General features: G+C 36.8%; 1 protein-coding gene, 1 non-coding gene and 1 pseudogene across 4 annotated transcripts; 2 read left to right on the top strand and 1 right to left on the bottom strand.

The window, feature by feature from the left end:
- Nucleotides 1-56,334: 56,334 nt before the first annotated feature.
- On the bottom strand, nucleotides 56,335-262,645 carry CBLB (Cbl proto-oncogene B). 3 transcript variants are annotated; one of them, XM_036242657.1, is made up of 20 exons: nucleotides 262,519-262,645; nucleotides 260,983-261,164; nucleotides 245,535-245,785; nucleotides 231,203-231,292; nucleotides 169,715-169,861; nucleotides 153,983-154,139; nucleotides 148,418-148,539; nucleotides 145,538-145,675; nucleotides 142,417-142,504; nucleotides 139,689-139,820; nucleotides 125,022-125,225; nucleotides 108,776-108,961; nucleotides 106,718-107,083; nucleotides 99,678-99,772; nucleotides 86,716-86,862; nucleotides 83,533-83,630; nucleotides 83,286-83,417; nucleotides 80,375-80,515; nucleotides 70,136-70,255; nucleotides 56,335-56,594 (listed from the first exon to the last, which is right to left on the bottom strand). In XM_036242657.1, exons 2-20 carry the CDS (start codon nucleotides 261,148-261,150, stop codon nucleotides 56,335-56,337), a joined length of 3,042 nt encoding a protein of 1,013 aa, XP_036098550.1. In that variant the 5' UTR covers nucleotides 261,151-261,164; nucleotides 262,519-262,645. The 3 variants fall into 3 exon arrangements, with proteins under 3 accessions (XP_036098550.1, XP_036098549.1, XP_036098551.1); XM_036242656.1 differs by lacking the exon at nucleotides 262,519-262,645 and adding an exon at nucleotides 262,128-262,493; XM_036242658.1 differs by lacking the exon at nucleotides 231,203-231,292.
- On the top strand, nucleotides 77,936-78,350 carry LOC118617572 (annotated as a pseudogene).
- Nucleotides 120,442-120,548, top strand: LOC118617911. The gene has a single exon (XR_004956873.1). It is a non-coding gene; the product is annotated as a U6 spliceosomal RNA (small nuclear RNA).
- Nucleotides 262,646-288,358: the final 25,713 nt, after the last annotated feature.

The raw sequence follows: 288,358 nt of genomic DNA, 5'->3' as shown, positions 1-288,358 counted from the left end.
ATACCAGTATGACCTTACCTTAATTTAACTAATTATATCCATAACAACCTTGTGTCCAAACAAGGTCACATTCTGGGACATCAACATAACTTTTTGGTGGTGGGGGGTGGGCACATTTTAACCCATAACAGCATCCTTATAGCTTCTCAAGACTTTGATATTGGTACTCATTTCTGACATTTCCCTAAGGATTCAGTATTGTGTTTCGTGACTAAGGATTACTTCAGGGGCTTCAAATACGTCCTTTTTATCTTAATAGCCTTCATTCCATTGGTCAGGAAGCTGCTAGTTACAGTTTATGTGTATACCAATTATGCACTCAGAAACAAGGAAAAATAACCTCAGAGTGTATCTGCAAACTCACTCACCCTATTCTGGTATGGACTCAGGCTGAGATTCCATTTACCGCCCGACCCAAGCCCTGAGCCCTGGTCCAGCTCACAGGGCAGCTGGTGACCATAGCCTCTCAGTGACCTCTTCTCACATGTACATCGGCCAGACCTATAGTTTGATAGTTTTTTATTTGTTTTCACAAAAATCTGTATGGCAGCAGCCTTCTGCCCAGATATTTTAAGCCACTGCCAATGGTTCCTAATTATCAAAGCATCTTGAGTAACAAATGGACTTTGATTTCTGTTACAGCAGCCATGCCTATGGACACAGCTGTCGTTTGTCATTTTTCTAGCAGAACCAGGAAAGGGGAGAGAGACAGAGAGATCTCAAGGATTTGATTTCCATGACTGGGGGGGATGGAAAGTCTGAAATCTGCATGGCAGGCTGGCACCCCTCAAGCAGGAACTAACTGAAGTCTATAGATGGAATTTCTTCTAACTCAGAGACACATTTTTTTTTTCTAGTTTCATTGAGAGAAATGGCATACATCACTGTGTACATTTAAGACATACAGCATGATGGTTTGATTTACATATAATGTGACATTTTTATCACTGTTATTTTTTATAGATACAAGATTTAAAAAAAGAAATAAGAAAACCCACAAAGTTTACATTGTAATGAAAATTCTTTAGATCAACTTTTAATTTTCTGATGTATCATACAACAGTGTTAACTATAGTCATTATATGGTACATTAAATCTCTATTATTTTTCTTATAACTAGAAGTTTGTACCTTTTATTTTATAAGTTTATTTATTTATTTTTGTTAATCCTCACCCTAGGATATTTTTTCATTGATTTTTACATAGAATGGAAGGGAAGGAGGGATTGGTTGCCTCAAGAGTGAGCCCAGCTGGGGCCAAGGATCAAACCTGCAACTCAGATATGTGCCCTTGACCAGGAATCGAAGGCCAGTGCTTGGGGTCTAATCTGCTGAGGCAAACCAGCCAGGGAGAAGTTCTACCTTTTGATGACCTACCTTCAATTCTCTCTCCCTTCACTCTCCATCTCTCATAACCAACCACAAACCTGATCTCCTTTAATATGAGGTTTGTTTTGGTTTGGTTTTAATTTCCACATGTAAGTGAGATAATACAGCATTTGTCTTTCTCTGTCTGACTTACTTTATTTAGCATGATGCTTTTTTTTTTTTTTCTTTTTTGGTGGTACGTGCCCCTAGTGGGAACCGAACCCGGGACTCTCTGGTCCTCAGGCCGATGCTCAATCGCTGAGCCAAACTGGCCAGGGCTAGCATGATGCTTTTAAGGTCCGTCTGTATTGTTGCAAATGGTAGGAATTGGTCATTTTTTTTATGGCTGAATACTATTCTGTTGTATATATGTTACCACAACTTCTTTATTCATTCACTGACACTTAGGTTGTTTCCTTGTCGTGGCTATTTTAAATAATGCTGCTATGAACATGAGGGTGCAAATATTTTTTAGAGTTAGTGTTTTCATTTCCTTTGGATATCCCCAGAAGTAGAATTGCTAAGTTATATGATAATTCTATTTTTAATTTTTTGAGGATCCTCCATACTGTTTTTCATAGTAGCTGTACCAATTAATAATCCCACCAACAGTGCACAGGGTTCTTCTGAACACGTTCATGGGTTACTTTGTTTTGTTGAACTTCTTTTGTTGTTCATGCATTTTTTAAAAAATGTTTTAGTTGTCTATGTGTCCTTGTAATTCACTAAACTTCTTTAACAGCATTGTTCTGAATTCTGTACCTAATAGTTCATGTTCCTATTTCCTTAAGATCAATTATTAGAGCTTTATTAGTTTCCTTCGGTAATGTCATATTTATCTATACTGGGTGTTATTTTGATACTTGATTTCCTACATTGTTATCTGTGCATTTGAGTGATCGGGTTCCTTTTCCAGAGTTTATAGGTTTGCTTTGGCAGAGACTGATCTTCACCAGTCAGCCCAGTTTGGGCTTCTAGGCATGGCTGCTGGTAACGTCCTGGAACTTGTGGGCCCAGTTGTTATGGTCTATTTGGGTGTTGAGGCAACTGTTTGAGGTTGGGAGGAGGCGGGAAGTGTACCACTGACTAAGAACAGTTGGAGAGGTCTTAGGTGTTCTGTGCAGTCCTCTGGTCAGATGCAGAGGGGAGCCACAACAGGTGGAATTGTCAGCTCCCTTGCCTGGGCTGGAAGGGGAGGGTCTCTCCAGGCAACTCTCAGTGCCCTTACCAGGCTCTCTGGTGGGAGAGGATGGGTGTAACTCTCAGCCTTGGCTATGAATTAATCCTCCTGTCTGTGTGTAGCAGGGGCACTTCCCACACCCAATACTGGCTTTGCTCTGATAAGCCCTGCCTGCCAGCCTTGAGGCATGAGCAATACTGACCTGCACCACTTTTAGGAGTTTACACCAGCCCTGTAGTCAGACATGGGTGGATGGGATGATGACTTAACTCTTCATGTGGTCATGGGCAAACCAGGCTTAATAGCCAGCAAAGCTCCTCCTCTGAGGATCTGAATCAGGCAGATCTGCACCCTAAGTTTCCTGATCAGAGTGCACCCCTGTCCTAGTTCTCCTGATAAGCAAAGCTGTTGGGATTACTACCTGGGCACTACAGGTATGAACTTGGTCTGCCAAGATCCATGTGCTCATTGTGCAAGACCCTCCTCCTTCTCCATCACAGTCAGATTCCCAGTGGTTAAGCTCAGAATATTCTCCTACAATCCCCATTGGTGAAATCAGATTAGGGGCTTCCACAAAGCAACCCACAATGCTGTGGGGGCTGGTTGTCCGCCTCCACATGGGTTATTTTTTTCCCACCGGAGGAACTGCAGGCTCAGGGGTGACCTCTCTGTGCAGTGCTGTGCTGGCCTTGGGGAGGAGCAATGCTGTCACGTGTAGCCACTTCTCTTGCAGTCTAATTCAGCTCATCTTAGTCTCTGCCATGCAGGGCGTTACTTCAGCCTCGTCCGCCATGTTCTAGGATTCTTCCTGTGGTGTCTCGTTCTTGAAAAGGTGTTAGTTGGTTCTTTTTGCAATGGGGAGCAAAGTCAGGAATGACATATGTTGTCCTCATTCTCCTGCACTTTTGTTCCTAAGGCTGTCAACTGATTAACCAAGGCTTTTCCAAATTATGAAAGATAATCTCCTTCACTTTTTTCTTGTTTTTTTAATCCTCACCTGTGGATATTTTTCCATTTTTCTTCAGAGAGAGAGAGAGAGAGTAAGAGGAAGAGAGAGAGAGGGAAACATTGATGTGAGAGAGACACATCAACTGATTGCCTCCCACACAACCCCAACCAGGGCCGGGAACAAATCGCAGCCGAGGTACATGTGCTTGACTGGAATCGAACCCATGACTCATTGGTCTGTGGGCCAACACTCTAACTGCTGAACCAAACAAACCAGGGCAATGATCTCCTTCACTTAAAGTCAATTGGTGATAGAGGTTAAACTACATTTACAAAATACCTTCCTAGCAACGTCAAGATTAATGTTTCATTGAATAACTAAGCACAGTATCCTAGTGAACTTGACACATAAAATTAACCATCATATTTCTCTTTCTGGGCTCCATCACTCAGTGAAATAAGTCAGACCATTTAAATGGCAGGATTTCCTACGTTAATGTTGGCTAGAAGGACAACCTCCTTAGAGGTTTATAATGATCTGGTGCTGATGTCACACATTTCTCAGTGCTTTGGTGAAAGGTGTGTTCTCTGGGCCCTACAGACGACATTACAGTTTGTTTGAGTAAGCTGTACATAATAAACCTACTCCATCATCCCTGTCCTCCTAAGTCTTTGTGTTCCTCTTTCTATAGTAATGCTCAGACTTTTCTGCGGTGTTTACATCAGTCCGTGTAAGCTAGTCCTGCATCAGAAGCACTCCCAGGCACCTGAGCTGGCATCTGGCGTACAGCTCCCTGGGCAGTGCACACACGTTGTTCAGCTGGTCCTAGCCTAAACACGCGTTCCTTCTTTTCTCTTTAGAAATCAGAACACATTCTCACATGTATTCTTCAGTATAATTTCAAATAAATTAGCAAAGTCTTGAAATTTTTGGCTGTCAATCTATCCCATTTCTTGTCGGACTTTTTTTTTTTTTGGCCCCCAGGCATGTGGGATGTGATTCTGTTCTAAGTCAAGAAGCAATAAGTTTGGGGCAGTGTCATGAAGAGAGTTGTTTTTGCTTGCAAGGTAACTACCTCATGTGAGGACTTACAGGATCTGCAAACAACATAGAATTAGCCTTGTAAGATAGGGATTGGGGTGGGATGGGGGCTTCTGCCGACGTGGGTGGATTAGTAGGTTTGGATGGCCAGAGAACTCAGATTCCTTTGAATATACCTAAGTACATTCATTTCAGTTGTGAGATTCCAGTTTCTTTCCGAACATTGCTCTAAATCACACAGAGATTTGGTAACAGTGTACTTCCATCTATATTTAATTTGGTAGCTTACATGACTGTGCCTTTCATTTTTAGTTATAGTGTCCTGGTAAGAGATTATCTTAGGGCAGTCACAAGGCTCCTGGTCCTTGACTGTCTCAAGCTAAAAATTTAACAATGTCATCATTTTTGTTGATGCTCTCTTCTTCTTTCCCTCTATCCCTTGTTCCATGTCTCCACTTTCTAAACTTTTCCTTTACCTCCCTCTCCCTCCCTCCCTTCCTTCCTTCCTCTTTTCCAGGTCTTCCTCCTCTTCCTTCTCCTCCCCCTTCTCCTTCATCTATATCTTGTGTAATTACAAGCTCCCAGTCCAATTTACAGTCTCTGTATTGTTCTTTGTCCTTATCAAGGCTCATTTTAGAAACCTGTTGTTCTGACAAAGCCTAGCCTTTATTCCAGGCAATATTGAATGGTAATTTTAGTAACCTTTTGGCGTGTCATGCAGTCTGTTTTGTGCATTACATTTTTCAATCGTATTACATTATCACTACTGCCTTTAATACAAACCAGGTGCGACAATCCCAGATGTTCATCCTTAAGTGTTTACTTCTTGCTTCAAATATTTTATTAGTGTTGGAAACAGAAACCACTTATGTTCAGAAGATAAAGTTTTTTGTGTTTTTTTTAAGTGCTTTGAATTTTTTTATTATTATTGATTTTAGAGAGAGAGGAAAGGAGAAGGAGAGAGACATAGAAACATCGATGAGAGAGAACATCGATTTAATGCCTCCTGCATGCCCTCCATTGGAGATCAGGCCCACAGCCTGGGCATGTGCCCCGACAGGGAATTAAACCGGCAACTTCTTCGTGCATGGGTTGACATTCAACCACTGAGCCACATGGGCCGGGCGAGAAGATAAAATTAAATACAGAATATTAGGTGGTTAGAACATCATTTGAAAGGCTTTAGGAGAATGTTTTAAGTTTGGTCTATTGGAATGATTTCCCAGTATAGGACTGACTCATAGGAGCGTATTTCACTTCTGGCCAGTGCTACAGCTACAAGTTCAAGAACACCCGGGGGCTCTGATTCAGGCTTCATAAAACTGGAAGTAAAAAGCAGTCATGGAAACTGTGTCTTAACAAAGAGGAAAAAAGAGATTAGACATTGAAACACTCTTAAACATTCCGAATCTTAAACCAGTCCATCTAACAAGTAGAGTCAAACTCAAATTTTTTAAAAAAATCTAAGTTTCAAAGTAGTCTGGAAAATAGTTTTCACCTTTACAATCTAGTTAATAGGGTGATGGATATGAAGGTGAGCATGTCCTTTTCTCAGTTGTTACAGAAATATAAACTGGACATCACCAGGACAGTGACACAGGAGGATCCCGAACGTCCCTCGTCTCACCGACCCACCTAGTATAATATACAGCTACGTACAGCGGTTCCCTCTAAGAGAAATCTAGAAACTAGCTGAGTGACTCCTACACATCAGACAACTAAGAAAAACCCACATCAAAACAGGCTGGAAAGGCTGAAACACATTCTTGCCAAAAAACCCTCAGTGTCATAAAATCAGGAGGAAACCCCTACCTCCCAGCTTCTCCTTGAAGACCAAGAAGTTTAGCCCATACATATAAAACCCCAACTTTTAAGGCTGTTTTCAAAGAGATGGACCCCCCCAATCACCTAGCTCTGAAAGCCATTAGGGCTTGCATTCATGAGTCCAACGGGGCCACAGCACACAAAAGAGCAACTGCTTGTGGGCATGGCTATGGCTGTCTCCCCAGGGCTCAGTGCGGAGGGGACAGGCAGAAACACCCATCTGCAGTCTATTCCTGGAAGGAATTTCACTATGTACTTTATAAGCTGCTTCATGAGGGCTCAGCTTCTAATGAGAGTGCGTCTGAATGTGAGCGTGATCCTAACAGTAGCCTGAAAGAGCCAGTGTGCACGTCCCTGCTTTCCCCTTCTGAGTCTCTCCACCAATTAAACCAAGATTCCAGCCTCTCCCTGGAAGGAACTTGTCCTCACATCTAGTGCTCCAACTTTTGAGGCAGCCACCTGAGAGACAGGCCTTCAAATAACCTAGCTCTGATAGATGACAAGCCTCGGCCTTCACATATTCAGTTTTTTAAAAGCAGTCTTCAAATGGGTCAACAAACACTTTGGGTGGCTATGCCCCCAGGGCTAAGCACAGAGGGAGCAGGCACAAATGTCTGTCTCAAGTTTTCATTGGATAGAATTGAACTGTGTACTTTCCCAGCTTCTGTCTGCGGTTCTGGCTTCTAATCACTTTATGTACTGACTGTGATCCTCCCAGGAGCCTGATAGAGCTGGTAGGCATTTTCCCCCTCGCTCTTTCCCCCCAGCTTGCTCTAGCAATAATACTACTGTTCAGTTTCTCCCTGGAAGGAGCTTATTAACATATGTAACATCCCAACTTTTACTGTCGTCATCCAACTGTTATTAGCTCCCAAATCACTTAGTGCTAGGAACTGATAAGGGATTAACATTCATGAGTCCCCAGGGATCACACAAAACAAAGAGGAAGTTCTGTTTGGTTGCATAAGCAATTCCAGAGACTATTTCCTCCAGATCAATGCAGAGTGAATAGGCAAAAACACCCATCTCCTCACCAAAAATACCCAACTCCTTGCTGATAGGGCTAGACTGCATATCTAACATCCTGACTTTGCCAGCTGCTGTGTGGGTGTTGAGCTTCTAATTAGCCTGCATTTGTGAGCTGATGGGGCAAGCAATTAGTAGTCATCCTGGAGCCTGAACAGCCATATGGGTATTTCTTATGCCTGTGGGAAACAGATAGGTCTTGGTACATTCTCAGCTTCTGGGGGCCACTAATAAAAATGACAGCTGCTTGGACAATCACATAGGTATGAGGGGCAACCAAGAGCTTGAGTTGGCTGATTGACAAGGTTCATCTACAGAGGAGCAGTCTCTCAAGTTAGATGTGCAGAAACCTATACAGATAGTTAAGGAAAATAAAGAAACAAGGGATTATGTTCCAAACACAAGAATAAGTCTCCAGAAACCAACCTTAATGAAACAGAGAAATTATTTACCCAATAAAGAGTTCAGAATAACAATCATAAAGATACTCACTGAGATAAGGAGACCAATGCATGAACAAAGTGAGAATTTCAGCAAGGAGAAACTATTAACTACCAAACATAAATTTAAAAGCTGAAGAATATAGAACTGAACTAAGAAATTTAATAAAGGAGTTCAAGAGCAGACTAGTTCAAGCAAAAGAAAGGATCATAGAACTCAGGATTTTATGGTAGGCTACAACACAAGAAGAATGAAACTATATCGAGCATCTTCTCCTACCACAATGGTATAAAACTAGAAATCAATTACAAGAGGAAAACTGGAAAATTCACAAATATGTGGAGATGAACAACATACTTCTGAACAACCAATTGGTCAAAGAAAAAATTAAAAGGAAATAAAAAAGTATTTTGAGGTAAATGAAAATGGAAACACAACATACCAAACTTACCGCATGCAGCAAAGCAGTTTGAAGAGAAAACTTTGTAATAATAAATGCTTATGTTAAAAAAAAAGTTCTTAAATAAAACTTGAAACCTCAAGAAATACAAAAAGAACAAATTAAGCCCAAAGTTAGTACAAGGAAGGAAATAACAAAGATCAAAACAGAAATAAGATAGAGAGTAGAAACACAATAGAAAACATAAATGAAATCAAAAGCTGTTTTTTTAAATTTATTTATTTATTTTCATCCTCACCTGAGGACATTTTTCCATTTTTTGTACAGATAGAGTGGGAGGGAGAGAGAGAGAGAGAAACATCGACGTGAAAGGGACACATCGAGTGACTGCCACCCGCACGACCAACCAGGGCCGGGGACAAACTGCAACCGAGGTACATGCAGGAACCGAACCCGGGTCTCTCCGGACCGCAGGCCGACGCTCTAACCGCTGAGCCAAACCAGCCAGGGCATCAAAAGCTGTTTTTTGAAAAGATAAACAAAATTGACAAAAATTTAGCTAGACTAAGAAAAGAAAAGAGAATACAAATTATATCAGAAATGAAAGAGTTGTAACTGAGAAAAAATAGTAAGGATTATAAGAAACTACTATAAATAATTATATGCCAAAAAGTTAGATGAATTAGAAAAAATGACAAATTTCTAGAAACATACTAGCTACTAATACTGAATCATGAAGGAATAGAAAATCTGAACAAATCAATTACTGGTAAGGAGATTGAGTCAGTACTCCCAACAAACAAATGCCTAGGACCAGAAAGCTTCACTCATGAATTCTTTTTTGTGTGTCCTTACCCGAGGACATTTTTCCATTTTTTGTTCAGACAGAGTGGGAGGGAGAGAGAGAGAAACATCAACGTGAAAGAGACACATCGAGTGACTGCCTCCCGCACGACCCAACCATGGCTGGGGACAAACTGCAACAGAGGTACGTGGCCTTAGCGGGAACCAAACCTAGATCTCTCAGGACTGCAGGTCGACGCTCTAACAGCTGAGCCAAACCAGCCAGGCTCACTAATGAATTCTTTAAAACGTTTCAAGAAGAATTAATACCAATCCTTCTGAAAGTTTTTCAAAAAATAGAAAAGGAGGGAATACTTTCTAACTCATTTCGTGAGACCAGAATTACCATGACATCAAAACAGACAAAGATACTACAAGTAAAGAAAATTATATGTTTATATTGTTTAGGAACATACATTTGTAAAAAATTCTCAACAAAATTAAACAGTACATTAAAGTGATGATGCTCCATGATCAAGTGAGATTTATTGCGGGAGTCAGTGATGGTTCAACATATGCAAATTAATAAATGTGACACATCACAAAAACAAAAAGAAGGATAAAGATATGATCATCTCAATAGATGCAGAAAAAGCATTTGACAAAATTCAGCATACAGTCATGACAAAACTCCCAACAAATTAGATTAACTGTACCTCAAACATAATAAAAGCCATGTATGATAATCTCACAGCTAATGTTAAACTCAAAGCTTTCAGAGAAAAGCTACATACTTTTTCTCTAAGATCAGGAACAAGACAAAAATGTCTACTCTTGCCATGTTCATTCAACACAGTACAAGAAGTCCTAGCCAGAGCATTTAGGCAAGAAAAAGAAATAAAAGGCATCCAGTTAGAAAAACAGAAGTAAAATTGTCTGTCTGCAGATAACATGATATTATGTATAGAAAACATTAAAGATTCCATCAAAAACACTTTTAGAACTAATAAACAAATTCTGTAAAGTTGCAGGATACAAAATCAATGAAAAAAATCCCATTTACAACAGCATAAAAAGAAAAAAATATTTAGGAATAAATTTAACCAAGGAGGAGGAAAATCTATATACATAGAACTATAAAACATTGATGAAAGTAAAATGAAGAAGGCACAAAGGATATTCTGTATTTTTGGATTGAAAGAATAAATATTATTTAAATGTCCATGCTACCTACACTGATCTATAGACTCAATGCAATACCTATCAAAATTCCAATGGCATTTTTCACAGAAGTAGGAAAAACATTCCTAAAATTTGAATGGACCCCATAAGACTCTACATAGTCAAAACAATCTTGAGAAAGATCAAAGCTAGAGTTATCACATGTCCTGATTTCAAACTATATTACAAAGCTATAGTAATGAAAACAGCATAGTATTGGCATAAAAACAGACACATGATCAGTGGAACAGAACAGAAAGCCCAGATATGAACCCATGCATATATGGTCAATTAGTTATTGATAAAAGCACACACACACACACACACACACACACACACACACACAAACACAAGGGGAAAGGCTAATCTCTTCAATAAATTGTGTTGGCAAAACTGGATATCCACATGCAAAAGACCTCTATATTATACCATGAGCAAAAGTCAACTCAAAATGAATTAAAGACTTGAAGATTTGAACCTATGCAACTTTTAAAAGAAAACATAACATGTGATAAGATCCTTGTCATTGGTCTTGGCAATGATTTTTTGGATTTGACACCAAAAGCAAACATAAGAGAAGTAAAATCAACATAAAAAGTTTCTGCACAGCCAAGGAAAGTGTGAACAAAATGAAGAGGCAACCTACCAAATGGGAGAATATATTTCCAAACCATGTATTCATTAAGGGTTAATATACAAAATATACAAGGAATTTATATAATTCAGTTGCAAAACAAACAAACAATAAAACCCCAAAACAAAATAACAAGAAACCCAATTGAAAAATGGACAAAGGACCTGATTAGACATTTTTCCAAAGAAGACATACAAATGATCAACAGGTATATGAAAAGGGACTCAACATCACAAATTATCAGGAAAATGCAAAGCAAAGCCACCATGATATCATCTCACGTGTTAGAATAGCTATTATCAAAAAGAAAAGAAATATGCATGGAACAGAATAACAGATCTCAGGGTGGGGAGTGAGGAGGGTAGGGGACAGGAAGAGATTAAAGAACATATATGCATGTATGCATAACTCATGGACACAGACAAATAGCACGGGGAAAGCCTGGGGTAGAGCAGGGGTTCAGTGGGGAGGAGCAAAAGGGAGAAAACAGGAGACATTTGTAATACTGTCAACAATAAAATAAGTTTTAAAAGATATATATATATATATAATACATAATTTAGGGGAAAAAAGACAGAAATAAGTGTTGACGAGGATATGGAGAAAAGGGATGCTTGTGCACTGTTGGTGGGAATGTAATCTGGTACAACCAGTATGAAAAACAGCAGATAAATTCCTCAAGAGGTTAAAAAATAGACTACTATATCATCCAACAATCTTATTTCTGGATGTTGATCCAAAAGAAACAAAATTACTGTCTCAAAGAGATAACTGTTCTCCCATATTCATTGCAGCATAATCACAATAACCAACATATGCATACAACCATTGTGTATGTTGACAGATGAATGGATAAAGAAATGGATAAAGAAAATGTTTATACATTATAACATATTATACCTTTTTTTGTTTGTTTTTTACCTTTTTTATTTTATTTTTGGTTTTTGCTTTTTTTAAAAATTTTATTTTTCTTACAGATGTTTTTCCTTTTTTACCCCACCACCCTGTCACCAGCTTTGTTGTCCATGTCCATTGGTTATGCATACATGCAAATAAGTTCTGTGGTTTATCTTCTCCCACCCCCAACCACAACCTCTTCTGGGAATTGTCAGTCTGTGCCATACTTCCATATTTCTGGGTCTACCCTATTCCTTAGAAGGTTATGTTCATTATATTACATATATGAATGAGTTCATATGGTATTTGTCTTTTTTCTGCTTGGCTTGTTTCACTTAGGATAATACTTTCCAGGTGCCTCCATGTCGTCCCAAAGGATAAGAGATCTTTCTTTCTTACGGCTGCATAGTACTCCATTGTGTATATGTACCACTGCTTTTTTATCCATTCATCTACTGATGGACATTTGGGCTGTTTCCAGATCTTAGCTATTGTAAATAGTGCTGCTATAAACATGGGGGTACATATATTCTTTCTGATTGGTGTTTCAGGCTTCTTAGGGAATATTCCTAGACATGTGATCACTGGGTCAAATGAAAGATCAATTTTTAATTTTTGAGGTAACACCATATTGTTTTCCTTGGTGGCTGCACCAGTCTGCATTCCCACCAGCCGTGTACTAGAGTCCCATTTTCTCCACACCCTCGCCAACACTTGTTGTTTGATGATTTGTTGATGGTGGCCATTCTGACAGGTGTGAGGTGATACCTGATTGTTGTTTTAATTTGATCTCTCTGATGATTAGTGATGTTGAGCTTTCCTTCATGTCTCTTGGCCATTTGTGTGTCCTGTTTGGAGAGGTGTCTATTCAGCTCCTCTGCCCATTTTTTTTAGTTGGGTTCTTTGTCTTCTTTTTGTTCAGTTATATGAGTACTCTATATATATTGGACATTAACTCCTTATCTGATGTATCATTGGCAATGATGTTCTCCCATACAGTGGGTTACCTTTCCATTCTGATGGTTGTTTCTTTTGCTGTGAAAAAGCTTTTGAGTTTGATGTAGTCCCATGTGTTCATTTTTTCCTTTGTTTCTGTGGCCTTAGGTGATGTATCAGTAAAAATTCTGCTGTATATGATGTCCAAAATTCTGTTGCTTACATTTTCTTCTAGAATTTTTATGGATTCACGGGTCACATTTATTTAAGTCTTCTATCCATTTTGAGTTTATTTTTGTGTATGGTGTAAGTTGATGGTCTAGTTTCATTATTTTGCATGTAGCTGTCCAATTTTCCCAACACCATTTATTAAAGAGGCTGTCTTTACTCCACTGTATGCTTTTGCCACCTTTGTCAAATACTAATTGAGCATATTGCCTTGAGTCCATTTCTGGATCCTCTGTTCTGTTCCACTGGTCTATATGCCTGTTCTTGTGCCAATACCAGGCTGTTTTGATTACAGTGGCTTTGTGGTATAACCTGATATCTGGTATTGTGATCCCACCTACTTTGTCCTTTTTCAAAATTGCTGTGGCTATTCGGGTTCTTTTTGGTTCCATATGAACTTTTGAAGTATTTGTTCTAGTTCTATGAAATATGTCATTAGTATTTTGATGGGGATTGCTTTGAATCTATAGATTGCTTTGGGTAATATGGACATTTTAATGATGCTAATTCTTCCACTCCATGAACAAGGTATGTGCTTCCACTTTTTTTAATCTCTTCCTCTATTTCTTTTCTCCATGTCCTGTAGTTTTCTGCAAATAGGTCCTTTACTTCTTTGGTTAAGTTTATTTCTAGGTATCTTAACTTTTTTGCCGTGATGGTAAATGGGATCGTTTTTTCAGTTTCTCTTTCTATCAGTTCATCATTGGTGTATAAGAATGCCATCAATTTCTTGATGTTAATTTTGTATCCTGCTACTTTGCCAAATTCATTTATTAAGTCTAGTAGATTTTTGATGGACTCTGTAAGGTTTTCTATGTATAATATCATGTCATCTGCAAATAATGACAGTTTCACTTCCTCCTTTCCAATTTGGATCCCTTTTATTTTTTCTTCATGTTTGATTGCTGTGGCTAAGACTTGCAGTACTATGTTAAATAAGAGTGGCAAAAGTGGATATCTCTGTCTTGTTCCTGTTTTTATGGTAAATGTTTTTAGTTTCTGCCCATTGAGTAAGATGTTGGCTGTAGGTCTTTTATATATGGCATTTATTATATCAAGATATGATCCCTCTATCCCCACATTGCTGAGCATTTTTATCAGAAATGGATGCTGGATTTTGTCAAATCCTTTTTCAGCATCTATTGATATGATCATGTGGTTTGTATTCTTCATTTTATTTATGTGGTGTATCACATTTATTGATTTGCGAATATTGTACCAGCCTTGCATCCCTGGGATGAATCCCACTTGGTCATGGTGAATAATTTTTTTGATGTATTGCTGAATTCGATTTGCTAGTATATTGTTGAGGATTTTGGCTTCTATGTTCATCAGGGATATTGGTTTGTAGTTTTCTTTCTTTGTAGTGTATTTCTCTGGTTTTGGAATTAGAAGTATGCTGGCATCAATAAACGAGTTTGGAAGTCTTCCTTCTTTTTGAATTTTTTGTAAGAGTTTGAGGAGAATGGGTGTTGGTTCTTTTTTGAATGTTCTGTCAAACTCCCCCGTGAAGCCATCTGGGTCTGGGCTTTTGTTTGCTGGGAGAGTCTTGATTACCTCTTCAATTTCCTTAGTTGTTATTGGTCTGTTCAAGTTTTCTATCTGTCTCGGTCCAGTTTTGGGAGACTGTGTGTTTCTAGAAATTTGTCCATTTCACATAGATTGGTGAATTTGTTGCCATATAATTGTTCATAGTAGCTGTTAACTGATCTTTTGTACTTCTGTGGTGTCAGTTGTTACTTCTCTTTCATTTCTGATTTTGTGTATTTGGGTTCTCTCTCTTTGTTTCTTGGTGAGTCCAACTAAGGGTCCGTCAATCTTGTTTATCTTTTCGAAAAACCAGCTCTTTGTTTCATTGATCCTTTGAATTGTTTTTTTATTTTTTGGGTGGGGGGGGGGTGCTCAATGTCATTTATTTCTGCTCTGATCTTTACTATTGCCTTCCTTCTACTTGCTCTGGGGTTTTCTTTTTGTTTTCTTTCTAGTTCTTTAAGTTGTGAGGTTAGGTAGTCTATTAAAGGTTTTTCTTGTTTCTCGAGGTAGGCCTGTAGTGCTATGAACTTCTCTCTATTAAATCCATTTTGTCTTGTGCTTCATTAGAGTCTCTGTTTCCTTGCTAAATTTTTGTCTGGAGGATCTATCCAGTGGTGTCAACAGAGGGTTGAAGTCCCCTGCTATGATTGTATTGCTGTTGATTTCTCCTTTGAAGTCCTCCAGAAGATTTTTAATATATTTTGGTGCTCCTATATCAGGTGCTATATGTTTATCAAGGTTATATCTTCCTGTTGGATAGATCCTTTCAATGTTATGTAGTGACATTCTTTGTCTCTAGTTATGGTCTTCATTTTGAAATCTATTTTGTCAGATATGAGTATTGCTACTCCAGCTTTTTTATGCTTTCCATTTGCTTGGAAAAATGTTTTCCATCCCTTCAGTTTCAACCTATGTGAGTCTTTTGTTGTGAGGTGGGTCTCTTGTAAAAAACATATAGATAAGCCATGCTTTCTTATCCAATCAGCTACTCTGTGTCTTTTTATCAGAGCATTCAATCCATTTATAGTTAAGGTGATTATTGATGTATACTTATTTATTGTCATTTTTGTTTAGTTTGGTTATATTTTTTTTCCTATTTCTTCTACTAATTACAGCAGTCCTTTTAACATTTCTTGCAGTGCTGGTTTGGTGCTAATGTATTCCCTTAGCCTTTTTTTTTTTGTCTGGGAAGCTCTTTATTTGACCTTCTATTTTGAATGATAGCCTTACTGGGTAGAGTAGTCTTGGATTCAGATCCTTGTTTTCACATGACCTTGATTACTCCATGCCATTCCCTTGTGGCCTGTAGTGTTTCTTGTGAGAATTCAGCTGAGAGCCTTATGGGGTTTTCTTTGTAGGTAACCTGTTGCTTATCTCTTGCTGCTTTTAGGATTCTCTTGTTGTCTTTAATTTTTGGCATTTTAATTACTATGTGTCTTGGTGTGAGCCTGTTTGGGGTCTTCTTATTTGTGGCTCTCTGTGCTTCTTGAACTTGAATGCCTTCTTCCTTCACCAAATTAGGGAAGTTTTCTGTCACTATTTCTTTGAATATATTCTCTAACACTTGCTCCTTTTCTTCTTCTTCAGGGACTCCTATGATGCAAATATTATTATGTTTCAAGTTGTCTCACAGTTCTCTTAAGCTGTCTTTCTGTTTTTTAATCATTTTTTCCTTTTGGTTTTCTGATTGGTTGATTTTTTTCTACCCTGTCTTCTGATTCACTGATGCATTCCTCAGCTTCCTCTACTCTGCTTTTTAGACCTTCCAGTATGTTCTTTATTTCTGATATGTCATTCTTGATCTCTTCTTGATGGTTTTTAATTTCCAATTGTTTGATTTTCAACATTTCTATGTCCTTACTCATGCTGTTGAGCTTCCTCAAGATCATGGCTCTGAATTCTAGCTCTGTTAACTTGCCTAACTGTTCCACATTGATCTCATCTTTGGTGGAGTTCTCTTGTTCTTTCATTTGGCTTTTGTTTCTGTGTTTCACCATTTTGGCTTTGGAGCCTGCCAAGTTTTCCCTGTGGGTATTGGGGTTCTGCTGTTTGTGGCTCCCTCTCCTGGGTTTAGTTGAGTGAGGGAAGACCCACATTAAACACCACTGTCAAGTCTTACTTTCCTGGTTAGAGTTGCTAGCCCAGGGGTGGTACTGTTATCCTCTAGCTTTTTGCCTGGAGGCTAGCAGTTGAGGTTACTTGAAGAGTTTTGGGTTGTCAGTTGATTGAAAAACTCCCTCAGGTGCTCAGCGTAATGGAATTTCTGGAGGGTGTGGCAGATGCTGGTTGTTAATGAGCCTCAATTAGCATTTCAGTGGCCCACAGGGTGGGGTTGGATCTCCGAGGGAGGGGTCACTTCCTCTCCCCAGAGCCCTGGGAAAGAGCAATATGGCCACTGTCCTGCGTGGCTGCAACTCAGCAAAAGCTCTGAGCCTCCTCCAAATCCCGAGTGTTCCACACAGTTCCAGTCCAGTCTGCCCTCCCTCTGCCGGAGCCCAAGGTGAGTGGCTGTTACTGTTTTAGCCTCTGCCCCGTCTCTGTGCTGTGGAGCTGCTTGGGACTTTAACCTAAGGGCACTGATCACAGCTAAGGCCGCGCTGTCTGAGGGCTCCCGACCCCTCTCGTGCCTTCACAATCCTACCAGGATCAAGTCAGTGTCCCTGGTTATATGGTCCTCGCAAGCTACTTTTCTGTTGCTGTTCCCGTTGATTTGTCTGTGTTATAGTTGTTATTCCAGTTTGGTCCTGGGAGACGGTCTGTGTAGCTTCCGTTCACTCTGCCATCCAAGATATTATATTTTATATATTACATATCATATATTTTTATATATTATGAGATATTATTAAGTCTTAAAAAATGTAAGGTAATTCTGCCATTTGCAACAACATGGATAAATCTGGAGGGTATTGTGCTAAGTGAAATAAGCCAGACAGAGAAAGAAGAATACAGACTGGTCACACTTACATATTAGAATAAAAAAAAGTCACACTCATAGAGACCAAGAGTAGAAGGGTAGTTGCAGGAGCCTGGGAGTGGAGGTGGTGTAAGAAATAGTGAGATATTGGTAAAATGATACAAACTTTTAGCTATGAGAGTCTGAGGATCTAACATGTAACATGGTGTCCATAGTTGATAAAATTGAAGTGAATAATTGAAATTTGCTTAGAAAGTAGAACTCACCAAAAAATAAGGCAGAAATTTATGGTGTGTAGGTCCTCCCTTATGAAGTTGTTTTGCTAAGGAACTGTCCTGCAGCCATGATTATACATGGAGTCTTGTGTGGTTATAATCCTACATTTTCTGTCATAGATTATAGATTATAAGATGTCTGGCCTTCATTCTGATAGTGATCCCAAGTCTATCTATGCCCAAGAAGTGAAGAGATTGGAATCCCTGAATTTCAGTGTTTGTTTTCAGAGTGTTAATTGTCCTTCTGACATCATGGCTCATGTCAAGCTACCAACTTGATGCCATTGATGTGGGAAAGACTGTGCATAATTAGCTCTTGAAAACCTTTAGGAGTGAATTCAGTACTTCACTGGCCCTCTGGTTTCCTAGCAGAATGGAGGATGTGTTCCCTTAGGTACAACTTAACTGGAGGCCCACTGAGGCATGTTGGTATACCTGCTCAGTATAGTTCTGAAGATGTTGCTGCCACTGTGTAGTTCTGAAGCCCAGTGTATTTCTAAGGCCAGACAGTGGCCCTTGACCCAATACCTGTGACTTCTGTCTGAAGAGGGATGAAGGATGTGTCAGTCTGGGATTCCCAAACCTGCCAATGGAGCCACCTTTGGAAAGCTGCTGAGTACACACACCTTAAATCTAGAATTGTTTCTTTCCCTCTAGAACTTGCATCAGTTTGCTATAGACATTCACAAGATGACTGTCCATATGGTGCTTTTCCAGGAAAGAGCCATGAAAGTTTGAAGTATATGCTTTTGCTCATTATCACATTCCCAGTGTCTAGGGAAGGCACCCAAACTGGCACATGGTGGGCATTTTCAAATAAATATTTGAAAATTTATTTATGAATGAAAAGGTAAAACACACCATATTTTGAATATAAATAAATGATGTTTGGTTTCTTTGAAAAGTATAGAGTGCTCACAGTAGTTCAAGTCTTTCTTAAAGGTAATCTACCCCATCCTTAATTCACCTATATGCCCATAAACTGGCCCTGTAGATGGTCAATCTCATGAGTTCATCACAATTTAGTTATAATAATATAACTAAACTATATTTCTTGATTCCTTGTGAGCAATATTTAAATAAAGATAGATATACTTTTAATATGCTTTGTTAGACAATGTGTACCTTTTAAACCATCCTTATAAGTCAGGTGTCACTCTCCTTCAGGTAGCGAAGTACCACCAAGTAGTGAATGCCAAGAATCTGTCCTGGGTGTCAACAAAATGATCTTTCTTTCTTTTATTTATGACAAATATCTTCATGTTATTCACATCTAAGAACACAGTGAAAACCCCAAAGAATGGGAGAGAGGAATCATACTGGATTTATTATTATGATAAATGAGATGTGTTTCAGTTGTGGAATGATTCAGAGATGCCTCCTAGTGAGACTCTGAAGTTAAAAAGATGAACTCTACTTCAATGACTTTGTGCTTCCATTTCTAAATCAACCTGCTGATTTCATTTTTACAACTGAGATCATTCATTCATTAAAAAATGTATAACTACCGTCTCTAAGTCTTCTTTGCCCACTTTTTAAATTGCTATGATGCTTAGAAGGCTATGATTTTTTTCAAAAGAGATAGAAATGTAACCACAAGAAAGAGATCGCTGAGCCCACAAACAGAGTTTCTTGAGTTTACTGCGTGAGGCTAAATTTGTTTCCAAAAATGTTTTGAATTTTTCTCAGCATCTTTAAATTGTGATGAACTCATGAGATTGACCATCAAAAAGGTATTGCCATCCACTGTTGCAGTGTTCTTTATTACTTTCAACTGGTGGGCTCAGCCATCTCCTCCTTGTGCTATGTCCCCTAACAGAGGCAACGGTGCTTGAGTAAGAGACTTTCCAGTTGTAGAAACACTGTAAAACAAGTAAAAAGCTTACAATAAGGTTGACCTAAAATATAAGCCAAGTGAATCTGAGGCTGAATTGCACCGGATGGGAATACTGGGGAAAATATTAAGTACTAGTACTAGATGAGGGGTTGATCTACATATATCCTAAAATCTATATCTAAAAAAAGAGAGAGAGGGAAAAGAAAAGATGGATGTTTCAGCCAGTGAACTGTATAATAATATCCACTCAGTTGCACAAAGAAGTTGCCTGATTGTCCATATATCTTTTTTTTTTTTTCAATTAGAGTTGACATTCAATATTATTGCATATTAGTTTCAGATGTACAGCATAGTGGTTTATTGCAATTTACGAAGTGATCCCCCCAATAAGTCTCGAATCCACCTGGCACTATACACAGTTATTACAATATTATTGACTATAATTCCTATGCTGTACTTCACATCCCCACAAATATTTTGCAATTACCTGTTTGTACTTGATTGTCTATCAATCTTGATGTCAATTTATAAGCTTCACAGAGCCATGGGATGTCCAGCCCTCTTATTTAACAGATGAGGAGACTGCTTACTCCTGCTTCATATCATCACATGGGCAGGCTGTCAGAGTGCTGATGTGCTTAGCATATGCAACTACATGGTAGACACAGACCAGGTCTGATTCTACCATAAGAAGTGTGATTTTTCTACTACTCTACCTTGTATGTTAAGTTATGGCCTCTTAAGGAAAAGAGACTATGTTGATTTAACTTTTCATGCTTTCAGAAAATAAATACACTCAAAATATGTTTGCCACTGCTGCTGCTGCTGCAAGCACTGGTGTTTTTATTTTTTTTCCTTTTCTTAAATTTTTAAATTTATTTTTTAATTAATTTATTTTTGTTACAGATGTTTCTCCTTTTCCCCCCACTGATTCCCCTGCCTTGTCCCCAGCTTTGTTGTCCATGTCCATTGTTCGTGCATACAAAGCATTGATGTTTTTAAATTGTAGATTTAGGGATTTGGAAGAAGGCAAACACATACCCCTCTAAATACCGAACCTTAAAAAGCACCCTGCTGAAGGGTTGTTTTACAGCACAGCAGCTCGGAGAGCACAGCTAGCAAGAGAGTATAAAGTATCAAGCACAAATAAGTTCAGCAATAAGAAATTATTCCTTGTGAAAATGTCCCCTTTGTTTTGAGTACTTCTGAAAGAACAGTTCAGAAAGTTTGCCACTAGGTAAAAGACGCTCTTTAAATACACTTTTAAAAATACATTGCACTGGGAATTAAATCACCGGGCAGTTTCAAGCCATAGGGCAGAAATGAAACTACAAATTACATTTATAGGACACATTTTATCTGGAGGAATCTCAGAGCATTTCATAACCTGATTAGAAAGCACACATGTAGGAATCGGAGCGCCCACCCCTGAAATACTGCTGCCCCGGGGCCAACCCGAGCAGCTCGCTAGGAAAATACGGCCATGCCACAGAAGGACAGGACACAGAGGCCCGGCCTAACTCCACCACACATCAGCTCCTCATTCAGCACCATGGAGCTGTATTTTACAAAGCATGGTCTTGAAATGAGAATGTCTAAGAAATTACACTAGAACCAGCCATCCAGGAAATGATGGTGTTTCTCTCTCATAGCATGGTGAATAGAGCATGAGCTTTGGAATCAGGCTGTCCTTGGGGGCGAAACCCTGGGCCAGTCCTTTAACTGCTGAGAGTCTTCAGTTTCCTTATATAAATTACTTCAGGCCGTAAATGAGATGATATAAGACCTTAACCCAGTGCTTGGGACATAGCAGATGTTCAATAAATTTTTTGTTTTATTTTGCTTACTGATTATAGAAATTAGCATTTAAAAAAAAAACCAAAACATTGTTATAGACCTAAATTTGCTTCCTTATTCATGCTGGTGTCATCCTCACCGCCATTTAGATATATACACACACACTCTGCAATGGATGATATATGTATGTTAATATAATATGATTTTGCTGTATATGATCCCATATATACACATAAAATACTACGTGTATACATGTACGTGGAGTAGGCTTTGATTCCTACTCTTGCCCTGCACCCTCCATTGTTAGAGGAAAACTTGGAAGGCGGGTTGCATCAGGTCACATGTAAAGGGACTGACTCTGCAGGAGCAAGGGTTCCCCCCTGTGCTTCAGGGGGGAGGCAGGTCTGAGTACAGATGCTCGAGGTGGGTTGATGTGGTCGTGGAGTCTTGGCAGTTTCACTAATTGCTTCAATTTTTAGATTTTTTTCAGTGATGTGGAAGCAAAATCATCAGCTGAGAGTGAAGGCAGGGCAGGAAGCTTGGACATTTGAGGAGAGAGGGGTGTGTAAAATAATCGTCTAGACGACCATGACAGTAAATGGCCAGGATAAATGAGGCAGGATTACTGGCCAGTATTCAAAGCCCTCTTGAGGTTTGTGGTCATGATTTTAAAGTGAGACCAGTCAGCTTGTTTGCATCTTTCTTTTGTCATATTCAGTTGCATGGCTGAAAGCAGGGAGAAAGCAGAGAATTCGATTTAACCAGGATTTAAATTTAATTCGAGTTTACTACGGCCAAGAAAATATGATGACAGGAGAGGGGTAACAGAATGGGGAGTGTGTGCGTTGAAGGGATTGTGGTGGTTGGCCGAGGATTTAGGCTGTGGCAGGAGAAGAAAGGGGACAGCAGGCGGCGAGGGAAATGGGAGGATGGTAGGACCTATACCCTGGAGGTACTGGAGGTACTGGAAGAGTTGAGGGACCAGGAGTCAGGACACTGAATGGAGATAATGGTCAGAGAACTTGCTGCATGAAATTGAGATTATGGAGGGTGGTAATTATTAGCAATGATAAGGTTTAGGATATAACCATAGGAGTGAGTGGCTGAGGTACAAGACAAGATAATTAGAATGGAAAAGGTCAAAGTACTAGGAGGCCACTGTGTCAGAAGGATCAAATTCTATATTAAAATCACTGAGATTTGTAACAGTAATAGTATGAAAGAGACTTTTATTCACCCAGGACTTAATGTACTGAGAAATAAAGGGGAAGAACAGGGAGTTAGGAAAGGGGGAAGTCAATGATTTTTAATGATTCCATAAAATTCAGAGCTGGTGGGATCTGGGGGTCTTTGTGAACATCTGTAGATGGAAATAAAGAGATCTGGGGGGAAATTAAGACTAATTTTGCCACCCAGAGATGATGGTATTTTAGAATGCATTTTTGCAGATGTTTAAAGATACTTATCTATATTGAGTAGAAAGAGTGATAGAGTCAGTAACAAAAAAGATGTGTGTCTGCTGCCTTCTTTACCTCACTGGAGAACTCAAGGCACCTACGAGTGATCTGAGGAAAACAGCTGGTAAGTGAGGAGGTGGCAGAAGAGCTGGGAATAGAGTCCCTCATGGAGTCCTGCTTGGAACCTCCACTTTGTTGATTCAGACTCAAGATTTATAACCTGAAGCTAATTAAATTAGAGTACATATGTTGTGGGAATTTGGGAGTCGCATCTCTAGGTATATGTGTTGAGGATGTTTTTCCCAGTCTGTGATTATTTATATTATTCTATCTAATCAAAATTATTAATTTTGTCTGTTGGGGAGAATTTTGTTCCTCTTGCCCCAAGTTTGCACCAAAGTAAGAGATACTTTTCCAGCCAGTATCTCACATGGTGAAGAGCAAACTGGCTGAGGCATAATGTCGTGTTCCCCAGTCAACTCTATCAGGAATAAAACTCATCTTTTGATCTCCATCTCATGAGCGTTATTCCTCCAATGGTTCTGAAACTAGGAGGGGAAAATAGGGAGTTGTGTATTTGTCCATCCATCTTACACATATATTTATCCTTCATGTTTTCTTGTTTTAAAGTCCTGTTTCAAGAGGTCTTCCTCACAAGGGAATGGTTTCCCATATTGCATTCAAGCATATTTATGATTTTATCTTTCATATTTAAGTCTCTACTGAAGCTCAGATTTATCATTGTAGTAAATAGCAATTTGTTAACATTTAAAAACTTCTTGGTTGTCTCAGAGCCATTTACTGAGTAGCCTGTATTTCATTTGGGAGGCATCACATGAAATGATATTGGACTAGGAACCTGGAATTCCTTCTACTCTCTGGATATTATGAAAGTTTACATTCTCCTAATCATTTTTGGCTTAAGTTGCATGATCTCAGCTTTTGTTCACCTGAAATAAGATTGTATTTAGGTGTTTCGTGTTTTAGGTATGTAGATTCTAATTCTAGATGGAGAGGGTTTTTTGTTGTTGTTGTTTGTTTGTTTGTTTGTTTTTTATCACTCACTTTAAAAATGGTAATTTCTCTATATGGAATGTTTTTTTTATTTTTGGAGGGAGAGGGGAGCTTATAAGATTTTTCTCTTAGTCCTGCTTCCTGCCATGTCTACTAATTTGAACAGGTGCTAGAGATTATGATGATTACTTTGTTGAAATTCTGGATTTTGTTGTCTAACTTGAAAGACTGCTGGCTTTCTTTTAACGTTATTTACAGATCCATTTGATCCTTTTGAGCTCTGCTTCTCAGCTTTGTTAAGGTGGGTCTAAGTGCCCTACATGCTAGAGGTAATGCAGCACTGCTGTTACGGCATGATGCAGCTGGGCCTCCCCTGAATGAACTGATGACCACTGAGGCCTTTCCATTCTGGTTGGAACTAAAATAAGCCCCTCCTCGCTGTGAGCACTGGGAATGCTCTCCTTACAACTCCCTGGTCATTCTTTATTATGGTTGGTAGTGTTTTACTCTATCATGTGTGGCATAGTCCTTAGCAAAGACTCAAGGAGAAGCTATGGTAGATATCTGGAGCACTTTTTCTGCATTTCTTCTGCTTTTCTAGACCTCCATCCATAAATTCCATCTGCATTGGTTTCTCTCAACACTGATCTCCAACTTCTTAACTCCATGAGACTGCCGCATACTGTTTGCTTTCCACCTCTCTCTGTCCGTGATCAAGACCTGCCTTTTGCCCAATGTCTGAAAACGGTTGTTTTCTAACATTTTTCAAATATGGAGGCTTAATTTTCTGGTTATTGATGTCGGGATGTCATATCTTATGTCTTCATTGCTGGAAGCAGAAGTGAGTAAAAATTTCCTGTTGGTTTACTTATCCATGTGTATGTGATCTATCTTTCTGCGGTATTTGCTTTAAGCTCTCTTCCAGGGGCCTTAAGAATTTCATGATAATATATCAGATCTGTCTTCCAGTTATTCAGTTTCTATGTCTAGAAGTTCTAATTAGTCCTTATTCAAATATTTATTATTTTATAACTTTGTTGTTTGTATTTTTTTTAGAAAATATTATTCATATTTATTTTGTGTTGTTTTTCAGATTATACGCTCTCATTTCAAAGGTATTATTATTATTTTAAGATCTAATTATGCAGGATTTTCAAAACTCGGCTCTTCAAATTTTCAAGGGATACTTGTTTTCTACCTGGAATCTAGCTCAAGACAGGTTAACTTTCTTTTCAATTCCCTGTGTTATTTGTAAACTTTTCCATAATCTGCCTTTTGCTGAGTTTTAGTCCTTTGAGATCCTAGTTTTATGTAGAAGTCACAGTTTTAGCTCCTACTTTGCAGTGGCCCACAATCCTACCGACTCTCTTTGCACAAGCCTTATAAAGCAAGCCCCTCCATAACTCAGAACAATAACAGCCCCTTGGGCAGCGACAGTCTAAGTTCACATGTTTATTACCTTCATTTGCAGCACACTATTTGTTTCTTGCACCTTGAGATTTTCTTTCCTTTTTTACAAGCTCTTTTATGAAATCAAAATTATTTGTTTTATTGTGTTCAGCACCTCTACTTATTTTTTGAGGAAATGACTCAGTTCCATAGACAATCATATGCCTGATTAGAAATTCTATATTATTTTCCAATGCATCAAAAATGAACATTACTTTTCATTTGAATCCCATATAAATATGAGAGTCTCAGGGGTCAAAAAAGATTTCTTCTCTTCCTGAGAATTATGTATTTAATTTCATTTTGGGGAGGAGTATATTCACTACATTTTGATTAATAAAACATTTGACTGCAGTTGAATATGCAGGGGTGTTTTGTGTTAAATTTGAATACCACTGTGCAAATTAAGAGGTGATAAGATGTAATTCCCAGTTTACAACAGTGGTTTTTAAACCTGGCTCTATGTCAGAAATGTTTATAGAGCTTGGTGAAAATAATTTGGGATTGTGATTCAGTAAATCTGGGGTGCAGCCATGTATAAATGGAATTAAGCTTTAATCCTACTTCAAACATTCCTGAAAACCTCATGGCCTCAAAAATCTTGTGCTCTACCAAGTCCAAAGTGACATTAACCAGCATCCAACAAAGCCCTAGAATTTGATAATGGTGCAGGGGACGCAGGTAACTCTCATTTGAACCACAATGTTTTATTGAGGGCATGCAAACTTGTGTTCTCTGCCCTGCCACCCTATGTGGTAAAGTGGAAGTTGGCGACATTTAGTTTTTGGAAGGTGCAGAAATTTAAAATTTTAATCCTGTTGATAATTGAAACTAAATATCCTGCTTGTTTCTTTTATTCACTTCAGCTTATTTAAATGCAGACAGATTTAAGTTCAATAGACACTTACTGAGTTCTACTTTGTACGTACTACTTTCAGAAATCGTATTATTATTCGAACTGCCAAATAGAGCTTGAATTATATTTGCAATTTTCCATTTAATTGGTTGTGGTTTTTTTGTTTGTTTGTTTGTTTTAAACCTGGAAGTACCCTTTTCCTTTTATTAAGGTACAGTTGACATACAATATTATATTAGTTTCAAGTATGCAACATAATGATGCAACATTCATATACTTTATGGAGCGATTGCCATGATAAGTCCAGTAACCATCTGTCAACTAAACTTTTTCATTCCAAAAACACTATTAACTGGGTAGGGGCAGATACCCCCAAATAAATAGCCTTCAGTTCAGTACTCTAGAAAAGCACTCAACACCCGATTTCTCCATAACTGTTTAACTAATTTCGTGGTCTTTATAATGCATTTTCCAAATAATTACAAACTTCTTACTCTCTTCCGAGTTCATTTATTCATCTTTTTTCTTGCTGTACTCTTTCTCAAAGGCCTACATAAGTGACTTTCATGTGTGTCTCGCCTGAACACTACTCTTGCATTCATAGCAATCCATAACGTTCCCAGCAGCACCAGCAGTTTCCCCGAAGATCGCCATCACGCCAGAACCCACGTGAATACCGTTTGATCAAGGCAATAGTTTACCTAATATTAAACTTCAGATCTAATCTGGGGGGGAACCACACTGATATTTTTAAAACAGTAGCCCAGAAGTAAGTATTTGTTCTGTTCATAAAAAAAAAAAAAAAAATAGCACTATTGGATCAAACCCCTGGGCAATAAAAAATACAAGAACTGAACTGGTGAGTGTGTGTAGGTGTGTGTGTGAGTGAGAGACAGAGACAGAGACAGAGAGACATGACACTGGAGAGCAACTAAGCAGGGGAATAGAAACAAACAAAAAAGCATCGATTTAACTGGGCTAAGGATGCAGACAAAGGGGTTGTAAGAGAGGTCAAATTTCAGAGAAAATGATACCTTGGAGAAGGGAGGATAAAAATCCATGTATGATTGCCCCTTATGTGATTGATTCTTAAACTGCACAAACATAGAGAAAGATTTCACAAAACCAAGAAGATAGCAGCAGCTGGAAGTTGAAGGGCTGAGACGGCAGCCCTGTGTGGGGGACTTGTCGATGGGTGTGCAAATCTTTTCAAACTAGACAGGCCCAGTAAAGCTTAGGCACTCTCCTGGGGTCCTAAAAAGATGGTATCCAAAGACTAAGAGCAAAACCCAGATAGTCCACGCCTATCAAAAACTAAACCTGATCCCCAGAAGAGTAAGTATTCCGCCTGAACACTAAACACCTTTAAAAACATATTCATATTTTTGGGAAAGGAAAACATCAAGAGCCTCTACAATTTCTCATTCGCAATGTCTAGCTCCAAATCAGAATCATAAGGTAAGCCAAAAAACAAAAAAACAAAAACAGCTAATTAAGTAGATACCAAGAAAAACAGCAGATAATAGGAAGAGGCACATGGATGATTCAGATATTTATATTTTCAGAAAGACTTTTAAAATGAATACAATTGAAGACATTCCAAAATGGTGGCAGAGTGAATGGAAGCTACACAGACCATCTCCCAGGACCAAACTGGAATTACAACTAAAATAAAGACAAAATGTCAGGAAAAAGCAACAGAAAAGCAGCTTGTGAGGACCATATAACCAGGGACACTGACTCGATCCTGGTAGGATTGCACAGGTGCAAGAGGGGTGCTGGAAGCCCATGGATAGCAGCGGCCTTAGCTGTGAGCAGCAGCGCCCTAGGCGTTACACTCCCAAGTGCCTCCATAGCACAGAGCCGGGAAAGATGCTGAAATAGCTACAGTCACTCACCTGGGGCTCTGGTAGAGGGAAGGCAGACTGGACTGGAACTGTGTGGGGACACTCAGGATTTGGAGGGCACTCAGAGCTTTTGCTGAGTTGCAGCCAAGCAAGACGGTGGCCATCTTACTCCTTCCAAGGCCTCTGGGGAGAGGCAGTAGCCCCTCCCTGGGAGATTCAACCCCACCTGGTGGCCATTGAAATGCAAATTGAGGCTCATTAACAACCAGCATCTCCCCCACCCTCCGGAAATCCCCTTACTCTGAGCACCTGAGGCAGTTTTTCATTCAACTGAGAACCCAAAGCTCTTCAAGTAACCACTACTGATAGCCTCCAGGCAAAAAGCTAGAGGATAACTGTACCATTCCTGGGTTAGCAACTTTAACCAGGAAAGTAAGACTTGACAGTGATGTTTAACATGGGTCCTCCCTCTGTCACCCAAACCTCAGGAGAGGGAGCCACAAACAGCAGAACACCAACACCCATGGGGAAATTAGGCAGGCTCCAAAACCCACTGAGATAGCCAAAATGGTGAAACAAAGAAACAAATCCCAAATGAAAGAACAAGAGAACTCTATGGAAGATGAGATCAATGAAATGCAGTTAAGCAAAATAATAGAGCCATGGTATTGAGGAAGGTCAACAGCATGAGTAAGAACATTAACACCATGAGTAAAGACAAAAAAAATGTTCAAAATCAACCAATTGAAAATTAAAAACCCCCAAGAAGAGATCAAGAATGACATATCAGAAATAAAGAACACATTGGAAGGTCTAAACAGTAGAGTAGAGGAAGCTGAGGACCAGATCAGTGAATTAGAAGATAGGCTAGAAAAAATCAACCAATCAGAAAACCAAAAGGAAAAAAACAATTAAAAAAACAGGAAGACAGCTTAAAAGAAGTGTGGGACAACTGGAAACGGAATAATATTCACATTATAGGAGTCCCTGAAGAAGAAGAAAATGAGCAAGGGTTAGAGAATATATTCAAAGAAATAGGGACAAAAAAACTTCCCTAATTTGGTGAAGGAAGAAGGCATTCAAGTTCAAGAAGCACAGAGAGCCCCAAGTAAGAAGAACCCAAACAGGCCCACACCAAGACACATAGTAATTAAAATTCCAAAAATTAAAGACAAAGAGAGAATCCTAAAGGCAGCAAGAGATAAGCAACAGGTTACCTACAAAGGAAACCCCATAAGGTTCTCAGCTGACTTCTCAACTCAAACACTGCAGGCCAGAAGGGAGTGGCATGAAGTAATCAAGGTCATGAAAAACAAGGATCTGAATCCAAGACTACTCTACCCAGCAAGGCTATCATTCAAAATAGAAAGTCAAATAAAGAGCTTGCCAGACAAGAGAAGGCTAAGGGAATACATTAGCACCAAACCAGCACTGCAAGAAAGGTTAAAAGGACTACTGTAATTAGAAGAAATAGAAAGAAAAGTATAACCAAACTAAACAAAATTAGTAATAAATAAGTACATATCAATAATGTCCTTAAATGTAAATGGATTGAATGCTCTGATAAAAGACACAGAGTAGCCCTGGCCAATTTGGTATAGCAGTTAGAGCATCAGCCTGTGGTCAAGAGAGACCTGAGTTCAGTTATTGCTAAGGGCGCATACCTCGGTTGTGGTTTGTCCCCAGCCCGGGTTGGGTCATGCGAGTGGCAACAACTCAATATTTCCCTTTCACATTGATGTTTCTCTCTCTCTCTCTCTCTCTTCCTCCCACTCTATCTGAACAAAATATCGAAAAATGTCCTTGGGTGAGGATTAAAAAAAAAAAAGACACAGAGTAGCTGACTGGTTAAGAAAGCATGACTCACCCTGGCAGGTTTGGCTCAGCGGTTGGAACGTTGGCCTACACACCAGAGAGTCCCGGGTTTGGTTCAACTCATCTATATGTTGTTTACAAGAGACCCACCTCACAACAAAAGACTCACATAGGTTGAAAGTGAACGGATGGAAAAAATATTCCAAGCAAATAGAAAGGAAAAAAAAAGCTGGGGTAGCAATACTCATATCTGATAAAATAGAGGTCAAAGTGAAGGCCATAACTAGAGACAAAGAAGGCCACTACATAATATTGAAAGGATTATCCAACAGGAAGGTATAACCTTGATAACCATATATGCAGCAAATATAGGAGCACCAAAATATATTAAAAATCTTTTGGAGGAATTCAAAGGAGAAATGGACAGCAATACAATCATAGCAGGAGAATTCAACACCCCGCTGACATCACTGGATAGATCCTCTAGACAAAAAAATTAGCAAGGAAACAGAGGCTCTAAATGAAGCACTAGACCAAATGGATTTAATAGATATCTACAGAGAATTACACCCCAAATCTACAGAATTGACATTCTTCTCAAGTGCACATGGGACATTCTCAAAGATAGACCACATGTTAGGACACAAACTAAGTCTCTACAAGTTCAAAAAGACTGAAATCATATCAAGCATCTTCTCAGATCACAATGGCATGCAACTAGAAATCAATTGCAACAAGAACATGCAAAGACATTTGAACACATGAAGGCAAAATAGCATGTAATTAAACAATGAATGGGTTGCTGGGGAGATCAAGGAAGAAATTAAAAACTTCCTGGAAACCAATGAAAATGAAGACACAACAACACAAAATCTATGTGATGCAGCGAAAGCGGTTCTGAGAGGGAAATTCATAGCACTACAGGCCTACCTCAAAAAACAAGAAAAATCTCTAATAGACTATCTCACCTCACAACTTAAAGAAATAGAAAGCAGCCCTGGCCAGTTTGGCTCAGCGGTTAGAGCGTCCGCCTGCGGTCCGGAGAGACCCGGGTTCGGTTCCCGCTAAGGGCGCGTACCTCGGTTGCAGTTTGTCCCCGGCCCTGGTTGGTCGTGCGGGTGGCAGCCACTCGATGTGTCCCTTTCACATCGATGTTTCCCTCTCTCTCTCGTCCTCTCTCTCCCTCCCACTTTGTCTGTACAAAAAATGGAAAAATGTCCTCGGGTGAGGATAAAAAAAAAAAAAAAAAAAGAAATAGAAAGCAAACAAAAAGAAAACTCCAGAGCAAGTAGAAGGAAGGAAATAGTAAAGATTACAGCAGAAATAAATGATATGGAGACCAAAAAAACAATTCAAAGGATCAATGAAACAAAGAGCTGGTTTTTCAAAAAGATAAACAAGATTGACGGAACTTTAGCTGGACTCACCAAGAAACAAAGAGAAGAACCCAAATACACAAAATCAGAAATGAAAGAGAAGTAACAACTGACACCACAAAACTACAAGAGATCGTTAACAACTACTATGAACAATTAAATGGCAACAAATTTGACAATCTAAGGGAAATGGACACATTTCTAGAAACAGAGTTTCCCGAAACTAGACAAGGAAGAGATCGAAAACTTTAACAGACCAATAACAACTAAGGAAATTGAAGAGGTAATTAAGACTCTCCCAGCAAACAAAAGCCCAGGCTCAGATGGCTTCATGGGGGAGTTTGACCGAACATTTGAAAAAGAACTAATACCCATTCTCCTCAAACTATTTCAAAAAATTCAAGAAGAAGGAAGACTTCCTAACTCGTTTTATGATGCCAGCATACTTCTAATTCCAAAACCAGAAAAAGACACTACAAAGAAAGAAATCTACAGGCCAGTATCCCTGATGAACACAAATGCCAAAATCCTGAACAGAATACTAGCAAATCGGATCCAGCAATACATCAAAAAAATTATTCATCATGACCAAGTGGGATTCATTCCAGTGATGCAAGGCTGGTACAATATTCCCAAATCAATAAATGTGATGCACCACATAAATAAAATGAAGAATACAAACCACATGATCCTATCAATAGATGCTGAAAAAGCATTTGACAAAATCCAGCACCCATTTCTGATAAAAACACTCAGCAATGTGGGAATAGAGGGATCATATCTCAACATAATAAAGGTCATATATAAAAGACTTACAGCCAACATCATACTTAATAAGCAGAAACTGAAATTATTTCCCTTAAGAACAGGACTAAGACAGGGATGCCCTCTATCATCACTCTTATTTAACATAGTACTGGTAGTCTTAGCCACAGCAATCAGACATGAAGAAAAAATAAAAGGGATCCAAATTGGAAAGGAGGAAGTGAAACTGTTATTATTCGTTGATGACATGATATTATACATAGAAAACCTTAAAGAGTCCATTAAAAATCTACTAGACTGAATAAATGTATTTGGCAAAGTAGCAGGATACAAAATTAACATCAAGAAATCGATGCCATTCTTATATACCAATAATGAACTCACAGAAAGAGAAACTGAAAAAAATCCCATTTACCATCATGGCAAAAAAATTAAGATACCTAGAAATAAATTTAACCAAAGAAGTAAAGGACCTATTTGCAGAAAACTACGGGACATTGAAAAAAGAAATAGAGGAAGATGTAAAATAGTGGAAGCACGTATCTTGTTCATGGATTGGAAGAATTAACATCATTAAATGTCCATATTACCCAAAGCAATGTATAGATTCAATGCAATCCCCATCAAAATACCAACGACTTATTTCACAGAACTAGAACAAATACTTCCAAAGTTCATATGGAACCAAAAAAGACCCCGAATAGCCATAGCAATCTAGAAAAAGGAGGACAAAGTAGGTGGGATCACAATACCAGATATCAGATTATACTACAAAGCTACTGTAATCAAAACAACCTGGTTCTGGCTCAAGAACAAGCATTTAGACCAGAACAGAGAACCCAGAAATGGACCCAAGACATTATGCTCAATGAATGTTTGACAAAGGTGGCAAGAACATACAGTGGAGTGAAGACAGCCTCTTTAATAAATGGTGCTTGTAAAATTGGACAGCTACATGCAAAAAAAAAAGAAACTTGGCCATCAACTTACACCATATACAAAAATAAACTCAAAATGGATTAAAGACTTAAATGTGATCCATGAATCTATAAAAATCCTAGATGAAAATGTGGGCAACAAAATTTTGGACATCATACGCAGCATAATTTTCACTGATACATCACCCAAGGCAAGAGAAACAAGAAAAAATCAACACATGGAACTACATCAAACTCAAAGGCTTCTGCACAGCAAAAGAACCACCAAATGGAAAGGCAACCCACTGTATGGGAGAGCATCATGCAATTCAACAAACGGAAGACAAAGAGCCCAATTAAAAAATGGGCAGAGGAGCAGAATAGACACCTCTCCAAGCAGGACATACAACTGGCCAAGAGACATATGAAGAAATGCTCAACATCACTAATCCTCAGAAAGATGCAAATTAAAATAACAATCAGGTATCACCTCACACCTGTCAGAATAGCCACCATCAACAAATCATTAAACAAATGTTGGCGACGGTGTGGAGAAAAGGGGACTCTAGTCCACTGCTGGTGGGAATGCAGACTGGTGCAGCCACTATGGAAAACACTATGGTGTTACCTCAAAAAATCAACAATTGAAGTTCCATTTGACCCAGTGATCCCACTTCTAGGAATATACCCTAAGAAGCCTGAAACACCAATCACAAAGAATATATGTACCCCCATGTTCAAACAGCACTATTTACAATAGCTAAGATCTAGAAACAGCCCAAGTGTCCATCAGTAGACAAACAAGTTGTGGTACATATACACAATGGAGTACTCTGCAGCTGTAAGAAAGAAAGATCTCTTATCCTTTGAGATGACTTGGAGGGACCTGGAAAGTATTATCCTAAGTGAAATAAGCCAAGCAGAAAAAGACAAATACCACATGATCTCACTTATATGTGGAATATAATGAACATAACAGTCTGAGGAATAGGGTAGACCCAGAGACGTGGAAGTAGGGTACAGACTGACAACCCTCAGAAGAGGATGTGGTGGGGGGAGGGAAGAGATAAACCACAGAACTTATATGCATGTATACATAACCAATGGACATGGTCAACAAACCCAGGGACGGGATGGCTGGGATGGGGAAGAAGGAGGGTGTCAAAGGGGTAAAAAAGGAGAAACATCTGTAACAAAAATTAAAACAATAAATAAAATAAATAAATAAGGTAAAATGAATACTATTGATACATTCAAGAAAATAGAGGGATGTATTTGTAGTTTCAGAAGATGCCCGGAATTTATAAAAGCAAGTCAGAAAGAAATTGAGTTTTAAAAGAGGAAAGCATAACTTTTAAACTACCTAGATAATAATGAAAGATGGTATTATTAAGAAGCTGATAATGGAAAAAATGGAATAATTTTGAAAGCTTGGGTTAGTCCAAGGAAGGCAAGAGAAAAGAAAGACATAACAACAAAAGGAAACAAATAGCAAGACTGTTGACTTAAACCCAAGTATATGAGTAATTAATTTAAATTCATCTGTACTAAATGCTCTAGTTAAAAGAAAAAGATGATCATGTTGGCTAATGAGATAATTACATATACTTATAGGAAAAACACTTTAAATACATGCAGAAAGAAATACTGAAAGTGAAAGTGTTGAAAAATGTACCATTAACATATTAACCAAAATAAAGTAGGGATGGCTTTATTACTATAAGAAAAATAGTTTTAAAAGAAAATATTACCAGAGATAGTGCAATATTTATAATGATAAAAGTCAATTAAATAGGAACATGGAACAGCACAAAATTATATGCATCTAATAACATTGCTTAAAAATATATAAATAAGGTTAATAAAACAAAAAAGGAAATAGAAAAGAAACATAAGTAGCTGGAGACTTTAATAGTTAAAAAAATGAGTAAGTACCTATAAGATATGAAAAACCATGAGTAACCAACTTGACTTAATAGGTACTAATTGCATTTATATAACATTGTATTATGCAATTGCAGAATACATGTTCTTTTCCATCAAACAAGGAATATTTATAGAAATAGACCATACATTGGTATTAAAGCAAATATGAAAAAATGTCAAAGGATTGAAATAATTTAACATATGTTTTCAAACGACATGGGGTTAAACTAGAAATAAATAAGAAAAAGATACCTAGAAAATCTCATTTGTTTGTAAATTAAGCAGTATACCTTTCAATAACCAAACCCTTTGAGAAGCGAATGCCTATGTTTAAGGAGAGAATGTGTGAGTGTGCAGAGCAGTTTTATTTAATACAGAAAATACTGCTAATGCCCTTCATTGGGTGAATGAGTAAATTGTGGTATATTGACACATGGCGATTAAAATGGACAAGCTACTGCAACATGGAAGGAAACAGATGGATTTTATAGATATAGTGCTGACTACAAGAGGCCAGAGTACACACAGTATCATTTCATTCAAGGTCAGGCAAAATTTATCTATTATGATAGACATTAAAATAGTGGTTATTTCAGGAAGAGGAGAGAATAATGACTGTAAAGCCACAAGGTAGAGCATTTGGGAGAATAGAAAAATTTCTACGTTATTTTCTAGGACAGGGGTGGGGAACCTTTTTTTCTGCCAAGGGTCATTTGGATAGTTATAACATCATTCAGAGGCCATACAAAATTAAAGATTAGCCTGCTGTATTTGGTCATTGAATTAACTCACTCCTAGTGTGATGGCTGGAACTGCTTCTCTTTGGTGAGGCGTATGGTGTTAGCTGGGATTGATGGTGTTGCTACGTGCGACTGCTTTTCCAGGTTTGCATTGGTCACTCTGGAGCATAGTCGACTCGCACATTTACCAGCATATTCAAGTGTCGTAGGTTTTTGTCCTTCCAGAGTGGGGAAATGCACTGTGTTATTCCTTTTGAGTTGCACTTTCTGCAGCCTTAACTTAGCTTCAAATTATTTCATAGTTAAAAGCAGGAAGCTGAGAAGCTTGTTGGGGCCCTGATGCTTGACATTCAGCTCTGAGTGGTACTTGGTAATGTCCACCAGAACGTTAAAACACACAGCCACTTGCTGTCATTGAGTTCCCTGGCAGGTTTTTCCTTCATCTTCACGAACTGAGTGACTTCATCCAGCGTGTTTTCCAGACTCAACCACCACACTTCACAGTGATAAACAAGATCACTATGCTCAGAGTCTAGATTATTCAGGAACTCCTCAAACTGGCAGCTATGAAACCCTCTGCTTTTGACAAAATTTATGCATGACACTACTGTTGATATCACATTGTTAAGCCACAACAACTGTGCACAGAGACTTTCTTGGTATATGATGCAGTGGCATATAATTAAATCACTTGGATCAAGAGTGAGACAACTCAGTTCTTTCTTGACAAATGCAATTAGCCCTTTACGCGAGCCAACCGTGGCTGGAGCTCCCATCTGTAGTAAGGTCACTAAACTTTTCAAATGTTAGCGCAAGTTTTTTCTTGATAAAACAAGTCTTTCAAACAAGTCCTCTCCTCTTGTAGTGCCATGCATGGCTTCCAGTGACATGACTTCTCGCGTGTCAAACTCTGTAGTTATCCCCTGAACAAACATGGCCAGTTGGGAGTATTTGTTATTGTTATGTCCATTGTCTTGTCACAAGCCAGGGAGAAAAATTGGAAATGTCCTGCAGAATCCTTCAGTGTTTTTTTTTAATATCTTGTGCTAAGTCAGTAATCCAATCAGGAGACGGTTCTCCGCTACAAACTAACACTCTGTCTGGTGCTAACAACTCCGCAGCAGCCACCATGCACTCTCACAAACTCTCCCTCTACAGGAGGCCTCAGCTTCTTTGTGATTAGCTCATTCACTACATAGCTTGTCTGAATAACCGTGTCTCTGTCACAACAGAGCCTAATGAAAGAGGTTTGTTGTTATTCCAACTCCACTGAAGAGCATTGATTTTATCCAGTTGCATTTGGCCTCCCGATGCATTAAGTTTAGCATGTTTTGAGTTGTACTGAAGTCCAGAATGGCTTTTTTCATTACTGCTAACGTGTTGCCACATGCTAGGCACACAGGTTTGCCTTTGACTTCAACAAAAAAATAATCATTTGTACATTTCTCTTGGAAAGATCTATACATCAACTTTTCTTTGTAGTCGCCATTTGTAGGATGTCATACCACTTACGTTTTAATAACTATCCAGTGTCTGTGTCCCTAGCAACGTGATTCTTTTGCTTTGATCGCTGTTTGAATCTTGGATTTGGAACATATTCAATGTGCATATCGTCGACTCTTTAGGTCTGTTCTGTGTACTATAGTTTCCTTCATCTTCATCTGAGATTCAGTTTTCTCGAGGATTGTTGATCGTGGATGTGTGGATAAATGCCATCTGTGTCGACAAAGAAGTTGACAACATGGCCATCAATCATCGGAGGTAAGGTCATCAGTGTCATGAGGACTCATCGCATCTCGTCTCATCATCACTGGATCACCGTAGTTTCACCACAGAGCGTTAACACTTTGGCAGTGTGTACACTCCCAGCCTGTCTGGCACTGACCGTCCTCTGAATCACCACAATACAGGCAGATGGGCTGAGGACAGCAAACAAGAAGCACCCATGTCTGTCTCATCCTGTACTCACATGTGTCCTGTCTATCCCGTAATGGATGTTCCATGCTTGTCCTCAAAATTTACATTGCCATTATGATTCACTTAATATAAATTTATGTTGCTATGAAAAAAGCTCCTAGATTTATTGAATGTCAAGTCCCACTTGCAGCTGCTTTGGCAGGGCCAGACCAAATGAGTTCACAGGCCTGATGCAGCTCACGGGCCAGAGGTTCCCCACCCCTGTTCTAGGAGGTAGTCACGAGTGTGTGTGAATGCGAGTGTGTGTGAATGTGTACACATGAGAATTACTTTGCTGCAAGCATGCTGTACCTCCTATGATGGACTGAATTGTGTGCCTCCCAAAATTCATGTGTGGCAATGTTAACCCTACTGCCTCAGAATTCGACTGTTTGGAGAAAGGGACTTGAAGGAGGTAATTGTAGTTAAATGAGGTCATGTGTGTAGGGTATAATCCAGTCTGAATGATATCCTTATTAGAAAAAGAAATTTGGACACAGAGATACCGGGGTCATGTGTGTACAGAGAGGATCCTGTGAAGAGATGACAAAGGGTGGCCCTTTGCAAGCCAAGGAGGCAGGCCTTAGGAGAAGTCAACCCTGGTGGTACCTGATCTTGATTTTGGACTCCCAGCCACCAGAACCATAAGAAAATACATTTCTGTTGTTTAAGCCACTCAGTCTGTGGTATTTCGTTATGGAAGCCCTGGCAAACTAATACTACCCCTGAAATAGAAAATTATTGCTAACATTTTAAGTGTTTACTATATGCTCATTTAATCCTTTCAACAATACCATGAAGTAAATAGGACTATTAACTGTATTTTATAGATAGGACTTAAAAAGAATATATAACTTGTCAAATCACAAAGGTAGTAAGATGCAGTCTAGTGATTTCACTCTGTGCTGCCTGACTCCAAAGTCCATGTATTTAATTCCTAGATTATATGTTTAATTTCTAGATCATATTTCTGGGTTATAATTCAGAGGGTTTATTTTTAAAGTAGTTATCTAGCAGGCCACAATGGTTGTGCAGAAACTCCCAGAAATGTTCTTGGACATGGGCATTGAGAGAGAGAAAACTCTAGAGCATGGGGAATTGTCAAGAAGAGTAGGGCTAAAAGGACCTCTGGCATAGAGAGAGAGAGAGTGTGTGTGTGTGTGTGTGGGGGGGGTACCCTGAGAGTGCCATCCTCTGAATTAGTTGTCTGCAATAACAAAAAGACTATTTACACTTGTAAGTAGATACTTGATTTACTTCATTCTAACTAGTTATGAATGTTTCCCACCATATCCCCAGACCCTGGGTCCTTGAAGTAAGGGCTGTGTCTAATTTTCATTCTTCTATATAAAATGGGACACTGCATGGATGCTCAATACATGTTGTTAGATGAAATGGAACGGACTGACAGGTTCCCAAATGACCTTGCCCTACTTAACACTTGTTCCTTGAAACTAGTTCTAACGCTCATCTCACATCCCTCGCGGTGGCAAATAAATTTCAGGCTCACATTCTCCTTCCCAAGTTCTGTTAGGTTTTATTTATTAATGCTAATCAAATATGCTAAATCTGCCAAATGTGCCTGTTGAAAATAAAAGGGGATTCAGCTGCGAATTTGTGGTGCCATATTTTCTGTCATTTAAATGCCTTGATTCCTCCCTAGAGCTTTGTTTTATCTTTGTTCCTTGCTCCCTTCCTCTCTGTGCAGTTGCCTCCCTGTCTCTTTCTTCCATTTCTTCTGATTTACTCTCTTTTTGGGGGGCTGTCACTGGAACTGCATCTAGAGATTGATAATAATGTCTTGATCTTGCACTGTAATTGCTGTGTCAAGACGGCAGGCGCAGCAGGCTGCCACGTTCTTAGCACTGACTAAAGAGCAGATTTGCTGCATGCTGATTAATTTCAGGGTGAGATGGGGTGGGGGCCTCAAAGGAAGATGTAACTCTCTCAAAAAATCCTCCCTTCCCTCTCACTTCTAAGACAGACTCACTAGCCATACACTAGTACACTCATTCACAGTGGTCAAGGCACGGCATCTTTCAATATATTATTAATTGGTTTTAAAAAATCTTTTCAGAACTTTTCAAAAGAATGCTTATTTTATTTTTCCCAAGTTCTTTGAAATAAATGAGAGGCTGTACTACTGTTCTTTCTTATAGAGAAGGAAACTAGTTTGTCAATAAAGACCTTTTATGTGCAGTTTCGGGGACTAATGCACACATGAGACAGTGAATCCCAAAGGGATATTTTTGAGTGAAGCAATTGTCTTTGGGGCCCTCAGCAGGAGAAATTGCATTTGCAAAAATGAAACATAGCATTGCTACTGGCATCATGCTGTACTCATAATTTGGACTAAAGTTTAAACAACATTTACTGATATGTGAATGATAGGTGCCCAGTGTATATATTTTAACTGAAAGGAAACGTAATTGTGTGTAAATATACATTAAATTTTTTCACTCAACCAGAATGTTGGGTAGTCTTGCAGTATGTCAAGAATATGTCTTTGCTTTCAATTTATATAACTAAAAAAAAATGTGCATGCTCTAAACTCTCCTTTACAGTTGGAATGAATGTTATGAAGTGACTAAGAATAGCAAACAGCTCTTAGTCAAATATAGGGAAGGTTGGGTCTGGATTGCACATGGTATGTATACCTCTTAAGATAACACAGACAAAACAATGAGGGGGAGAAGTTGAACAGGATGAGCTCTTGAGGTCCAGTTCTATCCATCTATGAAAATAGCCCATCTGTAATGCCCCGAATAAATTCACATTTTGCACATGGGCTTTAAAGCTTTCTTCAAGTGGGTAGGTTTTGCAGTATGTGCTGTGGGTGTCTTCAGATAACGGGAGAGAATGCAGAGCCCTCAACAGCTGCTTATCTCTAGGTTCCCAGAATTTAACACTTAGGGATTTATAGCAAACCTGCTACCCTAATGGAAACAAAAGGTCACTTATCTTGCTCAGAACTAAACCAGTAAGTGCTCAACGTTAATCTTCCTAATAATATACGGAAGACAGCAGTGCAGTGAGCAGAAAGCTGCTGCCGAAGTTGCCAGCGGTTCTGCCTGAAGAAGTGTTGGCTTCTGAATTCCGGAATCGCTGAAGTTCCGCTGAAAGTATACCTCATCTGAAAAGCTTTCCACTTACTGCTTCTGGCTTATTATTCGTGGAGGAACCAACACGCAGATTTAGGTGTAGATGACTCACAGGTCTTTAAGCTAGCTCTGCCAGCCCTCTAATAAAAAGGAAATACAAGTTTTAACCTCAAAGAAATAAAAAGTTTGATTGTCTTCACAGCCCTAATCATGAGGTTAAGGAGTTTTTGTAGAAGAGTTTTCCCATATAGAATTATTTGTATGACGAATTAATGTTTTTCATCTTTATTGAAGCCAACAAATAGAAGTGTGATATATTTAAAGTGTATAATGTGATGATTTGAATATATGGACATTGTGAAAAGGTTTTCACAGTTGAGTAAATTAGCATATTATATCTCACATATTTACCTTGAGTGTGTGTGTGAGAACACCTAAGTACTAGTTTGTTAGCAAATCTCAGTTATACAATGCAGTATTCTCAACTATAGTTCCATTGTTACACCTTAGATCCTCAGACCTTATCCATCTTATAACTGAAAATGTGTACCTTTTCTCAACCCCTTCCCTCATAGGGGGGAAGCGAGGGGGTGTGGGTTCCAGATTGAATGGTGCAATGGGACTTATAGCAAGAGTACACCTTAGCCTGTTCTACCTCTTTAGATGTGGGTATTTTCTCGGTTCCCTGATGTGTAGGAGTCACTTAACTCGTTTCTGGATTTCTCTCAGAGAGAAATGACCCGTGTGTAGCTGTATTGTAGTGCATCTGTGGAAAGAGGGAAACTCAGGGGCCTCCTATGTCATCATCTTGGTGATACTCTCCTCCCCATCCGGCTGTAGATTTAAAAGAACCTGTAGAAAAAAAATTAGTCCACACTAGATACGTTGTAGATGAGGAAATGGGCACAGAGAAATGACCCGACTTGCTTACTTGGTTCTAAAACAAAAATGATAGTCACCAGTCTGATTTCACTGAGCATGCAACATTTCTGCTGTGTCTTGATATACCAAGAGGGTTAATAGTAGAATGAGATCATGGAACAATGACTTCTGAAGTTGTGGGTGAACTCTGATGGGGGCTTTTCCCACTGAGATGACCAATTTTCTAGAATGTCCCTCTAAGAACTTGGGTGAGGTAGAACTATATGAAGAAGCAGTGTGTTAGAGCAGATGGGAAAAACTTAATCAATAAACAAAGAGAGTTCTGGTCCCTGATCATTGTTAAAAATTTAGAAATTTTATGAATATATTTTAAAAATGTAGAGAACATCACCAAAGGCATTTCAAGTCTTTTCAACTTGCCTGTGGATTTTCACATTGTCTTGTGTCATCACATATTAACTCTTGGGGCATGAAGTAAAATCTGAGAATTTTGGAGTTTGACATAACTAAAGAACACAAAATTAAATACATGAGCACTACCAAATCTAGGCTGTGCTTTAGCAATGTTGGTTCAAGCCCTTAATAATTTTTTTTTTGCGGAAAGTGAAGCTTGCCTTTCTTATAGATATATGAACAGATTAATTTTTATTTATTATTTCTTCTTATTTTATTTTTTATAATGTTTATTTATTTTTGTTACAGATATTTCTCCTTTTTCCCCCCATTGACCCCTCCTCCCCATCTTCACCCCCCGGCCTTATTGTCTATGTCCTTTTCTATGCATACATGCGTTTCAGTTCTGTGGTTTATCTCTTTCCTCCCCCCACATCCACCTCTTCTGAGGTTTGTCAGTCTGTACCCCACTTCTATGTTTCTGAGTCTCTTTTACTCCTCAGCTTGTTTTGTTCATTATATTGCACAAATAAGTGAGCTCATGTGATATTTGTCTTTCTCTGATTGGCTTGTTTCACTTAGGAGAATACTCTCCAGGTCCCTCCATGTTGTCTCAAAAGATAAGAGATCTATCATTCTTAAAGCTTCATAGCACTCCATTGTGTATATGTACCTCAGCTTTTTTATCCACTCATATCTATTGATGGACACTTGGCTGCTTTCAAATCTTGGCTATTGTAAATAATGCTTCAATGAACATAAGAGTGCATATATTCTTTCTAATTAGTGTTTCAGGTTTCTTCAGATAGACTCTCAGAAGTGGAATTGTTGGGTCTTGAAGTAGTTCATTTTTAATTTGTTGAGGAAACTCCTTACTCTTCTTCTTCTTTCCTCTTTTTTAAAAGTTTTTTTCTTTACTAACTTTAGAGAGGAAGGGAGGGGAGAGGGAAAGAACGATAGAAACATTAATGAGAGAGAATATCAACTGGGTGCCTCCAGCATGCCCCCCACTGGGGATTTGGCCTACAACCTGGGCATGTGCCTTACTGGGAATTGAACTGGCAACCTTTTGGTGCATGGCTCAATGCTCAACCACCAAGCCACTGGCTGGGCAAAACTTCTTACTCTTTTTCACAGTGGCTACACCAATCTGCTTTCCCATCAGTAGTGCCCAGGGCACTCTTTTCTCCACATCCTCTCCAATACTTGCTCTTTGTTGATTTATTGGTGATAGCCATTCTGACAGGTGTGAGGTGATATCTCATTGTGGTTTTAATTTGCATTTCTCTGACAATTAGTAAGGTTAAGCATTTTTAAATATTTCTGTTGGTCTTTCGTATGTCCTATTTGGAGAAATTTCTATTCAGATCCTCTGCCCATTTTATCATTGGATTGTTTGTTTTTCTGATATTGAGCTACATAAATTATTTTAATAAATTTTGTGTATTAACCCCTTATCAGAGATATCATTGGCGAATATGTTCTGGTATTTGGTGGGTTGTCTTTTCATTTTGTTGATGGGTTCCTTTGCTGTGCAAAAACTTTTTAGTTTGATGTAGTCCAATTTGTTTGTTTGTTTTTTCTTTGTTTTTCTTGTCTAAGGAGATATAGATCAGAAAATAACACTATCAGAAAAGTCAGAGATTTTACTGCCTATGTTTTCTTCTAGGATTTTTATGCTTTCAAGTCTTACATTTAAGTCTTTAATACATTTTGAGTTTATTCTTGTGTATAGTGTAAGAATATGGTCTAATTTGATTTTATTTTTTGCACATATCTGTCCAATTTTCCCAACACCGTTTATTGAATAGACTGTCTTTACCCTGTTGTATGTTCTTGCCTCCTTTGTCACATATTAACTGGCCATAAAGGCATGGGTTTGTTTCTGGGCTTTCTATTCTGTTCCATTGATCTGTATGGCTGGTTTTATGCTAGTTCTATGATGTTTTGATTGCTATGGCACTGTAGTACAGTTTGATATCAGGTAGTGTGATGCCTCCAACTTTCTTCTTTATCATTAATGCTATGGCTTTTGGGGGTCATTTGTGGCTCCATATACACTTTTGGAATGTTTATGTTCTGTGAAATACATCATTGGTGTCTTGATAGGAATTGTGTTGTATCTGTAGATTGCTATGTATAGTATGGATATTTTAATGATATTAATACTTCCTATCCATGAACATGGTATATGCTTCCACTTATTTGTATCTTCTTCAATTTCTTTTTTCAGTATCCTAAAATACTTTTACATCCTTGGTTAAATTTATTCCTAGGTATTTTTTTTTTAATTGATTTTTAGAGAAAGAAGAAGGGAGAGGGAGAAAGAGATAGAAACATTGATGTGAGAGAAAACCATTGATTGGCTGCCTCCTGCATAACCCCTACTGGGGATCAAGCCCACAACCAGGGCATGTGCCCTGACCAGGAATCAAACCAGTGACCTCTTGTGCATGGGTTGATGCTCAACCACTGCGCCACACTGGCCAGGTTATTCCTAGGTATTTTATTTATTGTTTAAAGCAATTTTGAATGGGATTGTTTTCTTAATTTCCCTTTCTGATAGTTCATTATTGGTGTATAAAAAAATGCATGATTTCTGGATATTTATTTTGCATGCTGCTACTTTAATGAATTCATTTATCAGGTTTAATAGACTTATGTTGGAATATTTAGAGTTCTCACAGTATGCCTCTTATTTTTTCCTTTTGTCTAATTGTTATGGTTAGGACTTCCAGTACTATGTTGAATAAGGGTGGTGAAAGTGAACATCCCTGTCTTGTTCCTGATTTAAGGAAAACTCTTTTAGTTTTCACCTGTTGAATGTGATGTTGGCTGTATTTCACATATGGCCTTTATTATGTTTAGGTACATACTCTCTATTCACACTTTGCTGAGAGTTTTTATCATAATTGGGTGCTGGATTTTTTTCAAATGCTTTTTGTGCATCAATTAATATAATCATGTGATTTTTATCCTTCATTTTTTTTATGTGGTATATCATGTTTATTGAATTGTAGATATGGTACCAACCTTTCAACCTTGAAATAAATCCCACTTGATCATGGTGTATGGTTTTTAAAAATGTATTGCTGGATTCAGTTTGCCAAATATTTGTTGAGGATTTTATGAACTATGTTCATCAGTGATATTGGCTTATAACCTTTTTCTTTGTAGTGTCTTTATTTGGTTTTGGAATTAGGATAACACTGGCTTATAAAATGAGCTTGGGAGCATATCCTCCTCTTGAATTTCTTGGAATAATTTAGTTTGAGAAGGAAAGGTATCAGTTCTTGTATGAATGTTTGGTAAAATTCATCTGTAAAGATCTGTTCCAGGACTTTTGTTTGTTTGGGAGATTTTTATCATCATTATTATTATTACTGCTTCAGTTTCATTAGTTGAAATTGGTCTATTTAGATTTTCTGATTTAGTTTTGGAAGATTGTATGTATCTAGGAATTTATCCATTTCATTCAGATTGTCCAATTTGTTTGCATATAGTTGTTCGTAATATTTTCTTAGAATCCTTTGTATAGCTCTGGTGTCAATTGTTACTTCTCTTCTTTCATTTCTGATTTTATTTATTGGGGTACTCTCTATTGATGAGTCTGGTAAAAGGTGTGTCTACATTTATCTTTTCAAAGAATCAGCTCTTGGTTTCAGTGATTTTTTTTTTTGTTTTTTTTTGCATTTATCTGCAGATAGAGTGGGAGGAAGAGAGGGACAAAGAAAGAGAGAGAAACATCGATGTGAGAGAGACACATCGACTGGCTGCCACCCACACAACCCCAACCGGGGCTGGGGACAAACTGCAACTGAGGTACATGCCCTTAGCGGGAACCGAACCTGGGAGTCTCTGGTCCATGGGCTGATGCTCTCACCACTAGGCCAAACAGGCTAGGGCTTTATTGATTTTTAATATTCTATTTTGTTTTTTACTCTGACCTTTATTATTTTCTTCCTACTACTCACTTTAGTCTTCTTTTGTTGTTCTTTTTTAAATAGCTTTATGTGTAAATTAGATTATTGATTTGAGATTTTTGTTGCTTCTTGAGTTAGGACTTTAATGCTATCCATTTCCCTCTTAGGACTGTTTCACTGTGTCCCATAGATTTTGGGTTGTTGTGTTCTAATCTGTTTTGAGAGATCTTTTGATTTCTTCCTTGATCTCATTGGTAACCCATGCATTGTTTAGTAACATGTTATTTAGCCTTCATGTCTTTGTGTGTTTTTCTGCTTTTTTCTTGTGATTGATTTCTAGTTTCATATTGTTGTGGTCAGAGAAGATGCTTGACGTGATTTCAATCTTCTTAAATTTATTGAGCTTTGTTTTGTGTCCTAACATGACGTTGATTCTAGAAAATTTTCCATGTGCACTTGAAAAGATTATGTATTCTAATGCTTTGGGGTGAAATACTGTGATGACATCAATTAATTCCACCCAGTCTAGTGTTTCATTTAAGGCCGCTCTTTCCTCATTGATTTTCTGTCTGAAAAATGTCAGTGGGGTGTTAAAAATCCCCTACTATGACTGAATTATTGTCTGTCTCTCCCTTTATGTTCATTAAGACTTGCTTTATATATTTTGGTGCTCCTGTGATGGGTGCATAAATGTTTACAAGGGTTGTATCCTTTTGTTGGATTGCTCCCTTATCATTATGTAGTGTTCTTATTTTTCTATTAATATTGAATTTGTTTTAAAGTCTATTTTATCTAAGTATTGCTATATCAGCTTTTTTTTTTTCATTTCTATTTGCATGGAATATTTTTTTATCCTTTTACTTTTAGTTGATGTGTATCTTTTATTCTGAGGTGGGTCTCTTATAGACAACATATACATGGGTCCTATTTTATCCTTTTAGCTACCTTATATCTTTTGATTGGAGCATTTAAGCCATTTATATTTGATGTGATTATTGATGGGTATTTATTTATTGCCATTTTATTCTTTATAACTAATAACTATGTTTGTCTTCATCATCGTAGTCTTCTTACTCTTCCTTCTTTCTTCTTCTCCTCTTGACATTTCTTTAATACTGGTTTGGTGCTAATGAACTCCTTTAGCTTTTTCATGTTTGGGAAGCTCTTTATTTCACCTTCAATTTTAAGTGATAGCCTTTCTGAGTAAAATAATCTTGGTTGTACGTTCATTTTTTATCACTTTGAATATTTCATGCCAATCACTTCTGGCCTGAAATGTTTCTGCTTAGAAATCAGCTGACAGTCTTATAAGAGCTCCCTTGTAGGTAACTGTCTTTTTCTTGCTGCTTTTAAGATTCTCTCTGTCTTTAACCTTTGCCATTTTAATTATGATGTGTCTTGCTGTAGGTATCTTTGGGTTCATCTTGTTTGGGACTCTCTGTGCTTCCCAGACTTGTCTTTTCCTTTACTAGGTTAGGGTAGTATTCCACAATTATTTCTTCAACTAGGTTCTCAGTTCCTTGCTCTGTCTGTCTTCCTTTATTTACCCGTATGATGCAGATGTTGTTATATTTTATATTGTCCAAAAGGTCACTTAAACTATCTTCATTTTTTAAAATTATTTTTCTTTTTGTTCCTCTGATTGTGTGTTTTCTTCTGCCTTGTTTTTCAAATCATTGATTCAGGCCTTTGCTTTATCCAATCTACTGTTTATTCCGTCAAGTGCATTCTTGTTGTCAGATATTGTATTCTTCATTTCTGACTGGTTCTTTCTCATAGTTTCTTTGTCCTTTTTTATGCTGTTGATATTCTCACTAAGTTCCTTAAGATTCTTTATATGTATCTTTTTAAAACTTTATATCTGGTAAATTGCTTGCCTCCATTGCATTTAACTTCTTTTCTGTAGATTTCCTGTTCTTTCATTTGGGGTATGTTTCTTTGTCTCTCCATGTAGGTTACCTATTTGTGTTTGTTTCTATGTATTATACAGATCTGCTATTTCTCCCAGTCTTGATACATTGGCCTTATGTAGGGGGTGTACTTTGTGAACAGATTTTGATTAATAGTGGAGAGTTTGAATACTTCTGAATTTTCCAGGTGGAATAGTGGTATGTGATCTCTAAAGGGAAGCCATGCTCTTGTTCTAATCTTCAACTCCAAGTGAATTTAATTTAAAATGTTAATAGCATGAAAGATTGACAAGTCATGTGTTGAAGTGGTAGTGGTCTTCTGAGAGGTAAACAAGAATATTGGTCTTTCCTAAGGTGCTAAAGTGATGATGAAATGTGTAAGTGTCCTTACATGCCATTAATGTGAAAAGCAACATTTATTAAAGCTGGATTTGCTGTGTTCTTTATATGACAAGTTCATAGCCACTTAGAGATTAACAGCATGGTGGCCAAAAGTGCTTCTGTGTTACACATCAAAGCTTCACAAATGAAACAGATACTTTTTAATTTAACCTGTGATAATATTTATTTGTTCTCTTTTCCAATATATTGGCTTCTCACTGAATCAAGAAATTATCTGCTTTTCTTTTGCTGAGAAATTGCACACTGTAATGTAATTTTTTCCCGCTTTTTAATATACACAGTAAATTAATAACAAAATAGGTAGACACATTGAAAGTGGCTAGCTAAAATGACATAGTGCAAAGCCACTTCAGAATACAGATTTATTAACTCCTGCACATTTTCACTTTGCTAATCACTTTGTAGAATTTGCAGTATGTATTTCAGATTCAACTATATGGTTCTAATTACTTTGCAGGATAGTTTTGGCCAATTGCCAAACTATTCTTGATAAAAACAACTGGTCGATAAGTAAACATATTTAGTATTTCTGGCACACACTTTCTAGCCCACATTGCAAAATGCAATGACAGTAATAGGTGAAAGTCACTTGCTCGTTTTCAATTCCCTCTCTTTCCCAGAACAGGGTTGCCTAGATCTTGCCTGATTGTTTTTAGGTATATTTTTATATCTAATGTTTAACGTGGGACTAATTGTTGGATTATAATTCTAGCTTATGTGAATTGTTGAGTGACCCTGGGAAAGTTATTATTGTTCTCCAGGTTATAAATTATTTTTAATGCAAAGAGATGTCAAGTGTAATGTACCTATTTCAAAAGAGTTTTAAGAAATGTAACTTTGAAAACGCAATGTAAAACTTTCCCAAATCCACAGTACTATATAAATGTTTAATTATGTTAGCACTGATTAAAAAGCCCAATAGAGAGACATTAGTCTTGCTTCCTACCATCTATTCTCTCTTATTTTGCAAGAAATTTCAGATAAATAACACTGCACATCACTCTTGATTAAACATTTATACAAATAAGTGCCTTGGTACCCCTGTTTTTGATTCATGTCCGAATAGTCTAGGATCTAGATACTTGTGGTTACATTTAATTTTCTCCAAAGTTATTTTGCATCTTACATTGGAACATTTCTTCAGGGAAACATGTAGTTCCTTTTGAGAGTAATTTCAGCACAGTCACTGATATTCTAAGTAAGTTGCTGCCAGATGTTTCATTTCATGCCCCACATATTTACTTCATAAACAAGCTAACAAATGAGATTCGAATAGTTTACTGGAGGTGAAGGAGTGTCTGCAGTGACGGGAGAGTTGGGGGTGAGATTGGACCCTGCACTGTAGGGTGACAAAGAGGAGAGGGTGTCTGCTGGAGCGACTGCAGGAGGGTGAGCCAGCTTGAGAGCTGCACAAAGCTGAGCTTTCCAGGCTTGGAGTTTGTCCAGAGAAACAAGCTGACTCTGCCTAGCTCACAGCATCATTCCAGAGAAGGAGCTTCTAGTGATGGTCATCTGACTTTGAATCCATTACAAAATTTTTTTATTGATTTTTAGAGGGAGAGGGAGAAAAAGAAACACCAATGTGAGAATGAAACATCCATCAGCTGTCTCCTGCACGCCCTCCACCAGGGATTGAACCCGCAATCCGGGCATGTGCCCTGACCGGGAATTGGACCAGCAACCTTTGGTGTGTGAGACGATGCTTACTCAACGGAGCCACACTGGCCAGAGCTGAATCCTTTTTTTTTGTTTGTTTTGTTTTAAGTCTAAGAAAACCACCTAAGTCCATTTGAAATGATTTGTTTTCTTTTCAGTAACAATTTATTGAACCCTGTGAATCTAATGGGCTGCTAACATGATAAGGCATGATGTTTTTTCTCTAATCACTACTTTTAACCTTTGAATTTCTCTTTTCTTGTCTGACAACATTCTAATCCAGTCTGGCCAGTCCACTGCTCCTTGAGCAAGTGATTTTGTGCACAAACCCTTTAAGGACATCATCTCAATCTCTCACTGCCCTTCAGCTCTCTAAGAAGTCATGCCCGATGCTATTCAAAGCCAGGTGTTCCCGGGGCTCCTCTTCCTGGCACAGGGGCCCTGGGCTGGGCTGCCTGGTGAGGGGAACAGACCCCTTGTTCCTCAGTGGGGACCTCTGCAGCTAAGATATCCCCCCTTTATGAATTACTACACTGCGGATATGGCACCTGCCCTGACCACAGCTCCACCCTCCTGCTGTGGCTTCTTTATATCCTTAGTTATAGGCATTTTATCTAGTTTTCACGTGGCTTTCAGTGATGGTTGCTGTATAATTGCCATTTGATGTGTTCATGGGAGAAGATGAGTTCAGGATACAACTACTCTGCTATCTTGACCAGTAACATTACCATAGGAGTTTGTGAAAGTCATCTTTTGAATAGAAAAGCTTGGCATAACCTCTTTATGAAGTATTAAGTATTCTTTTAGCTTCTCAAATTACTAACAAATAGGTTTGAGCTTTACTAAAATAGATTTTTAAATCTCCTAGCTTTTATTTTGTGAATCTGATTTTTTAAATTAAATAATTTGTGCTCCCCATCCAAACAGTGAACAACAAAACTAAGGCACCTACTGTAGTCACATTCATGAATGGGCTTGTGGATCCTCTAATCCATGGTGAAGAGGCAGGACCACGGAAACGATGCGATTCCACACAGGTAGCCCGTGGCAGAGCTGAAACCGGAACTCCAGACTGCTGCCGTTGCTTGCTCTTGAAATGTGCGGTTATTTGCAACCGGAGACTATGTGCTGGGCTCAATATTAGGAGCTTGGGACACAGACGTAAATTAGACATGCTTCCTCTACTACAGAACTTCAGTCTAGCTGGGGCCATCTGTGGAATGAAGTTATTGGGAAACTACATGTGAAATGTTATGGTATTGGTGCGTGTAACCTGAATGATGCTGTGTTCAACTCCACCTGCGGGTAAGATCGGAAATGCTCCACAGGCCAGCGCAGGAGCCAGCTTTAACGAAACCGAGTTGGCCTGGCTGGAAAAGGGGAAGGACTCAGAAGGACTAACATGTACAAAGACATGCAGTACTCTGGACAGTTCAAGCTCTGCAGAGTGAAGGGGGGCTGTGCTGGGAGGTAGAAAGAGGGATGCGGAGCAGGAACCCCTGCCTTGGAAAGCCTTAATGGGTTTTAGATCAAGGAGCAACATGGTATTTGAATTTCAGAAACTTCATTCTGTCTTTCACTAGACTGATGGAGGTCAGTTAGAGGCTCTTAAAAATTCTGGGGAGCCCTGGCCGGTTTGGCTCAGCGGTTAGAGAGTCGGCCTGTGGTCCTGAGAGACCCGGGTTCGGTTCCCGCTAAGGGCATAGGGCATGTACTTCGGTTGCAGTTTGTCCCCGGCCCTGGTTGGTCGTGCGGGTGGCAACCACTCGATGTGTCCCTTTCACATTGATGTTTCTCTCTCTCTCTCTGTTACTCTCTCTCCCTCCCACTCTACCTGAACAAAAAATGGAAAAATGTTCTCGGGTGACGATAAAAAAAAAAAAAAATTCTGGGGAAAAATTCAGATCCAAAAGATGGTAGTGGCAGTACGGATGAAAACGAAGCAAAAATAGGTCATTAAAAATACTGCCCAAGTTTCCCTTGAAAACCAACACAAGATAGACATTAAGAGGCATGAAAATTAGATTTCCTTTAGCCTGCTGACATACACACACCAATTCCTCTCAGTATTTTCATGGTGACTGTCATCTCTGACCTCCAGCAAATGTCTCCGAATCCTGTGGTTCCTAGGATCTTGCACTGGATTGCATGGTCTTTCACCCTCAAATACATCCCCTCCCCACTCTCTTCTGGGTTCCTCAGACCCCAGTACTTCTTGCCTTTGCCTAAATAAGAACACTTTTATCATGTGTGCTTTCCTAGTTGAAAAGCTTTACTTCTGGAGTTCTTTCTCAACCACAACAAAAACCTAGCTCCTCCTCTAGGCTGACAAAATGCTCTTCAGCCTTATTGCTCGTCAGACATCCCACAGGCACGTATCACACCCTGCTTTCCTTCCACAGTCCCAGAAGAGGCACGACAGTGGTTGAAAGGATTAAATGTTTTCTTTCTTTTTATTTTTTTGTATTTATTTATTTTTATCCTCACCCGAGGATATTTTTCCATTTTTTGTACAGATAGAGTGGGAGGGAGAGAGAGGAAGGGAGAGAGAGAGAGAAACATCGACGTGAAGGGACACATCGAGTGGCTGCCACCCGCACGACCAACCAGGGCCGGGGACAAACTGCAACCGAAGTACGTGCCCTTAGCGGGAAACGAACCCGGGTCTCTCCGGACCGCAGGCTGACGCTCTAACCGCTGAGCCAAACTGGGCTGAAAGGATTAAATGTTTTAATACTAAGTTCCATGCATATAGTAAGAGCTCAATAAATGTTCTTAAACACTAATGGTAAGCTCAGACTCCCATTCCATGTGATAAATTATGTTCAGCATTTATTATACTGCAATTACTTGTTAGTGTGTACCTCCCATTTAATTGTATGTGCTTTGAGGGTATAATTGTTACTATTATGCATGGGATTTTGCATGTACCAATTACTTCCACAACATTCTGCTGTAGTTCTTGATTTAAAAGCAGTTATTCGTATTGTTTTTATCTCCATTGTTCTCTCCCCACTATATACTGGCCAGTAACTGATTAGAAAAATCATGAAGTAGAGAACAGATGTTACTGTTGATTAGGAATTATCAATGGTGTAGTATGTCATCCTTCAGCCTTTCCCAGACACGTATTTCTTACTTGGGAGCTTAATGTAACTTTGACTTTCAGCTCTAAGCTATGGGGGTAGCTTATCCATGCAAATACCTTAAAATGATATGGGATGGGTATATTGCATTACTTTGTCCAGTTAGCTCTTAAATGTCTTTGTTTAACAAGAAAAATTACAACACAGAAATGCTTTGAAAGAAATGTGTGTTCATTTGAAAAGAAAATACCAACTCTGCATTTAGTTAACATTCATTTTATAAAATATCTTAAAAGAACAGGTAAAGTACTTGAGTTTACATAATAACCAGAATTGAAAAAGGATGAATAAAATATAAATTAATTGAACACATAACTATTTTGCCACATTAAACAAATTTTAAAAAGGCATTTAAAAATAAAATAGTAATTGGGAAGAAAACCCTTCACACTATTGCTTTTTCTGGAAACTTTTCCTAGAAGCACTAACATTCCAGGTTTACAGGCAGTACCTGTGCTGTGGGAAGTATACTGTAATTTGCTTCCAAATCTGTCGGCTTCAGAGAAATAATTAAAATTTTAACCAGATTAGATAATTCAGTGCAAATTAAAGCTTTAAATTGAAAATCCGAGAGAAAACATAATGTCCAAACTATAGGAAATACTTCTGAAACTAAAAAGAAAAAAATAAATTCACATTATGAAGAAATCTTTGCAAGTGTTCTTGTGTGTGAAATGTTAACGAACGGGCCCTTTGAAGTTGCAATTGGGGGTCTCTTGTTAAAACTATTTGCACTGTGGGCAAGGTCTTCTTTGTGGAAGGAATTTCAAGATAACCACGAGCATGGCTGTGATTCAATTCCAGAAAATTTGGCCAGGATATTACAGACATTGAGGGGGGGAAAATTTATGGAAATTAATGTACTTGACCACCATTGAGGATAAATACTTCTACCCTAGGACATGTTGGGGGTGGGGGAGAGGTTAATGCTGTCTATTATTTGTTTTAATTATTAGGGATAATAGAGCATACAGGCTAAAACATAATTGTACTACCAAGTCTTGAAAAATGGGAGGAATGTCTAACTTTTTGGATCACAGTGAAACCAAGTTAGGATCATTAACAAACATTAATGGGCAGCCATTTTTATAACTAAAAATATTGGGGTTTAATTATTTCCTCAAAGATGTTTCTTGGAGTTTGATAAGTCAGAGGTAATAGGTAGCAATGGGCTTTTCATGTCAGTGATAGAAAGCTTCCTGTTTCCATTCCATTCTGTTCAAATTTTTGATCCATTCTTTTTAATGATAAAGATCAATGGTTGCTATTGAGTACCAGATGTGGGAGATTTTGGTGGAGGCTAGTAAGTTTTCTTTGCAAAACACTTTTTAAAAATGTCCAGTCTATTTACTACATTGACATGTCTCTTTTTTTCTAATTCTTACTTGAAATTTTCACACATTATTCATAAATTGTTTGAGAATGTACTATTTTCTAACATTTATATTTTTCACCATTCCCTAATCTATTAAGACTGTCTTAACAATTTTATCGTAATTAAGTGGCAACTTTTGGACTTTAGACTGTACCCATAAAAAAGTAAAAACATACAGTGCTATTCCAATGTGACATCCCAAACTGATAAAACAATGAAAAACCATGATGATATATAACATGGAGTTCATAAAGCAATGGACAATTAGGCAATATAATTTTTAAAACTGTAAGAAAATTGCAATCATATGCCTAACTCACAGGAAGAACATCTAAGGCAAATTAAAAATTCCCTTCCAGGAACATTAACGGGCTCAGAATCACCTGAAGAAATTAAAACACAAGCACAAATTACCCAAGGACTGTGACTCCTCAGGCACCTGGTGTCATGTTGGCGAAACTGTTAAGTAAGGGCGGGTGTTACTTTAGAAAGGAATGAATAGGTTCCCCTCCCAAGTCTTGAACAGCATTACTTCCCAGGAGCTCTGCTGGATGTTTGCTTGTGTCCTCTCCAGGCCTGAAGACAGGCCCACCCTCAGATGCCTCTTCTTACATCGCACTGTGTCAAGTTCAGGAAAGGAAGAAACATGCACAGTCCTGTAATTAGTCTATATTTAGAACACCTTCTGTGGATTCAGATGTTTTACACAGACCTGGTTTTATCTCATTTCTCCACTAACTTCTCATTAGGAAAGAAAAAAGAAAAGAAAAGCAGATGCCTGAGAATTCTGAAGCTTTGGTGGAAACCTTCCAGGCGCTGCCCCTCAGAGAGACTTCTACCATCAAAAGCGCAAAGAACAAAATAACACACTGAAATCCACTTGCTTGCAATAGTTTGTGCTTTAAGAACAGTGTGGAGCACATCATAGATGCACAATAAATATTTGTAGCGTTATTAAAAGTATCAAAACGGTTTCTGAAGAACCAACCTCTATTTTGCAAAAAAGGCAAAACTATATAAATTTCTTTCACCTGACTGGATGTAGCTATGTGAAGCAATGAATAAATCTACAACTTGAATATGAACTATAATTTGATTGCAGAGAGAAAATTACTAAGAATTTTGCAAGAACAGACAAAAAAACATTGCCACAGTAGCATCAGCACTTAACAGTGCATCAAAGATTTAATGTTTCCACTGCAAAATGAAACCTGTTGGGTACCAGAGTGTAATCACTCAAACAGGAAATGAACTCTACTCTGCTTGAGAGAGGTATGATGGTAATTTTGTCTGAAAATTATTGATGCATTTCAGGGAGACAGCCTCCTTATTCAGCATGTCTCACAGCGATGCAGGCACACACATCAGGGGACCTCATTATAAAACTTCCACTCGCATCGTCATGTGCTAGTGTATTCCTCTCACATCTGCAGTAGTCGTCTTCTAATATTTTAGGCTTCTGCCATCGTGACACCCCGGGGATGACCAAGATGAGAATACAGAAAATTAAAGCTCTCAAAACTTACACTAAAAAGGGAAGCTCCTCGATGTTATATGAAAACACCTTATAAAAGGCAGTTCACTGACCAAAGAAAATGCTTTACACATTCAGATTTCCTCCATTTCTCAACAACGATGGTTTCCAAAAAGAGACTCAGTAGTGAAGGCCACACTTTTTTTTTTCTGCATCAGTTTGATACGCTGAATATCAGAACCTTTAAAGCATCTTGTAATTGGGAGGGATCAAAATGAGTATGTGCCCTGGCTGTTCGGTGTGGACAGCAAGGGAGTCGGTGGGAAATAGTACAGCAGACCTGACCGCTCTGGAAAGGGTCCGTCAAGAACACAGTACAAGTATCAAAAAACTGCAACTTCGCCAACTTGTAAACAAGGAAAAGCATTTCACAGATTCAAAGTTCAAGGGAAGTAAACGTTTTTAAATTATTTTTGTCAGTTCAACCCTGATTTAAAAGTATGGCTAGCAAGAACAAGGAAGCCGAGCGCTGACACCTGAGCGCCCCGCCCCCGGCGCGGCCTGCGGAGCCCTGGGGGGAGCCCCGGGGGGGGGGGGGGCCCCTCCTCCCCAGCCCGTCGGTCCGCCGGCCGTGCACTGCGCTCTGCTGCACGCTGCTGCAGTCCGGGCTGCTATAGATTGAGGCGCGGGGAGACCGGAGGCGGGAAGGCGAACTCCCGGAGGATGCTACGGGCCACCTCCACGTTGTTCTGGGCTATCTCTAAGGCTCTCTTCACCTCTTCAAACGCGTAACCCTCGCCCATCAGTTTCGCAATTTTTGCATCGACATTTTCCAATGCTGCCTCGGGGCCGTGGGGTTTTCTGTGGTGAATTTCGGGTGCAGTCCTGCGGGGTCGTGGTTTAGGAGGTCTGGCTGGTGCTTGTGAACCATCTGTGTGTGAAAGAGGCATATTCACATAATGAGATCAAAGGAAAGATACAGTAACATTAGTATGACCTCATTATTTTACATGAAAACCTATTTTTCATCATCTCTACACACAAACATTTTCTTCCTTTTTTATATACTATTGTAGGGTAGGTTACATTGTCCTCTTGTTGAACATTAAAAACTGAGGGAGAATGTGTTGGAAATTTGACTCAGAAATTAACACAAATGTATTTCCAATTCCATAAATTATTTTTCAAGCCCTATAAGATACACTGGGGAAAAAAAAAAAAAAAAAACTTCCTGAAGAAGATAGGCTTTGACTTTGGCAGTACAGCTCATCCTTAGTTACTATGGCGCCTACTAGAGGAAACTGTCACAACTCATAGACCCTCCTTGCAGGACAGCCTCCAGGTCCCCCATCCGCCCGGTGTCACAGCAGAGCTGCTCCGAGAAGCGTGCTCTGTACTGTCTCTGCCTATCTGATTTTTCAAGTAAATAATGCTAACAAGGGGTGCCTTACTGATCCAGGGGGAGAGGGATTGAAAGAAATGCAGCTGCCTGGAGTCTACTGTTAGTCAATAAGTTGAACAGAAGCACTTGGCTCAAAACTTTATCCAGATTCCAATATAGAACGTTCTGCCTGAGAAAAAAACTAGTCAAGTCACCAGCAGGGCCAATTGGATTTCAGATCAGTCCCCCTGATGATAATTGTTTCTGAAAATTAAACCAAATGACACTGGTGCCCATGAGTGGAAAATAATTTAGTAACAGAAGAGATAATCACAGGCCACCGCGCGTACGGATCAGCAGGGCACGGGGCTGGTGACTCTCAAGGGTATACTCTTGCATGGGTTCCACAGGTCTATATCTGGCACTATATTCAGAAGCCTAGATTTTTAAAAAGATTAAAATAAATCCAAGGACACGGTTCAGTAAAGGAGGAAGGTGAGGCTAGAACCCAAAGACTTCCTGCCCCCGTCCTGTCCCTCCTGGTTTCTGCCGCCTTACCACATTTCCCAATGGCTTCGGGAGGTACTGTAAGTGGATATTTTCAATAACAATAAAATCTAAATTATAAAAAATTATCTGATACCTATTTCATATTTTTCTATAAGATAATTTGTAAAAAACATCCAGTTCACAATTCTAGCAATATCTATATAACATCCATAAAATTAGTGTTCAGGATAAAAATATTTGGTTCCACACCAAACTGGATAATAGTCTTATTTTTAGTTTTTTTCTTTTAGGACAATATCCAGTTTGGAAAAAAATACTATAGTGGTAGATAAAGCTTATTAAATTCTGCTCATATATAAGAACACATTAATTTCTGGTTCTGGCTAAGTCTGTATTGTTTCTTGCTGTAACTAAACATTTCAAATATTTATGGTCTGCTAAATTGCATTTTTTACTGTGTTTTGAGGTTCCATTTATTTTTCTATTAAGTATTTCCATTATGTCATGCAGAAATGAGAAATAAATTATACTTTGCTTCTAATCATTTTCAAAAAACTATTAGAAATTCTAGCAAGCCTTCCTTTAATCATTTACCACAGGATTTGTACACTGAAATCTCCTCTGTTCTGATTTAACTGAGAAAAGTACCTAGACATAAATCAAATCTAAATTCCTTGTATTCTGCTGGTAACACTATAAGATTTTTTTTCTAATATTGTTATTTTGTTTCCGTCCAAAATAGTGAGAAGGGCACAGGAATGTCAAGCATCTGTGACAAGAACAGCTATGTGTACGCACTACTTAAGTGGAAAGACACTACTGCAGCCAGGGACATGTCTAATAGGGCAACTAGTCTTAAGATTTAGAGCTTTTAGATTTAATAAACATACGTATCTTTGATCTTGGTAGATGGCATCTATCAAAAACCCCAGGAAACTGACCCACTCTGTGAGGCTGCTAAAAGGTATACTAGCCAAATGGAATTCAGAAGACTAATTTTATTTAAGAGAAAGCTATTCTTTGCTGGGAAAAAAAAAATAAGTGGCAAATATAATTTAGGAAACCTAAGTTTGCTGGGAAAAACACATGCACATACACACTACGATTAAATCAAATCTCTGAGTGGTGAAGGTCTCGTTCTCATTCTGGAATTAGTATTTTTTACATACAGACAATATTTGAAATACCAACTAGAGAAAATGATTCAAACGTCCTCTGGAAGGAATCATTACATATTTTGAAAACCTTTTAATAAAAATAAAACCTTGAAGCAAAGATTTATTTTTTCAATAGATGGATTTCTATTTTAAATCCCAAATTCAAAGATCCCAATTCACTTAATCCTAGCCCTTACTGCCCTAACTCAAAATCTATTTGCCCCAAACAGTGCTTACATCTCTTCAGAATCTTACAAGTGCTGAGAAGGTGAACTGTATCATGTACTAGAACCTACAAATGGAAGTAAAATAGAATCCATGTTGCAGCTTGTTCCCATGTTCTACATATAAATTTCCACTTGTCACTGAATATTTTTTCAATTTTGAATATCTTAATTTTGTTTAACTGTTTTGGTCAGATGCACCTCAGTGTGGCCTGTAAGATTTTGAGTAACTTTGATTTAAGCAATTTACTTTTATAATTCTCACACTCCAAATCTCTTGTATCTCCATTTTTTAGAGTTATTATTTATCCCTTTGTAATGTTCAGTGTATGTGCAGAGGAGACCATTAAAAAGGAGACAATGAATTCACATTTATCACGATCACTGCTATACTGAAAACAGCAATTACTGTTATTTAGAGGAATGTCAGGTGTGGAAGAGGAAAGACTGGAATTCGTTGTGAATGCATAATTCTGTAGAAAGCTTTTAAGCAAGATCTGTTACAGCCTGAATAGTGGAAGCTGTTTTTAAAAAAGAGGCAGATCATTTCCATGCTGATCATTAGAGCAAATTGCTTAAAACAGATCCCTCTGACACATTTCTTTCCAAAGCTCATAAACAGCCTTCGCTGTCCCCACTTGTTCTTTTTCACAGTGTCTAAGAGTAGAAAGCAATGAAACAAGATAAAACTATCTGACAGTTCTCCAAGTTACTAATTGTAGTTTGGAAGTAAATGGGCATGATATGGAATTTTACTAACTCCGTGGGAATTTCTGCACCTGAAAAAATGTCATTAAAAACAGTGATTGGAAGGGCACATGTTTATTCTAGTGCTGTTGTCTATGCTCAAAGTATTTTTAAACTCCTATGAGCAATAGCAATATCAAAATAAGTACAATATGTGGATATAAATAGTACATTTTTCAAGAGCACTCATTTTATGCAAGGATGTGAGATTGTTAATCGTTTATAATACTGAAATGAATACAGATATACCAAGAAGTAAAATACAAAATTTGCATATATTTTTTAGATTAAACACACTTGGAAGCAATTTTCTCAAGTGACTGTCCACTTTTAGTGAGAGCCTTACTCCCTGTGTTGTTCAGAGTTAACTATCTGGTGTGGAGAAAGATTTAGAAGCACTGGTTTAAGGGTAAATCTTGATTCAATTCAATTTCACTTTCTGAGCAGAGATATGAAGTCCTGGATGGCATGGGAATTAATCTGGTGACAACACGATTAGAACAATCCCTTGAGTGATTACATCATGCATTTTACATGAGGACACTCTCAACCCCAACAGGGCAAAAATTGATCCTTGAGGGACAAAATATGATCTTAGATCCCATAAGGGTTTGTGGCCCTCCAAAAAGCCACAGTACATGGAAATGTGTAGTATATTTATGGTAATAAAATCCACTGTTGCAGAGGGGGGCAGGATTGAATAGTTAAAAAAAAGTGACTGCTCTGTGTCTGTATCCACAGGGGTGGATGCTACTTCTACTTCAGTCGCTGCCAACTATTTTACAAGAGGTCCTTATTTTTGCCATCATTAATGAGTACATTTTCCTACTTTCTATTTCTGTTATATTAAGTTTTAGCAATAATTACAATACAAAGTTTCTGTATCTTTAGACAAAAGAAAGGCACTAAATGTGTTAGTTTTCTTGCATATAAAGTTAGAATTTCTGCTGGGCTTTTAAAATAGTGTTTGACAATACATAAAAGTGATGGACTATCATACCATAATTTAAAATGACATTTATTTAAAAATTTTAAGTATGTGGTAAAATACTTATGGTACTATGTTAAATGGCATTGAGATAGTAAATATAATTTCAACTATGTGAGCATGTACACAGAAAAAAATATCACAAAGAAATACTCTAAAATGGCAATAATGATCATAGGTGATCTATTTTTCTTGTTACTTTTAAATTCTATTTTATACATGTCCATATTTAAAATACTTAGCATAACATTTGTCCCACAGTATGTGCTTAACAACTTTTAAAAAGGATTATTTTGTACAGTCAGAGAGAATCTCTAAACTGGTTCAGTGACAACACTTAGGGTGGACATTATGACTCTTAGTCGATTTTCTCAACTGTGTCTGAGAATTAAATGACAGAAATAATATAAATTTAATTCATAAGAGATCTGAAACATCATCATTAAGACTGTTATCCTAAGTTGTATCAATTAATTCTGGAACTCATCTATACCATAACCTTGAATTGCTGCCACTATAGATAAAACATATCCTTCTGCCCTGGCTGGTTTGGCTCAGCGGTTAGAGCATCGGCGTGTGGTCCAGAGAGACCCGGGTTCAGTTTGTGCCCGGCCCTGGTTGGGTTGTGCGGGAGGCAGCCACTCGATGCGTACCTTTCACATCAATATTTCTCTCCCTCCCTCCCACTCTATCTGAGCAAAAAATGGAAAAATGTCCTCAGATGAGGATAAAAGAACAAAACATATCCTTCTAAAATAAGTGTAATAGTTTTCACTAAATTACAAATAAACAAAAAAATCTTTACCTATAATTATGATAGTAAAGATTATAACATACAATTTTTCAGTGATTATTAAAGAGCATTAGTATTAGATTTATAGGGAAAAAACTGCAGGTAGTCCAACTGGGTAAACTACAACACTCAAATTTTCTTTGTTGAAACACAAAACAAAATCTTCAATACATAATTTATCTTAAAACATCACTAATGACAATTCACATTCCTACCCCCTTTGTGAAGTGAAGCCCTGACTTCTAACTGAGATCTTAATGGAGATAACTATAGAATATTTGATCTTAATATAAAACTCATTCAACACTCAATTACTTTTCCTTCAAGCTAGTAAAGGAAATGCAGTATTGGAATTAATTGCTCTTTTAAAGAGACCTCCTTTATTTTGTCTGTGTATCTGGCAATACGATCTTTCAGTGGTTACAAATAGACTTAATACAAGTTACATGCTGTCTTTAAATACTAAGAATATGAAGAATCTCACTTGCCATCATGAGCCCAAACACATCATGATTTGGTTGTTCTACTACAAGTTGGACTCCCTGGGCTTTTAAAAGATGGTATTCAAACTGTAGCAAATTTTATCTTATGACAGGAGAAAAGTACACTGTAAAATCTGTAAAAACGCAAACAAAGCTAGTGATAGGCATGAACCCCATGTGAATAATATATCCATGAGAAGAAATAAGCAGATTATTAGCAAAAAAACGTGTGCCTCATATACATGTATATGCGGATTTAGCACAGGTGGGTTAAATCCACTCATTTCTGATGAACTATCATTAAATATCAATTGTTACACCTGAAAAATGTAAACATTTGGAAGTCTCTGTATATGAAGACATACATATACATGTACACATACTTTGTGGGTAAGGAAAGCACTTTTGAATTCTTTAGAAACAGTCTTTGCATAGAAATTTTATAAATAAATAAGTCACTATCAGTCATTTAGATCACCATAAAGACCAGAGAAATTGAATTTATAAAATGAAGCAATTATATCAGAATCCTCAATGGTCATCTTAAAAATGCCTTAATAAAATCACATTTAGGGCTATTAGAATCCTAAGGGAAACAGCATCCAGTCTCAAGTTTTTGATGAAAAGATCTAATCTAGAAGGCAAGCCCAGTCCCTCTGCTGGTGTGAAATTAACTATTGGACAGCTTGGTAGCCCTGTGAGCAAATATCTTGTCGGGAAAAATATCTTACTTTCTGTGGTTTGACCTTGTTTGTAAAGAGAGTTCAGGGAGTAGGTTGAAATATTTGATGTTACAGCTAGCTGAAGCTCTGAGTAATAATAAAGGACTATTTTTATCACTCAGGTAAAAGCTGGTTCAGGCTTCTGGTAAATGCCTGTTTGGGGATATTTCAACAAGGTTTGTGACTCAAGGTTTACCCTGAACATTTCTAGAGTAATGTTAATCAAAATCCCGACCAGTTGAAATCATACACATCAATGATGTTCCCCTGCACTCTGCAACACCCACATAGATGGAGCAAACTGTAAAGAAGATGTGAAAATACAGCATTTTGGCCACGACTCTTCCAATAACTTGAGTATATGTTTATTTTAATCTACAGTTGGTGGTTCTGACCATGTCATTTTAACAATTCCTTAAAAGATGTGCTTCCGAGAACCAAAAAATGGCGGCGGAGTGAACGGAGCTACACAGACCGTCTCCCAGAACCAAACTGGAATTACAACTATAACACAGACAAATCGACGGGAAAAACCAACAGAAAAGCAGCTTGGAGGACCATACAACGAGGGACACTGACTCCATCCCAGTAGGCTTGCGAAGGCGCGAGACAGGGGCTGGGAGCAGCGGCCTTAGCTGGGAGCAGCGCCCTTGGGTCACACTCCCAGGCGGCCCCACAGCGCAGCCGGGACAGAGGCTGTAACAGCCACAGCCACTCACCTTGGGCAACGGCGGAGGGAGGGCGGACTGGACTGGAACTGTGTGGGGACACTCGGGGTTTGGAGGGCGCTCAGTGCTTTGGCTGAGTGCAGCCACTCAGGAAAGCGGCCACATTGCTCCTTCCCAGGTCTCTGGGGAGAGGCAGCAGCCCCTCCCTCGGAGATCCAACCCCACCCTGTGGGCCATTGAAGTGCTAATTGAGGCTCACTAACAACCAGCATCTGCCCCACCCTCCTGAAAGCCCCTTGGCTGAGCACCAGAGGGAGTTTTTCAATCAACTGACAACCCAAAACTCATCAATTAACCTAGACTGCTAGCCTCCAGGCAAAAAGCTAGAGGATAACAGTACTTTCCATGGGCTGACAACTTTAACCAGGAAAGTAAGACTTGACAGTGGTGTTCAACGTGGGTCCTCCCTCGCTCATCTAAACACAGGAGAGGGAACCACAAACAGCAGAACACCCACAGGGAGAACTTGACAGGCTCCAAAGCCCACAGTGATAGCCAAAATGGTGAAACACAGAAACAGAAGCCAAATGAAAGAGCAAGACACCTCCACCGAAGATGAGATCAATATGGAGCAATTAGGCATGTTAACAGAGCTAGAATGCAGAGCCATGATCTTGAGGAAGCTGAACAGCATGAGTAAGGACATAGAGACACTGACAATAAGCCAACTGGAAATTAAAAACCAACAAGAAGAGATAAAAAATGACATATCAGAAATGAAAAACACATTGGAAGGTTTAAAAAGCAGAGTAGGGGAAGCTGAGGACCGGATCAGTGAATTAGAAGACAGGGTAGAAAAAATCAACCAATCAGAAAAACAAAAGGAAAAAAACTATTAAAAAACAGGAAGACAGCTTAAGAGAACTATGGGACAACTGGAAACGTAATAATATTCGCATCATAGGAGTCCCCGAAGAAGAAGAAAATGAGCAAGGGATAGAGAATATATTCAAAAAAACAGTGAGAGAAAACTTCCCTAATTTGGTGAAGGAAGAAGGCATTCAAGTTCAAGAAGCACAGAGAGCCCCAAGTAAGAAGAACCCAAACAGGCCCACACCAAGACACATAGTAATTAAAATGCCACAAATTAAGGACAAAGAGAGAATCCTAAAAGCAGCAAGAGATAAGCAATAGGTTACCTACAAAGGAAACCCCATAAGGCTCTCAGCTGACTTCTCACAAGAAACACTACAGGCCAGAAGAGAATGGCATGAAGTAATCAAAGTCATGAAAAACAAGAATCTGAATCCAAGACTACTCTACCCAGCAAGGCTATCATTCAAAATAGAAGATCAAATAAAGAGCTTCCCAGACAAAAAAAGGCTAAGGGAATACATTAGCACCAAACCAGCACTGCAAGAAATGTTAAAAGGACTGCTGTAATTAGCAGTAGAAATGGGAAGAAAAATAGAACCACACTAAACAAAAATGGCAATAAATAAGTACATATCAATAATCACCTTAAACATAAATGGATTGAATGCTCCCATAAAGAGACACAGAGTAGCTGATTGGACAAGAAAGCATGACTCATCTATATCTTGTTTACAAGAGACCCACCTCTCAACAAAAGACTCACATAGGTTGAAAATGAAGGGATGGAAAAAAATTTTCCAAGCAAATGGAAAGCAAAAAAAAAGCTGGGGTAGCAATTCTCATATCTGATAAAATAGATTTCAAAATGAAGACCATAACTAGAGACAAAGAAGGCCACTACATAATATTGAAAGGATCTATCCAACAGGAAGATATAACCTTGATAAACATATATACACCCAATATAGGAGCACCAAAATATATTAAAAATCTTCTGGAGGACTTCCAAGGAGAAATCGACAACAATACGATCATAGCAGGGGACTTCAACACCCCGTTGACAGCACTGGATAGATCCTCTAGGCAAAAAATTAGCAAGGAAACAGAGACTCTAAATGAAGCACTAGACCAAATGGATTTAATAGATATCTACAGAGAATTACACCCCAAAACTACAGAATACACATTCTTCTCAAGTGCACATGGGACATTCTCAAAGATAGACCACATGATAGGACAAAAACTAAATCTCTACAAGTTCAAGAAGATTGAAATCATATCAAGCATCTTCTCAGATCACAATGGCATGAAACTAGAAATCAATTACAACAAGAACATGCAAAGATATTTCAACACATGGAGGCTAAATAGCATGTTATTAAACAATGAATGGGTCACCGAGGAGATCAAGGAAGAAATTAAAAACTTCCTGGAAACCAATGAAAATGAACACACAACAACACAAAATCTGGGATGCAGCGAAAGCAGTTCTGAGAGGGAAGTTCATAGCACTACAGGCCTACCTCAGAACACAAGAAAAATTTCTAATTGATTGTCTAACCTCATAACTTAAATTAGAAAGCAAACAAAAAGAAAACTCCAGAGCAAGTAGAAGGAAGGAAATAGTAAAGATCAGAGCAGAAATAAATGACATTGAGACCAAAAAAACAATTCAAAGGATCAATGAAACAAAGAGCTGGTTTTTCGAAAAGATAAACAAGATTGATGGACCCTTAGCTAGACTCACCAAGAAACAAAGAGAGAGAACCCAAATACACAAAATCAGAAATGAAAGAGGAGGAGTAACAACCAACACCACGGAAATACAAAAGATCATTAACAACTACTACGAACAACTATATGGCAACAAATTCGACAATCTAAGCGAAATGGACAAATTTCTAGAAACACACAGTCTCCCAAAACTATTCCCGGAAGAGATAGAAAACTTGAACAGACCAATAACAACTAAGGAAATTGAAGAGGTAATCAAGACTCTCCCAGCAAACAAAAGCCCAGGCCCAGATGGCTTCACGGGGGAGTTTTACCAAACATTCAAAAAAGAACTAACACCCATTCTCCACAAACTCTTTCAAAAAATTCAAGAAGAAGGAAGACTTCCAAACACATTCTATGAGGCCAGCATAATTCTAATTCCAAAACCAGAAAAAGACACTACAAGGAAAGAAAACTACAGGCCAATATCCCTGATGAACATAGACGCCAAAATCCTGAACAAAATATTAGCAAATCGGATCCAGAAATACATCAAAAAAATTATTCACCATGACCAAGTGGGATTCATTCCAGGGATGCAAGGCTGGTACAATATTTGCAAATCAATAAACGTGATACACCACATAAACAAAATGAAGAATAAAAACCACATGATCATATCAATAGATGCTGAAAAGGCATTCGACAAAATCCAGCATCCATTTCTGATAAAAACGCTCAGCAATGTAGGAATAGAGGGATCATATCTTGACATAATAAAGGCCATATATGAAAGACCTACAGCCAACATCATACTCAATGGACAGAAACTAAAAACATTTCCATTAAGAACAGGAACAAGACAGGGATGTCCACTTTTGCCACTCTTATTTAACATTGTACTGGAAGTCTTAGCCACAGCAATCAGACAAGAAGAAAAAATAAAAAGGATCCAAATTGGAAAGGAGGAAATGAAACTGTCATTATTTGCAGATGACATGATATTGTACATAGAAAACCCTAAAGACTCCATCAAAAATCTATTAGACTTAATAAATGAATTTGGCAAAGTAGCAGGATACAAAATTAACGTCAAGAAATCGACGGCATTCTTGTACATCAATGATGAACTCACAGAAAGAGAAACTGAAAAAACAATCCCATTTACCATCGCGCCAAAAAAAATACGATAAATAGGAATAAACTTAACCAAAGAAGTAAAGGACCTATTTGCAGAAAACCACAGGTCATTGAAAAAAGAAATAGAGGAAGATATAAAAAAGTGGAAGCACATACCCTGTTCATGGATTGGAAGAAGTAACATCATTAAAATGTCCATACTACCCAAAGCAATCTATAGATTCAATGCAATCCCCATCAAAATACCAACGATATATTTCATAGAACTAGAACAAATACTTCCAAAGTTCATATGGAACCAAAAAAGACCCTGAATAGCCACAGCAATCTTGAAAAAGAAGAACAAAGTAGGTGGGATCACAATACCAGATATCAGGTTATACTACAAAGCGACTGTAACCAAAACAGCCTGGTACTGGCACAAGAACAGGCATATAGACCAGTGGAACAGAACTGAAAACCCAGAAATGGACCCAAGGCAATACGCTCAATTAATATTTGACAAAGATGGCAAGAGCATACAGTGGAGTAAAGACAGCCTCTTTAATAAATGGTGTTGGGAAAATTGGACAGCTACATGCAAAAAAATGAAACTAGACCATCAACTTACACCATACACAAAAATAAACTCGAAATGGATAAAAGACTTAAATGTGACCCGTGAATCCATAAATATTCTAGAAGAAAATGTAGGCAACAAAATTTCGGACATCATACGGAGCAGAATTTTCACTGATACATCACCTAAGGCAACAGAAATAAAGGAGAAAATGAACACATAGGACTACATCAAACTAAAAAGCTTCTGCACAGCAAAAGATACAATCATCAAAATGGAAAGGCAACCCACTGTATGGGAGAACATCATTGCCAATGATGTATCAGATAAGGGGTTAATCTCCAATATATATAGAGTGCTCATACAACTCCACAAAAGGAAGACAAAGAACTCAATTAAAAAATGGGCAGAGGAGCTGAATAGACACCTCTCCAAACAGGACATACAAATGGCCAAAAGACATATGAAGAAATGCTCAACATCACTAATCATCAGAGAGATGCAAATTAAAACAACAATGAGGTATCACCTCACACCTGTCAGAATGGCCACCATCAACAAATCATCAAACAACAACTGTTGGCGAGGGTGTGGAGAAAAGGTAACTCTAATACACTGCTGGTGGGAATGCAGACTGGTGCAGCCACTATGGAAAACAATATGGCGCTACCTCAAAAAATTAAAAATTGAACTTCCATTTGACCCAGTGATCCCACTGCTGGGAATATACCCTAAGAAGCCTGAAACACCAATCAGGAAGACTATATGTACCCCCATGTTCATAGCAGCACTATTTACAATAGCTAAGATCTGGAAACAGCCCAAGTGTCCACCAGTAGACAAATGGATAAAAAAGCTGTGGTACATATACACAATGGAGTACTATGCAGCAGTAAGAAAGAAAGATCTCTTATCCTTTGAGACGACATGGAGGGACCTGGAAAGTATTATCCTAAGTGAAAGAAGCCAAGCAGAAAAAGACAAATACCACATGATCTCACTTATATATGGAATATAATGAACATAACAGTCTGAGGAATACAGTAGACCCAGACACATGGAAGTAGGGCACAGACTGACATCCCTCAGAAGAGGGGTTGGGGGGGTGGGTGTGGGGGGTGGGAAGAGATAAACCACAGAACTTATATGCATGTATGCATGACCAATGGACATGGACAACTAAGCCGGGGACGGGGCGGAGGTGGGGTTGGGTGGGGGGTGCCAATGGGGTAAAAAGGTAAAATATCTGTAACAAAAAAATAAATAAAAATTCATATAAAAAAATAAATAAATAAAAATATTTTAAGATAAAAAAAAAAAAAAAAGATGTGCTTCCTTCTTTTACATAGTATCAGATATTGCTTCCCCTTAACTTTCACACTTTTCCATCCATCTGGACATCTATCCTTTCAACTGGAACTACTGTGCTTCATTGGCTACCCACGGATATAGCTGAAACCCTGGAAAACTAGAAGTGAACTGGTAAGAGAGCATGGGCAGAATTTGAAAAGGCTAATAAAAATTTCTATGTTCTCCTGAGTTTTATTCAAGTGTTGAAACTAGTAGAATTTCAGCATCTCCCATGCATATCCTCAAGTACATAAGAACTGGACTGATAATTCTTAAATCAACCATTACTTATTTTGATTCAGAAATTACAGAATATAGGATTATGACTAATAAACCTGTGAACTGAGATTTGAGCTGAAAAACTTCTGATGTTTATAATGAGACAAAAATATTAATATTGCTCAAAAATATGGTTTGATTTACTAAAATGGTCTATCCTTCTACATACATAATAGCTGTCAGTGGAGCACTGCTTAGTAGCTCTAAATAAGCTATGAAAGTTAATAGTTTGGTGCTAATATTCTAAAAGTGGAGAAATAAGAGAATGCGTCATTACAACGTATACAGAGATTTCTCATGTCTGGTAAGACAAAACAAACACGAGAGAATGAATAGATTTGCACCAGAGAACACACCTGACTGACTGAAGATGATGATATAGCTTTGTTACAGATGTTTCTCCTTTTTCCCCCTAGACACCCTCCTCCCCAAACCCCACCCCCAGCATTGTTTGTCCATTGGTTATGCATACAAGTTCTTTGGTTTATCTCATCCCTCTCCTCTGAGGTTTGTCTGAACCATATTTCTTTCTATTTCTTTGGGTCTGTTTTGTTCATTATATTTCACAAATAAGTAAGATCATATGGTATTTGTCTTTCTCTGATTGGCTTATTTCGCTTTGCATAATACTCTTGAGGTCCCTCCATGTTATCTCAAAGGATAAGAGATCTCTCTTGCAGCTGCACAGCATCCCATTCTGTATATATACTACAGATTTTTTTTTATCCACTCATGTATTCATGGACTTATACAAGCTTTATAAGCAACTTGCAAATGTGATAATACTTTCTTAGTCTAGCAGTGCTCATTAAATTGTATAATGAATAAAAAGGTACTCTGAAAGCACTACATAACAGAAGGTATTATTACTACTACTCACCTGAAGATGAAGGAAGCTGATCGTAATCCTGCGATGTCCTATTGGATTTGACATTTTCACCGGGCAGTCTCCTTGCAGGAGGCAAAGGAACTTGGCTACTTGCTGGATCAAAAAAGGGATCTTAAAAAATCAAGATAATTTTCAAATCAGAATGACTGTCTCTGCTGATTGAAAAAAAAAATTCTAGAAATTGTAAAGATCCCAGTTTTAAAAAATAAATTAGAAAACTAATTTCATGACATACTACCAACGTTATTACCAATTTTTAATCTATCACCATATTTTCTTTTTATTATTTGCTAAAATATGCTTTGCTCATTTATTCCTAGATAACAAAGGCTACCGATTTTATATTTTTCAGACCTTGTTGATAAAACTGCTTCAAATTTTAATTTTCTGTCCCAAACTTTCCTGTACAATGAATAGTGTTATAAGAGTATTTGAAATCAGTTAATCACTTTAAGTAGTAGACAATCTGTAAAATGGTCATTACATTTGCAACCATGAGGACTAAATGAATATATGTATGTGAAATCTGCTTTTTAAACACCACCAATCGGCATCCTATGTTAAAAACCACCGTCGATAATTGGCTCACTGAACAGTAAATGTTACTAAGGTTTGAACATATAGTAAAATGCAATTTTCATTAAACTACCTTGGCAGTCAGAGAGAGGGCATCTGAAATAGTGTAAAAATATAAATTGTAGACAAATTAAAAGGTACTACTTCTAATGACATTTATTAACTGGAATTAAAGGCAGAAAGAGATTTTGTCAATGCTCCTATATCAAACGGTGAGGACCATAAACTTCACTGGTTTAAAGGGAGCAGTACATGGGTTTGAATCCACAGAACGAACTCCTGTTTGGAGAGGATGGACATGACCTCTGTGATCTGTGGCGCGCTGCCCACTGCTTTAGCTACCGCTGCCATCACAGGTCATCTGTCCCCTCTCTCATTACTTATTGTGATGTCTGCCAGGATCTCCAAAGGTGCTAAGTTCTTTTGAGGTCAGGGACCTTATCTTATTCATCCTGTTTGAATTTTCTCTCCTAACACAAACACAGTTCTCCAAGAACACTGCCTAGCAAATAGCCTGGACTTCATAAATATTTACTTTGAACTACAAAAAGTAAATACACGCAGATTGATTTTTTTCAGAAATTCAAAATCAAACCCACGAATTTCACTGACAAATTTGTGAAATTTGAATTGCTGACATTAGGTTTATAATATTTACAATTTTAGCCTTATTATATTTCATTGTTTGAACTTCCATCTGAGTTTTGCCATTAAGAATATATGCCCTGGCCGGTTTGATTCAGAGGTTGGAGCATCGGCCTGTGGACCAGAGTCCCGGGTTTGGTTCCCCCAGGGGCACGTACCAAAAAAAAAAAAGAATATTTAAGAGTTTGATTACTTTAAGACGATAATGCATGCTGGTTTATACCAATTTTTGAATAGATAATATAAGGCAAGAGTTGAAGTCATTGATTATATTCCCCCTATTTGAGTACAATAATTATCCCCAACTTTGCTGGAGACTTGACCTAAGCAAGGCTACTTCACTTGCTTTCATTAATTTCAAGATTTAAAATGAGTCTTAGATTTTGAGCTTTAAATATTTAAAGAGTCAGTGGTTCAGCCTCATTAATTTTGCTGAAATATTTTAGGAAGATAAATCAAATTCCATGCAATAAATGTTAATCTTTGATTAGGAAGAATAACCAAGGGAACCAAGTAAGGAAATTTCCCATGGATTTAGATTTAGTCAATAAAATTTACTTTCAATTCTTGTGCAATCTAAAACATCACTGATATAACGGGTTAGAGGAAAGATGATCTTTTATAATACATATACATTTCTGCATTTCCTTAGGGGTAATTTATAGGTTTCTCAGATATGTTATTTCTAATCATCTATTTATTTAAGGCTAAACAGTATATTCTGAATACATTGCAGAGTCATAGACTACAAAATATAAAACTGTATGATCTTGTTCCATTACACTTTTTCACTTAAAAACCCACTAGATATACTAGTAATGTTACCATAAAGAAATTATTTACAGTTCGGCTCTGAGGCACTGTCATGCTCTGTTACACTTTTATACAAGGTGTAAAGTTGGAAGCATTCTTGCATCAATGGGAAAAGATACACAACACAATTACTACAGAGAGGACAATAATTAACTGTCTCCTGATAAGGAAAAATTGAAAAGCAATAAAGTTTTTAAAAATAACTCTCTAGAAACTAATTACAGTAAAATTTTATATCCACACTTAGGATTAAAATGTACAAATTGAAAATACCACAGCGAATGTACCACTATAGAGTAATAAATGTTCGAGAAATGAGAATAAACATGATGGGATTAATCTGATCTGAAAAGCAAAGTACTTACTGCCTGCAATTTACAGTATGCAATGCTAAATTTAATCATTTTAAAGATTATAAAAAAAGTAAGGAAAAACTAGAAGGAAAAGGTTTGCAAATGGTAGAAGTGGGAAAGACTCTGGTAAAGATGGCCAAGTCGGTCAACACTGACTGTGCTCGCCTCCTACAACCACATCAAACTTATAACTAAATTACACAACAGCCATCATTCAGAACCACCTGACATCTAGCTCACCAGAAGTCCTATAACTAAGGATATAAAAGAGCCATGTAGAGACTGGTAGGAGGGGATACCTCTGGGGGGCAAGGGGTCCCACCCCACACTGAGCTCCCCAAACCAGTGCTCCAGTGCCAGGAAGAGGAGTCCCCATAACATCTGGCTGTAAAAACCAGTGGGGACTGGATCTGAGTGAGAGGGAGGGCTGCTGGAGAACTCAGTGCTGCAGGTCTCAAAGGGCTCAAGCACAAACTCGCTTACAAACTCACCTCATTCTGAGCCCCAGTGCAGAGGCAGCAGCTCAAAACATGCCAGGGACATATAGGGAGAAACTGAATCGACTGGTGCCAGGGCTGGATGGGCAAGGGTTGGGACAGCTCTCTTCAGGGTCAGAAGTGCTAGCAGGTGCCATTGCATTTTTGTTGAGCACTCCCCCTACCCAGCCATCCTGGCCCACGTGGGTGCCAAATATGAGATCTCAATTAACCTGGCGAACTCTATATGCCCCACCTTGGTAACTCCTGAGACCCTGCTTCATTCTACCAGCATGCCTGGCTGAACCTCTTCCTGTGGCTCCTCCACATAAGCAGCCTGTGCCACAGACACTCCTAAAACCTCCGAAAGGTCCACAAAAAAAGCAGTGAGATTTTGTGTGCCTAGTACCTCTTGCTAAGCTACCCCAAGAAGGCATGATCAGTGCCCAGTCTCAACTTGGCAATGTAACTCCCATTAGGTAGCCCCAAGCTTGACATAAGTCTTGGCTTGGAATGTAGCCACACCTAAGTGGCCACAAACACAGCACAAGTGGCAGCTGGCCTCAACTCACATTGTGGTGCCCAACACTACTGGTTGTCATCCTTGGTTTGAAATAGCCTCTCTCCAGAACCTCCAAGCCCAGCACAGTGAAAACCAATCACAGATCTATCGCTTTGTAGCTCCTACCAGATGATCCCAAGCCAGCAATAAGCAGTAGATGAACCTGTCCTGCACTGCAGCCCCACCCAACCAGCTTCAAAAATGACAAAACTGAAAGGCAGACTTGGCTGGCACTAGAGCCCCACCACAGTGACTCCTCTTTGTGGGTCAGACCCTGCACAACAGCTCATCAGCTACAGTCATGACCAGCCCTCAGACCCAGTCAGCCTGAAGGTCAAACCTGTCCACTGACATGAAAACAGTAATCTAACCCTGGCTGGGTGGCTCAGTTGATTGGAGCATTGTCCTGTACACCCTTAGTTGTGGGTTCAGGGCATGTACAGGGCATGACTGATGTTTCTCTCTCATACAGTGATGTTTCTCTTTCTCCTTCTCTCAAAAAAAAAAATCAATAAAAACTTATCCTCGGTCAGAATTTAAAAAAATAAAAAACAGTAATCAGGGCTCAAGTACAACAGGAAGGCACACACAACCCATACAAGGGACATCTTGGGAGCACCCAGCTCAGGTGATGAGGGAGACTGCACCACTGGGTCCTACAGGACAGCTACAGAAGGCCACACTACAAAGACTGGGAGATGAAGCAGCTCTACCTAATATATAGAAACAAAAACACAGGGACTTAGCCAGAATCAGGACATGAAGAAACATGTCTCAAAAGAACAGGACAAAACTATAGAAAATGAACTAAATGAAATGGAGACAAGCAATCTATCAGATGCAGAGTTCAAAACACTGGTTATAAGGATGCCCAATGAATGTAGGTGAAGAATAGATGAACTCAGTGAGAATTTTAACAGTGAGGTGGGAAAGGTAAAAATAAGATAGGAAAAAAAAAGTCAGAAATGAAGAATACAGTGACTGAAATGAAATATATATTATAGGGAATCAACAAATTAGATGAAGCAGAGGATCAAATCTGTCATCTGGAAGACAAGGTAGCGAAAAACACTCCATCAGAACAGCATAAAGAAAAATATATATATTTTAAATGAGGATAGTTTAAGGGACCTCTGGGACAACATCAATTATAACAATGTTTGCATCAAAGAGGTACTGGAAGAAGAGAAAGAGCAAGGGATTTAAAAACTATTTGAAGAAATAGTGACCAAAAACTTCCCTAATCTAACAAGGGAAACAGACATACAAATCCAGGAAACACAGAGAGCCCCAAACGGATGAACCTAAAGAGGCCCACACCAAGACACATCATAATTAAAATGCCAAATGTTAAAGACACAGAATCATAAAAGCAGCAAGAGAAAAGCAGTTAATTACATAAAAGGGAGCTCCCATTAGACAATCATCTTGTTTTTTTCCCAAAAGAAACTTTGTAGGCCCAAAGGGAATGGCATGAAATATTCAGTGATGAAAAAGCAAGGACCTACAAAAAAGATTGCTCTACCCGGCAAGGCTTTCATTTAGAATCAAAGGAGCAATAAAGAGTTTCCCAGACAAGAAAAAGCTAAAGGAGTTCATCACCTCTAAATCGGTATTATAAGAAATGTTAAGGGACTTCTTTAAGTAGAAAAAAGAAAAACTACGAATAAAGTATAGGAAAGAAAACAGTTCTCAGTGACAAAGGCAAATACTTAGGAAAAGCCATGGATCAAATGATTATAAAGCTTGTACAAACATTAAATGATATAGTAAGATTATGTGTAATTACAACAATAAATTAAGGGATATACACAGACACATACACAAAAGAAGAAAATAATGACAAAAGCATGTAGGGATGAGTAAAAATGACAGTGATTTTAGAATGCATTTAAACTTAAGCAACCATAAACTTAAAATAGACTGCTATAAACATAGCTTGGTATGTATGAAGCACATGGTAACTACAAACCAAAAATCTACAAGAGATATACAAGAAATAAAGAGAAAGAATCCAAATACAACACTATGGAAAGTCATCAACATACAAGAGAGAAGAGCAAGAGAATATAAAAGGAACTGAGAAAACTACAAAAAAACCAACAGAAAACAATAAAATGGCAGTATCAACATAACTATCAATAATTAATTTAAATGTAAGTAGACTAAATACTCCAATCAAAAGACATAGTGTGGGTGAATGGATAATATAACAAGACCCATACATATGCTGCCTACAAGGGACCCACTTCAGATTGAAAGATACAAATAGAATGAAAGTAAAGAGATGGAAAGAGCTATTTCTTGCAATTGGAAATGAAAAAGCTGGGATACCGATAATTATATCAGACAAAATAAACTTTAAAACAAGGGCTGTAACAAGAGACAAAAAAAAGGCATTCCATAATGATAAAGAGATTAATTCAACAAAAAGGTGTAACTCTTGTGAACTTCTACGAATGTAAAATAGTTGCATCTAAGTATATAGTAAATATAAAGAAGATGAAGGGAGATATCAACAGTAATAAAGTAATAGTAATGGACTTAAACATCCCATTGATGTCAATAGATAGTCATCCGCACAGAAAATCTACAAGGAAACAGTGGCCTTAAATGACACATCATACCAGAGGACTTAACTAATATTTTTAGGACACTTCACCCAAAATCATAATATACATTCTTTTTAAGTGCACACAGAACATTTTCCAGGATAGATCAAATGTTAAGCCTCAATATAAGTCTCAATAAATTGAAGACTTAAGTCCAATGAAGCATCTTCTATCACAGTGGTATGCAACTAGAAATCAATTACAAGAAAAAACCTGAAAAACACAAATATGTGGAAAATAAATAATATGTTACTAAGCAGTGAATAACATGCTGCTAAACAATGAGATCAAGGAATAAATCAAAAGATACCTGGAGACAGATGAAAATACAATAACCCCAAACTCTATGGAACACAGCCAAAGTAGTTTCTAAGAGGGAAATATATAGCAATATAGGCCTACCTCAGGAAACATGAACAATCTCAAATAAACAATCCAACATTACAACTGAAGGAACTAGAAAAGGATGAACAAACAAAGCCCAAAGTGAGTAGAAGGAAGGAAATAACAAAGAGTACAGTGGAAATAATTTAAAGAGTCTAAAAAGAAAACCAATATAAAGAGGTTTGAAAAGACTAATAAAATCGATAAACTTTTAACCAGACTCACTAAGAAAAGGAGAGAAGACCCAAATAAATAACATCAGAATTGAGAAAGGTGACAACAGACACTACAGAAATACAGAGGATTATGAGAAAAGACTGAGGTTATATTCCAACAAATTGGACAACCTGGAAGAAACAAATTCCTAGAAAAGTACAATCCTCGAAGACAGAAAAATCTATGCAGACTGATATCTACTATGAAATCAGTGATCTAGAAACTCCCTACAATTAAAAACCTGAATGACTTGTGAGCTTCACAGGTAAATTTTCCAAACTTACAAAAAATAAAATAATATTAATTCCCGTCCTTCCCAAACTATTCCAAAAAAAAAAACAAAAAAAAAAAACTGAAGAGAAAGGAAGGCTCCCAAACTCATTTAGGAGACCAGAATTACCCTGATACCAAAACCAGACAAAGACCCTTCAAAAAATATATAAGCCAATTATCCCAGAAGAACATAGATGAAAAAATCTTCAATAAACTATTAGCTAACCAAATTCAGCAATACATTGAAAGGACCATACGCCATGATCAACTGAGATATGTTCCTGGGATACAAGGGAGTTCAGATAGATTCGCAAGTCAATTAACATGATAAACCACATAAAAACGAAGGACAAAACTTATAAGATCATATTGACTGATGTAGAAAAAAGCTTTTGACAAAATACAACATTCTTTCATGACAAAAACTCTCAGCAAAGTGGGGATAAAGGGAACATACCTCAACATAATAAAGGTCAGGTATGACAAACACAGCTAACATCATACTCAAAGAGTTTTCTTTAAGATCAGGAACAAACAAGGATGCTTACTTTCACCACTTTTATTGGATGTCTTAGCTACAGCAATCAGAGAGTCAATCAATCAATTAATCAATAATTAGTATCTGAATTGGAAAGGAATAAGTAAAACTGCCATTATTTGCAGATGACATGATACTTTATATAGAGAACTCTAAAGATTACACACACACACACACACACACAAACTAGCAGAGTTAATAAATTTAGTAAAAAAGTAGAATTCAAAATTAAGATTCAGAAATTGGTTGCATTTTCATACACCAATGACAAAGTATCAGAAATAAAAATTAAGAAAACAATCCAATTTACAATTACATCAAAAAGAATAAAGTACTGCTCTTTCTCTCCAGGCAGGCGACGGAGGCGGCTTGTTCAGCAATGGCCAAAATTAAGGCTGGAGACCTCGTGGCAAGAAAAAGGAGGAGTTGCTCAAACAGCTGGACGACCTGAAGGTGGAGCTGTCCCAGCTGTGCTCACCAGTGACAGGCGGCGCGGCTTCCAAACTTTCTAAGATCCGAGTTGTTCGCCAATCTATTGCCCATGTTCTTACCATCATTAACCAGACTCAGAAAGAGAACCTCAGGAAATTCTACAAGGGCAAGAGTACAAACCCTTGGATCTGCAACCCAAGAAAACACACGCCATGTGCTACCAGCTCAACAAGCATGAAGAAAACCTGAAAACCAAGCAGCAGCAGCAGCGGAAGGAGTAACTATCCCCACTGCGGGAGTATGCGGTCAACACCTGTGCATCATGAGTCAATAAAGCACAAACTGGCTGACAAAAAAAAGAATAAAGTACCTAAGAATAAATTTAGCTAAGGAGGTAAAAGACCCGTTCTCAGAAAACTATAAGGCAACAAAGAACAAAACTGAAGAAAATAAAAATAAGTGGAAGCTTTACTATGCCCATGGATAGAAAGAATGGACATCATTCAAATGTCCATACTATCCAAAGCAATCTGTAGATTCAATGCAACTGCTATGAAAATACCAGTGGCATTTTTCACAGAACTGAAAAAAATAATCTTAAAATTTATATGGAACCACAAAAGATCTTGAATAGCCAAAGAAATCTTGAGAACAAAGATGGGGGTAATATGCTACCAGATACCAATCTATATACTACATGGCTATATAATCAAAACAGCATGGCACTGGCATAAAAACAGACATAAATCAATGGAACAGAATAAAGAGTCCAGAAATAAACTCATGCCTTTGTGATCAATTAATCTATGACAAAGGAAGCAAATATATACAGTGGGGTTAAAATAGTCTATTCAATAAATAGTATTGGGAAAACTACTTGCAAACAAATGAAACTGGACCACTTTCTTCACCATATATAAAAATAAACTCAAAATGGATTAAAGCCTTCAATGTAAGACCTAAAACCATAAAATCCCTTGAAGAAAACATAAGCAATGAACTTCATGACACTGAACTTAGCAATAATTTTTTTGAGTATGTCTCCTCAGGCTAGGGAAACAAAAGAAAAGCAAATAGGACTTCATCAAACTGAAAAGTTTCTGCACAGGGAAGGAAACCATCAACCTAGTGAAAAGACAACTTACTGAATAGCAATATATATTCACCAACAATATACTTGATAAGGAGTTAACAGCCAAAATATGTAAGAAATTCATATAATTCAACACACACACATACCAGATTTAAAACTGAGCAGAGGACCTGAAAGGAACCTAATCCTTCTTTCACAAATACTGTAATCGAAGACAACTGTAATAAATATCCAAGGTCTTCTCTTTCCTTGGTTAAACATCCTCAGTTCCTTTACCCTACGGTAGTTTACATGGTGTGGTCTGAATTCCCTTTCCTATCCTGGCTGCACACTTCTAGGACTATCCCTACCCAGTGCTTCTTAAAATTGAGCATGCATTAGAATCACCTGGAAGGCTTATGAAAACACAAATAGCTGGGTCTTACTCCCAGAGTTCCCGATTTAGTAAATCCTGGGTGAATCCCATGAATATGCATTTTAAAGATATCCCCAGGTGATGCTGATGCTGCTGGTCTGAAAACCACAATTTTAGAACCACTGCTCTAACCCCTCAATCTTTCAACACCCGAACACAGTGGTCTCCACAGCCCAGTGAGGGGAGGACCTCACCTCATTCATTCTGATTTGAACTCTGTGAGTTCAGCCTTCAAACAGCATAAGCTCCCTGGTGGCCACCATCATGGTAGTGCTTTATAGAGGTCACAGTCAACCAGTCCCTATGAATACTTTTCAATACTGTTCCTAATGATTCAAATTTGCTTTGTATTTTACTTTAGTTAACAAAACAATAAAATGAAAGTATTTCAGAAAAACTTATCAATGTTATAACAGTGTAGTTTACCAAAATATTATGTTCTTAAACAAAATTATGCCCCTAAAATATATGCATTAAAAAATGTAAAACTTACCAGAAAAAAATTACCGCACTCAGAATCAGAGACACGGTCTAAATTTTGTTCCCATCACTATTTGCCCAATCGTGGAGTCCTTCTGGTTCTCAGGGACACCTTTGTGACAAGGATGTTATCTGGACTGGATAATGTCTACAGCACTATTTCTAAATTCCATTATTCTTCATTGCTTTTGCCATTTGTGTAATCCTTTTGCAATTAAACCAACCAATTGACAAACAAACCTACCCAACTGCTCTTTTCCCCACCCAGGGAGATAGAAACCAATGAATTCCTTATTTGACAATATGATCTTAGAAATATTTTTGCATTAAATGAAAAGTTTCCCTTGGTTTTTGTCTCCTACCTGAGGGGAGAAGGAAAAGGTCCTGTCCTGAGGATGGTCGGCTGCTGGAGCCAGGAGGTTTCGAATGTTCGATGAGACTATGCCTTGCAGGAGGTGGGGGAGGTGGGAGGGACGGGGGGAGGGCATCCAAAGCACCTTCACCTGCATTTAAAGAAAGGTCAGTATCAACAGCAGAATCTCATCAGTCAAAACACAGTATCAGGCCAAGTAATGATTGATTTTTCTCTTGCTGCTTATAAAGAACTTCACCTACAGTGTTTATCCAGATGTTCACCAACTTTGACAATGGGAGTTAATTATTTTGTGAGGAGTCTGGAGAGCAGCAAGCCAGACACACAAACACACATGTGCATGCACTTTCTCTATCACCCAGGTCTTTCTATGCAAAGCAGCACTGCAGGTCATGAAACTGCTTATTATTCACCTATGAACGTTATAATATTAAGACACTAGGATTTAGAACTAAAAATTATTAAGTCACACCATCAAAACAGATTCTTTGTGTAACAGCCTCTAATTAAAAATCACACTATGCACAAAAAATGTCATGTCACAGAATAAATTTTAAAGTTTATTCCACTAGATTTTAATTTACTAAAGCTAATGTTCCATATATTTCACTGTCAAAATATACAGCAACTACACCTACAGGAGAAGATGATATTTTTCTTCTTATAAGATATCTCTAAAGAGGATCAATTAAATACAGAACTACCTTTGTGGTCCCAAAGCTAGTTACTCGTAGTTGTATATTTCCCCGTTTTAGTAACTGCAGAGCACTGTAGTACGCTTTTGCTAATTTTCCCCTTGCCACATATACTGTTCTACTCATACTTCCCTTATATTTATTCTTTAGAAAAAATAAAATAGCCCGGCCGGTGGGGCTCAGTGGTTGAGCATTGACCCATGCACCAAGAGGTCGCTGGTTTAATCCCAGTCAGGGCACATGCCCAGGTTGTGGGCCCCATCCCCAGTGGGGAGCATGCAGGAAGCGGCTAATCAATGTTCTCTCTCATCGATGTTTCTCTCTCTCTCTTCCCCTCTCCCTTCTTCTCTAAAATCAATAAAGAAAAAAATTTAAAAATAAAGTTGCAATGTATATATTTTTTTGTGAGCAATGTCAAATACTTTGTGCATGAAACAGCATATAAACAAACACCTACGTATTCCAGTAATAAAAACTCACATGTATTTAAATTTACTGACAAATATAAAGGTATACTTAAATAGTTTTACCATTCATCCAGCTTGCCCTGCAAAAAATACTGAAAATATTTTCTCTAATGATCATAAATATTTTTCTAACTTAAAATATTTAAAGGTGTAGGAGAGGCAGTTCTGCTATCACTCCAACCTGCAGCTACCTCCTCGATTATCTATCTTATTCATTAAATCCTTTCTCAGCCCCCAAGTGTCAGGCACCACGCCAACTACATAGGTAATGTGAAGATCAAAATCATAAGGCCCTGACCCAAGGAGCTTAGATTTCACAAGGAGATCTAAGAAAAGTGCACAAATCCTTTAAGATGGAAGTCCCATGGGTTCCACAGAGAGAGAGATTCATTTTCAGAAGGAAGAGAAATGAAGAAATTGGCATTAAGCAAGGTGTTACCAAGAACAAGAAGGGCTGGGCTATCAGTGGCTGAGAAGTATTTGTCAAATGGGAAGATAGTGTCTGCTAGACAGGGTAACAGTGAGAATAAATCATGAGATGCACACGAGGAAGGTGGGGTTAAAGACAGGTGGGAACATTTGTCTGCATTGTCTAATACAGCAGTCATAATCCACACACAGCTATTCAGTTTAAATTTCACTAAGCTTCAGTCTCACCATCACACATGTGAATCTATAGATCCCTCCCATCGCCACATGGCATGCTATTGGGCAGTGCGGACCTAGATCCTGAAGACTTGGGTAATAGGTCAAAAATCCGTGGACAGGAAGAAGGGAGAAAAACACTATGTAAAGGAGGAAGTTAGAAGACTTGTAGCTCATGGAGGTGAGAATAAAGCACTGAACTACAGAAAGAACAGGCGAGGTTTCAAATGTAAAACAAAGAACAGGCAAGTTCAAGACCCTGCAATAGAATAACTGGAAACACTGGTTGCTGGTGTTTGAGGAAAAAAAGGTTCATTTCACATTTCTGGTAGTCTAATAATTCAGATAAGCTTATAAATGGATCTTCAGCACACATCATTTTACATTACGGTGACTTGTTATTGTGAAGCCTTACTGTGTGTGAAGGTTCTAACTGTCTTCCTCTACAAATAGGGTAAGAAGCTTCCCACCTAGAATTAATAGATAAACACCGACAGCCAACTTGTACATACACGCCTGTGTGTACCTCCACACACGTTCACACACCAAACACACAACAGTATACTTCTTCATATTAAAATTTGAAACAAAGAAATTTAGATTCTTTGAATGTAGTTTTTGCAGTGATTATAAGACAGAATTTATTCTCAGCTCTCTACAATAAAATATATCATTTTCCATAACGTAACTAAGTGGGACTGGGCCATTTAAACGCTGAAAAAAACAGTACACATTCATTAAGGATTGTACTTAAAGAAAATCTCAGATGAACACTTCAAATCTACTAGAACACAGGTGCCTGAACAATGCTCTTGTAGGTTTCTTGTAGACTGCACTTAATACGAAGATACAACTTGATAAAACTCTGACTGACGGCCAGCTTTTTACATCACTGCTTCAGTCATCTGAGTGGAATGATGGCCACATGAACTGGAGTGCTACCATCATCAGCTGAAGAATCCATTCTAATTCAGACAGCTTCATAACCTAGTGAGTGTGCATTACACTGAACTCTGATTTCTGACCATTCAGATACGAAGTGCAAGAAGAGGCAGGGTGGCTCATTAGACACTTTTTTTTTAAAGGTTTCAACCTAATGGAGGGATGAGAAGATCATAATCAGAGGGCGTCCTGTTGAGCGAAGAACCATGCTTTGCATTGTCCCGAGCTGGAGGCCTGGCAGGTGGCAATGGCACTGCATCAGAAGCTGAATCAAAAACATCTCCTAGAGGAGAACACAAAACCTTAGTGTATTTTCAATTCAACATTGGTGTGGAATTTTGCCTTTAAATTCTGACCATTCAGATGTAGAACACAAAGAGAATATGTATTATACATACCCTTTAAATATATGCCTAACTCAGGGATGTTTGATTTCTTCATCTCTGAAGGTGTACCATGTGTTCCATTCAATATACAATGACCATTATCATAAGACCTAAAGCAGAGATCAGAGGATAAAAAGCATAAGGATAATCACTTTCCATTTAAAAGACATTTGGGAGGGTGACAGGAACTAGCAACCCAGCTCATACAATAAAGTTTGAAAATAAATGTAATTAAGTTGCTTTTCTGGAAAAAGTACAAGTAATGTTATCTAGATACTCTTACTCAAATATTTTTACAAAGCAGAAGTGTCCCACTGAAGACAATCTCTTTATCTTAAGTGAAACCAAGAATTACAATGTTCACAAAAATTGTTGCTACTTGAAACACATCTTTGAAATTAACATGTTTTGAAAGAGTTTACTAATATTTTGTCAAGTTTTTGAAGAAGAAAATGTAATAAAGCAAAAAGTATGTTAACAGCCCCAATGATTTCATTATATGTTGATGGTATTTAACATAGATTATTTCTGTAACTTAAGGTTTCCTTATAATAAACTAGAGCCCATCAGAGATGGAGAATTATTAGGTGACCAGTAACTGGCCAGTTTGGCTCAGTGGATGGAGCATCGGCCTGCGGACCAGAGGGTTCCGGGTTCGGTTCCCGCTAGGGGCACATACCAAAAAATAAAATAAAATAAAAAAATAAAATTCTCATAGGCATATTCAAAGCCCGAGAGGCTATTGTCTAACGTCGCCGCTGCTGTGAACAAAGCGCTGTCACTCTGAGTCTGTACAAAATGACTCCAGTGAAAGTCTTGGGTACACAACAAGCATTTTGATCTAGGTGTCTATAAAGGAAAATACTTACTAAAAAGTATTTTTGCTGTTGAAACCATACTATGCACACAGTGGATAAATCGGGGGTATGGGAAGCCAGCAGCCGGAAGAGGAGATACAGAGCATGGTCTGTCTTCAGAACATAGCCACGTAACAATGAACTCTGATCATCAACTTATTCTGCTCACAGAGAGCTATATAGAAAGCAGTTTATATTTTACTTTTCTCTAATTTACTCTGAATTCTTGGGGCAAAGTAGAAGTACATACATAATGGAGGAGATAGTGGATATTTGAATAGTTATTGCAAGAATGCTTCATCTGAAATTCATTTCCATTCTCTCTGGTGGCCACCTCTCTTCAAGGGGCCAGAGATACTTCATTTTAAAATAGTTAGCATGTATTGAATTTTCATAATAATGATGGATTTTTACTGAAACTGCATTGAATTATTTATGACTGTTTAACTTTTCCCACATATAGACAATTTACTTCTCCTGATGATCCAAAGGGTAGTGGGGAACAGAGGAGAAAGAACTGTTTAAGCTTGAAGAGTGCTTTGGAGAGGACACAAGAAGATACTTCATCCATCAGCTTCCAAGAACAAATTAGATAAAAAAGGCACTCCAATTAAGTTTAGGGATTATCAACATTTATTACTTCTCTATAACAGTACAGAGACGGTAATGGTGGTCATAATTTAAATTTATTTTCTAGATTTGGGAGGCCTGCCACCAAACAGTTCGTCCAATATAATGTGAAAAATAAAATTTAAAGTATTAAAATTATACTCCTCACTTATCCAGCAATGAAAAATAACGAGATACTATGTAGACAAAAAAAGCTCATCTTATTCCAGTTTTTAAAAAGTACATTTGTAAGAATCAAAAGCACTGAAAATTTTAAGTTTGTATTTGATGTAAAGTAATAACTTTTTGCTCTAATAAGAGAAGTAGAAATTTGCAAATGGCATCTCAGTTATTTCTTTGTCTTCTCAATGACACTATTTTAGCAACAAATGTCTTCAACACCAGCAATTAGCAATAAATACTTTGGTTCTTGCTTTGAAATATGAAGCCCTGGACTTCAGATTGTTAATAATCCCAGTTAATGACTCTGCAGAGCGTTGATAATTCTAACCAGGATCACTCATTAAGACAGATCTCTGGCTAAAAGGAAGATCTGCTTTTCTTTTCTAAGCATTGCATTTTCTACTCCAGTATGCTACTCCAAGAAATGCCTTAAAACATTTTTAGATTTCTCATCTGAAAAGGGAACACTACGCACATAAAATGCTTTCCGTTGATTGACTTGACCTCAAAAGGAAATGGAACACTAAGTACAGATGACACAGATGATTGAAGTGTTCAACGGCTCTGCTCTCTCAATCAAGAGACAATGGAAGGCAGAGGCTGGGCCACCAGCAGTTCCATGAACAGAACATATTTTATGTTCCCAGCATTGCTCCAGGGATGTATTTGCAGAAAGAAAACGGGGGATTAAAGAGTTTTTGAAATTGAGAATTCACTGAGTACCTCAGATACGCCTGTCTTAAAAAAAAAAAACAACAATAATATTGTATTATGGTTTACTACTTCAGTTATATGATTGCAGAATCATTCTTCTACCTAAAGGCAAGCCAGTATTTAAGTACCCCCCCATCCATTTTTAATAACCCTCACACACCTCAATGGAGCTGCTACGTCAGAGATCAAGAACGTCTCCATTAGAGTGAGAACAAATGACTGACAAGAGAAAACACTATGCCTCACATTCTTATTGGATCCAAGCACAAGTAAAATAGATAGTACCTGATAAAAAGCAGTGAAGAGAAAGAATTTTGGGGTGTTCTTTTTCATCAAGATCTGAGTAGAAGGAGGTAGCACATCGACATGGGAAATGAATATAAGTTATACTCATCTTTATGTCATGAAGAAAAATTCTAAGGATGGCTGGCATAATACCTTCGTTTCTAAGCACTAATTTTTCTTCATGAGATAAGTACTTAGAACTGATATAATGGATAATGATAGTTTATTGAAAAATTCAGGAATCAATCACCACCACAGGTACAGCAAAGTTTGTCAGAGCACAGTTTGTTCTTTGGACGAGCTGCGCAACCAAATGTCCCAGTAGACTTACCAGTCAACCAATTTAGTTAAATGACTTCCTGAAAAATCTGTATCTTTTAGTTTTTTTCTGCAAGTAACTTAGAAAACAGTATATAGAAAGAAGAGGCTTTGAGCAAGAAATCAAGAATTTTTAATAAACATATGATTTAATTGTTTATAGATAACCACTACAAATGATCATGTTTATGCAGATGAGAAGTGATTAAAAAGGTGCCCACATTCTTACCTAAGAGGAGGTTTTACATTATGACAATGAGATGGTTGTGAATTCAGGGAAACAGGATGGGATGAAGGAATCTTATATTCATCGTCATCTTCCTCCACTGGGTCTCTTGTTTTCTCTGAAAGAGAATTTGCTAATGGACCAGTACACCTACCAGAAGGGAAAAAAAAATCCAGTCTAGTATAAGCATAATAATTTAGAACAAGTAAGTCTGATGTGACATATTCAAATTAAAGGAGCTACTTTGTCATGTATTCCTTTTTCATTTACAAGGTAACATCAGAAGCCTGTTCTTATGTGAAATACAAATGAAAAAATTTTCAATCTTTTGTTAAGACTCTATTGATGAAATAAGAGGATTGTTATAATTTTAAATGGCATAGTACAAAAAACTAGTAACCTGTCAAATAAAATTATCTTGAAGTTGTAAGAGAAAATGCATACAATTATTCAAACCAAAGCTACTAAAATATTAACATTTTTGTCCCAATTTAACTTAAATCAGTACATTTGGTGATTACACACACACACATATATGTATATATATGCATGATAGTTTCATATATTAATTAAATTCTTATAGAAAGGACAAATTCTGTCTCTTGTGAATATTACCTATAGTTGAAAAAATAATTCAATTTAATTAAATGAAGCAATTCTTCCTCCTATGAAGTCATAATTCAGATTGTTAATGCCCCCCCAACAATAATTAAGAACTAAAATGATGGGAATAATTAGATAATGAGAGAACTAATTAAGATGTTGAGGTATACAGTACAATATTTTTCTGTGTTAAGTTTCCCAGATGAAAATGAGTAAAACAATCACTAAAAACAAAAAGTTTAAGCATTTCACTCATCCATGAGAGTAAATAAATAAAACAAAGCCAAGCAAATTGCTGTTTGTCACAGTTGTTGCTGCTGGAGCTTAGCAAGGGCTAATAAAAGAGAAAAATACCAAATTAAAAACGCACAAACCTATCCTGATCAACTTTAGGACAACCAGCCAGTTTGCAAGACAATGGAGATACATATGGGGCCAGAGCTTTTTGTCAATTATCATGAACCTCATGACAAATCTATTTCATTACATTAAAAAAAAATCTTTGTGACTGCAATTTTGAAGCACCTTCTGTAGAGGGAGCAAGAGGCCTTTGGTATATTAGCCATCAAGCAAGCCTGAAATAACTTTTTCATTTTGATCTCACTAGTCAGAATGAAAACAATTTTAAAGGCTTCCTTTGTGCCCATTACAAGAAGATGTTTCGAAAACCTGAAGATTTTCAAGTTTCAATGATATAACTGAGTCTCTAGGAAGTTCAAAGATGAAAAAAAAACTTCCTCTAAGATTTTTCAAAAGTGTATTTTTACCCATCTTTGGAGGCTTTTTCAATACTGATTTTGAATCTTGTTTGTTTGAGTGACCTTGGAATCAAACGACAGTGCATGGTGGGATGAAAGCACAGTGAGGCAGTCACAGAACACAGCCTGACAACCTCATTAATAAACTAGGGCTCACCCTTCCATGGGATAATCTTGGAAGATGTACATTCCAAATGAAGGCCGTGAGGTTATGGACTACACAGCGATGACTTGATTAGAGCAGGGATTTCAAACATTACTTTTACAAACTCTTATAAACATGAATATATCAATTTAGCTAACTCAAGGACCAGAACGGGTTCTATTAGCAAATGAAATGCGAAAAATATATATCCTTTCTCTGCCTTAATATACTTCCACTCATAATGAAACTTTTTCCTATGCAATTCCAATATATACTGTATGAAAGAATAAGACCTATTCACGAATAAAACTTAACAACTGCACCAATGTCAGGAATATTCTACTACCTGCCTGTTACAGGTTCCCTCCAAGGTTTAAGTGTTTAAAGAAGCACTGCATTATGAGACTAAAACAGATTATTTTGAAATCGTGTTTGTTGTGGCTGACCCTGTATTTCTCTTCAGTGATAAAGAATTTCATCTGGCCGGTGTGGCTCAGTGGCTGAGCATCGACCCATGCACCAAGAGGTTGCCAGTTTGATTCCTGGTCAAGGCACATGCCCAGGTTCCAGGGCCGATCCCCGGTGGGGGGCATGCAGGAGGCGGTCAATCAATGTTTTCTCTCATCGATGTTTCTCTCTCTCTCTCCCTCTCACTTCCTCTATCTCTAAAATCAATAAAGGGAAAAAAATTCTTTTTAAAGAATTTCACCTGTGGAATTTCCCCTCCTCTTTCTCTTTGCTGTGAATCAGCAGAGGGAGTATTTTTGAAGGAAACAAAAAACAAAGCAGGGAAGGCCAGGCACATGACAATGTAGGGTTCCAGGAAATCTCTGTCCATTCTCAATTTTGCTCTGAATCCAAAACTGCTCTAAAAATAATAAAGTCTTAATAAAAAATATAATGGAAGAGGAAGGTACAATTAAGATAAAGGAGTATACAAAATACCAACAGAGAAATCTCAATTTGTGCAATTACAATATGTGTAATTATATGGGAGATTTTTTTTCTCTTCACAAACTAATTCAAGATGCAGGTTCAATTTAAATTGCAACTAACTAAGTGGTAAAATAATTAGTTTAAGAATTTTCATTAGCAGTCATGTGTGTTTATTGAAAATAATCTAACTTTGGGACATGGGAAAATTTTCAGCCACTGATTTAGCTTATTTAGAAATGTTTGGAAACCAGAGGAATAAAATGAAGTGAATTATATTTGGCTGGTTCCAAGTTAAAGCTGCTAAGTAAAGCATCCTCCCACTTACACCTACAACTTCATTTTCTTTCTATGATCATCACACATTCGAGGAGTGCACTGTGTCTGTCATCACTGAGTTAATCCACCGGTAATACACACGGACACACACTCCCAAAGGTGCTCAGCCCTCCTCGCTACCACCAGCACCTCTTGTAAAATTCACTGTGTGTTAGTTATTTGAGCCTTCAGTAATACATTCCATTTTCTGCATGTGCACATTTGAAACAAACGAAGAATATATGACCTAACACTATTCTTCATTCATGATTTTTACGTTTTGAAACTGAAGTCTGACAGGTGCATTCCTGTAGAGCATTCTACATTCCTGGTGGGCAAAAGTGGGTTTACAGTTGTGAGCATGTGAAGCAGAGTTTATCCTTGTATTATTCTTTATTAAGGCATTATTTTCCATATGAACAACTGTAAAGTAGTTTTGCCCCACCCTGTATAATGGGTGAGGTCACCTTCTATATCTCCCATTGGCTTTACCTAAATAACATACTTCAAACATCACCCTACCAAGTTCTTTCCTTTCCTTCATTTGAACAAATCTATTTTTTACTGAATTTACTGAGGTGACATTGGTTAATAAAAATGATAAAGCTTTCAGCTAAGCAATTCTTAATACCTCAATTAGTCCACCAACTTTCCAAAACAGAAAAAAAAGCAAAGTAGAAACACCCATCTTTATTTTCTATACATGAACCTCCTGTGACATTGCCCATGACACAATCATTTCATTTCTGTTGTATTTATTATATGCTTGTCCACTGACATTCTATTTCTTATGTATTCATCTATGTCTCTCTTCTGTTTCTGTCCTAAATTGCAAAATATTTAAGTGTGGACCCTGGGTGAACAAGGGCCTGCCATGGTAGCTGTCCAGGGTAGTGTTCACAGCTTCCAGAGGAAAATAATGGTTGGCCCTGGCTTGCTCAGTGGTTAGAGCGTCGGCCTGCAGTCCAGAGAGATCCGGGTTCGGTTCCTGCTAAGGGCATGTACCTTGGTTGCAGTATGTCCCTGGCCCTGGTTGGGTCGTGCAGGTGGCAGCCACTCTAGGTGTCCCTTTCATATCAATGTTTCTCTCTCTCTCTCTCTCTCTCTCTCTCTCTCTCTCTCTCTCTCTTCCTAACTCTCCCTCCCACTCTATCTGAACAAAAAAAAAAAAAATGGAAAAATGTCCTCGGGTGAGGGAAAAAAAAAATTAATAGAGAAATACACGACCTAGCCATTAAGGGAAAGAGAACAATCATTTTAAGAATCCTTTTATAATCTAGAAAAGCATTTTAAATGATATATTGTTTTGCTTGTTTTCAACTTTAAGATTCTGTATTTAAGAATATCAGAAGACAACTTATTTAAAAAATCCTTTATGAAAACTAAATCCTTAGGGCCTGCAACATAAATAAATTATTCCCTACTTTTTGTAACTATCCCAATCCTGACAGAGAGACTATCTAACTGGGAGAGATCACAATTCAGAAGTGGCCAAGAGCAAATACCGCCGTATTTGAGATGGTCACATGGGTGCCACGTGTACATCATTTCCCCGACACATCTGAGTCAGGTTTCCAATGCACACACTTATATTAAGGGTTCTTTCATGACAGCAGTGTGGTATATTATTAACTTTAATACGTTTTAATTACAAGCATTTTCACTGGCTTGTTTTTAAACCGGAGAAACAAATTTCACGTTCCATTTTTAAATTAGCTTATTCAGGACCAGTATTACTTCCAACACTGTTAGGGTCTGTTTTAGCAATCAAAAACTTGCACTTTCTTGAGAATCTAATTTTCCAATACATATTGAACATTAAAGACTTCATGATGATATTTAAAGTGGCATTAGTTGCAATAGCCCAAAAATGGAAACAACCCAAAAGTTCCTCGTGGAGGTGTGTTTACTATGGAAGGTGTACTCGGAGCAGTAAAAGGAATAAACTGTTGATGGACCTGACAACTTGGATGAATCTCAAATGCATTGTGCTCTCTAGAAAGAAGCCAGATTCAAAAGGTTATACACTGTATGACTCTATTTATATGACCTTCTGGAAAAAGCAAAATTATATGACATAAATCAGATTGGCAATTTCCAGGGGTTTGGGGTGAAATGAGAAATTCAATAAGACAATGGGGTATGTTTTTTGAGTGATGAATTACTCTCTTTGTTGATCATGGTTATGGTGATTACATTACTATGCATTTGTTAAAACTCACAAAACTGTACATTAAGCATGGTGAGTTTTACAGTATATAAATTATACTTTATATACAACTGGAAAATTGTTATTTTCAAATGAAAATTATTTTAACTCATTTAAGATATCGCCATAAGCATCTTTCACAAACAAATATGCGCAATATTCTTGGTGGCCTTCCAAACATTATTTAATTCTATTTGAGCGTATGGAGAAATGTTAACAGAAACATAAAAAATGCTTGAATGTAGTGGAATATGTGAAAATGCCCTTACTTAATATGAAATGAAATCGATTTCAAACCCTACACATTTCTAGCAATGGATCAATACGTTCATGGAGAGACAGAGAGTGTGTGGTAGATTATGCCTCTGTGGGATAAAAAAGAGGCCATATAAGGAACATAATTTAGGTTGTTTCTTTAATTAAATCCAGGGGCTCACATGTCTGTCTAAGGCTACCTATTTCTCTGTGATCACAAATTGCAGATAACAGATTTGTCAGACTACAGGGATTAATGTTACTATCAGTTCCCGTCATAGCTTTTTGTTAGAGAAAATGAAAGATTAGTGGAATTAGTGGCATTCCCCCACCCAGATTATAGCCATCCTCCAAATGTCATTTTCCTACAAAAGAGGGGGGATTACAATTCTATCTGAATTTAGAAATAATAATTAAATATGAAGGAGAGTAATACAATATTTATTTTGTACCCTTTCCACACACTATTGCTCTTTGAGTTGAGGTTAGCTTAAAATGATATACTTGCAGCCTTCAATTCTTTTCATCAATGTGCCAACAGTAGGTTCCAGCGATTCACCCCCAAAATATGAGAAAACCTATGTTAGGACAGGCAAGCTACAATGCAGGAGATTTAAACAAAACTTAACTTTTTTTTCCCTGCATAATCACATTGACTTATAAATTAAGTCTGAATTTCAAATATTGAGTCACATCAATGGATCCACACCAAATGCATAAACATTTCAACACGATACGTCAATGAAAGAAGAATGCCACAGAGATCATGATGAATACACTGAAAAGAAGGACCATTCCACACCACCCCCTCTATATTATGTCAATCGTCATTTACAGGGGACAACCATCTTTGATAATAAAGCACCTTTCCATCTAGCAAAGGCAAAATAGTAACAAAAATAGTGCATCAACTTAACAAGTCTTAAAAAAATTTTAGGGCAATAGAATGAAAGCTGGTACAAATACAAATAACACATTAACAATGTTTATTCACTAGGGTTCACTAGGTTAATAAAATAAGAATAGTTCTTAATTATAGCTTTACCGTCCATTAAAAAGTTTTCTACCACCCTGCCAGTTAGGCTTAGAGATTCGAGAATCAGCCCTCAGACCGAAGGGTCCCAGGGGGGTTGATTCCAGGTCAAGGGCACCTACCTGGGTTGCAGATTTGATCCCCGGCCCTGGTCAGGGTTGTGTGAGAGGCAACCAATAGATGTGTCTCTCACATCAATATTTGTTTCTCTCTATCAATGTTTGTTTCTCTCTCTCCCCACCCCCTTCTTCCTCCCTCCCTTCCACTCTATCTAAAAAATCAATAGAAAAATATCCTCAGATGAGAATTACCTGAGAAAAAAGTTTTCTACCATATTATATTTAACTTAGTTATACTAATTTCTTCTTGGACATAAAAGTGGATTAATATAACACTGCAGTACACATGGCCTACACAAATCCTCAGGTGAAAATAACAGAAAATGCTTCCCTGCTCTCTTGACATTAAGTGTAAGAAACAAAGCCTGGTGTGCACCAGATACCAGATGAAAATGTCCACCAGGCTCATTACCCTCAAGTTTTTAAACAATGGATATTTGTTTTAATAGATTCTGTGGTTAGTACTTTTTTCTTTTCCTTTTGTTATTTACTTTCTCATTAAAAACAAGGCAAAATAAAACAAAAACGTTACTCTCTACAATGAATTTGCCCATTATTATATAGCTTTACAGTTTTACACTTATCTACCTATAGACTGTTCTGGCAACATTTATTTATTTATTCTTTTACTGTATTGATTTTAGAGAGAGAGGAAGGGAGAGGGAGAGAGAGATAGAAACATCCATGATAGAGAACATCGATTGGCCACCTCCTACATGCCACCCACTGGGGATTTGGTCCACAACCTGAGCATGTGTCCTGACCAGGAATCGAACCAATGACCTCTTGGTGCATGGGTCAATGCTCAACCACTAAGCCACGTTCTGGCCACTTTTTAAAGACAACCACATGCCCAGGTGTGAACCTCTTCCATAACTCTGACTAGAAGGTAAGTAGAGACTGCATTAAAAAATCTACATTGCTAGTTTATTTTCCCCAGAAATTTGATTTATAAAGGAAAATTATGATAACCAATAACAGATAATGCTTACTAAAACTTTGCTACACAGAAACAGTCTAAATATGTTTTCTACAATATCAACATTTTGGGGTAAAGGTTATATAGTTATATTGAAGGTAATACTTTAAATATACAAGTTCTTACATTGTTAAAAATCTCCCTGAATTACATTCATATGTCTAAGAATGTAACCAACCTATTAATTTGGCACAAGCCATGTAGAAATGAATGAATGTATCAGCTTTAGACAGTATGCACTGAAATGTTTCCCTGCGAGGCACTCCTGCGGCAGAGGCGGCAGAGGCGAGTGATGACTTGCTACCACGAACCTTCGAACGTGCAGGCTGGACTTAGTGTGCAGCAGAAGGCTCCAGTCAACCACGACTGCATTTTCTTTCTCCATCTTTATTCTTTTGTACCTTTCTTAGCTTGAAAACCCTAAAATGAGACTATTCACTCATTCAGAGGGTCGCCAGTGTTGGAGCCAACTTGATGGCACGTAATAACTGAAATATTTACCTGAATACAATATAACATTAAAGCTTAGCTGGCATGGCCAACTATCCATCCCCTAACATCTCTATTTGGATGTGTGTTACGTAACAGACATCCCAAACTGAACAGATCCATAAGTCGTAATTTTTAGCCCCTCTGCCCCTTCCCACATATGCTCCTTCTCTGATCTCCCTTACTTTGGTAAATGGCACCAACCATTCACCCTTTTTTTTTGCAAAAACTTCTGTGAGTGTCATCAATGACTCTCATATCTCATTGACATCCAATTTATTAACAGGCATTGCTGGATCCAAATCAACCAAAGCTGACCATTAACTCCATCAGCATCACACCAGCCAAAGCCCTGGCCATCTCTTACTGGTCTACCACAACTAAAGTCTCCATGGTCTCCCTGCTTCCACTTGCTTTCCTAAAGAATTCTCCACACAGCAGCCAGTGAAAAACTCTTTAAAAACACAAACTAGCATCACATCATAATGCTCATCAAAACCTTCCAACGGCTCCTTCAACTAACCAAACCAAAGTTCTTAGCATAGCTTCAAAGGCAGCAGAGCGCTGAGCTCCTGCACCCCTTATCCAGCTCCAGACACACTGCCCTTCTTGCTCCCCTTCAATATGCCACAGGGACTCACGGCCTCACTGTTCTGAACTTGAGTTCAGTTCCTGCTCGTCACACAGATGACCTTGTAGCTCTTTCCCTTACGTCCTCCGGTTTCTGTTAAAATATTACCTTTCCTGACGAGCTCATGTAAATTAGAAACCTCACTATCACTATTTACCCCCCTTCTCTGCTGTACTCCTCCTCGCACTTACCACTACCTGGCAGTAAACACGGTACTGGTTCCTTTCCGTCCTCCCCTGACCAGCTCCAAGGAGGGTGGACTTTTTATCTTGTTCACACTCAATCTCCAGTCAGTACATGGGACGGAATGAAAAATCGGGAGAGGTAGGCAAAATCTGATTCTCTGTTCATTGAACCTAAAATATTAGTAACCTTATATGTTTAGAAAAATACATGACAAAACAAAAAAGCCTTTTTACAACAATATGAACTGAGTCATATCGGTTCATGTGTATTTGAAAGCTTACTACGTCAAAAAGTACAAAGGGTCCATTTCAAAAAGACAAGGCACGAGAAAAATATTCTTAGAAAAAAAAAATTTCCTCAGCATTCCAGAACATTATCTTACCTGCAAATAATTATTCCATTATTACTTGCAATAATTCCTTTGCTAATCTGCCAACATCTTATTTCAAGTAAAATAAATATTTTTAACTGTTTCAGGTTATATTTGGTTTAATTGTGAAAAAATAAAATTATTTTAAGATTAAATATAATTTAGTAAAAATTTACAATACAAAGTAAAAATAGTCCACATACAATTTTTTTCTCCCCCCGACCAAAAATAATAATTATTTAATTTTAAGCTTTTATTTAAAAATTTATATTTACAGCTAAATGTCAGTATTAAGTAGAAACCACTTAAAAAACCCTTTAAGAAAAAAACAAGTAAATCTATACACACTAGTACAGTTTCAGCTCTTATGACAATATTTTTAAAAGATAAATTATAGATTCTCCTAGGTCTCAAAGATGTATTACACAAAAGAGTCACATAATTGCAAACATGAGTTTTACAAGACAGTAAACACCATCGCAAAGTAGCCTCTTTTATTAAGTAAATGGGAATCAGAGTAACATAAAATAATTAAACAATTACATCTCAGTAAATATTTACAAGTCCACGGTACAGGTTTAGGTGTGGCTCAGTTGGTTGGAGCATCGTCCCGGGCACTGACCAGCCAGGGCTCTTGCCCAGGTTGCAAGCTCAATCCCTGGTGGGGGGCGTGCAGGAGGCAGCTGATCAATGTTCTGCTCTCACATTGATTTCTCTCTCTCTCTCCTTTTCCCTTCCTCTCTCTCTAAAAATCTTCTTAAAAAATTAAGGTTAATGCTAGCGTTGACATTACCGAGTTCAACATTGGGGCTTTCAACATTTGTGAGAACCACAAAAGTCTAGGTTAGGTAGTAATTTGCAGTTTTGCTTTGGCCTGATCTAGAAATATGCACTGAGTCCAATATGCAAATAGGTACTTGAACACCCATCCAACTTCCCTATTTCAGTGAGTTACATATTGCCAAGACCTCTCTGTTCTATGCCCCTCCAGAGGGGAGGGTCTTTATTCATTGTACTCTGGTTATATGCTCTAACAATGCCATACTTGACAAAACATAAAAAAAATTAAAATTAAAAAAACCAGGACAGTCATCCAGCTCATACTAACTTCAGCCATGGGACACAACTGACTATAAATGAGCATTCAAGTTGCCAAATAGTTCATATATAATTAACACGACAGATAAGTACCCCTTAAACATTTTGCACAGAACCTAAAAAGCTGAGCTCAGAAGGATTTGGGGGATCATCTAAATACATGGATCCCTCCAGTTAACAGATGGAGAAAGCGGGGCCCAGCAAGGGTACCTTATTCAGACAGACAAACACTTCATGCTGGAATCAGGTCTGGGATCAGGTCTGATTTTATTTGAATGATCACTTCGGAATTCTATACTGGTTTCATAATAAATGTAGTGCATAACGAATTAAGAAAAATGCTTATTTAATACGCTGTGACAAAGGAATTCTCTCTATAATATAATGTAACTCATGTAAAAAAAGTCTTAAAGAAAAAAGCCAAAATGTTAAAACTGAACATTGATATTTGGGGTATGCATATACCTGTATTTATGTATTTTTTTCTTTTATAAACTTTCCATATTTTTTACAGTGAACAGCTCCCTAATAGTAAGAATAAAAAATAAATTGGAGAGAGAACTGTGCCATTAAAAGCCAACGCTTGTATTATTAATATTAATTATGGTTAATTTGCAGCAGGCAAAATACAAAACTAATTTGGAGTTAAGCATGCATTGCTAAAATATTTCTCTGGTTAGTAAAGCAGTTGCATTGTTTCTGAGGGAAAAATCAAGAATAAATAGAAAGAAAGTATATCCACATGCATATACAAACTGAAGTATACAAAAAGTCAATAAATATATTTTACCATGAATTTGTTATTCTTTACTTATAAAGAAACAGGTACTTACTCTTAAATACAAATGGAACATATTACAACCTCTGCCTCTTATCCCACTTACCAATATTAATTTAATAAATAGCATGTGAAAATTTAATCTTTAATTTTCAGGTTCATTTACTTCCTTTTCTGGTGTTCTCTGAATTCTCCAAGGTAACTGAGATTAGATGTGTCAGTATAAATACTGACATATACCCGGTCTATACCCAGAGGTCATCTGAGGCTAGAGTATCATATGCTCTGACTAATTTAGAGCCTACTACACAGAATATGCATCCATGCTTCCAGCTTCTATGTCAGCTACCCAGCTGGCAATTCTGAGAAAAGCTGCCCCTGGAGAACGGTACAACTGTAAGTTAGTTTTCCACTGTCCTCTGAATAATGTCAAATTTCATACTCCTGCTTTTTCTCATGCACTCTCCATTTCCCAGTTGTGCCTACCCTCCATGATTCAGGAAATTTCCATTCTTTCTAGATAACATCCTTGACTTACAAACTCTATAATAGCCTCTCCTCCAAGCTTACATAAAAACTAAAAAGGCAAGAGTCGTACAATTTACTGCAAAATGTTCTTTAGTGATTTCATGGATGTTAACTTCATTTAAAGTAAACCATAAATTTGGGGGAGCTGGTGTCTAGCTCATCCTTCTTTTACAGCATATGCACAGTGGGAGTCGGCGGCGAGCAGAGAAAGGAGCAAAGGTGCTCTCAGCGTTCAATTAGAAACGAGAATCTTAGCAGATAATAAAGTCAACCAACCAAGCAACCAGGTCTTCTCGGTACTCACTATACAGCAAAAACAGTAGGGTGTGATGGGAGAATGAGAGAATATAAGAATAGGTTTTTGCCCTGAGAACTTTATAATCTTTTTAATGTGGAAAAGCACTTTAAAATTAGAAAACAGTAGAGCACATATATAATCAGATGTGTAGAAAATCAATTGTAGGAAGATGAATGAGAATCAGTTTTACTACTAGCATCATGACTGAAGAAGCCACAAGTTTTCATCAAGACAGAGAGCCTGAGACATGGACTGTTAGAATAAAGATTCTGAAAAAGTGATGGACAGGAGGGAACAGATGAAAAACTCACAAAGCCAGAGGAACAAATCAAGACAAGATTAGAAGCAAGCATTAGGAATTACTGAACAATATTTTAGTTGGGTAAAATTCTGTAGGTCTTACTGCTGGCAGAAGAGCAGAGGATTTAGAAGGAAAGAAAGAACAATGCTGGGTTTTGAACAGGAAAGTGATCTTGGGAAAGCAGAATTTGAATTAAGTCAGCTGCGAGACAAAATATACTGGAGAAAAGGCAGGCAGCCTGATTTAATACAAAGAGCAAGAAAAGTGGGAATCTGGAGACTTGGTTTTATTCTGGTTTGATTTGGGTAGATATATATATATATATATAAACTGTCCATTGTGCCTCCTGTGTTCCCATTTTTTAAATAACACCTGGCTTAACTTATTTTCTAGTTTTAAAATATCTTGCTAGTAATTCTGAAGTCATATCACATGATCAGGTATAAGGCTTGTCCAACTATGAGGTAAAGCTAGGGCAATGGGGAAGATCAGCCGAATATGGAAAACTTCAAAAGAACCATCAACAGGACTTCATGGCTACATGGATTTGAGCAATGAGAAAACTGGAGGAACCAAAGATTATTTCATGATGCCAGACTGGGTAGCTGGGGAAATGTGGCCTCTCTGAGGAAGAGAGCGCTATGGGAAGGGGGAGCTTGCTGTGCTGCGTGCTCCTCTTCCTCTGGAAGACAGATTTCTGTCCTCGCTATTCTGTGGAATCTCAGAGCTTAGCTTAGGTCTTGTAGAGGCAGTGGCTACCAGCACAGACCAGGAAGGCTCCTGGTTTCTGGTACTTGAGTTTATAAATCCAGCTGAATCATTTCCACTGACGCATCTGTAGTCACCCTATACTTTGTGTACTGAGATCATCAAAACCACTGTTTACAATGTCTTTACGCATGGGTAAATGATCTCCACATTCAATACAACTCACTTGATGCTAGGGAGGAGGGCAGTCGCTGGAGGAGGAGGAGAAAGCCGAGGAGGAACATCATATTCTTCACTTCCCAGGTGGCCATTGGAAAAGACCTGAACGGAAACCAGAGTTAGTTTAGAATTTAACTTCGGAAGGAGCTTACAAAAATAGCAATTTCAGAAAATCTATAATTTTGAAAAGAATATATAACTTCCCTTTATTTAAACAAGTGAACTATCATATAATTTACATAAGAGGTAATACCACCAAGTTATATGAAAGAAATCCAATACAACATGCTTCTTAAACATATTGAGAGGGCAGACTGTAATTTCTATAAGTCAGATATAGATAGCTAAGCAAATAAAGAGTAAAATTCCCCAAACATAATCAGCTTTTATTGAAAAGTTAGAGTTCTCTGTAAGGATTCCACATAGAAAAAAGCAGCACTGGGCAATCCTTACTTCAGTTCCTCCGAAGTACATGTTCTACACTGTATCTTTCAGGGGTCAACAACGTTTTTAAACTTAAAGGTAACACAGTGCATGAGCATGATCAGAAATGCCTCTGTTCTTTTAAACTTCAGCACTACTGATAACTAGAGACCTATTCTGGCTTTTGAAGTGCAGGGAATTTTATACATAGATTCCTGTGTATAAGCAACACAAACCAAAATTGTTACTTTGCTCATAAGGTATACACAGAGCCAAATAATTACTCAGAATTCAGAAATTCTGATTTCCAAGGTGATCAGTTACGTTACAGGAACTGTCTAAAAAACTGCTCTTGACTAATCCAACAACTTAAAATTAAGCAACTTAAAAGAGAGAGAGAATAACTTTGCAAAGACATATTCACAAGAAAAGTTTAAACATATTGTAAGACCTTTAAGCAACCTTTAGTGTTTTATCACTAGTCTCTTTTACAAACTCTTAATTCATACTTTAAAAAGTTTAGGTGGATGTTGGTGCAAAAAGGATGTCATATAACTTGAATAGTTCTAGGTAACCCAACCAATGACCTACCAATTTATTTTTCTTTTCCCCCTTCATATTTCTAAAGTGGTGTTGAAGCTTTAGAATGCAAAATTGAAAAAGCCATACATATCCTTCTCTAGCACTTTAGAATAAGAAAAGGAACATGTGTAAGGAATACATTTGAAATATATCAATGTTTGCATTTCAAAGCTACACAATCTAAATTTCATCGCATTCAAGTTTCACTCTAAAATGTAGGCTCTGTACTATAATTCCATTTTTTTCTTTTTTATACCTCCCCTCATTAGATTCAATACACTATAGTTACAATATGATCAAATATATCTTTAAATGAAATAATATTATCATAGGCTTCTGACTATGGACCAAATAACAGAACAAGGCAGCTTCTGAACTTTGCTTGAGAGGGACAATTTCTAAGTACATATTAATCATTGCAAAGTTCAATAAAAACCTGTAACATAAAAAATGCTTTGTAACCAACAAACACATGTATCAAACCACAAATACTCATTGTGATAATGAGTATTTAAAGTCATTCTTAATTGGAGTCCTGTGCATGTTGCCGGGATGGGTACAATGTAAGGACTTTTGCTATCAAATCTCATTGATATTTCTGTCACAAATATATTTAAAATTACATTCTGGAAAATGTACTATGGCTTTCATATGCAATCATTTGTTTTATTAGGAGAAAATATTTAATGCACTGTTGCTATCTAATAAAATTCCACCAGTTATATAAAAAGTAGGTATGGAAGTAACAGTTTCAGTCATATTGACGCTAATCTAACAATAAGCCAACCATGATTTTATAATCAGAACATTGTGAATGTATATGAAAATAAGTATTGATATACTCAAAACATTTATTGATATTATAAGTGCTTTCATTTGCTTATTAGATAAATTAAATAATAAATATATTAATATATTAATAAAGGAGCATGCACATTTTGGGTACTACCATTAAATTTCAACAAGTCACAAAAGCAGTGGTGTCTATCATCGGAAAAACCCTAAAGCACAGTTAATGATGTAGGTTATTCTAGGAGAGCAATAACCTAAGAAAGTTAAGGGACTTGCCCTAATTTTGTCACATAATCTATTAATATGCTTTAAAATGCAAGCAGCACTGTGCCCTATTGCTTTAGATACACTGGTATTGACACAGAGTAACTCAAGGATCTCTCCAGCCTCTGCAAGGCCACAGTGTGTCTTTTCTGAACCATTCGTTTGGTTCTTGGCATGTGCCAATATTTCAGTTATGTTCTGGGGAAGAGCACTCAGGCCACGCTGGGTCTCAGCACAAAGCCTCTCTGATTTCCTCATTTTATAGGACATTCCTTCAGCGCTTCATACACAGTAAGGCTGGAACGAAGTGGACTGACGACTGGCTTCCATGACCTCCGTAATGGAGGCAGTAACCAATGCAATGACTTTCCTTTGGTACAGCTGGAAGAAAGTCATGAGTTTGCTGAAATTCTCTCAGCAAATCTATGCAATTTATTTAACAGCTGATCTTGTAAACAAGTAATTCTTCATAATTTTTTCAAACTTGATAGACTGAGGTTATACATATGTACAAACAGCAAAGGACCTAAATATATAGGTACTAAGGTGATGTTTATATTTCTGTTCATTTAAAGTGTTCATTTATATTACCTGATAGTGGTAGAACGACAAGAAGTAACATCATCTCATTCTGAATCTCATGTTGCCACCTGCACCCATTTCATTAAACTTCAAATCATTTTAGTTGCTACTGCCTGAGGGAGTGCAGTAAGTCATAATTTTATGAGTTAAAAATAAATATTTTATTTTCTCTGCAAATCTGAAATGCTTGCTTGCAAATAGGAGAAAACTCTAAATGTATAGATTGATAGTGTCAACTGAAACAGCTCACACTGAAATCTCATGTATTCAGGGCTCTTTAACTATCAGCTAAGGAAACATCTTTTTCTTCTGCCTTCATAGCTCATTGTCCCAAGCCCACCACAATTCCACTGAAGATGCTCTCAACTTAAGTATTCTGACTCTATCACTCTTCTGTCATAAAACTCTGAATGTGCTCGGCAGGTGTGGCTCACTGGTTAAGCATCAACCCATGCACCAAGAGGTCACCAGTTCGATTTCTGGTCAGGGCACATGCCCAGGTTGTGGGCCCAACCACAGTGAGGGGCATGCAGGAGGCAGCCAATCGATGTTTCTATCTCTCTTTCTTCCCTTCCTCTCTCTCAAATCAATAAAGAAAAACAAAACTTGTTTCAGTCTACATTGCCATAGTTGTGCCTATCATGCTTGCCCTGCCTGTAGGCCCTATATTCTGTCCCAAACTGACTTCCTGCACTATGTGTGTTTCCCCACCTCCATTCCATCCTTCTTGTCATATCTCCAAAAACACCTACCAGCCTTCTAATGCCTATAGCCAGTGAGTAACCCTCTTGCATGAAGCTTTTTCCATTCTCTCTTTTACCCTGAATCTCCATTAGAATGTTCTTATCTGGGAGAAACCACATTTTATCTTCTTGATGCTACTCTCCTGTGTCTTATCTCTTAGTTAATGGTATACCTGTCTCACCCTCACTACACTGTGCTTTATTCAGTTTGTATTCCCCACAGTGTCTTGAACATCCTAAGTACTCATATACCTGAAATAGGCTGAAGGAATAAAAATACATTAGGGGAAGTTTAGACATGTGGAAGAAGTATAATCTGAATTATCAGATAATTTATTATAAATTCTAGGTTATTTATACACTAGATTAATACTTTTCTATATGCCTCAAGAGAGCACTGAACTCTATTCTTGAAATTTGAAATGCTTTCTTACGATTCAAATGTTATCTAACAATTAAGGTTAGAGAATGTGGGACCCTTGAGATATAGAGAAAACAAACACTCTTGTGATAATCTTGGCACAATTAAGAAAAAAAATTTTATCTGTACAAAACCTCGATTTTTATCTTGTTTTATTTTCTTGGTAAAAGATTTGTGTCCTATAGCATGGTTTCCACTCTTTGAAATTCTCAGGTTCTGGTCACAATATTAACCTGTTCCTTAATAAATATTTTGTTGGTTAGATACTTTTTTACTGTTGTTGACTGATTTCCCTTATACTACACTTGTAATCCCACACATACACTACCCCCAAAGTGTTGCTAAAATTGTCCTTCAACATCAGGTTGGAGATAAAGCCGGCATACGCAGAGGACTGAATTTCTGAAAGACAGCCCTTGGGACGTATAGCCATATTTAAGGCTGTTCATACAAACATGAGCCTCACCACCCAAAGTACAAAAGCCACAATCGCAAAAAGGGAAATATCATTTGATGTATTTATCAAGCAACATCTTCAACAGATTTCTATACACAAGGTCATTTTAGATAATGTCATGTGAAGTAACATGACAAGTTGGGGATAGTTTTTATCACATAAAACACAGCAGCAGTCTTAATCTTTCAAGACGGAAAGAACAAAAACAGTAGAACACAATGTTATTAGTATCTAGAAATAAGGAGATACATTGCGAATTTCCAACGGTATTTTAAAACACTATAGTGCAAATATCTTCACCTCAGATAATTAACAACCAATCAACAACAAGAAAGAAATATTTAGCCAACAAATATTTATTAAAAAACAGGTTGATTATGTGACTAGAACCTGAGAATTTCAGACAAATGGAAACAGTGCCATAGGACAGAAATCCCTTACCAAGAAAATGAAACAAGATCAATAATCCTAATAACTCTTAGCTTACAGATTCATGTTCCAAGTATTACGTTAGTTATTTAATTATGGTAAGCGGGAAGGGGAAGAGATACGGGAGTAAATGAAAGTCACAGAAAATCCTTACACTTCACTTTATGAATTAGAGGGCTTTTTCTCTCAGAGCTTTCTACAACTAGCAAATGGAGTAATTAGAATTTAATTTATTCTTGCTTCCCTTACGTTATCTAATGAAGATGCAAACACAAAGGGCAAATGGTCCTAGCGGATGATGGAAACTGGCACTGCAAGACAACACATGACAGCAGGGAGTGAGCTGTCACTCCAGTCACAGGGTGTTTCATCTTATGACTTCCCCTTCTGGGATTCCATATGCACATGTACTTTTAATTTAAACTTTTAGAACTTAGACAAGGTTTCTTATCTTAAAATGGGAAGACGAGCCCTGGCCGGTTTGGCTCAGCTGTTAGAATGTCGGCCTGTGGACCAATGAGTCTCGGGTTCGATTCCAGTCAAGGGCAGGTACCTCAGTTGCTGCAGTTCAACCCCAGCCCTGGTAGGGGTCATGTGGGAGGCAACCAGTCAATGTGTCCCTTTCATGTCGATGTTTCTCTCTCCCCCTCTCTCTTCCTCCCTCTGACTCTATCTGAAGCTAAACAGAAAAATGTCCTCAGGTGAGGATTAAAAAAAAAATGGGAAGACGATACTCAATTTGAAGCATTACTGATAATGAAAACAAGTCTAAATAATAGTTGTAATATTCAAGACAAAAATGTAACCAACCATACTTAAATTAAAGCCAGCATTCTAGGACTTAGAAGAGCAGGTTTATATAGTGATAAAACTGTATAAAATGGTATCTAAAAGAAGCTTGAAATGAGAGGTCTTCAATGAGTTGGCTAAGATAATTATTATATTTTAAATATTTCTGCAGTTCATTCAGAAAATAAGTTGTTACATGCTGCTAATATATAACTAGTCAATTCATGTCAGAGATCATGCTAACACTCTTCTCAAGAGAAGTGTGATCATGTCAGAATGACAATAGAGTCTAAAAGGGAAAAAAGACATTAAAAAAAAAAAAAAGAATGGCAGGTCCCTCCAATAAGGCTTGGAGGTTGTGGAGACATTCTTTTGAGGATAACAATTTCTCCATTTTCAGCAGGCATCATAAAGATGCTTTTATAAGTGCTTTCTCTTTCATTTACATCACATTTATATGACGTTGGAGGAAACTTTGGAGCTCTTCATATTTTTAATAGATGAGAAACTGAAGGTACCAACAACAGTCACTGGCAGAGTCATGGCTAACCACCCCGACTCTTGCCCTTTGTGTTGAATGCCATGCCAGACAGCTTTGACTCTTCCTATCCTGGCTACTCTAGAATATCATAGAGGTCAAGTATTATAAAAAGTTTTCATTATCACTTTTCCTTCACACATGTGCACAGGACTTGAGTACGTCATATTTCACACTTCTTTGTTTCTTGACTATTATAGGATGAATTCATCAACTGAAAGCCATTATTTTGAAGGAATAAGTTACTTCCTTAAAATAACAATTTAAGATCAATAGAAGTGGTTTCACTTTAATATTAAAGTCTTCAAAAGAGGCAAGCCTCCTCTAGCTAAGGGAAATGGAATTATCTGATCTCAGAGCCAAAAATATCATAGAAGCAAATATGAGAACATAAGCAACTCTGCCAAGGGCCTACTAAGAGTTCTGAACTCAGTAATTTCTGCTGTTGCCCTTTGCTTTCCTGTATGCTTAAATTCTTTCCTGGACATCTAAAGGATTGTGGTGATATCCTTCAAAAACTCAACATATGTGAGAGTCTCTCAGTTTTATGGAGAAACAGCTGGCTTTGTAATAATGAAGTGGACTTGGAGTTTTTATGTTGGTGAGAATTTTTCCTGGTTGCATAGGTGTACTGTCCTAGGCAACAATTCCAATGCTGATTTATGAAATGCTATTAATTATACAACATTTTTTCACACTAGATAGAACTAGGAGAGTTAAAAAAAAAATAGTGCTAATTCTCCCACCAAGTGACTAACAGAAAACAATTTTGGCAGATGAAATAAGGGAAGGTGGAATAAATATCTGTCACATAGTCTAGTATCTTCATATTAAAATTAAATCATTACTTAGAACCTTTACCTTGACTTCTTTTAAGTTCAAATTTTAATGAGCTTCTGAATATTTATAACTTGGGAGTTAATTAAAGACCAGCAGGGAAGTACCATTTAGGCAAATAAAATCCACTGCCCAACCTTTTACACTTCCTCCTATTAGAAGAGTGTAAGCAGATATGTACATTTCTCACCTTGGCTCCTTCTAAAGGCAAATCATGGCGTCTCTGTTTCCTCATCAGCACTGGGTCAGAGCCCACTCTACTGTGTCTTCCATTGACAACTGAACTCGCTGTGATCCCAGGCTTTGGAGAGCCATCCCCTACGAGTCGACATCCCACTGCTTGATTAGTCCCATGGACATCCCGAGGGCACCAGGCTTCCAGAGGCATGGGCTGGTCCCTGGAAGGAACACTCTCCACGGGGTGCAAGTGCCGACTCAGCCTATTGTCAGGTGGGATGGGGGGAGGTCTCTCAGGTGGAGGGGGAGGAGGGTCTCTTAAGGGAGGAGGCGGTGCTGGGAGTGGTTTATCTTGTTTTCTCACCATGCAAGGCGAAGACTAAGGAGACACAAGAGGAAAAAAAAACATCAAGTTGTACCAGCACTGAAATGGCTTCCAGACTACTCTGTTACTGCTCTTGCTTTCTAAGCCATCACAGAGCTTCATTAGTTTCCTTTTATTACCAGTTGATGAAATTTTTAAAAGTTAATGAAAGACTCATATAAATATATTTCATTAGAAATTTCCATAGAAATGTTATATAAACTAAAATGTTAAAATTCTAGACTATACAGAAAAAAGGATACTAAAATTACATGATGATTTTGAATGGCTGACATTAAAATAATATTGAGTCATTAATTAATTTATTTGCACATTTCTATGATTTAAGAGAGAGAAGAAATCAACAAAGTTGTTGTTCACTTCCTTTTTTAAAGAGCAACTTGATTTGTAAAATCTCTGGAAGACTGAGTGTTGGTTTTGCTATTTTTGTATTCGCTGCTCCACTATAAAGCAACTTTGATAAGGGGCAAATTTGCTCTGGTTTTTCGTTTTATCAGTTACTCCCAAAATAGTGAAAATCACAGATAATATGGCAGCACCATTTATAGCCCTCACTTGAATTTTATGAAAAAATCCTTAAAATGAAAATAAAAGCAATCTGATTCTTACATGAAAATATGAAGGTATATATGCTCCTGAATTGAATCCATGGAACTTGCACAGCTTTGACTCTGATACACTTGGTTCATCTCATAAATAATTTGTGCTTTGTAAAAAAATTTATTGATTTTTTTTTTTGAGAGAGATTGATTTGTTCTTCCACTTATTTATACATTCATTGGTTGATTCTTATATCTGCCCCGACTGGGAATTGAACCCGCAACCTTGGTGCATCAATACAATGCCCCAACCAAATGAGCTATCTGGCCAGGGCTGATTTGTGCTTTTTATATTTAAGAGACAAAAAATGTGTTGTGTTTAAATAATACTGCCTAAGTAACATCCTAAGAAGTATTAATATGATCTTAAAACCAAGTTAACTGTAATGTACAGAAAGCAAATACTAATATTGTGCTTCAACTAATTTTAGACTATAAAACATCAAATGGAATTTTTAAATCTTGTATTTAATACAGCAAAAAATACCCTTATCAAATTTGAAAAAAAAAATCCACACAGTACTAAAATAAACTGTGGGCTTAGATTTACTGAGTTAAAATTATGTGTTTAATAATAAACAGTAAGGTAATTACTCTGCAAATATTGTAATTCTTTATAATTAATTGCTTCAGGTATAAAAAATACATATAACTCCCTCTTGTGAGTCACCTTAAAACATGGGTTATAATTTATCATATTTTAAGCCCTTATGCAAATATATTCCCATCATATTTTTCTTGTCAAGACAAGAACTGAGTGTAAAATATCATTTGATAAGGATATTTTAATACATATAATGGCCTTTTAAATCCATTTTACATAATAGCTGTACTTACTCTATTATTTATTTTAGCAAATTAGGGGACCATTACAGACATGTGCTCTCTCTGAATAATTATGTAACTTTTATAATAAGAAAGCAAGAAATATGACAGTGAACTTTCTATAAACAAAATGAGAACCCATCCAAGTTGTTTAGGAACAATTAAGAGCACAAGAAATACTAGAAATGAAATTTGAAAGAAACCCAAGCAATCAGTAACTGTCATGTAAAATCATGATCTGTTTCTAATAAAATCGATCTACCTTTGGTGAACCAGTTGGGCTACCACACGGAGACCGAACTATGCCTTTCTGAATCAGGTCCAGGCGGGGAGGCACGGGAGGCAGGCTTAGATGTGGGCTCTGCAGAGGGTCCTGCTGTGGCTTTCTTCTCTGTGCAAGGGGAGATGACCCTGGTGAGGTGACTGGTGAATTCTGCCGGTCAGTGTACTAGGACAAAAAAGGATAAAGATGGTGTTTATTTTATGTGCAGAGTGAAGGCTTTTCATAAGGGAGAAATTTGGTTTTGAGAAGGTGTCTGCCATTGAACACCTGCTGAAATAAACTCAGGTAACTCTGGTCAATAGGTGGAAAAAGCTCACATTGTCCTTCAAGGGCGGCATGATGTACAGAATAGATGGATACATTTCTCCTACATATTGCATAAAGGGCCTACGATAAAAAGAACAGCAAAGCATAGTTTAAAAGCAATTTAATGCAGACACTGTTCTATTGGAAACCAGAAACACACAATGCATTAATACACATTGTTCTCGGTTATCTTCATCATAAAATTTTCTTTGGGCTTTAATTTATAGCACATCTAGAACTTAGAAATCATTGTGTTCCATATAAAATATGTATGTATCCAGTGTATAAGCTAGTTTCCCACAAACCAATTAAATCAGGCAGGGTTAAAAAAATTTGTGTATTTAAAATTAACATGTTTGAGCTCAAGTATTTTCTTCCCCCCCACATTCATATGGAAAGGAATTCTCAAGTTAAATGTTTTCTTTTTTTTAATCAATTAACTAAGTGTAGAAAAGTCTGTGCTTCTGCTAAAAACTGATATATTTCTATGCTACTACAGGTTTCCCATTTTGTTTGTAGATGGCATTAAAAAACCCAAAATAAGTACTTCTAATTCTCTGTATATAACCCCTTCTAATTTGGACGTTTGTTTTGTTTTGTTTTTAATGCGAAATAACCTGATTGACTCTTGGTATAAAAGCCATACTAATTAACCAAGTATCCTCACTAGGCTAAACAACATTCTGTTCTGAAGTATTCGGTAGTTTCCTTTTAAAGGCTGTTAACTAGCTTTTTAGAGATCTAGGCGTAATTTTTACACCCACTGTATCAATCCAGCATGCTTGATATTCGTGTTTCCTAATGCTCGGACTTAGAGTTTTATGCTTGTTGTTAAGCCATTTCTCCTCTAACATTACTCGCCTGTTTTCGAGTCAATGTCCACAACTGACAATTTAATTCAAACTCTAGCCACAGTGAGAAGGATTTAGCCATTCTGTCTTTATCTAACTGAGATAGGGTAACAGATTTGTGTTTACACCCACATTTAGTTACATTACGTAATTTTTTTTTTTTTTCTAATTCACTAAAATTGGGTTTTGTCTTATGTTTTTCTCATAATCAGACAAGGGCTGTTGGTTTTTGGAAGGAAGACTACAGAGGTAAAGTAACATTTGAACCACTTCATGTCAAGGGTCCACACTATCGATATGACTGATCAGTGTTGATACTGACCTGGATTACTTGGCTGATGTTTTACCTGTCATGCTTTCTGCACTGTAAACTATAAAGTTACGCTCTTTTCTCCCCCTTTCCCTACTGTACTCTTTGCAACGAGGTCATTAAGCACAACCCACACTTAAGAAGTGGGGGGTTATGCTCCCCCTTACAAAGGTTTTAAAATACATTTGAGTGGCTACACAGAAGCTTCTAGACCATACCTCAGATATGCCAGAATACTGTCATGACATTGCTAAACTCTCAAGTCTTTGTCTCTCTCAACTGATGCCAAATAATTTAAAACAGATCAATATATTTAGACATAATTTAATGGCAATTTTAAGAACCTTATCTTTTTAATAATTTCATGATTCTTTTTTATATCTCTTACCTGTGATAAGATATTTTCAATTGTTACTAAATTGAAAAAGAAAAAGGAGAAACTTTATAGTCATAAACTGATTTTAATGCAGTCAGTGATTCTCAACAAAATAACAATTCCACCCATAGAGTCATGGGGCCTTACATGATCATGAATTTGAACCTTATGAAGTTATACCTATCCAAAAATGATCATAAACAGACCAAAAGAATTCCTGATGTAAAGCTATGTGCACTTCAGGCCAGGAGATGTCACAGGACATTGAATTCTCCACAACTCTCTTCAGGATAAATTACATTCTCTGAGAACTAGCAAGATGTAACTGATATCTGTTGATCTAGTTATTATCCTTTATAAAAAAGACTCAAGAAGCCAAGCTATTTACACAATTCCTACCCCAATCAATTTATTCCTACCCCAAGCAAAACACACACACACACACACACACACACACACACACACACACACACTACCATGTCATTAATTTAGCTATTTGTAAAGAAATGTTTCAGTGCTGAGAGCTCAGGCTGGCAAAGGCTACTGAACAAATCCCATGTTCCTCTAAGCACTTTTCTTCCACAACTACCTTCCTGCTTCCCTCATTGTTGGAAACAGAAGAATTCGGACACAGCCAACAGCCCATTCCCATCAGAACTTAATTGATAATATTTAAGCAGTTACCAAATTCCTAGTATGTTTAAATAGTGAATTTTATTTGAAATGGGTGAATTACTAGACAATGAAAGGTTATAATTAAAGTCCTCGAGGTGGACATCCAAACCAATGTGTGTGGGGCAGCAACCACCTTGAACTTCTAGGTATTTCCAGACCAGTGCAATGTCTTACAGCTTTGTGCATGTAACTGGAAGCAGACCTTGCTTACATGATTCATATTGTATTTTCAAGGTGATTATAGACTGTCCTTCTGAAGAACTAATTCATTTTGAAGCATTACAGTATTTGTAAGTTGGCTTAGGAAGAAGAATTTTATGGAGTATATATTTGTGGGACAAGAACATTTTATCTTTATTGATTATGTGGATTAAATTCACCATAACTTATTCATTTTTCTGAGTTCTCCTAAATCATAGTACAATTTCCATGTAAGAGTAGATAATTTACCAATGCCCTTTATATAATAATGCATTATTCTTTGCTGAATACTTAGCTATCTCTATGAACAATTCTGCAATTAGAGGATTGAATCTTTGCATTAAATTTTATTGCTGGTAAAATTCAATGCTAACTATGAACATTTGTAAACATTTTTAGAACTTGGTCACATAAAAGGTCATTTTTAATTTATTTGAATAATTACCATTTTTATTTCCTTCCTACTTGAAAGTCTAAGGAACAAAGAAGCCTAACAACAATACTTCACACCCCAGCTCATAATTAAAATTTTAGAGGAGACATTAAAAATTCATGACATCAAACTTATCAGTTCAACATACAGAAAAGAACAGACAGCCATTTTGCCTTCTGAAATAGAGAGAAACAAAACAGACTGATTTAATGTAGATCCAAATTATTTCTTGAAACTATATAATAGTCTATATAATATTCGAATATCTAATGGTCTTTTAAAGAACTTTAATTTCTAGAGAATCACAATTTCCCTGTTAAAGGTAGTCATCGGGTGTGACAAAGGGATGTGTCCAGTCATCTTTAGTTTACTGATTTATATTATTCTCTTCACAGATTCCACAAACATTCCTCTCAGCCCTTCACTCTGCCTTCTTTTTCCACAGATCTAACCCTTATCCCAAAATCACTTAAATCATTGATCTTTGCCAACTTCCAGTAGGTGACAAAGGGAGTTGTTGGGGAGAAACAACAACAAACAATACTGAAACCAATCCTCAGATTTAAATTCTGTGACTATGAACTGTGCAAACATCATCACCTCTTACTGATTTGTCCAGCGTTCCTCATAATCACTACCATTTCTGTTCTATAAGAGATACATATTCAAGACATGCACGTAAAACATCTTAAGCAGAATACTAGGACATCATTCATTTAAATCTTGAATAACAGCAGGTAAGCATTTTGTTCATAGGAATGCATTTGATTGGAATGTGAATTTCAAGGGCTGCTGTCAAAATAAAGTTCTCAAGCCAACTGATTATAACGAATAAGACTTCTACAAAACAAAATCACATAATTAAATGAATAATCTGACTTTATATGCACATCATTCCTATATTTAATATTTAAATTTCAGCTAGAACTTTAATTGCCATACACAGATTGCTGCCTACTGCTACTGTTTCTGATACATTACAGAATAAGGTTAGTCCATTTCGTGGAGACTTTAATGAGTTGATAAAATTAAATGAAGTTTAAATTTTTTTAAAAAGCTGGTATAAAAAATTTTTTTGGATGACATAGTCAGAAGTATTGATTATTTTGATACAGAGATCACGGATGCAATCTATTATACCTCCAGTCAAAGTTTGCTCCTTTTCACTACCAAAATGTTCTCACTTTTCCTATTTCCCTTTATGTCCTATACAATTCCTCTCACCACCAGGCCTAAACAAAGCAATAGTGACAAAATGAAATATCTAAACAAATAGATATTTCTAGACTAAATTCTTACAATGCATTCAAAAGTCAAATAGAAATACTGCTTAGATTATTTGCTATTAACTCTGACAATTAGCACAAAAATGTAGAACTGAATTTATTTTTATTTTTGAGTATTAGTCTAAAGAGTGTCTTAAACATAGAAACAACAAATAAGAAGAAAAGTAGTTTAAGAGTAAGAATAGGTCCATGACTTTAGAAGGATATGTGTTGTTAAACTTTTCACCATAATTTAAAAAGTTTTCTTGGTTTGGGCTCTCCACTCGTGTCTTTTCAACTGTGTTTTAATTTCATTTTTTCTTCCTCACTATTGAGAACATAATTACACTGCACAAAATTTTGAAATTATAGGAAAATATAAAGATGTTTTGAAAAAATCTACACACAGTCATTGGTGATGGTTCCTAACAATATATATAATTTTTAATCTACTATACATTGGCTAACATTATACCAAAAGAATCTAAACATTCTTCATAAATATAATTTAAAAGGGCGAATTATATGGTTATGCCAACATCTACATAACTATTCCCTTGATATGAACACTTAGCTGTTTTTGATTTTTCTCAATTATAAAGTACTAACATGAAAAATCTTTGATCATATACATTTTAATTTTTAAAGACAGAATCCTAGAACATTTTGAGCATAGGAAAATAAACTCATAACTAGGTAAAGGTTTAGGACTATTCATAAGACCCTTTTGATATTCTGATGGCAAAACCATTTCTTCTTCTACCAGTCATGTGTGACTGTTACTATTGCAAAGATCTCAAAAGCACAGAGTATATTCAGTTTTCGATTTCTGTTTACTTTGATACTTGATTGATATTTTAATGGCCCACTCTGATGATTAAATTGGACTTTCTTTAACAACTAATTAGAAAAAGTTACGAAATCTTTGTTTGCCATATGTATTTCTTCTCTTGGTTACTGGCTTTTTATGTTCTTTGTACCACTATCATGTTGTTTTATTTACCCCTCATTGATTTGAACAAGCTCTTTATATATGAGGATAGTAAACCTCTATACATTATAATTGTTATAAATATTTTTCCCAATTTAATTCATTTTCTAATTATTTTATGGTAGAGATTTTACACCTCTGCTCTTCTGGTTTTAATCTCCTAATGAATAAATAAAATTTAATTACTATAATAAAAGGTCATTAATGAAGTGATTCTTAAAAGGATCCTGTCCTTTTTGCCATTGCCTTAAATGAATTACTGTCTTTGTTATTCCTTCATCTTTACCTACCCACTTTATTAAGTTAGGATAACAAAATAGAAAACTACACTAAAGTTAACTAGTAAAATATAGGAAATAGGATATGGACAAACTTTATTGCACAATATTAAAATTCATTTACACAGAGGTAACTGCAAGGGTTGGGAAGAATGGAATCATGCTTTCAAGTCACAAGGCAGCTGATTTGTATAATTATATTTATTTTAACTTTAGGCAACATTTTTTTTTTTTCTCTAGTATTACATTCGCTTTCAGAACTTTAGAATAAATTGTCTTTTTTTTTTCCATTTCAACTCCCTTCAAAATACAATAGCTACTAGGCACCTATATTATCAGCATACCAGCATATTAGTCTAACAATTTTTTCATAAATTTGTAATACATAAATTTGTAGCTGTTGAGTACATCTTTAACAACTGGAACCCTAGTGCTCTAAAAATTTAAACCACACTTAATTCTTTTATGTCTACATACTCCCCAACTATCCCCAGTCCTTTGCTTCCTGAAATGCACAAATGCTATTACTCTCTATTTCTCTGAGAAAATTTACAGAATTCTTTAGCACTTAGAATGCTAATGACTACCATAAAGAATAGAGAGATCTGGATTTGCAATTTTAACAGAAAATTCTGAGAGAAAAGGTCCAAAAAGTAAAGTAGTCAAAAGCCTGCCTTACATGCTCAGCAATCACCAATAGTGATCAGGGCTCATTCTATTTTAGTCACTCTTCATTTTATTCATACCTTTTAAAGAGTGATTTTCATAAAAGCTTTAATAAGATCCATTATAATGGAAATGGCAAAACATTTGGTAAGAAATTTCAAACCCAGCCAGGCTATTATTAAAAACAGCACAAGAGAAAACCTCTCCAATTATTAATAAGATGAGGTTTTTGACAATCGGGAGATAATCAAAGTTGATTTTATATTTCCGACAAGATTTGTACTTGATGAATTTTATATCTGAACAAGACAGATGCGCACATTCCAGGAATGATGAGACAGGGCCTTAGCGAGTCAACATTTCTCTCTCAATGTGTGAAAATTAATGAAGGGCACTTATAAAACTTTTATCACAAAAAATATAATATTTTAAGTGTATTTTCTTTTCTATTATCGTCTTTGTTCTTTTTTTTCTCACATTAATTTGTAAACATAACAACATGTAAAGTCTCTTAAAAATAGCCTGTACAGAATGTTATTCAGAAGGTATCCATTAGAGAAACATTTACACTTACACATCCATAAGTAATTTATAGGATAAGTATGATTTTTGTTCATCTGTTTTGTAGTACCTATTCCATTTTTCTCTTTTAAATAATAGATAAAAGTTTATATGAGAAACGTAGTATGAGAGGAATGCAATCTTTTCCTGCTTATCCAGTCATATTTCCAGAAGCCTCAATCTATAGGAATTTAGGGAGAAACTCAAAGTGAAAAAGAAAAGTTCTCCCAACTTGATCTACAGAATCAGTGCATCCCCAGTCAAAATCCCACAAGTAAGTTTGTGGATATCATCAAACTTATTTTAAAGTTCCTAGAGACAAAAGACCAGAATAGCCAACAAAATATTGAAGAAGAACAAAACTGAAAGACTGACACTACCTGACTTTAAGACTTACTATAAAACCACAATAATCAAGAGTGTGTGGAGTTGGCAAAAAATAGCCAAATACATCAATGCAACATAACAGAAAGCCCAGAAATAGACCCACATAAAAAGAGCCAACTGATATTTGATAAAGGAGCAAATATAATAAATACAGTTGGGCAGATACAGTCTTTTTCACAAATTGTGCTAAATCAACTAGATGTCCCCATGCAAAAAAATGAATCTAGACACAGACCGTACACTTTCACAATTAACTTAACATGGATCACAAACTTAAATGCAAAATCATCACACTCTTATAAGATAACATAAGAGAAATATAGATAACTTTAGGTTTCACTGGGTCACTTTTTCAATACAACACCAAAGGCATGATCCGTGAGAAAAATAATTGATAATCTGGACATCATTAACGTAAAAAATGTCTGCTTTCGAAAGACACAATCAAGAGAATAAAAGGACAAGCCACAGATTAGAAGAAATATTGTAAAAGACACATCTGATAGAGAGCTTTTATCCAAAATATAGAAAGAACTCTTAAAACTCAACAAGAAAACTAACAATGGGATTAAATAGAGGGCAAAAGACCTTAACAGAAACCTCGCCTAAGATACAGAGATGGCAAATAAACATGAAAAAGTGCTGCACATCATATGTCAAGAGGGAAGTATAAATTAAAACAACAATGAGGTTACCACTGTACACCTTTTTGAATGGCCAAAATCCAAGACAGGGACACCACCAAATGCTGACAAGTATGTGGAGCAGCAGGAACACGTATTCTTTGGTAGTGGAAATGCAAAATGGTACAGATACTTGAGAAGACAGTTTGGTGGCTTCTCACAAACTAAACATATTCTTCCCAAATAGTACACTAATCATACTCCTTGATATTTAACCAAAGGAGTTAAAAATTGTGTCCACACAAAAACCTGCACACACGTTTATCACAATTCTTCTTCTTCTTCTTTTTTTTTTTTTTATCCTCACCTGAGGACATTTTTGCATTTATCTTCAGATAGAGGGAGAGGGAAAGAGGGAAAAAAGAGAGAAAAACAGCTATGTGAGAGACACATCAACTGGTTGCCTCCCACATGACCCAAACCAGAGCCAGGGACAAATTGCAACCGAGGTACATGCCCTTAGCGGGAACCGAACCCGGGTCTCTCTGGTCCACTGGCCCCACTCTAACCACTGAGCCAAACCAGCCAGGGCTTATCATAATTATTCTTGATTGCCAAAACTTGACAGCAACCAAGATATCCTTCAGTAGATACATGAATAAATAAAATAAGCTACATCCAAACAATAGACTATTATTTAGTACTAAAATGAAACAACCCACATCAAGCCACAAAAAGACATGCAGGAATCTTAAATGCATATTTCTAAGGGAAAGAAGCCAATCTGAGAAGGCTATATACCATTCAATTCCAACTACATGATATTCTGGAAAAGGCAAAACTAGGGAGACAGTAAAAGACCAATGGTTATGGGGTACTGGGGTGGTGGGGAGATGAACAGGCAGAGCACAGATTTTTAAGAGAGTGAAAAATACTCCACATGATACTACAATGGATATGTATCACTATACATTTGTCTGAACTCATAGAATGAACACCACCAAAAGTGAACGCTAATGGAAACTAATGAACTTTGGATGGTAATGAGGTGCCAATATAGGTTCCTCAATTATAACAAATGTACCACTTTGGTGGGAGATGCCGATTAGGGGGCAGGCTGTGTATGTGTGGGGGCATGAGAAATCTCTGCATGCTTCCCTCAATTTTGCTTCTTTACAAGCTCTAAAACTATGTTTAGAAAAGTGTTAAAATACAAAAACAACACAGAACAAAACAAAGCAAACCAACCAACAACAACAAAAAGTCCTCTAAATGGGGTGGGGAGAGGGAGATTCTGCTGCTTTTCTCCTTGTAGGAAGGAAATGTAGGCACCTTCCTACTTTTACTAAGAACACTGGATGTGTGTTTATGTGTAAAGTGAAGGTTACTATTCAAAATTATTATTCATGTTCCACTAACTTCTGAAATTTTTAGATACCACAAATTAGAAGCAAGGAAGACCTGGAAAACTGAAGCAGTGTACACGGAAAATCACTGACTGGATTATGAGCTGGTTTCTCTTTGAGGTTTGATGGGGAAGCAGTCAATAAAATTGCCAATAGAGTCTACTTTAAAGACGTGCAAACAGCCTCACAAGTGGAATAACCCCAAGGGCACAGCTCCATTAAAATGTTAAACATTGTTAACTAAACAGAGCTACGCTGCTTCTCCTTGAAGTGCCTTTTATGAGAAGGACATAATCTGTAGGTTAGTCACCAGCCTCCATAACCCTAAACATTCTTTGAAGTTTCACATTTTAAACATTTCTATGAATTTTGCATCCTGATCCAAATATCTATGATTTTAATTTACATCTATGGTTCCCCTCTGTCCAAGCACCTTCCTTAAATCTTGTGTAGTAAAATGTAAAAAAAAAAAAAAAAAGCATCGAGAAGTATGTCATGTTTACTGTAGTGGCTTCTTATGTTCTTTGGTTCACTCCGCCTCATAACCAATTTTGAGAAGTCGGGGAAGGGTGACATATAATTCAGAAATATTTCCCTAAAAATGGCTGAGAAACAAGAACATCCTGAGAATTAAAGAAATATACTTCAGTCACTGAAATATGCCCTCATGTGAAACCCCTAATGCTCCAACATACCAGATACAGCTGGTTTGAATAAGCAGTTATTATTCAGTTTCTGCTTCAGAGAATAATCACTTCAATTTATGTATGCAGAAAATAAGACTCATACGCTCGTCTGCATTACTTAGTCCTCAAAATGTAGTATCAGCTGACATGTTGGCAACTTCGCATTTTCTCTGAGTTTTAACCATAAAATATGGTTTTCAAGTACATTATTTTAATGTGGTCATGTAACGAAATTATAGCTATGTATAGATAGTTAAAAAATACAAACAAATGCTTGCCAAGCTAATACAGCTTTGGTGTCTAATTCTTCTTAAAGAATGATAGGTAACAGTATCTAAAAGACAATAACTTCCATAAACATCCCCAAAATACTGATATTTAATTATCAGAGAAGTACAGCAATATTTCAGGAGTCTTAAGTAACACTATATAAAAAAATGAACGTTAATAAAAAACAAATACTTAACATTTACTGTGTACCAGCACTGTTCCAATGGCTTTAAACATATTAACTCATTTACTCTCAACCCTCAGAGGTTGGGTTTCACAGACAAGGTCACTGAGGCATGGAGGTTGAATAAAACCAACGCAAGGCACATAGATATTAAGTAGCAAAACGAGAACAGGAGCCCAAGTTGTTCTTAGACAATCACTTTAAGAAAAGTACAGTTAAGAACAGTGTCACCACTGAACACTAAGTAAAACAACAACACAACCCTTTCTCAGTGGCATGCTATGCATCACACTCTGCAAGTCTCTGACGATGCAAAGAAGAGCAAGGAATGGCCTCTGCCCTGCAGCAGTCCGTTCAGAGGCCAACTACACGCAGGAGTTCAATTCATGCTTCTCCTAAACTACTACTTCTTCAAACCATTTTTGCAGAATACATAATATCTTCAAGGTCCCCTATAATATCACATAGCACTCGGACAAGGCAGGGTTTTGCTTTGTTAATCACAAACTAATGAGGAAAATGCTACTATTTTGCAAGGAAAGCTTTCAGAATCTCAGTAAACTGAATGCAATTACATGGCAGACATGAACCTGTGAATCCGGATTGCTTCTTGTCATCTCTGACTTCACATGTGTGGCACAGTTCAGAACTATACTCAACTGGGGACAATTGGCAGGTGGTCAGAATGATTCTTCTCAGGTGGCACTGTCCCATGGCTTACAGGACAATTTCACTAATGTGGCCCCGTCCATTAAATGCCAGTGGTTTCCCCCACCCACCACTCATCGTGAAAACCAAAAATGTCCCCACATATTTCTGAACACCATGGGGAGGCAGAACGGCCCTCGTGGAGAATCATGTTCTGCACTGCGAATGTCTCTGGCTAGTCCTGCACGCCACTTTGTCATCTTTGTCCTCACTGCTCCAGCACAGGCTCCAGCCCTGTGGTTAGAATCACAAACCCTTAAAAAGGCAATCTTCGAAAAACACTTCAAAGACACTGATCTGGACACGTAAACTCTCTCCTCAAGAGTAGGAATACTATGAATTCCTTCTCTACACTTATTATTATTAGAAAAAGCAAGAATTAGATAATATGTTCAGTTTTTCATCAGCAACATGTATTTTAATTGATGACAGCAGTATCAGGAGAATGTGTATAAAAATAAAAGACAAGTGCTCGCTTTGGCAGCACATATACTAAAATTGGAACGATACAGAGAAGATTAGCATGGCCTCTACACAAGGATGACACGCAAATTCGTGAAACAGTCCATAAAAAAAATAAAATAAAATAAAAAATAAAAGACAGACAATTCCTTTGACCTATGGCCACACACAGTTTGTTCTTTTATGGCAATTCACTTAGATTTTAAATACAGTTTTAAAAAATATATAATGTTTAAAACCAAAGGAATTATCTAGGTTCATATACTAGGTCAGTCTGTCAACATTTTAATTTTATATGCAAATTATTATTTATTTTGCTTATAATTTTATGTATTTGGTAAATAATACATTCTATCAACATAATTGCTAAAGAACTATTAAGACTTCCTTACACCTCTGACAAAATGAAACAAAGTTCTGACTAGCAACAGATAACCTTTTCTAAGCTCTGATTGCACTGAAGCCAGAGAGGATGTGAACCTACCAATCATACCATGGAATTCCTTGGAGGGCTCACATCAGATCCAATTATCCTAAAAATTCTAACAGATCAAGAACATAGGCAATGGTACAATTTTTATTTATTTATTTTTTATCATCCTCACACGAGGACATTTTCCATTTTTTGTTCAGGTAGAGTGGGAGGGAGAGAGAAGAATAGAGAGAGAGAGAATCATGGATGTGAAAGGGACACATTGAGTGGTCGCCACCCGCCCAACCAACCAGAGCTGGGGACAAACTGCAACCGAGGTACATGCCCTTAGTGGGAACTGAACCCAGGTCTCTCCGGACCGCAGGCCAATGCTCTAACCGCTGAACCAAACCGGCCAGGCCAGCAATAGTACAATTTTAAGAAAATCTAAAACATCATGTGGTTAAAATCATAAAATAACCAATATCAAGTAAGGCGACCAATACACTATATTATAGATTTATAAGTTCTATTTGCTTTCGTAAGATTAGCAGTATTAAATATACAGAAGTATAAAAATACAATCTACTAAATCAATGTTTAGTATGCTACTAGTTATAAACTCCAGCTGTGGAATATCACCATAGTAACAGGAATATACAAATAGCTCAGTCCCTTATGATATGATAGAAGCATTACTAATTTTCTTGAAATTTTAGTTATTGATTTTAGAGAGAAGAAATGAAAGAGAAGGAAAGGGAAAGAGAGAATCATCTATTTGTTGTTCTATTTATTCATGTTTTCATTGGTTGCTTCTTGTATGTGCCTTGACAGGGGATTGAATCCAAAGTTTTGGTGCATTGGGACAATGCTCTAATCAACTGAGCTGCTCAGCCAGGGCAAAGCATTGCTAATTTAAAGAATGCAATACGCTTAAGATAGGTAGAAAGATTCCACAACATAGTCATCAACCTGTTCATAAAAGAAGAGAAATATGAAATGAGTTTTTGAAAAAGCAGATAAAAAACTGATTCATTCTGTTGGACAATGACTGATAGTTACTCTTGGAATTGGGAAAATGACATGGTTTTGAAATGAATGAATAAATGAATGAGGCAACAGAATGATTAGAAAAAACAGAGAGGAGGAAAATTCTGGTAGAACTATGTCAAAATGACCGTGTGATATCTGTTTATAATCTCAGCTGTAAGACAAGACAGAACTAGATAAAAACTATAATTTGATGTATTGTACATATATATTCAGTCTTCAAATTGGAACAAAGGTAAGATCACCAAAGAACTGCTCTCAAAGAACATGTGAGCATGCACATGCATTTATTATTTCACTTAGTAAATATTCACTGAATGTGCACAGATGCCTGGGAACACAAAGATAGCAAGACACTGGCCCTAGCCTTAAGAATTGATAGTCTAATAGAGAAGACAGTCCTCTAAATAAAGCATTAACAATTTAGTGTTAACTACTGAAACAGAAGTTATATAGAGAGTGTTATGGGAACATAAAGGCAGCAATATTTTTGCCAGTTATTCAGAAAGAACTGATGCTTACATCTACACAAAAATTTAGGTTTTACTAAGTGGCAGGATTTCATGAAATAATACAAAATACACAATCTGCTTAATTGACTAGAGGCATATCAGTGCACATAAAAACATTTCATTAAAATGTGATTCCTCAACTTAAAAACAAATAATTACAAGTTCTTTAAATTGCTCCAATATCTGACTGCCACAGGAACGCATAGAAATAACTGCCTGTAGTGAAAGCTTTATTAAATACTACTGACTGCCAAATAAGCCACTGAAGGACTTTTGGGACCATAATGTCTGAAAGTCCCATTCTCTTTCACAGACTAAAGAGGAAATTAAGGTAAAAACTCATAGCTCCCATGACAGGAAGTTCATGGGTGTGCCAGGGAGAACATGCATGGCTGTGACAGGGGTAAGAAAATCAGGGAAAACCACTGAGCCACCTTCAAGCACTCGGTTCACTTCACATTACCAGTGGTTCCGTTCATCTGTTAGGGCCACTACTGAAACAGTGCTCAAGCTTCAACTTACTTCCGTGGGAAATAGGCCAAGACTGCAACTTCACCCCAAATCACAAATGGCAAATACTGTGTCCCCCTAAGCAATAAAAGCTACAAAATTCTTCTTCCTCTTCTTCTTCTTTTTTTTTTAAATATGCCTTTATTGATTTTTGTAGAAAGATTGGAAGGGAGACAGAGAGAGAAACATTGATGTGAGAGAAACACTGACCAGCTGCCTCCTGCACACCCCCTACTGGGGATCCAGTCCATAACCCGGGCATGTGCCCTGCTGGTGAATCCAACCAGGACCTGTCATCCATGGGATGAGGCTCAATCCACTGAGCTACACCAGGCGGGCAAGGATACAAAATTCTTAAAAGAATTACTCTTAAGACCGAACACCCCGCCTCCCCTGACATGAATCACTGAAAGAAGAAATTTCATTTAGTAAAGAAAATTGAAATGCCTTTTACTAGCTAGAAACATTGCCATCTAAGTCACCTGAACTACTTGAGCTGTTGTATGCTTTTCAAACACATTTTAGCCATTCCCTATCCCCATGCATTCATAAACAATCACGAAATGGTTACAGTGCCCTAGACCTCGGGAATGCAATCTTCTTCTTAAGGGCTGGATAGTAAATACTTTAGGATTTGCAAGACAAGATGCAAAGTCAAGGAAATTATATGGGTACACATAAAATCATTTAAATATGTAAATTTTAAAATGTAAAATCATTCTTAGCTCACAGAAAAACAAACAAAAACAGGCCGTTTGTTTATTCCAGTGCTAGATCATAGTGAGATCTCCAGACAAAGCTAAGACCACTAAATTATTAAATTTAAATGAAAGATCTTTTACACCAAGACCTACCTCCTTCATAGAGCCTGTAAAAATGATCTAATAAGACTCTGCTCTAACATAATTATCTGCTGGATAATGGATACTTCTTTATATCTACCTTCATTAGATATTTCCATACCCATAGAAAATGTTCTGTATCTGTCAAGTGTAATATGGTGGCCACGAAACAAGTGGCTATTGAACACTTGAAATATGTTAGGTGTGTCTGAGGAATTAAATTGTAAAGTTTTACTAAATATTAATTATTTTAAATTTACATTTGAATAGCCACATATGTTCACTGCACCTAGTGACTTCCTACCAGATAGATTCATATGGCAAATATATCTGATGCCATTACACATATCATCACTCCACCTAGATAGCAAATAGGTGTCATGTTGCATGCCAAGTCCTAATGAATTGCAGTGGAGGCTCCACAGGGCTGTGCAGGCCAAGTGTGAACACAGTGGGGATGAGTGCCATGATTGCTTAGCCATGCTGGCCACGGGGGGCGGGGGGGATCTTCATATGGTATTTGCAGGCCCTTTCAGACCATTCATTGCCATTTCGCTGACACTGGGAACACATGAGTTCTGAGTATAATCTGAATTTCATATAACTTACTATACAGAGAATAGCTTGATAGCTAGAGCCTAGCTCTCTTAATTGTTATATTTCTGGTTTGTAAATTACTCAATTGGGATTCTGGTTCCTTGACTAGTCTCTTGTGAGCTTGGTTACATAAACACACACTGGGCAGTAATGTCCATTCTCAGTGAACTGACACAGTCAATACTGTGAGTCTGGTCTACTGATAAGCAAACCAGATTATGGTAAATGCACAAAGGTAAATCCTATGGGACCTCTTAGTAGCCAAATGAAGGTTGGCTTTCCTGGGAAGAAAATAACTTTATCAGACACTTTCAGACTTCAACAAAGACTATTTTAAATCAGTTTCACCATTTCCAATTTTAGTAATTTTCTCTCTTAAAGATTTCTTCAGAGGTCTGCTACTGCCAGTCTTAGATAATGTATAGTTCTATATGAAAGCTCTCACCATCTCTCATTTTGAAAACAGCAAGAGTTTACTTTGAGTCTACAGTTCTTTCGCAGTCTATGAATTCATCACCCTGTCAACATTACTTCTATCTTCACCTTCCTTTTGGTACCTGAATCTCGTTCCAAAACACACTCAGTCATACCCCATTTGTGACAGCATCATTTCTTTTTCATGCCCACACACCACCCTAATTAAACCTATGCTTTTACTTTTACCTTTCGAACATTTGCCAACCGATTCATCATCAAGGACTCCTCTCGGTCATCATCGTCATCCAAGTCCAGCATCGGCATTCCAAAGGGGTCAATGATGCTACAGCACCTGGAGCCTTCATCTCTTGGATCAAAGGGGTCCACAATGATGGGCTCCGTTCCTTTTATTTCACAGCGACAGAAGGGGCAGCCCTGGCCATCTGACTCCTGAACAGACAGACAAAAGATGTGCTGATTGGTCTTTGTTCCAATAAAAATAGTACTGGGAAGGGCCAAAGTTTTATAAGTATAAAACAAAGTTGCAGAAAGGAGGTTTTAGGTTAGTCATGGGAGTGGGGGAAGGTCTGTCTTGAAGAGGCAGTGGAGTAGAACAGAAAGCCAAAAATATAGTAAATGATCAGTATTTCAAATTTCAATTTTTTAAAATTTCTTTTTAAAAAGTTTGATTTGCCAAAGAAAATAAGCCTAACCTGATTTTCCTGAAGGTTCACTTATAATTTTAATGTATCAAAACTTGAGTCCTGCAGAAAGAATCTGAATCATGTCTGCTCCTCTTTACCAAATGCACCTATACTAATTGAACATTTTATAAAAGGAACATTTTAACAAAAAGTCATTATAAATAAAGTCACAGCAAGAATCAGAACAATCCATTTTAAAATCCATTCTGAAAAAGTTCCTGTGCATAAGACTATATCTAAATATTACCATTCTACATAAACAAAATGAAAGATAAAAATCATATGATCATATCAATAGATGCTGAAAAAGCATTCAAAAAAATCCAGCATCAATTTCTGATAAAAACGCTCAGCAATCTGGAAATAGAGGGATCATATCTCGACATAATAAAGGCCATAGATGAAAGACCTACAGCCAACATCATACTCAATAGGCAAAAATTAAAAGCATTTCCCTTAAGAACAGGAACAAGACAAGGATGCCCACTTTCGCCACTCTTATTTAACATAGTACTGGAAGTCTTGGCCACAGCAATCAGACAGGAAGAAAAAATAAAAGGGATCCAAACGGGAAAGGAGGAAGTGAAACTCTCATTATTTGCAGATGACATGATACTATACATAAAAAACCCCAAAGACTCCATCAATAATTTACTAGACTTAATAAATGAATTTGACAAAGTAGCAGGGTACAAAATTAACATCAAGAAATCAGCGGCATTCTTATACACCAATGATGAACTCACAGAAAGAGAAACTAAGCAAAAAATCCCACTTACCATCGCAGCAAAAAAATTAAGATACCTAGGAATAAACTTAATCAAAGAAATAAAGGACCTATTTGCAGAAAACTACAGGTTATTGAAAAAAGAAATAGGGGAAGATATAAAAAAGTGGAAGCACATAACTTGTTCATGGATTGGAAGAATTAACATCATTAAAATGTCCATACTACCCAAAGCAATCTGTAGATTTAATGCAATCCCCATCAAAATACCAACGACATACTTTACAGAACTAAAACAAATACTTCAGAAGTTCACATGGAACCAAAAAAAACCTCAAATAGCCACAGCAATCTTGAACAAAAAGAACAAAGTTAGAGGGATCACATTACCAGATTTCAGGCTATACTACAAAGCCACCGTAATCAAAACAGCCTGGTACTGGAACAAGAACAGGCATATATTCCAGTGGAACAGAACAGAGAACCCAGAAATGGACCCAAGACATTATGCTCAATTAATATTTGACAAAGGTGGCAAGAGCATACAGTGAGTCAAGACAGCCTCTTTAATAAATGGTGTTGGGAAAATTGGACAGCTACATGCAAAACAATGAAACTAGACCATCGACTTACACCATACAGAAGAATAAACTCAAAATAAATAAAAAACTTAAATGTAACTCATGAATCCCTAAAAATCCTAGAAGAAAATGTAGGCAACAAAATTTCAGACATCATACGCTGCAGAATTTTCACTGATACTTCACCTAAGGCAACAGAAACAAAGGAGAAAATGAACACATGGGACTACATCAAACTAAAAAGCTTCTGCACAGCAAAAGATACAATCATCAAAATGGAAAGGCAACCCACTCTATGGGAGAGCATAATTGCCAATGATACATCAGATAAGGGGTTAATTTCCAATATATATAGAGTGCTCATACAACTCAACAAAAGGAAGACAAAGAACCCAATTAAAAAATGGGCAGAGGAACTAAATAGACACCTCTCCAAACAGGACATACAAATCGCTAAGAGACAATATGAAGAAATGCTCAACATCACTAAACATCAGAGAGATGCAAATTAAAACAACAATAAGGTTATCACCTCACACCTGTTAGAATGGCCACCATCAACAAATCATCAAACAACAAGTGTTGGCGAGGATGTGGAGAGAGGGTACTCTAGTGCACTGCTTTTGGGAATGCAGACTGGTGCAGCCACTATGAAAAACAATAAGGTGTTACCTCAAAAAATTAAAAATAGAACTTCCATTTGACTCAGTGATCCTGCTTCTAGGAATATACCCTAAGAAGCCTGAAACACCAATCAGAAAGAATATATGTACCCCCATGTTTGTAGCAGCACTATTCACAATAGCTAAGATCTGGAAACAGCCCAAATGTCCATCAGTAGACGAATGGATAAAAAAGCTGTGCTACATATACACAATGGAGTACTATGCAGCTATAAGAAAGAAAGATCTCTTATCCTTTGAGACGACATGGAGGGACCTAGAAAGTATTATCCTAAGCGAAACAAGCCAAACAAAGACAAGTATCATATGATCTCACTTATGTGTAGAATATAATGAACATAACAGTCTGAGGAATGGGATAGTTCCAGAGACGTGGAAGTGGGGTAGAGACTGACAATCCCCAGAAGAGAGGGTGGTGGGGGAGAAATAAATCACAGAAATTATATGCATGTGTGCATGAACAATGGACATAGACAACAAAGCTGGGGACAGGGCAGGGAAGGAGGGAGAGGGAGGAATCAGTGGGGGGAAAAGGAGAAACATCTGTAACAAAAATAAATTAATTAAAAAATAAATAAATAAATAAATATTGCCATTCTAATTGCCTCGGCCTTTTACAATCTTCATTTATAAGTAATCAGACAGAGAAAGATAAAGTGAATCTATAATCAGAAGCCATAATCTGTCCCAGGAGCCTGCATCCCAACAAAGCCATGGGGATATAACACGATGTGCCATAGTAAGCTTCGCCCTTCTTTCAAACTAGATACTACAAAAAGGTTTGTACAAATACTTTTGGGACAAAAATTTATTTATTGGAAATTATTAAAGGTTTTATTCAAAGCCTCCCAATTCCATTTCTCAAAACTAACAACCACAGGAGTTCACAATTGCCAGGAAAATAGGACAAGACTGTTTTCTTGCCCTGTTGATAATGCTGCCTTATAAAGGTAGATGGTATACCATATCCACCACCATATTTTTGTTTCTGCATTATACCCTGACTTTAGTAGTGTGTCATTTAGAAAACAGTAAAAATCATAAAGTCATTTACAAGCAGAAATGGGATGAATAAGAACCATTTTAGAGATGAGCTAAGAAATGCAAAGGAAACTGACATCTCTAAAGAAAGCATTCAGCCCTCCCTAGTTTGGCTCAGCAGTTAAGAGTGTCCGCCTGCCCACGGACCAAAGAGTCATGGGTTCAAGTCAGGTCAAGGGCACGTACCTCAGTTGTGGTTTGGCCCCCCAACCCTGGTCGGGGTCCTGCGGGAGGCAACCAATCAATGTGTCTCTCTCACATCGATGTTTTTCTTTCACTCTCTCCCCCTCCCTCCCTCTCTCCCTCCTTCCTTCCCACTATCTGAACAGAAATGGAAAAATATCCTCAGCTGAGGAAAAAAACAAAAACCATTCACTACCTAACTCAAGACTGCCCATCCACTGCCCACCCTCGTGGCATGACGGAAACCTGTCCTGCAGTGACATAGTGATCAGCAGCGGAGTAACACTCTCACTCTGCTGTCCTGGGACAATCACTGAGCAACGCCACCGTGGAAGATCCTGTGGTAGGTAGTTTATTCTTACCCAAGTGTTACTCAGATGAACAAACTGAACATCTACACTGCCACAGAAATTGTCAAACAAAGGAAAATAAACAGGCTTTGGGTTGGTTAATGAAAAGAATTTACAACATTCCCTTTTTTATCTGCTGTTACATAATTTGGAAAAGAAAACTGAAATGGTAAAATAGCTGAACTAAAGTGGTAAAAAAAATAGACATGCTAATACAAAATCCTTAGATGTTTACTGCCACACGTGTTCAGGTCTGGTGGATTTCAAGGCAACTTAAATACTATTTGCTCCACATTTTACGAATGATAAAACTGAGACTTAATTCTTCTATCTTATATTGATATTTTCTAATGCAGGAGTAAATATTTAAGCAAAACTAAACCTTCTTTCAATAACAAGAACATTAAATTTAAGTGCATATTCGATATATGTTGTCATCCAGGTAAAATCTCCTTACTATAAAAATCAAAAGAGATCCATACTGTGTGCCATTACTGGAATCTTTTTACAGATCTGCATGGGGAACTTTTGAAAATGCAGTCCTAATATATAAGAACAAGATGTGAAAGAGCTGATGTTCCCTGAGTCTTTACTGTATGGGCAGAAAGCGATACTCTTACTATTAAAAATTAGTCCACTCAATCTAAAACATTAAAGCATACAATTTTTTAGTGTACTGCCTAGAACATGTGAGCCACTGTGTTTGGCTACAGAGGCTTCTTCAAGGTCAATTTATACATTGTTTGGTTAAGGATGACTTCCAGTTTAGGTCATCTGCTTCCTAATAAAGGGTAACTACAAAGATTCCATTTGGAAACAGAAAGAGGTGAAAGACAATAACAACATTCTGGTGGTATAAGAAGATTGGGAACAGTTCATCTAAAACCCAGTCTGGATTTTACTCCATCTCTCCTGTCTGAAATGCTATACAAATCACTGATATGTGTTAGAGTAGCTGTTTTATGAATATATCACAAAAGATCTTTTCTTTTCAGCTTTATCTTAGTTGAGTTTGTATTACTAGATTAAAAAAACAGCTACAATGTACATCCTTTTTGATTTGCAAACAGGTCATGCTAAATGTGTCTTGGTGGTATTTACTGTAATAGGACTTCACCCATCACTCTCTCTCTGTAAACTGACTTCTGTCATATGCAAATTAGGTTTAACCATAAATTCTCAAATGCCACCTTGGTGCTCTGCCCCGGTTTCTGTCAGATGGTTGACTGAATACACCTGAGGGATGTCTTCAACAGGCACATAACTCATCAGCACTGTGCCTCAATAATTAAAATAATGTTTCTGTCAACATATACTTAATTCAAGATCAAGGAGCATATGTTAAAGAAAAAGAAAGACCAATAAATAACTCCCTCTCTAGCCTCTAGCATATTAATATTCTAAGAATGTATAGAGGAAGTACTTGGGACTCCACCATTCTAATTGACTCAGTAGATTTCACTTCCTCAAATAAGACATAGTCCCAAAACAAAAGATACAGAACTTATCAGTGAGTACTATGCTCATCTGAAATTCTACTATGTTCATTAATAAAATAATTCAGATATATGCCAACCATTAATACTATAAATCAGCGATTTCCTACCAGTGTGCCACGAGAATTTTTAAAACATGCAATAATTAACTATTTAATCCAGGGTGCTGACCTCTTTTCCCTTAGATTGTCAAATTTTAAAAAATGACAACAGCCAACAAATAGCCATCTGATGTGAAAGAATAAAATTTTTACTTGGTTTTTGTTTTTTCTTTTTTGGTCAGATCAGCAAAATATATATATTTTTGATGTGCCACAGAATTTTAGTAGTTTATATATGCCATAAGATAAAAAGATTGAAAAATCACTGCTATAAATTAATTATATTAAATATAAATATAACTTTAGGTAACTTGAGAACAAATCAACATTGACAGAAAAATAAAAAACACTATTTAAAAAAATTATTAAAAAAAAAAAAGTACCATTCTTTGATAATGCCCTATGTAAAATCCTAACCAGAATCGCCTTGTCATTCATCATAATGTCAGTCATCTTCCATATTCTGTTTTAAATATTGTTCAGATGGATATTATTTCTTAAATAAATACCTTCATTTAATTTTTTTTACAATAAATATATGTAGTACAATTTATTTGCTCTCAGGATGATTATTTGAGGACACACTTTATTTTAAGGTCAAACACTTCATGCCTCCTCACATATACAATATACAAAGAGGGCCTGAGAGAATACTCATATTAGAGTGCATTTTATATTTTTACTGTGCATATTTTTTGTATCAGTCTAACTTATATTACCTAGTTATAGTGCATTTAAAAGTTCCCATAAACCTTTTTTTCTGAACACAGAGCCATGAGAAATAAATAGATAACTGGATAGATACATACATATATGCATACATACACTGAGAGTAAACTGGGTCCATACTAAGCATTTTCAGAGCATATTTCCCACAGAAACCCAGTAATTTCTTGTTAAAAGAATAAATAAAAGGATGAATGTGGGCCATTACAAGTGATCTTAGACTACATAATCGAGAATGGGAGATATCCTCAGTTTGGGTACTCTTTTACGATGGGCAGGGGAGAAGACACGGGTGGATCCAAACTTAGAACTTCTAATGTTCATCTGGGAGGCCCATGAAAACAGTGACTCAGAAGAGGAACACAGACTTTCTGAATCAGGACATGCATTAGAATACTGCACCCACCAATGCAGCTACATAAGCCATTTCATCTTATTTGTAGGGTTTGACAGAATGTACGTCTCAAGGGACATCTTAAAGATAAAGCAAGAAAAATTATTTCAAAGCTTTCTAAAGTGCTATGTAAATTCCAGTGGGTATAATTACTATAAAAATATTCTCAAGAAATATAGTAAGATAACTGAGGAAACTTATCCTAGCATCTGAAAAAAAATCATAAGAATTCCATTTTGTAATAAAATAAATTTAAAACTGCAGGCCCTGACTGAGTAGCTCAGTTGGTTAGAGTGTCTGTTACGACAAGGTTGTGGGTTCAGTTCCCAATCAGGGCACATACAAAAATCAACCAAAAAATAAGTGGCACAACAAATCGATGATTCTCTCTCTCTCTCCCCATACTTCTCTCTACAATCAATAAAGAAAAAAAAAACAAACAAAACTGTAGAATTATCAGTGTATATAAATTAGGAATAATAAGAAATATGAGCCCTGGCCGCTTTGGCTCAGCGGTTAGAGCATCGGCCTGCGGTCCGGATAGACCCGGGTTCGGTACCAACTAAGGGCGCGGACCTCAGTTGCAGTTTGTCCCAGGCCCTGGTTGGGTCATGCCTTTGTCTGTCCCTTTCACGTCAATATTTCTCTCTCCCACTCCCTTCCTCTCTCTCACTCCCACTCTATCTGAAAAAAAAAAAAGGAAAAATATCCTCAGGCAAGGATTAAAAAAAAACAGAAATATGAGATATCTTACTAAAGTGATACTATCAGTTACTATATTAGGAACAATGATAACTAAAATTCCAGGCACTGTTGTTAAGCACTATCCACATATTAACTCATTTAATCCTAAGAGATAGGTATAATTATTATTCACATTTTACCAATAAGAAAATTGAGAGTTTACATACTCTGAGGGAGGTCACACAGCTAAGCTGTACTGAATAAGAAATTATATATCATAAGTCTGTTTTAAGTCCTAATCTTTCATCAGTATACCATCACTATATTATGCTATAACATCAGAATGTAGTGAATTCCTCAATCTCAGGTTTATAGCTCAGGTTAAAAGAAAGTTTAAAAACAGCTGCCTAGTATTTACTGATCATTCAAAAATGGAAAAACATTTACGTTTTTGTTCAAACTGTAAGTTTCAAATTGAAGAAGTTACTATAATCAATATTCTATTTGCTCTAATCGAAAAGTTTCAACTTTCTTTTTTTTACATTTTTTTAATTTAATTTTTTTTGTTACAGATGTTTCTCCTTCTCCCCCTCCCCCAACTGATTCCCCTTCCCCTCCCTCCCCGCCCTGTCCCCAGCTTTGTTGTCCAGGTCCATGGTTCATGCATACATGTATATAAGTTCTGAGGTTTATCTCTCCACCACCACCCCCTCTTCTGGGGATTGTCAGTCTGTACCCCACTTCCACATCTCTGGGACTACCCCATTTCTCAGACTGTTATGTTCATTATATTCCACAAATAAGTGAGATCATATGATACTTGTCTTTCTCTGTTTGAAGGACCAATCAGAAAGAATATATGTACCCCCATGTTTGTAGCAGCACTATTTACAATAGCTAAGATCTGGAAACAGCCCAAATGTCCATCAGTAGACGAGTGGATAAAAAAGCTGTGGTATACATACACAATGGAGTACTATGCAGCTGTAAGAAAAAAAGACCTCTCATCCTTTGAGACGACATAGAGGGACCTGGAAAGTGTCATCCTAAGCGAAACAAGTTTCAACTTTTAATATTAAGATGCAAAACTTGTCCTACTAATTATAATATTCCTTGAAATATATTTTTACATAGTAAGAGCTTTTCTTTTGAAAGATTTATTGCTAGAATCCAGTTTAAAACTTTAATGCATGAAATTTATGAGAGTTTGCATTCTGAAGATGTTTTATATTAATGGAGCCAAACTTTAAAACACCTAGTAAAGCCCCTGTTAGAGCCAACTGAAAATGTTTCCACAGTGCCAATATCTGTGATAGTATAGCAAGGCACATCACAGTGCAGGGAGCATCTGCTTAGTGCAGTCACTAGATTCAGAGACAGGTATCTGGTCTATTAGACTTTAATTTTTTTCCTATCTGTCTCATCTCTTTCATTCTGTAGAATCATGAACTGTAACTCTTGTCATCATCATAACATTTTTGGACAACTCAAGTAGTCCTTACATTATGCCCAAAGGGAAAGAGGAGTTGAACATTTTATCACATACAAAAAGATACAACATGTCAAAGATATAAATACCAATTTGTAACAGGCAAATATTATTTGTAGTACCAAGGTTAGAAAATTCCACTAGAGCTGGAAATTGGTTGCTTTAGAAGGAAGCTATAGTAAAAGAGTACTTCTTATTGTCTTCAATGTAATGGTGTTGGTTACTCACCTCTCAGAGAACTACACACATTTCTCTGAGAACGTTCTCTAAACGCTGGGCATCTGTACGTCTTAATTCACGTGCCATACTAAAACTGGAGCTTACTGATTTTCATCTATTGACATTTTTGTGAATTACTATTTTGAACACTCCTATATCTTTCCTTCAAATTATTTTGAAAATGTATGCAAAAGGAATAATCACAAAAAAAAATTAATTTCACTTTTAACTGAATTGAAGTCCTTCAAACAAGGTGACAAGTCCAATTGATAACATGTATCTACTTTTATTTTGAAACCAATATTTGCGGAACGCAGTTTAGAGTTTGTGCCATTCATGAGCTCAGAAGCCATTTTCTAGATTCCTGGAAAAAACAGGATGAAAACAAGTCCTTACTTTACACTTTCTGTGGTAACCCTGCAGTGTCACTATGCATCATATGCTGCTATGAAAAGGAAGATATGGAGGAGCTCAGGTGAAGAAGAGAACTGTTTTGTTAACATATCTGTGGCACAGTGTGGATGTGAGAGCAAACCCTCCACGTTTTGCTGGCTAGGGTGGAACAAAAATGCCACACCCACCATGATATTGTTTCAAAGAATGCCTTTGGAGAGGTGATTATGCACTTATTTAGTATTCTGTGCAAACTCTGGCTTGCTTATTCAATTTATTCAATAACACAGATGTTTCAGAAGGAGAAAGACATATCTAACACCTCTTCGGAGGCATGACTAATGGGCCATTATGACAGCAATTAAAGAGTAACCGCTTGCAGCCTGTAACAGCCGACACTACCACTGAGCCTTTCTTAGGGTTTCTGTTAATTACAGAAAATTTAAGTCTCCAATGAATTTCAATTAAACCAAAGTAGGGCATCAAATGGAAGGAAAAGCTGGTGAAGAATGACTTGCTACAAGTTCACAGTGGCATAATGTTTTATGGTCAGAGTTTAGTATTTCCTACTGGACTCGGACTGATTTTTCAGCGCTTCCTAGCAGACACACAGCCTTTAAAATCCTTTCCATATCACCATGTCCAACCGAGCTAATAGAAAGAAACACAAAATATCTCAGATCCATAATTAAATTTGAAGGATAACAGGATGTTCATTTCAAGTAATTATTAATAACCTGCCCCTTTATAAAACTTAACAAATTTCATTTTAACTTCTCGAGGGTAGTGTCCCTCTTAGTTCAGAGATCAACTCAGAACTTGGACATGGCAGCTGCTTAAGCAGTGTTTCCTAAATAAATAAATGAGTGAGTGAGTGAAAGAATGAATGAATGAATGAATGGATTTGAGATCTTGCAGAATGATGGATGAAACAATCCATGTCCGCTTCTACCAAACTAGTTAGAAGAAGCAAAATAACAAATTATTCCTGTGCATGACTAAGTTTAAAAATGTAACTGTTTCTCCACAGAAGAAACAAATAAGCATATAAAACAAAATCACTGGCTTTAAAGTCAGAAAATACGAGCTCTAGCCCTGTACCATTTCCAGTAAGAAGAAAGTTGCGAGAGAGACATATTTTAGCTACATGTACTCATATTCAGAGAGTTAATTCTAATATTTTTCATTATATCTATAAGTTTAGATACAGCATTTGACAACACGTTGCAGAACTATGGAAATTTTTAATGATTTTGGTCTCATATTCACCATCAATTAGATCAGTCCAATGAGCAGCTCACTGAGGCTAACAATGTAAGGATTTTTAGAATATCTCTTGTTTGCCAACTGGATTAACGTTATAAGACTTTTATTTTTATTTAATAACGGGCATCTTGCAATCACACGTTTAAATGACTGCCAAACACTGCTGTTCATACAACAATATGAAAGCTGCCAAAACAGATCTGTTAGTTCGCAGGAAGCACCATGGTGTGAAATCCATATGTAAATGTAGAAATAGTCAGGTTACTCAAAAGTAGAAATGTTCAATAGCTGAGCGTCTTTGACACTAATATCCTACTGAGATACACAGACTATGTATGGAATATTGATTTGGAATTCTCAAACCTTGGCCTAAGAACAAGTTTCTGCAGGATAGAGAAAACCTGAACTCAGGGTCATGATGCATGTTTCCTGGTATAAAAAGGCAATAAATAGAAACTCGATCTTACTGCTTCTAGGTTAGTATCAGTATTATTGCTAGTAAAATAATGTGGCTCAAATGTAAGTGGAAGAAATCAAAATGTGAAAAGTTGATGGGAATCACCCAGCCACTGAATGGATTTGGTTTATAATTCTTAGGATCCCTCCTGAGATCTTGAGTATGATAAAAGTTCTTTGAAAAGATACCATTGATCTACAGTATGAATGTCTTTATTTAATGTAATCTTAGTCTTCTTTTTCTCTTTCCTTTACATAATCTAAGCATATAGTTATAAGTATTTATTAAGTAACTACCAATGTGTAGGTGGGTGGCATGCTCGCTGGGTGGAAAGAATTCTAAAGTAGGCAAAGCGATCCACACTCCAAAGGAAAAACAGGTAATATATGTTTATAATATGAATACAATAAAATAAGAGCTCACAGGAATATATATCAGAAAAATGTTTATTAATCATGAACTGTCTCATGTGGGAGGAATTAAAAAATAATGCTGAAAAAATTCCTTAGCATATTTTTCATTAATCTATATGCGAAATTCTCTGATCAGATTAAGTAAGATGTTAATAATTTTAATCACTAGTACTATGAATGTGATTTCGTTTGATTATTATTTCAACCTCTAAGTACATCTGAATTTGTCATTTTTTCTTACTACCTCACTTAGTAAACTACTACTTTGTCACTAGTTTTTGATATAGCTTCTCCTAAAATTTTACTCTGACTCTTTTCAGTGGTCCGCAATTTGTGTACTTCCTCAATTTCTAAAAGTAAAACTGAAAAGTACTTCAGAGTAAAACAGAGAAATAGCTAATATTAACAATTTATGAATATGATTGGGCATATCCTCATATAAGGCCATTAGGCCAACATGAAAAATCATGAAGTGAATCAAGGAATTGAACAGCTACTAGCAAGAGGAACTGCACCATTTGGAGAATGCACAGTAATATACAGAAAAGTTGTGGCAATGTGAAGGGCAAAGAATAAAAATGACAACTGGGAAACAGCCCATGTCTTTCATACGTAACACACCTACTGCAAATAGTTCACAAACTTACTAAATAAAATATATGGTATTGGCTCTAAATTTCTTAAAGATGTATTTCTTTCAAGAAGTATATAGAAAGTAAAATTAAATATATATATGTAAATATATATTAAATTTTATATCCAGCCATACTCTTTTTTTTTTTTTTTAATCCTCACCTGAGGACATTTTTCCATTTTTTGTTCAGGTAGAGTGGGGGGCGGGGAGAAACATCGATGTGAGAGAGACACATCGAGTGATTGCCACCCACACAACCCAACCAGGGCCGGGGACAAACTGCAACCGAGTTATGTGCCCTTAGCGGGAACCGAACCCCGGTCTCTTGTGTACCACAGGCCGACGCTCTAACCGCTGAGCCAAACTGACCAGGGCTCCAGCCATACTCTTTTATTCACCCTAGGCTACAGGTAAATAGCTATTCTGTACAGTGCCTTAAAAATAATTGTTATTCATCAAAGGTATCTGCCAAACTAACAGGAGCTTCTAACTTTTAACCCACTTAACTTCCAAATATAAGTATCAAGTTCAAGCTGCTAAGTCCCGCAGTGTGTGTGTGTGTGTGTGTGTGTGTGTGTGTGTGTACATGCTCCAAGACCTGGGTTCCAAGCAAAGGTTGAAATGCACAGGTTATCCATGGAGGCAGAGAGTTCTGTGAGTTGGGTCCAGCCTAAAATTCTGATTTTCGTTAGGAAGGAATGCAAACTTTAGTTTCTTCGTACCTGTGAGCACCATACTATCACACTCAAGGCTAAGTCAATCCAAAAGGGTGACATACACAATTGGCCTCTGTCAGTTTAACAGTTACCCTGAAATACTGAATGGGTATCAGGTAAAGCAAAGCACCCTACAGCAATCCCATCCCAGTCAGTGCGGCATAGTCAATACCATCTGTATAATACTCTCTACTGCTAACATTTGACCCACTTGCAAAGTTTTGTCTTCTACCAACTTAACTAAACTTATTGAAAGTCATTTATAAAAAGACATTTCTAAGTCTGAAAACTGTTACTGTTAACATAAGTAGCTGAGAATGAACTTGCTGACACCATACTGAGCATCCCTCTTCCTGCAACTGCTCCTATACTATGTAAAATTCACCAACATCACGAAGGAATGAAGGGAAATCAGGGCAAGGATATCAAGGAAACACTAGAGTAAAATATAACCCCAATGCATATTGAAAGAGAGAAGTACAGGAATGCTGAACAATATCTACTGAGTTCACAAAGATATCAAGAGTGAAGAGATGGCTTTGAAAATGTAACTCAATTGTAATTCACTTCCTAGTCCTTTCTCTGTTTCTTCATCCATTTTTTAAGTATCCCCAAAGGAAGGAGGTGGCCCTTTTAATAAGACTGTGAACTGGTGAAAATCATTATATTTTATCACCAAGTAATGAACTCAACAGGCATCAGGGCTCCTCAGGTGTGCAGTGCCCCTTCTTCCTCAGGCAAGACAGAGCTACTGGGTGGAGGAAAGATCAAGGACAGAGAGGGCTCGGGAACAGAGGAGGGATGCCAAGCATATACTCAAGCGCAATTTTTTTTTTTAAGGCTTGAAATTTAATTATTTCCTTTCCAACTAAATCCCCTCAACAATATTCATGTCAATATAGGCTGTGTTGAACAGCAGTTAAAAAAAAAGGCTTGATCAAAATATTCTGAGAATCTTCCAAATGCCCAAAATTATAAATCTGTCCAAAGAGCCATTTTAAAACCATACCCTTTATTACAGATACAGAAATATAAGAAAGCCCTTGGGGAAACCAGTTATTCTCTAGATCTTAATCCAAATATCAGATCAATCTATGTTTACTGAACATCTGCTTAGACAGGAGAAATCAGTTTATCTTAGATTCTGCTCCTATAAATTAAAAAATGTAATGCTGTTTCTGTGGGGACTATAGGTATTTGGGAGACATTTCTTGTCTGATTTTCCTATGTTAGCCCTACAGAGCAACCAGACATATGTGACACAGAAACCACACCCACTCAGGAGAAGAGGTGTGGCTGAAATATCAGATGATTTACCTACTGGAGTTTGCTTTAGAATCTGACCTACAGTAAATCATGCAAATGTAGCTAATTGGAAATAGGGATAACTAACCCCGAAATCAACAGTGTTACAGAAGTATGCTACTTATGACTAATATAGTAATACATGCAAAAAATATATATAAAGCACAGCAAAAACTCAAGTTATATAAATAAAATAAACTCAAACACAAGAGATTTTTTTAAAACAAATAATCAAACAGAGCACTTATCAATATTATTTCCTGAATTACTGAGATGAAGAAGACTGTAAAGGTAAATATGGATGGGGAATATAAGGAAGACATCCCCACTGCGAATCAAACCTTGCTATACCTGCCACGCTGTAAGGCACGAGGTGCACATCAGATGCCCACAAGGCTCAATCTTGACATCTTTGTCGTTCTCAGCACAAATTTTACAGAGCTGAAAAGTGGAGCCCATTTCACAATACAATTCATATTGCTCCTGGAATTTGGGGGGAAAAGGGTAATGTTAATGTATTTCTTGCATGAACTGTTAATACTGAATTTTCTCAAATACAGTAACTTACAGTAGTACATCCTCACACTTGATCCTGTCAGGATTATGTTGCCATTTGAGACATGTTTTAAATTGGTAATGATAATCTGGCCTACAAAATAATTTATTTTTTTAATTTGCACTTTTATCAGCCATTGTATAAGCTCTTTGACTACTTTGGATTATTTAACGATTTATACTATCTCTTTAGAAAGGGACTTGCTTCAATAGTCACAGTGATACAAAAGACAAAATTACGGTTTAAAAAAGCAATATAATTAACTTTATTTTCTTTGTAAATGCTACATACTCATCTAATTTTATTGTCCAATTACAGAAAAATATATGAATATACATAATTCTGGCTGAACATTAAATTTATTTTCTTAGATATCTATAGAAATTCCAGAATGGAAGAAAAGCGGCATTTGCCAAGCCCTTCCTGCACGGTAGGTACTATGGCCCACTTCTGTCACATAATTTCCAAAGCATACTAAGATAAACTGAAGTTTTAAAAATACTTGAGGCTCAATAAGTTTACATTTTTCTCCAATTCTGTATTAAATCTCCAACTCTAAATCGCATACTCTTTCCCAACCTTAAACACTTTGGCAACCAGAAATTGTTTCATTAAAACTCTTACTCTTAATTTACAAGGTTAGAACCTTTTGAGAGTACGAATTTCAGTGTTCAAACATTGAAAAGATCTGTCACAAAGGAGATACAAATTATTGGCAAATGTAAAGAAAATACCAAAAAAAAAAGTGCTATTTAATAAAGATACAAACAAAGTAATAACAGAAAATCTGTTTAAATAAGACAATGTTCTAATTACAACATGCCTATGTACCTGCTACTGGGTAGGATAAATGAATGACAATATTTAATCCCTAACCTGCTAAAAGATATATTTATATATATACATACATAGATACATATATATGCACATACACACATTCATATGTAAATTACATCTATTGTAATGGATGTATGTGTGACTGTATAAGCAATTTTTTCAAAAATTTAAGGAAAAGGACAAAAGAGAATGGATCAAGATGGAACAAAAGAAATCTAAAGTAATCAAAAATAAGTTATAAATCACTGAAGTCCCTAAAATGATAGATAAGTATTTATGTCGGTTAGGATATCCAAAGAACCAATTTGCAATGATAAAAAAAAAAAAAAATCACCATAAGCTAAAACCCTACATGCAGAATTTAATGCAATGTAAGGGGTTAGCTAGTCAAATATTCATGAGTCATTTAAGGGAATGATACTATTCCTGAATGTGTAGTCTTAAACAATGGTTTTATAAAAAGGAATTTTATAAAATATAAAATATTTTACACTTAAATATTGTATAGTACAGAATCACGGCATAATTTTTAAAAATGAAAATTATATATTAAATTTTAAAAACTGCCCACAAACTGTACATATGTCAACAGGTGTGTTTCACATAATATCAAGACCACTGGAACTGAAACCTAAGGAATTAGAAATAAAATTTTAAAAATTATCTATTGTCTTCCCCCAAACCTATAATTTGTGTTCAATTATATTTTTATTTATTATACATATTACAAAAATATAACATATTTCAAAACTAGATTGTATGTAAAATGATCCCTTCATACTCTTCCAGACTCCCCACAAATGTTTTTACTTTCACAGTTAAAAACACTGTTACTGGTTTGGTGTTTCTTGTTTTATTTTTTTTTTAAAGTATATTCACATGTTCATATGTGGTAATTTCTTTATTTACAGAAATTAAACTTACAGATATGTAATTTTATAAAAGGAAATGTCACATAATTAAGCTTCCCAGAAATGGAATATTTTTACACAAAATGCAGAAGAGTTCATGTGAGTACACACAGCTACATAATGACTGGACAGGATAATGCAGTATGGGTATAATTTTTTTTAACCCATGATAAAATATTTTAGTGCTTTGTAAGTTTTCATTTTTATGAAAAGTGCTAAAGTGAACACCTGGGGTATAGACCTCTGTGTATATATGCAAGTGACTTATATATGGTATCTACAGTCAAAGATATTTTTCTTTAGATTTTGATAATTACTGAATATCACTCTCAAGAAAGGCTTTACCAAGTTACACTCCCATTCATAATCTATGAGGCTGCCAATAATGGATTAATAATACAACTATTAACTTCAACAGGCCTCATTATTCATTTGACTCTAAAAGGAGATGCGTATACTTATCCTAATCTGCTATGGAGTTTCCTAAACCTATGGTTCTGTCATATTTTATACCTACCAGTGAATTTATCTATCTATATCCCCAAATAAATAACAAAATTATACTGGAAGCAAGAACGTCACCAGCAAATATTTTTATTCAAAAATAAAAAATGTAATGTATTTTTCTTTCAAACACCCTTAGAATTCCTTAAGTATCTTTTGCATTACGTGCCTGTACATGATTTTGGCTCTAGTATAAGTAGAGAATCTTATTTATGTCAAAGGCATCATAAAACTTATTAATTATAAATATATTTGCACAAATTGTCCTTACCTGTGTAACTTTTATATGATCATGGGGTGTAGGCTCACATAATCCAGTTAAATCAGGGTTATAACTCCTCCCATCAGGATAAAGGTAGCTGGATTATAAACAGAAATTGTACTACTATAAATATATTTTAATTATAATTAGATTACCTGATCATATTCTCCTATATTCAAACACACATTTAGGTATTTTCTTTTTATGTAACTTATATCGAAACCTATTCTAACACTATTTCCATAATATTGTTATTTTAAAATCATTTAAAATCTAGAAATCATTTTCATAAAAGAAATATACAATGAATATGGACTCAGCCACTGAGCAACCATTTTCAAATAAATACCTTTACTATCTATGTCTGTTAGGTAAGTTAAACATTTATTTTACGAGCCCCTCACTTCCCATTCTAACAGACTTTGAATATACATATTTTCACAATTACATCTTCCATCTGAAGCACAGTTAATGTTAAATGTATCATTTCCTACCATATTTAATACCACAAAGAAAAGAAAAAAGGAATTAAAGCCCATAATTTTCCCCAAAAAGTTTTTCTAACATTTGTATGGTTTAAAGATTTCTCCACATTTAAGGAAATTAGAAAGTGTTACAAGTCCATGTTTCATTTACTTCAAATCAAACTACAAACACAGAATGGTTTATAAACATGAGGTTGCATTATTAGAGAGAATTGAAATAAGAACTCTCTAAAGTTATAGGAATAATGCCATCTTGCTGTGCTAAAACAGTTTTTACTAAGAAAATTATTAAAAATGAAGTTTACTGTGTTGGTAAATACCTATTTTATAGTATTTTAAATGGCAGTATTACTGATGGATTTTGTCAAACTCATTGTTATGGTTAATTTTGTTCAGTATCTTTCTGTTCTAGATGGCTTAAATGAAAAAATAAGAATATACTACTACAGTGGTGAATATTTTAAAGGAAAAACTATACTAAAACTATTCTGTGAAAGTAATGAAAAATATTTATCCTGAAATAAAGAGTCAATAAATATTCTAGTGTTAAAATTTACCCAGGAAAACCAAATAAATAAATAAAAGAATAAACAATTCTCAAATGGTAAAGAACAAATCAATGAGATAAATTTTGTAAGATTTAGGAAAAGAAGTTCACTACTTCTTTTGACTATGATACAAATTTAAAGTGTCATTATTGGGATGGGATAAAATTCTACAAATATTAAATGAAGAGTGATAAGCCAAAGTTGGTGTTTCTTTTCATACCCTAAAGTGGCCAATTTTTAAATTATATTTTAATCACTGCACTTCAAAACACGTAGAAATTCTAGGAAGAAGTCATAAATGAAAGATTACAAATATGACAATAAGACTGTCAGAACAGGTTAAAAGGTTCTCTTTATTTAATGCATAAGGGCAATTCAGTGATTATTGTCCTCAGGAAACCAGGGTGCAAAGGCGGTGAAGGAATAAAGAATCTTGGCTGGTTATCAGTCAATGTACCACCAATGTGATATAATACTGGAGTAAACTTCAGAAGGAAGAGCTGACCCCGATGATAGCTGCACTAGACAGATGATACCCTTCCCATGTTCCTACTGATCCTAAAACAAAAAATTATCTAATTATTGTAATGCTGTCTGTTTTAATCTAATCTAAAATCTGATCTGATTATCAGATTAAAATTCCAATCTAAACTGTTTTTAATGTAATTTATCCCTAATGTACAAATTCAACTCACCCAACTTCCTCTGAAGATGCATGTGTATGTGTGTTTGTGTAAATATTAACAGTGAATTTATGTAGGTGTTCAGAGGCTAGACTACTGACTACAAATACATTTGTTACTTTTTATTGACTTCTGAAAAACAGATGAAAGGCATCGTAACAATATAAATAAGCTATATCAAATTACAGATTTACCCACTCATAACTTATATTTATAAATTAAAACTTTAAAGCACATTTTCATAAAAAAACAAAAAATCCTCAAATCATAGTGAATCAAAGCTACACATATAAATCTCTGCTGCCCTAGTGGTAAGGTATAAATATCTGAGAATAGCAAATGTATGACAATTAAGAAAAAAAGAGAAGAACACAGCACCACAGTGTGCCATACAATTCTTATATAATTATTTCTAGAAGGCTCACAACTTTAAAAAATGCATTCTTTTTCTTCACACAGATCCCATCCCTTATTTATTTTTCTTCCTTTTTTGTTGCAATTACTTTTGGAAAGGTAAAACCATCATTTTCTCTCTGCTGACTGTGGACCTCCTCTAGGTTTCTATCACATCCCCACTGCAGCAGGTCAAGTCACCTACATCTACCAGTTCCTCAGCGAGGCGGAGGGAATAAAGTCAGTGTGACGCAGTGACTCTGGAAATACAGCAGGAGGAAGTAGCACAGGACTAAAATGAATGAGAGACACGTTTACTGTGAAAGGATTTATCAGGTTGTTTATAATTTGTGGGTGGGCAAAAGTAGGTATACAGTTGTTCATATGCAAAATAATTAATAAAAAACAATACAAGAACAAACTGTTTCACATACTCACAATTATAAACCTACTTTTGCCCACCCCTATATTTATATATATGTACAGTTTTACATCTATTTTAAAACAACTTTTGCCCGGCTGGTGTGGCACAGTGGTTGAGCACTGACCCATGCACCAAGAGGTTGCTGGTTCAGTTCCAGGTCAGGGCACATGCCCAGGTTGTGGGCCTGATCTCCAGGGTGGGGCATGCTGGAGGCAGCCAATCAATGTTATCGCTCATCAATGTTTCTATCTCTTTCTCCCTCCTTTCCTCTCTCTCTGAAAAAAATCAATAAAAAAAAAAATTTTTTTTTAAAAACACAACTTTTAAGTTGCAACTTCTTTTCCTATAAAAGATGTAAACTCATTATCATTTCATGTTGGAATTTATTTGCTATAACATATAGGTAAATTAAAATAATTAGGTTACCTTAAAATGACTATTTTAAGAGATAACCATAAAAACAAAGGAACATCCATTTCTTAGTCTTGAAATAAAACACAACCATGTCACAGTCTCACTATCCATTTTCTCCATCTCGAAGCGGCCTGTATTTCTCACATCTGTGAACATGCTCTGACGGCCATTTCTCATACTCACAATCCTTCCCTGCTGCCATCAATCAGGGCTTGAAATAAGGGCTTGTTATGAGGTATGGTCTGTAAGATATTGCCATCCCCTGTCACATAACCGATGGCCCACTGTCCCAACCTAGTGCAGCTTAGCCGGAAAATGTAGCTGTAAAACATGAGGAAATTGTGTTTAATCACATTTAAAATGTATATAGGACTATACAATTTGTTCAGTTTTTAAGGTAAAAAACAAGCAGAATCATTTAGAATTTCTGATATAAATGTCTTTCTTCTAAACTATTTTAACACTGTTTTATTTCTCTCTGTACTGATCTATTAACAGAAGCAATGATCATTTCATTTCATTATCTCCAGAGTTATATGAGAAAATAATTGAAGTTGTTAACTACCAAGTGATCTATTGCCATCACCATTAGGGGACACTCTGTATAAAGAGCTGATGATGCCCTGCTGGTGTGCTCACTGGTTAGAGTGCTGTCCCATGCACTGAAGGATCTTGGGTTCAATTCCCAGTCAGGTGCATAAACAGGTTATGAGTTTGATCCCTGGTTGGGGCATATAATGGAGGCAACCAACCGATGTTTCTCTTTCTCTCTTTTTCTCCCCTACCTCTCTAAAATCAATGAAAAAAAAAAAAAAAAATATATATATATATATATATATATCTCCTCAGGTGTGGGTTAAAAAAGGAAAGTGCAGGTGGTAGAAACACCTATGACAAATAATCTTTGGAAAGTAAAAATATAATACACAAATAAAAATTTAATTTGTCCATCTCAGACAGAAATTGAACTAGTTTCTACTGTGGAATTCAATATATTATTTTATAATAAAAAGTATACAGTTTTTGTTGTTAAATAACTTGTATTATTATTTTAAAATAATGCTTTTTCTTCCAAGTATTCCAGCCACCCATCTTTAAATAGGAGTTCAAAAGAGCTGACCTATAAATATTAAGAACCTCACTTTGATTACAGAACCTTTAAAAAGAACTTCTCAAGAAAGTTTAAAAACATTCTTCTAGACAGCCTGAAAACAGAATATCAACCTATCAATTATTGGCATCCTTAATCAGATCAAAAAATTCCAAACAGACTTATGTCTGCCAGTTGGATCCCAAATAAAGCACAAACTAAGGAACCCAAAGGTCCTTGGAAAAGGTCCAACTATTTTCTTTACCATGAAGCCAAAGAAATGAAACACTTTCAAGACAAAGGACCTGTTAAACAGATATATTCTGTGAAGTAAATATTTATCAAAATTATTTGATTTGTTCATTAAGAGAGTTTTCCTAAACAAATTTCAATACCTCATCACACTTTACATAGTATAATTTACCACAGACTACACATTTCACCTTTACCTCAAACTGCAGAATACACTGTTACAGGGCAAACTGTATCTTTTCAGACAGCACTATCTCTTTATTAAGAGAACTATTCCAATAGTGACAAGTTCTGGCTTTTGCTTCTGACACTGTCATTAACCATCTCCAGATAAAACGAGAGAACATAAAAGGGACTCTGTTTCCGTATTATATTTATAGACTCAAACAAGATAATTTCACAAATAACTTCAGTGTTAAATTGATGAAACTGCATGATCCCAACCATACCACATCTTTCAAATCATACTCCAGGAACAAAAAGATACCTTGATACCAATCTAGACAGTAAAAATTACAGAAAATCCTGGTTTGAGAGATCCTTGGATAGAACAAAATGACTCACCGAAGCCACTGTCTACGTGCAAAATATCTGACTTGCTCTCATGGTCACAGTGAGAACCAACTCTCCTTCATCTTAACAGAAGACTTTAACATGAGCTAAATTGTTTTCTGCACCCACTACCTTCTTTTTATACACCATACAAATTGTTAAATATAAAACGGGGAAATTTTCATTATAACAAAGAAGAAAGGAATCAATAGTAGTGGCTTGTACTTGGAAAGACCTTGTTAAAAGACAAGCCAGTACCATTACAGTACAAATCAAATAAAAATCATATTAGAAGAAAAAGGTCAGATTTTTAAAACAACAACCAAATTCCGTCCTAAAATGAAATGACCCCTATATGAAAATCAGTGCACTCGTGGACATGGAAATGGCCTCTCCTTACTAAAATGTGAGTGTGTGAGGCCAGGTCTCACTGTCATGACTGCTGTACCCAGCGTGCCACTTGCCATGGCACAAATGGCTAGTGTGTGCCTGATGCATTTCTAGGTAACATGTGGGGAAATGCATTTACCAGGGATGACACATTTTCTCATCCCAGATTTGCCATTAATAAGGTGTGATTTCTCAGGCAGTCAGATGGGGTGACCAAACAGCCAACCTCTGTGAATCTCATTCAGTTTATCATCTGGAAAATAAAAACAATTTGTGTGGCTGTAAAGAAGCATAAGGTCTAATGAAGGAGTTCTCATGGACCAGAAATTGGCTTAGATGATAACAATGGGCTTACATATATTTATGTAGTTATATGTGTTTATATGTATTTATTTTATGTGGAGCCAAAATGAATGTCTTGAAAAATAATTTAAAAAATGAACACAAATCTGAGATTCAAATATACATATACAATTTTTATACAAAAACAGTTGTCATGAAAACAGTCAATATGCTAATATTCTACTCCAATTTGAAAATCAGAGCTCTGAGACCTAATAAATCTCTCAGTTCATCAAATTACATAGCATTTTTTTCACTGTATGAACACTAAGTTTCAAAACAAGTACAATGTATCATTTTAAAGGATTCACTTAAGCATCTTTTAGGTTTGTTAGCATTTCCCTCCCTCCACCCATGGGAGTTATTGATTTACTCAGGAGTGAATCATAAAGACCTTCTCATTTTTTTACACCACAGAATATGCTGAAAAACCCTACCTTCCAGGTTTGGTGCTGTATTTCTGTAGTCGTGCCTTAACTTCATCATATGTGAGAAATGCCATGTAACCCGGATGTGTTACAGCTAAGAAATTCCAATTCCGCAATATAGAGCCCCAAGGCTAAAAACATAAACAAAACATATTAACTAGATAATATAAACTATCAATTATATACCAACCCATCATTTAATACACTTACTGAAATTCTCCTGGATATTTTTAATGTGAATATGAGCTTAAGTGGCTTAAGCCAACTTTTATGATCTGACAGTGAACATGCAAAGACTTATCCTCTTTTTGGAAAAATATAATTAGGCAGAAAACATTTCCTAGGAATAGAAAACAGAGAACGAAAAGGGAAACCACATAATCTCTTTCTACAAATATTCCAAATAGAGCACCTGTGATTATTTTAAAACTTAAAGCACATCGATTCTTCTGTTCAAAACCAATTTTGAGTAAAAACAAAAGTCCTGATAAATGGTCTAGATTCAGGACCTTACAGGCTGATCCCCAGTCCCTCTCTTCCCCACCTGCTGTGATTCTCCCACTTTCTGCCTCTTCCTTGGGCATGCTGGCCTCTCTGCTGTTGGCTTGAACCAACTGTACTCTCTCACCTCTGAGCCTTTGAATTTGCTGATTCCTCTACCTGAATTCTCTTTCTCTAAATACGTATCTGTGATTCCTTTCTCCAAATGTCACTTCCTCAATAAAGCCTTCTCAGACCACTCTACTTAAAATGTTACCTCTCATCACATTACTTATCTCCCTGTGTGTCTGTCTGGTTCACTACTCTACCTTTAGGCATCTCATTTTTTAGAAGAAACCGTATCACAGAATGTAAGTGATTTGGCAAAGTTTACACATTAACCATAAGCTACGTAAGCGAAGAATGCCTGTCTTCCTCTCCAAAGGGACACCAGAGTGGGTGCCCAGGGCGGAAACAGAGTGAGCAGACAGGGAGCATTACTGTTGAACAGCTAGCTCTCCACAGTTAGTGACTTGTCTAAAAGGCCTGACTCCCAATATGGTGTCCTCCCTACAGTGACATACCCTGTACTCACATTTGGTTTATCTTTGCACAATTATAAAACCAGAAAAGGTTTACGGTTTAGAAGTCAGTTATGTACAAACCTTTCCAGAAACATACATAAACACACACATACAAGGTTTGTATCATTCTCTCTTTAAAGTGAGTAGTCGTCCCCCAGTTAGTTACTATGGCAAGAAAAGAAAAGCAATCAGTGACAGACAACTTTGCTTGAGGGTGTGACTGGATCATCTCAGCCATATTTTTAAGGCTGAAGCTACATTTTCCCCAAGGAACTGGCAGCATACTGTATCTGATATGCCAGATAATTAACTCACATCTTCTACATGAAAGGAAAAAAAGGCAGTTTATGTTGCCAAGTGAAAGCTGTAGGGATAGTCATCCTAAAAATGATGATTGGGAGAGGGCTTCTGCTTTTGTTTGTTTTGAGACTTGTTCCTCATTACTGTTAAGCGTTTCAAATTTGCAAGGCAGAATTCTTCAAAGATGATATCCCTTGAGATGAGGATAACAAGGGAAAGAAGGATTTAGTAATGAAGCGTTTTTTTAACCTTTTCTGACAGAAGAAAAATCTTTAAGGCATTTCCCCATCGAGCTGAAATATCTAACTGGGGAAAAAGGACTCCACGGAACACTGTTACAAGAGCCCTATCTCCTGGAACAGAATACATTTTTAATTTTCTGCTTAAGGCATGACTAAAAATTGCATAAACAATATTTGGAAGAATAGCAGCATATGTCTAAAAACTGAGAAAAAAAATCTGTTCTTATAGGAACTGAGTTTTGTTTTGCTTCCCTATCTAAAAAGGACAAGGATGGAAAGAATATAAAATATTTGGGTCACTTCCATTAAAGTCCACACAAATTCATGGAACAGTTTTTTTTTAAATGCTGAACTTTATAGAGAGCCAATGCACAGATCAAAATACAAGTGAATAAAAAAAAAAAAAAAGAAGTGTGAGTTCCGAGCCAACGGCTGCAGTATTTAGCAACCATTTCTCAGTACTAATCCAGAAGGCCAGCTTCTAACTACAAAAATATGTATGTAATAGAAAGAGTCTGTGTGCTGTTTTTCTTGTGAATGCAACCCACAGTCAGAAACACGTGGTAGTTATGTGTTATTGTTTTTTTAAGTATTTGGCCAACTAATGGTTTAAAGACGGGAAAACAAAGTACTTTGGAGAATAAGAATTATTTTTGCAATTTGTTTTCAGAGATTAAAGAAAATCTTTTCACACACACACTAAAACAAAATTATTTGGAAAATTTTAATGACTAACAATAAATTAATGAAGTGAATTCAGGAGACTAGTCCCTCTAGTCTCCCCAAATTCTATTATTTTCAAAAATATCCATTTACTAAGTTATAGCTTATGCTGGATGAGAGGCCTCAGCTGGTGTGCCCAGACACTTTTTCTTATTATTCACTACAATGAGTGACTTTTCTTCTCTTACTTTTCTCCCTATTCCACTGATGTTATAAATTCCACAGTATATTCACCCAAATCACTCATTCTTTACACTGCTGCCCCTCAAATTTATTGCCCCATTTCTCAACAACCCAGTCTTCTCTAGCAGGGGGGAATATTGAGGGGAAGGGGAAGAGCAGCCCCGGGAGAGGGAAGAGAGAAGCAAAACCCGGTGTTTCCATTCCAGGACTTCAGCACTTGCCTCTCCCAGGTCTCTGAGCTACCAGCAGGGGCAAAGGAGAAGCTGAGAAGCAGAAGAAAGAAGAAGAAATAAGGAAGGTAGCTATTGCAAGTTCTTTCCAGTGACTTCCCAGCATTTGTCCAAGTTTTGGCAGAATAACAGAATAAGGGAAGAGGAGAAAGGGTAATTAGTACCCAGCCTTCTTGCTTCTCCCATTTCCTAGGCATTCTCAATTTCATCTCCTGGCTTCTGCTGATTCCTCCTTCAAGCCCTCGTGCCAGTTCTCCATATCAGACCCCAACGCTGAGAGGGTACCTTGCCCACTTTCAGATCTCATTCTGCTAAATAAATACCCCAAGTCCAACAATTTAGAGCTAGAAGGATTCACTGTCAATTAAACACCAATATCACAGTTGCAAATGGATATTTGTTTATGCAGTTACAGTATTCATAAATTTACATTTTCATATGAAACATATAATTATAACTTAAAACTATTACTCAATTTTTAGAGTTGCGTAAAAAGAAAAGATCAGAAGTTAATACATCCACTTTTCTACTCACAGAATCAATTTTAACATATTTTAAAGTACATGTATAATTACTCATTTGAATAATGAAATAAAAAAAGTGAAAAATCTCAGGAATATTTAGGGGCTAATAAAAATTCTTTAGCTACTTCTGTAATTATGTGTTTTAAAATAAATTAGGCATTGATTGGTCTACAAGGAAGAGTTTGGTTTTGTTATCTAATACTTTTCACAGTAGCTCTACTTAAAAAGATTATTTTCCTCTCCCATCCCAATGAACATAAGTAAGATAAACCTGACTTGGCGTATTAAGATAACCTGGGCTGTTTTGAAGCAAAACAGCTTAGCCTGGCTGGTGAGGCTCTGTGGACTGAGCATCTTCCCATGGACTGAGAGATCCTGGTTTGATTCCCAGTCAGGGCACATGCCCGGGTTACAGGCTCAATCCCCGGGAGGGGGCGTGCAGGAGGCAGCCAACCAATGTTTCTTTCTCTCTCTCCCTTCCCCTCTCTAAAAAAAAAAAAAAAACAAAACACAATAAAAACATATTTAAAGTGAAACGGCTTATAAGAAAATATGTGCACATATTAAATAGTAGTTCAGGTAAATGTTTAACCAACATTAAATTTGCCTCATACTTTTAATATTTAACTCTGAGGTAACTCAGCATTTAATATCCGCACTAAAAAAGTCATCCAGGCTCCCCCTAAAAAACACTCTTTGTGGGATGAACAGTTAGGTTTAATGTATGAAAACAACCTTTGTTCTCTTCTTTCACAAGTGGGAGAGGCAAAGCTCCTACTACTTACAATGTCTTTGTATCATGTTAAATAAAGTGGGAAATTATCAGAAACCTTCAAAGAAAGGAGAAATTCCCTTATAAACTGATCAGTATCAGGTAACACAACCTTTTTCTAAACTTTATCTTAAAATCATATAAGCTGACAATCTCTATATACCAAGGGAATAATCACAAAACTGCTGTAAATTTAAAATAAGCAAAAGTACACTTTCAATAGTTATTTATCTAATTTCTTATCCTATATGCCTAGGCAGAATTAAGACTTTAAAGTTGTAATAAAGTAAAATGTATTCTATGAGTATTGTTGACAAGAGTTAATTTGCTTTCTGTTAACAGGTTCTTTCATAAATTAAAAGTTAATCCCACACAATCTTGTTTTCTTACATAAATCAGTCACCTGATCCTTGTAGGCTAGTGCAAAGCAGAGTCATAAATCACAGAAGCAAAATACTTAAAACATGGGAAACACGAAAACCAATATTATACTCTTAACATTTTTTGAAAGCTTGCTTCAAACAGAATAAATCCTATTACAGGCTAAAATAATAAGAAACTGCATCAGAATATAAGCAAGCCTAGTTTCTGATCAATGTACCCCAGTGACTATATAATTTATCAAGAGTTTAGGTGAGACTCTTGCATTTCTGACTACTTGAAGTGAACTCCACAGATGATATACAGTTTAGTGGTAGGACCAAATTCAAAACACAAAGTTCAAGTCTTTATGTTTAAGGCAATTCCATTAAGACACACAAAAGAATGAAATGGTGGCAACCAGCTTTCATCATATATCTGCTTCTCTGAATAGCTATATAAAGGCAATTAAAAATAACTGATTTAAAAAAACAACAACAATAAACAAAAAGGTTAATCTCAAAATTATATATATTAGGAAGAAAATGGGAAAAGAGTCTTAATTTTCCAAAAGATAGATTTTTTTAAATGACCTATTATATTGATGGATTATTATATAGCAACTGAAAACTGAAAATTATGTTAGTGAAAGAATTTCTGACTTGAAAAGATGTTACTAGCATATGACTGAATAAGCAAAGCACATGGTAAAACAGTACATTCCCATACAGAGCAGGAAACATTTGCTCTCTATTTCCAAGTTTACCATTTACCTCCTCACCTAATGAAAGAGGAAGCAAAGGACAGAAGTTGGGATACAGCCCCAGCAAATACCCACCTATAAAAGTTGCACTATGTTAGTTATTGGGCCAAAAAGACTAACAAAGTAAAATGAGAAACTAAATAAGGAATTTAAAACAAAGTTCCTTTGCATGAATCTTCTCAAAGCTAATAAGCAACCATTAGGCTCACAGCCCATTGATAACCCAAACAAACTCTAAACTTATATCAATGACCAAAACTTATATCAATGACTGGCTTTAAAATGATAGACTACCAAAACTATATCCAATATGTTTGCATGTGGGGGAGAGATATACACATGTGTGCAGACAAATGCACATGCACACTGCATGCACACCCAGGGAGGAAAGGACGAAGCAAATGGAAACTTACCTGAAATAGCCTCGTAAAAATATCAAATTCAAAAACCGAAATATAATCATTACACGTTAAATCAATTGTTGATTTTAGAGCCATTGCTTCTAGGCCAGAGCTAATCTGATGGACCTCGTGAAGGCACTGTCTGAATACTTTCCATGGCACTATAGTTCTGTGAAAAGAAAACAAACAAACAAACAACAACAAAAAAAGTAATTGAATCCAGTGAAACAACACAATTCCATGAAAACATTACTATAAATGCAGTTGTACTAAAAGACAAAATGTTGACAATATTGTTCATATTTCAAAATACAAGTAAGGGGCTTGCTAAATGGATTATGTGCCATTTACTAAGAGTATGACAAAAAAATCTAAATCGATTTTTCTCTCAAACAGTCCTTGGCTATCAAGATATTTCTAAAATACATGTGAAAAAAGGTATTAGGTCAAATTCCTGACCTCTTTGTATATACAAGATTATTTAACTTAGAATCAAATTAAATTCTCTCCCTCTATTTATATTCTTGAAATAATTATAAGACTATGGGTTCATATAATAGAATCCTTTGTTTGCTGCACAATTTATCTACCATCTTGAGAAAGATCAGGTGGAAAGTCATTAAGACATTTCAGCCACCACCCTAATGTTTTCTGCAGAGATGAAAAGCACATGTTATCTAACCTTTCATATTAAAACAAAGGGAAATATTTTTAACCAACCACATACAGTGTCTATCACATAAAATTTTATTTATTAAACACTTACTAATTTGTTTATATTAAATATCATGCATCAAAAATTTTATTAGGTAATGCATTTACATGGTTCAAACATTCAGAACAGCACAAAAGGGTATCCAGGGAAAAGTCTCCGACCTATCTCCTACCTGACCAGTTTCCAACATTCACCACCTCCTCCCCACCAAGAAAATAAGTAACACTCATTATTCATTCCTTAATATTCCTCCTTTTGGGATGTTAAATGCCTACTCCTAAATAGGTGGAAGAAAGAAATCATTCATATTTTTAACATTTTAAAACTGCGGTTTTCACAATAAGACAGTATAAGAGCTATATAGACCCTCTTATAAGATTGCATTTATTGAAATCTTAGGCTTTTCTTTACCAGTATCTCTTGAGAAATAAGACTCTGGCAGAAGACTAAATTGGTCCCATCCTAAACCAATCTTCACAGCATCACCATAAATGCACAACTTTCATATTAATTCAATAATTATCTACTGCTGTGGTTGTCCAACTTGATCGTGCATTAGAATCACTGAAGTGATTGTTAATATAGAAATTGCTGATCCTCAAATCAAGATACTCTGCTGGGATGGGGCCTGAGAACTTCCAGTTCTCACAAGTTCCCAAAAGACTCTGATGCTGCTGGTCTGGGGACAGCACTCTCAGAGTCACTGATTACTGTGAGTATTAATTGCTAAGGCAAGGTATATTTCTGTGCAGAAATCTAATATGGAAATACAAAGTATCACCCCACCCCCGAAGAGCACATGTTCAGGGTAAAATAAGACTGTAATGCTAAGGAATATCGATCGAGGCAGAATATTTAAGGAAAGCTGGAGGAATTCCAGAGAAGGAGTGGTCTGTGGCAAGATGAATAAATGAATGGTGAGCTAGGCTTACAATACTAAGCTGTAGTTACATGAAAGTTTAGGTTTGATATACCATTAAAAGAAAAAAAAATATGAGGCTGAAGACATCAAAAGGTTTTTCTCTATGTATGAAAAAAACAGGAAACCACAGAGAACCTAAGAGAGACACCACATCAGACGCCATTTAGAAGAAACAGGCATCAGGCTCTGATTAAGGTTACCAAAATGTTGCTGTTTTAAAAGAACAAGGAAAACTTTTGATAATATTACAAGCCTACTGATTTATAGTGAAGTGTAAATATGCGTTCTACCTAGCTTCATTCCAGTTACCGTGGAATTAGTAACGAATCACCACCTTTTCTATATTAAAGTTCCAAATATTCACCACACAAAAGGGGCATGAACCATGATATTCGAAGTAAAAAAAAAATTAAAGAACTAATGATTTAAGGACAGTATATGTTTTATCTTTGTATGAAAATGTTTAAAAAGTTTGTCTTGTGTATAAAGTATAAAAAATAAATAAATTGACCAGACACCTTTAATATCAATTACCATACAAAATTATCCTCATCCCAATATTTAAGGTACATGCAGATAATTCTTTTGACTATCCAATGATATCCCAGAGCAAAGTATTTTTTTAATATATTTTTTATTTTTAGAGAGAGAGGAAGAGAGAGAGAGAAACATTGATGTGAAAGCATCTACCAGCTGCCTCCTGTGCACCTCCTATTGGGGATCGAGCCCACAACCCGGGCATGTGCCCTGACCTGGAATCAAACCGGCAGCCTTTTGGTACATAGGACAAAGCCCAATCAACTGAGACACACCAGCCAAGGCATCAAATTTTTTTTTAAGGTACAAATTTCTAAAATTGTAGTCTAACAAAGCATACCGGAACACCAATTTACGAAGGGGCAAGCTATATTTTCACAGTACTTGTGTAAAAGAGACTTTCTCATAGTTCACTTGTGATAAACTGCATTGTTAGAACCTTAATTAAGAGTTGTAACAGGAATTAAGAAGAAAGAGCAATTATTTGGTTAACTTACTATATACAAAAGTTTGTACAACAAATACCCTTCCATTGATCAGCTGAGCCAAACACCGACCATGGGGAGAAGGTGGCAGGATGATGGGAAGGGTGTGCTCATGAGTGGAAAACAAAATCAGAGTACAATGACAGCTTTAAAAAAATTGTTTTAAAACTGTTACACTAAGGATGTAGACTTTCCAAAGAGAATTTCAAGTTACTATCACATTCATTCCTGAGGGGGGTGTGTGTGTGTTTGGGGGGGGGTGACTTTTCACATCTTTAAGTTAAACTGTAGCAATGAGACAGAGTGGTGGTTTCTACTGCCTCTCTTCCTAGAGATGTCGAAAGTGAGAGAAAATATTAATGGCAAATCGTCATACAAACACATAGAAACACCAGTGTGCTGGCTGAGACCTAGGAAAAGGAAAGAGGAAGAAAAAGAAAAGAAATAGAGGACATAAAAAGGCCATCTAAGCTTTAAGATCTTACTAATCCAGAAATATTTTAATTTGTCCTTCTGCCACTTACAATTATAAATCCCTTTAATTACAAGTTGAATTAACCTTAAAATCCACTGAAAAGCACAAGTAACTGTCAACCCACAAGGAATGGAATAGAAGACCAATGCATAGCCATATACTTATAATAATACGATTTCAGGATCTTTAGACTTCCAATAGGAATAAGAGCTGCCAATTACTGATGGCTTATTATCTGCCCATCACCAAGTTAAATTCTTTATATCTACAACTTGAGTTTGAAACAGTAACGCTATGAGGCATATATTTATCTTCATGACACAGACAGAGAAACTGAGGATTCAAGAGGTTAAGTGATATGTCCATGAAAGTCCTTAGATATGTCAGACATTGTTGTGCTAGATTCTGGACAGAAATATAAAGAAATAAAGTCATAATCTAATAAGTGGAAAGAATTCTGAATAAATTATAGTGTGAAAGTGCTAAGACTATCATAGAAAAGAGGCATGTGCCATAGGAACCCCATGGGATGAATATCTATGAGAACAGAAATTGTATTTTATTCATCTTTGTGCAGGACAAATGAAGTATGCAACTAAAATTTGTGTTTTCAAATTAAATTGTGTCTGGGGAGGCCAAGAAAGTTTTTCACAGAGAAGGAGCCTAGAAATCTGACTGTACTACCATTTGCCTGCTATACAGAAATCCTTGATGACTTAAAAAAAAAAAAATGATAGAAGGTTTATATGTCAGGAGAGACAGGAACTTGATAAATATAGGCTGTATTATAATTATGTTATTAGATAATGGGCCTTGGTCTATGAAAATAACAAAATAATTGTATTTTAAAGTCTTGAAAATAGAGTGTCCTTTCAGAGAAAATATGATCAAACTGTATCATATTCTTTGTATCAACAAAGAAACAAAACTGCAAAGGGGTCAGCAGGTCGGCAACGGACAAATCACTGAACCTTCCAGGCTCATCTCCTCCTCTGTAACAGTGGAGGGTATTAGATCTTCTAATTTGAAAATCCTGCAGTTTTAAGACAAACGTATAAGGAATGGAAGACAAATATTAGACAATTGATATCCAAAGAAACGTAGAACATTTTCATGAAATCACAATTTCAAAAAAAGCTATAGGTTTTATTTTCAACTCACATGGGAAAAAAAAAAAATCATATAGGTAAGGTGTGAATCTCAACAAAGTATTTGGAAATAGGAACTTTAGTATAGTGCTTCTGGTATGAATGAATGAGAATTTAAACAGCATTTCTAGAAGGCAATTCAACAAGTAAGTTTCAAAAGCCTATACATTTCAACCCAGAAAGCCTACTTCTAGGGATTTCATCTAAGAAATTTATGTTAATGTCCTCATATTAAATGGGAATAACATTTTAAAAATTGTATGTCCTTTATGAGCCAATGCTATAAACTATCTAGAATGTCCACAGAGATCAACACAGATTTTAACTGATGATAACTGAACAATAAGATTATAAATGATTATTTTTTTCTATATTTTCAATAGGCTCTGATACCTTAAAGGAATAAAACATATACTAAAACCATTTTAAAATATATTATGGAATCATAGGAAGAATAGATTAAAAATTAAGAATAGTATTTATCTATGACATGGTTTTATATGTAGGAAATACAAAAAAAAATTTTTTTTTTAATCCTTACCCGAGGACATGCTTAGAGGAAGGGAAAGAGGAAGAAAGGGGGAGAGATACAAAGAGGGGGAGAGAGGGAGAGAAAGAGAAAGGAGAGAGAAAAACATTGATGGGAAAGGGAAACATCGCTGGTTGCTTTCCACATGCTACCGGACTGGAGGTCAAACCCAGGTTATGTGAACTGGCAACCTTTTGGTGCATGGACAACGTTCAACCAACTGAGCTACTCCAGCCGGGCTATAATTTTATTAATCAATGTCATCCCAATAAATTCAATTAAAAAATTGAAAGGAAAAGATAAGTGTGGTATTGGCACAAGGATCAACATATGGATGGAACAAAACACAAATTTTAGAAATAAATGGAACCATATCTGGACACTGGAATGTAACATTAATTATATGTAAACAGCAGTAAGTAATGGATACTGTTTTCAATAAACGCTTGTGGGTCAAATGGATATACATATGAAAGAAAATGAATTTTGACCTTTACATAATATCACAGAAAAATCAATTTAGATGAATCATGGACCCAATTATGAAAGATAAAACAATAAAGTTTTTTAGAAGAAACATTAACAATATCTACATTAACTTTGGAGCAGGAAAACAATTTAAACAGGGCCCAAAATACTCAAAAGATAAAGAAAAAGATAAATTAAAAACTTGTATTCATAAAAATATATAATGAACAAAGTGTAAAAGAAAGCTACATATTAGGAAAAGCTATTTACATACATATATTCAACAAAAGATTCCTATCTATAATATATAAAAACATCTCAATAATTACTCAAAAATTGGGCAAATAATTTCCACATACAAACAAAAATAAATCAAAATGTTCCATAAACATACAAAGATGTGCTCAACTTCATTGGTTATCAAGGAAATGTAAATTAAAAACACCATAAGATTCTACTCTAGCCCTGGCCTGTTTTGCTCAGCGGTTAGAGCATCAGCCTGCGGTCCCGAGAGACCCATGTTCGGTTCCCGCTAAGGGCATGTACCTCAGTTGTAGTTTGTCCCCGGCCCTGGTTGGGTTGTGCGGGTGGCAGCCACTCGATGTGTCCCTTTCACGTCAATGTTTCTCTCTTCCTCTCTCTCCCTTCTACTCTATCTGAACAAAAAAATGGAAAAATGTCCTCAGCCGAGGATTAAAAAAAAAAGATTCCACTCTATCGCACCAGATGGTTTATGGGTGGGGGAGAGGAGGAAAATGAATGATAGCATAAAGTGTTGATGAGGATATGGAACAACAGAAACCTTTAGGCTCTTCTCAAGGATTAAATTGGTAAATCACTTTAGAAAACTCTGCTGGTCTATAAAAAAGCTACTAAAGCTAAAACTACGCATAAACTAGGAGAAAGCAATTACACTCTTAGACATATATCAAACAGAAATACATATATTTTTTAAATATACAAAAAAGAAGTCATAGCAGTACTATTGATAATAATCCAATGGAGGAAGAACCCAGTGTCCATCACCAATACAATGAACACATAAACTAGAATAGCCATAAACTACCTGCAAGAACATGGATGAATTCCATAACATAATAAAGAGTTAAAGAGGCCATAATTTTTGAAAGAGTACATTACATGATTTTAACTACATGATTCCATGATGACAGAAGTTAAGATACATGGGCAGCCACTGCTTCCATGGGGAGAGCTGAAGCATTGAGGGGAAGGTGGACTGTGAACTGCAGGTAATATATTATACCATGTACGGGTGGCTATTACATCGGTATGTATATTAAACTTTAAACTTTTTTAAATTTTACATTTAAAAAATCTAAGATTAAAAAGAGAGAAAGGAATGTGGGAAAGGGCAAAGTACCTGCCACAATATAAACAAAAAAATCAACATGTGTGTTTACTGGCTGTTGGTTTTGTTGCTGTAGTGGTGGTGATGGTGGTACTATCTAAAATCGATTTCAGCTCAGGGAAATAAAATGTCATCTTGACTTTAAACAAAATGAAAACCTGTTCTCTCCCTATTAACCCATTTCTAGTTTCAATTTCATCTGAATTTTGTCAGAAAATTCACCTTGATCAACAAAGATATGCTCAGTGTCAGTATCTTTAAATTGAGGGACAACTTTGTTCAGAAGATAACAGAACATACATAAGATATTTGATGTTTTTATTTTTGTTGTGGAAGCAAAATATTAGTTCTGTGATTCCTAAGTGTGTTGATATTTTACATATAGTTATTCCTTAAATATAATAATTTCTTATAATGACTATTTATTAAAGGATGAAATAGATTTTTAATAGGCTATTACTGCGCATGTTCTTCCACCACTAAGAGAATAACAACTGTTTTCCAGTAACTCACAGAAAGAGGATATAAAAACCAATCTTGTCAAGTAGTCCCCTTACAACTAATTAATCATGGACAGGATGCTAACCATATTTACCAAAGATATACATAAGTAGATCAAATTATTCTTCTCATAGGTGAAAATGCCTGACTTTCATACAGAAAGAAACAGTTGCTGTGGATTTCTGATAGATTTTTTTCTTTGTCAAAAAAGTTCATAACATTTTGTCTATATTGTAGTCAAGCATTACTTCTCTGCATAATGTATAAGTATTCTCATTTTCCCATTCCTAAACTTAAATGTAGAATCAAACATTTTTTAGAAGATTACAAAAACAAGGAAAATATCTTCTTTAACATTATTCTGATTTTTCTCAATAACTTCATGTGATAGATTTGATGCTTTCTATCTTCTAGTCTCACAACTTACTTTTGAATGTAATAAACAGTAAATTTACTGTAGCCATGAAATTACTTTGTATGTAATTCCATTTATTCCCCAGCTTTGAAATTAAGTTTATTGGTGGAAAGGGATGGAAAGAGAAACTGCAAATAGAATCCATAAAAACTTGTCAAAATTTCACTTTTTATTTTTCCACTTAATAGCCATGACCATAGAACAACGGAAGGATTCTGGCCTTAAAACAATGGATATTGTTTTTTTCTTTCTAATGCACAACTGTTCAGTATATTTTCTCTGAAAGTACAGTGATACTTGGTAGGTTCATAATGCACAAGATGCAATATCTCATGGATCACAGCAAGGTACCTAAAATCTGCTGAGGTCAAATTAAGCAAAATTAGGAAATTATACACCCTAAAAGTAGCAAGTCCTTTCACAGAAGGGCTTAAGTAAGGCTTTAAAATGATATTCCCTTTAGCATTAGGAGACTAACCTGTCTTGCCAACAAATAAAAATGTCAGTAATAAAACAAAATTCCTCATAAATCTTGCTACATAGGTCAGACTTAAGGTAAAAAGCAATGGGTGAAGTCTGCTAGGTACGTAAGTTAAATTGAGGCAAAAGAAACATACAACTTCCCATAACACTTCTGAAACCCTCACAGAAGAAAGTATATACATACTATTGTGCATAAGCAGATCCCTCAAAATTCCTTTTATTAATTGGAACTACTGATGATTGCAGCATAACAAAGTAGAACAAAGCTATAGTGGAAAACAGTTACTGTTGTTTCCTGATAGTTAACATTCAGAACAAGGAATAATCAAAAAACAGGTAATTTTAGTAGACTATTAATGAAACCTAAATCCCAACATATTAATTTTTAAAACTTTATTTACTTTGCTATTAAGTACAATTTCTCTACCAACTGAACCATGCTCAAGGACTGCAGAGTCTGAAATTCTACCCTATCACAGTTTCAGAAATGCTGGCAGAGGACATAGGCTGGTGGACTTGGTTACTCAGAGCTTGTTCTGAACATCAGCACTTTCTAGGACTTACTCCCTGAGCTCTAATTCCCAAAGGACTCGCAAAGGGAGCCAGGTGACATCCCCGCACACAGTGTGTTTTGTAACTGTAGAGGAGCCTAAAGTTTAGAGAGCCCAAATATTGTATAATGGTCCCTACTTATGCCTGTCATTTGACCTGCATATAATTACTACCTCTTTTTTACAAGGCTATAAGCAAAGATGGTCTTTGCTCTAGAAGGAGATGAACTGTCTCTCTTTACCTACCAAGGTAGAAACATCTAGCAGAGAAGGAAACAAATGTTCAAGAGGGATGAAGAACCAGGACCTCTTTGAATCTAGGGCACATTATTAAGCACTTAATAAGAAAACAATTCTTTCTCTGAATATAACATGAGAATTTCTAAGAATGAGGATATATATATATAAGTGGCTTAAATTTTTTGTTTTAATGAATTAGGTTCAAGTGATTAGCTGGCTAGAACTAAGAAATGGAGAAATTTGAAGTCTGCTTTTAAATTAAAAAAAAAAAAAATAGGTCCCACACAGGAGAGCTTTTTAAACGATGCTTTAGAAAAAAAAGAAAAATACAATTTCTGGAAGTTTGATTGGCTAAATATTCAGAATTATTTGGGAAACATGAATGGTCCCAGCAACTGGCACAGATGTATTTTCCTCATTTAGCAGAGGAATCAAACATATTTCTCAGGCCTCCAAAGAACAGAGCTGCAAAAACATAACTCCGCATACTGAAAAAGAAAGCCCAAAGGAGCAGAAATGGACAATTCTTTCGGATCACAGTCCGAGAGACAGAATAACAATGTAAATTACTTTGGTCTTTGAGGCAGGGAATTCCTATAGTGGATTCCATGTTACCAAGGAGTTCTGGATATGATATGGCTCCACATATCATTTATCCACAGTGACACAAGTACCCTCTTCTGCCTAAGACTAGCATTAATCATGGTAAATTTAAAAAACCATTACTCTGGTTACAGATCACTTGTGAGCTTAGCTAACTGTGTTCGTTCTCTAAACATACTCTTAATTGTAATAAAATCCGGTTTAAGAATGAGAACAAGAACCTAAATCATGGTGAGTTACTGAGGTAAATGTCACTTATTGAGGTTTTCAGAGAGGAGAGAAAAAGGAAAAAAGGAGAGGGGGAACAAATAAATGGCAATCATGTGACCCTGAAGTTACTGTACCGTTCTCTATAGCAGCAGACATCAGAACAATTCGGTCCCAGCGAGGGCATTCCCCACCCAACAGACTGTGAGACTGTTCATTACCACGTGTGCCACCCACACACTGCGCGACCGGCTCCTCCATGGGGCGTGAGCACTCCTCTCCCCACTTAGTAAAGAATTCCTCAGGCATCTTTCTAAAGGGATAAAACTGCTTTCAAGTATTTGTCATTTTGTATGTGTTGTACCCCACAAACTGAATATATACTGCGTAAAAGAAAATTTTAATTTGGCATCTTATTTGCTTTTTATATCAAGATCTTGTTAGAATGAGTTCAAAAATTAGACTTGTAATTTTATTTTCCTTATTGATATAAAGATACTTTGATTTTTTAAAAAGCAGGTAATAATATTTGACTAAACAGAAATATTAAAATGCATTCCTTGAGTTCTATTTTATTTTTGTTTTTTCCCCTTTCTCTCTAGAGATCTTGCTACACAGTTTCTTTGTAAAATCCTTAATTTCCATTGTGCAACCCCTTCGTAAAATGTGACTATGTTGTCTTTTCTTTGACTAGAGGGAAAACTGATCTAGTTAATATGCTAGAAAAATAAGTTTCTCATTCACTGAAAAGGTAAAGAAATCATTGTCCTTTGTCTCTTACTAAAAGTGAAAGGAAAATACAGGAAGCCAAAGGAGGTCCATACCACTGCCCCAGGAAATCAAAAGTAGAGGCAATGAACTGAGCTTTAAATAGATCATTGTTTTCCATGGTAAGCAGGACAGTTTCTTATGTACAACCCAACTTTCATATAAGAATACATATAATGTTAGAAAACTTTTATTTATTTAGTTTGGCTTTTGCTTTTAGACTTCTAGTTGACTATGAAACCTCCATGACACATAGTTGAATAGTAATTACATTCCTAGTAGAATTAATAATTAATAAATACACTCACTGTGAGCAAGATAAAAGGTTTAAATTGGCTCATTATTCCACAATATAAAGTGTCTACTGTGCCAGACACTGTTCTATGTGCCCTGTAGGTACACTTCTGCTCTTTTAACCTTCACAGCAACCCTGGATAGTTGGTACCATTATCATCATCCACATTTTATAAATGAAGAAACTGATGCATGGAGAAACCAAGCAGCTTGCCCAAAGCCACAAAGCCAGTAAATGTTGCAGTCAGAACCTGAACAGATGACCTCTAAGCATCCTGCCTCCCAGTCCATGAACTAAACAAGCTCTGTTTCTCTTTCTCTAACTCTAACTCACAGGTACACATGCTCACACACATTCCTCTACTCCTCAACTCATCTGAACTAAATGAACAACAGTTCCTGAAAGACTAAATAGGAGACACTGTGTTGAGCTACTTCAGAAAATGCAAAGATAAGCCAGATTTCATGGAGCTTCTAGTCTAATGGGAAATAAGACAACTACACAAATAATAATAAAACAATGAAAATAATGCCAGGGGCTAAGCAGGAGCTTAGAGGAATTTAAGAAGAGATCTGGTAATAACAGTAGGGAGAGAATCATAAGTGAGATGAACATCTTAAGATCAGATAACTTTGATGCCAGAGATTATAAAAATCTTAATGTAGAAAGAGTAACATAAGCAAGGACAGAGAAACCTGCAACTACTGATAAATCAGAAAAGAGCACAATAATCCACTTCACTGAAAAACAGAACATAGGTAAAGAAGAGAGAACTTAAATGATGGGAAAATATGCCATGAACCCAATCAACAATTACTGCTATATATATAGTACCTGAAGGACTCATTCAATGACCATTTAAAGAATTATTAAACATTATACTGAAAATAGAGTTAGATTATATGAAAGCAATGAACACAGAGTTCAACACATAACACTAATAAATGTATCTGTTTCCACTAATTTTTGGATAAAAAAATCAACAAGGAGCTTCATAGTCAAGTAGAAAAACCCATATAATAAACATACATTCAATAATGTAAACATATTTAAAACACAACAGGAACACAAAGCATTGAGTAATTAAAGTTGAATGTGTAAGAGGCTGTATATTGTTGAGAATAACCAAGAAAGGGGGATTTCTGAACTAGATTTGAAGAAGAGTGTCAAAAGTCTGGGGCAGTGAAAAATAAAAAAGAGGGAAAGAGGCATTTCAGGGAGTAGAACTACAGGAACTCATGATAAAAATAAATACATCAATTTGTAGGTAATAAGCTCATTGAAAATTTTGAGCAGAAATCAACATCAACTCACCCATTCAATTATTCACATAGTCTGTTAACATTAGTGCCTACCCATACCAGGATATGTGCTAGGCTCTAAGAAATAAAAATCAGTAAGGCATGGTCCCTGCCTCAAGGAACCTTCGTAGTCTATTGGGAAATGCAAACATGTCAGCAGTTCACTGCGGTCCAGATGACAGATGTGTGCACAGGTATCTGGAAGCCCAGAGCAGGAGTGTCCACCTTCTATTAGGGCAGTCAAGGAAAGCTTCCAAAGTGGCAACACTGGGCAGGGCATGGGAAAGTGGTGTCCCATGCAGTAGATGCAATAAAATGTATTGGGGGGGGGGGCACATTAGGAAATAAGTAGTTTGTTTACTTATAAGTAGAGTGCTGAGCAGTTTGTTTCTTTGAGGATGAGCTGAATACAGAAAGATAAAGCTGGAAAATGCAGTTCCTAAAGCTTGTCACATTAATGGGGTTTTAGAGTTTAACCCAGAATCAGTAAGGATTCATTGAAGCACTTCAGGCAAAACAAAAAAATTGGAATGATTAGTTCTACTTTTTAGAGAGGTCACTGGTCTCAGAAAAACAACTGGACAGGTTGTTACGGAACACAGGGAGACTCATCAGAAAGCCAGGAAAGAATCTGAACTTGAAATAAAAGAATGGAACTTGAGTCAAACATGGGGAATAGAGGACATATAAGAAGATTCAGGAGGAATCCAAGTTCTGTTGAATTACAGTTGGTTGGAAATGCATGTCTAAATCTCAGTGTCAAGAAGTACTCAGCACACGTAGCCCAGAAACTGCTACTTGACCTGCTGAGAAAAAGGACTGTCACCCAGAGTCTAGCACATCAGTGCGTCTTTTCTTAACAGCCAGTAGCCCGTTTCTTGAGCCTCACTGCTTCAAGCTTCTAGATTATAAATTACTAATCCGCAGTACAAAAAATCAGCTTGGTATTGGCCTCGTTTTGCACAATTTACTCAGACACGTTTATTCAATGATATCGCTTCTCTTTTCCTACATATTTCTACTATTGCCTGGTGAACAGACTAAGAAAGCAAAAGCAGGACTCAACTATTAAAACATTCAATATATTTACATAAAAATATAACAAATACAGAAATATAAAGTGTGTTACTGAGTCCCTGAAAACAGCAAGCAGGCAGTCTCTTCACAGCTGCGCTTGGTCCTGAGCAGAGAGGTGGGCCCTGCCATCACTTCAAAAAGGTTGAGATGCAGAGAAATTAAGCATTAGGTATAGGACACCTAAAGATTTTATGCCTGCTGCCTGTTTTCATAAGGTCTGAATCCTAAATTTGCCTTTAGGAATTTTACAATGTCCTTTGAAAAATAGCTTGTTCCCAATTTTAATTCAATCTTAATATGTTATTCTTATTGATAGTTCTTTTTGGAGGGAAAAAAAGTCACAATAATACTCCTTAAGCTAAAAGCTGCTTTATAAAAAGTATAATCTGTTTGGCTGTTTTTAGAACTAACCCCTCAATGAATGGTTCTGTTTTTGGCAAAAATACTGCTTTAAGTTCAAAGGTGCTGATTAAGTCAAAGAAAGTATTCTCATGTGATCTCAATGTGAAGCTAGATAAATGGCAAATGACAGGAATGCTTCTGCATAAAACTAAGTTATATGGAAATACAAACTAGTATTAGTGCACAAGGAAGATAGAAGAATTCAATCTTCTGAAAGGCTACATCATTCATTTATTTGTTCACTCGTTCAACAAAATATTGTGGAATGATAAGCTGAAAACCCACCGAGAATACAAAGATGGTTTCTCCAATGATCTATTAAAAGAATCATTAATTTTCATGACTATAAAACTATGTCTGAATTCCAGAAGGAGTTTTCAATTTGGCTCTCATCCAAAAACTAAAACTGTTAAAGAAAAAGTAGGCAGCTTTGCCAAGTAAGTGAAGACAGGAGACCTCAGTACAAGGGTATGGGAGGTAAGGAGAGTAATCAGTATTTCAAAAATCCTGTTTGATTTAGGAGTGATTTCACTCATGTAGCAGTTGAACAGAAATTTCAGCTCCTCGACGTCCACAGCTATAAATAAAGGGAAATAAAGATGTCTCAAATGCATAATTCTCTGTGGCTTGAGGTGCCAGAAAACAAACTCTTCTCTTGAAAAATGTGTGACCAATCTTTCCATTTTTTACTGACCTTTTGACAAGTAATTTCATGACTCACTAAAATTTTCAGTTTTCAAAAAGAAATACCACAATTTGTTCTATAGATTTTCTTAAAATGTTAAGATAAAGTTTATTTTGAAGGTAACCAACTGTCTGTATTAGGCTTCCAGTGTTAATATATGACTTCCAGAAATCTTCTCAGTTCTTTTTCCCAGAACTCAGCAATGCCTTTTTCCTCTCTACTATGCACAAGTATTTAATTAATACACTTTTGGCCATTATTCAAATTCAGATGAGGATGAACCTTTTCTTTTTTTCAATCCCTCATTTTTGACTGGATAGCACAGCAGTGCGAATAGCTAGATTTCTGGAATACAGAATGCTCTTAATAATGGCAATAATGGCATTTTTTCCTTTAGAGTCTAAAAAGAATGCAGAATATATTTTATTTAAGAAGTAGAAAAAAGGATTTCACATTTTCAAAGTACAAAAATTATATATGGACTAAAATGTGCATTGCTTTCTAGAAGTATATTCTAATCATGGTGGCAGCTATAGATAAACATATCACTTCCTAAAGAAAACAAAAACAAAAACAATGTTACAGTTGATTCACCAGCATCAGAGGACTAAGACCACCAAAAGCATCTACCAACATTTGATATGTCTCATTTCACCAGTTAACGTATAAATATAGACTTTTAACTGCAGGATGAAAACAATAATGCATGTGTAAGCAATCTCTCTTCCTCCTGAATGTTCAGCTGGGGTGCTGCCTACATCCCAGGACTTTCTCATGTGCACGCTCATCATTAAAAGGTTACGGAAGAAACCATTTGCCTCTTGATACTCAGTTTTTTATCATACTACTGAGAGATCCCCAATAAATTTTTTTCAGTTTTGCAAGTTTTTAAGTTATGCTGGCTTCAAACATACAACTCCTGCTATTTACTAAGCTCACTTGAGTCTGGGTAGGAAATACCTAAAGGAAAACATCTTTAACAGGCCATTTCATAACATAATGCGACCTTGTGCTAATAGTATCCTCATTTCTATACCTTGTTTACACATGTATACTTTCTGTGCAACAATACAAAGACAGCCTGAATCAAGATTCTAAAGCCTCCTGCCACTGAAATTTCAGAGCTTATCCAAGCTTAAACACCACCTCCTTTAGGAAGTAGTCTCTGACTCCTGAATTTCTGAAGCAACTGTTTACTCTGAACTTCAGAGCAACTTATTTATGCCATCTTTAAAGTATCTGTCTCTTCTTGCCTCTTATTGTGTACACGTGTCTCAGGTGTCTACTAAGTTATTAAAAGCTATGTATAGAAACTGTCATACATACGACTGCTTCTTAGAGCAAACTAATTCAATCATCATGAAATAAATAAATGCTATATAACTGATATTTACTCTGTGATAGCATAAAACTATTCATGTATTGAGGTATACTTTCGGTGGCCACTTATCAAAAACACCCAAGTACATTCTCAAACTACTAAGTAAAATCTATGCCATATGGAAGTGGAGGAAGGACTAGGTCATTCTTCAAAGATGGATCCAAATGATACAATGATTTTTACTTACTTGTCTTCAAAAAACTTTCTCCAGAATTCAGCAGCATCTGCTTTTGTGATACGAAAATTATCTCCCTGGAACTGTCCATTGGGGAAGATTGCTTTGATTTCTGCCAGCATGTGACTGAAGATAAGGGACAGCTTTGTGAGATTTCGCCTGTAGACACAAGGGAGTAAAAAGAAGAAAAATAAATAAGTACATATGTTTTAATGGTACCATATATTATGAAAAATAAAATTATGTACAGTGACAACTTAGATGTTGGTGGTTGATCACATTTAATAATAACCCTAAAAATAATGTTCATAAAGAGTTATACATTTAAATTCCAAACAGGCTTTTCACTTATTATGAATCCATATATAGTCATTTAATGTAAACATGAACAAGCTAAATTACATAAATTTAATGGGAAAGATGACACCGAAAAAAGTAATCAATATAAATCCTAAACACAAAATACAGAGTGGCTATTTCAACACGGGGGATTAAGGAAAGATTTGTCATGAGGGGAGAATTTAGGAAGATAAGTAGTTGTTTGACAGATTTAAGATTTAGAATGAAGAGGAAGGGAGAGCAGGAAGAGAAGGAGAAGGTACTTTGGAGTGTAGGAATAACATGTACAAAAGTATTAGAGGAATGGAATAAAACTACTTGGAAAACACCTAAGCTTAGCATGGCGAGAGAAGAACAGAAGATGACTGGAGGAAATGGCTTAAGACAAAATAAGAAAATTTGGTTGGATCATGACATAAAGCGGCATCTGAAATAACGAAAAAAAGCTTTTGTCAAATACACTTTTCACTCCTACGAAAAAATCAGAGTTTCTGATGATGGGTTCCAGTATGTGCATATTTTAGATGCTCCTTGAGCAATTCTAATATACTTCCCTTGGTAAGAGTTCCTGCTATAAGAAATGGGGATCCAAAATGAATTAAACAGACTAAGGACATCATCAAATCTGTTTTAGAAATACAGCGCTATGAGAATATGGAAAAAATGGTTTGGAATGAAGGGAAATGCAAGTGTTGCCTCTATTCTAATTTCCATGTTAAGTTCTGGAGATTCTGACATGATTTAAGGCATAAAGCATGACTCATAGGTCAAAATAATAGTATCATCTGCACTCTTTCCTACCATTTCATAAATTTATAATATTAATTATGTTCATCATAAATGTTTTTAATTCTCACCTGAGGATATGTAGTTGTTTTTTATTGATGGGGGTTGGGGAGGATAAATACCAATGTGAAAGAGAAACATCAATCAACATGCCCAAACCAGGGATCAAATCTGCAACCTGGGTAGGCACTCTAACTGGGATCAAAAACGCAACCTTTTGGTGCACAGGACGACACTCCAACCAACTGAGCCAGCCAGCCAGGGCATATGCTAATCATAATTTTTGAGCTGATCTTGCTTCTTTATATTCCTGTTTAGGCACTCAATAGGTCTATATACAACCTTTCCATTTTGAAGCTTCAGCTGCATTTGTGTGTGTGTTGAGGGGTTTGAAGGGTAGAGGTTGGAGGTACAATAATTACTTTAGAAATAAAAGTAAATATAGAGAAAAATTAACAAAGAAAGCCATCAAATCTGGAATGTATATAAAACCCTACAATGTTTCAACCGGACTTTGACATTGAAAGTGTTGGTTCTTTTCCCTCATTTTTAGTTGTGTGCCTGTGTTTAATGACTCTCAAATAACAAGCAAAAAAAAAAAAATGCTAGGTACCAAAGAAATCATATAATATACACCTGCCAATAAAGTCTACAGTTGTCATCCTTTCTATAAAATTTACAAAAGAAACATGTAACTTCTTATATAATACGAATACAGAATAAATGAAGGTATTTATGATAAGTGGAAAAAGAATGAAAAGTAAGCAATCAAGTATAAAGTAATCTACATCTCAATAAATTCATCTCTATTGGAAAACCAAATACGTCCCAATTTCCATAACCTTTATGAGAAAATTTATGGAACAGAAGGGTCAGGACTTAGACCTTATTTTAGTGCTTGACTGGCAACAATAAACAATCTGCAAAATCATTATCATTATGCAGAATGTTCCATCATTTGCTTAGATTCAGCCCCACTTCCGTAGAACTCAGACTAATTCAAATGTAAAACTCCTTTAATTAGTTGAACCTTTGATCTTCTTATTTATGTCAACACATCTTCATTTAGATGATGGTAGATATAAGAAATTCAGTCTTAGGAAATAAAAAGTAAACTGCTGAACTATATCAAAGGAAAGAATTACGGCCAACACAAACTGCAACTGACTTTTGAAATCTGAGTTTAAGGAAAAGCATAAAGCCATTCTAGAAAATCTGCACCAAATTTATTTCTATAATTAGGCAAAGGGTTAATTTTCATCTGAACTTCCAACTGATACACAGAAGAAAAAAGAAAAATCAAGATGGCTATAATTAGGGTGAACCAACTGTTCCATATTTTCTGAACTGGGTTGCTCTCTATCCCCTTGTTTCTTTGTTCTTTAATCATATCCAAATGTTTTTCATTTTTATTTGTTAAGATCTAAAGTCTGAAGCACAATACCAATGATTACCCATTTTGGATATCTGACCCACTGGCTATGTAGGCACTAAACTTTAAAACAGAAATAGTAACACTGTCTCTTTATAATCCATAGTCCTAAAGCACCAGTAATCACTAGTACCTACATATCCAAAAGCTGTTTAATTATAAAATGTGTCTATAGTTCACTTGTCTTGTTCCTCCAAGTTAGTCACCAAATTTTTATTTGACTTTTTGTATATTAAGACAATGAAAGTGAATTTTGCCTTTAGTCTTTAAACTCAAAATCAAGTTGTTAAACACACAGTGTGTGAATGTCAGTTTCATGTTACCTTACTTTTCATATGCAACAGATTATATTTGTATCTAATTTTTCAATGCACATATATGCCATAAATATGTAAGTGATTATTTTGGAAATCCATTGTTTAAAAGACTGATTTACCAAACTTGTAATCAACACCAAGATATGAAAAAAACTGACAGATAATTCTACTATCTAATGTCATTTGCATTTGGTATCAGGGGAAATAGGTTTTGTTTTCTATATAATTATGGTTTCTTTGTTTGTTTACTATATTTTGCTGTACATGATATGCTTTAATTCCCCAGACTTCTCTACACACTTAGATATCCATTTAAAAAAATAACTTCCCAATTTGAAAGTAAATGCCAAGAATACCATCATCTCTAATCATCTAGACAGTGGAAAGAGAGCAACAACTATACCTCTTCTTTGTAGCTGAAATGTTTTTTCCTATAATAAAACTTTTCCACACTTGGCCAATTATGCCTAAACTCACTTGATTACTTTTCATCATAAGACCAGTAAGAATGACTTCTTAATAAAGCTTTGATGCTTACTAATTAAGAACACTTCCATCACAAAAACTCCCTATCCCAAAATAATGAAAAAAATAAAATTTTATCAACAAAGACTCAATAATCTTAAAATTGTAAATGTAATTAATTTTACAAGGAATTTTGCACTACTCATTCACTTTCAATATCAGAGCTACTTTATTTTGACTAATTACTAACACATATTTCTATTAACCATCATAAGCTAAGCCCTTCTTAAAATTTCCTTTGGGTGAGATTTGGTTTCTAAGAACTAATTATGAAATAAAAATATTTTGATGTACTAAGTAATCAAAAGTAACTTCTAGATTTCAATACTGGGTAAACCAGTAAAGATGTTAATATCAGAGGAGCCTCGAAGAGGAGGAAGGACAGAAAAGAGGAGAAAAACAGAGGGCTAGAAGAAGGAATGAAAAGCTAGCTGTGGGGGGAAATCGGTACGAGGAATGTATAAGCAATGTCAGACTATCACCTAAGGAGCAGAGTACCTCTTTTACCCTAGATTTAATCACCTAACCCTGTATTTCTTTAAAACTGTATGAATTAATTTCTCTAAAAGTCAAGTTATATTACAGCACAGAATGTGAGGTTAAACCAGAATGAATTAGCATGAAGTTTTTGAAGCTTAAGGTGACTACAGCCAACATCATAAGGAGACTAGAGGTGCACAAGTTTTTATGAAGAATGACATAATCCCCCGCTTACTAAATGTATCAAACAGTATGGGTCAAAAAGGCATGAACAGATTATGATGATACAAGATGGGAGGAGCAATGCTGCAACCATAGCCCTATTGGTGTGAAACATTAAGCCTGAAAAATAACAAATCGAGATTTGATTAGTAGCCTCCACTAAAACGTGGGGGGCACAAAAAGAATGTAATCTAATTAGACTGCATGTAGTTTTTGCATTTTCCCCATTCAAAAAACAGCTGTGTCATAAATCAAAAAAAATTAAAAGCTTTAAATTTTTAGTGCAAAATTTTAAATGACACTTGATATCAGTGAGGTCCAACATTTATGAAAATGTACTGTTTGGGGGAGAAAAAAGAGGCGAGCATTTTTGTAATTAAAAACTATTTATAATTCAATTCTCACATTTAAAAGCTAGAACATGTTCTTCTTAATCTTTACAAAATGAAACAAATTCAACATAAAAAGAAAGGACATAAAGAATATAAACATAAAGACTATAAAGAGTTAAAATGATACTCACATCCAGTTAAAGAGCAATTTCATTCACTGAATTTCTGATGTAGTAGCCTCCAGGATAGGTAAATTGAATTACTTCATACTGTTTTTGACCTTGGGAACATTATATAGTTCCTAAGAATTTGAGACTAGGCTGATGTAAACCATGTCTTTCATTTTTTCCCCTCTTGGAAACTGACTTTTTTTTCCTTTATTGATTTTAGAGAGAGAGGAAGGTAGAGAGAGAACATCGACTGGCCACCTCCTGCATACTCCCCCACTGGGGATCAGGCCCACAACCTGGGCATGTGCCCTGACTGGGAATTGAACTGGCGACCTCTTGGTGCACGGGTCAGTGCTCAACCACTGAGCTGCACCAGCTGGGCAAGGGAATTGACTATTATTAAGATGGATCCTAAGAGTCTTAAATAAAAGTGGATCTTACCCATTCCCTTGCCCAAATGCGTTTAAGTTTTCAATACTTCTAAGGAGAATAAAAAGCACATCTTAAAAGTCCAAACACCAACAAAGACTGAGAGTCTACCCCAAGTCGTAAGAGAAGTCAGGAGTGTGCACAGAAAAGACCTAACCTGAGACACAGGCAGTCAGACAATTTTTCAGGCTGCTCCATGTTAACTCATAGAAATTGAACCGCTCACTTAAAAAGGTATTTAGCCAGCTATGTCAGTCAAAAACTTCACTAAAATGGGTAACCAATGAAGGTCTTTTTCTTCTGTTAAAGAAAACATAATACACCACTAAGCCATTGTTCCCAACCCAAAATTGTGGCTGGGAAAAATTAGCCCTGATCTCTCTGTAGTCTACTCTTGAAGATGTTGCCAACAAAGGGCTATTAAGAGAAAGAGACTATCCCTCAAAATGTTGATGCTGCCCTCAGGGTAAATATATTTACTTTCTACAATAAAAATTTTAAACGGACAATTTACAAATGCCTTATTTAAACATAACTCAACCATGAAATATACTGACAAGAGTCAATTGTAGTATCCTTTGACAAGTCCCCAGGAGATATGTGAAAGATATTCTACTTAATCTATCAGCTATCCTACATTGAAAAGTTTGGCCCAGAAGTTTGATAGTACTGGCTTCACACCCTTACTCTGCTGGTTGTGTTGAATAAGTTGCATAACCTCTCTCTCTGAATCAATTTCCTCAGCTCTAAAACATTTAAATGAAATTGCCTGTCTCACAGAGTCATGAGAAATAAGACGTGCAGGCAAAGTCTAACACAATCTACTTTGAAAAACACTTAATAAAAGAGTTACTTACTACTATTATGATTTTTTACCTACCACTTCTGTTTAAAAGCATAAATATTCATCACAGTAGTCTCCCTTCTTTTTCCCATATAATACTATTGTCCATTAAACTGACAACCATCTTAATAAGGGAAAATCACCATCCTCACCTTGTCAAGATCAACACTTGCTCTGGTGGTCTTCGAAGACCCCACAGCAAACAATGGGCAAGTATCTGATTCATCCATTTATTCGTTTATTCTGCAAATCTTGAGTGTCTACTATATACCAGGCTAAATCTAGATATTGATGACAGAAAGATGAAGATGACACAATCCTACCCTTACTGAATTTAAGGGGTTTAGAGATCTCCTCAGGTATAGAAAATTGTGAGAATAAAGCTGAGATAGAACCTGAACAAAGGTGGTAATCTGTCAGAACAGTTTGTAATTTCTGGGGTGACGTAGTTCTGACCAGAATGTGCCCTACACTGAGTAGGTAGAGAGAAGGTGAAGTAGGCTAGGAATTAGATATGGTTCAATGGGGCCACGTGGATTCCTAAATCTATGACAGCAGTTTCCATGAAGAAGAGGACTACATATAGTAAACCATATCTCAATATATTCAATAAAGCTCCTCAAATAATCTTTTTTATTCTTTTTTTTATCCTCATCCAAGGACATTTTTTGCATTTATTTTCAGATAGAGCAGGAGGGAGGCGGGGGAGAGAGAGAAACATCGATGTGAGAGAGACACATCGACTGGCTGCCACCCACACAACCCCAACCAGGGCTGAGGACAGAAACCGAGGTATGTGCCCTTGCGGGAACCAAACCCAGGACTCTCTGGTCTGCAGGCCGACACTCTAACCACTGAGCCAAACTGGGCAGGGCTCCTCAAGTAATGTTAGAATGCCAGTTATCTTAACTTCGTAGCAATGCCAAAGTAGGATTAACAACATCCCTTTGATGATTTCAACAAACAGTTTTATATGGAAAATTTATTATGAGAACCTACTACACTCTGATATGATCGCTGGTCCTTTCATCTGGTTTAAAAGCTTAATATCTACTTCAATAAAGAAAATTCTTTTGTCTTTAGTATTAGAGGTCTTTTGATTAAACCTAATCTGTAACAAGAATCCCTTTGTGAAATAAATCTTAAAAATGCAGACCAGTCTAGTACTTGAAAGACAAAAGAAAAAGGCTACTTCTGCGTTTCTTTTTATTTAAGGTAAAATACAATGGAAGTTCTGTGAACTAAGCAGCAAGTCACCATTGCTGAGATTCCTATGGAAGCAACCAGAAGACAGTAGAACTTTGTCTTCTTTGTTTCTATTTCTTTTGAAACATTAGAAGTTCAAACTATACTTTTATGGCCTGGGGTAATTTGATAAAAGAGGAATTTCACCAACAAACAAAACAAGCTTGGCCTTGAAACAACAACATTATTTCAAAAACTAGATTCACTTTTTTTTTTTTTTTTGCAATTCTCAATAGGCCACCTTTTCTTTTTTTATCATATTTGACACCTCAAAGATGGTTTTTGTTAGTTTTTTACTCAACAGAATATAGTTAAAAATTCTCCTAAAATAAGCTTTTCTTCAAGAAGTTCTACCTTGCATGGGACCAAGCTACCTTTCTAGGGCTTCTCACACCATTTCTCTGAGCTCCCCTCAAGCTAGAGAAGCGGTCTGCTTTCCCTGATCCATACCTTGGGCTAATCCATCTCCTTCTTCCTCTCTGAAACAAAGTTCTATGCCTCCGCCTGTTCAACTTTCATGTCACCTGCTTTATGTGAAGTACTCCCCTGGTGCCTCTCCATACCCCTCCTAGAGATGTGCTCTGCCAGGCTCTCAAAGGCCACACCACTCCTACAACTTCACGCTACCGGCCACGGCACAAAGGTTCTTCTGCAGAGCATCACTGTTATCTTACACACATATCTCATTGAACTACTTCTATCAGACAAAAGTCTTTGTTGGAGAAGAAAATGTTCTATTTTACTAGTAACAGCTTCTCACACATAATAGATAGCCAATAAATATTAATTTCTAGAACCATGAAAATATTTAAAGAACTATAAGAAAGAATTTGGCCTGATCCCAAAACAATGCTGACGAATACAAAGATTGAAACAGTATATAAAAACAGTTCACAGAAACTATGTACACTAAAAGGCATCAACTTGCTAAACCTTGATGAAAAGTGATTTTAACAAAAGTCTTTTAAATAGAGAATTAAAAATCTGGAGTTCGACTCTAAATTACAAAAAAGAAAAAGAAAAAATGTGTGTCATGTGAGTTCTGAGATCTTTTGTCTTTCCCTGCCTTGCTGTAACTTGTCTTTGTGAATTGCAAACTGGAGTACCAGCAAGCTAAAGGAAATTAATGCTACGTTCCCCATGAGTAGTTTCCAGAAACAAATGAACACATTTGTCATATTTCCCGAGGAAGCATAACCTAGTTTCCCATCACACCATCTGTTCCCTGACAGTTACTTCCTCCTTGTGGCTTGGGAAATATTCCTTACGATACCTTTATTCTACTTAAAAGCCTGCTCTCTTGGAGTGGACCAAGTGAGAGACAAGTGAATCACAGAAAGAGGAAAGAAATGGCTCATCTCTCTAGTGCTTATGCTGTGTGTTACTAACAGAAGAAAACTAAACTCATGAGATTTATTCCATCCATTCCCCTGGAGTTAAAAGTATCTTTATTTATATTGTTGGAGCAAATATAAAAATAAAAGCAAACACATAGTGGATTTGGTATAATCCACTATGAATACTGTATCATAATGTTCTGTGCATGTGTGCACGTGCACACGCATGCACCATAAATGTGTGAGTGAGAAGAGGATAATAAACAGTAAGCCAGTACAGTCTTAGTTCTATAAAAAAGCTTACGCTCACATTGTAGACAAGTAGAAAAAAATATATAGGGTATATACAAAAGACAAAAGCAGTTCTCTCCACTACTAGTTACAAATAATTTTTCTCTTCACTTTTTTCTTTTAATTTTCCTATATTCAACAAGAAACAGCAATGCCATTAAAAGCCATTATATTGCTTTTCTCAGCAGGCAAGTCTACAATGTGTCTGTAGCACAGTGAACAGATTTGCAAACACCACTACCCCCAATCCTCTGACAGGGCCCCTGATACTAGATTACTTTGGCTTCCACGTTGAGAAGGCATCTCTGGCGCAGTCACTTCAAACCATTTACTTGACCACTAGTCGCCAGTTTCCCAAAAAAGTACTAACCCTTCCCCCAGAGTACATCCACCAATGGCAAACTAGTACTTTTCCAAACCCTCCCCTAAAAGAAGGACTTAATTCTAATTTCACATTTTTAGAATATAAAGCAGGGAATACAAAGTCAAACAGTCCAGGGACTGCTCCAATAAAATGAGGAGTTTAATTCTAATTAAGGACTTTATCTCCTTCTTTTATAATAGTCCCCCCAAAAAATGTGACTCAAGTTGAATTACTTTTAGGAGCAAGAAAATCCTTGATGGTTAGATAGATTAGCACATCACATAAAATAAATTTGTCATATGTGACCAGAGGATTCAATTACCCACATTTGTTCTTTAGCTTACATTGATATGCATGTATGATAATGGTTCAAAGGAAAGGAGTAATTTAGATGTCTACAGCCCCACAGAGAAATTTTTTTTGTGTGTGGTTTGTTGTTGTTTTCTTAAGCAGTTAAGACTATAATAGGATTGTTCTCTTTCAAAATGAAAACAAAGAGGTAAAGCAATCACAGAAAATCATGGCTGTAATAATTTATCAGTTTTTGCAGTAAAATTTTCTTGGACCACTATAAAATTCTTAAAGTATTTTAATATAGTAACATGAATATTTAAAAAAAAAAAATAGGTCTAGCCCTGGCTGGTTTGGCTCAGCGGTTAGAGTGTCGGCCCACAGACAAGAGAGTCCCCAGGTTCTGTTCCTGCTAAGGGCACATACCTCAGTTGCAGTTTGTCCTCAGCCCCAGTTGGGGTCTTGTGGGTGGCAGCCAGTCGATGTTTCTCTCTCTCATGGATGTTTCTCTCTCTCTTCCTCCCTCTTTCCCTCCCGCTATATCTGAAGACAAATGCAAAAATGTTCTCAGCTGAGGATTAAAAAAAAAAAATAGGTCTAAGATGTTCTTAAACTGGCAAAAGTTAAACTGGATGTAATTTATTCTGTAACTTAGTGGTGATTCTGGGACCTTCTAGAAAACTGGTCTCTACCTTTCCAACAACAAGCCTTATTAAGGAAATTCGAGAATACAGTGGAGGAAAACACGGCAATGGCAGCACGGGGTTCTAGACCCAAGTCTACCTGTCTCATTACTCCATAATATGAAAATGAGCTGAAAGCTTCTCCTATCCAAAGTCTTTCCCTGTAAAATGAGGTGACTGTGTACCTAAGCTCTGAGGTCCCACATCATTCTGCAGGGCTATCGTTGCTTTTATTCCGACCAACAGAAGGTGATTAGATACCTCTGGCACTAAAAAAGTCCATATGCTTTAGGCGAAAATTGTGAATCCATTTCCCAACTTGCAATTAATATGTAAGTACAACATGCTTTATAACATTTTCAGTTAACAGCGTTCCTCAATATACTTCAGTCTGAGACTGCAGAAATCCTGAAGTCAGGATACAAAAATCGAACATAAATATTAGAAATTATACTAAGTATAAAAACTCGTTAGTATATTTGGAAGCCTTGATTTTTATTTTGTTCTTTACCATAATAAGCATCTCTGTTGTTTGTTTCTTTTTGCAACAAACAAAAAATCCTTGAATAACAATGACTCTTCAAACAAAGAAAACCACAAAGCAACAGAAATAACAAAAATAAATAATAAGAGGCAATTTAAAAGTTCGTGTTTCATGTTAATGAATAGTAAACACCAGAATATTGAAACCATATGGAAAATGTGGACTACCAGTCCCCCCTGGGAAACTTAAAGTTTAGAAAGTAGGTTTTATTTATTTGTTCTTGGTAAGGAAATATGCTAATATATGTAGTAGACCTAGAATAATCACGTCTAAGAATTTTTACTTTCATCGCAACCAAGAGTTTAGAAATATCCAAATTTAGGGAGACTGTTATGTTAACCACACGATGGCTGATCAATAATATGAATCAAATCCCTTAATTATTTCAGGCTGATGGTAAATGGAATAACCTCCACATCAATAAAACCACCTCTGATACTGGCTCTGAAGTAGAAAGACAAATGTATCTAATAGGCCTAAAGCCTGAAGACAGCAAATTACTAGTCTGAAGAGCCCCAGGTCTGCAGTCAAAGTACCTAAACTGGAGCTTAACCCACTCAGCAAATGAACAACCTTGACTATTAAGTGAACCTCCCTAAGCCTCAGTTTCCTCCTCTGGAAAGTATGAATTATAACAGTACTTATCTCAGGATTTATGGAGGATTACAGAAGGCCGAAAACTTTCTGCCACTCTTGTCATCACGGAGTGAAGTCGATTTCCTTTCCCCCTGTATCTGTGCTAGGCTGTGCCTTGCTTTGGTCAACAGAATGTGGTAGAAATGACACTACGTAAATTCTGAGGCTAGGTCTTATGACATCTGCACTTTTCACCTTTACATCTAGGAAAACACCCTTGGAATTTAACCACTGTGCTGTGAGGAAACCCAAACAGTCATGCAAGAAAGGCCCTAGTGAGTCCCCAGCTGCAAGACAGCAACAAACGCTAGGCAGGTGAGTGAGGCCCCTGGACCCTCCAGCTGAACCTGAACCCCAGTCAACACCACATAAAGTATAAGCTGCTCTCAGTCAAGAGAGGTTTTTATAAGAAATCTGGACTATACTAATTGGAAAGCAGCCTACTACTACAGTGAATTCCCAAAACATATTTATTTAGATAGCCAAACAACAAACTGAACTGTGAAAATACCATTAGGCTAATCCACTGATTTATAATGACAACAGACTTAATTTCTACAAGCCTTAAATGCTCAAAGGTAGAGAATCCCCTTGATATCATATGTATGTAAAGTGTAAGCAAAAACCCGGAATGTTTTCAGACTTTATAGCAATCTTTTAATTGAGCAGCCATTTAAATCACATATTCTGAAGATGATTTAACATAGCTAGATTTGACATATGTCTAGATAAGAAATCATCCAGAATGTTGGCTCGTCTACTTCTATTCACTGGGGTCTCTGTTTAAAAGTCAAACACTATTAATAATCCCTTACTTATCAACACTGAAGTATACACACTGATTTTTAATCATAATTCCTTTAGCTCCCAGCTGTACCTAAACCATTACTATAATAATCATGAGAAAACATTTAAAAATATTGCTAAAGAGATCATTTTACTTATCTACCCATGTAAATGCTTTTTCAATAGATGTATTGCTATATCCAAGATTTGTAGAATTTTTACATTACGCACAAGAATCTACCATTATTCCTCTCCTGGAGATACCTATTATTTAAAACTTAACAGATATAAGAAAATCCAAATATTTTTTGATATTCAGTCAAACCTTAGAATAATGGAAGAAGGATCATGTAATAACTTACAGAAATTTTATTTCTGGCTTAACTAGTTCCTGTTTAGCAAAGTATTTAAGGAATTAAATATTAAGAGAAAAGGAAAAGCTACAACTAATCTGCAAAATCAGGCTATAAAAGCAGTGCCTGTTAATCTTTTCCTTCTCTGACACATCTGACCTCACGACGTAGCTCGCAGCTCGCTGCTTCTCCAAAAGTCTGGCTTGCTTGCACAAAGGTCATTTCTGCCTGTTCGTCAGAATAATTTTATCCGCACAGAAACTGAGATCTACATATGGAATTCCAGTGACTTCAATACAGCTTATTCACTCAACAAATATTTTTTGAGGCTCTGCTCTGATCTGTCACTATTTTTGGCAGTAAGACGAAACCAGCTATGTCCCTGCCCTCTGGGAACTTATAATCTCAGTAATTACATATAAAAACCCACAATTACAGCCCTGGCCAGCGTGGCTCAGTTGGTTGGAGCGTCCCTTAAACCAAAGGGCTGTGGGTTTGACCCCCGGTCAAGGCACATACCTAGGTCGTGGGTTCGATTCCCGATCATGGTGTATACAAGAGGCAACCAATCGATGTTTCTCTCACATATCAATGTTCCTGTGTTTCTGTCTCTCTCACACTCTCTCTCTTTCCCCCTTTCTCACTCTCTAAAAAAAAAAATCAATAAACATCCTCACATGAGGATTAAACACACACACATACATGCAAAATTACAACAGTGTCACTGAACATGGTGGGGCAAAAATAGGTTTACAGTTATTCGTATAGAAAAAGAATACAATAATTAATACATAATAATACAAAAGTATAAACTCTGTTTCACATACAACTGTGAACTTACTTTTGCCCAAACTGAGATACATTCACCATGCTTTAGGAACAGAGGCTAACGGGAGAACATGCTCAATTCTGGGCCTCTTAAAAAGGGTTGAGGAAGTGGAAAGGCAGAAGAACAGGCCAGATCAACAGCAGCAAGCCTGTTAGACAAAGACATGTGGGTGTAGATCAGTCTGGCAACAAGACAGGGTACAGGGTCAAAAATGATCTGTATTCAGGGCAGCAGCTGACAGGGTAGCAAGACTGCACTCCAGATATTCAACCTGTTCCCTATGCAGCAGGCCTGCCCATTTCACCAGCACAGGCCACCATCCAGCAGGCTGCTCAAGGATAGAGACGTCTACATATCCAAACACGATTCCACCAGGGAGGCCTGCATCTAGGGGTAGTTTGAAAAAACAAAACCACTTTCAATGAAATGTCTCACAAGGTATAATTTCATAAATAGGAATTCTTAGATCTTGATCCAAATTTAAAAGCTTTTGTTGAAGTTTTCTCTATTGCAAGATGGTAACTGAATTGTGAGGGTCTTTTCCCTATGCCCTTGATGGATATAATATAAATTTAACAAACTGAGAAAATAAGCAAAAGAAAACAATAGCACACAGAGAAGAATGCACCAGAAGCCTAAGTCTTAGGAGCAGATGTTCTACCTTGGGGACTCTCAGCAACATCCCCACCCACCCACCCACCCATTTGAAACAGACTCCAAGATCACACTGCTGATGCATATCTAAAAGGTTGTGTCTCCATTTCAAATACCACAGTAGTTCCCTCACTTCCACAAATGATTTGACAGATAAATATTTAGGTAGTGAAGAAATATATCTCTTCTCCATGACCTAAAATAGAATACACAATATGGCCAACCCCAGACACCACATTATCAATAACCAATCAAATACCATGCCACCAGGTGACATTCTTGTAGATAATTCCCTGGGTAGGAGGCTCTGCCAAAGCTCTCAAGAATAAGACCCGTTTGATTCTACTGAATGCACTGCAATCTGTTCTTTAAAAATGGACTGTAGCTAAGCAGTACATTTTTCCATTAAGTTTTATGGAGCCTGATGTATTTTCTATGTCAAAATCTGCCACAAAAATCTGTTTCTTAGACATCTGTTTGGTATAAAGCACATGTTAATATGGTACTACATGAGACATCTGTAAATAGTAATGTATACCCTAGCATTGTTTCTCATCAGAAAGAATTTCCAGTATGTTGGTTGGTGGATTTAATTTGGTATATATTCATATCTATTATTTATTACTGTTCCTCCCATAATTCACCTATTTTACTACTGTATAATATACTATATCTTTTTTCATTGTGACTAGCATTTTTATAGTCAAGTATAAAGAAAAAAAGATGAAACATGAATATGAATTAGTGATATTTATTTTGTAGGCCTCAGATTTCAATCTGGCATTCAAGTTCTAGGGTAAGAACAAAAATAAATGCTACCAATTACACATAAAATTCGATCCTTAGACTAGCAGCATAACCATAACTTCACAGCTTGTTAAAAATGCAAAATCTCAGGCCCCACCCCAAAACTACTTAATCATATTCTGCACTCTAATGCAGATTTATATATTTAGGTGATTTCTATACATGTTAAACTGCTGAAAAGCACTAGTTTAGCAGGAATCTCAAAAGAGATTTCATTTTTCCTTGTTCTGCCTCTAGGTAAAACTACATGTAAAGCAGCCCCAAGATCTAAGGACCTGTTTAAAGATCTGTGAGAGTCCCCTCCATTGTCTCAGACCTCACCAATGTGCTGGTGGTCAGCTAACGTCATCACAGGGCTGGGACATCATTATTTGAAAGTATTTTAGCCTCTCTTTCAGGACACACCTCAAGGGCAACTACTGATGAGGCTTTCATTTGTCAAACCTCTTGCTCAATAACCCTAAAGGACTCACCCCAGTCCTTGATGGCCCAGGCCTGGGACAGTCTGTACTTTTCACATTTGTAAATATTAACATCAGACTGGGAATAACATGACCACACCCTAGTTCACCCCCACATCTCTATCCTGGGAGAACAACTCATTTCTTCTGATTGGTTAACACATTGCCAGAGGTCAGAGAGAGGGCTTGCTTCCTCCTGCTACAGGAAGTAGAAGACACCACACACACTAGTTCACTGTAAGTCTGGCTCGCTTTTGCCTAATTTGAGAAAGGAGCAAATTATTTTCCTGGTCAATAATCCCCTTCAATCACCATTATCCTTTGAGATTCACAATGCAAGCAAGTGATCCATCTACTATGTTCGAGTCTATCCTTAAGAACAGCAAAGTGAGTTGCTGGGAGTGGGGGGAGGAAGACCTGCCAGCTGAGAAATAAAAAATTTCACCTCAAAATGCCACCAAGGTGCTTTCCCACTGATTTTTCTCACTGCTATATATCTCCTTGGAACTTAATAATTAAAGAGCAGTCAGGGCCACCCTGCCAATCTGCCAGCATAAATATCCTTGGAAAGTGTCAATCAAGCCCAGCTAACTAATTTTATCATGAGAACCTCTAATCAGAGAGAGAAAGATCTTGGCTCAGCCTGCAGTGGAGTGATGAACGCAACACCACAGGCTGGAACCAGGCCAGGGAGTGTCGAAGCTTGAAAGGAGCAGCTGCAGAATCCCGAGGGTGACGCTGCTCCATTCTGGCACCTGAGAGAAGGAAAGTGAAAGGCAGAGAGACTCTTGGCAGAGCATGTAAGCATGCCCAACCTCTAAAAGGCAGCTCAGAGCAATAAATCAAGGGTAAACTTAACCATGAGGCTCTGAAGAACGGTGATGCAAAGAAGCAAGCCTTTTCAATACAAGGGGATTGATGGAGGAAGATGTTGTATAAACCACTGGTTTCCAGCTGCTTCTATTTAAAAGACCTTGAAATGTCTGACAACAACAAAAATAGGGAAAACTAACATAGGAGGCCTGTTCACTTTACCAAAAGGGCATTCACACAAAAGCAATCATCTATTTGGTGTTAAAGAATATTTTCACACCAAAAGAACAAGAGGGACATAATTTCAGGCATGGGTGGGCGGGATATATTCCTTTAAATAGAATAAATTTAACTTCAGGAAAGACTCACTAAAATGCTACAACGTTCAGTGCCCGGCCACAGACGGGTCTGAGGAGCGCTGTCGGGAGCAGTTCAGAGAAGGAGGCAGCGTGGAGAAGTCTCACCCTGTAGTATTCCACCCCTCTCTACCCACAGCGGAAGAACTCAGCTGGGAACACGCTACAAGCTTTGAAAAAGAAATGAAGTAAAACATGTCACAAATGAATTACATAGGGTCTGTCAATATTAGTCATTATTCACCTATGAAATATTAGTTCCTGTTTTCCTGACTCTGAAACTGACTTGGGAATACAGATTATACAGGGGAAAGGCCATGAGGAAAAAGAACGACTTTTAAAGCAGCCAACACTAAAAATAACACGGAAGACAATGGTTCCCATTTACTCCACTGAATTCAACTGAAAGTTGAACACAACATACAAAGATTTTTCTGGACATAAAATCCCAGGTTATCAAATTATTTGGAGAGTAAAATTTAGTGCTATATGTTAATTTCAAATATTCTCTGTTAAACTTCCTGACAACAGTTACCATGTAAAGGAAATCATTATTTTAACATGAATCTTATGTAAATTAGCCTATTACGAAGTCATGCCCGCTTAGTGAAAAACCCAAACAGATTTCTGCATATCCCAATACTCCTTAATTAGTGTGAAAATAATGCAATCCAGACATTAACCTTACTAGGTGGTTCTGTTCCCCAAGTTGCCACATAATCACATAAGCATACTTAGGTAACATTCTTCTAGGGCACTTCAATAATCACAGAAATATAGAGATGAAGGCACCTTAGAACTCATAATTGTTTCTATCTTCTCATTTATAGATGTGGAACCGCAAACTCAAAAGGCTGTGATGGGCCCAATGTCACAGACCAATTAGGGGCTTGAAATGAGTCTTTGAACTCCTACTTACACTGAAACCACACTTCCATTTTTCCCCAATAGAAACAGGCAATACTTTCTTGTGGCTACCCAATTAATCAGACATAACTCATGTTTAAATGACCAAAAATGTTAATAATAGATGCCATATAAATATATTAAAATGTGTTAAAGATATATACACATATTCTATTAAAACAGAATATAGGCATACCCCACGACACAGCGCCTTCACCCTGAAGTATACATATCCGTCAGAAAGCCATGCACGTGTGCACCAAGAGACATGTTCTGGGACCTTCCCAGCAGTATTATCCAAACCAAAACTACTCAAAAATCCATCAATAGCAGAATGAATAAATGCGAAATATTCACAAAATGGAAAATAAACATCAATGAAAATGAGCAAACTGCAACAGCATGCAGCAACAGGATGACAATCACAATGGTAAGAAAAATAATCCAGACTCAAAAGAGATTACCATATAATTTCAGTTCTTAAGTAATAGTTACTTATTTAGATAGGATATATTACCTATTGATGGATACAGATAATCATAAACATGTGGCTAGATATGTTCAGTGTGTGTGTAAAATACATATGTATGTATTCCCCCCAACCCCTCCTCTGGGTAAAGGAGGAAGGAAAAGACTTCTGTTCTTTTCTTCACATTTGCTCCTTGAAACACAAGCTTATGAATTCAAGAGACTGATCTCCCCACTGGCTAGTTTTTCAGTCCAAGCTTACCCAACTAAACAAGACATCAGACTGAAAATGGAATCACTTATGCTAAGCCTCATATCATAAAACAGACTAGATTCAACTACAGTTTCGGCTCCCCCCGAAATGGAACCTAAAACCAGAGAATCAGGAATCATATGATCAGCACTAGTTAGATAGTCTGCCTCACAGACCCCTGCCATCCCCTTTTAGGGAAATAACCTTGAATTAACCAACACACGTTTTTGCCTAGTATAACTTCCTGTTCCCACCCCCTTCTGCCTACAAAAAGTCTTTCCTTTTGTACAGCTCCTTGGAGCTCCTTGCTTTCTGCAAGACCAAATGCTGCCAGAATCTAATTGATTTTTGCTCAAATAAGATCTTAACATTCTTAGTATGTCTCAGGTTATCTTTTTACACCCCTAAAGCCGAACGTGAAACTGCCGAAGTCCATGAATTGAGGCTGATATCAGAAGGAAACCTGTTTCATTTTTTTCATCCTGCCATTGTGTATTTCATAATAGTATGTGTTTTTTTTTAATTCATCTTCCATTAAAAAGAATTCAACTACCAACTTCACATAATAAACTCAGGATTTCAATAAAAATTCAGTTTTCCAATAAGATACTTTCAAATTTTTCATATAAATATGTAAATCAATGTAGGTAAAACTAGGCCTAATTTAAGTTTGTAATTTATACATTCAGATATCAGCCCACTTGATTTTTCTTGGGTATGGACCCCTCTTCCTCAGGTATTCCCTAATTTTACACATGGAAGCAGAAAGAACAATGGAAAGTGGAAGCTCAATACCTTTATTAACCTGTTCAAGTTGGAGTAAGGCAATTTCAACTGGTAACGATTACAATGACAAAAGCACAAACTCAAGGCTAATCACTGAGTAGCAGCTCCACCCCATTCTGGTCATTTCAAATTTTAAGGTGATGCCCATTACCAGATACAGGTACACAATCAGTTTTTGTAAGAGACAAGCTAATAATGTACAGAGAAATCTCAGGAAATTATTTAAAATATTTCTTTTTCAAAAATACTACTTTAAACTTGTTATATTGAACAAAAAAAGATGTAAAGCACTAGTTAAAATGTTTTAAAAAGTAGTAAATACACAGATATCCCAGAGTACCATTTGAATTCTGCCCATGTGAACTTATTACCTATTTAAAACTTATTACCTATTACCATTTTATTACCTAAATAAAATGCCAGCAGATGAGTTAAATGTGTTGTTGTTGTTTGTTTGCCATTGTCTCTAAAACAAGACAGAAACACATGGAGTTCAATCACAATTTCTTTCCTTCAAAGTTTCATTAATGGATGATTATATTTAATCTTATCCAGAGATTTGAAATGTTGGCATGTTACATTATAACCACTCAGAAAAACCTAACCATTAGGTACAACCTTCAGGTCTGTTAGAGGTCATTAACCAAAACATCTGACCCTACAGATTACAATTAAAAAAAAAGTCATCAGATATCAAACTGTTTGAGGACAAGAGGCTAAATGGGAACTGAAGCCCCCCACCACCTCCCCCATCTGTTGTCAGAATCTGATATTAGAGATTGAGATTAGGGTGGGGAAAGAAACTTCCTCTTTTGAAACTCAAGAACTACCCCTTTCTTCCACTTACTGCTTATTTTGAGTGGCATGAGTTTATGCAAACATACAAGGCTTCAAATGAAAAGCTGCAGCCTAGACCTCAAAGTCTGTTAAGTGCATGTGTGTGTGTGAGGAGGTCAGGAATTTAGAGAGGCATTTATATTTTTGTTTGTTTGCTTGGGGGTGGTAGGGCATCACAGATAAAGCCAACAGATGATTAAGTTGTACTTCTCGAAAGAGCACCAAATAGTGGTAAGGTTCAGCAGCAAGGACTCACTTCCTTTCTAGAGAAATGTCAGTACTTCTAAAAAGAAGAAATGGTCAAAGATAAAATGAGATCTCCAGGGTGGTAATTTGTTGCTAATCTCTCAGGACCTAATAAACAACATGTCTAGATTAAAAAATAATAATAAGTTTAAAAATGACCAGAGTAATAAAGATAAAAATGTAGGAAAGAAAAATAACACTGAAAGAAAAGAACACATGATAAATAATAAAAAAGAAAAAAGTCCCTCCAACTGAGAAAATGAAGAAAAAAGGAAAAGCATCAAGAGGGAATTAACAGAATAAAAAACTAACAAAATAAAGGGTAGGAAACACAAGGAGTTTAATGTAGAAATTATAAAAGAGAACATCAATCATGGAAAAGCTACCTTTTGACAGCCTTTACATCTTTATTAACTACATATAAAGGCACAATTAGTATACATTTGTTAAATAAATGAGACAATAATTGTAAAGTTTTAGCACCTCCTATATACAGACTACTCCCAGCCACAATTACAGTATTTGATATAGAAACAGCAATATTTATTTGATAATAGAAACAGCATTTTTGTTGTTATCTCTGGGTGGTTTTTATTTTATTGTTTTGTTTATACTCATATATTTCCAAATTTTCTACAATGAATATATATTCACCCTATAATCCAGACAAGAATAAAATAGATTTTTAAAGATTCAGTTTTGAGGTCCTGAGGTGAATACAGCATAAAACAATGTTGTCCTAGCAACTAGTATTTTAGAACATACCTTGAACTAGTGTCTTCACCAATCACCAGCGCCACCCCACCCCCGCCACACACACACACACACACACACACACACACACACACACACACTTTGGAATTGGGTATGTACAGTCTTAAAGGTTTGTTATGACTGGTAAACCTACTCCAAGGAAAACCCCAACCAAGACTCCAAATTAAGCATCCATATAGTCATATTTTTGAGGGGGAAAAATGCTATATTGAAACGGTTAAAAATTGGAACATGTCATTTATTATACCTTTTTTTGCTACAAATCCACAAATTCAAAAAAATTTTACAAAGATGTCCCCAAAGAGCTTATTTCTGCAGAAAGCAGGAATAAAAACGGTTCTCCGTGATGAAAAGAACAAGATGTTAACAGCAAAGGGAATTCTCTTTAAATGTCCTATTTGTTTTCAAAGGATATCTACCTTATCATTTGAAGTCATTAATAGTCTATAAAGAATAAACACGTTGTAATTCATTAACAAATAGTTACTGAATAAATTACAAAGCAGCTAAAAATTCTTCTCGTCCCTGTATGAATGCACCTTTGCAATGTGAGACTGTCCCCTCCATCAAGAGGTGGAATCACTGGTTCCGCTCCTTTAATCAAGGCTTGGTGATGTGACCTGCTTAGGCCAATGAGCCTTTCGTAAATGTAACAGAAGCAGAGGCTTACAGCTCCTGTGCATTGGTGGGTTGCTGCTCCTGCTCCTGGGAACCATTATGCAATCATGTGAAATGTGCCTAGACTTTCCTCCTTGGGGGGTGAAAGACATGGAAAGAACTCCAATGTGAGGCCATTCTAGGCTGCTGAGCCACAGCTGAGCAGCCCAGACCACAGAAACCATCCAGCCAACCCGAAGACTAAGGAGAAATAACTATTTCTCTCTAAAGCCACTAGGTTCCCTATGCAGCAAAAGCAAACTGATACAGATACTAAGTGCTAAACACTGTAACAAAATCTGTAAAGCACCCAGCACAGTACCTGGCATTGATGATTACTTTATAAATGCTACCAGCTTATTCTTTATTCTAGGCCCTTCAGAGAATACGAAAAAGATAGGTAACCCTCACCTGTGACAGTGAGCATCAGGAAATCAGGAAGCTCTCAAAACAATAATGACTGAGCTCCACCTCCAGAGATCCTGATTCAGTAAATAGGGGACTGAGAATCTGCCTTTTCGACAAGTTTCCCAGGAGTTGCTGCTGCTGAGTGTGGGTATGGAGGTCATATATTTTGCAAAATACCACCTAAGAGTTTGCAGGGTGTACTTAAGTCGTTCAACAAATACTTCTTAAACACACCCCATGTTCATGAAGCTCCTAAGGTAAAGACTACAGAAAGACAAGTGTAATAAATAAAACAAGGTGCAGGTGCTATGGGGTCTGGAGATTTACCTAGAGAAAGGCTTATTTGTGTGTTTAGGAACGTCGTTAGATGTGGGCTGAAGTATAACAACACCCTTCCTCTGCCCTAAAAGTATCAAATACACATTTGTTTGTGAAATGTATGAGAATTATAGTTAGCCTATAAAATTTTTGCAATATTTCCTTTTTCTGACATTCTAAAATTTATATTTCTAAACCACCGCTCTAACTTCTACCTTTGCTATTAACATTGTTGAAGAAGTACACTTTGCAATATATATTATAATTATAACTCCAACCATATAGACCTGTGCAACCTTCCCCTAGAGGACAATTCATTTATAAACACAAGCATTAATAATTCCTGCAATAGAAATAATGACATGGGGTTAACCTGGACTAATACATTTCAGTTGGGTTCTTTTCTTTGCCTAATTTGCTTCCAGATAATTTGTGTGGATTCTAAAATACCTAAATATTGGTCTCTAATTCCTAGCTCCTAATTCCTCTTATATCATAACTGAGGAAATGATTAATCTTACTTAACTTTCACATTTCTAGTGTTAAAATAGGAAAAATAGTTATTTTCTGAGCTAAGCAGCCAAGGAACATAATTTTGTAGGTACTTCTGACATGCCAAAATCTACATTTCCATAAAATTATGTGATGTCCTGGTAAAAACATTTGCCTACAAGTCCTAAAATCAGATTTCTGGTTCTGTTCTGTGGATCTTAGACAAGTCACTTAACCTCTTTGGTTTGAGCCTCAGATTCCTCATCTGAAGGAAAGAAGTTGGGTGACCAGTGGTTCTCAACTTTGCTGTTGCATAGATTCACCTAGCTGTCTGTATGCCACCTGCACGGGCAATATCCCAGAACAGTTAGATCAAAACTACTGGGGATAGAACCCAGACATCAAGAGTTGCTTAAGCTCCCTGAGTGATTCCAATGTACAGCCAACAGTGAAAACCACTTATGAAGAGGATCGGGAGCCTTCTATCATTCAATGGTTCCCAAGGTGGGTCACACATCAGAACCACCAGAGGAGCCTGTGGAGCCCATCACTGCCAGGGTGCACTCCGGCCCAGGTCAGTCAGAGCCTCATAGGGTCTCAGGGCACTGCTGTTGCTTTTAAAGCTCCCCAGATGATCCTGATGGGTGACCATGACTGGGAATCACTACAAAGACTCACATGTTTAATTTCCAGAAAAATTAACTTTGGAATTCTTTAAATGGCAAGATCTTATCTGGTTATAGTAGGTTTTTTAACAAAAACCTGGAATTATATACAAATTTCTAGGAGCAAAAAATATACATAAAAGCACAAACTCTATCCAAAACTGTGAGCCAACTAATATTCCAAGGACACCTACTGATAATTATAGAATAAATCTCTGGAATGCTCTGACTTACTGGGAAATGACCGTCATAGTACATTGGCAGAGGTTAAAAAATATAAAGACATAATTTAGGTTTTAACAAACTACTGCACAAATCAAATTTAGTAAATAAACATAACATTAAATTGTGAAAGACAGACAAATGCATACTTTATTCAAAAAGGATTTGACCCATTTGGCTTATTCAACCACTTGAAGAGAGAGAGAAAGAGAGAGAAAATGCTACTTTGGCATGTAAAAAAAAAAAAAAAATCCTGAGTTTTAAAACACACTTCTTGAATGTCTAATGAGTTTTTAAAAAATTTAATCACTCACGACTTGAACAGGTTGAAAGCCACATTTTAGAGAGAATTTACCCTCTCTCTGGCACTGAAATACTGGTTTATTAAAAAAAATCTTTAAAGCACCAAGAAGAATAACGTAAAAAGCAGCAGCAGCAGCCATTATTAACACAAAAATGGTCTATAACGAATGGATCAAAAAGCTGTGGTACATATACACAATGGAGTACTATGCAGCTGTAAGAAAGAAAAATCTCTTATCCTTTGAGATGACATGGAGGGACCTGGAAACTATTATCCTAAGCGAAACAAGCCAAGCAGAGAAAGATAAATATCACATGATCTCACTTATTTGTGGACTATAATGAACATAACCGTCTGAGGAACAGGGTAGTCCCAGAAACGTGGAAGTGGGGTACAGACTGACAATCCCCTGAAGAGGGGTCGGGGAGGAGAGATGAACCACAGGACTTATATGCATGTATGTATGAACAATGGACATGGACAACAAAGGTGGGGACAGGGTGGGGAGGGAGAGGGAGGAGGTATCAGTGGGGTAAAAAGGAGAAACATCTGTATCAAAAATAAATTAATTTTAAAAAAAAAGGTCTATAACTTTAACAGTTTGCAAAGCCCAGGTACAGAAAACGAATATCATACACACTCACTGTAGTTAATACCATATTAATAAAAGTGGAAAAACATAACATTTTTTAATGAGAAAGTATATAATATTTTTAATATTTTAATGTATTATAGGCTATTTAAAATATGTTTAGCTATTTAAAAGATAATGGATTCAAAGGCTAAAACGAGTACACACTGCTAGTCAAATTATTCATTCAGCCTCTAAGTGAGCACTAAGTATTAGGGCAGGCCTGAACAACTGCATTCTCATTTAATAAAAACTTTGTTGTGCTTCACCACATCACTGAATTCATTTACATGAAACGGTCTCCTTCCTTCACTCCCTGTGGGGTAGCCAATAGCTAGGGGACTTCCCCAAACAGGCTGGGCATTGCCAGCTGCCCATCTTCAAGGGGCCTTTGCAATGTGTTGTTGTTGCTACTGTTGTGTTGGCATTGGCAAGATACAATTCTAAACTAACCAAATAGCTAACAACAAGTTTGTTACTCCTGACTGTAAGAATTAATAATAACAGAATTTCCTAAAAAACATGCTTCAAAAATGGTGACGACAAGCTCAGGACTACACTTCTGTCAGCAGGACACTTTGAACTGCAACCTAGGACAGAATCCTGAGAGATCCCAGGGATGGTTGGGGGGAAATAAGAAGGATGCCTGAGTTCTGAGAGGGAACAGAAACAGCATTCTTCAAATATATAAGAGAAAACATATACATTTCTATCAGAAGTAATAAAGCATATCCATTCACCAAAAATAAATAGGTAAATCAAATTAATTTTCAAGATTATGCAGTAAACAAGCCACTAATGTGACGTAAATGTAAACACCTCGAGGAAAAACACACACCCACATCAGCCCACAATGTGCTGGGCGCCAGATCCCCGCCCTTCCCTCATTATTTGGGACCTTCACACAGGATCTGCAGTGACCTATACAGGCAGTGCTGTTTCCAGCACCAGGGCCCCTCTCACTGCCAGTCCTCTCCAGCTGGAGCACTTCCCAGTTTGCTTCCCAGGCTCACTAATTCCTCCTTGGCTTTATGCAAAATTGTTCATGTGCTTACATACATCTTTCTGGGGAAAAGAATCCGTAGATCTCTACTAAATTCGTAAAGGTGTCTGTGAGGCAAAAGAGGCGAGGAACCAGTTCTCTCCTGCATTGCTAAAAGCTTAAGTGAAAGTTCTATGATGCATAGATGCCAAACACCAACCCCAGATCCCAGACACTAATGCTCCCTGCCAATGCAGGTCCCAAAAGCTTACAAGGGACTCACAGCAGGAATCAAAAGATTAATACAATGGTCAAATCCTAAAAGTTTGGCCATAAAAATCTTGTCCTATGTTTTGGGAGGAAAGGTCAGAAGAAGGGAAGAGGAAGATGTTTCGCTGGTTCCATCTAGATATGCCTTCAATCTATACTTGAGGAAACTATTACAGAAGCAGCTCAGACATGTTATAGGATCAGTGGACTCTACTATTAAATTAACTGCTTCCTAAAGCACTTAGAAGACAATGAAATTTTCATGTAATAAAGGAAAAAAATTAATGAAGTTAACAAGGGGATTAACATGAATGAAGAAGTTAATATTTTCTTGGAATTCATAAATATAGGTAGATATTTTAATGTATTATTCTGTTTCACCAATTTAACTACTTTAAGAATAAGACTACTGTTTGGCTTAGACAAGGAGGCAGGTAACATTTAAACCTGTATGTAGCCCTGGCCAGTTTGGCTCAGCGGTTAGTGTCGGCCTGTGGTCCAGAGAGACCCGGGTTCAGTTCCCGCTAAGGGCGCGTACCTCGGTTGCAGTTTGTCCCTGGCCCTGGATGGGTCGTGCGGGTAGCAACCACTCGATGTGTCCCTTTCACGTCGATGTTTCTCTCTTTCTCTCTCCTTCCCACTCTATCCAAACAAAAAATGGAAAAAATGTCCTCGGGTGAGGATTAAAAAAAACCTGTATGCAGTGTTGATGACAAATAAATTAGAGAAATCATCGAAGTCTTCACACCATCCAATGCTAACAAGCACTCCATTATAAATAGCTCTCACACATAATCACTTTATGACCAAATTTTGGTTACTGAAACATATTCACTGAGGTAGCAATTCCAGGTAATTTGCTAGTAGTGATTACTGTAATGTGTAATTTTTAGTGGTGGTAATTACCCAAGAGATTTGGAATACACAATTTGTAGAATAATTATGGAACCTCTCTTTATTTCTTTAGTCTCAGTATTAGAGGAGAGAGACTGAATTTATGAAGCCTGAGATTTATTTTTCAGGCCCCCCCGAGTTACCTTTGTATGGCAGTTTGTATATCTCCAATTCCCCACCATAACCGCTATGGGCTATTAAGTACTGCTCCTTTCAAAGTATCAAGGGTCCCTTAAAGACATTCAGTTTATTTTCATGAAATGAGCCACCTCCCCGGCATCCTCACAGCTCAGTGAAAGGAGCCTATCTCATGTCCATGCCCCCACTTTCTTCCAGGTGAAGGCCGGGTGGGCACAGAGGAGTTATGGCTCAACCTGGGCCCTCCTCAGCTGTGCCCCTAAATTCCTCCATGTGTTAATTTGAATTATTTGTTCTATTATTCCAATGGGCTGAGGGTGGGGTGGAGAGGGGCAGCAGTGCACTCTTAGTGAAAAATCAAATTTAAATAATCTAAAAGTTGATTACTGAAATGACAAAGTTATTAAATAATGGAATAAACTTAAATTTATTATGCCATACCCCTTAAATGGCTACATCTTTTCCCATGTTACTTTTTTTTTTTAATATTACACTTTCCCCTCAAAAATGTATTGCTGGCTTAAAAATATCTGATGCTTGGATCAGTTATGGGAAATATTAAGACCTTCCATTATAGGAGCGGTGTTTAAGGTAAGGGGGAGGAATTTTCTTCTGTTCACCGAAGAGCTGGTGCATTTTTCTCTTCAGCTACATACAACTTTATTCCATAAAATTACCAGTTCTCACATAGCACTCTGATTGCACCCTTAAACATCCTAACCCCAACATTTTAAATTTGTAGAAAATGTAGACAATTTAAAAAGAAAAAAAAAAGACTGCGCAAGCCGGCAGTGTCCTTCGCGGGACGTCCGGCCCAGCTGCTCTCGGCGCTCAAACGCGGTCAGCCTGCACCGAGACCTGCCGAAGACTGGCCGAATGCTCGCTGACCTCCAAGGCTTAGTATGAAGAAGAAGAAGATGAAGGACTCCTTATATTGCTTACCTGTTGAAAGGATAATACTTTACCCATTTTAGATTAAAGAAAACGTATTTAAGTTCATTTCATCTGCCTTTTTACTCTTAAATGTAGCTACTAGATCATTTACAATTCCTCATGCCTTCCATTATATTTCCAGTGGACATCACTGTCCTTCAAGCTCTTCCTCTCCCCCCTATATCTGTTGCTTTGTTTCTATTTTTTCTTTCATTCTGTCTCTTCTTTAAGGATCCTTGAATCCAGTTAGAGAGTCCCTGTAGAATTACTGTTCCTCTATCCTCACTCCATAGTGAGAGCGCATTCCACCTCTAATGCCTTTCTCTACCAATATTTTTAAAAAGATAACCAACGTTATAGTTATCAGCTCCTCTTCCTCACCACACAGTAATGTCCACATCCACCACAATAACTTCTTCAGGTCAGACCCTTCCTATCTCTAATCCCAAAGACAGCCAGGGGCATCTGCTGGTTTTCCTGCCTCCAGTCTATCCCTTCTGACACATTTCCATACTTTGTCAACAATTATCCTTCTAAAACACAGGTCTAAGCACTTCATTCATCTCCTGTCAGCGGTAGCCTTATTTCTATCAAGTCCACATTTCTAAACATAGCAGTCAATCTCTCTAGCCTGAACTGACAATTCCACCCACAGGTTTCATTACATCTCTCCTTAAAACACCTGACCCAACTTCTTGTACTTGTACGTGGAATTCTCTGGAATGCCAGCTACATTCAGAACCTCCTATTTTTGCTATTGCTTCGGATTACAAGACCTTCCCTTGCATGGGTGCATATCTGAACCCTCCTCATCGCTTAGGGAAAAACCATCTCCAGTCCCAGAAGCTGCAATTCATCCCTCTACTCTCTAAAGCCCATACCACATTGCCAGTATCAATAGGGCAGCATTTACATATTTTCTTCCCTTGAACTGTATTAATTTCTCTGTCTCCTCTGCTGTGATTCTCCTTTAAAAACAAGAAAATAAGGGATAAAGGGAGGGAGGGAGAAAAAAATGGGGGGGGGTATTTTTAAGGACAGGGAGCAGGTCATGTTAATCACTGTGCTCCCACAGAACCTATTCCCATGACATACACACAGCAGGGACTGAATAGGACACATGTTCGCTAAATGAAGAACAATGAATGAAATTCATTATGGTTTTAAAAACTGAGAAATTCAAAGAGATTTTTAATTCTTACTTTAATATGGCAATTACACAGAGAATGTGTTGAGTTAATGAATAAATGAATTAACTTGTATGTACCCTCAGCTAGATATCTTAGGCCTGGAAAGTTCTCAATTAACATAAATCTTTACCACACAAAGGAAATTTCAGGACAATAAACACAGTCCTCCAAGGAAAGCTGTCTATATTTTGCAATATTCACCAAACTTCACTTCAAAGCAAAGTTGAACTTGTATGGTGATCACCAGAGGGAAGGGGGGTGGGGAGGTAGAAGAGAGTAAAGAGAGGATAAATGGTGGTGGAAGGAGACTTGACGTGGGATGGTGAACACACAATGCAATATACAGATAATGCATTATAGAACTATACTCCTTAAGCCTATATAATCTAATTAACCAATGTCATCCCAATAAATTCAATAAAAAAGTTTTTAAAAAATGAACAGGGCAAGATGCAGGAAAACAGGCTGAAATAAATTAATTTTAAATTTTGCTGACTAAAATTTATTTTCAACAGGTCTTTATGGCACAAATAGTCCACTGAAATTTTAGAAGACTTGAATTGAAGGGCTTAAACCCCAGATTATTAATCTTAGAGTTATCTCTTTTGTGAGTGCAAATGCCTCCATTTTATAGATAGGAAATCAGGATGCTAGGAATACTCATGAAAAATCAATTAATGAATTAACAAATAAAACAAATTTTAAAATAACTTATTTTATTTATAGGGTCTAATAAACTGACTCATTAAAACTTCTCAAAAAAAAAAAGCAGAGATAGTAAGTCTGAGATCCCTATCTGTAATCAGCAAACAGATATTCTTTTTAAAGGTCACAAAGACATGATGAGCCTTAACCCCTCACACTAAGCTTTGCAAATAGCTTGCTGAAAAGCAATTCGAAGAAAATAGGTATGCCACAGGAAGCAGCATGGGTTACACCAGGTTATTTTCATTTTTAAGTTAAAAATTAATGGGTAGAAATGTCCAAAAATAAAATCTGAAAACTGTTAAAATGTAGATAAAAAATATAGAAATGTTTAGTAATTAAATCTTTATTTACCAGAAGTCAAGAAACAAATGAGGACAATTCTAGCTATGAATTTATGTAAAACATTCACTGTTGCTTACAAAAAAAATTTTTTTAAGGAACACATTTTTATTTACACACTTAATAGACTATATGATTTACTAAGCTACTGTTATTAAGCTAGCTGTTCAGATACAAATCAAGATTCTTTTAGGCTTACTCACTGTCTAACTATGGCACTGAGTTGGTTTTCATTAACAGAAATACCCAACCAAATATTTATGTCAATTAGTGATTAGAACAGTTCACCACACATATATCTAATACAATACAAGGGAAACTTTATCTATCTAATTATACAAGAAAAACTTTAACTTTTCTAAGTAAATTCCGATTGAAACATCTAAATAGCACTGAAATAAATTTTACCAGACAAAATTTTGCAGAAAGATTAATCACTTTCCTAAAGATTCTAGTTTTCATTATCAGCAATTAAATTATTGCACTAAATAGCCACATAATCTTGTAAAGAACCCTGAGAATACGGTGTGTCTCCCACAGCATTTTTAATAGCTTGATATATAGTTTTATTTATGAAATAACATAATTTTCAAAGAAACACAATTAAGATAAAACATTAAAACACAGCTTCATTTATATTTTTTTCACAAAGTGTAAGAATTTATAGCCAAAATTTAAAAATCTTATTTACTTTAAAGAAAAAATAATCAATTGCAAACCTTCTCAAGATTATGCTCAGATTATTCAGAATTACTGCTTTTAATGTCAAATTTAATATATCAGTATAGAGCTGGAAAGGACTTTAAAGATCAGGTGGTACAATTCTATGAATTTATAAAGTAGTAAGATCCAGAAAACTTGCCTGACGTCATACAACTAGTTGAAAACAGAACCAGGTCTAGAATTGTAATTTTAAGATACCTTAATCAGCCCTGGCCGGTTTGGCTCAGTGGCTGGAGCATCGGCCTGCAGTCCAGAGAGACCCGGGTTCGGTTCCCGCTAAGGGCATGTACCTCGGTTGCAGTTTGTCCCCGGCCCTGGTTGGTCGTGCGGGTGGCAGCCACTCGATGTGTCCCTTCACATCGATGTTTCTCTCTCTCTCTTCTTCTCTCTCCCTCCCGCTCTATCTGAACAAAAAAAATGGAAAAATGTCCTCGGGTGAGGATAAAAGAAAAAAAAAAAAAAAAAAGATACCTTAATCAGGACCCATTGCTTTATGTAATAAAATCAGAAATCAAGTCACCAAGAAGGAACTTTTGTTTACAGAACTTTTCCAAAAAGATATTGTTGATCCATTGTCTATTTGGCCACCTTGGCTATGTAGGCTTTAGTACTAACACCTTTCTTCTACTGAGCCTTCTAAAATCGACAGAAAAATAATTTTCCATATAAATATAAGAAGAAAAAATTTATCTCCCATCCTACAAAAATTATTCAATTTTTCATCTAAAATGGTGTTTTGTTAAAAACTTAAGAACCCTAAAAATAAACTTTATTTTAAACATCCTTAGCTTAATATTACAACTCTAAAAGATCAACCTAAATCATTAATTTTATTCTCTCTTCCTCAACCTTGTGTCATGCCCTATCCCGTCCCATGTCCCATACTCTTTAGTAATGTTTGTTTTCCTAAGGCACTGGAGGTGCACTTGTTGGAGTGTGTTTTAGTGGTAAGCTGTTCAAGTAATCATTCCTTCACCAGAGGTCCAATTCAGACACACTCTGCATTTTTATAATATAAACTTTACATCAGTTTCATGCTATATCACAGAATTTCTTATGTTGTACTGTACTTATCCAACTATTTAAGTTTCATGAAGGCAGGCTCATAATTTCTATTTCTTTTGTTTTCTCCTACATGCTTTGTACATATTAAATGTGTCACAACTATTCTTAGTTAACATAGATAACAGAATCTTGAACTTATTTCTCACTCTTTGAGCGACCAACAATAACATACATTCAGGTTAAAGTACTTTAAAGATGAAAATAACACCAGTTGATATTATTCACTGACAATATTTTCCAAAAGTTACTAGTTGTTTTTATTATATATTTGGTTGCTTTTGTTCCCTCTACAGAAATTAGGAATAATTAGTGCAAATACTCTCATGTCAAAATTTAAAAGATCATTTTAGGACAAATCTAAGACTAAATTATATCCAAACACTAGAAGCACAGAAAGTGAAATATGAAAAATTTCTTAAAACTAAGTAATGTAATTAGATATTTAATTGGAGCTTTTAATATTTAAGATCAGATGCCAGCTGTTTAAATGAAAACATAAAATAACCCACCATTTAAGTAGATTCATGCATTCATGCATTCATTCATGAAATTGAGTTTGGCTATCTTCCCTGCACACTTCTAGGCAATAGTGATATAGCAGTGAATGTACAGAAATATTCTTAGATAAACAAATGACACCCTGGCCAGTTTGGCTCAGCAGTTGGAGTGTCGGCCTATGGACCAGAGTCCTGGGTTCAGTTCCCGCTAGGGGAACATACCAAAACAAACAAACAAACAAACAAACAACAACAAAAAAAACAAATGAATGCACAGTCAATAAAAACAGACAAATACACACATGAAGCAAATTTTTAAAAATAATTTTTATTTCATTATACTCTATTTTGTTACAATAAGATCAGAAGTAGTTGTATTAGAAGTACATAAGCAACACATATTCCATCTATGAAGAGCTCAGGAAACAAATATACCCAACACTTGAGTTTAATCATAGAACATTACTAATATAGTCTAACTGAATGACATGAATGGAATATTATTACTTTAAGATTGTGTCAGCAATCATTTGGCTTCTATGTGGATGCCTAGAAGCTGATGGAGGTTAGCAGGAGGGCGGACGCAGCTCAGTATGATGCTTCCGTCACAAAGCCACTCACAAGCTTACCAACAGTGACTTCAAGGTTTTTCTTATTGTGAACCACACCCCATAATCTGTCAAGAATAACATGCAAAAGAATAATCTAAGGCAGAACTATGGAGCCAGTAAGAAGATCAGTGGAGCCCTGGCCTGTTTGGCTCAGCGGTGAGAGCGTCGGCCCGTGGACCAGAGAGACCTGGGTTGGGTTCCCACTATGGGCACGTACTTCGGTTGCAGTTTGTCCCCAGCCCTGGTTGGGGTCGTATGGGTGGCAAGCAGTCGATGTGTCTCTCTCACATCACTGTTTCTCTCTCTCTCCCTCCCACTCTATCTGCAGATAAATGCAAAAATGTCCTTGGGTGAGGATAAAAATAAAAGATCAGCCCTGGCCAGTTTGGCTCAGGGGTTAGAGCGTCGGCCTGCGGTCCAGAGAGAGCCGGGTTGGGTTCCCGCTAAGGGCATGTACTTCAGTTACAGTTTGTCCTTTTCACATCGATGTTTCTCTCTCTCTCTTCCTCTCTTTCCCTCCCACTCTATCTGAACAAAAGATGGAAAATGTCCTCAGGTGAGGATAAAAAAACAAGAAAAAAAAAAAAGATCAGTGGATGCTAGACGGTGAGAGGTAGGGGATGAACAGACCAAGAACAGAAGATTTTTAGGGCCGTGAAATACCCTGTATGATTATCATAATGATGCATACTTGTCATACCTTTGTCCAAACCCACAGAGTGTACAACATCAAGAAAGTACCACAGCGTAAACTATGGACTGTGGGTGATGATGATGTGTCAATTTAAGTTCACCCATTATAACAAAAGTGTGACTTTAGTGGGAGATATTGATAATGGGGGTGGCTACCTATGTGTGAGGGCAGGGCATATAGAGGAAATCTCTGTACCTTTGCCTCAATCTTGTCGTGAAACTAAAATGTCTCTAAAAATGTCAATAATAAAAAAATAATAACATGAACATCATCTTGTTTCTTTTATTTTTTTAATTTAATAAAAGGTCTGCTTTATGTTCATTCTTGTTTATGGTTATTCGAGTCATAAAATCAAGGACTGGAGATAGGAATGTGTACAAATCCCAGGCCAACTCAGCAACTGCCAAACACTGTTCTTTTTGTTTTTCTTTTTGAATGCTGGTTGGTTAACTACTTTCTCAAACACATGAGTGCTCAGATGGGGCAAAGGTCACACACACTGTTTAATGGTATGTAGCAAAACAACAAAGCAATAGTAAACTACACGTGTGGTTTTAATGTCCCACTATTATCCTTCTGAAATGAAGAGATTCAATATAAAATAAAGGTGCAATATTTAGAAATAGGGAAACAGGACTCCCTAGTAACTAAGTATAAGCTAGCATAGCAAAATAGCAAGTCTAAAATTCCTAAAGAATCCTGTTTGTAGACTTTAAAAGAAAAAACAAAACTTTAAAATTCTCCACTGACTTCAAGAGGAAGAAATATAAGCTAATACTTCACCAAGTACAAAGAGCATACAGCCAAAAACAGGCTTCAAGCCTTGCTAGGAGTTCCACAAATTAAGGGAAACTGGTTTTGCTATGGATCTCTGCCCATTCAAAATCAATGACTGCCTGGAAATAGTGCCAATCCAAAGACATTTTCTATTGCGAAATATTTTCCCCTCATTTTTATTCAATGAAATTAATGATATAGTTTACATTCTAATTATAATCACTACACCATTCTCTATTTTATTATTAAAATTTAAAGTCTTGCCCTGGCTGGTTTGGCTCAGCGGTTAGAGCGTTGGCCTGCGGTCCGGAGAGACCCGGGTTCTGTTCCCGCTAAGGGCATGTACCTCGGTTGCAGTTTGTCCCTGGCCCTGGTTGGGTCGTGTGGGTGGCAGCCACTCGATGTGTCCCTTTCACATCGATGTTTCTCTCTCACTTCCTCTCTCTCCCTCCAGCTCTATCTGAATAAAAGGTGGAAAAGTGTCCTCGAGTGAGGATAAAATAAAAATAATGAAAGAAAAAAATTTAAAGTCCTTGGCCCAAAATCTTTAAAATTTTTTCTTACAAAAAAATTAAAATACCCAGATTTCTTTTGTGAATCCAACTTAAAGTGGTTTAATATTATTTTAAATCCATAAAAATCACATTTTAAAAGACAACCTATATTCCATAGCTTATCCTAGTGTAATGAAATTATAAAAAAACTTAAAAGCTACTTTATAGGTATAGGGGAAAAATAGACAATCCTAATAAAACTTTATTTCTAAACCTCATAACTGTGTTGGTCATGTCAAAGGCTAGAACATGTAACTCCCCAATCAAAGGCACTGCATTATTTGAGAAAGTAGTCCACAATTACAAAACATTTTTTTCCTACAATCAGAAAATGGAAAAAGGCTTTTAAATAGAATTGCTCTCAAACAAGAGGAATGTAAACTCTTTATCAGATTCTAAACCAAAATTAAACTCATACATTAATTTCTTTATATTTCATATTAGGAACAAAGGCCTGCTAACTTCCAGGAAATACTAAGGTTGCCTAATGACCAATTTTAAACCTTAAAGTAATTCACAGGTTTAAGTTTAAAACACTGCTTAATGCATTAAGTATATATATTCTATAACATAAATAGTTCAGAAACCACATGTTTAAAATCCATTAGTTCTCCACTCTTATTACTATCATTTTATTATCAAAGCATTAACAGATATGTATGGATTAAAAGCATTTCTTTTTAATTCTAATCCAAGTGATTAAAGAAGAGTTTCAGGAAACCTTAATTAGGCCTTTCCTGAATATTAGAGTGCTCCTGCTGAGCAAAATCTTACGCAGGGATTTCATTCCAATACCTCACATAGATCCAAGGTGAAAAAACCTAAATGTTTTGAGTATGTAAGAACATAGCAGCTGACTAAGAGGAATAGTTAGTATCTTTCAATACAAGGAGTTTAATCAAATGCCAGCATTAATGCTAGTGAACACTACAGATACTTGTCGAATTCTGTAACAGACCTCATAGCTGGTGAACTGATAGCAACATGAAGTTAAAGAATCTGCCCTGGCTGGTTTGGCTCAGTGGTTAGAGCGTCAGGCTGTGGTCCCAAGAGACCTGAGTTTGGTCTCTCTAAGGGCACCTTGGTTGTGCTTTGTCCCTGGCCCTGGTTGGTCGTGCAGGTGGCAGCCACTCCATGTGTTCCTTTCACATCGATGTTTCTCTCTCTTACTCTTTCTTCCTCTCTCTCCCTCCCACTCTATCTGAACAAAAAATGGAAAAATGTCCTCAGGTGAGGGTAAAAAAAAAAATCTATTATGTTGTCTCATGGGCTGGTGGGTAACCTTGAGCAAGTCACTGAAGTAAGTGTATAAACTTGTATTTTCTCATTAAAAATGCCTTTCTCTCCCTCGCCCTCTCTCTGTGAATGAAGTCAATGTCAATTTTCTGCTACTAATATTGTACTACAGTTATGCCAGAGGCTAACATTGAGAGGAGACTGGGTGAAGGTTAAAAATAAAAAGTTGGGGGGAAAATGATCTGCCTAGATAGATTCCAATATTCCAGCCAGCTCTGAAATCTGTAGCCCTGTGAAAACCACTTCCTTTTTTTCCTACTTGGTTTCCCTCCCTTCTTCCATTCCCCCTTCTTAAACATATTTGTTAGTTGTTTTACTTAACCTCCAATGACTTAGGTCTACCAGTAAGTTCTGCATTACCACTGCTGCAAGTGGCACAGAGTACAAGAAGACAACAGGGAAAAGCAGAAACTGACAAAGATGATTAGCTGATTACAAATGTTAAAAGACTCGTGGAAATTTCAGCAGACAGCTTCATAACCTATTCACTCACATAACAAATGTTGGCTGAGCACCCAGTATGTCCCATGTCTACCTAAGTCACTGCGCAATACAATGGTGAGTAAAGACAGACTCAGACATAGCACAGTTACCTCGCAGAATGTACAGGTCAGTGTGACAAAGGCAAGAATCAACCTATCATGCAAAGGAAAGTAACACTGCAAATATGCCTTGGGTTATTCAAAAGAATTTCACCTGGCAAAATCTGGAACATCTTTCCTGAAGAAAGTGAGATCTGAGGAATAAGTGGGAGTTACTGATACTGAAAAGAAAATAGGGCAGCCACGGGCAAAAAAAAATATGGGCAGAAGTTCTGTGGTAAAAGGGAACAAGGCAATTCCAAGGGACTGGAAGAAAGGGTCGGTGGATGCAGCAAAGAAACCTGGGAAACCTGGTGTGAGATGAAGTTAGAGGGGTAAGCAGGGACAGACTCAGGAAGACCTTGTAGGTTATGTTTAAGATTTGAGATCTTTCAAAGATTTGAAACTCATATTCTTTGTTTTTCCTACTTCTATAAAAATTTTCTGTTGTATAAACACTAAACTTCTCCATGACTATTGTTTTAAACAAAATCAATATGTCAATTTCAGAATCCTAATTTCTTATTTCAATTTAGTCACTCTAGAGGGGCTACTTGAACTCTGGACAGAGTTACATGAACTCTCTGCTCCGGAGCATGTGTGACCTTTCCCTCCGGCCTCTTGTCCCCCAGGCCTTTCTCTCTCCTAAGCTCCTAGGGCCCTTCTTCTGCCTCTGCAACATTCTAAATAAACTTTCTCTTATAAATTGGAAAAAAACAAAACCTGACAGTCTATCCATTTCCTCATCTCTAAAATGTAAGTAAAACCATCAAGCCCACGATATCTATTGAGTGATTTAATGACAAAATGCATTTTAAAAGATAAAGCAAAGAATTATAGTATATGAATTCAAAAATGACATTGCAAATACTATTAAAACTAACCTACCAAAAAATATTTTTAGATGGGTAAAATACATCTAACTCAGCAAACACAGAAGGTCATTTTCTCTGGAAGGAAGAAGAGTGATAAAATGATTAAGAAAAGCTCTAAAATATTTCACTATATAAGAGCACATACTTTCTTTCTAAGTGACAATTACAAACAAAACAGGAAGAAGTCAAAGTAAGTAGATCAAACAAGATCTCCAACACAGGTATCTTGGTCTGTTAGCTTGTTTCACTGGAGAAAAATATTTTTAGACATTAGTAATGACAGATATGAGAAAAAAAGAAAACCCAGTTTGCAGACAACAGTTACTGATTATTCTATTATTACTAAATGTAAAGTGGTTGCTCCTTAATCACTTTACTATATTTATATTAGTTGTATGCAGACTTTTTTTGAGTAAAGTTATAAAAAGCCATTTCTCCTCCTAAATATTACCATTTTTTACAATGAAAATATGAGTCCAAATTACAATTACACATTTGTCTTTCAAGGTCTATTAAATTATGCCCCCAAGGGCTAAAATCAATATTGCATTTATAATTGATTACAGAATTATTATAGAATATATAATTTTTGTGGTGAAAGATTCACATTTGAGGCACAAGTAAGCAGTTATGCATACAGAACCAATATTAGGAGATAACTATAGGCTACACCAAAAAAAAAAAAAAAAAAATCAATTAGAAAACTCCAAGCTGGGTATCACACTTAATTCCTCTTAAATTGTGGCTGTTTTTCTTCCCTCCTGGGAAATCTATTTTTCTACTCCTTTTTATTTATGGCAGAATTTCAGTGAGAAAATCTGTCTTACATGCTGCTTGCCAAGCCTATTAAACTATTCCATGAAGGTAGATCCTGAGGATAGAAAGAGTTGATTGATGGTATGGAAACTTAAATGCAGTTTGGCTTAAAAGAGAAATCAATTCAGCTCTAATTCTTTCTAATGAAAATGAAAAAAAAAAAAAAAAGCATCTGGTTTTTATGCCCAAATACTCATACCTCAGAATTTGAGAAATCAAAGTGACTCAAAATTTGCATATGATTTTAGACACAATTAAATTCTCCTAATCAAAGCTCCTATATGCTTTATTTTATATGTTCATCAACAATGATAAGAAAAATATAATTTGATGAAATATAACACAAAATAGAACTCGGATAGGAGGATTTGTCAATATACTTAAATCAACAACCATCACTAGCTAGTTCTTAATAATAGAAAAGAAGCAAAGGTGAGGCCAGACATTACTGGCATGCCCATTTGGGCAGCTTCACTAGGGAAACTTCACACTCCCCAGGGAAACACAAGCCCATTCCCCAAGGATTACTGGGGAAGGGGTCTAACAAAGGGGAGATGAATGTATGTGCAAAGGTGCTTGCTGTCAGTCAAATCTGGGGAAAGAGATCAACGGCTAGAGAAGACAAGACAACTGCAAGCCCACAAAAATTTGGGGATACATAATCAATCCCCCAAGCAAAGGAGTTCACTATCTTGACTCTTGGCTCTTTGGTTCCTTTGGCTTTGCTCCTGCCTTGTTCCCTCCTTGGCCATGTGGACCCCACACACACGGACTAATGGACTGCAGCTGGGAACACAAATAAACTAGCCTGATGCTGGATTAGACTGTGTCCCAACATGGAACAGAAACTCTGGACCCTGACTTTGATTTTAGCTCTGCTGAAGCCCAGTATACTTCTTCCTTGGTGGGACAAAGGGAAGTGGGACCCTGAAAACTCAGGAGTTTGATTCCCTAGAAATAAAACTTTCTACAATATCTCAGCCTCCTATGTGAGTCTCAGAAAATTCCTTTTCTCAGGATATCACAAGAAGCCCAATCCCTCTAGCAACCGGTGGAGATGAGGACCTCTTCCCACCAATAACACTTTCACTTTGTCTGGTTTTTATGCAAAACAGTATATTTAATTTGATTCAAATTCTGTAACAAATCTTATCTAAGTTATTTGTCATGACAGTAAACAGACTTTGATGCTACAATTAAAATATTTGAATAAATTATTACTTCTACCACTGACCATATTGAGAATTGTATAAATGTATAGTATATGTTTAAGGAATGACTAAATAGACTCATCGAAGCATAAAGGGATGTAACACCAAGTTTTGCTGATTCATCTAAAATCACTCATGACCATTCATTCTTTCCCATTCTCAATGCCACTCTTATAAATTCAGGCTTCAAATTCTTCTTGCTTATATTATCACAACAGTCTCTATAGAAAAGTGTCCTGATTACTACATTCATCTAATTCCATTTTTTTCTGCCCAGTGGGGTCAAATCTTCGTAAATACAAAACTGGTCACGTCACTGTTCTGTTATTCCTCACATCCTAATTAGTATGAGACATATTCCTTAGTCTAAGATTCAAGATCTGATGCCACCCACCTCCGTATCTGTATTTTCTACTCCCTCCTCCCCAGCCACCACAAACCTTGCATTTGCCGCCCTGTACCTGGCACAGTAGTCTCTCCATCATGTATACTCTACCCAGGGATACCCCATTTGTTTCTGAAGATGGAATAAAATTCTGTCCACAAAACTCTCCGTGAATAGTCCAGCCTGGCATAAGAAATCCATCTTCAAATTTTTTTTTTTTAAGACTTCTCACGAAGTAATTCCCAGCACCCTTCTTACGCAAAATCCTACTGTTTTTTGTATACCTACTTTATTCCCCTAATTTGAGAACTCCTTCAGGATAAACAGCTTTAAATCTAGGGAGAATGTCTTATACATCTATAGGTACCTATGCACTTCTTGAATGTGTGAAAAAGAATTTCTTTGTTCCCTTATGAGTGTAGTAGTAAAAGGAGAGTCAAAAGGTGATAAGGAAAAACCACAGGAAGAAAGGCTCTTAATACCTTTACTTTATAATGGAATACCCATTACTTGTACCAGTTCCACTGAAACACACAAAGATCATATGACATCATCTGATTTAATCTTGTTTTCCACTTTGCTAAACTATAAAATTAAGAAGAGAAGACTGCCCTAAAGCCACTTGAAATAAACCTGTTAATTAATGTCATTAAAACTATTTGGACAACTACTAAGCAGGTTTGCCCAATCTTCATATTTAACACTTAAGTATCTTTTTCTTCAAAAGCTTCATTTTGCTATTTTAATTCTCTTGGGAATACAGGTACATTAGTGGAACACTTACAAATACTATTCATTATTCCCTATGCTAAGGAATACACTTTTAAGAAATAAAAGCATTTTAGAAAGTACTCTACACAAAAAGAGAAGCAGAAAGTATCTTTCAGAAGTACCTACAGGAGTAAATGGTACATAAACTGAATTCTGCTTTATGCCATATACATGGGCTGTTCACCTAATGTCAAGATAAGTGCTTTTAAGAAACAAAGTCTGTATTTAAAAGCTGAATTATCACCTCCTTCATCAATTCAGTCAACTATCAAGTTTATTGAGCATCAAAATATGGGCCCAGCACTATCAAAGTGAATACCGAAACGTAAATGATCTCTGCCAAAGGAACCTATATTTCAACTGAAATGACTAGTCTACCACAATTGTAAGCAATGTAAAACAAAGTATGCATTGGCATGCACTGGTATCCAGCTCGTAAGAGCTAAGACAGGTTCAGGAAAAGGAGAAATTAGCAAGGCCAAAAGGCTCATGGAAGAACTGGGATAGGACCTGGGTGGATAGGATGAAGTGATTTCAGACGAGTGGGAGGAGAAATTGTGACCAAAGGCATAGAGGCAAGAATTAGCCTGATAGGTAGGATTAAGAGGGAATGAAAAACAGATGGAGGCAAGAATAGAGCAGTGACAAATGATATAGGATATGCAAAGTCAACCAGATTACACAGATTTTTAATCTTTTGCAACAGAGACAAATGCCCACAATAGGGATTAGTGTTAAAGAAGAGTTCCCTAGCTTTAGCACAATGGAGGAACAAGAACCAGAAGGCCAGCCTTTAACAGCAGTCTAGCCACCAGTGAGGGAAGGCTACAAAGCACAGTTGTAGGAATAGGGAACAAGCAGCAGCAGCAGCAGCAAAGACTATATTTAAGGGAGAGGAGACTGAATAGGACTCCGGACTAAATGAAGAGAGGAGACAGATGAAAAGGATGAGGAATCACAGATGACTTGAAGCTTGCTGACATTAGCAGAAGCAAGGCTGCTGGGAAGAGGAAGAGTTCAGCTTCATTAACTTGAGATAATGTTACGAATTCCCAGTGTACATGTTCATAGACAATATGGAACTACAGCTAAGCTGAACAGAAATAATTAGAGACAAGAGAACCATAACATGACAGTGGTAACTGACAGTTAAATGAAGTCACCAAGAAAAGATGAGACTTGGGTCAAAGACTATGCCGTGGGGAATACTGGCATTTAGGAGCAAGAGAACCCACAAGAGGAATGCAGAAGGAATTGTTTAGAGGTAAGAAACTAATTGAGACAGATAATGTTACTGAAAACCAGAGAAGTAAGTATTTAAAAAAACCAGTGGGAGGAACAGCAAAAGCCAAGCCACCCAGTTAAACAACAAAGTCAAAGGAAATTTTAGAGCAAATTCTGAAAACTAGAATATACCGAAGCCCAAATCCAGGAAATAACAGAAGGCATTGTTTAGGAAAAATTCAGAGTTGTGTATACCATTAATTTGAGAATAAAGGCAGGCAGAAAAGCGACTAACACAAATTTTCAGGTTGCTGTGAGAAAGAAGCTGGTTTCAATGAGCACTTTAAATGTCCAAGGTACTATACACATACACATACACAAGGAATACACAGCCATGGCCAAGAAAATCAGATTTGCATTAAGTTTTATGTCTATCAATTTATCATTTTAAATTATTGTGCTGAACCTTGGTTCCAGGAATAAAAATACACTTCTGAAAATAAACAATTATTATTTCAAAAGGTTTAATTATATTATCTCTTGTTTAAATATTCTGGTTTCCAGAAATGCATGTGCTTTCATTTAAATATGTCACAATACTACTAAAGTGGCTTTGTTAAAAACACTAGGAATTTCATCAGAATTAGTGAAAAACTGTCCTGAAAAAACTTCAGACAATAATTATGCCAAAGAATGGAAACTAATAAATTGGTGCTAATCAAATGTATTTACAAATATAATCTTGTAAAATCTTGTAATCTTCTAGACAAACCAAAACCCTTTAGTCCATAATAATCAATTTAGTAAATAAGTCATTAATTTTAATGGTTGTCATTTTAATTTTAATTTTAATTGTTGTCATCAACAATCAACATGTATTGATATTATATTCTTGTACTGATAATAGGAAGGCTTGAGATATAAAATCTCAATGTATTTATAGTGCAATTATAGAAACTGGAGAGACATTATAAAGGTTATAAAATGGGATTCATGGTAATAGTATTGCCTACTAAAAGAGAGCAATTTTAACATAAAGCACAATTTCTACAGTTTTTTCACATCCATAAAAGTGCTGAGAAACAGCACTGACATTTTTAAGGCAACATACTAAATCTCAAAATTAAGTTAAAAGAAAAAGAATGATTATGTTTACTTTTGACAATATACCCATAAATGCAACTGTACATTACCACTAAATTTAATACAAATAATGCTCAAATTCTAAACATAACAAATTTTAAAAATTCTTCAACCAATATATTAAGATAGGGAAAGCCTACAGAAATTTGGAAAATGGTAATTGTATAGGTTAGTTTTATTTAAACTACAAATACTGCAGTATACAGCTCTTTTAAGCTATTCTATCACTTGAAGATCTTTAGCAGTTTATAAAATATAAAATAAAGAAAAAGTGAAGTCTAGAGATTTAGATTTAGAAAAGTGAGGATTTGCCCTGTACTATAGACTTGAAGAAAAAAAAAAAAAAAATCCTCAAAGAAAATAGTTATGTCGGTGAGCAAAAGGAAAGTAAAAAAAAAAACTACTTCAACTCAATTCTCTCCAACTTAACTTTACAACTGCATCTGTCAATCTGCAAAACAGTAATCCTACTTACATGCAGACAAAAACTCCATTATGCTTCAAGCACACTTGGCAAAATGTTAGATATAACTTGACTAAGTCTAGACCCATATATCAGTTAAATATAGTCAACCATTGTGAGAATCACTTGAAACGAATAAATACAAATATTTAAGTTGGAGCACAAAGTTTCTCTGAAAGTCAAATTAAAAGATTTCATCAAAATACATAATGAGGTTAAAGCAGGTAATGCAACTTAGTTTCTATATTCAAATGCAGAAACTGAATGCTTCTACAATTTAAATCCTGGCCAAAAGAAATCAATAGTATTGCTTTTGTTGTGGTGGTGGTTTTGTTTGTTTGTTTGTTTCGGGGAGGAGGGGGGTTGTGTCTTGTGCTGTTTCCTTGTTCCTAAAAAGTTTCAACTCTCATATGTAGAATATAATAACATCAGAACTTTGTCCAACTGCTATACAGCAAAACTCTCTTCATGGATGTCACATTTCCTTTCAGTTTTACTCACTCTGCATATAGAATATTAAACAATTCCAAAATTCTGTTGATACATTGCTTTGCTATTATTACCTAGAAAAAAATTCCTACAATGAAAATGTTATTTTCCTATATGAAATTCATTTATCCTAACTATAACAGGGTTCGGAAAGAAGCTTCAATTCTAACATAGTTGAAAGTAGAAGCAACATTTGGGGGAGGGGTGTGTATTTAATTTGGTTCTAATTTAATTTGGTTTTAGGAAAAATATTATATATAAATAAATGGCTAGGATATTAAAGTCCATGCTCATCAATAAGCAGCTCTCTTCCCCCACCCCAATTTCATTTTTTGTTCTTATAGTGACCAATGAAAATAACCCATTCCAGCTTAGAAAAAGCAACTTGCTTGTTGTCAACCAGTCACCATAATTGAAAGCTTTATGAATTTCACCCACACACAATTAAAAATATCAAACCTCAAAGAGTCCAGAAAGAAATGGTTAAAATAATCTTTAAGAATTCTACACCATAAAATCAAGAAAATACATACAGATAAACTAGACTCTGCTCCACTATAAGGAAATCAACAGAACTGATAACTTGAAAAAACATTCATTTGGTTTAAAAAGCCCTAGAAAGTTTGTTTTCAGTCTTTGCTACTACTCCCCAATCCACATTTCTTCTTGACTAGAGAAAGTGAAATTTTATTTTTTTAAAAAACGAATCAGTCAACAATTTTAATGAAATTTCATCAGGTGTGGTTTAATAAAAATATTTTACCTATATCCTTAAAGGTAAGACATGAAGTGATGGTTGTGAGGTACAATAAGATGCTATGATTATGATTCCAACATTTAAATTTTTAGGCAAATGCCAAATAAAAACTAAATATTACATTGTTTCTATTTTCCTAACTTGATAGGATTTGGAAAACGGATCTAGGTGTTCTGTCTTCTGTCCCTCAACCTCAAACACAAAATAATTCAGGTTCCTGACTAACATTATTTAACAATCCTAGTCCCTTAAAGATCAGACACAAAACCTATTCAAATGGTAAACATCTGCCTAAATGACCAATCAGTATTTCAATGCCAAACAGTTCAAAGGTTTACACATTCACCTTCCTGGAAGTCAAGTGCCAGAGCAAATGATCTTACTACTAGTAACTCCTTTCCAATTCTACCAATAGGTAGTACCCTATCACAAAAACCAGTCTATAGGCACGATGCTAAACTTTCACAGCAAGAGTCCAGATTCATATAAATGTTTATGTAGAAAGAAAGAGAGGGAAGGAAAGGGAAGACAAGGGGGGAGGAAAAGGGAAGAGAGGGGAGGGAGGGCAGGAAGGGAGAGAAGGGGAGGGGAGAGCAGGGGAGGAAGGGAGAAAGGAAGGGAGGGAAGCAGGGAGTAGGGGAAGAATTTATGCAAGTCAGATAGAAAAATAACCTGATTACAAAGGTCAGGGGCACTTTAGCGTGCTATTGCCAAGTGTGCATTTATACTCATCTCCCCAAACATATGAGAAGGTACTACAATCATCCCACCAACAACCCTGCTTTCTCAGGATTCCCAGCTACTGAAGTGTGCATTTTAAAATATATACAGGATGTTTCTCATTGACTTCCCTTCCTTTTTTCCTCAACTACCTTGTCATCATTTCAATATTTCTCTTTATCTTTGCCCAAATTCACAGAGGAAGAGACAGAACTTCTCATTTCCAAAGTGATGATTGCATCCTTTCTCACATCTTCTCAAGGTCCAAATATAAACAAGCATCGATGTGAACGTGTGTGTTTGTATATATCCCTGCTCCTATCATGTTATTATACTAAACACACTTGTCTGCATTTTGTTGTCTTTTCTTTTGGTTGTGTAAAATCTGAAGACTGTTCCATATCAGCACATATAGATACAACTCATCATTATTACAAGCAAAACTATTCTACTGTGTAGATGCATAATTTCTTTGATTCTGTCATTTGCAACTATAAATTGTAATTACAATTTTTATTTATAATTATTTTCATTCACATGCATTTATATATAATACATATGGTGCCTGTGTGTGCATATGCATACTTACAGTGACAGTGTTTAACCTATTTAACAACAAATTATACTTTTAATTGGGATAACCAGTTACATATCTCTAAATGCAAGAGGCACAGGAAAGCTGCTCAAGAAAAGCTGACGTATGTAAAAAAAATTAAATGCCGTAACAGTTCTCAGTCTGCTAATTCTTGAGCAACTCCAATAGTTCAGGTCCTATTCTTAGGATGAGCAAGCTCACAGGCAAAGATTTTAAACCTTTCCATGGCTGGTTAATTATAGAACAAACTGGTACTCTGTATTTTGGGTACAGTGAATGAGATCCCCTCCCTTTAGAGTGAAATAATGTTCTCACTCAGTTGCATGTGCTGGGGGGTGTGTTAAGTATCTCTTCAGGCACACTCTGAGCCAAAGTAAACAAACCAATTAAATCTAAAATAGAGTGAAGGGATAAGAGCAGGACCCTTTCAGGCTTGGATGGGAAATAAACCTCCCATGTGATAGGATTTAAAATGTTCTTCAAAGTCTCCTCTGCTATTCTTGGTACCCATTTTGTTTTGCCTTTCCATCTTGTGGTTTCTATAAAAAGTAACATGTGTTTAATCAACATATAATATTATTCACATATCACTCAGTAGCACTGTCTAGAGAACTGAACGGTGGTGGTTTTCGGTACATCAGCATTTTCTAATTTATAACTTCACTGCTCCTTAAATCAAGAACAAGAGTTGCTTCCCAGACCGGCAGAGAAAGCTCTCAGCCTTGTCTAGTCATCACATCCCCTGGCTTGTTGACATGCTATCTTTGTGCTGCTTGTGTTCCTGTTTATGGCTCAGAAACGTACATGTTTATAGAACCCTTTCAATGCCCTATTCATCCCAGAAGTTAAGTGTGTTGAAAGTAAAAAGCTGTGTTTGAGTTTGATAAGTGAAATGACACAAGACAGAAGGTCTAAACAGCTTTATCTTACACCCATATAAAAGGCCCTAAAATTCAAACATCACCTCTGACATTCTTCCCACTTCTACTGAAAATAGATGGCAAGTCTGAACGTCACTGAAACAGCTGCTTCTGGCTACAATCAGGGTCGCTGACAAACAAAACCACACAGAACAGAGGCTCACTGGCCTGATCTCATTCCTGCTTCCTTGGAGAACGCCCTCCACACCAGGTAAGCAGAGCGGGCAAGAAGGACCACTCCCTCCAGACTTCAATTCTAGGTTCTGCATTTTTCTTATACACCAGATCCCCTTCCAGGCCACAGCAGTTCAACACAGACATTTCAGATTCATGAACTATTTTTACATAACAAGAAAATCTTCAGTTTGAAGTAATCATTCTAAGGAGGACACAGGAGTTTCATGGTACTTAATTAGTTTATAATTCAGCTTCCAAATCAATCAGTCTATTCCAAGTTCCCCCCATGATAAACGAGCTACTACTGCCTTTCCTACTGGGTTGCTCTTCCTGCTGAACATGAACTGAACCCTGAAACCCAGCAGTCTTGACCTTTGAAAGGGAGGACGCTTCTCTATCTTGGGACCAATTACCCTCTGTTCCAAGTTGCAAGGAATCTCTTGTGCTGAGCTTCTAACTTGCTAAGGTCTCCTAAACTATGCACCCAGAAATTCTCCCTTTCACAGAGTAAAAAGCACCCTACAGGACTCCATTGAGTTCCAATTCTCATCATTTCTCCATGATTCTCCTTCCTCAATGCCCCTGCACCACCACTACCACCAATTCTGGCTCTACTACTAATTCTAAATAGCTGATTCTCAATCTCCCCACTATCCTTCATTTTCTTTCTGTTTTTAAATCCAAATAAGGTTCTCTCTCTCCATGCCTCCCCACACTGTCACCGTTGCTACTTTACCTTATGAACTCAGAGGTTCCCTAAAACTCTGGCTCTTTCCTCCCTCTTCTCCCCATCATCAGTCCACCTGAGGAGCAGAAAGCTCACTGAGAATCTTAAACTTAGACCTATTGGTCTTTTCTTGCTAGAGCCTCAGAATTCCCCAGACTTCAGATTTACAAATTGTCACATCCCTCAGCACTCCCTGCGCAGCCCCATTCACTTCTCAGGATGAATGGGAGAGAGCGAAGTCTTCCTTTAAAGGGTAAGTTTCCATAAGGGACCTTGTAAAGGGTACTACTGTGGTGACTGTTAGCCACAGCTTCAAATCCAAATGTCAAACACCAACCCAGTTTCTGCATGTGAAATGGACTAGACTGCTTTCCTGCTGTTCAAGCAAGATGACTTTAGTTAACAAAACATGTACGTAGAACCAAAACCAATGCCACCAATTTCTGTCACATGAAGGTCTAACACCACGAACAGCCCTGGCTCCCAGTACCTGGAAGCAGACAAGGCTGTCTCAGTAATTCCACCTTCCCCTCTCTGGACCCATTGCTTCCTTCTTTGTATCCTTCCCTGATGCCCATCACGTAGCACATTCAGGCTCACAACTGGCTTGAGGCAATACGCTGAAAGAGGATTTGGACGCCACCTATGGAAGTCCAGGTGGTGGGAATGAAAGAGGAAGCTGACAGCTCACCCTGACACAGGCCGCTGCTGAGGTGGCCAGAGGCTGAGAGCAGGCGGCAGTCTCCTGCATCCTTCCACTTCAGGCCAGCCCCTGAAAGGGTGATTCAGTCTCCTCTCACCTCCCTTTCAGGCGTAGGCGTACAGGAAGAACTACCTCCACTCCTGGCCAATGCGTTGGAAAATGACAGAGCCATGTACATAATACTAGAGTGAAGCCAGACTGGTACCTAGAGCATCACCACAAAGCATCTTCTTTTTCTATCCTCTTACCCTAGATTACTGTTCTTCATAGAACTTATCACTGAAATTATAGCATTTTGTATATGCTGATTCCATGGTCTGCCACTTCCCCACTAGGATGTACAGCACATCCTAGAATAAGGTCCTTTAATTCAATGTTGTTTTGTTATAACTTTGATGAAATGCTGTGGGAACTTAACTCTTGTTTGTCTCAATCAGCCTGTGGTAAAATTGGTTTCCTTATACGTCGTCTCACTTAAGGTGCAGAACCTATTGATGACGTTAAGACTTACGACACTCTCCGAGAGGACACGGAGCATATCTATTTGTTCCCCACTGAAACTCTGGTACCTAGAACGTGGCTGCCACACTGAGCCCCCAACAGACAACAGTGGGACGAAGGGCTTCTTCTCGTCATTGTCACCTCTTTCACAGTTTAGCAACTAATGTCTTATCAGACACTGTGCCAAGATTCAAACAATTCAGAATGGGCAAACAATTTCTTTAAAACAGTCTTTCACTCCAGAGTCCCATCTCCTTATCCCCTTGAGCCCTGATATGGGCAAAAAAGGAGAAGCTCAAATGGAAAGAGGAAGAAGAGTAGGAGGACAAAGGAGAGAAAGAGAAGAAAAAAACATTCCAAAATGTAGCTATTATTTAGTTTTCTGTCTATTTTCTAATCCACTTGGAAGAGGAATCAGGCGAATTATCCAGTAAAACTAAAACAGGACCAGGACAGATTTTGTGTGCATCAAATCATACTGAAGGAACCAATGAATAAGTAAATGAATGAAGAAACACTGGAGAGTAAGCTAATTAACAATAGCCGATTTTACTGTCATGTAGCTCTTGCCTCAGTTTTCAGATCATAAACAACTCCTCATTAAATTGTTTTAAGGGTACAAAGTGCCTTGTCATTAGTTGAAATTTTTACCTGCTTTTGACTGACTATTCCTGATAAAAAGGTGTGAAAGCAATAATTTAAGAAGCATTATGTCACCCTCCTAATCTGATGTTAAGTATTCACTTTCCAGTGTAATAAACAAGGCATCACATCATCAAGTGAACCATAATCTTTCCACTCACATTTCATTTCAAATCGGAATGGCATTTTAGAAGAGCCTTTTGATAACATAAATTCATGGAAATTAGACAAAATCAATGTAATGAGGTTTCAATTCCTGAGAAGACTGCTTTAATTAAACACCTAAACAACAAATCCAAATGCTTTTAAAATTTAAAGACAGGCAACTTTGGGCTTCTAACCGACTCCAGCAAGACATGTCCCCAATTTTGTCTATGAAGACGCAAGTTCATTGTACCACTCTAAGGCAACAAGATAGTATACTCCTCAAAAGAAACCCATTATGTCCCTGACCAGACAAATGAATTCACATTTACTACATACGTTAAATGTTCTCTATTAAGTCATTTATAAAAAAGTTATAAAACCATGTGGTACAAAATGTCACAATACAGCATTAAAAAACAGAATCTAGCCCTGGCCGGTCTGGCTCAACAGTTAGAGCATCAGTCTGCGGTCCAGAGAGACCCGGGTTTGGTTCCCGCTAAGGGCATGTGCCTCGGTTGCAGTTTGTCCCCGACCCTGGTTGGTCGTGCAGGTGGCAGCCACTTGATGTGTCCCTTTCACATCGATATCGATGTCTCTCCCTCCCTCCCTCTCTCCCTCCCACTCTATCTGAACAAAAAAATGGAAATATGTCCTCGGGTGAGGATAAAAAAAAAAAAGAAAAGAAAACACGATCTACGTTAAAAAGAGATAAAATGTTAAATAAGACATGGTAACCTGGAAACACCACTGCTTCAGTATATAATCCAACAAGTTTCCTACCCTGTTCTCTGGTCTTTAACACTATCACATACACTGTATCAGAATAACCTTTCACGTGCATTTTAAATGGTATCACTTTTCCTAAGATGGTTCTCCACAACTTTTGTAAAATCAAACCAATGTTCCTTAACACTTAAGTATTTTATCTTCAACTTCTTTCACCTTTTCATCATCTTTTATCATTTTCTCAAATAACATTAAAGATAAAAGCAGCTCACATTAATTTCATAACTCATCGCACTGACCTCTATTAGGCATTTAAGCAATCTTTTTCTATATACACTCAACCACTCCATTAAATGGATATTACAGTATCTAAGTTACACAGTTAGTAACGCAGAGAGCTAGAGTTTAAACTCAGATCTATCTGGCTAATGATTAATGGAATCCAAATTCGTTATGTAAATGAGTAAAGCCTGGAAAATACAGAAAAATATCAATGAATAAAAGCAGATTTCATGGGTAAAAGGAAATGAGAAGTGGAAGGACTTGGGGTGTGTTTGCAGAATGAGATTTTAGAATTAAGAATTCCATAAGGTAGCATGATCTGGCCAGGGGTAAACATGGCTGAGTGGAACAGGGTAAGACGGGTCAGTCCCTGATAGGTCAGTCACCAAGGTGAGAAGTAGGGTTTCCTAGCATGAAGGCAACATCTGAAATGCGAAACGACTGTGGAAAAGTTCCCTTCAAATGCTGGAGTATATGCTGTGAAGATTTATATTGGCATCTATAAGGATGGGCCTGTTACAAGAGTCAGAAAACTGTGGCAGCCCTGACAGGAAGGTTTTTTTTTAAGTAATTAGGAAAGCAACAGAACACAGTGGTCCAGCTGTACAACAGATAGCCAATACTGGTCCAGGGATCAGGCTTTGGGATGGGATGCTAAAAGGTTTTCTATATTAATATGGAAGGAAATGTTCCCTCTACTTTTCCATTCATATATAAAATCAATTCTAAAATGTGAATGAATCCCAGGCAAGGAAGATTACATGTAGCCATTCCCTATTTTTCTCAAAAACACAAGATGCCTGGTATGTGCATGCTTTATATATATCTAAGCATACAGAACGTGATGGGATTTGGCAGCCACAGAGAGCTTGGAAAGGGCGTGGATACAAGGGCATGCATTGTTCTTGCAATATAATACTGCCCTTCTTTCAACTTGCCCACCTAGAGTATCACACCATTTTCAATGATTCTGCAGGGGCACAGCATTTCAATACAAGGGTGAGCAAAAGTAGGTTTACAATTGTTCATATGGAAAAATAAACATGCAGTTATGATTATTACAATAGCTTTACTAACTCTGTGTTCTGCATACTCAAAACTGTAAGCCTACTTTTGACCACCCCTGTATAATGAAACATAACTAAATAACTTGGGGAGCAAACCATATCATTCAATGAAGCTATACCCCATCCCCAGTGTGATGATGTAAGTTGCCTTTCAGACTGATAATGACAAACTAAACAATGCTTTCTGAAATTTTCTCACTCATCATTATGAAACCTTTTTTTTTCCTAGTACTCATCTCCCACACAAAATTTGGTTCCTATAACATTTGCAATTTCTTGTAAGTAGTATTAGTTAATCTAAAAGGTTGCAGAGCACAGGGCATTTTTCCATCCATTATAATATAAGCCCACAAACTCTCCAAGCAAGTAACTGAGTTTCACCAGTGTGTGTGTTCAGGAATAGTGCCAGGCACCTGGGCTCTATTAAGGTCCTCCTAGAGCTCTGTTGAACTGGTCAGGCAGAGTTGCTCCAGAGCTTCTTCCCCAGGCACTGCCCAAATGTAGAAAGGGAAGAAAAAGATGTGGAGGACAAAGATCAAGTGAGGCAAGTATAGTATATCAGACACAAACGCTACAAACAAAGGAAATGTGGACCATTACAGATAATATCCTGTTTAACCGTTGATGAGCCATAAAATCTAACAGAATTAGGTATAGTCACATAATGTTTTAATACAGAAAAACCACGATATAAATCACAACAATAAAATATTAAAGGGCCTCATTAGCATGAATTCAGTGCTTGCTTTGAGCTAAGCAAGGCATAGTTAATAAAGCTCTATTTACATGGCCATGACTTCACTTATACAAATTTAAAACTTAAATTTCAAACAAATGCAGCAGAAACGGTGAATACTTTTGACACAGTGGTGGACTGCAGCATGTAGTTTTGGCTGACCGAAGCACAGAGGTTTACAATGATGTTTATTTGCCTCTCACCTAAAAGCATAACAGTTGTAGTCTATGACATGCTGGTCTTTTGCAGTCCTACCATTCCTATACCACCCCTCTTCTCCACGTGGCCCAAGATAACTCACAACCATCCTCACAGTCTAGCCAAGGAGCAAGAAACAGAGGGAAAGAAGGGCCTGTGGCCTCCCTTGAAGGACATCATCTAAAAGCTGCACACCTCACTTCTACTCGCATCCAGTCAGAGCTTACTCCCAGGGCCACAGCAGCACCATGCGAGCCCAGGAAACACTCTTTAGTATGGGCAGATAAAAATGGGGAAGATCTCATGGTAAGAAAGGAACAAAATGAGTTTTGGGGGACATTTAGCAACCTCTAATACAGATGCAATGAAAACTACAAAATTATTTTTGTTACATATTAAATGAAGTTTCACTGAGTGAATTAAGCCAAATTAGACCACCTTTACTTAAAGGAGAAAATATTAAGACAGAGCCAAGCAACATTAAAAGTAGGATTATATAAAATACTAAACATTTTTTATAACAAACACAAAAATAAATATTTTTTCCATTTCAGCCCCAAACTTTTTATATGTGTAAAAAAAAAACAAACAATATGCCTCAATAAGTTTACATAATATTACTCCTGATCCTGGGGCAACCTACTCTCCATTTTTCTTTGAGTGATAAAATTATAAGAGAGATGATTATATATAGAATATAAATGGAAGTATTTTAAATAAACTTACATATCTGAATAGAACCTACTTGATAGTTTAAATAATCGGCAGGCCTAAGGTAACTTAGTCCTTGGTCCAGAGACAGCCAAAGGAAGTTTTACACTTTCTCTAAGCACATTTCAAGATATCACCTACATCAGCAGTAATGAGGTAGTTCAAGAAGGTGAGAAAACATTTCAACCACAATGGAACAGAAGCTTCTAGGGAACTTCTATGCCACATTTCTACACCAGAAAATTCAACATGTACAACTTGCTGCAATTGTTTTTCAGTTACAGTCCTCCTGAAAATAAAAAACAATTTAAGCAGCAATCATTTCTTTAACCTTCTATCCTCATGGCTAAAGAGACACTATAATATCCTCTAATGCAATGACAAAATAATATTTTAAAGTACTATTTTTATAAAAGTCATGAAAGATGACTCCTTTAGGAAATTCAGGTTACTTTTCCAATCTGGTTTTGTAGTTTTTGACAAAATAAACATTCCAATATGGAATACACAGGTAAAATAAATGTAATGAATGCTGTCTGTCTATCTATGTAGTTGTTGTCTCACAGTGAAGGCAGATCAACCTCTACACACTAAACTTCAGCTCTCTTTATATGAAAGGACTTCTGTAAAATCAAAGGTTTCTATCTTTTTCTTTTCCACTTCTATTGGAATAAGACCCAATATCAAGACTCCTAGGACTCCTAGCCCTGTGTCATCATAATTCTCCCAATTATGTTTAGAACGAACCAAAATTCTAAAAAGAAAATCCTTTCAAGTTAATTAGCATTTATTTTAATTTAATATTTCCTACCACTTAGTCTAACATAGCACAAAACATTATTTTGAAAACATTTATTCACATTCCTAAATGATTATCCCTCTGCAAGACAAATTCCTGCTGTTGAAAGCCATTGCAAGAGTAAATCATCTATTATTGCTGAAAATTTAGCTTAATACAGTCCTTATAATAGTATAAAAACAGCTATCATCAAATACTGTTTTAACTTAAACAAATATCTCATTTTACATGTAATTAGCACACCTATAAACCCAAGAACCCCGCAGATCAGGTATATCTGACTTGATTCCACTGTCATCAAAACAAACACCTACTAAATTCTACTGCTTTACACGTTAAGAAACAAATAAGAGAGTAATAATGTAGAGTTATTATCTGTGCATTTTATCCCACCTCCATAATGCACTGCTATCAACATCAAAACAACTTGTAATACTGCCTGTGATATAACTGCCTTATAAATTCCCAAGAGTCATGAAGGGAAAAGTGTACTAATAGAGCCATTCAAAAGGTGTTCCAAAATTGCCTAATAAGGTTTTACCTTGTTTATATGACAGACATTTAGATCCTTGTACTTCATTTCCTAGAGGAAGCAACATTTCCTATCAAAGCCTCTTCCTCTGTAGGTTAATACTTTCCCCTGAGTCAACAATACAAAGATCTGACCAATTTTCTTCTATTAGGAAAAGGGTTGGCAACATTGATTCAGGATCAGTCTTATGATACATCATATAATAACAAGAAAGACCAACCAGATTATCTTGTGAGAGATAGGAGATAGATGAGAACTATATATTTCTTCTTCTAAAAAAAAAAAACCTCTTTCCCTAAAAGTTTGTTAAAAACAAACACTGCAGTCTAAGATTAAATTTTTTAAGTTGAAGTTATAAGGCGGGAAAATGTGTGATCCTGTATTTTCAGAGACAAAGCCAGTTTAGGGTATCCAAGGCACACGCCTGCGTGTCATCAACTGCTTATCCCGTGAGCCTAACGTGAAACACACGGTCTAGAACTTTAATTAGGGCACACTGAAGAAGAATCAACAAACTTAAAAGTCGAACTGTTCTCAAAAGTTGGTGGATTCTTTCAGTGTTCACTGAGTTCCCTCTCTGCACAGGGCACATGGTCTAACACAAAGCTAGTGAAGCACGGAAAAGTCGAATCAGTAGCACAAAACTTCAAAATGAGCAGCTAATGCGTGAAACATCCAAAATGCAAAACTGTGTCATTTAAATAGGAAACCGTGTGGTAATCTACCAGAGTAACTTCCTTTCTTGTTATTTCTTCTCGATGTATACTCCCCATTCCACCCCCACAACAGAAACATAACCATGCTTACAGTTGTAAAGTCAGAAGGCTGAAGAGAAAAAGAAAAGTATAAGGAAACAGAAATCCCCAAATCCCCACCCAGCTGAGATACCCAAAACCACACAACTCCAACACAATGTTTTCACATACTCCTGAGCTAGGTGACTTAAGTCACATACCTTTGAAAGGTCTTTCATGACACCCTCTCCCTTGCCTATATCTAAAACTGCAACTCAACCCTCGAGCATCAACTCATCCAAGATTTCCACTGGAAGTCGTCCCTGACCTCCAAGTGAGTCCTGAGGAGTCTGGGCGTCCCTTAAGTAGATAAAGGACATCGAAGAACCAAGATAGAACTCTGTTTCTATACTACCAACTTGAGTATTTTGACAAATGGTAAAAGCTAAAAAAATTCAAGTGCCAACCTTCAAGTGTTAAAAAAATGCTTCAAGAGTAAGTACCTCAACTGTATCTTGAAAGACAGGTAACATAAATGGGAAAAAGAAGAAACCATTAAAAAAGATTTATAATACTAAATGAAACAAGCTATTTTAGTGTACAAAGCAGACCCATCTATGGGGGTGATTGGTACACTCGGATCTTTGTCCTTGGCCTAAAAATGTTAAGTGTCAGGGGACGAGCTTTTCAGGAAGGGGAAGCAGTTTGAAGAGGCGACAAAGTAGAAAAGATCTTGACTCAAACCAGGAATTAAAATTAGACAAGGCTGAAATTTAAATGTTCATCTAGAGTAAGCAAAACAGAAACATGGTATTTTTTTAAATTATTTCAAATTATGGGAACCAAATAAAGCGATAAGGAGGAAATACTATAGTATGCAATATTGAGTAATGGATTAAGGTGGAGAACATGGTTCAGAAAAGTAGGGTGACCCCCCAAAAGCTAAGCAAGGCAGTTTCAGGTTGATACAATTGGAAAACAGGAACCACTGAAAAGGTTATAAAAAAATCTAGCATGATATAATTATTAAAATAAAGAATGGCAATTCTTTCAAGAAGGTATAAATAGCAATATTATTCAGCTGTTTCAGGAAGATGTGTTTCAAGACCCCCACAGATAATATATTAATAATATTACGGTCACTAACTTAAGAGTTACCACCAAGAAATTCTCAATTGGCATTAAGAAGAAATATATCATCGATGGAGCAGGTTCCACATGCATGCATCTCAGTAAAAGTTTTAAATATGCTAAATTTTGAGCACCAAAGTACAACAATTAAATGCGTGGAAAGTGGTTTCACTTGTAATTCCAATGTTTCTGTGCCATTGAGCTCTATATGAAAACATTCCAGACAGTGGTTCTAATTAGGGATCAGCAGGCAAAAGAGTGATGCATGCAGCTGCAAGGCCTTTTCATCCTTTCTAAATGTCCCATGAAAACACATACAAGATGAACAAGCCCAATTTAATGCAATTTCTCTGGCTTAATAATTACTAAATTTTCCTCCCATCCCCAGAAAGAAAACAGAACAGAAACAAACCAACAACAGCTCCTGTCCATACAGAGGTTTAATCACAACTGCCAAGTTTTATGGTGCTCCTTAAATACCTTGTATCTTGAGATTAGTATATATTCATTCATCCCTCATTCCTTTAATACAGTTACTGAGTACCTACTACGTGCAGAAACTGGAGTAGGCACTCGGGAGAGAATGGTGAAGAAAGAAAATTATATAAATTATGGCAGGTTCTGGAAAGGAAAGATTGGAGTACCATGAGAGAAAATAACGTGCAGAACAATAGAATGATCGGTCAAGAAAGGCCTGTCTGAGGGGCTGACATTTAAGCTATGATCTGAGGATGAGCATAATTAGATATCGGAAAAAACTATCAGGCAGGTGAAGCTGTGGCTATGTGGAGGTCCTGAAGGCCTGAAAAACTAAAAATGTTAAGTGGCTGGAGCACAAAGACCAGAGGGAAAGAAACTGTCTTGAGATGGGGTTAGAAAGGCCGATAATGGAGAAATACAAGCGATAAACCATTCATAGTGCATTTTGTCATGTTATTTCTCAAGTTTATTGCCATCACAGTTTCCATTCATTTCAACCATATGGGCTTATGTAATGAGAATAGATTTTGAGGCCAGAAAATAAAAACTACAACTCATTCAGCTGATGGTCCTAACGAGCATGCCAGGGTCTTACTTCAAGCAGAATAGTGAAAGCAGACCAATTACCTTTCTTCTGGGACAGACAGGCTTATTAATGTCCATGACCAGTTAAAACTAAAGACAGAAAGACTTTACTGTAAGATAAATATAGTGATTTTTACTTTTTTCACAACTAATTTTCTTACAGACACTTGGTAAGGTATTTTCTTTTTGCTTGAAATCAGTTTCATTTTCTGAATAGCAAATGCTATTAAGATTTGTTTTCAGTATCTAGGGGTATTGTAAGTATAAATGTTTGAATTTAATTCTGATTTGAAATAAAGTAAGACTCAGATTCCCAGGCATTGTCCTTAGAATTCAAATATTTTTATTATGAAAAATGTTAAATCTAATATGCTTCTCTTTTAAATCTACTGACATCAATAACAAATAATTTAGAGATAAGACTTTTTTAAAAATCTTGAAGCAGCATAAATTTTAAAATGAAAATCCGGTTTTCTCTGAAAGAGACACACAACCACTAAAGACTAATATCCCAAAGAATTTAAAACTTGATATATAAAACTTAAAAAAACAACAAAAAACTGAAAGTTACTACTTTTTAGATCTTAAGTTACCAGATTCAGAATAAACCGAACTTTTCAAATTATCCATTAAATAGTCCTGTTTTGCTACTGATATTTTTTTCTTACTACAAAAGAGATCTTTAACTCTACATCCTTAAAAATGTTATCAATGAAAACGTCCCTACCATCCATGTAAATGCGAGTATTTGAAGAGAAAATGATCAAGGGCTGGGTTAAACTCTGATAATAAAGGAACAGGTTGCATAGGAAAAATCTTGCCTAAGAAAGAATGTCAGGACTCTGCATTTCTTTTACCCTACTGATTTCATTTGGAGAAACAGTTCTTAAAATTCCATAACATAATAATACAACAGACTTCCTGATGGTAATTTTATAGGACTTTGAGAATCCAAGAGAGAGCTTCTTACATAGTTGTACACAGTAATTGGTATTTTTCCAATAAAACAATGCTAGATGCTATTTAAACCAACAAAAGAGGTAAAGGAAACACAAATACATTTCTAATAATTAAAGAAAAACCAGAAGATTAATACAGGTAAATGGGGAAAGAGGGATTAACTACAAAATATTGGTATCATGTTGTATTTAAAACAAATTTTAGCACAAAATTAATTATGTAAGTTGATTACAAATGCAAAATGAGAAGGAAACAAAACAGACTCACTCATGTTGAAAAACAATATACATAATGAATGCAGGTCTTTTTCAAAATGCTAATGTTATCTTCTCTAAGTTTATACCAGTTAAACAAAGCCACCTTGAAATTTTAACTTTGCTATGACCATATCACAACAGACTATTGTCTCCATAAATGCTGTAATCTTGAAGCGAAAATCATCTATTGGACCTTTCATGGGAAGCTTTTTTTACTGACCAAATAAACCATAAATGTATGCTGTCCTCTGAGCTGGTGAATTATACAAACTGTGTAATATTTTGAAGTCTGCCTTTTGTGTATCACTTTTTAACCTAGATGAACTATCAACACCAGACATTTTTCAAGGCTCTTTATTTTTATTTTAATGGTGGGAAGAAAATGTTTTTGTAATATTTTCATATTATTTGTACAGATGAAAAGAAATATGTAATTCTACAAAGAATAATACGAGATGGCTTTATATATTAATTTATTTTCCTCTAACAAACAGTTCTAAAAATAGCTTCAATCTGAAAAAAGTAACAAAAATTCTTTGTGAAAACTGAAGTGAATTTTGAATTATGTAACAACTACTGTCTCAAAGTGAAGAAAATCTCCAGTAGAGCTGTGAGAAATTAAGAATCATAAGCACCATGAAGAAAAATGAACATGAGCTTACTAAAAAGGAGATGATACCAGAAGAAATTTCTAAATGTTTAAACTGAACCGTGACTTGATTCTGAACTCCCACTAGAAATTTAAAATGGCATTATTTAAAATTGAATAGAAAAAGAGTTTTACCCTAAGGCACACTGGGACCCAGAAAAATTTTCACATTCATAAAAATAGAACCTCTAGTCCCAGATGAACTTTCAACCATATGCAATAGATTATTGATATATTAAAATATATGGTGTAGATTCTGCTCTGTCCAAGCTTCAGTGACCTGCAGTAAATTGGAATCTTCCTAAAATAACATCTAATTAAAATTATTTACAGTAGTTTGAGATTGTAATACAGAAAATAAAGTCCTTCTCTCACCTTGTTTACTTGCCATCTGTCTCTTAAATGTCAAGTACTGAAAATACCGAAAGAATTCTAGTTATTTTAATCCCACATAAAGAGCTGTTTTAATTTTAATCCCACATAAATAAATAACAAGCTGTTACACAATACAAAATTATCAGCAACATAAGACAGCTACACTGATCTTTAAATGTAATGGTTACCTTGAGTGACTAAAGGAAAACACTGTTTGTCTGTGGTGTCTCATACATAAAAAGCTGTATTTTCCAACCTTAAAATCATGTCAAAAATATACTGGGACCACTATGTTGCCCAAGTCATTGGAGTACCATTTCTCTTAGGAAACAGTAAACCAGCCAAGACAGATCTGCCTAGACCACCTTCTCTTTGTTCACGGTTTCTAAAATCAGAGTCAAGGAGCCATTCAAGTCAAGGAGCCCCGTCCTCTCTTTCAGATGCTACCAAAGACTTCCTCGTCCCTAGTCAAAACAACCTGTCATGGTTCTCTCTGTCGAAAACCAACTCTCAAAAAATGAAATGTGAACTTAGGAGAGTCCCCAGTCTTGCCATAAGAAATAAAACTGAATTTCATTATGTAAGAAGAACTATCAAGATGAATTAAAAAGAATAATTCAAGGAGGCTCCCAAATTAGTTTAGAGAAATGCCATGAACATACCACAGAGGCAACATGAAACAAAAAGAGTCTACAGGGTGGGGCAAAGTAGGTTTACAGTTAGTTGTTGAGTATGCCAAACCCAGGATTTACTCTTGTATTATTATTTATTAATTATTGTAATCTTTTCCATACGAACAACTGCGTAAAAAAAAAAAAAAAACCTACTTTTGCCCTACCCTGTATATCTTAAGGATCAGTTTTGACCTCCAGGGTTATAAGAAGGGAGTAACTATTTGGCAAATATTTTACACCAAGTTTTAGTACTAAAATGTAGCCTGGGAAAAGGGTGGATCAAAGCCAATCAAAATGGTAGAGTTGAGATTACTGACATCCCACACTAGTTAACTTACAAAAACACCGAAAACCACCCCCCTTGGTACAGTGAGTCAAAACAAACTGCTGACAAACCCTAACAGCTATGTGAGGGGGCGCAACAATAACACACAGTGAGAACACACATGCCTCTGTTTTCCTCTAAAGTCTGCTTCTAAGTCTGCATGGCTGATAAAAGAGAACAGCCATTCCTTTCTTTAAAAGCTCTGTCTACATATTCAAAATGTCTCAGATGTCCCTTAGAGCTGGTATGCTCCTGCCAAAAGAAGAAAGAAAGAAAAAAAAAAGCAGCATATATGGCAAGAATATCAGATCCAAGCTTGCCTTTTAAGAAAAAGAGAAAGAAAAAGAGGTGGCAGTTAAGTACATGAATACAAACAAAATGTTAGCTGAAATCTGAAAACTCATTTTCAAGTTTGAAAATCCTTATCTGTTTTGGGGAACCCCATCAGTAGGAACACAAGAGGCTTACCAGAATAAGCTGTTTTTTATTCGTGTACATGTATTTATGCACTCCCTGAAGAGTCGTAAATGATATAACGACCATCTGCTACACAGCAAGCTGTAAAGAGGATGAAGCACTTCTGTCAATAATATATGCCAAATGAAACTGGACTATTCATGTCGAAAGCATAGTTTTTTCTTTCTTTTTTGGAGGATTCCCCAGTTGCTGAAAAGTCCTGTGTATTCAGAGTCATAAATACAACATAGCACAGAAACAAAAACAGTCTTTGAAGAAATGTTAAAATAAGAATAAGAGGAAGTGAAAACACTCGCAAGAGCTCAGAAGAACTAATCAGTCAGTAGGGGTGCCATGAAATATGCTCATCACCATCAGTAATTTGTGGGAACGAGGCAGGGTGGTAAATTTCTCAGGGACTTATTTTATAGGTGTTATGTGTAACTACAAGGACATCCCACTAAAGAAGTGCTTCCAATCATAGTAACTTTACCAGCTTTATCCAAAAATGTCACTACGTTAAGGACATTTTTTTTGTATACACACAGAATTAAGAATTGTTTTAAAATATAATTATTCTAAATAATGGTACTAGTATGTTTACGGACATTTTTTTTTTTCCTTCTAAAATCAATGGCATTCATTGCCAAATCTGAAGAAGATGATATTTAGGGTTTTATCTACAAATTCTAAAAGGTGGCCTTTGGCCACTTTACTGGACACTTTCCCATGTAGTAACACTTTCACTTTCTCCTGTTTCCAGGCCTTAGTGGACTATAATCAAGGAATAAATCAGGATTTTCAAATAATCCTACAGCAACTCTAGAGAAATAAGCATATATAAGTGTTTACCAACTATGGAATACTGTTCTGGACACTGTGGGAGATACACAGGAGAAAAAGTGACTTTTGCCTTTAAATAACTTATGAGACATTTTAAGTGACCTTTCTTATCACCATTTTAAAAAGACAGAAATAGCTGACAGTATATAGTTTAGGGCCACATAAAAGGCGGAATATTATCTGACTATTGATAAATGCTATAGTCAGAGGAAAAAGACATTTTGGCTACAGTGATCAGAAAAAGCTAAAACAAGACAGGGATGGGGATGGAGTGGGAGCTTTAGCTCTATCAATTATAAAACAAATCTGCATAAACGGGGAACATAGGAAGAAGGAAAAATGGCAAGATAAAAGGCTGGCACGCAGAGATAAATTCTAAGGATAGTGATTAGGCCAGTGATTTTCAACCTTTTTCATCTCATGGCTTCTAATTACCAAAATTCTGCGGCACACCAAAAAATATATCTTTTGCCAATTTCACACACACACAAAAATAGGTATAATTTTGATTCATTCACACCAGACAGCCATTGCTATGTTGGCTGTTGCCATCTTTTTTTTTTTGACAATCTAAAGGTAAAGAGGTCAGTAACCCTGACTAAATAATCAGGTATTGGATGTTTTAAAAATTCTTAGCAGCAAACTGACTGAAAATCACTGGATTAGGCCAATCTGAAACAGATATAAAAAGAGATTTCAATCCTTCTTTTCCATCTACATTGTTTCAAAGGGATGTTTCCCAGGGATCCTTTAAAATAACTTACAGTTGGGCATGGATCCCTGCAGTGCTAACAGAGCAAACTCAGTAAAGTGAAGCGTTCGGAATGGATTCAGGGTTCAAGTCCCATCTGTGCCATCTCAATGACCCCTCATGACTGTATATGTAAAATGTGATTTGATCTGGCAACTTTAAGAGCAGGCAAGTTATCAGAAATACCCAGGGCACTTTTTAAAAATACGGCTACTCAGATCCCAACTGGTAAAGACAGGAAGACGTATTATAGGAAGTCAGAGGTCTGTACTTAATCTTTACAGAAGGTTAGAATGCATCCTCTGGTCCATGGACTATGTAGGGAAGCCCTAGACTAGATGACTGACAAAGACATTAGTGACATATCTGTTTAAAAAAAAAAACTACAAAAAAGTTTAAATTTACTACACTTTAAAAATTATCATATACATCAGAATATGGATATTAGATAAGAAATGGGAGTCTAAGAGGGCTTTAGTTCTCAATCACTGACTACCTCCATTAATGTTTTATTGACCTTAGGGGATCACAATGGTCAGTAATTCATAAAGCATTACTGGTAGAAATAGGACAGAAAAGAAAATCAAGACAAAGAAAATGTTTAAGTATATAAACACCAAGTTTCCAAGACTGCCATAGATCACAGCAATAGTGCAGGGGTCAATATGTTATATAGTCTCCACGGCAACTACTCACTTCTGTCATTGTAGTCAGAATGGGCGGCAGGTGCCCCCTGGAATTTTGTTTACAGAAAGAAGCGCAGGCTGGATCTGGCTCACAGGCCGTAGTTTACCAAATACTGATAAAGTGGAAAAACGTATGTGATATATTAGCAACTTCAAGACTTCAGATGCTTTATAAAAACAATTTTTACATATCTAACTGTGGGGAGCCCTGGCCAGTTTGGTTCAGTGGTTAGAGCGTTGGCCTGCGGTCCAGAGAGACCTGGGTTCAGTTCCTGCTTAGGGCACTTACCTTGGTTACAGTTTGTTCCCAGTGCTGGTGGCAACCAGTCGATGTGTCCCTTTCAGGTCGATGTTTCTCTCTCTCTTTCTCTCTTCCTTTCTCTCCCTCCCACACTATCTGAACAAAAAATAAAGAAATGTCCTTGGGTGAGGATTAAAAACAAACAGACAAATCTACTGTGGGGAAAACAAACTAAAATTAGAATTTCATAGAAAAAATGACTCACAAAATTTAGTAAGGAGGATTTGCTGTCTCTTAGGCCTTGAATCCATGCAAACCTTAACCAGGTAAATGAGATCTGGCTGACCAAAATGAAGAGCTTTAATCAAATTAAAGTTCTCTGAAATTTCAAGAAAAGAATAAACTTGACAGTTTCACATGTTGTTACAATCACGGAAAATCAATATATCTCATTAAAAAAAACCTTTAGAACAAAAGCTTATATGTTTGCAACATTTGCAAAATAAGCTAACATTTTTTCATTAATATATTTCAGGAAAAGAAAAATATTTAGGTAGCCCTGGCATTGTGGCTCAGTGGATTGGGAACTGTCCTGTGCACCAAGAGGTAGCCAGCTGGATTCTGGATCAGGGCATATGCCTGGGTTTTGGGCTCAATCCCCAGTAAGGGGCGTGCAAGAGGCAGCCAATAGATCTCTCTCTTTCTCTCTCTCTCCCTTCCTCTCTTTCTAAAATCAATAAAAAAATATATTTTTAAAAATATTTAGGTAATCTTTCCATTTCCTTAAAGAAAAAAAAAACTGCTCATCTAGAACAAATTAAAAGCTTAAAAAATCACAGGCAACATTTTTCTCTCTCTCACACACACACACACATACACACAGAAAGAAAGCACATGTGTGTGTGTGTGTGTGTGCACACAAAAGAGAAGGAGAGAGGGAGAGAGGGAGGGAGGGAGGGAGGGAGGGAGGGAGGGAGGGAGAGAGGGGGGAGAGAGAGAGAGAGAGAGAGAAAAGAGGCATGCTTGAGAAATGAAGCTTTAAATAGTCCTAAATTTAATAAACAGAACTGTCTTGTCTTTGTTTAAAAAAACAAGGTTGCATTTACTGACCATATGACATACAATATCAACATTCATTTAATGACGATGAAAAAATACACCTCATTTTCACAAGTATAAAATGCGCTAACTGTTGAAATGAGTCCTCTTGGAACAAACTTGAGAAAGGGTTTACAAACCCCATACCGTCACATGCCAACAGCTGCAGGCTCACACATGCCAAGTGGTAATGAGACATCATTTAGAAATATATCACATGTGAGTATATACAATTCCTGTCAAGTCATGTAACCTTCACTCAATTTCACTTCTCTAGATAGAAAATGGAATTAGAATATGTACCACTCATCTCTGAGGTACAGACACTGATCAAGATAATGATATAATTCCTATAAAACAAAATATCAGCCCTGGCTGGTTTGGCTCAATGGTTAGAGTGTCGGCCTGCAAACCGAAGGATCAAGGGTTTGATTTCTGGTCAAGGGCACGTACCTAGGCTGCAGGTTTGAGTCCCGTCCCAGTTGGGGTCACGCAGGAGGCAACCAATCTATATGTCTCTATCACATCAATGCCCCCCCCCTTCCCACCTTCCTTCTCTTCACTCCCTCTAAAAACCAATGGAAAAATGTCCTTGGGTACATATTAATTAAAAAACAAAAAAACAAAGAATCAAAAAAATTTCAGTCTTCTAACCTACTAATAACTTGTTTTCAATTATTTGGGTCTAAATATATGTTTATAACAGTCAAAGTTTAAAAGAGGATGAAGGAAATATTCAAGGAAAAAAGAAAACAACTGTAAACTGTTTTCTCTTTTAAAGGATAATGAGTGTGAGATAAAAACTGTCTTAGCATATTAGTGCTTTCTTTTATTTTTGAATACTTTTTCCCAAGAAAGCCAACAAGAACAGAAAATGCACACACTAGACAGTGTTCACTGTTGTTCCGGATGTCACATTTCTTCAGGCCTCAGAAGCCCTGAGAGAAATCAGCTGGTGGAGAAAGTGGGTGGCAGGGCAGCCCGTGAACAACAGTACAAGGAGGACAAGCACAGGTGGTGCTGCCCCGCCTTCCTCAGGCTCGCAGCCTTGAACAATGTGGTGCTGCAGCAGGAATTCCACAGCCCTGAGGTGACTAGATGAGGACAACCCCAAATACACCCCAAGGAGATTACAAAGCCAGAAAGAGCTTAGGTGTCTGACTGCAATGTTGAGAGATATGAGGGATGGGCAAATGTAGGTTGACCGTTGTTCCTATGAAAAAGAGATGCAGGTTATGATTATTACAACAGCTTTACTAACTCAAAAGAACGTCACAGGGCAACAGTCAACCTACTTTTGCCCACCCAGTATATCCCTCTACGGGTAAGCTGTTGCTGGTTCGGTATTGTTACTTTCAGCCATTCCTAAGTGAACTTACGTAGTCCACATTGATAAAACATTTTTTAAAATTGTACCATCCAAAATTCGGATTAACACTTTAAGCTAAGAGTTGGCAAACTATGACTCATAGGCCAAATTTAGTCTACCATGTTTTTGTAAACAAGGTTTTATTAAAACAAAGCCATTCCAATTGTCCTTTTTCCTACTATAAAAGCAGAGTTGAGCAGTTGCCAGAGATGATCTTGCAAAGTTTAAAATCTTTACTATCCAGCTCTGTGCAGTTTGCCGACTCCTGGTTTAAGCCAAGCAACATGCCATTTTTAGAAACAATTATTTGCTCTTTTTAAACTAAAAGCTTTGAAATAATTCTATAACTCTTAATTTTAAAACATACTTAAAATATTTTTTATCTTATTATTGGAGACACAAAAAGTGAACATGAAATGCACCCTTCTCTTTGCCACTAACACCTCCCACTTCTTTTTTATCTGCAATACAGAAAACTTTGTACACAGATTTAATGGTGATGATGTAAGTCATAATTAAATATTTTAATCACTCCTCCAGAGTTTAGCACCAATAAAAGAATAAAACAAAAATTATTTATTGAGGATAATCAGGGCTATTAATATTATAACTTTTTATTAGATGTATATATTTATAGCATTAATCATTTCTAAAGATTGGTATTTTATACATTAAAAGCAGTAAGAATGTTTGCCATAACAAGGTACTTATAAATTCACTTACGTCAATATATATAAATAATTTATTATTGATAAAAGTAAACTCGCTATGTTTTTCAATATAGTCATAAAAAGTAATCAAATACCATGCTTTTTATTCTGAAAATAAACTACAAAAATATTTAAGGTACAGGCCATTCAAAAAATTATTTCAAATCTTCTACCAAGCAAAGTTTTCACACTTACATGACACACACTCAAGTTTGAATTTTCTTCCCCTCCTAAGTATGCATTTTACACTGCCAAATTTGGTCACTGTTACAGAGAATTTTGTCCCTTAAAAAGATATGTGGAATGCAGACTGGTGCAGCCACTATGGAAAACAATATGGTGTTAGCTCAAAAATTAAAAATTGAACTTCCATTTGACCCAGTGATCCACCTTCTAGGAATATACCCTAAGAAGCCTGAAACACCAATCAGGAGGAATATATGTACCCCCATGTTCATAGCAGCACTATTTACAATAGCTAAGATCTGGAAACAGCCCAAGTGTCCATCAGTAGACAAATGGATGAAAAAGCGGTGGTACATATACACAATGGAGTACTATGCAGCGGTAAGAAAGAAAGATCTCTTATCCTTTGAGACGATGTGGAGGGACCTGGAAAGTATTATCCTAAGTGAAATAAGCCAAGCATAAAAAGACAAATACCACATGATCTCACTTATATATGGAATATAATGAACATTACAGTCTGAGGAATACGGTAGACCCAGACACATGGAAGTAGGGCACAGACTGACATCCTTCAGAAGAGGGGGTGGGGGGTGGGAAGAGATAAACCACAGAACTTATATTCATGTATGCATGACCAATGGACATGGACAACTAAGTCAGGGACGGGGTGGGGGTGGGGTGGGGAGCGGGGTGCCAATGGGGTAAAAAAGATGAAATATCTGTAACAAAAAAAAAAAAAAAAAAAAAGATATGTGGAAATCCTAACCTCCACCCTACCTGTGTACTTGGCAGATGTAATACAGTTAAGATGGGGTCATTCAGCTAGGCCCTGATCCAATATGATTGGTATTCTTGTAAGAAGAGAGAAATGTGGACACACACACATAGAGAACCCCAAGTGACGGGTGACAGAAACTGAAGGTATGCTGCCACAAGCCAAGGAATGCCTAGGGCCACCAGAAGCTGAAAGAGTCCTGGAATCGTCCATCCTCTGTTCCTCAGTGGTCCAACCAAACAACAGGCAACCTCAATCTCTTTATTATTTGAATTCTGGAATGACCTCATATGTGAATCCCGAAAACTGTATTTGTATAAACGCAAACTCAAACAAGAACTCATGTTTTAACTATGAATTTAAAGAGACCAAAGATTAATATTCAAAATGGGTTTAGAAAAATAAGTATTTCTGAAGCACTGTATTGCGAAAAGCAGTCACACAGCAGTACATTTTTATGAACTACTCAATTAGCGCTGGATGCTAATCTGTTTGGACTTCTGGAAACTTCACTTCTTCATTAAATCACTGAAAACACAAAAACAAAAAGATGCTTCTAGGGCTAGATTTCCAAGCATTCCTCTGGCTATAGGATTATCATTGCAGCTTGTCTGTTTTATAAACAGACTTTAATTTAGTTTTGTAAGAAACTGCCAAAGGAGCTTTCTTTAACTAAATAACAAATCTGCCACTTGAAAGACTTCACTCATCAACCTTCTCTATGGGAGTATTGTTATTATGAAACTAAAAACAGGCATTCTTTCTTAAGTGCTTCTGGATTTTAATTATCAAATTTGAATGTCACCAGATATTTAGTGAAAGGAAAACATCAATTTTAATAAGCTGCCTTAAGACTGAAAACATAAAAGGTATTCAACCATAAAGCCAAGTTCACTTGAGTCTTATGAGTTGGCTCACTATCCTATAATACAATGGTTATCACTCTCAGGAATTTATAAACATCTGATGAACCCTATGCTGCAACAACAACAAAAAATTCTCCAATTTTAAAATCTGATTTGGAAGGAAATGAAATACACTGCAATAAAAATTTTCACAGCTAATAAACCAGGAGTTGGAGGCTGAATGGCATTAACACAGGGCTGAAAAAAAAAGTAAATAAATAGCAAATAAATGGATTAGATGTAAATGTTTTATTTTAAAACAGTGAATTAATTTAAAGTTATATTTGAATAATTTGTTTTCTTTTCTACTTTGAAATTATACCCCAAAAAGGAAAGTGCTGGGGAAACCTCCCTCTTGCTTTTCACTTACATAAAAGTCAACAAAAAAATTACTTTGTATCTGGTTGGCAAAGAAGCATGGATATGGTTAGCCATGAAGTCTTTAACAGTCAGATTCTGCAAGTTCTCACCTGCCCATTCTAACAGACTCCCTTTGTTTAACTTGAAAACATTTGTCTAAATAACTTTCTTGTGGCCTCTACTTTCATAGTGTGTTATAGAAATAAGTTCCTTCATTTCTAAACTTTAGAAAAGTATATACACATCTCCCAGATGCTTGAAATATGAATAAAGGTATTCTTATCAAAACTTAATAAACTTTTTATTTATTTAGGAGAGAGAGGGAAAGGTAGGGGGGAAAGGAGGGGGAGAGAGACTGATTTGTTGTTCCTCTTATTTATGCATTCATTGGCTGATTCTTGTATGTGTCCTGACTGGGGATTAAACCTGAAGGCTTGGCATATTGGGACGACGTTCCAACCAACTGAGCTACCTGGCCAGGACCTCAAAACTTAATAAATTTATCATTCATTTATCATAAGTCAACCTCAGGAAGAAGTTCAAGTTTTCTAAAGAAAATTCCATTTTCTACCGGGCAGACACATTTCTGCTTAAAAGGACTGACTACTATTTGTCCTTTGAATCCACGTTATATATTATCATTTTAAAATATTAAAATTTAATCTTTTAATTCCTCTAGTCTTCCACTAAAATAAAAAAATGCCTAGAGTGCAAATAAATATAGAGAAAAGTTAAACAGTAATAATGTATGTTTATATTAAAAAACTTGTTTTCAAAAAAGATCAATTATCTATTTGGTTTATTTAGAAATCATATTTTTCTACTTGCACTTATCCCATCCTCATGAAATGCAAAAGAAGTGTAATTTTCACCACTTGCAAATTTCAAAAGTAAAATAGACTAGGTTAATTTTTAAGATATAAAACTATTTTTAAAAATAGTAAAAGCTATTCCCTTTCATGTATCATTAAACAAGTATTTTCATAGAATAAATGAAATGAATTTGATACTGTACAAATTATTTATAAAAGACATAACCTTAAGATTAATTCTCCTGCAAATGATTATTGTGATAACAAAAACAGTATTTTTACCATAAACTACTACTGATTTTGAAAAACCATTTAATAAACTAATGTAGCAACAGCATTAGTCTGAAACAAACTACATCTTCCTTTTATGATGTTAAAATATCTGAGTCAAAAAATATTGTGAATATCCAGAAAAAAAGTTAAAAGCTGAAAAACCAGATTGGAGTCAGGAAACCAACAAAGGTTACAAAGAATACATGGAGCAGAAATGGTATCAGATGGTGAGGTTTCTGCACCGTTCAACACCACTCTTTCCTTATTTCCTTCTCATAATGAACAGAGCTGCCTATGAGAAAATGTGGAACTAAGTGACATTATCAACAAGGCCATTAACTTGTGAGGTCCACTAATAATTAAAACTATTACATAAAGCTCACATTGTACAAACAGGTCAATTTCTGTCTGTGGTTAAACTGAAAACCCATGAGGAATTTGAGAACTACTGTGAGGACCATGTAACGAACATGTTTTGTGTTTACACAAATACAGATATTTGTATTAATGCGACATTATCCTTTGGCCAAAGAAATGTTATCATCCCGTGGTATGGGGAAAGAAAGTAGGCTTATTTGCAGCTTTGTGTTTTACTGTTGCTTTTATTGTTGTTATTGTTGTAACTAATGTTTTTGATTCAACTTTCAACTTAACCATGTATCTTTAATATATCACTTCCTACATGTTCTTGGTGCATATTTCATAAATCACAACAGAGATATAAGCAGCAAGCACAGTGATCTGTAGTCATCTGGAGGAAGGGTACTTGATTAATATACCAGGTTATGCATTTTTCTTTCTTCAGACAAAATGGTCAATGGAGAAAAGATTTTTTTCTGAAAGATTTTAAATAAAGGTTATCATCTCCTAGAACTATTTTTATGTCAAAATACTTGTACAAAAACATCTTAATTGGAGTGAATATTATTATTCAAACTATACAAACTATGATTTGTTTTCCATAACACATGTGCATAAGAAATGGCCCAGGGCTTTGAAGTGACATTAATAATAACACAACATCTATGTATTATTCTCTGGCACAAATATTTTAAAAGCCTTATTTTTCTTCACAGATAGGTTATCAAGCACAGAGCTATGTTCCACCTCAGCTGACTTTTGGTTTTGTTTCAGGGGTTGTAAACCAGAGTATGGGGTAGGGGGAAATGGGGTGTAGGGCTCTGGTACACTGAAGCAGTTCTAAAATATGGAAAATCTGAATATTGTTAGGCCATCATCTCTGGTGTTCTTAAAAACAGCGTCCAACACCAGGCCTTGCAGAGCCTGTGATTAATATATAGCACTGTATACGAAAGAGTAAATTTTACTATTAAAATGGTCATCTGATGAAGCCATCAGTCAAATCACTGAAAAAAGGCATTCCATCAGTGTTAAAACATTTATCAGCTATCACTACCCTCACACTCATTTTGCTTTTGCCACTAAAACTTTAAGCAATATGATGTTTCTCTTCTTCTCTGAGCTTCAAGCTATAAATTCTCGCTTCCCCACAAGATCCCCAACACCCACTCCAGACGTATACAGAAAAACGTTGCATGTGCCAAAAATCACTGAGTTACTCTTCCCAGAAATACCAGCTCAGAAGGGTTTAGACACTCAGCTGGAGAAGCACTAATTCAGTGTGTCAATTGTGGGTAGAAAAAAAATTTAAAAACTGGGGAACGAAGAGGTTTACTGTAAAAGTCAAGCAAGGCACGCAGCCTGCCTCGACCAGAAGTCCTTGTTCCACCCCTTCTCAGAGCATGAGGGCTGCACTCTGTGCCCTTAACATCTATTTCAGTAGTTAATAACTGTCTGTAATTTCTACCTCTTGCCTCCTATACAGGAAATACATTTTGTGGCATTTGCCATTTTTATTTTTCTATATGTTCTTATTTTTATCACATGTATGTTAAATTGCTTTAAAAACTTCAGGCTACTCACATTTTGGCAACTGATTGATTAAAACAAAGCTAGTTCAAAATTGATACCTGAATTATAGCCATTTGCCTTTGCATTTAAAACAAATCCACAGAGTTTATTTTTGATACAACTGGAACATTAAAATAAACATTTTAATTCATGTACTCATCCAGCATAATTGTCTTCAATAAAGTACCAAATCACTAGAGAAAAGACTGGTTTAGTCAATGAACTCCAAATTACTATTTCTACTATGACTGTCCTATATTTTTAGCCTAATAATACTAATGTCCTTAGTGACATTATTTGCATAATTCTAAAAAAATTGTTCAGAGAATTTATAATATTCTCAATAATTAGTGTGTCATACATGTTAGATAAGTGCCATTCTACTTACTAAACCGAATATTTTGTTGCCTAACAACCATGATCACATTTTTTAAAGCTTCCTTTATATTCTATACACCAAAATGCCTAAGAGCTCCATATACAATGACACACTTTAGCCTAAGAAATCTGGAAGTGAATGTGTAAAAACATATTACTGCCAAAAAATAAAAATAAAAATAAAATAAAGAACATATATAAAAAGTCTATGTCCTTGTTACAGTGTACCAAGAATGGTCCATTAAGAACTATGATTAGATATTTATCCAATGTAAGTTTTGCATAAACACAACTGGCCACGGAACACTATCAGAATATGGGGCATGGATGACAGTAAAATCCAATTAAGAGTGCTAGACCAGCACAGAAACTAATACACCTTGTCTTAGAGTTGAATTAGAAGAGTGACAAAATGCACATAAGACACTTAAAACACAGAAGAATTTAAAGAGTAGTCTCAACATAGTCAGTCAACATTATGCAATCTATCTTCATCTATAGAAATCTACACACCATGAACCAAAATCTAGAGTTCCCTATGATATGCTCCTAAGCAAAAAGCCAAAAATATCAAAATTTATCAATGACGTGGTTGTTACAAGACGTCCAATAAGTTAGAAAATGTTTCAATTTACTATAGATGTAAAAGTGAGATACAAGTTACCACATCATTTATTACTACAACCAATTAAAACACTGTATCAACTCAAATTCCTAGAAGAAGTTACACACCTCACTGTACCTAATACCCTGAAATGTAAAATTTAATGGATTACCTTGCTGGACCAGGAAAAATTTCAGGGCTACTCAATCTGAGTAAGAACTCTAAAGGTATTTCTAAAACAACATCAATGGTAGAACTACAAAGTGAAAATATAGTTTTAAACAAACATCTGGCCCTGGCAGGTTTGGCTCAGCGGTTAGAGCGTTGGCCTGCGGTCCTGAGAGACCCGGGTTCAGTTCCCACTAAGGGCATGTACCTCGGTTGCAGATTGTCCCCGGCCCTGGTCGGTTGTGCGGATGGCAGCCACTCGATGTGTTCCTTTCTCATCGATGTTTCTCTCTCTCTCTGTTCCTCTCTCTCCCTCCCACTCTACCTGAACAAAAAAATGGAAAAATGTCCTCGGGTGAGGATAAAAAAAAAACAAAAAAAAACAAGTAAACAAATATCTGGCTTCTCATAATCTTGGCCATTCTTGAAAGGTCTATAAGAAGGAACAATTACTCCAGTTACGTCTCTACCTTACTTCTGGCTCCTTACGGCAATCCAAATTCCCCTGGGTAGTCCTGGAGAGAGTCTTAGAGCTTTAAAGCTAAAAGGCAATTGGAAGATTTACCACCCTCAAGATGTATAAACTGGGATCCAAGAATATTAAGTGATGAACCCACAGTTACATAACTGGTTAGACTCCTATGATTATGTTAGGGCTCATCACTAATTTAGAGAACAAATTATAAATAAGTAAATTTTTATGCCATTTTATATTTGGTGAAGGGTTTTCCTATGTTAAAATTAGTTTTACTCACTCTGGGCTATTTGGTAATTACAGACAAATGTAGAGTCTGCATACCTAGATAAATTAATTTTCTCTTATATAGTCTTATGTTTCATTAGGCATGTTTTCCAATCTGAAAGAAACATTAAAGGTTTCTTAGAGATTTTTCTGTATATGAAAGAAAAATAAAATCCACAGACATTAAGTATCTTAAACTGAAGTTCAACTTAACCATGTTAAGACATAATATATTTAAATCAATACTGTATTTTTTAGTTTGGAAATCTAAGGAAAGTAGCACTATGAGTGAACATTCTCGATATATTTAAAATACCACAGGAAAAAAAACTTTATTATTTTTATTTGGCTTAAGGTAAATTGGAAAATTTAACATTAAATTAGTCAAACAACAAACTTTAGTGAGGGGTTTCTAAGTCAAGAATTATGGCTACAAAATAAGGAGTCAGTTGATAACTCTGCCACCCCAGTCCAGGATCTCACTTAATAGACAATCAGAAGAACTGAAGCTACATCACCCACCCACATCTACCACACCCACACATTCAATCTAGATTGCCTTCAAGACAGTGTCTCCAGTATCAAATGCTGGTGGGTGTGAGCTATGGGAACCCTCATTCATTGCTGATGGGAATGTAAAACCTTACAGCCACTCTGGAAGACCATTTGGGAGTTTCTTACAAAGCTAACCATAGGCTTACAATAACATCAAGCAATCAAGCGCCTAGGTATTTACTTAAATGAACTAAAGGTTTATGCCCACACAAAAACCTGCATATGAACATTTATAGCAGCTTTATCAATAATTGGCAAAAATTTGAACCAAGATGTCCATCAATAGGTAAGTGAACAAGCAAACTGTGGTATATCCATGTAATTAGTATTATTCAGTGATGAAAATAAATGAGCTATCAAGTTATAAAAAGACATGGGGTCATCTTAAATGCATATTGTTAAGTGAAGGAAGCCGGTCTGAAAATGTGACATTATTACATGATTTCAACTATAGGACTTTCTAAGAAGGGGCACAGCATTTTTAAAGCAGTGAAACTATTCTAATATGATACTGTAATAAAAGATACATGACATTATACATTTGTCAAAACCCACAGAACTGTGCAACAGAAAGAGTGAACCCTAATATAAACTGTGAACTTTAGTTACTAATTCTGTATCAATACTTGTTCCTCAACTGTAACTAGGTAATTAATTACAGGAATACTGACGGGGGGCGAGGTATGGAAACTGTACTTTCCATGTAATTTTTCTGTAAATCTAAAAGTGCTCTAAAATATAAAATCTATTTTTAAAATTAGAATACTGTCTCACAAACTCACTATTTTACTAAATTTGTGTAAAACTACAAGGTTTAAATAATGTGAAAAGTGAATACATAAATAAAATGACATTTCTCCCAAAACAAACACATGGTGACATTTATCACCTGTGAAACAAAAAGCAACATAAATGACCTTACCACTAAGAAATAAAATCTGAAATAGTCTTACCTGTCCTGTGACTGCTCTTCGTACATCCTCTCCTTGCCTTCTTTAAAGAGTCTTATGGCCCGTTTTGACTTTTTCATTAGACTATCAATGTAGATTTTAAAATATTCATTCTCACTGAGTTGGGCAAGTTTCTGGTTGTCATCATATTTACTCAATATAAGTCGCAAATGCTGATATGTATCAGGTAAAATATCAAGTATATATGGTGGGCTATTTTTCAACTGAAGTTTGGGATTTTGGCACAGTCTGACCTAAAAACAAAGACAAAAATAAAACATTTCACATGAACCACAATACTTTCTTTCATAGAAAAACTGAAACTTGGCGAACTACATACTATTTCTTCATTTTCCATAATATAAACTTTTATCTTAAAATTACTAACACCAATCTACAAAGAGTTGACAACTATCTGTACCTATCTTAAAATAATTAAATCCCATTTTCTTCTCCTCGCATTGTTTTTTGTCTATTAATCCTTATTCGAGGATCTTTTTCCATTGATTTTTAGAGAGAGTGGAAGGAAGGAAGGGAAGGAGAGAGAAAGAGGGAGAAACATTGATAGGAGAGAGACACATCAATAGGTTGCTTCCTGCACCTAGGATCAAATCTGCAATCCAGGTACATGCCCTTGACTGGGAATCGAACCCTCAACCATTTGGGTCCTTGAACTGACGCTCTAATCAATGAGCAAAACCAGCCAGGGCCCATGCAGGTTTTTTTAATTGGTTTATTGGGGTGATACTGGTTAATAAAATTATATAGGTTTCAAGTACATGATCCTACAACACATCATCTGTACATTATATTGTGTGTTCACCACCCCACGTGAAGTCTCCTTCTATCACTATTCATTCCCCCTTTTACCCTCTTCTGCCTCCCCCCATCCCTCTTTCCCTCTGGTAATCACCATACTATTGTCTGTGTGCATGGGTTTTTTTTGTTTATTTGTGCTTTTGCTCATTTTTTTTATAATGCCATACCTTTACTTTCAACCCCTAAAGTTTTCATAATCTCTTCTACAAACTCATTGCTCATGGCTTAAAAGAACTCCAGGGTGTTAATTATTGTATATCGCTAACAGTCTCTTTTTTAAATAAAAATGAGGAAATGAGCCTCTTCTGCTGGTAACCAATGTCTCATATTTATGTATTATTTTACTACATTGAACTCTCAGCTAAAATGCTTTCATGATTTTAATTAATGTTTTGGTATATTGTTCTTAACTGTGGGGAAAATAAAACAAAGAGGTGCAGTTTTAATAACTGAGTTATTAAGTAGTAAATGGGTGTCAGGTTAGAACGAGTCTCTTCCACCTCCCCAGATGATCTCCCATGCCTATAAACCTGAGTAACAGTATAACGGTTCAGTCATTCCATCAGGTGCCACACAACCACTGGGGTGTTTAGGGCAGCCTGCAGAACTGAAAATACCTTCTGCTAGCAAGAAAAGAGAATATTTCAACTACCATATTCACTTCCACATGTTCATGTGATTTAGTCAAAATTAACACACTTCATTCTTACGCCTTGAACCAGGGTATAAGGAACCATCTGATTAATTATTTAATTAAATCACTGGGAATTACTAAGACCATACACAGCATGAAGGTGCACACTCTTACAAAAGGCAAAATGTACACATACAGGCACATTGACTGAGAAACTAGTGAAGTGTAAACTTGAGGGTCCCCTCACGCTTGGCTCTCTTCTAAGGCCTTTATTTTTTCGTAAAATTTTCAAGAGCAAGGTATTTTAAACACAATTAGTCAAGACTGCCATCTTTTCCTAGTAGGACTTGCCTTCCATCACACTTAACCTTCTGTTGGTTGGCACGGGAGTAGCCATGGGCATTTTTTAAATCTGGCTAATTAGAATTTGGGCTGGAGATACATAGTTTGGCTTTGGTGGCAGGTACATGTGAAGCACCCAGTCACTTCGAAACTGGCTAAATTACTGTCAGCAGTTGTGATAAAAGAACTGCTTCAGGAATACTTCAAGTGCCCCTGGTGTTGACTAGCCCAGCACAGGAGCAGAAAGGTCCAGGTCAAATCGGGTCATCTGAATGTGTCCAGTGGTACTCAGAACTGGAAGTATATGTGAACAGTGAAAGAGAATCAAAGTATAAAATTTACAGAGTTGAGATTCCCGGATGTTGGTGAATTTATCACATGTTTAAGTATAACTTCTTCTAACTTTATTGTTCTAAAAAAATTCACTTTCATACCCAATTTTGTATTTATACTTTTGTATTGGTACGTTTTGTTTGTTTGTTTTTTAATTAAAAGAACCACTCCAAAGTCCAGGTTCTATAAAACGTGGATCCACTGCTGGGTACTCGTAAAAGTGCTTGGGCCAAACAGGAAGCAGTTGAACAATAATACTTTCAAGAACCATAAACAAAAAATCAAGGAGCCCTGGCCAGTGTGGCTTAGTTGATTGGGCATCATCCTGTGTATCAAAAGGTTGGTGGTTTAATTCCTGGTCAAGGCACATACCCGGGTCATGGGCTTGACCCCAGCTGGGTACGTGCAGGAGGCAGCCAATCAACATTCTACTCTCACATCAATATTTCTCTTTCTCTTTCCCTCTCCCTTCCTCTCTTTCTAAAAATTAAATAAAGATATTTTTTTAAATCAAAGAAACAACAAATGTAAAAAGGACTGTTAAACCTGCTATCTCACTTGTGTTTTTAAAAATAAATAACCATATAATTTTTTTTGTGGGTAGACAAATCTTGCTCAAACTATCAAGCATAAGCCTCTAATTTAAGAGAGCCATTTCTCACATTCACTGAAAGCTTTTTCATATCTTCCTCCTCTTTGTATACAGTGTCTAAAACAGAATTGTCTAGCATAGAGTATAGAATTAAAAAATGGATATAGAGATGGTCTGGTTGATTGATTCTAGAATATATATATATGTGTGTGTGTGTATATATATATATATATATATATATGAGATATATATAATGAATAGTATTATATTACTTCCTTATTTTCATGATTAAATTAGACTAGTATTCAAATTGATAACCCAAAGGTATAGGTATAGTTTAAATGTAAAAACATTATTTTGATCTTCTAAACAAATAGAAGGGTTTACACAGCAAATAATTCAGCAAATGATGCCAAATTGTTACAAAAGTATACTTAGAAAGGCTGATTAAGCCTTTTGACAACCTTTATTTTTTGTGACATTTTTATAAAATCAGAGAAGCTCATTCTCCCCTAAAGACTGAGGAAGTCACACATATGCCAATGATTTAACAAATCCTGGTTGAAATAGGATATAGTTTTTCAATTCTTAAAACTAAAAGACAGTATCGCAAGCAGGCACAAATTTCAAAAACATCACTACCAACATCCTACAGCAGGAACAGTTTAATTTCAGCAACATAAAATTTAGCACATGTCACAGATTAATGAATTATGAACTTGTAGTTAGGGACCTAGGCAGTTTCAAATTCATTTCCTCCACAGTTGAATACCTAACTGATAAATAAAAAATTTCTCCTTCATACTTTTTTCAGACATTCCAAATAACTGTTCATTAACAGATTCTCTTAAATGTTACACATTTTTAATTTACTATTATCTACTTGACCTTTTTCTCATTTGCTTTAAATCGTAATTCTCTCTGGGAATTTATCATTTTAGTCAGTAATATTGTTTGAATAACTACTCTATACCTGGTACTGAGCTTTGTGCCAGGAAATTATAGATGATTAGAACATACTTCCTGCCTCAAGGAGTCTGGCAAAGAGACCTAGTTCTCTATAATTAACTTAGGAGCAATGTAATTCTTGCTCTACAGGTTCTTAGTAAAGATCCTGTACAATCCATTCATTTTCAGATAAAGAAACTAAGAACTACAGAGATTAAGGGACTATGAAGAAGTCGTTAATCCAACACAAGAGCCTGCATCTTCTGCATCTCAGGCTGATCTTCCTTCTAACTATATCACAATTTAATTAGAATCAAACATATAATTAATGATCCCTGGCTAAACTCATTTACATTTTTATTTTGTTCCATTTGCACATTTACATGAACTTCAGGACCCATTTTTTAATTCCACAAATATTTGTGTCAGGCACTATTTCAAGCCCTAGGAAATACAGAAAGAAAGAAATCACAGATCTGCCCTCTGGGAGTTTCCTAGTGAAAAATAGTGGGTTAGAAAATAATTACAGGAGGATTTGAGCACTGTAAAAGAGGAATGAACAAAGTGCTGCATTGGAGTGTTAAGAAAGGCATACCGAAATTTGTAAAGGAATATTCCAGGCAAAGCGGTGTGCAAAGGCTTGAGAGGCACCAGAGTGTAGGGTGTGTGAAGAGCACAGTCAATGCAGTCATCCAAAAAAGTGGGGACACAGGAAACCCATGGGTGAGTGGTACAAGTAGATTTGAAATGAGCTATAGTCAGTTCATCAGGGCCCCTCCAGGTCACAGAGTTTTCTAAATTTGCACTTGGGAAAGTGCAACATACAATGCCGCTGAGTGTGCAGTTCATCAGGTGGATTAGTATTAAGCTCTGTGATTTATGACAGCTCCTGCTGAAAATGAATAACCCTACACCGGGACTACGCCGTCTAAGCAGGTCAAATTGAATTCAATTCATTAAATATTTATTGAGTGCCTGTTATGGGCAAGGAACTGCTAAAGCCAGGGAAAGAAAAAATTGCTTTTCAAAAAGCAGTATATTAAGGAGAAAAATCAAGCTCACCACAAGGTTCAAGTTCAGATTCAAGCAACTTAGACCTCTTCTAGAAATACCTACCTAAGTCACTCTCTAGAATGAAAGAGGGTCCCAACACAGAAGACCTCCCACAAAGAACAAACCTGTGGTCACATTCTACAGTGATAAACTGTTTAGGGCACAACTGGTGCATGGAAGAATTGATTCACTAACAATATTACTATTTGCTTTTGAACGAAAAGGCAAAAACAGTTAGTATTGGAATTAGGCTATAAAATCCATTATAGTCACTAACTCTGAGGATTTCTGGGCTAGCTAAGGACCTTGGAGATCACTAAGACCAGCTCCCTCCTTTTGAGATGATAATAATAAAACACAGAAATGGAACATAGTTGAGTTTACTGCTCAGAACCCTGATGTCTAAACTTCAGTCAGGCATAGTCCATTACAGCAAACAACTGCCTGGTGTATTTGTTTAAATGTATTCAAAGATTTTTAAGCAGACCTTTCTGTATTATGTCTGCACTGTGTGACATACATAAAAATTTATATCTAATCTATACATACTGTATATGTATTTCAATAAATGAATATGCACGTACATACATAAGACATATATTCAACCATATCAAAGCAAAAGCACAAACATAAACACAGTATTTATTAGAATTTTCAAAGCCATTAATTATTCTTTGAACACTCTTACATTGAAAAAGTTTCCTGACTATGCCTTAATTAAAATCTCCAGCCAAGAGGTGATAAAGAGGTAACAGGTCACCTAACATAGTTGCTGCAAACAAAGTCAAACCAGCCCCTAAAACGTATGAAAGAAAGTCTCCTGAAGCAAATGGAAACTTCAATAGCAAGAAATTGTGTCTATACTATACTATAGTCTTGTATTATGAAACACATCTCACTTCATGGATATTCAGTTATATTAAATCAAGTAATATACCCATGAAGTGAAATATGCCATTTTTAAAGACATTACAGGAAGTCTGAAAGAATGCCTTATCTCTGCTTATCATGTAAATGTTGTAAGAGGTTCCTTATTGCAGTTACATAAGTGCACATCATGATAAAAAGCATCTTTGAGTAATAGGGGTTTGTGGTAGGCAGTCAGACAGACATGAGCAGGGCAAGGATGATGGCCAGGTACAGAAGGTCACCAGGGCTAAAAGCCCAGGCACCTAGCAACGGGGAAAACTGGGAAAACAAGGACCTGGCCCTCGGGGTAATCTTTCCTCCCCTACCATATTGCTGGTCATGTGGTTGAGACCCTCCCCTGACCTTTCCTCCCCTGGCCTGTTGCTAGTCATGTGGTTTTAGAACACCTCAGACGGAGGGGCAGGAGAATAGCCTCATACAGGCCCCATTCAAGCCCTTGCGCTAACCCCTAGGGATAACATCTAGCGCTCATTTGTGTTTCAGCTCCAGGCCCAGTAAAGCAGCACAAAACTGGAAAGGAAAAGCGATGCATGGCTGACCTCAGGGCCAGCTGCACTGACTGATGACCCCTGACCTGGCACTGACTAATCAGTGGAGATCACAGCCCTAAAAGGATATACCTGGACACTTGATGAATATGCTATCGAGATCCTCCCTGGGATGTCCCCTAAAATCTCCACCCTTAAAAGCACTTCGGACAGAGGACCCAGGGAGCTCTCCCTCTCAGGAGCTACCCACACCTTTCCTGTCCCCTTGACTTCCCCAGGGGTGTCACCTTTACTTTTCTCTCTCCTACGGTCCAAAGGCCCTTCTTTGGCCTCTGTTACATATTTCCTGGGCTCACTTCTTCTACAGCTCATTTCTTCTTCCTCTACGACTTTCTCAATAAACTTTCTCTTATTGTTTGAGTCTTGACTCTGAATTCTTTCTTAGCCAGAACTCAAGCACCGAGGTTGCTGAACCAAGATCCGGTCAGACTCCACCGGTCTAACACATGACGTGGTGACTGCCAACAGGTTCTTCCCATTTGAATTCAGAAAATCACTAAGTGTACAAAAGTAAAAAAATGTATAGAGTATAAAATGTAAAAAAAAATCTAAAAATAATATAAACTCTTCCTACACAGAATACCAGTTGAGCAAAACAAGAAAGTTAGCTTGGTTAGTTAAAATTGGTTATGAATCTAGTATATGAATTACAGTAGGACTTGGAGGCTAATTCCTTTACGGTTTTCAATGAAAGGTTTCTTTTAGGAGACTGATATAAGAAGCACCATTAAATAACTGACTAGTTGTAACTAAAAGGTCAATTGTGTATTCATTTGTTCACAACCTTTGTTCCTAATAAGACTGGAACTTCCTTAAGGGTAGAGAACATCTCTATCTCACTGGTCTAGCTCCATCACCTAATGTAGATTCTTGCATATAGTAGATGTGCTATAAATATTTGATGAAGGGAAGAAGGAGTATGAGGAAAGGAACAAAGGAAGAACCTCCAGAAGTAGTAAGCTAATAATACAAATAGGAGGTCTATAAGATATTGAATAAACCTGTCTAAAAAAAAACGAGTACAAATTTTGGAGAAGAATTTAATCATATCATATTCAGGGGGTAAAGATACTTTCAATTTACTTCTCATGGAAAGAGGCAGAGTCACATTACTACATGAAGTTGGGTGCATGAATCCACATACTATGAACACAGATATTAAAATCAATCAAACCAAGGCTGTGGCCCTGCCATTTATTAGCTTTACAACCTCGGGCCACTTTCTTCTTCTGGAAACCTCTCAGGATGTACTAATTCTTAGAAGAAGAAATGTAAAGTGCTCTGCACAGGAACTGTTACACAGTTGTCACTCAGTACTTTTTAGTATTTCTCCTTCCTCCATACTTTATATTATACCACACATGGCAAAATCCCTGAAAGTTTTGCAAAAGAATGAGAATTAGACCAAAGGTACTGACCTCCTAGTTGATCATTAAGGGCTCTTTTAACTCCAAAGTTCTTAATACTATCTGAAACTCTTAAAAAGTATGAAATGGCCCTGGCTGGTGTGGCTCAGTTGGTTGGAGCGTTGTCCCATGCACAGAGGGCCAAGGGTTTGATTCCTGGTCAGGGCACATATGCAGGTTTCAGGTTCAATCCCCAAATGGGGCACATATGGGAGGCAATGAATCGATGTTTCTCTCTCACATCTCTCACCTCTTTCTCTCTCCCTCTCTCTTTTACTCTCTGTCTAAAATCAATTGTTTTAAAAAGTATGAAATGTTTTATGCTAGAAAGTAGCATATAAGGCTAACAAGCCCAGAGCAGTCTTCCTGAGTATATCTTGATGTAAATTTTTTTAACAGGTAAAACATTTAATTTAATAATTATTGTTATTGCTATTAGATAATAATATGAGTTAAGCTTAACAATGATTTAAATATTAATATGTTAAAGAGCTAAAAGTTTAGCCAGATATTTTGAAAATGCTTCTTTCATTACTAAGAAAAAAAATCAGCAACTTATAGATTGATTTAAAAAATTAAAAACCCTTAAATATATGCCTAAGCCCAGAAGATAAAAATAGCCTCCTGGCATCACTAAAGTCACAGAATGCTTCTATGATTTTAATGTACAGGGTGAGAAATGATTTCCATTTCAATGTTTTACTTATTTATCCACTTAATTGCTACGAGACTGATTAAAATATATGTTGTTTATTCTATAACATACAATTTTAAAACATGGTTTAAACATTACAAATGTTATACCTTAAATCACTTCCGGATAACCCTACATAAAATTTACAAATGCCCTCAAAACTTCTGTTTATTTCATTATTTCTCTTTTGTCTAAGTGGAAGTTAGCTATCTACCAAGGGTTTACTCTTCTACTTGTTCTCAGCCCTTCCCTCCCACCCTTGTAATCGAGGATGCCACTTCAATGAATTATCTCTACTTCCTTTACATGTTAAATCACTCCTACCGACCCCCCTTCCCCATCTACTAACATCCCCTATGATGCCCACCCACACATACAAAGTCATGCTCTGCTCAGTTAGGCCATCATCACTTCCTTCACTAGTTGCCAAAATTTTAGAACAATTTCTAAATAACCCACACACTTTTTTTTCTTTATTGATTTGAGAGAGAGGAAGGGAGAGGAAGAGAGAGACAGAAACATCGATGAGAGAACATCGACTGGCCACCTCCTGCATGCCTCCCACTGAGGATGGGGCCCAGAAGCTGGGCATGTGCCCTGACTGGGAATTGAACTGGCGGCCTCTTGGTGCATGTACACTCTCTTTAATCTAGCCCCATGACATAAGTGAAACTACTCTGAAAGATCAACAATATATCTCTATTTATGAAATTCAATGACTTCTTAAATTTTCATGAACTTGATTTTCTCAGAATTTGAAACTATCTCCTTATTGAGGCTGTCTCTATCCTAGAAATCAAAATGCTCTGTTTCTTTTCCCATCTCTCTCAACACATTCTTTGAAGGATTCTTTTTCGATCACTGCCATCTAATTACAGATACAACCTGACACAGCCAAAAATTCCATCTCTGAATTTTTCTCTGACTCTCACTTACTCTGCCTTGCAAATCTCTTATCGTTCTATAGCTTGAAATGCTACCTCTATGGGCATATCTACCAAACATATGTCTCTAGTTTCAACCTCTCTCATGAGCTGCACAATCAATTTTCTGACTTCAAAATAGATTTCACTCTGGCATGTCAAACTCAACATGGTCAAAAACAAATTTATCATGCACCAACTCCCAAGCTTCCTCTTTTTCTTCCTATGTTCCTTGTATCACTAAGGGCATCACTGCCTTCAGAATCAACTAGGCTGAAAATCTCAAGAGGCACTTTCACTTCACCTTCTCTTTCATTCTCTGCATCTGAGGGGTCACCAGGACCTGTGGATGTTTCCTCCAAAATGCCTTCCACATTTGAATCAACACTTGCCACACCTACTGTCAGTTCTCTAGATTAGCCCTTCATTATTTCCTGCCTAATCTGTTTTAATTTCTTGTGATCATTACTACTACTTTTAAGTGTCTTTTCTTTTAATCTTCCTTTGTAGAGTCAAGAGAGTAACCTATCACGCCACAGCCTTGACTTTTCTCTGCTCAAAGACATCAGTGGTTCTTTGTCTAACAAATAAAGTTCAAATTCCTAGATTGAGTGGTCAAAGCCTCTTCATCTTCCTCTAACATACCTTCTCTCACTCCACAATCCCCCTTTACCCATCATTTCTTCAACCTGATATGTCCTCCACCTCTCTGGAACCAAAAACATACAAATTAATAGCTTGGTAGTACCTCCACCAAAGCTGCCTTCGACACCAACTTTTCGCCTCCACTGCATACTCTCACAGCACTTTATTTATACCATATCACAGCACTTACTACATTTTACAGGATGGCATGATTCATTATAAAGCTCCATCTCTACAGTTGGGATATGATAAATGAATGAAGAAATCAATAGACAGTATATAAAGCAACTTTGAAAAAAGGTAAGAAGTTGATTCAAAATCTGAATGATTAAAATTTTATACCCGTTAAAAGATTACTAAGTAATTAAGCCTTCTGCTACATGTATTCCCTATATCACAAGGATAAGCCAAGGTAACTCTTGGGAGAATTCCGTTAAATCTTTTATTTTATCGAAAGCTTTTTCTAAGAGTGACAAGTAGCACAGCATGGATGAACCTGGAGAATATTATGCTAAGTGAAATAAGCCAGTCAGAGAAAGACAAATATTATATGATTTCACTTATATGTGGAATCTAATAAACCAAATAAACAATAAACAAAATAGAAACAGACTCATAGATACAAAGAACAGATTGACAGCTGTCAGAGGGGAGGGGAGTTAAGAAGCTGGGTGAAAACGATGAAGGGATTAAGAAAAAAAAAGCCCGGCCAGTTGGCTCAGTTGGCTGGGTATCGCCCATGCACCAAAGGTTGCTGGTTCGATTTCCATCCAGGGCACATCCCTGGGTTGTGGGCTTGATCCTGGTAGGGGGTGTGCAGGAGGCAGCCAATCAATGCTCACATCAATGTTTCCTTCTCTCTCTCTCCCCCTCTCCCTTCCTCTTTCTCTAAAAATCAGTAAATATTTTTTAAAACATTGAATTGTACACCTGAAACCTATATAATTTTATTAACCAATGTCACTTCAATAAATTCAATAAAACATTTTAAATAAATAATAAAAGTGATAAGTAGCAAACTGTGGGATCACTTCATTTATTTCAGACAGATTCAAAACCTAACTTAAGTACTAAATAAGACTGTCCACACGCTTAATGTGTTTGTCATCTCTCTAGGCCTACTTGGGCCCATGAGTCCACTAACACAGAACAACTTCACTAAGGAAAAAAAAATATGTGAAGAATTACTTAAATATAGGGCACTTACGGTCCCAAGGGCCCAAGGAAGATGATATTCTCAAACACAACAAATAGTTGCATTGACAAACTATTTAATTTTTTTTTCTTTATTGATTTGAGAGAGAGAAGAAGGGAGAGGGAGAGAGAGATAGAAATATCAATGAGAGAGAACATTGACTGGCCGCCTTCTGCATGCCCCCCACTGGGGATTTGGTCCACAACCTAGGTATATGCCCTGACTGGGAATCGAACCAGTGACCTCTTGGTACGTGGGTCAATGTTCAACCACTGAGCCACCCCAGCCGGGCATGATTGACAAACTTTAAAATATGTATTATGGTCATAATAAAATTATGATGATAATGAATTATATTCCAAGCTTGACAAATGTACTAAATGTATTGAGGGTAAAAGGCGCAAAGGGTTGTTTGGCATTCCTTTTTAAAGGCTTTTAAAACTCTTTCAGTAATGTAATTTCAAATAAATGACAAGGACAGTGAGACAAAAATGCAGGCAGATACTCAACGTACTTTGCTCTTTGGCATCAATTAATTACTTTTTAATTTCCTGAACTGCCACCTATGCTCAAGAGCATTTAGTATCTATTAGAAAGAATATTGTTTCCTCCATTTTTCACCACCTGGCAAAGACACTTGTGAAAATCATGCTCAGGAACCTCACATTAATAAATTATCATTCCTACCATACTGATTAGAAATCATTTCCTTACCCTCACCTCAGCATTTCTAACCAGAGTATAATAATGCCATTCCTAAATGCAGTGGCCAGCAGAATCCACACAGACAACCGTCTGAACAGTGGCCAGAAAACGAGGGGGTTGTTCTCTACTTTGCTGCCACTGGGCTTTGGATAAGTCTGCATTACAGCCCTTTCCATACTACATGGCAATTATCCATTTTTATGCCTGGCTCTGATGCTGGTCTGTGAACTCCTTGACAGGTCAAGGACAGAGTTATATCTTATCTAGCTTTGCATCCCCTGTAATAAGCTCTTAGTAGAAACATAGTAGGTCCTCAATAAATATTTATTAAGTGTTTAAGAAACCCCATCACAGCTGGGCTGGTGTGGCTCAGTGGATTGAGCAGCATCCCATGGACTGAGAGGTCTCAGCTTGATTCCCAGTGAGGGCACATGCCCAAGTTTCCAGCTCCATCCCCAGTAGGGGGCATGCAGGAGGCAGGCAACAGGTTTCTCTCTCACATCAATGTTTCTCTCTTTCCCTTCCTCTAAAAAAAAAAAAAAAAAAAAAATCAATAAAAACATATTTTAAAAAAAGATCCCTGGTGTTGTTCAATGGACTGAGTGTCATCCTATGGACTGAGAGGTCCTGGGTCAATTCTGGGTCAGGGCATACACCCAGGTTACAGGCGCAATCCTCAATAGGGACTTACAGGAGGCAGCCAACTGATGATTCTCTCTCACATCGATGTTTCTATCTCTCTCTCCCTCTAAAAAAAAATCAATAAAAACATATTTTAAAAAATTAAAAATAAATAAAAAGAAACCCCATCTCAGTAATATCTTTAGAAGAGATTCCACATTTCAGATGTACTTGAACCTAGATATGTATTCATGAGTAATAGTTCTATCACTGTATCAAATAGACATGAACTGACTTAAAAGAGTTTGGGGTCAGCAACTGACTTACATTGACACAAAGAGCTAAGGCCAGAAAATAGGAGATGCTTTGGCATATACTACTATTCTTTTTCTCAGTAAATTTACTATGCTAATTCTATGCAACTGAAATTTTGTTACAAAACACTTCACATTTTATAAGGAACTCAACTGAGCAATTACTTCCTCCTACTTTTAGTGACCTTGTATAGAAAGCCTTCCTTCTGAAAACATAACAATTAGTTGGAACTGGAATCTCAGTTGACCATTTTAAATTCTAGAGGCAGGGAAAACTACACACTTACTGGACAGCTTCATACCCCCTGTAAAATAAGTTATTTTACTGTGTGTGTAGGTGAGACAGACTGAACTTAAATTTATGCTCCTAAGATCTGCCCTTGAAGAGGCTTCATTAAAAAAAAAAAAGCTAACTAAACACTTAACCCTGCCTTTTATATAACCAGTTAAACCTGAAATTACGATGTTCTGTTATTCACAAGCTAAACTCGTACTATTGCAGTTATTTTACAAAACAGTTAGGTAATGTGTCAAGGGATTCACTTTTGTTTTGGACTAATAATAAAGTTCCTGATGTAATCACTAGGACAATGTTGAGATTGTGAACCACTTCCTTCACCACTGACACAGAAAGAAGATAAACACATGTGGGCTTCTGCATTAAACAATTCGATAAGTATATTTCCAGTTAGTAATTATCAATGCCTTGTATTAATGTGTAATAGAATAGTAACAAACGTACTAAACTCTTTTATAGTGATTTATAGAACCCCTCCACAAAGCCCACGAATGCATTCATAAGCAAACAGAACAATTTTCATCATTGACAACTAATGAAGACAAATGGAGTAAAACCATACAATGCACCTTTGCCAACACCCACACCCACATTCCACTAAGTAGAGGCTTGACAGAATAGATCTTATTGTAAGTCAAGTTTCTCAAATGCAGAGGCTAAACCCAAATCCACAAAAGAGTTAATAAAATAAACAACGGAAGAAACTTAACTATCAGATACCCTATTTTACCATAACCTATAGTGAAATAATTAAAAGTGGATAAAACTTATGTTAACAATCACTTAGAGACCAAAATTATGCACATTTTTAATGTTTCAAAAACAGTTACTTTACATTAACTATAGCTCACCACTTCCTTACATAAATCTTTTTCATCTGATGTTCTGTACAAATTCTGACCACTCAAAGAAGCGGGTGGAGTGGGAGGAGCAGCTCCCTGACAGAATCTGACCCATTTTTTTGCCCACTCATATTACAGATAAATTAGAGAAAAACCTTGCATTCCTTCTCTTATGCCCAAATCATGATTTAGGCAATGAGTGACCTTCAATTGCATACTGTTTAGAAAAGCAAAGACAACTACTATTGTGCCTGCCAAATACATGCAAGTTTTCTAACTGCATAGTCCTCATTCTTAAGTATCCAATGCTAATATCAAAACCTGACCTCAAACAGCAAGTTGCAGTTCTAACACTATGACATCACTCTGTCTGGTGCACTTTAATATGACAATTTGAATAAATTGGCAGAAGCTTAAATAGGTCACACTGAAGCCCAAAACTAAGGATATTTATCTGGCAAAAATATTCTGGCTCTGCATTTAGCACCACCAGCCACAGAATAACAGGCCTATCATTCATCTAACCATCTGTACTTTCCATAAGGATAAATGAAAATAAAGGAAATCTTATCACCTTCCTGTGTTTGCTAATACCACTGACAGTGGCTTTTTGTGGTAAATATTTGCACATAGTTACAAACCAAAGTAAAGGTGGCTGATACCATTTGATTTCATGGAGGCTTTAGCATACCCCTACAAAGGAATACTTTTTAAACCTTCATTTCCACAATTATAAAGATATCAAGAACACTGAATCAAGTCAATTTATAATTAGCCCCAAATATCTATAAAATAAAACTATAAGGTGCTCAGACATTTACAATACATTAGGGGACAGTACTACCGCTTCAAAAGCAAAAACTGTTAATACTGGTTCTGACATCTAGCTTGGTTTCTTCTTGTGAAACTGTAGTTCATCTGAAAGCAACATGCAGAAACCACAGTGGTTTCTGATACTCAGCCCCACACCTCCATCATAAATTTTCCTTTCACGATAAACAATGTGCAATCAGAAAGGTTTCCTGTTTCAAAATGGAATAGATGAAAGAAACTGTAACTCTACCATTAACAACAACAAAAAAGTTTCTTAATGAAGATGAATTCTCAGAGATAAAAATGGAACTCTCTCAAATACTGCGTCCTTAAGGACTAATCTGCTTTTTTCCCTGTAAATATTCTCAGCATCACACATTGTGGTTGTCATGAATGGTCCATCAAAGACTTCTTAAATTACTTGTTTGCACTCTTTTGTTGTCCAATAGCAGCACAACTTCACATCAAATAGAATAAACACTTCCAAAATATTCTATGGCCAGGGACCGACAAAGAGCAGCCAACAGTAAAAACTTTGCATATCTGAGTCATATAGAGGAACTTTGAACCTTGAAGACTAGGACAAAAGATTGAAAAAAAAAAAAAAAGTCTTTGCTCTCAATCCAACTTTTCAAAACACAGAGTGGACATAAGAAAAATTAAAATGACCAATCCAAATTTTAAAATTTTTGCCATAACAATAATCACTATGAATTAGCAGTATGAATAAAACTGAAGAAACCATATCCAGGGTGAACAGGTCAAAGAAGTACAGGCACAGTCAGACAGAACTTACCACTTTGTCCATGAGTTTCCAAGTTTTCTCCACAGTTCTTCGATCTGCTGCTGCTTGCTTAGGGGGTCCAACTGCATCCTGAATAGCATCAATAATACCCAAAATCCTTCCTTTTCGGGGATTTCCTCCTCGACCACCAGGATTTCTGCCATTCATAGAATTTGCCATCTGGAATCTCAGTTCTTTGAGAGGGAAAATTTTTAAAAAGGAAAAGTTAGTTGGTCATGAAAATACCCAACAGAAAACTGACCTGTTTAACAACTTGCGCCCACTACATCCTCCTCCATCAATGAGAACAAAATCCAGGGTCCCAGATTCAACTTTTCAATAGCATGTGAATTTGCACCCTCAATTTCTACATACAACAGGTTTAAGAGCAATAACCTTAGATTTGCTTTTGGGACACTAAGAGTTAAAGATGCATCCTTCTCACATTTCAAGTAGGGAAGGCTTGATTAATACCCAAGTCACAACAACAACAACAAAAAACTTACATAGGTTTCCTCCAATTAGTTAAGAACATAATGTTCTCCCCCTCCCTGCCTTAATTCCAATTCAAAATGCTAGAACTGAAGCCCCCGGAAACACTTTTGAGAGCCTCATTCCCAATCTGTCCTTTCACTCAGTTAGATTTCGCCAAGTTATATAAAAGTGCAAAAATTTTTCTACAGAAGCATAAGGGGCAAGCACGACTGTGTCAACAAAGACTCAGGACTTGGCTATCCCCCGCTAAAACCATCCAGTACGGACACCTGAACTTGGATACACGCGCACACAATTCTTTAAACCAACGCGGTGAAGAGTTTTCCCCAAGTTCAGAGCCCAGAACAACAACTACAAAAGATTTTTTTAAATGCATTTTAAAAGAGAGAATGAGAAACTGACAAGAGCGGGCACAGAAAGAGTTCACTTCTTTCGCTCCTTGCCTCTCATCTCATACAAGCGGGGGGAGGGAGGGGTCGGTCCAAAGCTTTGTTTCGGGACGCCCGTGCCCCCTTCCTGCTCAGGCCCCTCCCCTGTCACTTTCGGACCTCCGCTGGGGAAGGAGGGTGGACAGAGAAAGGACAAAGTATCCCCTCGCGCCTCCAGCGCCCACAGCACCATCCGTCCAGGGCGCCCCGAACCCAGCTCCCCAGTGGACGCACCTCCCCGGGCTGTCGGCGATCCCAGTGGCCCGTCTCGCTTTACTCCCTCTTCCACCTCCCCGGCCCGGCCCGGTTCCCCTCTTCAAATTGTGACTGCGGCGGCGACGACAGCTGGAAGCCGGGGCTGTCCCCTCTTCCTCAGTGGCCCGCGCCTGGCTGCCCCTGGGCCCTCTGGGCGGAAAGAAACGTCGAGCCTCCCCGGTGCCCCCTTCCCTCCTGGCCTCTCGGCGCCGTATCTGCCCAGAGACACGCGTGTGCGCGAGTCCGACTCCACACGCAGGAGCCCACGCTGTGTGGTAGTCCGGGCAGGGAGCAACTGCCGTAAACGCAAGCTCCGAGGAAGGAGCGACCCAGAGCGTAAGCCACCGAGACGGGGAGACGCAACAATTACCGTCAAGACCAATCCACACCCGCTCTCCCCTCCCGCCCGACTCTCGGGGAGGCCGGCGACGCCGCCGCAGCTCTGGCTGCAGGAGGAGACCACTCGCTACGCTGGACACTCCACCCCTGTAGGATACACACAGAGACCCGGGCGCGGGGCGGGGCCGGGGCGGGGCGTCGCCGGGGCGGACCAATCGCCTACGCCTTTACACTGCCAGACAGCGGGAGGCGCCAATGGGCGGGAGGTGCCCGTCCTCCCACTACCACCCGGTCCACGTCTTCCACGATACACAATGGCCCCAAAGGGAGGAATGCTGGACGCACGGCCCAAATGAAAAGGGACTCCTGGTAAATTGGGGAGACAGGGCTTCCCCGAGAACAAAAGTGGAAAAGGGAAAGGAAATGGAAAGGCACTAGGGAGCTGACCAATAAGGAGTGGGCGGGTGAGCGTTGGGAGCTGGGGCCAAAGCCAACTGGGGCTAAAAGGCGGGACTTCCTGCTTTGCTCACCTTCCTAGTCTTTTGTTTCATAGCAACAGAGTAGTGGCTGAGAAGGTGTTGCTTCTCTACCCTGGGCGTGTCCCAGGCAAAGAATTTCGTCTCCCTGGGGCTGCCAAACTCTCCTACCCAGGACAGCAGCCAAGTAGGTCTATGGCATTGCTTCTTACTGGCTATCAAAAACAATCAGCCGTCACCCAGCTTCGAAGATGAGGTATAGACCTCACATAGAGTAGACTAAGGGTGACACCTGATTGCCAAACTAAACTTCCTAAATGTCTGAGTGATTCCCTGTTACATTTAGAGAGATTGCAGATCAAATATCAGACTGATGAGAAAGCAACTGGTTAACTACACTGGCCAAACAGTCTCCACTAATCATGCCAAAGCAGTGAAACAGATGATGGAATTGCTAATATATGCATTGCCTCTTTTATTTAGTAGAAGTTTCTGCATAAATGACTGAAGAAGTAACAGCTTTTTCATTTCGTCCGAATCACCTTTACATAGATTTATTTCCATCTTAAAAACAACCTGTCAAAGTTCAGAAATAGCCAAAGTAAAATCAGTGAGTTTATTGTGCACACCCCAAAAAGACAGTTTGCAAAACGGGAACACTCAAACCAAAACATGGAATGAGGCTTGGGGTATACCGTTACAAAGCAGCTTATATAGTGAGAAAGCAGTGTCTTTACAGTGATTGGTAATTAAGCTAAGTTAATGACTAAACTGATTTTGTCTGCTCAGGGAAGCTTCAAAGCTGGTCTCCATTTGCTTTTGATTTTAACAAACCTTATTGTATTTGCCATTCTCTCCCAGCATTTGTATTCTCTCTTTCTGTAGCTCTGTATACCATTAGAAAGGCCCACATCTGGCTAATCTTACAAGGAAAATGCTGCTGGGCCGGGGCTCTTCTTTCAACAAGATTATAGTTTAAACACATGCCTTCTATTTTTTTTTTTTTTTCTCGTCTATTTAACTTCAGTCCTACCACAGGTGCTACTAAAAATTACTCTAGATTGTCATGCTTTGGAATTTTCTTTCCACTACAATTGGTAGTCTTAAATAAACTTTACATGGTGGGCTTCTCAGATGTTATTGTGTGTGAGTGTGTGTGTGTATTCTCTCCCTAACTGGCTAACTAATAAAATGTTTCTCAGTGATTCCAACCACTTTCTACCAAAACACACATTTTAGCACTGTGATTATTAGTTAAGGATCCCGAGTTCTTACAAATATACTTTACAGCCCTAAATTCAGATGGTTAAGATTTTAATTTGATTAGAAGAGGCAAAATGTATTCTTTGCAACTAGTAAGGTGATAAAATATGGTTCAGGAGGTAATTTTGTTTCTTTGCCATTATTTCTGTGCCAATAATGACAGTAGTTTCTTGTTTTCACATTGTGTTTATCTACAAAAGTGCTGGCTTCTCCATACATATCTCCTCTACCCATACATATCTCCTTTACTCACAGTGACAGAAACTGCATTTACTAAGGGAAGACTGCAAAAGGAAAAAAAAAAAAAAAAAAAAAAAAACCTTACTGGGTCACCTTTTAAATAAATCCAAAAAAATATATAAACTGTATATAGAAAGTTTTCAGCATGTATAAAAACAGTGGTTTAAAGGAGTATCATAAGAACATTACTCATATTTGTAGCTAGATAAATGTAGAAGAAGTAAAATACATGTGATAGCATATGCCATTCCTTTTATATTGTTTTTGCAACTTAAATAAATAAAAATTAAAAGTTTTATGGGATATGGTAATACATATATGTGCTTATATACACATATAAAACACACACATGATATCAAGAAATTATAGCTTTATTCTCAACTAGCTGTTTTATCAAAGCCATCTAGAGTCCAAGTTAAGTTCTGGTGTAGCAGGCTTTCCATTTGAGCCCAAGGTAAGATTTGCTTATGTCTGATGAACTAATGAGGCAGTAGTCCTCCCTGTAAACTATTAGCATGAGTTGACCCATAAGGGAGAATGAAGAACTATTGAGATGGAACTTCATACCCCAGGTGGTACTACAATGAAGACACAAGGGATAGAATATAATAAAGGAATGTATACCAAGGGGTGATAAAGAACAAACAAATGTTTTCGTTGGAGACTTTGTGATACTCAGAGAATAAGCAGTAGTACATCAAGGTGACAAAGATAGTTGAGAAAACACTCTACTAATTTCTAAACAGAATAAGTCAATCTCCAACACTGTGGTTTAGCATGAAAGTAGCCTCCTTTGGCAGCATAGTGATTTGTAACCTAGAGTGAACTTGGATTTGGCACTTTTACAGAAGAGGAGTGCTCTCCTGGAAGATCCTTGCATGAGGCAGAATGGTAAGATAGCTACCTAAGATCTTGCAAGCACCATAGCAGCCAGTGATTAATATGAACAAACTGATCATAAACACATATAAGACCCTTCCCCCAGGACTCCCAGAAAAGATTGGGAGACTTTGTGGCAGGGGTACTGAGAAATTATGTAATGGTAGCTAAAAGTCCTTGGAATTTGAGCATTAATACTTGATATTAATATTTTTATTCATAGGCTGGTGCCATCTGGGAAAATACAGACTATAGTTTTGTCTTTAAACACAGGAAAACATTTTTTAAAGAACACAATTATTTGGGGCAAATATTTAGACTATTTTCATTCAGTTCAATTTTTCTTTTCTTTTTTTCTACTTTCTCCAAACTCACAGATGACCCACGTGATATTGAACATGAGTTGACTAAATGGCAAAGCATTCCAATAATTTCTCTGATAAAAAAAATGGTTAGTGCCTTGGCCAGTTTGGCTTAGCTGTTGGAGCATCGGCCTGCAGTCCAGAGAGACCCGGGTTCGGTTCCCACTAAGGGAACGTACCTCGGTTGCAGTTTGTCCCCGACCCTGGTTGATCGTGCGGGTAGCAGCCACTAGGTCTGTCCCTTTCACGTCGATGTTTCTCTCTCTCTCTCTCTCTCTCTCTCTTCCTCTCTCTCCTTCCCACTCTATCTGAACAAAAAATGGAAAAAATATCCTCGGGTGAGGATAAAAAAAAAATAGCTAGTCAAAAAAAAATAATTGTTGAATGAATAAACTGACTTTTTAAAGGTATTGCCTAGGAATTATAAAGCTATCTCTGTTTCTGTCCAAATTCACAAACTAGTCATAATTGGGTTTAACAAGTCATTCCATGTCAAGAGGAATACATTTCCTTCTTTCTTTTTATTATTACTTTTTTGTTGTTGTTGTTAATTCTTACCTGAGGATACTTTTTCCGTTGATTTTTAGAGAGAGTGCAAAGGAAGGTGGGGAGGAGGAGAGAGAGAAAGAAACATGGATGTGAGAGAGACACATTGATTTGATGGCTCCCACATGAGCCCCTTCCAGGGCTGGGATCAAACCTGCCTTTGACAGGAGTTTAACCTGGACCCTTCAGTGTGTGGGCTGATGCTCTAACCACTTAGCAACACCAGCCAGGGCAAGAGAAATACCTTTCCAACTATCCTTAACAACATGTACTAATAGCTGGCAATGAAGATGTTGATCTATGGATACATGAGATATAACCACACTCTGTATTAGGTAGGGCTCAACTGGAATTCTTGCTTAACAATAACAGCAATACAAAAATAACAATGGCTTCAACAAGATAGAACCTTATCCTTCTCACACATAGGAAAAGTCTGAAGGTAGAAACTACTAGCAGGAATGGTGGCTCCATAATTTTCTCAAGGACCCAAGTTTCTATCCTTCTCCTGTATCATCCCAGCACCTGGATTTCTACCCTCAGAATCGCCTTATGTTCCATAATGGCTATTGGTGCTTCAGCTATCACCACTGATTTTCGAGCTAAAAGCTAAGCGGAAAGGTGGAAGGGTTTGTTGAACTTCCAGCTGAGTCAATTTTCTTTAAGTAATTTTCAGAAAACTCTTACAAATATTTATCCTTAATACCTGAAAGCTCAAACTCAGTTCCATGGCCAAACTTGGCTGAAAAAAACGCGTGGAAGACAATGTGCTTTCTTTAATGGGAAGCAATATAACCAGCTAAAAATACGGGTTTTGTTTCTAACAAGAAAGGGGGGAGTAGATGTTTGGCAACAAACTAGCAAATCCTACCACAAAGATCTTTTTCTAAGAATTAAACTTATGATTAGTAAATCAGTTAATATTATATATATATATCATATATTCACTGCTAAGGTGATATATATATATAACCTTAGCAGATACTAGCATGTGCTACATATATATGCTAAAGTTTGTCATATGTAAGTCATATATATTCACTGCTAAGGTATATATATATGCTAAAGTTTATCATATGTAAGTATGTGTAGTACATTATATACAATTATATACAATTTTCATTACAGCATGTGGGTTCAGTAATCCTGAACAATTAAATAATATCACAGGATGTAAAATGGGCAAAATTAAGTAAGCAACTGCTTTAATACATTCCACCCAAAAGTTTATATCAGATTAAATAATTACATATCTGAAAAAATCTTCAAAATCACTTCTTTGTGATTTCTTCCCAGACTACTAGATAATTATCTTCCAGATAATTATTTATTTGGCAGTTGTTCTTTCCAATAAAATAAAAGAATGTATACCAAAGTGTTATAAATAGATATTTCAAAACATGGAGTAAACCTACTACTTTGTCTCAGTTTTGTATTCCTTTGTACCTCCATTGCATTCTTCTTTCATAGTATACTTTCCATATTCACTTAACAAGCCTTGATTCAGAAAAATAGGGATAATTTTCTTTCCTCTCAAACATTTGTGTGAAGACTATAAAATATGATAGAAGTCACAATGCAATTTACATACAGTCCTTATGCATTTTGATATTATACATACTAATAAAACTTTGAATTTTATATTTTCAATTAAACAAAATACAAATTTCAAATTTCAAGGCTGAGGGGAATCTTAGTACTGATCACATCACTCAGTTTAGCAGATCTGGAATTTGGCTAATTTACCCAAGGTGATTGGACCCTAAGAAAGCATAGATAGTAAACTCAAATTCACAGGAGATTAATGTGTAGAAAAAATACTATGGAATTGTGTGAGAAACATAACTCCTATTAGACCAGCTATATATTCATTTTTCTTTTCTTTTCTTTTCTTTTTTTTTTGGTACGTGCCCCTAGCGGGAGCCGAACCCGGGACTCTCTGGTCCATAGGCCGATGCTCAACCACTGAGCCAAACTGGCCAGGGTTATATATTCATTTTTCAACAGAATAAGCCAAATTAAGACCAGAAAGTTCAAAAATGCATGTACAAATTAGAAGCAAATAACACTAGTCATGTTAGTAGAGAGCTAACATATTCTAAACCTACAGAAGGTCTTCTCAACTGGTTTCCAAGTTCCTCGTTCTCAATGTACAAAAGTGATTTCTTTCTATTTTAAATATCTTTATTGTTTCAGACCCAACACTATTAGGCATCTAACCTTATTTTATCACCTTTGACTAGACACTAGGGAATACAAAGGTGATTAATTCCATCATTGTTTCCAAAGAGAAAGCAGGCATAATAAGACATCACTATAAACTCAAGTGGTAAAAGCAACAATTCCTTTAGGCTGAGAAACTGAGAAAGGTGCTTAACCCAGATTCGAAAAAGTGATTACAAAGTCAAGATATAAGTAACATTAACAGTTAATCACAAACGGGCCATTCTAGTCAGAGGACACCTCATGAGCAAAAACATGAAAAAAACAACTACATTCGCCTAGGAATGAGTGAGTCCATTTTGTTGGAAGCAGAGAAACAAGAAACAAAAGTGGCAATTGATGAGTAAATTAAAATAAGGCCTCAGGTGTCCAATTAAAACTCTTGGATTTGATCTTTTTTTTTTTAATGAAAACCATTGAAGGGGTTTAAACCAGGACAGAGTACATAGGATTAGATCAGAAGAGCAAGGGAGATGACACTGTAAAATTTATATTTCAGAATGTTCAACCCTGATGGTCAGATTAATAATAGATTGGAGAAGCCTAAGACTGAAGGCAAGGTGGTCAGGCAGGACATATGCAAAAAGAGATGATGAGTACATAAAAATGGGGCAGTGGTATTTGAGGTAAAAAACAGGTGACATATTTGAGGAATATTAGAAAAGTGGTTTTCGTTCTCTCTGCCCCTTGGAATAACAAATGTCCAGGCCCCACATCCAGAGATTCGGCTCTGATCCATTTAGGATAGTGTTAAAGCTCCCCAGGTGATCCTAATTAACAATTGAGGCTGGCAAGCAGATTAGTTAGTCATTGATAATACAGAAATCTGAAAAGTGCAGAAAATGGGGGAGTCAAAAATGAAAGTCTATATTCTAGCTTTAATGACTTGGCAAAAGATAATCTCAACAACTAGCATAGAGATTATTAAACAACAGTCTACATAGGGAAAAGGGAGAATTAATTTTGTTTTTAAAAATAAAAAAAAGGCATCTATAAAGTAAGCAAAAGGAAATTATAGTTAGATGATTGGATATATATGAACATAGGTTTGGCAACATTGACAAGTGAGTATTTCCTGAGAGTTATAAAGTCATAAAGGAAGATTGCATAGGGTAAGAAGAGCATAAACTTGACAGCTGAACCCTGAGGATCAAAATTCAAAGAAAAGCAGAGAAAAAAACAGATCACAAAAGAAATCGATTCATTGTGGTATACTGGAAACCAGGGGAGTATACCATTTTCATGGAGCAAACACGTTTCCAGTTAGCAGAGTGCTCCAATTAAAAAAAGAAGATTGCAAAACATTCGTAAGAGTTAACAATTATGAGATCATTTGTGATCTTAGTGGGAACAATGTCATTTGAAAAATGGGTTGAAAAGAATGGGAGATGAGGAACTGGAAAGAACAGATTGGATTGGTCTTTTAAGAAATGTGTACAAGGATGACAATGAGAATTTAGACAATATCTATAGATGAATGCAGAATGCAGTGGAGTTAGGGAGGACAATATTTTGGAATGAGAAATTTAAGCATGTATATATGTTGAGAGATACATTTTTAAAAAGAGGGATTAAAGGGCATCTTTTTCTATAACAATAGAAATAAGGAGACCACTAAGAATAAAAAGGGGGAGACATGGAAATATATAAATAACAATATCTATAAAACTATATATACTTTAATTATAAATACATTTCTAGAGGTGGTAAGAAGTAGAGAGGGGTCATGCTTGATGGATTCCACCTCTGCCAGATATAGTGGACAAAACTGTCTTCTCAAATTGAAGGGAACTTGAAGTGAGTAGTGAAGGTTTTGAGTTGAACAAAACCAAAAAGAAGAGTAAGAAGAAGACAGAGAATCTATTCTGAGGGTACACTGGGGCTTGGAGACCATGAATTGGATAGTTGATGCCAAGCTGGAACTATTTGTAAATTTCTCTATCAGAGTGCTGGGGAAGTAAGATTGTAGCTTCAAAACAGGTCTGGGTTTTTACTGAGCAGGTGTTGCAAAAACACAAGAATGAAAGAAATCAAGGCTTTTGGTGAGAGAATAGTTCTGATCATCAACTATAGAGCTCAAGATGGGTCAGTAATGAAGAGATAGTACATAGAAGAGAACGTCTTCTTTTTTAGCATGGAGTGTCAATATGCTTCAGGCTACAAGGAAAGCCATGTTATAATGGTCTAACCCTGAAAGAAAAGATTAGACTTGGTCATGCAAGTGTGCATGTGCTTGTGTAAAATTTTACATGCTTATGTGTGGCATTTTATGTCATTAAATATACTCTCGAGTACAGTCTATGTGTAGTTAAATATATTTATTTATTTTTAATTTCTTCTCTGCTTTCTTCTAAAACACATTTCTAAAATTATGAATGCAATGGATCCTTGTTGCAAAATTTCAGAAAATAAAAAAAATATATATGAAAGTGAAAATAAAAATTTTCCATATATATATATTTTTTTATCCTCACCCGAGGACATTTTTCCATTTTTTGTACAGAGAGAGTGGGAGGGAGAGAGAGGAAGAGAGAGAGAGGGAAACATCGATGTGAAAGAGACACATCGAGTGGCTGCCACCCGCTCGACCAACCAGAGCCGGGGACAAACTGCAACCGAGGTACATGCCCTTAGCGGGAACTGAACCCGGGTCTCTCCGGACCGCAGGTGGACGCTCCAACCGCTGAGCCAAACAGGCCAGGGCAAATTTTCCATATTTTTACTACTTGGAAATAATGACTATACACATTTAGTGTATTCCTTTCCAGTATTTTTTATTGAATTTATTGGGAGGACAATGATTAATAAAATTATACAGGTTTCAAGTATACAATGCTACAATACATCATCTGTATATCACATTGTGTATTTACCACCCCAATAGTTAAATATAAGTACTACATTTCCTTTATAAGAGTTTATCTTTTCTAGTAACCAGAGTGAAATCAGAAATAATATATTTTTTCATACTTATAAAAGATATATTTAAAATGTTTGTGGTAATATACTTTTCACTAAATAATAAAGCATTAAAAACCAAATTAAATTTATTTTACTATCTGTAAATGCATGGTTCGGATCATGAGAGGATTATTTGTTTTTATCCATTTGTATATAACCACAATTGTGTCCTTCCACACTAAGTGAAATAGTAATCATCTACAAAAGAAAATGGCCTTAGAAGATGATATACAGAAACATAGGACACATCAAGGACAACTTTCTGGACTACTACATGACCTATTACATGCCATTTAATATTTATCTATGAATAAAGGATGTAGATCCATTAGCTAGATTCGTATCCAATACTGGCTGGTGTATGTTGAAGAATCAGAAAGGGCAAGCCAGTTCTCTCATGCATCATCCAGAAGAATCAACAGCATTAAGTCCATCACCAATGCTCCTGTCTGTCCACTGTCATCAACTCTTAATAAATATTTTATCAAACTTTGCCATTTATGAATTAAGATTTCCAATATTTTCAATTAGGGCTGGCTGGACTTGGGTATGACAGACATCATCTCATCATTTTCAGTGGTTTCCCCTTTGCACTCCTTCTCACTTCACAGTGTTGTGTCCTACACATCTGTGTGAATGCATGCATGTGCACGCGCGCACACACGCACACACCCCCTTATATGGCCCATCTGACCAATCCTGCTTTACTTAACCAGCCTCGTTTCTAGGTCTCAGCTATCTGTGCCCTTTAATGTTAAGTTTACCCACATTGTACACAATGTGTTCAGATTGTATTCATAATCTCCTATTCTCTCTCTCCTTCCCTCTTCTCTCTTTTATCCTGCTTCCCTATCCCACAATTGCCTGGTTGAAAATTATGACAGATTTTCTCACAGAGTAGATATATGTTATCTTTTTCCAAACAGTTGCATTTATTCCAGGATAATAGATGTCTTCATTGTGTAATGTTTTATGAAGTGTCAGGCTTGAGTAGGGTTTATGCTTTTGGTTCAGTGCATCCCACTACCACCACATCAAACAACTCCCCAGCAGGAAGTCTTCTGATTCACTTATACTATACATTCTTTTCTTCCCCGTCATGTTTTGTTTTTGTTTTGCCTGTTGACTAGAAGAAAGTGTCCATTTTCAACATTAAAAGGGACGGTCAAGAAAGCTTCAAGTTGCTATTTAATCTTCGGTATTAATTAAAAACCAGATGTACTATTTTTTAAAATTTTTAAATTTAATTTAATTTATTTTGGTATGTGCCCCTAGCCACTAGGGCCCAGCGGGAACTGAACCCGGGACTCTCTGGTCCACAGGCCTACACTCCAACCGCTGAGCCAAACCAGCCAGGACCCAGATATACTTTTTAAATATAATTTCATGACCAGCAAGGAAGGTTGAGAGGCAGAGATCTCAGTTAGGAGATATGCAGCTTATATTTTCTATAGTAAAGAAAGGGATATTCACATGAGTAATACTAGGAAATATAGAGCAAAAAGGCTTGAAGCTACAGTTGCACCTAAATATGAAGAAAAATTAATTTGAAGACACAAGGCAGCATTTTGAAAGGCATCTTCTGGGAACGGACTGAGGTGATGAATATAATTGATTTTCTACTCTTCCCCTCCTCCCCATGCCTGCTCTCCAAATGACCTCTTCAATTTTCTATCTTACTCTCACAAGTCACCAAAAGATTTCTGAGAAGGCAATCAAAATTATGAACATTGATTTTTTTTAATGTACATAAAAAAATAAATGAGGGGATTGTTTGAGTTGAATGTCAATAGCAGAGAGAGAGAACTAGCTACCACCTGCTCAAGTTAGTTAATTTTCTAAAGAAGCATAAAAAAAAAGTTTAAAACTTTGGGGGGAAAAATAGCCCCCTCAGTTTTTCCCAGTTGCTAAATCTCTTGACAGTCATTTTTCCCCCAGTTACAAACAAGTTTGCAAATAAAAGAAAGAGACGTAAGGAACAACTGTCTAGCCCTGGCCGGTTTGGCTCAGCAGTTGAGCCTCGGCCCACGGACCAAAGAGTCTCCAGTTCGGTTGCAGTTCATTGGGGCATGCGGGAGGCAACCAGTCCATGTGTCCCTCTCACGTCGATGTTTCTCTTTCTCTCCCTCTCTCTCACTCTCTCTCCCTCCCACTCTATCTGAAGTTAAACAGAAAAATATCCTCGAGTGAAGATTTTAAAAAAAGAACAACTGTCCATACCCTACAAGTCTCTTCCTTTTCTCATTTCTTCCTTACTTGGTTTTTAAAGCATTAAACAATTCTACCGTTGCATCAATGTATATAAAGAATAGCCAGAGCATCTTTGCTCTGGGTCAGGTGCAAGGTAATTCTTGCATGAAATTAGATATTTCTTGGCAGAGCTAAAAATAACAAACTGCTTGAAATGCTATAGTGGCTCATCGCAGCTTTGAAGCAAGCTTCTTTTCTCAACTCCAGCGTGGATGGCATATCCTCTGCCTCTTAGCGGCAATGCACCAGATGGAAACGTTTCCTCCTATCTGTGGATATTGACAGAGAATTGCTGCATGGTTTTTCAGGGTCTAATTAATGTTGGTAGAATATAAATGTTATTGTGGAATTGCGATTGCATATGCACAATTAAGCCACTGGCAGAAAGTGAACAGGATTACATTATGTATCGAGAGTTTCTCTCATACACACAGTTAAACTGGCTGATACTGGTTTAGTCAATAAGTATTTGATATAAACACAAAATTACAGTGCCTACTCTAAAAGTGAGAAAGAAATGGGTGTTTAATTTGGGCAAGAGAAGTGAGGGAGGAAGTAAGCTATACCTTCAAGGATGTGGAATGAAGAGAATATAAACTCAGAGATGAAGGTTAAAGGTTGAGGAATGGAGTGCACGCAAAAAGCATAACAAATATGTCCAAGGGAAGGAAGGGTATTAGCTCCTGTGCCAGAAAGGTCACATTGAAAATGACAAAGATTCAAAAGATAATGAAAACTAAATTATGAGAAGTTTTACATGATATAATTGGGAGTTCGTGCTAATTCAGTAGTCAAAGGGGGTTTGAAGAGTTACTAAAAAGAACAAAGATATGCCTAGTCAGTGTGGCTCAGTGGACTGAGAATCATTTCATGCACCAGGAGATCACTGGTTTGATTCCCGGTCAGGACACATGCCTGGGTTGCAGGCTTGATCCCCAGTAGGAGGCCTCTAGAAGGTAGCCTACTGATGTTTCTCTCTCTTCGATGTTTCTATCTCTCCCTCTCCCTTCCTCTCTCTCTCTAAAAGATCAATAAAAATATATTTTAAAAAATTTCTATAAAAAATAAATAAATAAAAAGGGTAAAATAAAACCAGTTTTTGAGAGACATTATTACTAGTATGGTGCACTATCTAATAAAATATAAAAATGAGAGACTAGTAGCAAAAACTCTTGTCAAGAGACTGTTGACCTGGTTTGGGTTGAGCAGTTTAGAATCTGGACTGATGTGGTAGCTCTAATAGTGGGAAGAAATTAAAAGAATGGATATTTAAACAACTATAAGGATCATGAATTCAACTGTAATTGAATATGATTTTAAAAAGAAGCAAAAAATAACATTTATCTACTCATATATGTGTTTGATAAAAATAGAGAAATTAAGAAGGGGGAAACACTTGACCTGAGATTAGAATAAGTGCATTTTTACACACAGGGGCTTGAGGTCACATTAGGCAATAAAGAGGCCTTATTTATATTTCACTCAGCTTCCTGACTAATTTGGAGTAAAAGCCCTCATCTCTAGTATTCCTGTCTTTTTCTATATCATAATAACTAACAATATCTGGCTAAATTATCATCAGTTTGATAGATGGGAAAACATCTTAGAGTAGAGGAAATCTCTGGATTGAGAAAATCCAATGCTTCACAAATATACAATCCTAAGTGAGCAACAGCTTTTGTTAAACACACTTGTTTGCTGAGACATCCTCCTCTCATCGTGACCTCTGAATGTGGAACTGACTAGTGCTCTACCCTATTCTCACCTCTTATTCTTCTCCATCTACAATATCTCTTTAAGTGAACTCATCTATCCCCCTGGCTTTAAATACCATCTGTATATCCATTCTAAATACCCATCTGCAACTCTGATCTCTCCATGTAACACCAGACTCCATAGGAATTTCCATAGGAATGTTTAATAGGCCCAAAACAAATTTTGATATTATAAATTCTTAAATCCACTTCCTTCCTTGAGTTTCCTACATTAGTAAACAGCATTGCAACACATGCAAATATTTAAGACAAACATCTGGATATTTTTTGATGCTGTTTTGTAGTCAACTTCAAATCCACATTATTGGCAAATCATCCCAAATTCATCCCCTGTCTCTATCTCTACTATTAAGAACCATGCCCAAGAAACCACTGTCTCTTCGCTTGGCTATGAGCATCCTAATTGACCTCCCTTGCCTTTCTATTGCCTATTCCCAACAGAACAGCCAGAGTGTCCTGCTGAAATTTAATTTATCTGGCATCACACAAAACTCTCATATTTCACTCAGCTTCCCATCTAATTTGGAATCAAAGCCCTTATCTCTAGTATTCCCTTCAAGGCCCTACTTAATCTGGTCTCCATTATCTCTAAGATCTCACCCGAGACCTTTCCTAGTTCCCACCTACACTAGCTCACTCTTGCCTTAGGGGTGCATTCCAGCCTCTCCCTTTGACTACTTCATCTTCTCAGAACTGATTTCTTCTAGTCCCTTATCAGTTTAAACATCATCTGTGCAGAATGTTGTCTGGGAAAAACTCTCCTGTTACTTCTCCCCTATTCTCTTAATACTTCTGTAGTCCAAGTGTGTAGAAATTTTTCCCCACAGCAAGTAATTCTCTGACTGTGATGGACACCAACTGTGTGTTCTATAATTCAATTCAGTTTTGACACCGTATTCCTGAAGTTAGCACCAGACCCCACAGGTTAGAGGCTTGGTCCCATAAGAGTGCCCAACTCCACCCCCACTTCAGACACCAATCACAAGAATAGGTTGTTACCTGTGCTTCTGTCTAATTAGCTAGAAAATAGAGGTTCCCAAGACTCCCTTGTCTGGTTTGATTAATTTGCTAGTGTAGCTGCTAGAACTCAGAAAAACAGTTTACTTACTAGATTACCTGTTTATTAAAACAACAAATATTAAAAAATACAAATGAATAGTCCGGTGAAGAGACACATAGAGCAAAGTCTGGAAGGGTTCGCAGCTCGGTGCACCATCTTCTGTCCCTGTGGAGTTGTAAGCATGCCAAACTTGTTCACCAACCTGGAGCTCTCCGAACTCAATAATTTTGGGGTTTTTAATGGAGGCTTCAATACATGTAGGTATGGTTGATTAAATCTTTGACCATTGGTGATTAAGTCACTCACTATCCCCCCATTCTTCATCTAGGAGATAAGAGGGTGTGGGGTGGGGCTAAAAATTCCAACCCACTAAGCACTTGGCTGGTTCCCTGGGGAATCAGCCTTTATCCTTAGGGGCTTTCCAAAAGTGATTGAAAGGGTTGTTATAAATAACAAAAGACACCTTTATTGCTCTTAGAAAAATTTACTTAGAAAAATCCAAGAGTTTTAGAAGTGCACTAAGACAGGGCAAAGACCAGATATGTATTGATCATAAATTTCAGTATCATAATTCTTCTCCAATTATTCAATCAAAAATAGCCAACCAATCTTACTCTATGACAGGAGTCTAGAAATTTTCTTCTGTAAGGACCAAATAGCAATATTTTAGGATTTGCTGGCCATATGTTCTCTGTGACAACTAATTGGTGTTGCAGCAGGAAAGCAGCCATAGACAATATGTAAATAAATGACTGTGGCTGTGTTCCAATAAAACTTTATTTGCAAAAATAAGCAAACATTGTTGGCCAATACCTGCTCAATTACAGCAAACTATTTTGACTCTCTGCTTAACAGCCTCTTATTTGTGTACTGTGTTTTTCCTTATTTGAATTAAAGTCTGTGAGAACAGCAGTGACCTTGCTTATCTCACTCTTTGTTTCTTTTCTAACACCTAACAATAAGAGCATAAAGGTAGCTTGGAAATACTAATTGAATGAACGAATGAATGAATGAATGAATGAATGAGTGAATGAAACTGGAATGCAAAATCCAAAAGGCTACAAAAAACACCTCAGGGTGTTTATCTACGTTTTCAGTAAAACAAAAAAGATTAGCCAATTATTACTACAAAAAGAAACTTGATTTAAAAGTTTCTATTTATTTTCAGGTATGATTATACCACATAATGACAAAAAGATAAGGCGGAATTTAAATTATGTTTCACAGTATATAGAGGTAGGCAAAAGTAGGTTTATAGTTGTTCATGTGAAAAATGATACAATAATTAATAAATAATACCAGAATAAGCTGTTTCACATACTAATGACTGCATACCTACTTTTGCCCACTCCTGAATATTATACAAATGTTATTTATTTTTACTTTACAATGAGGTACTTAGGCCAAAGGCTCAAAACTTGCGGTGTTTTGCCCTGTCCCCCATCCCCAAGGAGACCTTTGGCAATGTCTGGAGATATTTTTGATTATCACAACTTGGAGGAGGGGTACCACTGGCCTCTGGAAGATGGAAGCCAGGGATGCTGCTAAATATTCTACAGTTCACTGGACAACCCTCCACAACAAAGAACTCTGTGGTCCAAAATGCAACGGTGATGAGGTTAAGAAACCCAGCTTTAGACTTATTTCCCATAAGAATAGGTCCTTGCTTTTAAGGAAATTCTATTTTTTTCTTTTTTTTACATTAGGGTTCATTCTATTTTTTTAAATTAATTAATTTATTTTTGTAACAGATGTTTCTCCTTTTTCCCCCCACTGATTCCCCCCTCCCTCCCCAGCTTTGTTGTCCATGTCCATTGTTCATGCACACATGCATATAAGTTCTGTGGTTTATCTCTCCACCACCACCCCCTTGTCTGGTGATTTTCAGTCTGTACTCCACTTCACGTCTCTGGGACTACCCCATTCCTCAGACTGTTATGTTCATTATATTCCACAAATAAGTGAGATCCTATGATACTTGTCTTTCTCTGTTTGGTTTCGCTTAGGATAATACTTTCCAGGTCCCTTCATGTCGTCTCAAAGGATAAGAGATCTTTCTTTCTTACAGCTGCATAGTACTCCATTGTGTATATGTAGCACAGCTTTTTTATCCATTCATCTACTGCTGGACATTTCGGCTGTTTCCAGATCTTAGCTACTGTAAATAGTGTTGCTACTAACATGGGGGTACATATATTCTTTCTGATTGGTGTTTCAGGCTTCTTAGGGTATATTCCTAGAAGTGGGATCACTGGGTCAAATGGAAGTTCAATTTTAAATGTTTTGAGGTAACACCATATTGTTTTCCATAGCGGCTGCACCAGTCTGCATTCCCACCAGCAGTGTATTAGAGTCCCCTTTCCTCCACACCCTCGCCAACACTTATTGTTTGATGATTTGTTGATGGCGGCCATTCTGACAGGTGTGAGGTGATACCTGATTGTTGTTTTAATTTGCGTCTCTCTGATGATTAGTCATGTTGAGCATTTCTTCATATGTCTCTTGGCCATTTGCATGTCCTGTTTGGAGAGGTGTCTATTTAGTTCCTCTGCCCATTTTTTAATTGGGTTCTTTGTCTTCCTTTTGTTGAGTTGTATGAGCACTCTATATATTTTGGAAATTAACTCCTTATCTGATGTATCATTGGCAATTATGCTCTCCCATAGAGTGGGTTGCCTTTCCATTTTGGTGGTTGTTTCTTTTGTGGTACGGAACTTTTGAATTTGATGTAGTCCCATGTGTTCATTTACTCCTTTGTTTCTGTTGCCTTAGGTGAAGTATCAGTGAAAATTCTGCTGCGTATGATGTCTGAAATTTTGTTGCCTACATTTTCTTCTAGAATTTTTATGGGTTCATAAGTCACATTTAAGTCTTTTATTCATTTTGAGTATATTCTTAAGGACATTCTTATAAAATTTCAGGATGCTACCAAAACCTGTAGACTATTAAAACCTATGAGAAAGTGGATTGTATTTCTTTTTTTTTTTATCCTCACCCAAGGACACTTTTTCATTTTTTGTACAGATAGAGTGGGAGGGAAAGAGAGAGAGAGAGAGAGAGAGAGAGAGAGAGAGAGAGAGAGACATCGATGTGAAAGGGACACATCGAGTGGCTGCCACCCGCATGACCAACCAGGGCCAGGGACAAACTGCAACCGAGGTATGTGCCCTTAGTGGGAACCAAACCTGGGTCTCTCTGGACTGCAGGCCAACGCTCTAACCGCTGAGCCAAACCAGCCAGGGTGGATTGTATTTCTTAAAAGCTCTAACATTTGTAAGAGACGCAAAACAATTCTGAAGGGTCCATTTCAGTTGGGGCGGGGGGGGGGGGCAAATCTCACCATCACATTTGTATTCCAAGAACATTCAGCCCATCTGATAACCTGCTTAGAGGAGTCAGACGTCAGACCGCCTGCTCCTGAAGTCACACAAGGTTAAGTGTCTACCACATTTCATCATATTCATTGGCCAAATGACAACAATGACAGTAAATCTGAGCTGACATCCTATGGCAGCAACAAAACAGGAAAGGAAGGAAGGAGCATTCCAAGGGCAAGAACAATACAGCAAATATCCTTTTTATAGTTTTCATGTAAGCCTGTGACTTTGTTGTTACATGCTGATACCGTCCATTGTTAAGTTAAACTGGCCCTATGCCACAATATCTTAACAACTCAAGCTTGGACAGAGCTCGAACTATATAACTATAGTTTCTTAATGCTTAATGCTAGAGAAAATATTTTACTTCTAATTTTTTAAAGATCTCAATAAAATACATCAAGAATCTGTTGGTCTAAATTTAGACCTATTATCGAGGAATACAAAGAGTAACTTTCATAACTATTTACTCACACTTACCTACCAGCAGGAGAGCACCTGTGTGTGTGTGTGTGTGTGTGTGTGTGTGTGTGTGTGTGTAGTGGTGAGGAAAGAGTATTTAGAGAAAAACCAAAGGCAGTATCAGCGCATTTTGATGCTGTTTATATCATTACATAAATAACAGGGATTATACATGAACTATGTAGGTAATTATGTTTTCATAAAACTCTATAGTGTTTCATTATTCAGATTCTACTCATATCTCTGTGATTATTTCTTCCCTATCACCTTCCCAGGGATGTCTTTTCTCTGTGTTTTCATGTGTTTTAAAGTTTTGTCTTTGGTCCCCTTCATCTCATTCTGTATTTTATTGTTGGATTTTATCAACTCTAGTGGCTTCAACTATTGCTTCACTGACAATGACTTTCAAGGTTCTACCGTGATTTTTCACCTACTTCAAGAATATCTATTCAATTTTAATAGCTACAGATATATCTATGTGGAAATCCTTTTGTTACCCTAAAATGGTGCCCTAAATTAAGTTTTGGTGTCCAAAATTGAGCTCATAGTTTCCTCCTCTCATGTGGACCTTTTCCATGATCCCTATCTCATCTATCTCGTTGGACAACACAAAAATATGGAAGTCACCTTGACTGCTCTTTTTCCCCAATTCACAATTTTCAATCTATAGTAAAGTTCTACTCTTTTTACCACTGAATTATTTCTTTTTTTCTTTTTTAATCCTCATCCGAGAACATTTTTTGATATTTTGTTCAGATAGAGTGGGGGGGGGGGAGAGAGAAACATCGATGTGAAAGGGACACATCGAGTGGTTGCCACCCACACGACCCAACCAGGGCCAGGGACAAACTGCAACAGAGGTACATGCCCTTAGCGGGAACCGAACCCGGGTCTCTCCAGACTGCAGGCCAACGCTCTAACCGCTGAGCAAAACCATCCAGGGCTGAAATATTTCTTAAATGTGTTCACTTCTTCTGTGTCTAGCTACCACCACACTAGTCTGTGGTATCATCTCACACTCTGATTGTGGTACTTTTATGCTTAAACATTTTCAAAGTCATCCCATTGTTCTTAAAGTAAAAGACCCTGTAGAAAGACCTACATGGTTCAGCTCCTTCTTGCCGTTCTTATCCAAGATCACACCTCCCCTTCTCTCACTGTCTACCTCAGTGTCACGGCCATCTTTCCATTTCTCACAAATGCTTCTTCTCTCTACAAGATTCTGTAACGTGATGGCAGTTGTTGTTTTTTTTTTTTTATCCTCATCCGAGGACATTTTTCCATTTTTTGTACAGACAGAGTGGGAGGGAGAGAGAGGAAGAGAGAGAGAGAGAGGGAAACATCAATGTGAAAGGGACACATCGAGTGGCTGCCATCCGCACGACCAACCAGGGCCGGGGACAAACTGCAACCAAGGTACGTGCCCTTAGCGGGAACCGAACCCGGGTCTCTCCGGACCGCAAGCGGACGCTCCAACCGCTGAGCCAAACCGGCCAGGGCGATGGCAGTTGTTTTTACAACACACACACACACACACACACACACACACACACACACACACACACACACAGCTTTAGAAAGAAAGCACTTTGCTGCCCTCTTTTATTTGACCCCCACTGGACGAAGAGTCATTTTAGTGTGAGAAGCATTCCTCTAGCAACCAAAAAAGCACTCCATTTATTACAAACTCAAATGTAACTGTATCCCCCCCTTTACAGTGCTGGTCACATTTCTTACACTCTTATGTTTGTATTTGTATGCATTATCAAACAGCTCAGCTGTCTTCCTCAACAGATTCTATCTGTTTGTGCTCAGCATTTTGGCCCCAGCACTTAGCTTGGTTTCTGACACATAATAGGAGATCAATAAACATTTGTTAAAAGTATCAATAAAAATTAAACTAATCATTTCAATACATCAATTCACACCCAGATGCTTATACTTTTTAGTTCTCTAATTCTGTTCATGTTACCATCATCTCCTATTCCCGAGGCCCATATTTTCAGACTTTCTTGGCTTCTCTTTCTTTTTTTTACCATCTACATCTACTTGTTTTCCAGGTGCCATGGCCTCTACCTCCAAAGCACACTTTCCATAGACCTTCTCAATGCCACTACCGCTCTTTCCTGGTGCAGGTGCACCTCATCCTGCCTCTGAGCTATTGCAAACATCACCAATTTGGATTCCACATCTAATCTCTTCTTGCCTCAATCTTTCTTACAGTCTTCCACAAACAATGTTCTGTTGTTCCTATGATAAAAAGATAATTTTAGAATTCCCAGCTGTCTATTCGATATAGTATACAGCATGCAGGTTCTCTTGACTCAGTGAACATTTTCTCCATTAACTCTAAACATTTTCTTTATAGCATCTTATATTCCAACCTAACTGAAATATTCTGTGTACCCAGTGCATGCCTTGTGTTTACTACTTCCAAGATTTAATCTGTCCTACCTTCCTCCCAAAGCTCCTTGTCCTTCAAGCACAAATTATACTTTCTTTCCTAGACTACCTTTTTATGTCCAGGGACTCTTTTATTGATCATTGGATAGACTACAGTGATTAAATCATTTGGGTACAAATGATTTCCAATAGATATATTTAATGAATTGCTTTATTCCTTTCTCTTTTGTTCTGTGTCACTTCAGTCTATGAAAGGTAAATATTCTCTTACGTAATTTATATTTTTCTTTCATTTTTTTCATAACATTTTTCGAAAAGACAGCCAAAAAATAAGATTTTATGAAATCTTCCTCCTTTGCCTTTTACGAATACCTCACTTTAAAAAAAAAAAAAACTGATGAGAACAAGATTTTAAAATTATGATCTAGGAACAATAAGCACAAACACTTGTTAAAAATTTGTGCTTTTCTGTAGTAAAAAATGACATGCAATTCATAAACTGGCTGAAGACTGGAGAAAGATAAAGTTTATCTAAATTAATGCTATAATACTGGAAGTACTATGATAGTTGCTCTGGTAAACTTTAAGTAGGCTTTTACTGCAATAGTTATCTTTCATCTCAAGAAATACCTCAACCTTTTCTTGAGGAAGTTAAACATGAGTATTCTTGACACTTGAAGCTAAGACAACTTACCATAATCTCATGTGGTAAACCTGAAAACTATGATTTTGATTGTGAACACCACCAGATGTATTTTTCTGTTCTGCAGAAACAAAATCTTAAGTTTATTAAATAGTATTTTTCATAAATATTACATATACTCTACCAAGTGCTTGGCACATTTTTTTCTAGTAAGTCTTCTATATATTTTTATATTAATTATTTATTTTTGTTACAGATGTATCTCCTTTTCCCCTCATTGACACCCTCCTCCTTGCTCCCATCACCCCCTTCACATATTGTTGTTTATGTCAATTAGTTACGCATATATGCATATAAGTTCTTTGGTTTATCTCTTCCTCTTCCTCCTACCCGCTTCCTCTGAGGTTTGTCAGTCGGATCCCTATTTCCGTGTCTCTGGGTCTGTTTTGTTCATCAACGTATTTTGTCCATCATATTCCACAAATAAGTGAGATCATGTGATACATGATTTTCTCTGATTGGCTTATTTCACTTAGCATAATACTCTCCAGATTCCTCCATGTTGTTTCAAAGGGTAAGAGATCTTTCTTCCTTACAGCTGCATAGTGTTCCATTGTGTATATGTACCACAGTTTTTTTACTCACTTGTCTATTGATGGACACTTGGGCTGTTCCTAGATCTTAGAAATTGTAAATAGTGCTGCTATGAACATAGGGGTGCATATATTCTTTCTGATTGGTGTTTCAGGATTCTAAGAATATAGTCCTAGAAGTGGGTTCACTGGGTCAAATGGCAGTTCAATTTGTAATTTTTTGAAAAAATTCCATATTGTTTTCCATAGTGGCTGCACCAGTCTGCATTCCCACCAGTGTACTAGAGTCCCCTTTTCTCCATACCCTCGCCAGCATTTGTTGTTTGATGATTTGTTGATGGCACCAGGTGTGAGAGTCTTCTATATTTTAAAGCAGATTTTATTGTCTATTGTAAATATGTCTTCAACATAAACCATGTAAATGTTAACATTTTTTACTAAGCATAAGTCACTTTTTTTTTTTTTTTACTTTTAATGCCTTTTATATATAGATGCTCCTTGACTTATGATGGGTTATGTGCCAATAAACCCATCATGAGTTGAAAAACTGTTAAGTTAAAAATGAATTTCATATACCTAAGGTACAGAAAATCATAGTTAAGCTTAGCTGATTTCTACTGAATGGTATTGCTTAAGCACCATCGTAAAGTGGAAATAAATCAAACCATCCTAAGTCAAGGACTGTCTGTAGTTCATTGCTCCAAGCCATATGTGTACACACATACACCTCAGTATGGATAATAAAGTGCATAAAGTAGAAATGATATATAGATAGAAACAATAATATGAAAGTATACAGTATACAGTTTAAATATCATCTTTGAAAGAAATATCTTCACATGTGAAAATCATGGTGGTAAAACTGCAAACCAACCAATGCATGAAAATTTTTTTTTTTCTTCCCATTTTCAAGGCATTTCTGAATGGGATTTAAAGTCATTGAAGAAAACTTAATGTGCATGTATGGAAGTGTCTAAAAATAAAATAATTTTATCCTTGCACCATTTCAAAAATAAGCTCTGTGAGCATGAAACCTGGAGTGAACATCATGTGGTGTGGATGAGATGTGGAATGCACACCACCCATCATCTGTTACAATGCCTCAGTATATAGTAAAAGTTTATTTACTTAAAAGTGAAATTACTCAATTGAGTATATTTTAACATTAATTAATTTATTAATGTCTTCTCACTTAGGTAAAGGTAATTTAAGAAATAAAAACATTATTTAAAACATTGATTACTGCCCTGGCCGGTTTGGCTCAGCGGTTAGAGCATCAGCTTGTGGTCCAGGGAGACCCAGGTTCGGTTCCCTCTAAGGGTATGTACCTCGGTTGTAGTTTGTCCTCAGCCATGGTTGGTCGTACGGGTGGCAGCTACTCCATGTGTCCCTTTCACGTTGATGTTTCTCTTTCTCTCTCTTCTTCTCTCTCCCTCCCACTCTATCTGAACAAAAAATGGAAAAAAATGTCCTTGGGAGGATAAAAAATAAAATAAAAATAAAAAAATAAAACAAAACATCAATTATCTGTAAATGTTGAGAAAAAGACCTTATTTTAGTAACAGCTGAATTAAATTAACAGAATATCTCACTCCTTAATAACACCAGTGACAATTCCTGCTATTATTGTTACTTATATATTTGGCAGCATTTTATGGTTTTTATATTTTGGTGTATGAAATTTATGTAAGTTATTTCATAGCATACAAATTTTTCTCTTGCTTGACAGGTAACTAACATTTGGAACACAATTATTAGCTTGCATTTTTTGAATATGTAATGGGTACCATGCCTTATGCAAAGTATTGTACTTGTATTTTCTCATACAAATCTTTAATTCTTACAATACCTCTATGAAGTAGGTACTGATGTTTAGAAAATTAAGTAGTTTGCCTAAATCACACAGCTAGTAAGCACCAGAACTTGGATTCGATTTCTAGATAGAGTGGAGGAAGAGAGAGAGAGAGAAAGAGAGAGAGGGAGAGAGAGAGAGAAAATCGATGTGAGAGAGATACAATGATTGGTTGCCTCCCACATGACCCCAACCAGGGATCAAACCTGCAACCCAGTGGGGGCCTAATCACAACATTTAATATGAACTACAGTGACAAGATGTGTAAAACATTATCTCTACATTAAAAATTGAAATTTTGGCCCTGGCCGGTTTGGCTCAGCGGTTAGAACGTCGGTCTGCGGTCCTGAGAGACCCGGGTTTGGTTCCCTCTAAGGGCGCGTACCTCGGTTGCAGTTTGTCCCCAGCCCTGGTCGGTTGTGTGGGTGGCAGCCACTCGATGTGTTCCTTTCACATCGATGTTTCTCTCTCTCTCTCTGTTTCTCTCTCTCCCTCCCACTCTACCTGAACAAAAGATGGAGAAGTGTCCTCAGGTGAGGATTAAAAAAAAAAAAAAAAAAAAAATTGAAATTTTGACTCGGATAAATAAATTAGCTTGTACATGTTTGCTGAAGATTCTGAGATGTGTCTAAATTTAGAACCCATGCTTTTTTTTTTTTTTTAACTTTACCAGAGGATATTTTTTATGTTTTTCCATTTATCTTCAGAAAGAATGGGGTGAGGGGGGGGAAGAAAGAGAGAGACAGATTGACCCTGACCAAGGCAGAACTGCAACCAAGGTATGTGCCCTTGATGGGAATTGAGAATCCAACCTGACACTCTTTGGTCTGCGGGAGGACACTCTAACTGCTGAGCCAAATCAGCCAGGGCAGAACCCATGCTTTTTCATTACACTAGTCCAATTGGACTTTCATCAAAGATTGAAATGATCTCTCGGGGCTGTCCAATAAGGCAGCCGCTAGCCACACATGGCTATTAAACACTTGCGATGAAGTTAATGATACTGAGGAACTGCATTTTAAATGTTACTTAATTTAATTTATATTTTTGATTCCCTTTATCCATTTCTCCCATCCTCTGCCTCTGGCAACCACCAATATAAAAGATGTTTTTTTAAAGTTTTCACATAGATCATATGGTATGGGTCTTTTTCTGATTTATTTCACTTAGCACAATATCCTCCTGGTACATCTACATTGTTGCAAATAGCAAAATTTCATTTTGTTGTATTGATAAATAATATTCCATTATTGTAGCATGTATATGTGTGTGTGTGTGTATAGACATATATAAAGATATATCACAATTTCTTTATTCATTTATCCACTGTTGTACCCTTAAATTGTTTCATATTTTGGCTATTGTAAATAATGCTGCAATAAACATGGGGGTGTATTTATTTTTTCAAGTTAGTGTTATTGTTTTCTTTGAATAAATACCCAGAAGTGGAACTGCTGGGTAATATGGTAGATCAATTTTTAGCTTTTTAAGATATCTTCATAATGTTTTCCATATTTACATTCCCACCAGCAGTGCACAAGGGTTCTCTTTTCTCCACACGCTTGCCAACCCTGGTTATTATTATTTTTTTATATAATAGCTATTCTAACAGGTGTGGGTGATATCTCATTATGATTTTTGATTTGTATTTTCTTGATGATTAACAATGTTGAGCATTTTTTCATTAATTTTAATCTTTTCATCAATTTAAAAAATTGATTAATTGATTGATTGATTGATTTTTGGTATAGATGGTTCTCCTCTTTCCCCCATTGACACTGTCCACCCCCTCCCTCCCTGCCCCATCCCCAGCTTTGTTGTCCATGTCCATTGGTTATGTGTACATGCATATAAGTTCTGTGGTTTATCTCTTCCCCCCCACCTCCTCTTCTGGGGATTGTCAGTCTATACCCTACTTCCACGTCTCTGGGACTACCCTGTCCTTCAGACTATTATGTTCATTATATTCCACAAATAAGTGAGATCACATGATACTTGTCTTCCTCTGCTTGGCTTGTTTCACTTAGGATAATACTTTCCAGGTCCTTCCATGTCGTCTCAAAGGATAAGAGATCTTTCTTTCTTACAGCTGCATAGTACTCCACTGTGTATATGTACCAAAGCTTTTTTATCCATTTGTCTACTGATGGACACTTGGGCTGTTTCCAGATCTTAGCTATTGCAAATAGTGCTGCTATGAATATGGGGGTACATATATTCAATTCAATATTTAGTTTTTTGAGGTAACACCATAGTGTTTTCCATAGTGGCTGCATCAGTCTGCATTCCCACCAGCAGTGTACTAGAGACTCCTTTTCTCCACAGTAATAGATATTCAATGAAAACCAGGGAAAATCTAAACTAACTGAAAAAGAAAAACTAGTTCAAAATTTTCTCATAGTTCTAGGATTAATTTCTTACCTAAACTCGTAGAGAATATTTAAGTATTAGATGTAAAGATAAAACTTTAAGAGCATCTATAAAGAATTAAATCTGAACACAGGTT

The sequence above is a fragment of the Molossus molossus genome, unplaced genomic scaffold, assembly GCF_014108415.1.
Source record: "Molossus molossus isolate mMolMol1 unplaced genomic scaffold, mMolMol1.p scaffold_m16_p_5, whole genome shotgun sequence".
Taxonomy (NCBI): Eukaryota; Metazoa; Chordata; class Mammalia; order Chiroptera; family Molossidae; genus Molossus; species Molossus molossus.
The sequence above is the reverse complement of the archived record's forward strand: the minus strand, read 5'-3'. Positions and strand labels throughout refer to the sequence as shown.

Excerpts from the sequence above, each read along its gene's own strand:
- CBLB (XM_036242657.1), bottom strand. The coding sequence starts at position 261,150 with ATGGCAAATTCTATGAATGGCAGAAATCCTGGTGGTCGAGGAGGAAAT. Across the intron at positions 231,293-245,534 it reads GAAGAGCAGTCACAGGACAG|CTTGCTGTGTAGCAGATGGT; the intron begins GTAAGACTATTT and ends TCCTCTTTACAG. Across the intron at positions 145,676-148,417 it reads TACAGCACCAAACCTGGAAG|CTACATTTTCCGGCTAAGCT; the intron begins GTAGGGTTTTTC and ends CATGTTTTACAG.